A 288,358-nucleotide genomic window follows, 5' to 3' on the forward strand; every position below is an offset into this window, starting at 1 on the left:
TTTCCCAGATGTTTAGTTCATTTCATTCCGATCTCCTCTGCATTATTGTAGCCATCTGCTGCAGCCTGTCAACTATGCCTCTGCCTATCCCTGTTCTCTCCTCTCCGCACAGGCTACACAAACGCCTCACACCGCGTGGCTGCTGCCTCTCTAACCTGGTGGTCCCTGCACGCACCACACACCTGGAGTTCCAGGTCTCAGGCAGCCTCTGGAACTGCCGTTCTGCCGCCAACAAGGCTGACTTCATCCCAGCCTATGCTACCCTCCAGTCCCTCGACTTCCTGGCGCTGACGGAAACATGGATTACCACTGAAAACACTGCTACTCCTACTGCTCTCTCCTCGTCTGACCATGTATTCTCGCATACCCCGAGAGCATCTGGTCAGAGGGGTGGTGGCACAGGAATCCTTATCTCTCCCAAGTGGTCAGTCTCAATTTTTCCCCTAACCCATCTGTCTATCTCCTCATTTGAATTCCACGCTGTCACAGTCACTAGCCCATTTAAGCTTAATATCCTTGTCATCTATCGCCCTCCAGGTTCCCTTGGAGAGTTCATCAATGAGCTTGACGCCTTGATAAGTTCCTTTCCTGAGGATGGCTCACCCTTCACAGTTTTGGGGGATTTCAACCTCCCTACGTCTACACTTGACTCATTTCTCTCTGCCTCCTTCTTTCCACTCCTCTCCTCTTTTGACCTCACCCTCTCACCATCCCCCCCTACTCACAAGGCAGGCAATACGCTTGACTTCATCTTTACTAGATGTTGCTCTTCTACTAATCTCACTGCAACTCCCCTCCATGTCTCCGACCACTACTTTTGTATCCTTTTTCTCTCTCGCTCTCCTCCAACACTACTCACTCTGCCCCCTACACAGATGGTAACCGCGCCGCCGCAACCTTCGCTCTCTCTCTCCCACTACTCTCTCCTCTTCCATCCTATCATCTCTTCCCTCTGCTCAATCCTTCTCCCTCCAATCTCCTGATTCTGCCTCCTCAACCCTCCTCTCCTCCCTTTCTGCATCCTTTGACTCCCTGTGTCCCCTATCCTCCCGGCCGGCTCGGTCCTCCCCTCCAGCTCCGTGGCTTGATGACTCATTGCGAGCTCACAGAACAGAGCTCCGGGCAGCTGAGCGGAAATGGAAGAAAACTAAACTCCCCTGCCGACCTGGCATCTTTTCCTCCCTCCTCTCTACATTTTCTTCATCTGTTTCTGCTGCTAAGGCCACTTTCTACCACTCTAAATTCCAAGCATCTGCCTCTAACCCTAGGAAGCTCTTTGCCACATTCTCCTCACTGCTGAATCCCCCCCCCTCCTCCCTCTCTGTGGATGACTTCGACAACCACTTTGAAAAGAAGGTTGACGACATCCGATCCTCGTTTGTTAAGTCTAATGACACTGCTGGTCCTGCTCACACTGCCCTACCCTATGCTTTGACTTCTTTCTCCCCTCTCTCTCCAGATAAAATCTTGCGACTAGTGACTGCAGGCCACCCAACAACCTGCCCGCTTGACCCCATCCCCCTCCTCTCTTCTCCAGACCATCTCCGGTGACCTTCTCCCCTACCTCACCTCGCTGATCAACTCATCCTTGACCGCTGGCTATGTCCCTTCCGTCTTCAAGAGAGCGAGAGTTGCACCCCTTCTCAAAAAACCAACACTCGATCCCACTGATGTCAACAACTACAGACCAGTATCCCTTCTTTCTTTTCTTTCCAAAACTATTGAGCGTGCCGTCTTTAGCCAACTCTCTTGCTATCTCTCTCAGAATGACCTTCTTGATCCAAACCAGTCAGGTTTCAGGACTGGTCATTCAACTGAGACTGCTCTTCTCTGTGTCACGGAGGCTCTCCGCACTGCTAAAGCTAACTCTCTCTCCTCTGCTCTTGTCCTTCTAGACCTGTCTGCTGCCTTTGATACTGTGAACCATCAGATCCTCCTCTCCACCCTCTCCGAGCTGGGCATCTCCGGCGCGGCTCACTCCTGGATTGCGTCCTACCTGACCGGTCGCTCCTACCAAGTGGCGTGGCGAGAAGCTGTCTCCGCACCACGTGCTCTCACCACTGGTGTCCCCAGGGCTCAGTTCTAGGCCCTCTCCTTTTCTCCCTATACACCAAGTCACTTGGCTCTGTCATATCCTCACATGGCCTCTCCTATCATTGCTACGCTGACGATACACAACTAATCTTCTCCTTTCCCCCTTCTGATAACCAGGTGGCGAATCGCATCTCTGCATGTCTGGCCGACATATCAGTATGGATGACGGATCACCACCTCAAGCTGAACCCTGGCAAGACGGAGCTGCTCTTCCTCCCGGGGAAGGACTGCCCGTTCCATGATCTCGCCATCACGGTTGACAACTCCGTTGTGTCCTCCTCCCAGAGTGCGAAGAGCCTTGGCGTGACCCTGGACAACACCCTGTCGTTCTCCGCTAACATCAAGGCGGTGACCAGATCCTGCAGGTTCATGCTCTACAACATTCGGAGAGTACGACCCTGCCTTACACAGGAAGCGGCACAGGTCCTAATCCAGGCACTTGTCATCTCCCGTCTGGATTACTGCAACTCGCTGTTGGCTGGGCTCCCCTGCCTGTGCCATTAAACCCCTACAACTCATCCAGAATGCCGCAGCCCGTCTGGTGTTCAACCTTCCCAAGTTCTCTCATGTCACCCCCTCCTCCGCACACTCCACTGGCTTCCAGTTGAAGCTCGCATCCGTTACAAGACCATGGTGCTTGCCTATGGAGCAGTGAGGGGAACGGCACCTCCGTACCTTCAGGCTCTGATCAGTCCCTACACCCAAACGAGGGCATTGCGTTCATCCACCTCTGGCCTGCTGGCTCCCTTCCTCTGCGGAAGCATAGTTCCCGCTCAGCCCAGTCAAAACTGTTCGCTGCTCTGGCACCCCAATGGTGGAACAAGCTCCCTCACGACGCCAGGACAGCGGAGTCACTCACCACCTTCCGGAGACATTTGAAACCCCACCTCTTTAAGGAACACCTGGGATAGGATAAAGTAATCCTTCTACCCCCCCAAAAAATAAATAAATAATAATAATAAAAAATAAAAAAATAATTGTAAAGTGGTTATCCCACTGGCTATAGGGTGAATGCACCAATTTGTAAGTCGCTCTGGATAAGAGCGTCTGCTAAATGACGTAAATGTGCCCTTGAGCAAGGCACTTAACCCTAATTGCTCCTGTAAGTCGCTCTGGATAAGAGCGTCTGCTAAATGACTAAAATGTAATGTAAATGTTTGGACCATGATAGTTTGTTGGTGATGTGGACACCAATGAACTTGAAGCTCTCAACCTGTTCCACAACAGCCCCGTCGATGAAAATGGGGGCGTGCTCAGTCCTCTTTTTTTTCCCTGTAGTCCACAATCATCTCCTTTGTCTTGATTACGTTGAGGGAGAGGTTGTTATCCTGGCACCACACGGCCAGGTCTCTGACCTCCTCCCTATAGGCTGTCTCATCGTTGTCGGTGATCAGGCCTACCACTGTTGTGTCATTGACAAACGTAATGATGGTGTTGGAGTCGTGCCTGGCCATGCAGTCATGGGTGAACAGGGAGTACAGGAGGAGACTGAGCACGCACCCCTGAGAGGCCCCCGTGTTGAGGATCAGCGTGGCAGATGTGTTGTTACCTACCCTTACCACCTGGGGGCGGCCTGTCAGGAAGTCCAGGATCCAGTTGCAGAGGGAGGTGTTTAGTCCAAGGATCCTTAGCTTAGTGATGAGCTTTGAGGGCACTATGGTGTTGAATGCTGAGCTGTAGCCAATGAATAGCATTCTCACGTAGGTGTTCCTCTTGTCCAGGTGGGAAAGGGCAGTGTGGAGTGCAATAGAGATTGCATCATCTGTGGATCTGTTGGGGCGGTATGCAAATTGGAGTGGGTCTAGGGTTTCTGGGATAATGGTGTTGATGTGAGCCATGACCAGCCTTTCAAAGCACTTCATGGCTACAGACGTGAGTGCTACGGGTCGGTAGTCATTTAGGCAGGTTATCTTAGTGTCCTTGGGCACAGGGACTATGGTGGTCTGCTTGAAACATGTTGGTATTACAGACTCAGTCAGGGACATGTTGAAAATGTTAGTGTAGACATTTGGCAGTTGGTCAGCACATGCTCGGAGTACACGTCCTGGTAATCCGTCTGGCCCTGCGGCCTTGTGAATGTTGACCTGCTTAAAAGTCTTACTCACATCGGCTACGGAGAGCGTGATCACATAGTCATCTGGAACAGCTGGTGCTCTCATGCATGCTTGCAGTGTTGGTTGCCTCGAAGCAAGCATAGAAGTGATTTAGCTCATCTGGTAGGATTGTGTCACTGGGCAGCTCGTGGCTGTGCTTCCCTTTGTAGTCTGTAATAGTTTTCAAGCCCTGCCACATCCGACGAGCGTCAGAGCCGGTGTAGTACGATTCAATCTTAGTCCTGTATTGACTCTTTGCCTGTTTGATGGTTCGTCGGAGGGCATAGCGGGATTTCTTATAAGCGTCCAGGTTAGAGTCCCGCTCCTTGAAAGCGGCAGCTCTAGCCTTTATCTTATTGTGGATGTTGCCTGTAATCCATGGCTTCTGGTTGGGGTATGTACGTACAGTCACTGTGGGGACGACATCATCGATGCACTTATTGATGAAGCCAGTGACTGATGTGGCGTACTCCTCAATGCTATCGGAAGAATCCCGAAACATATTCCAGTCCTGTAGCTTAGCATCTGTGTCATCTGACCACTGTTTTATTAACCGAGTCACTAGTGCTTCCTGCTTTAGTTTTTGCTTATAAGCAGGAATCAGGAGGATAGAGTTATGGTCAGATTTGCCAAATGGAGGGCGAGGGAGAGCTTTGTATGCGTCTGTGTGTGGAGTAAAGGTGGTCTAGAGTATTTTTTTCCTCTGGTTGCACATTTAACATGCTGGTAGAAATGAGTTAGAATGGATTTAAGTTTTCCTGCATTAAAGTCCCCGGCCTCTAGGAGCGCTGCCTCTGGATGAGTGTTTTCCTGTTTACTTATGGCCTTATACAGCTCATTGAGTGCAGTCTTAGTGCCAGCATTGGTTTGTGGTGGTATATAGACAGCTACGAAAAATATAGAAGAAAACTCTCTTGGTAAATAGTGTGGTCTACAGCTTATCATGAGATAATCTACCTCAGGCGAGCAAAACCTTGAGACTTCCTTAGTATTAGATGTTTTGCACCAGCTGTTGTTTACAAATATACACAGACCGCCACCCCTTGTCTTACCGGAGTCAGCCGTTCTATCATGACGATGTAGCGTATATCCCGTCAGCTGTATGTTATCAATGTCGTCGTTCAGCCACGACTCAGTGAAACATACGATATTACAGTTTTTAATGTCCCGTTGGTAGGATAACCATAATCTTAGGTCGTCTACCTTATTTTCAAATGATTGAACATTGGCTAATAGGGTTGATGGAAGAGGCAGTTTACTCGCTCGCTGTCGGATCCTTACAAGGCACCCCGACCTACGTCCACGATATCTCCGTCTCTTTCTCATGCGAATTACAGGGATTTGGGCCTCGTCTGGTGTCTGTAGGAATCCTTCGCGTCCAACTCGTTGAAGAAAAAATCTTCGCCCAATACGAGGGGAGTAATCGCTGTCCTGATATACAGAAGCTCTTTTTGGTCATAACAGACGGTGGCAGAAACATTATGTACAGAATAAATTACAAATAACGCCAAAAAACACACATAATAGTAGAATTGGTTAGAGGGCTGTAAAACGGCATCCATCTTCTCCGGCGCCATTAGCTAGCTATCTTTTGATGTAATCATTGTAAATTAAAAACACAGTCTCCAAATGTGTAGATAATAGCCATGGAAGTGGGTGAAATCGCAGCTCCAGCTGTCAGTAAAGGGAGAATGTAGGCTACTGGATAGCCTAGGCAGCCAATAGTGCAGATATGGAAAGCTGTGAAAGCCTATAAACCTATTACAATTGGAGCAGGCCAACCCTGCTGGAGGTCTGCTGGATGTGCAGGGTTCTGTTTCAGCCCAGCAGTAACACACCTGATTCAATTGATCAAATCTAATGAGTTGATAATTAAGTGTGCTATTGTTGGATTGGAATAGAAGTCTGCTCACCCAGTAAATCAGGGATCAGTGAAGCAAGGTTGGCCACTGCTGGTATGGCGTTTTAATAGCTTACTTGTTACTACAAAATTATCTATTGTTGTTTAGACGAATATGTCTAATCTTTACAAACGAGTTAGCATATTTGTACATTTTGAAGTGATGAAGCGTTGATTCTTTGAAGTGTTTAAACTTGTTTTAATTGTTAAACTATTAATTGTTAAACTATTATTCAAAATAAACACGTGTCAATGTTGATTGATCACATATCAAAATCCTGCAATAAAGAGGGGAATGGATTCTGTCTCTGTTTATGTTTCTATGTTGTTTTCTCAAATGAACATTTCCTTTTGTCTAGTTGTAAGATCTCCAATCTGTTTTATTTAATTGTCACTCTCTCTCAGTATGTCAGCTATGTGAATCCGTTTTGCAGCTTATCATATGGCATACATCGCCAATGCAGCCATAGGCCTACAGTAAAATGGCATTACTGTCATCTAAAGCAGAGAATAGCTAAACCCACACATTGTTTACATGTTGAGGTATATGTTCTCAATTTAAAATGATACCAGTAGACAATGTATATGAGGCAAACTATATACCATATTTTGTACATGCCTTTTAATTGCTGACATATACAATTGTTTAGTGCAAATCCAACCCTTGTAATTTAGGTGCAGTATGAAAATAAGGAGACAACTAGGCTACAGGAGATGAGCATTACAGGTAACATTTTATGAGGTTCATTTTAGCAATGTTGCTTGAAAAATAATTGCAGTTGTTTCCACAGACAATACATGGTTGCTTTATGTATCACTGACCCTGGATAAGCTAGCAACTGGGCTAACACAGCTAACCTTTTAGGTCAATAATATGCTGTTTTTATAAAAATTGTATGACTTTATAATCGTGAGGGAAATTGAACTAGCTAGTAGCTAGCTAGTTATACCTAGGTAGCTTACAAGGTTAGCTGACTTCTTAAAACAAACCTCATTGTGGCTAGCTGCTTATTGTCCCTCATGCTAGCCTTTACAGCCAAATATCACCTCAGAAACATCTAAATTAAAAGTATTGTTGTCTAAAAGTTGGGGAACGATGTCAGCATAGCCACTTCCTTTTAAATATGTCACTCGTTGCTTCAAGCCACACCTCACCACACCCACCAAACATACCTCAAAGTATTTTTCAAGAATGTACAATAATGTTTTGGGGAAACGTGTCGTTCAGTACAAACCGTTCAAGTGACTGAACGTACCTCTGGTGAGCACCTTTGTAGCTCCGCCCAAGCAAGGCATTTGGTTTGACATGTTGCGAGGCGTAACTGATTTACACCGGGTTGCGACACCTCTTTAACTGATTTCTGCCATGGAACTTCTCCAGGCTTCTCATTTTACGGCACGTTTACATTAGTACACTGTAAATTGCCGTGGCTCGCTTGTGGATGTGCTGGCAGCATATAGCAGCAGTTCGATTGTGCGTCAAGAAATCGGCATAGCAAGTTTGTATGTAGGTCTGGTTATTAAATGGGTAAATAGTTTAATCCATTCTCTGTTTAATTAATTTATTCACAGGTAAATAGTAATACGCTCTAAACCGCTCTGGTGACAAACAAACTTTGTTGCCCTGTCTCCAATCATCCACATGCCTGGGAGAACCTATTCAAGTTAGTATATACATTTTGAAAATGTAAAAAAACCCGATGTATTTTTAGCTAGTGTTAGAAATTGCGTAATTCAAATCTGGTATTGGAATAAGAATCAAGAGATCTTCAATCCAAGCTAAATTTATTATATGCAAAATGTATGTATGATAAGTATGAAGGTTCGTATATACGGGTCCACTGAAATACCACACAGGGCACTCAGAGAACTAATCCATTGTTACAGGTTCTTCTTCAAATACTCTGACAGATATATTTCCCACTCCCTGCTGGCCAATCAGAGTAGAGACTGAGCGTGGTTTAGACTTACTCAGCCAATCCGTTGGCGCACCGGCTGGTCCCAGCCTCTTGGCGCTCCACCGTTGCACACTGTTGCCAGGCATAAGTTGTTATCATAACAACCTGTAGAGTCAGCACTTTTTTGCAGTACCCATGTCCTTGGACGGTTCACAGATCACAAAGAAGCAGTGTAGTCTAGTATTTTGAGACACAAGTTCTTATCTCATCCTACCCCCTAACGTTCCTCACATGAATCACAGCCTGTTATGTGAAACAATTTATATCAGTATAGTACAAACCTATGCTTATCATTAATGCATTCCTTCTAAGCTATTCATCACATACAGATCCAATTATGAGAAAATAGAACCCCACAATCCCCCTTTTCACACCCACTGGGTGTGAACCCAAAATAAGAAAACACAGGGTTTCACTCATTAAAATACAATACAAACAAAAAGAATCACACTTTTATTAATAGGCAATAATGATACTAAAAAATAAAAACCCTCAGTCCTTCCATCTACACCCAACTTACAAACGGTTGGCTACAAGTCACCCAGGAACTTCAAACCTTCACATAAGGAAAGACAAACATTCACAATGGTTAACTTGATTAATAAAGCATAAAACACAGGATTAATAGAACACAAAACATAAGATTATTAAAACATAAAACACAAACAGGGAAGTAAATTTTGGCCCCCTTTAGACACCCTCTAGAGTGTCACTCCACCAAGCCTAGTAGGTCATATCCTTCATTCCTTAGGTCGGAGTCCGGGATTGGGCCGTATCTCACCATCTGTTGGGAAACCACCTTTTCCATCTCCTTTCTCACCAACCCTCAGACACAGGGAATAAGACAACATCCACAAAGAACAAGTATACCCATAGAAGCTATAACTTCACCCAGAATAGTTACAACAATAGTTTTCCATTTACCAAATATGTTATCAAACCAACCGTTTATGGAGCTATCAATACCAGAGTTCTCAGCCAGTTCGTTCGTCAGCGTGGTGAGTCCCTGAAGCGCTTTGGTCACGGACCCATCCGGTGCTGTATTGTTTGAGGATGAAAGTACAGCACATAGATCCAAACAGAACACAAACTCCGTCCCGCTCAGCCAAAAGCATATCTAAAGCTATTCTATTCTGCCATGTCATTAAGCTAGTTGCCGCTGTCTGCTCAGCTAATCCCTTTATTGCATCACGAGTGTGGTTTATAAATCTTTGCTTGTTATAGTAAATATAATTTATCCAATCTATGTTTTTATTAATTGTTGACCAACAGAAAAGACTTGATTCAAACCCAGCTGCGATCTGATTCCTAGCTTTGAATTCTTCTGGAACCCCCCGAGGTACTGCTATCCCATCAATATATATCCTTTCATCAAAGGATCCCGGGAGGAGGTCCCACTTTCTACGTGACAACTCACCAGTCTCTGACACGTTTGATTGTTTGCGTATGTAGGTGAGTTCACAATCAGTTATCACCACACAACCATCAGATGTCAGCACGGGCCTAGTTTTGGTTCCTAAAATCCTCTGGCTGCAACAAAGAGGAGAGATTAGTCATGGTCTCTTTAGTTGTGACATTCTCTGTGTGGGAGCAGGAGCTAAGACCCTGTATCCTCTCTTACTAGTCCTAGAAAAACAATAATAAGAATCCCCTGAGACTTCAAACGGAGGCAACCTAGGTCGGGGTGACTTTGTTATCGGGGGATACAGATAGTGCAAGTTACTACAAGACTCTTTCACCACATTCCCAGGTGGCTTGCATGGAGGATAGACCTGACAGAGAGTCAAAGCCTGTCAAGGGGAACGGAGTAGTTGTTAACCTTGGTTTGGCTGTCCCACAGGCATAACAGTCCTCTTTAGACATAGTTCTTGCCGTATACTGAATCCATTCCAACCACAGGTCAAGATTTCTACACCCCGTCTCCACCTGTCCTACTTCCTTCAGGTCTATAGTTTGCACTATCTTCACCACAGCCCCGGTCTCACTACCTCCCTCAGAGAGGTTTACTCTATAGGGTGCCCCAGTTGAAGAGGATATCTCACTTGTTCAGGTCTGTAACCTGTTTTAGCGTAATCCAGACTTTCAGACAGTACCTACCCTTATATGGGTCGCACTGCCATTTCTGGTAATTCCCTACTTTCACAATACTACACCTGTCCCTAAACTGTGTATGGAGATTGACATTGTGGGTTCGTTTCCCATGGGGGGCCAGTATGAAAATGTATGCACTCACTAACTGTAAGTCGCTCTGGATAATGATGTAAATGTAAAATGTAAGGCTACCTGTATCCTGCATAACTTAATGAGGATGGACACGAGGACCAGGGTGTTGCATGGATGGGGGCCAACAACTCAGCACGGTAGGCAATCAGTGTGCAGGAGATCTTCACCTCCTACTTATTCGAAGAGGGTCCTGTTCCCTTGTACCATAGACTACACTATGCACAACCAAAGGCTCTTTTAAGTGCCACCCACATTGCAATATGAGTATTCTTCCATTTACTTAGCTATGTCAACTGCAGTTATTAAATTCCCAGTTTCTCTCCTTTTGATTAACAATTCTCAGGTGAGGATGCTGTTCAGGTAAGGGTGGTCAGCACATAAAAGAGCCTGTTTCATTTAAGAGTATAAAGTACTCTGCAGCCACACAGTGTGGACACTAGGTAAGGCCTCACACACACATAGATTCCTGTTGAACACTGTCTCCTTAACTACCATATTTTCTCAATAACAGTCTCCCTCCCTCACTTCATCCTTCTCCCTAAATCCTCTAGGTTATATCAGCTGTGTCGGTGAACCCCTCCCGCTTCTGAACTGCCTGAAACAGAGGGCACAGCATGATCAGAGGTGATAGGTCAATTGGTGGGGTCAACAGGAAGTATTATTAAAGAGATGCTTTACATTGAAATACAGATAGAGATGTAGTAGTCCCAGAGTTAATGATCCAAGGTCAGTTTTGTATTTAACCACCTGATGATTATGATGACTGACATAGTGTTAGAATTAAAAAGACTTGGCCTCCCGAGTGGCGCAGCGGTCTAAGGCACTGCATCGCTGTATTGCGGCATTACTACAGCCTGAGGTTTGATCCCAGGCTGTGTCATAACCGGCCATGACCGGGAGTCCCATAGGTCGGCGCACAATTGTCCGGGTTAGGGGAGGATTTGGCTGGTGGGGCTTTAATGAACTTTCAATAAAGCTTTTCACATTCTTTACTGGTTGAAATTAAGTATCTTATTTGATTAAATACTACACCTATCCTGTGTATTCAGATAAGTGCAGATAAAGGAAATGAGATTGTGAGATGAACCTGTTTTAGAGTATTTCCATGATGCAAAGGAAGTGTAGTGTACTGTTTTTTTAATTTCTGGTCCTGAATATATGAATTACAAATCAGCCTTTAACTAGTTAAATAATGTGTTATAGTCTACTGCAGAGTTACAATGTGTAACCATTGATGTCCCAGGACCAGGATTGTTAAAAACTGTTGAAGTGTATAATTGTAAAACATACATGCAGACACAGCATCATTCAAAGACTGGAGTTTGATACTGTCGCACAGACGTTCATACCTGAACCGTACATTTATTTGCAAGGTAGAGTACATGATCAGTGAATATATTCAATGTACAGGCTACAATGTGGGAAACTCATGCTTGGTAATAACTACATGTATATACGACTTGCATCCTTGCCACAAAGTTAAATTATATTCTACTCAATCCATAGGCTTAATTGATGCCATTCAGGGTGTCTTGAAGTCAATACAACCAGCTATGATAGCTGAGCTTCATAGCTAGCTAGCTAATATTGACATAATATTGACATATAACAGTTGAGTGTTACAGTCATTTTCTGCAATTTCTTGGAGATTAATGATTAACTGGTGGAAGCAATTCAAACCACTGTTCCGAACTAATAATTGTACAAAACATTTTAGGGTCCATACATAGATCGGCTACATATAGTGAGGGAAAAAATCATTTGATCCCCTGCTGATTTTGTACGTTTGCCCAAAGACATGATCAGTCTATAATTTTAATGGTAGGTTTATTTGAACAGTGAGAGACAGAATAACAACAACAAAATCCAGAAAAACGCATGTCAAAAATGTTATAAATTGATTTGCATTTTAATGAGGGAAATAAGTATTTGACCCCTCTGCAAAACATGACTTAGTACTTGGTGGCAAAACCCTTGTTGGCAATCACAGAGGTCAGACGTTTCTTGTAGTTGGCCACCAGGTTTGCACACATCTCAGAAGGGATTTTGTTCCACTCCTCTTTGCAGATCTTCTCCAAGTCATTAAGGTTTCGAGGCTGACGTTTGGCAACTTGAACCTTCAGCTCCCTCCACAGATTTTCTATGGGATTAAGGTCTGGAGACTGGCTAGGCCACTCCAGGACCTTAATGTGCTTCTTCTTGAGCCACTCCTTTGTTGCCTTGGCCGTGTGTTTTGGGTCATTGTCATGCTGGAATACCCATCCACGACCCATTTTCAATGCCCTGGCTGAGGGAAGGAGGTTCTCACCCAAGATTTGACGGTACATGGCCCCGTCCATCGTCCCTTTAATGCAGTGAAGTTGTCCTGTCCCCTTAGCAGAAAAACACCCCCAAAGCATAATGTTTCCACCTCCATGTTTGACGGTGGGGATGGTGTTCTTGGGGTCATAGGCAGCTTTCCTCCTCCTCCAAACACGGCGAGTTGAGTTGATGCCAAAGAGCTCGATTTTGGTCTCATCTGACCACAACACTTTCACCCAGTTCTCCTCTGAATCATTCAGATGTTCATTGGCAAACTTCAGACGGCCCTGTATATGTGCTTTATTGAGCAGGGGGACTTTGCGGGCGCTGCAGGATTTCAGTCCTTCACGGCGTAGTGTGTTACCAATTGTTTTCTTGGTGACTATGGTCCCAGCTGCCTTGAGATCATTGACAAGATACTCCTGTGTAGTTCTGGGCTGATTCCTCACCGTTCTCATGATCATTGCAACTCCACGAGGTGAGATCTTGGATGGAGCCCCAGGCCGAGGGAGATTAACAGTTATTTTGTGTTTCTTCCATTTGCGAATAATCGCACCAACTGTTGTCACCTTCTCACCAAGCTGCTTGGCGATGGTCTTGTAGCCCATTCCAGCCTTGTGTGGGTCAACAATCTTGTCCATGACATCCTTGGAGAGCTCTTTGGTCTTGGCCATGGTGGAGAGTTTGGAATCTGATTGATTGATTGCTTCTGTGGACAGGTGTCTTTTATACAGGTAACAAACTGAGATTAGGAGCACTCCCTTTAAGAGTGTGCTTCTAATCTCAGCTCGTTAGCTGTATAAAAGACACCTGGGAGCCAGAAATCTTTCTGATTGAGAGGGGGTCAAATACTTATTTCCCTCATTAAAATGCAAATCAATTTAGAACATTTTTGACATGCGTTTTTCTGGATTATTTTGGGGTTATTACATTTTGGCGAAGTTATTAAAAATAAAAAACAGGAATACCTTACTTACACAAGTATTCAGACCCTTTGCTATGAGACTCGAAATTGAGCTCAGGTGCATCCTGTTTCCATTGATCGTCCTTGAGATGTTTCTACAACTTGATTGGAGTCCACCTGTAGTAAATTCAATTGATTGGACATGATTTGGAAAGGCACACATCTGTCTATATAAGGTCCCACAGTTGACAGTGCATGTCAGAGCAAAAACCAAGCCATGAGGTCAAAGGTATTGTCCATAGAGCTCCGAGGATTGTGTCGAGGCACAGATCTGGGGAAGGGTACCAAAACGTTTCTGCAGTATTGAAGGTCCCCAAGAACACAGTGGCCTCCATCAAGACTCTTCATAGAGCTGGCCGCCCTGCCAAACTGAGCAATCGGAGGAGAAGGGCCTTGGTCAGGGAGGTGACCAAGAACTCAATGGTCACTCTGACATGGCTCCAGAGTTCCTCTGTGGAGATGGGAGAACAAGATTCTTTGGTCTGATGAAACCAAGATTGAACTATTTGGCCTGAATGCCAAGCCTCACGTCTGGAGGAAACCTGTCACCATCCCTACAGTGAAGCATGGTGGTGACAGCATCATGCTGTGGGGATGTATTTCAGCGGCAGGGACTGGGAGACTAGTCAGGATAGAGGGAAAGATGAATGGAGAAATGTACAGAGAGATCCTTGATGAAAACCTGCTCCAGAGCGCTCAGGACCTCAGACTGGGGTGAAGGTTCACCTTCCACCAGAACAACGACCCTAAGCACACAGCCAAGACAACGCAGGAGTGGCTTTGGGACAAGTCTCTGAATGTCCTTGAGTGGCCGAGCCAGAGCCCGGACTTGAACCCGATGGAACATCTCTGGAGAGACCTGAAAATAGCTGTGCAGCGACGCTCCCCATCCAACCTGACAGAGCTTGAGAGGATTTGCAGAGAAGAATGGGAGAAACTCCCCAAATACAGGTGTGCCAAGCTTGTAGCGTCATACCCAAGAAGACTTGAGGCTGTAATCGCTGCCAAAGGTGCTTCAACAAAGAACTGAGTAAAGGGTCTGATTCATTATGTAAATGTAATATATATATTTTTATATACATTTGCTAAAATTTATAAAAACCTGTTTTTGCTTTGTAGATTGATGAGGGGAAAAAATGATTTACTCCATTTTAGAATAAGGCTGTAACGTAACAAAATGTGTAAAAAGTCAAGGGGTCTGAATACTTTCCGAATGCGCTGTATATAGTAAAACCAGGGGAAAAACTAATTAATCTCCGCTATGTCCACTAAAAATACACACCCCCCCCCCAGTAAATTGCGATCTGTCTCTAAATGGAACAGCATGGTTCTTGGCCCAGCTATACATCAATTTCTTCAAAGAGACTCATGCTCTATTGTTTCCAACTACACAATCTCAGCTCAAATATGTATTTACTGAGGAAATTAAAAGCAGGAAAGCCAAGCTGGTGAATCATCAAAAGAAAAGCTTACCCATTGTCTGTATCAGAATCTGCAGACAAATTACCAAACCCTGGTACCAGCTTCTTATTGATTTCAGACTAGCTGGTACTGGATAATCACTGCTTTTCCATATCAGTGATTAGCATATAGGCCTACTTACTGTTACCAGATACTCACTGTTTCCAGATTTACATTTTAGTCATTTAGCAGACACTCTTATCCAGAGTAAGTGCAAACATTTTATTTTTTTATCTTTTTCATACTGGCCCCCCATGGGAATCGAACCCACAACCCTGGCGTTGCAAGCGCCATGCTCTACCAACTGAGCTACACGGGGCCCAGATAAACTGGTACCGGATTGGATAGTCATTGTTTCCAGATCAGCGGTTTGGAATGGATGTGGCTGGGCAGGACAAGAGCATCTGTTTAGGTAAACACAACCAGCAGGGGAAGGAAGCACATAATTAAGCTTTTTCACGAAGACCAGCATCATATTTTCACATCATCCTTTCAGTCTGTGTAGAGAAAGAAAGTTAAAAAAGGTTGTAGCCTACCATGTTGTGAGGTAGGCCATTGCGGTGGTTGTAACAACGGGAGGCAAGGAATATCAGCTTTTCTCCTCAATGTGAGGGCTTTTATTTGCAAGTGACGAATAAATAGGCGTCAAACGTCTTTACAACATTTACAAAATAACAAACAGGAGCAAATTAACAACTCTACAGCTGAAAACCCAGGCTCAATCATGCATGATGTGGGACAGCACCCTTATGCTGCATTTAAAATAAAATCAAATAAAATTTTATTTGCCACATGCGCCGAATACAACAGGTGTAGACATTACCGTGAAATGCTTACTTACAGCCCTTAACCAACAATGCATTTATTTCTTAATAAAAAAGTAAAATAAAACAACAACAACAAACAAGTGTTGAGAAAAAAAGAGCAGAAGTAAAATAAAATAACAGTAGGGAGGCTATATACAGGGGGGTACCGGTGCAGAGTCACCGGCTAGTTGAGGTAGTTGAGGTAATATGTACATGTGGGTAGAGTTAAAGTGACTATGCATAAATAATTAACAGAGTAGCAGCAGCGTAAAAAGATGGGGTGGGGGTGCAAATAGTCCGGGTAGCCATGATTAGCTGTTCAGGAGTCTACCCAGGCTTGGGGGTAGAAGCTATTGAGAAGCCTTTTGGACCTAGACTTGGCGCTCCGGTACCGCTTGCCGTGCGGTAGCAGAGAGAACAGTCTATGACTAGGGTGGCTGGAGTCTTTGACAATTTTGAGGGCCTTCCTCTGACACCGCCTGGTATAGAGGTCCTGGATGGCAGGAAGCTTGGCCCCAGTGATGTACTGGGCCGTACGCACTACCCTATGTTGTGCCTTGCAGTCGAAGGCCGAGCAGTTGCCATACCAGGCGGTGATGCAACCAGTCAGGATGGTGCAGCTGTAGAACTTTTTGAGGATCTGAGGACCCATGCCAAATGTTTTCAGTCTCCTGAGGGGGAATAGGCTTTGTCGTGCCCTCTTCACGACTGTCTTGGTGTGTTTGGACCATGATAGTTCGTTGGTGATGTGGACACCAAGGAACTTGAAGCTCTCAACCTGTTCCAGTACAGCCCCGTCGATGAGAATGGGGGCATGCTCAGTCCTCTTTTTTTTCCTGTAGTCCACAATCATCTCCTTTGTCTTGGTCACGTTGAGGGAGAGGTTGTTATCCTGGCACCACCAAACAACTGGGAACTCTGAAATCTCTGACTTCCGACTTCAGTGTATTATTATTCATGACATCTGGGAACTCAGACATTCCAACATGGAATTCCGAATTGGCTGACCATTCAAAACTATTTTTCCCAGTCTGAGCTAGTTTTTTCCCGAGTTCCCAGTTGTCTTTGAACGCACAGAATCCGGAAGTCAGAGATTTCAGAGTTCCAAGTTCCTAGTTGTTTTGAAAACGGCATCTTTCGTCTTTCTAGATCTCCAACCTGAAGATCACCAACGTCATGATTTGACCTCGTTTTTTTCATCTTCCAAGTTGTCTTGAAAGCACCATCTGCCTAGTGTGGAGACAGAAAAACAACATTTTTGGCCCACAAATTACTCACCATGGCAAACCACAAACTCTAACACGTTTCTGTTATTTTCACAGATTATTAACAATCATTATAAGGCGGAGAACCATTAGGCCTACTGCGGTTAATAAACATATTTTCAATCAAGACTTTTAATCAGTGGTTTGTTTTCTTTTGTTAGAATTAAGGCACGATCAGCTCCATGGTAAGTGTTGCTGTAGGCCTACCCAGTGAGCACCATCCGAAGGATGGATGTCTAAAATATGTAATTCTGCTCACTGTGTACGGTTGTTATAAGGTTGTTCAATCTGGATGTTATATGTACAATATGTGAGGTAAAGGATAGAGTAATAGGCAGCAAGATAAAAGCTTTGGTAATTGCTTCATTTATACAATCCATGCTAGCACCTGAACACCACATCAACACCATCACCTTGTGCCCCTCCTGAGACATAGGCCATATGCCCTGCATTGGGAGGGAGGAAGACTGCAAAGAGATTACAGTGCCTTAGAGAAACCTAATAGCTAATACTGGATGATTTCCAGTGTATGCGCTAATATGTGTAATGTTGCCAAATCATCATACAGAATCTACTATATTTGCTGCCTCCTACATCTTCAGAGGAATTTATGCAAGAGAGTAGCCAGGTAGACATGTCACATACACTATGTGTTGGTAGTATCCCACTGGAAAAAAACTGGTTGAATCAACATTGTTTCCACGTCATTTCAACCCAAAAATCGATGTAATCAAATCAAATCAAATGTTATTGGTCACATACACATTTCTTTAGCAGATGTTATTGTGGGTGTAGCGAAATGCTTGATGATGTTGAATCAACATGGAAAACTGATTGGATTTGCAAAATGTTATCAACGTATGGGCATTTCATACTTTTCTCACCCAACTTTAAACCTAAATCTGAAATCGTGATATTTGTTGTTGACTTTATGTTAGTTGACAACTCCACCAAATCTAAATCAAAACTAGACGTTGAACTGACATCTGTGCCCAGTGGGATGGTGTTCCACGTGTACTCTCCCATACATGTTGTAAAGAAGAGAGAGACATCTGGGTGCAGGGCTCCATAGCATGTTGACTGTGCCATACCCACGCATTCCCTTTCATACTGTTGTACACCCCCTCTTTCCCACCGCTCTCTTTTCCCATCCCTCCACTCTCTCTCTCTCTCTCTCTCTCTCTCCCTCTATTTCTTTCTCTCTCCCTCCCCATGTCTCTCTCTATTTCTCTCTCCTAGCCTTACCAGGTACTCAGAGCTGGAGGAAAGACTGGAGGGGTCACTGCATCGTTAGTCACCTGGACAGGTGGTATTTGGAGAGAGAGCTGCAGGCAGTGGTTTCAGGATCAAGATGGGGTGTGGGTGACGGTCTTCTCTTGAGGTCTTCCAGGAGAACTTTGCTTCTTCCCCTTCTACCTACTCCCATACTACCTCAGCAGAGAAGGCCAGTGACCAAGAATACAAGCCTTTAAAGAACATAATCCCTCCCAGTGTCAGAGCTTCCCTCAGGCAGACAGCCAAGATCCGGACTACACTGATTATGGGGATCAGGAAATATTTCTGAGCTTGGGAGCAATTCAAACACTGTGTCAGTAGGATTTGCTGCCTGTCACCAGTACATACATGTACAATTTGACACACAACACACATGATCGCTCACACAATGGTTTGTTTATAGAGAGGAAAGGGGAAATGGTCAGAGTAAAAAGGACTATCTGTTTTGTTAACCTTTCCTCACTCTCCCCCCATGCGTACTTTAACACCTTGATATCCACCTGAGACAGGTATGTAGCGTAACCTGTGAACGTAAAAGAAAAAGAGGGAGAAGAGCAACATCTGTCAATGAGAGGGAGGACAGGAAGAAGTGAAAATACAAAGAGATCACAAATGAAAGAGACCGCCCGTCAACGCTCTGTCGCACTGCATTCCTCCCTCCATCTGGAGGAGCACAGAGGGATCCGCCCGAATCTCATTGTTCTACTTGGTTGTGACAGAAAGAGAGAGTGAAGTGGCTCTTTTATTAACCAGTAGAATGTAACAATTTCACCTGTTTATGGTTTTTGTAGGTACCTAACACTGCCTCCACAGTATACAGAATGAACAGAATGAACTGCAGTTATGTAGACTACAGGTGACAAAACCACTAGAATAATTTTTCTGTGAACATCAAACTCTTCTTCAAACTCCACATCACATCCTTTCTTCCTTTCTCATGCCTTTGATCAAGGACTATAGGAGATTGATGACTGTTTTCCATCACTCTGTTCTGGACAGTGCTTCAGATCCTTATTACCGGAGAGTCGGCATCCTCCTCCCTGTGAATCCTTTTTTGTAAGGTCATGCCAAAGGAACTATTCCATCCTGGATGGACAATTAAGTTATATTCAATAAATTATATTCTCTCTAAGCACCCTCTTCCAGCCATACTCTCTCCCCTATGCCCTCGGATGGGGAACTGGTATTGGGCCCCTAAACCTCCTGGATCCATAAGGAATTACAGAGGAGGATGACATCATGCCTCCAGATTATGGCTTTGCAAGGGATGATTTACAACGTGACACACCTTGCTCAGAACATCTGCAATGTATCTGGGAGCACCGTACTCTATCTATTCCCCCTATCCACCATGGAGCAGTGACTCAGATGCATGGCGTAAAATTATTCAAAATGGCCACCCTTAGTCAAAGGTAACCAACCCTACTTTTCTGCCTGTTATTTGGTCAACAGCTGGCATGCAGTATCGAACACACACTATCACACACTGTCACGTCCACTCCCGCTCCCCCACTCCGGTGCTCGACATCACTGGTCTACTAACCACTGGTCCTGGTAACCCATCTTTACGCACACCTGGCAACCATCATTACGCACACCTGCGTCTCATCATCATCAGTCACACCTGGACTTCATTACTCCCTTGATTACCTACCCTTTATATAGCACTCTTTTGTTATCAGTCATCAGGTAGTATTGTTTGTGTTTCCATGTCAGAGGCGTCTCTTGTTTTGTATAGTTCCATGTTCGTTGTTATTAAACTCACTAACTGCACCTGCTTCCTGACTCCCTACGTTTACGTTACAGAATACTACCTCTACAAATGGAAGAAGCAGTTAATCAAGACATCTCCCAGATGGTCGGTGAACAGGGACACCTACTTCGTCAACACCACGACCAGCTGGCTCATTTGGGAACGGCTATGGATGAGGTCCTCCGCGTTCTTCAATGAGTTGACATTACTCAAGGGGCGTCATCTCCAAACAGCGGAGGATTCTCTACCACAAGTCGACCCAGCGAGCCAATACTCCAGCCCATCCAGCAGTCCATCCTGGTCAGCGATGCATGATTGTCCCTCCCGGACAAATATGACGGGATTCCATCGAAATGCAGTGGTTTCCTACTCCAGTGCTCCCTCTATTTCGCTCATCAGATGGGAGCCCCCACCACCGAGAGGTCCAAGGTTGCCACGGTTATTTCTCTACTGACGGGACGGGCGTTGGAGTGGGCCACGGCCGTCTGGGAGAGAGGAGCTGGCTTCCTATGAGGGGATCATGGCTCTGTTCAGGGGGGTCTTCGACCATCCACCGGAGGGTAGAGAGGGGGGTGAGCGCCTACTCCAACTACGGCAGGATGGCCAGACCGCGGCGGAGTACGCGCTCACCTTTCGGACAGTGGCAGCATCCAGCGGATGGAATGAGCCGGCGCTCCACACCCTATTCAGAAGAGGATTGCACGAGAGGTCCAGATGGAGTTGGTGTGCCGAAATGACAACCTATCCATGGAGGCCCTCATCGCGATGGCCATCTGTTTGGATAACCTGCTTCGGGAGCGTCGGTACCCCAATCGCTTCTCTCCCTCCTCTGTTGATCGTTCTTAGTCAGAGCCTGAACCCCTCTCCGCGGCTGAACGACGCCATCGAAGACAGCTGGGGCTCTGTCCTTATTGTGGACAGGAGGGGCAACAGCTTCAACGGTGTCCGGTACATTCTAACCGGCTTCAACGGTGTCCAGTACATTCTAACCGGGGGTCCACGAGAGCAGAGGGACAGCCACATGATCATCCATCTCCTGGGTTTGGCGGGAGTATTCCATCATTACTTTCTGCCAAACCTTTCCTAGTATCAATTTCACTGGCTGGCTGTCCTTCATGTTTTGTTTCTACAGCTCTAGTGGATTCTGGTGCCACAGGGAATTTTATTGACGAGGCCCTCGCCTCCTCCCTTAACATCACCTCATACCTGCTCTCCTCTCCTTGTCCGGTTCAAGTGATGGATAGTCAACCACTGGGATCCGGGACAATCACACATATCACAGCACCACTCATCCTCACCGTGGAATCCATTCATCATGAAAGCCTTCCCTTCCTCATCAGTGCACCTGTACACAAGATCTTCCTCTGCCTCTCATGGCTTCAACGTCATAACCCTACCATCTCATGGACGAGGATGAAAATCACCCACTTCGGTTGAGAGTCCTCTGGTTGCCCTTCAGCCCAACATCCCGGAGGTATACCAAGATCTTCGGGAGGTTTGTTCCAAGACACCTGCCACCTGTCTCCCTCCTCATCGCCCCTGGGACTGTGCCATCGACCTGATTGCAGGCTCTGCGCCTCCGCGTGGCTGCATCTACCCTCTGTCGGTGGCCAAAACCAAGGCTATGAAGGAGTACATCCAGGAGGCTCTCCAGCAGGGTTTCATTCGCACATCCACCTCCCCTGCATCGGCAGGCTTCTTCTTTGTAACCAAGAAGGTCGGAGGATTGCGCCTGTGCATCGATTACAGAAGTACTGCTACCCTCTCCCGTTGGTGCCAGCTGCGATTGAACAACTCCCAGTTTTGTATATCGACGACATCCTGGTCTACTTGGCTACCTTGGAGGAGCACATCGCTCATGTCCAAGTAGTCCTGGAATGCCTCCTGGCCAACCACCTGTACGTCAAGGCGGAGAAGTGCCAATTCCATCAGGAGGAGGGCTCCTTTTTGAGTTACCAGATCAATCAATCAATCAATCAAATTGTATTTATAAAGCCCTTTTTACATCAGCAGATGTCACAAAGTGCTATACAGAAACCCAGCCTAAAACCCCAAACAGCAAGCAATGCAGATGTAGAATCACGGTGGCTAGGAAAAACTCCCTAGAAAGGCAGAAAACTAGGAAGAAACTTAGAGAGGAACCAGGCTCTGAGGGGTGGCCAGTCCCCTTCTGGCTGAAAGTAAATAATTTGCCGCCATCCACTTCCTTATGTCTGAAACACATGCTTCCAGGGTAGGCAATTTTGGGGCTTCATCATGTTTCATCGAAATGTAGAGCTGTGTGTCGTCGTCATAGCAATGAAAGTTAACATTGGGTTTCCGAATGACATCACCAAGAGGTAAAATATAGTGAAAACAATAGTGGTCCTAAAACGGAACCTTGAGGAACACCGAAACTTACAATTGATTTGTCAGAGAACAAACCATCCACAGAGAAGAACTGATTATCTTTCCGACAGATCAGATCTAAACCAGGCAAGAACTTGTCCGTGTAGACCAATTAAGGTTTCCAATCTCTCCAAAATAATGTGGTGATCGATGGTGTCAAAAGCAGCACTAAGGTCTAGGAGCACGAGGACAGATGCAGAGCCTTGGTCTGACGCCATTAAAAGATCATTTACCACCTTCACGAGTGCGGCCTCAGTGCTATGATTGGGTCTAAAACCAGACTGAAGCGTTTTGTATACATTTTTTGTCTTCAGGAAGGCAGGGAGTTGCTGCACAACAGCTTTTTCTAACATTTTTGAGAGGAATGGGAGATTCGGTATAGGCCGATAGTTTTTTACATTTTCTGGGACAAGGTTTGCCTTTTTCAAGAGGCTTTATTACTGCCACTTTTAGTGAGTTTGGTACACATCCAGTGGATAGGGAGCAATTTATTATGTTCAACATAGGAGGGCCAAGCACAGGAAGTAGCTCTTTCAGTAGTTTAGTTGGAATATGGTCCAGTATGCAGCTTGAAAGTTTAGAGGCCATTACTATTTTCATGAATGTGTCAAGAGATAAAGGATTAAAAAACTTGAGTGTCTCCATTGATCCTAGGTCCTGGCAGTTTTGTGCAGACTCAGGACAGCTGAGCTTTGGAGAAATACGCAGATTCAAAGAGGAGTCCGTAATTTGCTTTCTAATGATCATGATCTTTTCGTCAAAGAAATTCATGAATTCATCACTGCTGAAGTGAAATGCATCCTCTCTTGGGGAATGTTGCTTTTTAATTAGCTTTGCGACAGCATCAAATATAAATTTTGGATTGTTCTTATTCTCCTCAATTAGGTTGGAAAAGTAGGATGATCGAGTAGCAGTGAGGGCTCTTCGATATTGCTCTGTACTTTCTTTCCAAGCTAGTAGGAAGACTTCCAGTTTGGTGGAACGCCATTTCCGTTCCAATTTTCTGGAGGCTTTCTTCTGGGCTCGGGGATTTTCTGTATACCAGGGAGCTAGCTTCTTGTGACAAATGTTTTTTGTTTTTAGGGGTGCGACTGCATCTAGGGTATTACGCAAGGTTAAATTTAGATCCTCAGTTAGGTCGTTAACTGATTTTTGTACTCCGACGTCCTTGAGTAAGTGGAGGGAGTCTGGAAGGGCCTCTAGGAATCTTTGGGTTGTCCAAGAATTTATAGCACGGCTTTTGATGGTCCTTGGTTGGGGTCTGAGCAGATTATTTGTTGCGATTGCAAACGTAATAAGATGGTGGTCCGATAGTCCAGGGTTATGAGGAAAAACATTTAGTTCCACAATATTTATTGCACGGGACAAAACTAGATCCAGGGTACGACTGTGGCAATGAGTAGGTCCGGAGACATGTTGGACAAAACCCACCGAGTTGATGATGGCTCCGAAAGCCTTTTGGAGTGGGTCTGTGGACTTTTCCATGTGAATATTAAAATCACCAAAAATTAGAATATTATCTGCCATGACTACAAGGTCCGATAGGAATTCAGGGAACTCAGTGAGGAACTCTGTATACGGCCCAGGAGGCCTGTAAACAGTAACTATAAAAAGTGATTGAGTAGGCTGCATAGATTTCATGACTAGACACAGTCATTTTTTGGGGGGTAAATTGACATTTGCTATCGTAAATGTTAGCAACACCTCCGCCTTTGCGGGATGCGCAGGGGATATGGTCACTAGTGTAACCAGGAGGAAAAGCCTCATTTAACACAGTAAATTCATCAGGCTTAAGCCGTGTTTCAGTCAGGCCAATCACATCAAGATTATGATCAGTTCATTGACCATAACTGCCTTGGAAGTGAGGGATCTAACATTAAGTAGCCCTATTTTGAGACGTGAGATATCACAATCTCTTTCAATAATGACAGGAATGGAGGAGATCTTTATTCCAATGAGATTGCTAAGGCAAACACCGCCATGTTTAGTTTTGCTCAACCTAGATCGAGGCACAGACACAGTCTCAATGGGGATAGCTGAGGTGACTACACTGACTGTGCTAGTGGCAGACTCCAGTAAGCTGACAGGCTGGCTAAAAGCCTGCAGCCTGGCCTGCACCCTGTCCCATTGTGGAGCTAGAGGAGTTAGAGCCCTGTCTATGTTGGTAGATAAGATGAGAGCACCCCTCCAGCTAGGATGAAGTCCGTCACTCCTCAGCAGGCCAGGCTTGGTCCTGTTTGGGGGCGAGTCCCAGAAAGAGGGCCAATTATCTACAAATTCTATATTTTGGGAGGGGCAGAAAACAGTTTTCAACCAGCGATTGAATTGTGAGACTACTGTAGAGCTCATCACTCGCCCTAACTGGGAGGGGGCCAGAGACAATTACTCGATGCCGACACATCTTTCTAGCTAATTTACATGCTGAAGCTATGTTGCTCTTGGTGACCTCCGACTGTTTCATCCTAACATCGTTGGTGCAGACGTGGATAACAATATCCCTATACTCTCTACACTCACCAGTTTTTGCCTTAGCCAGCACCATCTTCAGATTAGCCTTTACGTCGGTAGCCCTGCCCCCTGGTAAACAGTGTATGATCGCTGGATGATTCTTTTTAAGTCTAATATTGAGGGTAATGGAGTCGCCAATGACTAGGGTTTTCAATTTGTCAGAGCTAATGGTGGGAGGCTTCGGTAGCTCAGACCCCGTAACAGGTGGAGGAGAGACCTGAGAAGGCTCGGCCTCTGACTCCGACTCGTTGTTTAATGGGGAGAACCGGTTGAAAGTTTCTGTCGGCTGAATGAACGACACCGGTTGAGCATGCTGACAGCATTTCTTTCCAGAAGCCTTAAGAAAATGGTCCGGCTGCGGGGACTGTGCGAGAGGATTTATACTACTATCTTTACTTACTGGTGGCACAGACGCTGTTTAATCCTTTCACGGCTATCCTCACCATAAGGCAATAGTTCTCCTGTATATCATGAGTACAGCGACTGCAATTAGATGGCATAGTGTTAATGTTACTACTTAGCTTCGGCTGGTGGAGGTCCTGTAGAACCATGTCCAGATAAAGTGTCCGGGGTGCAAAAGTTGAATGAAAAAAGTAGAGCGAGTAAAAAATGTAAAAATAACAAAGACGTTGGTAAAATGTGTTACATGAAGATAGATTAAACGGTAAAAAAAAAAAAGTCAAGTTTGCCAGGTAGCCAAGCAGCAACAAACAGCGTAGCACGGAGACAAGTGATGCGCTCAAAACGAAAGTGACAAACCTCAAAGAAGTATCTGATACACTGTGACTGATCCACTGTGACTGGCCCGCAAGGAGTCAAGGTGGATGCTGTCAGGTCATGATCAGTCCCAACCACCATAAAGGGGTTACAACGGTTTTTGGGATTTGCCAACTTCTACCGCCGATTCATTACGAACTTTAGCTCGATTGCCTCGCCTCTCACTTTTCTCCTTAAGGGTGGTCCCCAGAAGTTGGGATGGAATTCTGCAGCTGACGAAGCCTTCCGCCTACTGAAGGGTTGTTTCACCTCCGCCCTTTGCTTAAATATACAGATCCTACGCTGCCCTTCGTGGTGGAGGTAGACTACTTCAGAATTAGGTGTGGGGGCTGTCCTGTCTCAACATCAAAGTAATCCACAGAAATTGTATCCATGTGCATATTACTCAAAAAAGCTGTCTCCTGCAGAGAGGAACTATGATGTTGGCGATCGGTAGCTCCTGGCGGTGAAGTTGGCATAAGAGGAGTGGAGACACTGGCTGGAGGGCGCCAAGACCCATTTCTCATCCTCACCGACCATTGGAACCTGGAGTACATACGGACAGCAAGTGACTGAACCTGCGTCAAGCCAGGTGGGCCCTTTTCTTCACCAGATTAAATTTGCACCATTCAATCCATCTCTGGAAAGTACTGGTAGCCTACCTTGGCGCAGGACGTCACTCGTTATGTCAACTCCTGTTCCGTATGTGCCCAATCAAAATTCCACCCCCGGAACGCTCCAGCAGGGAAACTCCTTCCCATGGCTGGTCGCATCTGTCCATTGACTTTGTCACTGATCTCCCCTCTTCTGATGGTTTTACCACCATTTTGGTGATGGTGGACAGATTCTCTATATCATGCCATTTCACACCTCTCTCTGGTCTCCCTACCACTCTCCAGGACGCTGAGGCACTGTTCCAGCGTGTCTTCCGGCACTATGGCCTTCCGGAGGATATCGTGGCCCCCAATTCACATCACGTGTATGGAAGGCTTTCATGGAGAAGCTGGGGGTCACGGTCAGCCTCACTTCCGGGTGCCGGCCTCAGTCTAGCGGGCAAGTGGAGAATATGAACCAGGAGCTGGGGAGGTTCCTGAGGAGGTACTGTCATTACTGGCAGGGGGAGTGGGCCCGATTCCTTCCTTGGGCTGAATATGCCCAGAATTCATTGCGACACTCCTCCACCAGGCTGACTCCCTCCAGTGTGTTCTGGGTTATCAGCCATACCAGACCGAAGAGGTATGGAATGCACAGAAGAGGTATGGAACGATACCCATGTGAGACTCCATCGCACCGTCCGCCATCAGAAAGAGCAGGCGGATCGCCACCACAGTGAGGCTCCCGTATTCCATCCTGGTGATTGCGTCTGGCTCTCCACCAGAAGCCTCCCGCTCCGCCTGCCCTGTAAGAAGCTGAGTCCCCGGTTTGTGGGGCTGTTCAAGGTCCTCCAGAGGGTCAACGAGGTAACTTACAGATTACAACTCCCCACTAACTACTGGATCTCACCATCTTTTCATGTTTCCCTCCTCAGGTCGGTGGTTCCTGGTCCCCTGGCTGATGCCGTCCTCCACCTCCCTTGGACATCGAGGGGAGCCCCGCCTATGCCGTCAGATCACTCCTGGACCCCCAACGTCGTGGGGATCGGCTCCAGTACTTATTATGGACACAGTATGCTTTACATTAGTTATCTTGTTGTCATTAGTTGTTATTAGTTGTTATTAGTCCCATCCTTCAACTCCATTCAACACCTCCCATCTATATTTTAACACCATCCATATTGGATTTCTATTTGCCATATATTTTTCAACTGTACTGTGATGTTTTACAAACGTTCTGAACCCTTCTATGCTCATTGTTTCTACAGATTGTAAATTGAAAATAAACATTTTTTCTAAAAGTATTATTATATTATTGATCGATTGACTATGACTTTTCAGATCACCCAGTAGTGCTATCTGCAGGGTTAGCTCCAGGTAAATATTGCAATCCTTTAGCCATTCCTGGACCTGTGTCCAAAAACAAGCTACAAATGGACAGTACCAAAACAAATGATCTAATGATTCTGTCTCTTTGCAGCAAAATCTGCAGAGCTGGGAAGATTGTATCCCCCATATAAATAGCATTCTATTGGTGGCAAGATTTTTGTATAATAATTTAAATTAAAAAAAAGTAAGTTTTGAATCCGGTGTCGTTTTGCGTATCAGTTCATAAACTCTATGTCATGGAATCGGTACGTAAAAAATCTCTTCCCAACTATTTTGCAATCTATATGGGACGGCTGTCAATCCTTTGGTCCTTAAATGAAACTGGTATACTTTTTTATTTATCACAAGTTTCTTTAACCAATTATGGTCTTTAATGCAGGGCCGACAGACAAGTTCCTTACTTTTTCCCCGTTCCACTTTCCTCTTCCATTTTTTGCGGTAATGCTGCAATTATTTGGTTGTAATTTTGGGTAGAGCAGACATTTCCATATATTTTTGTTAGCTGCATGTGCGACATAACTCCATCAGTCCTACCTTTGATATCATTTACGAAGATTATACCTTTTTTAAACATTGTTTCAATAAATAATGTTTTTTTATCAATTAGTATATTTGAGTTTAACCACAATATTTGTTGCATTATTTGTTCTGTCGTTTCTGGAGGATTAAATTGAAATTGCAACCAACTTTCTATGGCTTGTTTTAGAAATAGTGATATTTGGGAGATGATTTCCTTTTCAAATAACTGAAAGTGAGAGGTTGTAATCTGAAGAAAGGGAAAAATGCCATTCTTGAACATTGGGTGAGACAATCTTAATAATTTGCTAGAGAACCAGTTCGGATTTAAGTATAACTTTTGTATGACTGAAGCTTTTAGTGATAGGTCTAATGCTTTAATATTTAATAATTTCTGTCCTCCGAATTCATATTCATTATATACATTTTGTCTGGCTTGCCGTTCCAAATAAAATGGAACATTTTTTTCTCATATAATTTTAAAAAAACTGTTCACTAGGCAAAGGCAAGACCAGAAGCAAATAGATAAACTGGGATATTACTAAAGAGTTAATCAGGGTGATTTTTCCACAAATAGACAGGTATTTACACTTCCATGGTGGCAAGATCTTATCTATTTTTGCTAACTTTCTATTAAAATGTATTGGAGTGAGATCATTTCTTTCTTTCGGGATATGTATACCGAGTATATCCACATCATCATCAGACCATTTTATTGGTAAACTACATGGTAATGTAAAAGTTGTATTTTTTAATGATTCAATACTTGATATAGTACATTTATCATAATTTGGTTGTAATCCAGAGAGGTTAGAAAATGTATCTAGATCCTCTATGAGGCTGTGGAGGGATCCGAGTTGTGGATTTAAAAGAAAACATAAATCATCAGCGTACAATGACACCTTTGTTTTTAAGCCCTGGATTTCTAATCCCTTGATATTATTGTTGGATCTGATTTTAATAGCTAACATTTCGATGGCCATAATAAATAGACACAGTGGGGAGAACAAGTATTTGATACACTGCCGATTTTGCAGGTTTTCCTACTTACAAAGCATGTAGAGGTCTGTAATTTTGATCATAGGTACACTTCAACTGTGAGATACGGAATCTAAAACAAAAATCCAGAAAATCACATTGTATGATTTTTAAGTAATTAATTTGCATTTTATTGCATGACATAAGTATTTGATACATCAGAAAAGCAGAACTTAATATTTGGTGCAGAAACCTTTGTTTGCAATTACAGAGATTGTACGTTTCCTGTAGGTCTTGACCAGGTTTGCACACACTGCAGCAGGGCTTTTGGCCCACTCCTCCATACAGACCTTCTCCAGATCTGTCTGATTCGAATGAATAATGTCCGACAATACCTTTTTAATTCTATGCGCTATACATTTTGCTAGAATTTTTGCATCACAACACTGAAGTGTAAGGGGCCTCCAATTTTTTAAATGGACTGGATCTTTATATTTTCCACTTGTCTCCTGTTTCAGTAATAATGAAATCAGACCTTCTTCTTGAAAGTCTGATAATCTACCATTTACATAGGAGTGACGGTCCTCTGAGTATATCAAAAAAGGTTCGGTATACCTTGACTGGTATGCCATCCAACCCTGGAGTTTTCCCGGACTTAAAGTCTTTAATTGCATCCTATGTAATTTCACCTTCACATGAGTCTTTATGTATGGCTGTTAATTTTACATTATCAATAGACATTTTCTTTCTACAATTAGCTTCAGTTAGAGGAGATGGAGGCGACTGAAACGAAAACATATGCTTAAAGTACTTTGCTTCCACCTTCAAAATATCATTTGGTGAATCATGGGTGACTCCGTCATTTGAAACCAGTTTCAGTAAATAATTTTTGGTAGCATTTCTATGTTGAAGATTACAAAATAATTTGGTGCATTTTCCCCCATATTCCATCTAGTTTGCTTTATTTTTATAATATATTACATTACATTCTTTTAGTTTTCCTCTAATTTAGTCTGAGCCTCTATGTTACAGTTTTTATTGCTATCTATCTGTTCTGTTAGACCTTCTATTTCCTTTGTTAGTATGGACTCTTTTGACCTAAATTGCTTTGTTTTCGAGATGAGTAATGAATTGCATGGCCTCTAAAGGCACATTTAAAAGTGTCCCATACAATAAGGGGATTTGCTGTACCTATGTTATGTTGGGAAAGAATCAGTTATAAATTCCTCTGTCCTAGTTAAAAACAAGTTATCATCCAATAGGCTTTGATAAAATTTCCAATATCCTCGCCCACGTGGAAATTCAGTAAGAGTAATGTATATGCCAATTATATGATGGTCCGACCGCATTCTGTCCCCTATCAATACTTTTTAAACTTTTGGTGCCAACGAGAATGACATAAGAAAGAAGTCAAGACGACTAGCTTGATTGAGTCTCGCCATGTATATCTCACTAGATCAGGATATCATTATTTGGTCCGTAAAGGTTAATGAGCCATATCTGTTTATGGTCCAATAACATATTTAAAATAATCCATCTACCTTGCGGATCTGTTTGGACAATTTGCACATTCAGATCGAAATTACTGTTAATTAATATCATCACCCCTTTTGAGTTTCTTTGCCCATGGGAGAAGTATATTTCGCCCCCCCCCCCCAATTCCTTTTTCCACGCAACTTCATCTAGAATTGTTTCCTGTAAACAATAGATATTATATTCATTCTCTTTGAGCCATGTAAATATTGTTCTTCTTTTGTTATTATCAGCTAAGCCATTACAATTATAACTGGCTATAATTATTTCACCACATACCATAATGAGATACAAGTTTCAAATATATTTATCATTATATATGTTTGTACATTTACCAATAAAAAATACGATAGTGATTGAGTGTCCATATAGCTGTGCCATGATATTTGCATTGCTACTAAGTAACCCTCCAATTGTTCTCCACTATTCCCCCCACTAAAGCCCCTCCCCATCCCAAGTTGGGCCGTCATTCCAGTGATCGGCATAACACCCACGTCCCCCCGGATCCCTAGGCCCCCGAGAGGCCAGGACCCATCCATCGAAAACAGCACACAGTGCCACCCACAAAACAGAAGCAGGTCAACCGCCAAAAGCATTTCCAATGCTCTCACCTCAATATATATATATAGCTATTTAAAAATATATATCTATTCAAATATCTTGCCTATCTTAATTTCCATCATTATAAATTAATGTGCGTAATAATGTGGGCAATTCATGCGTAGGATTGTTACCTATAACCAGAATTGCCATTGTATTACATTACATTTTTGTCAAGCAATTATTATTTTAGCAAACAATTATTGTGGTTCATCCTATATTCTCCCTAATATCCTTACCCCCTTGCAACAGATGTGGGATAAACGCACACACACACGCACATACTCTAACACACTCAACCCCTTTCCTCCACAATCAACCATAAGATCAGATGCTCAACGGTTGTAACATCCCAGAGCCCAATTCAAGAAAGGACCTGATTTACGAATGCATATGCAGTTACAGCTGTTTGAGAAAACATGCAAGATTGAGCAAAAATTGACAACAATGTGAGATTTGATTAATCTATGTCAAGTCCTAGGTCATGGAGATCAGATCCAACCTCTTCCCCTGAGACACAAACACTCTGGTCCCCTGTTGTAACAATTTTTCCCAAGCATCTCTGTGCAGTCAGACCTTTCATTATTTTGTGCCACCAGGGCCACAATAATATGCCCCCTGTCTGATTGTCCGAGTGTGACCCCCTCCCCATGGGTTACTGCAGCCAGTGTTGCCAGCACTGCCACTACCTGGGTGGGGGTACCCCACCGGAATCCCCACCGGCTAGGTACAAGGTCGTCAAGGTTCACATTAGCAGCTTTGAGAATTTCCTTGTATATTATGCTCTCCCATCAGGGGGCTCTGGCTTTGTAGGACCAACCCTGCCAGGCAGGCTCAGAATCTTGAAGGGATGGTGCTGCTCAAGTAGGTCTCTGACCGCATTTATATATTTATATATAGCTGTATATAGGCAACTCACAGCGGGGCCATAAAACAGATGGGGACTTCTCTTTGGTGTATGGGTCGCTCAGGTGGGTGTCTAGGATATAGGGTTGGGGATCGTTTCATCATGATAGGACAATAAAAAAATTGATTAGATGTATACTTTATTTTAAAATGTATATCCCTCATCTGCACAAAATGTAAAGCTCTCTCTCACAACCCCTGCTCACAGACACACGTTGGTTCTGGGATATGCAACCATTTCCTTTCTCACTCACTTAACGCAACACTTTTCCAAACACAAAAACGCACACCACATCACAATATATCCACACATACCCACATACTGTGCCTTCTATGTCTTCTGTTTGCTATATTTTTATCTCCACTATGTTGATTGAGTACTTGTGTTCTGATTAGTTGTATTTGAAGATGTATTATTTTGCATGTTATCTTCTCTTCTAATACCGTCTTATCCCTTTATAAAATACTATAAATACTATAAATGTGCTTTATTATTACAATCCCTACCATGGCTAGTATTGGGTGTTCCATTATTCGACTCCTCTATTAGAACTTTCAGAATAGCCATGGAGTAGTCTTTGTGTCACCTAACATTTGGTTGTCAACATACAGTTTATCGACAACGAGAGCAACACGCTTCCCTTTTAATCAATTTTCCTTGAAGATTGGGTACAGAACTTTGCGCTGTTCTGCGATCTCCCTCGGGAACTGATCATTCATGCCTATTTTCGTGCCAGCAAGTCTTTTACCTAGGCTTTTAACCATTACTTTATCCTTAAAGAAAGCAAATTTGGCAACGATTGGACGCTCATATCTCTGTCCTCTTTGTCCGAAATGGTGTACACGTTCGAGTTGGATTTTATCGACAGCATCGAGTGGGATTTGAAGCGCTGTAAGAAAGAAGTCCTTCACAATTTTTTCGGTAACCACTCCTTCTTTTTCTTGGATACCCGTAAGTACTAGATTTTCTCTCATCGATCTAGTTTGTATGTCTAGTAAGGCTTCTCTCAGAAAGTTGTTCTCCTTTTTAAGTTCCTTAACGTTCGTTTCTATTTTAGTGACTGTCCCTTTTAGTTTTTTTTGTATCTTTCTCCATTATTGCTGCTTTTTCGTCACTCATTTCAAGACTCGCCTTCAACTCTTTTACATCATTACTGACCAACTCTAGTATGCCCAGTTTGTCATTTATCGACTTCAACAGATCGCTTTCCACACTTACCAGTCCCAGTGGGGGGATACTGTCACGTCCACTCCCGCTCCGGCGCTCAACGTCACCGGTCTACTAACCACCGGTCCTGGCAACCCATCTTTACGCACACCTGGCAACCATCATTACGCACACCTGCGTCTCATCAGTCACACCTGGACTTCATTACTCCCTTAATTACCTACCCTTTATATAGCACTCTTTTGTTATCAGTCATCAGGTAGTATTGTTTGTTTCCATTTCAGACGCGTCTCTTGTTTTGGCTCGTTCCATGTTCATTGTTATTAAACTCACTAACTGCACCTGACTCTGTGCGTCTACGTTACACACGCACTGGATTTTCTGTATTCTGTTGCATCTTTTTCATTCCTTCTAACATTCTCTATTTCATCAATCCTGCCTGACCTGTCTTCATACATCCTAGGTCAGAGGATGTTGGTAAATAGATGAAAAACCCTGACAATAAGCCCCTTTGTAATGCTTTATTATTGTCCTAGAAGTACACAATGTACTGACACATCAAGTTGCCTATCACACAAGAACAATGAATTGACTAAATGGTCAGGCATGCTAAACCACTAAGCCGGGCCATATATTGTACACAGGTTCTGTGACACATCTTCCTTACACTCTGTTCTCTCTTCAATACCCCTCAGTCTGGTCCTTTTCCTGTGGCATTTGAGAAGAAAGGAACACACAGACAACAACAACAGTTATGCCAACCAGGCAGGCAGTGGGACACAGTCTGGCTCTTGGGTAATTATGAAATAATATCAGGTCAAAGTAAAAGACAATATTTATGTATTCCATCTTATTCTGGTTGTGTAAATGCAGCATGGTTCAAATGGCTCTGGGCTCTTGGCTGTGTGTGTGTTGGTCATTCTTTGTAATCCTAGCTTTCTATTATGGATTCACAGGGATGTGTGAAACGTACTCCTACGCCTGAAATGTCGTCACTTGCACAGCCAAATTGTTAACTTTTCGGTGGCACCAACTGATAAGTCACTTCTGGAGGGCAGTCACGTGTGCTAGGAAGGCAGAGGTCCTGGGTTCGAGCCTCGGTGTAAGCCGATTCAGCAGGAAGTGGTACACGCTAAGCAAGCAGCGTACACGCTAAGCAAGCAGCGTGACGTTCTTTACTTAAGGGATAATGCCAGAGAAGCCGGTGTTTGGAGGATATATTGGCACGGGTGTTAGGCCAGAGAAGAAGTCGAGGGCCGGCAAACCGTGCCTATATATCCCCCAAACACCAGCTTCAAGATATAGTCCTGACACAAATCTAGGGCTGCTACCAAAGCCGGCTGGTCGTTAGTTCTATCAATTCGGTTGCCACAGACGTGACCCAGTCGTTCAGTCTTTTTGTTCTGTATCTATGGACGCGACCCAGTCGTTCATTCTAAATGTTTCATTGCCATACTGGCTGGCAACGTTCTTATCCCTTGCTTGCTAGCTAGCCAACTACGGCTAACTTACGTCACGTCAAACAATGCAGCCCGAAAAACAACAGTAGTAGCTGCATTTGCATTTCTTTAAGCTGTTTTCTAGTGACATTTATTTGGACACATCCATAACAAGCTAATGAGGCGCAATTTCGCCTGGCATAGAAAATCTGCTCTCTCGTCAGGACACTGCTGTTCAGAGGAGCTAGCCAACAACACAACTAACACAATCACTTCAAACTGAAGCTGGAAACACTGCAAACTAACTGCACTTCGTTTCATTTTACCTTTTTTCAATTTACATTTCTTTGTATATATCCGTAAAAATGATGCCAGCTGATTCATGATTTCGACTGGCTGAGAAACGCTGCCTGCCTGTCTGTCTTGTCCTGTTCATTACTATGGGACAGCTGGAGATCGAATTTGAATATTGAAACAATGTTGCAAATGTCGGAGAGACAGACAGCAAGGTTTATACAAATCTACGCTGTTGAAAACGAAATGTTAGTCTAAAAGAAATGTGAGAATGTCTAGATGCTTTTTATAGTGGAGATCAAGTTTATAAATTGCTTGGCTGGACTGATGAGACAGTGGATTGCGCAGTCAGATGGAACAGAGTAAATAGGCATTTTAACGTCATATATTTAGCCAGTGGTAACTTGTGGACTAGACATCGGCTAGAATGTGGTTTTAACTAATCAGCATTCAGGATTAGACCCACCTGTTGTATAAATATGCATAAAGAAGCATGACTTGGGTCAGTGACTGTATGACTGGTAGGGTTTAGGGAGGCAGAGGGCTAAACACAGTATACCCAGTCAGTCCCCTTGTTTCTGTCTCCTCTTCCAACCACAACTTAAAGCAGAAGCATCAGTAGAACATGCAGAGAGTCCTTGACTGGAATGTGTTTTGGTTCTGGTTTTAGTTTTGTTGACTGCTTCAAGAGAGTCAGAGCAGTACATCTGCCTAGCACAGTTTCCCCTTCTTTACTGACACGCTTACACACACACACACGCATATATATATACACACACATACACACCTACAGTATACCTTCTATAGATTTTAAACCAGGGTCAAAAATAGAATGCACCCTAATCTGTACAGCATGTCAAGACAGTAATTACATTTTTTACCCCCTGACTGATATGCTTAAACATGCACGTCTGTCAACTGAGAACTCACGCTACTTTGACCCATGTCAACCCCACCCCAAACATACTAAGCACTAGTAAGAGTACACCCACCAAGTCCTTACGGTCATGAAAACAAAACAGATAGACAGGCAATGATCTACTGTTTTATAATCTTCTTCCTCCTCCCATCCACCCACCTATGTTAACTTTTTTCTTCCCTTCCAAACAAGCTACGGTGGGCCGTTTTTTTGGCCTGCTTATACACTGCAAATTGACCTATGTTACCAAGTGTTGATTTTTCAGTGTAACATTTATAGTGATGATTCAGGTGTTAAATTAAAATAACCCAGTGTTGGTGTTAAAAACCAGTGTTAAACCAAAACCACACCCATCATTATCATATTTCCAAGCATGCTCTATTGCAGGTTTGAGTTGTTTGTTTCAATATCTATGTTTTTGCATCGATTAATTCATCTTATGCTACTGAAATATAAATAACATAAATTTTTCTAAACTAAACCAATCTGTTACTTTGACTTATTGCACCCGTTACTGAAATAGATGTTCCAGTATAGATGGTCTAGGTCAGGGCTGCCCAACCCTCTTCCTGGAGATTTACCGTCCTGTGGGTTTTCAGTCCTACCCTAATTTAACACACCTGATTCTACTTGTTAGCTGCTCAACAAGACCTTAACTAGCTGAATCAGATACGCTAAATTAGGGTAGGACTGAAAACCTACAGGACAGTAGATCTCCAGGAAGAGGGTTGGGCAGCCCTGGTCTAGGTAGTCTCATATCTCAGTCTTCCCAACCCGGCAATCATTCTGAATCCCTTTTTGACTCTGGTTTCTCGTCATTAAACACAACCCTGCGTGGTGGAGATTTTCTGGGGTTGTGTCCCTCTCTCTACCTTTTCTCTCAACAGATCAGACGGCAGCAACGGTAACAGTGGCTTGACCACGGCTGGTGCTGTCTCTCTTGTCCATCGGACAAGGCTGAAATCGTCGGAAGGACTGAGGAAGACGGAAGGGTAACAGTGGCTTGACCGCGGCCCAACCTGACTCCCAAGTCCACGGACCATCCAGAAGCAGAACCGGACCAGCTGCCTGAGGAAGAGACGACAGACTGCAGGCCTTGAGGTGAGTAAAGTGCTGCCGAGGCAAGCCTAACTCCCTCTACTCTTGGGCTGCAGCTCTCCTCTCCTCCCCTGCCTTTCTTTTTCTCCATCTGCCCTCCACAGGCCACCACTGACCAGACCAGGACCAGCTGACCACCAACCACCCGGCGCAGACCAACAGAAGTAGTGACCAGACCAGACACCATCGCCACCTGAACCAAAGGCGTGAAGGAAGGGCCAAAGACCATAACCAAAACCACCACCCCCCACCTGAACAAGATGACCGGGATAATAATAATAATATGCCATTTAGCAGACGCTTTTATCCAAAGCGACTTACAGTCATGGGATGAACCCAGGAGCGATGCACCGCTACAACGCTGTGAGGCTGACACTAATCCCCAAAGAGGAGGCTGCCAAGGATGGAGCCGCCAATCGCCGGGGAGCAGCAACAGCAGCAGCAGGAACAGCAGCAGGAGCAGGAGGAAGAGCAGGAGGAGCAACAGCAACAACCACCAGACCAGACACCATGACCCGCCTGGAATTCAGCAGGGCAGTTCGCCAGAGAGGTATGGGCTTTGTGCCATCTGACCTGAACTGAACTGCCTGGTGAAATCCCCAGGGCCACAGGAATCATTTGAAGGAAGTTTCAAGACCCACCCCCAGTTACTAGAACAATTTTGGTCAAAATTCTGAAATTGCAAAGATTCAGCCCCGTTTAACAGACTTGGAGCATACCCCCTTTCCGACACAGAATCCAAGGTAGTTGCAGTACAGCTTCACAATGAATGCATCCAGGATTATGACATTTTTACTTACTGAACATTTTACCTGTAAGAATAAATAAAATAAAAACGAATACAATTACCTTCCTTTTTCCCTTCCCTTTTTGTGTCACAAAGTGTAATGAATTCACACTTCAGAACAGTAGGCGGAAACACAAGGCTAGACAAGAGAAATAGATTAATAACGAGCCTCACTCTCCAGTACAGTAGGTGACAGTGTATGCACCTTTCAGTTGGTTGCGATCCGCCAATACAAATGTAAAGAATGCAGGTTGCAGGTGTATAAACATTTGAAATGTTGGATATCCCCACTCCGGCTGGAAATTCAATTACATATCACTTTGTAAACCAGCATGATGTGACTTGCAGATCTGATGCAGTCTGTAAACCATGAGTTTCAGGCCACTGTGATAGGATATAACTAGGCCATCAAAATAAGGCCTTAAAAAAAGATGTGTTGTGTTTAATAATACAAATGTAATGATAATAGCTACAATATATTTCCTTAAGACACAGTATTGAAAAAGAATGAATGCAAGAACCATGTCTCTGTCACTAACCCTAACCCCAGTCATGGGTGGTAACTCTACGATTCACTTTTAAAGGCACTCTGGGAAATATGCTTTACACTAAGCAGTGTGTTAATTTAACACTGAAAATTGTGGACCCATATAGACACTGGACCAGTGTTAAATGTAACACTCAGTGTTGATTTAACACTGGAGAATTTGCTGTGCACTTGCACAGGGCTGCAGCTTTAGAAGAAAAGCTGCGCATCATCTTGAAGTCTGAAAGATGCAGGCTCGCCATATAAATCTAGTGTGCATAAAGATGAATCAAAATATACAGTTGGGCCTAACTAACCACGTCATGTTTTAGGCAAAAATAAATGAAATTGTTTTGCTATTAGAAAAATGCCTAATTGGATGTACATTTTGTCAGCTTGATCATCTAAAAATGCGACATCTGAAGATGTCACAACTTTTATGAGTGAATGCATCCATAGTTTATGGGACAGGAAACAGACAATAGCCTTTCATGAAACCATTAGGTCAAGGCATATATGATACAGAACTAGGCTATTTCTGTAGCTTATTGTGTACAGGGGGTAGGGGACTACCATTGAACAACACCTCTGTTTTGTGGTATAGCTAATCAGTAGGAATGATGTGTTTTTCACCTGTCAAAAACGTATCTTCATTTCATTCACACAGCCTAATACCATATGCCAACTGGAAATCTCTGAGACAGAAATGACAATAGGAAAACAATCTCTTGAGTTTGGGTCAGCCTATAGGCTATATACCTCTTTCTTCAGCGTAAAGGGTCTAGCGGTATAGCGGCAAATATTTAATGAATGCATGAGGTCTTTCGCGCCATTGGCTGCTGCTGATGAGGGCGGGTAGAGCGTGCGAACCCCAGCTCGGGACTGGGAGGGAGCGAGCGAAAGTGTGACAACAAAAAAAAGAAGGAAAACGAGGGAATTGCACAGGACTCCACTTCAGGCATCCGAACAAGTCTGTACTTCCAGTACTGCAGTTTATGCCCAATTTGAGCCATCCAATCTGCCTGTGTCACAGCTAAATTAAACACAACACTGACTATCCTTTCGCGGGTCCTGGGATGCGCCACCGGACGCTTCGTAAACTTTATGCAGCATAGGAGGCTATCTGACAACGGACTGGAGTGCAGAGTGAATATACAGTTTGCCTATTAATTTACTAACTCGCAGTAGACGTGGAGGAAGAACAGGGAGACGGGTGGATTATTATGCTACAAGTGGAAAGGTGAGTGAGGACTTGGAAGGTTGTCAGGTGAGGTCGTTGCCGTCCGTTATGAGCTCGGATGCGGCGGCGGAGAGGCTGCAGGAAGGGGAGGAAAGGGTCCTCAAGTACCCATGCCACTGATAAAGGAAACGTGGATTTATTGGTCTAATTAATGAGAAATTTCCCTAATGGTGGTGCAGTTGTTAAAACGAAACGATGTGCCTCTCAGGCGCAAAGTTATGCAAAGGCTATCGCATCCTTTTGTAGTTAAAAGTTGCTTAAATAGATTTCATTAACCAATTGGATTAGCCTATAAAGTGTCATTACTGGCGATTTAATATAGAATCGTAACAGACCTAAATGTGTTAGCTGAAACGGTCGTGGCCGCGGGACATGCATTACGCACCGTTCTTACTCACAAAGTGCTACCGTTTCTATGGTGCATGCTTCTTTGGTTTATTCATGTCTGCTCTAGCCTAGTGGTGCTTACACACATAGAAATATATGCCTATGTCAATCAATCAACCACAAATCACCATTCTCCCTGAGGCAAAAGCACTTGAACAAGACCAGACAACTGATCAGCAGTTTACTTGTCAAATGATTTAAATTGTACATTTTAAATTTATAGTTCTGAAACCTTCACCAAGTGACTGCCTAAGTAATTGTGTTTCAATTAAAAGTAAACCCTTTATGACCACATAGTATACATTTCTCAAGGCCTTTATTTATGGCCTAGTTATCCTTGACATTATGGTCTGAAAATCCTGGCTTATGAGCCACTTCAGACCTGCAAGTCACAATAAGCTGGTTTGTGAAGTGATTAGTAATTCCTATTGGCATAAAGCCAGAGGGTGGATATCCAATAATTTGAATATTTTATCACTTGCGACCTGCACTCAAAATGACTGCTATATTGAAAAACTTAACAAACAAGACTACATAAACCATTTAAACTGGAGCGAGCATCTCGGTTATGGGTGCAATAAATCCAACCCCTTACAGATTGGATTAGTTTAGAAAAATGTGCATGAGGAAACAGATATTAAAACAAACTACTCTAAAAATCAACCTGCAATAAAGCATGCTGGGAAATATGATAATGTGGCCCCTCCCACGTCTTTTTCACTCTGAGAGAGTTAATGGAAATTAATTAAACACAGTCGAGTAACAACAACACCACGCGATTGAAAATATTTATTGAATCAAATGTTCTGTTCAGTTGTGCTGAAATGTGGGTAAGGTGACAGACATTCCTAACACTGATCTGAATAAAAGGCATGGAAAGTCACACATTTCTTTTCGTTTTAAACACTGAAGTTTAGGTTACAAACGTGTCAAATGTTTAATGGTAGGCTACTTCTATTTCTTCACAGTCTCAGACTAACTCAAATTGTAGCCTTCGGGGTAAGCATATCTCATTACCTCAGCAACCATCATCAGAATGCTGAAATCACCTGGTTCATTAGACTTGATAATCCAAAGAAGAAAAAAGCAGAGTTTGAAACACCGGGAGTAAGTGAATAGGTTGCATGCACCTGACCTGAACTCTTAGAGAAGAACCTTCTAAACAGGCATTAGTTCATGGGTCATTCCACAAAATGAGTCCCTTTGATATTTTCAAGGTAGACTCATCGAAATGATGTTGCCACGAGCAGCACTGTAGATATTGAGATGAGCACGATGCAAGACTTTGCTCTCACACAGTCACACACAGTATCTGCGCATGTGCACAGATTCGCTTCACACTGTTACAGTGTGGTAGCCAGGGAACCAAAACAGCTGAGAAGTTGAGCCTCGCGCTTTAACGCTATTAGTTTTTGCGGAAATTGACCCACTATGCTGTATTCTTTCCGCATCAATGTCATATTGCTGAGTCTACCTTTAAGTAGAAAATGTACACCAATATTGGATTTTAAAAGCCTGTTATATTAATCTGATTTTTTATAGGAATAAAGACTTGCTAATGTGCAAAATTCACAATTTAAAAAAGTATAATATATATATATATTTTTTTTGAAGAATGCCCCTCTGTGCACTCTCTGACTTCTCTGAAGATTTTAACCCACTTAACCCCAACATTTCTTCAAGTTTCATTCTAAACCCCAAGTTATTTTGTTGCTTTGACAAAGTCATTTCTGAAGATTATTATTTATTTCATGTGATTAAAAAAAGAACATTGAACATCTAATAGTCAAATCATCATAGTGTAAAAGCAGGTGAGCTGGTTCTACTATTTTTGGCAATTTTCTAGTGTTATGTGGAGGAAAACTAAATGGGTCGAGCATAACACGTGTTACCCATATATAGACAGGCTAGACATTTTTTAACAATGTCATATATTTTTTGGTGAAGTTGGCATTCAACTGCCCATACCTGTTGCACACAACCAGCTTTGATGTTAAAATTAGGTGAAATAAACATTTTTTCCCCCACCAAGTTATACTTCCCAAAAGGGACTCATTTCCTGGAACGACCCTCCTGTTAATTAAGAACAGGATGTTTTTGGTCAACTATCAGCCTATGTTGTTTCTACATTGATATGGTATTCTGTGACATGCAGTTACTGTATATAGTGTAGTTGCAGTGTTTGACTCAGGTGATGATGTAAGCATTGACTTTGTCTGCTTGGCGACATTAGATATTTCACACTTTGTGTAAAAGTCTTAAATATAAGATATTTCACACTCTGAACAGCTGGGCCCCTTATGTGTCTACCTATGTTGGGAACTGGTGTCACTGGCGTTTATTTCAAGAGGTTTATTTCCAAAGGTCCATCAAAATGTTTTATGATTTTGAAATATATTGTAGCCATTTTATATCAGGCTGGGGGCAATGGAGCTATAGGCAGTGGGCTCACCCCACCCTGTTAAAGTAATAGTAGGGAAAACTACAGCCAGGCCTATATGCTGGCAGAGAGTTGTTCTCAGGTGGTCTCATTTCCCCCATGCTAGTCTCTTTGATGTGCTGGAATGGAACAGTGCAGGAGTCTTAGTTGTTGGTGCTTATACTCTAAACTTTCTGCAATATCCATGTAGTGTATGTCTTGGCTGAAATTGTTGTCATCCATTCATCCATTCCTGCACATCTAAGTGACTAGTAGAATGACTATCATATGTATTCTGAATGAACTGCAACGCTAACTGGGGATCTACCTACACTCTTAGAAAAAAGGGTTCCAAAAGGGTTCTTCGGCTGTCCCCATAGGAGAACCTGGAATCAATAAGGGTTCTTCAAAGGGTTCTCCTATAGGGACAGACAAATAACCCTTTTAGGTAGCACCTTTGTAGATAGTACCTTTTTTTTCTAAGAGTGTAATAGCAATATTTCCACAACAATTTCAGCCATGACAGACATGGATTTTGCAGGAAGTTTGGAGTATAGCAAAAACAGCTAAGATTCCTACACTGTTCCATTCCACCACATCAAAGAGACTAGCATGGGGGAAATGGGATGAGTCAGAAAGCACCAGTTAGTTACCACCACCACCCTGCCCCTGGCAGCAGTTTAATAATGTCAGAGGAAGCCTTAGCATCAGCCACCACATCCCATCCCACACCTGCCTGCCCGGGCTGAGCCACACTGGCCAACCTGAGAACAACTCTCTGCCAACATCCTGTAGTTTCCCCTGCTATTATCTGTCACTGGCATGCTACCATGACAAATATGGCTACCAGATCCAATGAGACAACTTTAATTTGCAGTGCAAAGCCCCTCCTCTCCCTCTGTTTGTTCCCTCATCTCTCTCTTTCTTTCCCACTCCCTTTCTCCCTCCTACTTTCTCTATTTTCCTCTCTCCCATGGGCTTTCTTTCTCTCTCTTTCTCTGTCTCATTCCATCCCTTTCTGTGAGCTGTTGTGAATTAAGCGGTCCTCTGTGTCAATGGTTTCAATCGTGTGTTCCATTCCCTGGGAAAGTTCTGTCTTTGCTGTGGGTTGCTGCTTTTTCTACCTCTCAGTGCCACAGCGACTGACACTGCATAGTCCCCCCCTTCCATGAACTGTCTGGATTTCCTCCTCACCTTCTCTCAATAATCACTTTCCTCTCTCTCGCTTCCTCTCAGACTTCACTTTCACCCCTCTATCCTTCTTTTTCATCCATTCATTCTCCTACTCCTCATCCATGGTTTGTTTGCTGCTCATGGCGTGCTACTTTCCTGGGCTGTGTTGTGTAGAGACCTGGGCGGTTACCAAGTGTGTCATTTGTGGAAGGAAAGACTGCTGTTGGTTACTGTCTGTTTGATGTGTTAGTCCATCTTGGTGTTTTCAGGGAGCTGATTCTCTATTGTCTTCAGGGAGCTTCAGAATAGAAATGAAGTAAAGCTGAGTTAGTATAAGGTATTTATGGAGGTTAGGGAGGTCTAGACACACAGTAGTATGGAACTGATCTGACTCATGTTTTTATGTGGGTTTAGTGTTAGATAACAAAAAACTGACTCTTAAGTGGTCGTTAATGTCTCATGGAAAATGAACAAGACAAAGGCTTTAATCTAGACAGGAAAGATTCTCTTTGTATGTTTGTCTCGGCTTCTCTCTCCTTTCTCTGTGTCTATGTGGGGAAAGTGACTCATTCGTTTCTCACAATGTTCTCACAGCGAGCCAGGTAAAGATGCACCAGAGACAGGGAAACTTGTAGAGCTTAAAGAAACAAAGAAACTTAAACATTTCTTACAGTGAAAAGTCTTGATGTTTGGAGACAAGTTCATGAGGTCCCTGACACTTCATCCGCTACATCTTGTAATCCCCAGGGGCATGTTGGGAAACAGGGTTATGGACTTCTCAAAGACAATTGATCAAAATGGAGTGTCTTTGTTTGGTTTGGCTGATAAGAGAGTGTGGACATGACCGAGCTTGATGCTTTAGTGCGTTCCATGATAGTCGGAACTAGGAAACTCAGAAATGTTGGGCTTGGTAATTTGTTGAACGCGGCACGTGATTAACTACAACTAGTTAGCATGTCAGACATTTCAGAGTTCCGATTAGCATTTTAACGTGGCATTACCCTGGGGGTCACAGGTGGTTAGAGGTCACTGACTGGGTCATCTGTCCTGTTCTTGACTTCAGACATATACTGTAGGCCTATACAGTAGAGTTGCTCGTTCTTTAACGTGGCTGCCATTACAAAAAGGGACAAATGCTGTGTTACCCAATGTACAGTACACTGTACAGAACACTTACACAAAATCTCACCCATGAGTGAAATAGTAAGATAATTGACTATGACACTTCCCCCCATCCCCCTCCGCTCTGTCCCCGTGCTGATGTCACGCCAAGGGAACCTTGCTGTTACACAACAGTCCTCTCTGTCACTACGAGTTGGCCGGCTACCCCCCCAGGCGAATGGCATCTCTCACCAACTGTAACACTGCCATTTCTCAGCTGCTCTCTTGGGAGAAAGTACAGTGTGTGTTCACTGCCTCCTTACTTTCTCTCACTCTCTTCCTTTCTCCCTTTGCTACTCTTTCCCTTTCTTGTTCATTTCTTTCTATCTATCTCTCACTCAGACCCTCTCATTCTCTTCCCCCCCTGCCTCTGCCTCTCTCTCTCTCTCTCTCTCTCACACACACACACACACACACACACACACACACACACACACACACACACACACACACACACACACACACACACACACACCCTGCCTCTCCATCAATGACTATGTAAGGAACACAGTTCAATCAGTCAGTGGTCTATTAGGTCAGCCCAGGGCAGCAGTGTCATTGTTACCAAAGGGATGACCTTATGACCTCAGTGCTATGCTTCATACCCCAGGTGGGCTACAGTGGGTGTGGTCATACCCAGGTGTGAAAGCCGCTCCCGGAATGTGCTAATGCTGCGTTCATAACCAAGTGGGAAGGTGGTATTTACCAGTTGTGAAGTCATAAATACCAGTTGGATGCATTCACGTGCTTTGAACTCGTTTAGAAATGCAGATTGGCTAATGGTCAACAAGCTGTGTCAACCATAAACTAGATGTACAGCTATCGTGCTTGTAAACAAATTATAGTGTTCAAAAACCATATGTGATGCGGCCTACGAGAACCTGTTTGATGTCGCACCGACTTATTGCTGTGAAAAAGCCAAAATGCATTGCCATTTTGGTTGTTTTGGATAATTTAAATCCTTTACTTTATTGTAATATAACAATATTGTATGATTACTTAAGGAACATAGTTAATTTCCAAGGTTTTTTGACATTAGCTAGCATGCCCAATGTGAACACGCTATCTCAAACTTCCCTGAGAGTGTCGCAGCTAACTTGGCCCATTCAAGATAGCCTATCATGCTACAGATTAATGAAATCAGGCTGGTTTAGACACAGAATAATTAGCTAGCTAGTTAGTTAGTAATGTAGGAGTATAAAGTTGTAATTTACAATCAACAATGTTGTTATGAATACAAGTGGGTCGGATTTTCCCAAAAAAATTATTGGGGCTGCCTCTCGGGCTTCCTCCTCGGCCGGTGCCTTCCGTGTTGCCGTTGCTCCTCTCCTGCCTGGGCTTCCTTCTTCGCCCAGGGTCCTTTCCCCGCAAATATCTCCTCCCAAGACCAAATCTTCCCCACCTGTGTCCAGGGTGTTTGCTCCTGGGCACGCTGCTTGGTCCGTGTTTGGTGGGATCTTCTGTCACGCTCGTTGAAGGACGGGTCAGACCAAGGCGCAGCTTGAAATGCATACATGTTTATTTTATAAAATAAACACACGAACAAAAACAACAAAACAACGTAACATAAAGTCCTCAGGCTAAACACCATACAAGCCTATACACGGCACAAGATCCCACAACTAATGATGCAAACAGGCTACTAAAGTATGATCCCCAATCAGAGACAACGAGCGACAGCTGCCTCTGATTGGGAATCACACCCGGCCAAACATAGAAACACAATACCTACATTCTACACATAGAAAACATAACATAGAAACTAAACATGCACACCCTGACCAAACTAACAAGAGTTCTATAGGTCAGGGCGTGACAAACATGAAAAGTAAGAGGGTGGATTTGGTTTCTGTTATTGTGCAATTGTGAGTAATTACATTTTATAGGTGAGGAACCTATAAAGAGGAACTCGATTTGTCTAGGTTTTTAGAGGGGAAAGGGACACTACATTTGGAATGAATTATGTATGTTGGTTGCTGGTTGCTTAGGAGAAAAGTTCAGGAAATGGTGGTTATGTGGTTTTGAAATCATACAAGGGGAACAAACATTTCAGACTCATTATGAGTTTCTGCCCTCAGACAATTATCTAAAGTGGTTGTTTTTTCCCTGCTCCCCTATCCTATGAAAAATTAATATATTATGGACTTTTTAATGAACTGTGAAGTGACACATAGCAATTTGGGTGCAATAATAATAATAATAATAATATAATAATAATAATAATAATAATAATAATAATAATAATATATGCCATATAGCAGACGCTTTTATCCAAAGCGACTTACAGTCATCTAAAGGATGTAACATTGTGTATGTTTCTAAATTTGTCCTGCTGTCGATTGTTGAGATACAACAAGTTCAGCCCGAGTTCTGCATACCAGTACCAGGACAAACATTTACCCCTTCATAAACAGAGTGAGCTTTACGTTAGATACTCAAATCACAACTCTAAATAAATCCCACCCTTGCTGAAGGCAGGTGTGCTTGTCTGTTTTTAGTAACTGATAGCATGAGTAGGACATTGACTCATTCATCCCGACCACAAGGCGCAGGCTGTATATCTAAAATGTGTGCGTGTGTGTGTGTGTACACAATATGTATGTGTGCGTGCGTGCATGTGTGTATGTGTATTGTGTATGTGCATGCGTGTGTGTGTTTTTACAGACATTTTGTAGACTACACAAAGTAATGCAGTGTCAGCTTCTAAAGGTCTCCAGTCTAATGTATTTGTTAGTGAGTCTGTCAGTTTATTTGCCTGTTAATTGGTGAGTCCCATCGTGACTTCTTTCATGTGGAAGGCCTCTGTCAAAACAGCTTGACATTCAGTCTGCTTTATGGGCTAGGGTTAGTGCTATGCTAATGTAAATGCTTACAGATGCTGGATGTTGATTCACTATACAGACCAATACATACAGTGGCTTGCGAAAGTATTCACCCCCCTTGACATTTTTCCTATTTTGTTGCCTTACAACCTGGAATTTAAATGGATTTTTTGGGGGGTTTGTATCATTAGATTTACACAACATGCCTACCACTTTGAAGGTGCAAAATATTTTTTATTGTGAAACTAACAAGAAATAAGACAAAAAAACTGAAAACTTGAGCGTGCATAACTATTCACCCCCCCCAAAGTCAATACTTTGTAGAGACACCTTTTGCAGCAATTACAGCTGCAAGCCTCTTGGAGTATGTCTCTATAAGCTTGGCACATCTAGCTACTGGGATTTTTGCCCATTCTTCAAGGCAAAACTGCTCCAGCTCCTTCAATTTGGATGGGTTCCGCTGCTGTACAGCAATCTTTAAGATTCTCAATTGGATTGAGGTCTGGGCTTTGACTAGGCCATTCCAAGACGTTTCCCCTTAAACCACTCGAGTGTTGCTTTAGCAGTATGCTTAGGGTCATTGTCCTGCTGGAAGGTGAACCTCCGTCCCAGTCTGAAATCTCTGGAAGACTGAAACAGGTTTCCCTCAAGAATTTCCCTGTATTTAGCGCCATCCATCATTCCTTCAATTCTGACCAGTTTCCCAGTCCCTGCCAATGAAAAACATCCCCACAGCATGATGCTGCCACCACCATGCTTCACTGTGGGGTTTTTGTTCTCGGGGTGATGAGAGGTGTTTGGTTTGCACCAGACATAGCGTTTTCCTTGATGGCCAAAAAGCTAAATTTTAGTCTCATCTGACCAGTGTACCTTCTTCCATATGTTTGGGGAGTCTCCCACATGCCTTTTGGCAATGGCTTTTTTCTGGCCACTCTTCCGTAAAGCCCAGCTCTGTGGAGTGTATGGCTTAAAGTGGTCCTATGGACTTCAGGGTTATCTTTGGTCACTTTGTTGCCTTTCTGATTAATGCCCTCCTTGCCCGGTCTGTGAGTTTTGGTGGGCGGCCCTCTCTTGGCAGGTTTGTTGTGGTGCCATATTCTTTCCATTTTTTAATAATGGATTTAATGGTGCTCTGTGGGATTTTCAAAGTTTCAGATATTTCTTTATAACCCAACCCTGATCTGTACTTCTCCACAACTTTGTCCCTGACCTGTTTGGAACGCTCCTTGGTCTTCATGGTGCCGCTTGCTTGGTGGTGCCCCTTGCTTAGTGGTGTTGCAGACTCTGGGGCCTTTCAGAACAGGTGTATATATACTGAGATCATGTGACAGATCATGTGACACTTAGATTGCACACAGGTGGACTTTATTTAACTAATTATTTGACTTCTGAAGGTAATTGGTTGCACCAGATCTGATTTAGGGGCTTCAAAGCAAAGGGGGTGAATACATATGCACACACCACTTTTCCGTTATTTATTCTGTATACTTTTTTTCAAAAAGTTATTTTTTTCATTTCACTTGGACTATTTTGTGTATGTCCAAATTTGGATAGTAGGTCTGATTATGAATGTCTACATTTGTTAAGGTATCAGAACAGAACATGGCTTTTTCCCTCTCTTAACCCAAGGCAGGTTTGAAGTGGTCCCTGTTGGTACGACTAGTTCCAAAGTAGCATCCGGTTGTTATTTGCAGTAGCTCTTCTGTTTAGGGATTGCGAAGTGAGAGGTTTCACTCTCGCCAAAATCTGCACTGCAAATTGGCCAGTGTTGCCTAGTGTTGAGTTTTCAGTGTAACATTTCTAGTGTAGATTCAGGTGTTAAATTAACTCTGTAAGTGTTAAATTAACATTCATTGGTGTAAAATAACCCCCGTGTTGGTGTTAATAACCAGTGTTAAACCAAAACCACGGCCATCATTTTCATATTTCCCAGCCTAATCTATTGCAGGTTAATTTTTAGAATTGTTTGTTTCAATATACAGTACCAGTCAAAAGTTTTCTAAAAATAGTAAACTGGAAGGCAAAAAAAGGAAGAGTGATGTAAGCTGCAAACCTGGTATTCCAACTGATTATTGGCTACTAAAGCTAATGACACCGCTGCTCCACAGAGGTTTGATAAAAAAAGAAAAAAACGTCTATCTGATAATCACACGATGCTATTTATTGACCAGCAGATGTCACTATGGTAGATCTCTGGGGATGGTCATGGTTAATCAAATATCTGGATATCCGAACAGACTTTAGTGTTTAAACACTTATGAGAGTAGGCTATTCATTTTTTGATATATTTTTTTAGGCCTATTTTAATAACGAAAAAGCTTTGTTTAAATGAAATGAAACTGTCCATGTTATATTGTTACACACAAGGATATACCATGACATTGGAAATGCTTAATTTAATAAAACAGCAAACTTTAGAATGTAGTGTTTGTACGGCACATTGAGCTACTCTGCTTCAGATGTCATGAGGCTTTGACAGTCCATTGCACACTGTAAATGTAACCTACAGTTCTGAGGACGCGCTAAGTGATTGTTTCATTTCCAAGCTAATTTTCTCTCTCATGGGCTATGGGTTGGATTTTACATGAAAAGGCATTTTACTATCATAGAGCATTTAGCCCTCTGGTCAGCTCTAACAACGGTATGCTATTTTCTCAATTTCAAGTAGTGATTAGCCTACAGGCGCGCACCAACAGAGGGTCCACAAGACCTGACACAGATCAATGCAAAAACACTCACAGACAACTTTTTGGGAAACAGAATCAGAATGAGAAATAATAGATGGCTCTGAACAGTGATCACTAGCTAATAATCTGAGGCCTGTGCTTAATAGCTTGGTTAACGTGTCTCCTTTTCCCAAATAATTCAATAAAATATAAATTATAGCTTGTCTCCATTTCCTCCTGACTAAGGCAGTGTGTTTTTCAGTGATATTGGTGTTCAATGTGAGTAATCTTTCTTCCCTGAGAGTGTTAGTTAGTTAGTTCCATTGACCTGTGACATGGTGAGGTCCTTGTAGTGAAGTGAGGGGGATACAAGGCAGGCTGTAGAGTGATGTGTTCCTCCACACTCTGTGGAGGACACACTGTGGGCCAGCTGTGAGTCAGACCACACTCAGTCTGTGTCTATGTGTATATTTTGCAACTCAGTGTACGTGTGTCTACAGTGTATATGTGAATGTGTATAGTGTAACAGTTGTGTGTGTCTGTGTGCAGGTTGTGAAGATGTGGAGCTGGGTTTTCCCCCTGGCAGTCCTGCTGTCCTCAGGGCACCAGGCTGAAGCCCAAGGTAAATGGACCCCTCTGCCTACAGTAAAACAGCTATCTATTCAAAGCCATACTATGCCTCTGCACTAACTCTCTCTACTTGCATCATCATACTAGCCTACTGTAGCCCACAACTCCCAGAGCTAAGATACAGAGACTCACTAATGCACCTCTCTTCAGGCAGGTGTAATAATGTTGGAGCAGCAGACATAGTGTTCCTGATAGATGGCTCGTCCAGTATCGGCAGGGCCAACTTCCTGCAGGTCAAGGGCTTCATGGCCGGCATCGTCAAGCCCTTCACCAGCTCCGTGGGACAATCAGGGATTCGCTTCGGCGCTGTGCAGTACAGCGACACCTCAAGGTCAGACACTGAGAGTTTGGTCTGTAATGTTTGTTTCTAGTGACAATATATATCTATAACACTTGACTCTCCATTCTTGTCTCTTACTCTCTTTCTCTCTTACTGCCATAATAATAGTGTATGGTTTTTCCCAGGTAATGAAGTTGTTTATTGTTGTGTGTTTTGTCCCGTTCAGAGTGGAGTTCACCTTCACCACATACCTGAATGGCACAGAGCTGGTCAGCGCTGTAGAGAACCTTAACTATAAGGGGGGCAACACTCGCACCGGTGCTGGCCTCAAATTTGTGGCTGACAACTTCTTCAACCCCACTTCCATCCGGAACGTCTCAAAGGTCTGAGGGGGGATAGAGTGGACTGAAAGACAGACTATATTTTGTCCTGTGACAGACCATTACATATCTCTCTCTCTCTCTCTCTCTCTCTCTCTCTCTCTCTCTCTCTCTCTCTCTCTCTCTCTCTCTCTCTCTCTCTCTCTCTCTCTCCTTCTCTCTCTCTCTATCCTTCTCTCTCTCTATCCTTCTCTCTCTCTCTCTCTCTCTCTCTCTCTCTCTCTCTCTCTCTCTCTCTCTCTATCCTTCTCTCTCTCTCTCTCTCTCGCTCTCTCTCTCTCTCTCTCTCTCTCTCCTTCTCTCTCTCTCTATCCTTCTCTCTCTCTATCCTTCTCTCTCTCTCTCTCTCGCTCTATATATATATGCAGGTCTGTATATTGGTCACAGATGGGAAGTCTCAAGACAATGTGAATGACCCGGCTCAGAAGCTGCGGAGTCTGGGAGTGGAGATGTTTGCAGTGGGTAAGTTTGGGAGGACATTCAAATCAAAGTTTATTTGTCACATGCACAGGATACAGCAGGTGTAGACGGTACAGTGAAATGCTTACTTGCAAGCTCTCCTCAACAGTATAGTAAAATAATCAAAAGTCAGATGACAAAATCTAAATATTAACAAGAGGTATAGAATAGCACTAGAAGCAGGGGAATATCAGGTCTGGAGGTAGAACCTGTTGGTCCGAGACCTGATGTTCCGACACCGTCTGCCAAATGCCAAATTCACTCATTAAACCCGACCACAAGCCTCAGGCTGTATATCTTGATAGTGTGTGTGTGTGTACAGTATTTAACTGGTTGTTTTTGTCTCTCTCAGGTATAAAGAGTGCAGACCAGATTGAGTTGGCTCTGATAGCCACTCCTCCTCAGAGAGACTACACATTCTTTGTGGGGGACTTTAAGTTGCTTAACACATTGCTCTCCCTGGTGGGCCCGCGTGTGTGTTCCAGCACTGGTGGAGTCTACGCTAGCGATGGTAAACACACACAGCTCAGGACAATACATTACAGTCTATTACACTATAAACATCCCCTCTCTATATTTATCTCTCTTTCATTGTCTTACCTCTCCTCCACTCTACCTCTCTTTCTCACTCTCTTTCTCTTTCTCTCTTTTTCTTGCAGAGGCCTTCTCCGGTCCCTCTAACCTCCAGTTCTCAAGCCAGACCTCTGATTCGCTCAGGTTCCGGTGGACTCCCGCTGGAGGGCCTGTGACTGGCTATGTGGTGCAGTACACGCCACTCTCTGGCCTTGGCCAGCCAATCACAGCAGAGCTGCGTCAGGTGGGCACTGCTGGTTGGGTGGTGGGGGGTGTGGTGTTCATTCCTGACTCAGGGGATGGGCAGCAGGCAGCAGCTCATACTGTAGATGAGACCGAGATGCTAATGACTCATTGCAGTTTTGGGAGTGGGTGCAGCCAGGGAGCCTGTTTAATGGCAGACAGACAGAGAGAGAGGGATTGGGTTGAGTAGGAACATGTTTTAATGGGTGGATCTGGAGTTTAATTGAGTTTCTGTGTCTGTGCAGATTAAACGTTGGCAGGAAACTGAAATTCCCCCTCTGTGACTGTGTGTGTGTGTTGGCAATCATGACTCATGACTAGGGTTGCAAAGCTACTGGTAATTTACCAAAGTTACCAGAATCTTCTGTAATTTTGGTAATTAACAGGTAATCTATGGTAACGTTGGTAATTTATACATTAATTACCTTTTTTTAAATTCATATATAGTATTCATTTGTTATACTGTATCTGTGTCCATATTGTCCATGAGTTTCTAGTGGATAGACCATATGGTTCAAGAGAAAATAGCCTAATTAATAAAAAAAAGCATCTAATCAACAATGGCATTCTTTTCAATTAACTCTGCAACTCTTCCAACTATTGACTTTTTTCACAACTGCCACCAGTTTGGTGCCAAGACATTTACAACAAAGACATATTGACATACAGTAGTCAAATTAATAAAAGTGTGTGTAAAAAATTAATAAATAGATATTTCATGCTGAAACCCTCAGATTGAACACCAATGGTATTCACTAAGTTGATGGTTTATATTTAGTATAATGTTTTACAGCTTTGTCATTCTTAAAAAATTTTAATCATCTTATTTTATTATTTTATATATTTTATGTGATGAGGCCACACAGAGGGCCAGAGATAATTACACTGAAAATTTGAAGAACCCAAAAGGGCCACTAGATGTCTTGTGGAAATTACATAAAATCCTTTAAAGTTAACTGGTAAACGTAGAACGTTTCCAGTAATATACCCTCCCTTTGCAAACCTTCTCATGATCATAATGAGGAATGACATAGATTAGTCTGTGAACATTCACCCCAGTCAAAGGCTTTGACAAAACCTGTTGCTATGTTATTACATTGAAGACCCATTTACAGCAATAGTTTTGTATGTCAGTTTCCATATATATGTCAGGGGTGCACAAGTGCAATCCTCATGTCCACAATCCTGCTGCTTTTCTTTTCTTTGTGATACTGTTTGTCAAGAAAGTGCACACACACCTAGTTTCTCAGGTAGAAACCAGTCTCTTGTCAAAAATCAGATGATGCTGCTGCCCCCTCGGGGAGCAGATCTCTCATGTACTAACCCCTCCTTCTCCCCCCTGCAGGAGACGGTGTCTGCAAGTCAGAGGAGCTTCGTGGCCAGAGAGCTGAAGTCAGGGACAGACTACCTGGTGACGGTCATCGGCCAGTACCCCAACAGTGTGGGAGAGCCTGTGTCTGCCAAGGCAAGAACCAGTGAGTACACAGAGAGAGGGTGGGACAGAGGCAGCAGGGGAGAGAGGGAGGGAGGGAGGGGGTAGGGGAGAAGATGAGATCATTTGAAACCAAGGCACGAATCAGTGAGTACACACAGAAAGATGCAGGGAGGAAGAGGAGGGGGGATGAAAGCCTGGAGGAGAGAAGAAGAGAGTAAAATGTCAATACATTTCAATTAAATAAGGCAGACTGGTGTGGAAGGGGAGGATATGGGGATGACAGGAGGAAGCACGACCACTTTAACTAGGTGTGTGTGCACTTTCCCTACACTGGCTTCCTGTTAAGGCAAGGGCTGATTTCAAGGTTTTACTGTTAACCTATAAAGCGTTACATGGGCTTGCTCCTACCTATCTTTCCGAGTTGGTCCTGCCGTACATACCAATACGTACGCTACGGTCACAAGACGCAGGCCTCCTAATTGTCCCTAGAATTTCTAAGCAAACAGCGGGAGGCAGGGCTTTCTCCTATAGATCTCCATTTTTATGGAACAGTTTGCCTACCCATGTGAGAGACGCAGACTCGGTCTCAACCTTTAAGTCTTTACTGAAGACTTATCTCTTCAGTAGGTCATATGATTGAGTGTAGTCTGGCCCAGGAGTGTGAAGGTGAACGGAAAGGCTCTGGAGCAACGAACAGCCCTTGCTGTCTCTGCCAGGCCGGTTCCCCTCTCTCCACTGGGGTTCTCTGCCTCTAACCCTGTTACAGGGGCTGAGTCACTGGCTTGCTGGTGCTCTTTCATGCCGTCCCTAGGAGGGGTGCGTCACTTGAGTGGGTTGAGTTACTGACGTGATCTTCCTGTCTGGGTTGGCGCCCCCCTTGGTTTGTGCTGTGGTGGAGACCTCTGTGGGCTATACTCGGCCTTGTCTCAGGATTGTAAGTTGGTGGTTGAGGATATCCCTCTGGTGGTGCGGGGGGCTGTGCTTTGGCAGAGTGGGTGGGGTTATATCCTTCCTGTTTGGCCCTGTCCGGGGGTTTCTTCGGATGGGGCCACAGTGTCTCCGGACCGCTCCTGTCTCAGCCTCCAGTATTTATGCTGCAGTAGTTTATGTGTCGGGGGGCTGGGGTTAGTTGGTTATACCTGGAGTACTTCTCCTGTCTTATCCAGTGTCCTGTGTGAATTTAAGTATGCTCTCTCTAATTCTCTCGTTCTCTCTTTCTCTCTGAGAACCTGAGCCCTAGGACCATACGTCAGGACTACCGGGCATGCTGACACCTTGCTGTCCCCAGTCCGCCTGGCCTTGTTGCTATTCCAGTTTCAACTGTTCTGCCTGCGGTTACGAAACCCCTACCTGTCCCAGACCTGCTGTTTTCAACTCTTAATGATCGGCTATGAAAAGCCAACTGAGAGACCTGAGCCCTAGGACCATACGTCGGGACTACCGGCCGTGGTGACTCCTTGCTGTCCCCAGTCCGCCTGGCCTTGCTGCTATTCCAGTTTCAACTGTTCTGCCTGCGGTTATGGAACCCCTACCTGTCCCAGACCTGCTGTTTTCAACTCTTAATGATCGGCTATGAAAAGCCAACTGAGATTTATTCCTGATTATTATTTGACCATGCTTGTCACTTATGAACATTTTTGAACATCTTGGCATGGTTCTGTTATAATCTCCACCCGGCACAGCCAGAAGAGGACTGGCCACCCCTCATAGCCTGGTTCCTCTCTAGGTTTCTTCCTAGGTTTTGGCCTTTCTAGGGAGTTTTTCCTAGCCACCGTGCTTCTACACCTGCATTACTAGCTGTTTGGGGTTTTAGGCTGGGTTTCTGTAAAGCACTTCGAGATATTAGCTGATGTAAGAAGGGCTATATAAAATAAAATTGATTGATTGATTGATATAAATGGAGCTTTATCTTTACTTTCAATCTATGTATATTTTAGATTAGTTCTGGATACCATACCAACACAGTCTTTCTTTCCTCTCAATGACATGTCATATCATCCCCTCTCTCCACATCTGTCTTTCTTTAGTCACTAACAAGTTCTCCCCCGTTTCTCCTCAATGTGTCACTCTCCAATGTGAAGCCAAACCATCCTAGTAGACCACATGTACGTCTCATCTGCCTCTCATCCCTGTCTATCCTCCTCCATCATCCCTCTCTCCCTTCCTCCCTCTCCACCCCTCGTTTCTCAGAGTCGCTACCGGGGGTGTCCGGTCTTCGTCTGGTCCAGGCTGGTTTCTTCTCCCTCTCTCTGACCTGGGACGCTCCCACCTCACAGTTCCAAGGCTACCGACTCACCTACGGACCCAGAGGTCAGACACATGAGCATGCACGCTTGCACGTATGCACAAACACACACACGCACTCACGCACACATACACACATTCCTAAACACCTATACTCCGACTACTGCTCAGTCAAGCATACTCTCATTCTATGTGACAACTGCTGATGTAAACAGGACTTTATAAAATACATTTGATTGATTGTTCACAGATGAAGGAGAAATAAATGCCGTCATGTTAACTGTCATTATAAAACACTGAACTCTTTACATATTTTCTTGGCAGGTGAGAGTGTAACAGACACAGAAAGGGGGGAGAGAGGGAGGGATGGGGACAACAACCTACATATGGCAAGTTGAGAGATGTAAATATGTGTGTAGATTTATGGACATCAGGGTAGTATGCAGTACTATGATGGAGATACCATGTCTCACCTTATACCGCCCTCCGGCGCTCCCTGCCTGGCAGAGAAGAGTTTTATTACCCAATCATTACCACAAATATCACATACACTTTTACAGATAGTTTTACAGAGACGTTAAAAACGATGCAGGAGAGACATAGGGAAACTTCAGGTATGTAGTAGGGATTGAATGTGGCTGCAATTCTATACAATAACAGGAAAAGGGTGTGTTATGTCAGATCTATTTATGGGGTGTGTTGAGGTGTGTGGTGTGACGTGCCCCTGAGGAACTACCACCATACGCACACAACATAACTCAGCGTGGCAGCTCCATCCCTGAGTCAGGGTGTGGCAGGAGTACCAGTCTCACATGGAGAACCTTTAGGAAGACAGACTGCCACTCTTGTTTGTTTTCAATTAGGTCAGCGTTTATTCTTTAAAGGTGCTACACATAGAATGTTTGCATTGTAATTTCAGAAAATGTCCATAATATATCTGCAGTAATAGTGGAATGATAGTGTTTCAAAATATTTTGGGCACATGTAAAATCGCATTCTGAAATGCAGAATTTCTATTTGACAACAAAAGCCGGAGAGGCTTCTGTCATTTCCTGGTTGCTAAAATTCTACACTGTTCTCTCAATTTCAGAAAAAAAGCACTGAATAGGGTAGGAAATCATCAAACGTTTGGGGGTTTGTGAGCGGGAGAACCCTGCTAGCGGAGCACCAGAAAAAGTTGAGCTCTGCTCTATTTTATGCAAATTTCAAGCGAAGCATTGTCAAGAGGAGGCGGCGACTCTGGTTTCACAAGCATAAGGACCAGACATTGTATTTACTTGTCTGTTGCCGGCTCTAACCCTTGTGATTGGCTGGCTGTGATTGATTGATTGACAGGTCAGCCCAAGGCCCAGCTAGTGGAGCAGTCTCTGGCTGCAGACTCCACCTCTGTCACCCTGGAGAGGCTACTGCCCGACACAGAGTACGTCCTCACCCTCTACCCGCTGTTCCCCCGAAACTCTGCCTCCCCTGCCACCCTCACCTCACGGACATGTAAGTACACCACACCCCCTCTCTCCCATTACCCTCAGTCAGTACTGCATGATGCATCATTATATCATCTTCTGTTTTAAGTGCACTTCACATTATTGGTATGAGCCATTGTTTGTCAATGGAAGAGGAGCACATAAGTTCTACAGTTATCATGCTCCTGAGCCTGACCTCACAGCAACCACAGTGCCTTGTGGCAGTAGTGTGAAGGCTACATTAAGAGGAAATCATTTGGAACTGTTTTTGGATGGATGGATTTCATGCCATGTCAACCATACCAATTGGCCTCATGCATTTGTGACTTTATGTGAACCATAGGTGGAAAGGTAACAGTGATCAGAAAGGTTGTCATCGCCAGAGAGGGTGCTTTGCACGTGTTTCTCTGACACTATTTTACCTAGTTTACCACTAATCGTTAGAACATCATACTGCCATCTGGTGGTCACTATTTGTGCTGCAGTAATAATAAAAAGTCTGAAGCTCTCATATATTGTTAATCTGTGCCCTATTCTTTTATTTATTTTTATTTCACCTTTATTTAACCAGGTAAGCCAGTTGAGAACAAGTTCTCATGTGCCTATTTCAGTATGTACACTGTGTTTAGCACTGTGTGTATGTGTGTGTGCGTTTGCGTGTTGTGTGTGTCTTGCAGTGCGTCTGGAGGCGGCCCAGCAGCTGTCAGTGGAGACGGTGTCAGAGCGTAGCGTCCGGGTGTTGTGGAGAGGAGTGGGTGGAGCCAGGGCCTACAGACTGGTCTGGGGACCATTCACCGGTAAGGAGCAGAGAAACAGTGACCAATGACAGCAGATTCTGTGCCTGTGTACCCATGCATCCATCAATATAGACTTACCTTATTAACATGTATTTACGCAGGATGGTTGTTCTTCAGAAATCCATAGTGACACAGAATGGAATTTAGGAGAGAATCAGCAAGGCTGTTAATACTTTGTATAGTGAGCAGTCAGTGACACAATTTATGTGTGCACAACAACTGTCCTTGTCCTTTTCTTTCACCCTACCGCCCTCTATCTTCCCTCTGCTCTCCTCTCCCCCCACCCTCTCTCCTCTCCTCTCCTCTCCTCTCCCCCCACCCCCTCTCCTCTCCTCTCCTCCCACCCCCTCTCCTCTCCCCCACCCCTCTCTCCTCTCCTCTCCTCTCACCCCCCTCTCCTCTCCTCCCACCCCCTCTCCTCTCCCCCACCCTCTCTCCTCTCCTCTCCTCTCCTCCCACCCCCTCTCCTCTCCCCCCACCCCTCTCTCCTCTTCCCCCACCCCTCTCTCCTCTCCCCACAATCCTCTCTCCTCTCCTCTCCTCCCACCCCCTCTCCTCTCCCCCCACCCTCTCTCCTCTCCCCACAATCCTCTCTCCTCTCCTCTCCTCCCACCCCCTCTCCTCTCCCCCCCACCCCTCTCTCCTCTCCCCCACCCCCCTCTCCTCTCCCCCCACCCCTCTCTCCTCTCCCCCACCCCTCTCTCCTCTCCCCACAATCCTCTCTCCTCTCCTCTCCTCCCACCCCCTCTCCTCTCCCCCACCCCCCTCTCCTCTCCCCCCCACCCCTCTCTCCTCTCCCCCCACCCCCTCTCTCCTCTCCTCTCCCCCTGCCCCCCTCTCCTCTCCTCCCGCCCCTCTCTCCTCTCCCCCAATCCCCTCTCCTCTCCCCCCGCCCCGCCCCCCTCTCCTCTCCCCCGCCCCTCTCTTCTCTCCCCCCGCCCCCTCTCCTCTCCTCTCCCCTGCCTCTCTCTCCTCTCCCCCCGCCCCTCTCTCCTCTCCCCTCTCTTCCCCCGCCCCTCTCTCCTCTCCCCCGCCCCTCTCTCCTCTCCCCCGCCCCTCTCTCCTCTCCTCTCCCCCCACCCCCTCTCTCCCCCCGCCCCCCGCCCCTCTCTCCTCTACCCCCCCACCCCTCTCTCCTCTCCCCCCACCTCTGTGTCTCTCCCAGGTCGTGATGTGGAGTCTGTGGATTTGGCTGGTGACAGTGAGACTCACACCCTGTTGAACCTGCAGCCAGACACTGAGTACATTGTCACTGTCATCACCCTCTACGAAGGCAACACAGAGGGTCCTGGTGCTACCACCAGGTTCAAGATAGGTACAGAGCTACACACACACAATTTGGAGAGATCACTGAAACACAAATACATTTCCCTCTCCTCCTCTCTCGCTCTCAGTCTATTTTCCTCTCAGTCTTTGTCCCAGTAACTTCCACTTTGTCCCAGTAACTTCCACTGTGTCCCAGTAACTTCCACTGTGTCCAACAGGCCGTAGTGTAAAGGAGGATAGTAGAGGCAGTGGAAAATAGAGGAAGTAGAGGCAGAGAGAGAATTATATTATTCTGCTTACTAAATATTCACTGTTTATCCTTTTTTGGAAGTTAAATCTGTAGCACACATGCTTACTGTGCAGAAAACACACACACAAACACATACACATACTGCTTCCTGTGTATGACTAATTTTAGAGGGATGTCTTCACTTAACAAGGGATTTGGGTTGTTTGAGTTAAAGCTGAGTCATCATCATGTTTATTGGTCTGGATTGAAATCAGGGAGGGGGTGGCATACTGTAGCTATTTAAAACAGAATGCCTCCTAATGCTCCTCTCTGGGATATTTGATCTCAAATGGAAGAGAAAACACACAATGTTTGTGTAGCTAAGAGTTGTTCAAAATAAGTATACTGGCAGTCCAACTAAGATGCATTATGAATTGAAATCCCCTCTAATAGCTGATTATAAACTGGGTGGTTCGAGCCCTGAATGCTGATTGACTGAAAGCCGTGGTATATCAGACCGTATACCACTGGTATGACAAAACATATATTTTTACTGTTCTAAATACGTTGGTAACCAGTTTATAATAGCAATAAGGCACCTTGGGGGTTTGTGGTAAGAACAGCCCTTAGCCGTGGTATATTGGCCATATACCACACCCCCTTGTGCCTTATTGCTTAAATATCCCCTGAAGGGGTTTTTAAGAGGTTCTGGCATACCATGATGTATCAGTTGATCAGACCCATGGTTGTGTTGTATCTCTGTTCCCCCCATGCAGAGAGTCTGGAGCAGCAGGTGCTGAGGGCAGCCACCACCGGGCCCTCCTCCATCCGCCTCACCTGGAACCTTATCCAGTCTGCCAGGGGATACCGCCTGGAGTGGAGGCAGGGGGAAGGTCAGACACACACACGCTCATGCTCGCATACACATGTAAAGACACGTACGCCACATGAGTGTGCTCACACATACAAACTAAAGATTCCTGTACTTTCAAACCCCTCAACATTGAAGTACTTGGAGTACACCGATCCACTCACACAAACATAGATGTACCCTCACTGACTGTCAACATCAAACTGACTTACTGTAGTCTCTCTCTCCTCAGGTGGCAGAGTACAGAGTCAGTCGTTCTCCAGGAACACCACTATTTATGATCTGTCAGGGCTGCAACCCAGCACTGAATATGTCATCACCCTGTTCACCCTGTATGAGGGACGGGAAGAGGCCACTCCCGTCTCCACCTCTCCCACAGGTCAGGGATAGGGGCAAGCGCACCCCCTTTTTTTAGCCCCTTTATATTTAATATTTACTTTTGTATTTCACTGATTATTTGTATCTTATTTGTTTCACCATTTGACTGACCCCCCCCCATCATGTGTACAGTGGAACAGCTGGTGGGGAGGGTGTCCAACCTGCGAGTGGTAGAGTACCTGGGCAGCACTGTGCGACTGGGATGGACAGGGGTTGCCGGGGCAACGCAGTACCGTATCCTCATGGTCAACACTGAAGGTAAGGGCACATCTCAAATGACACCCTATTCCCTCCCTATATAGTGCACTACTTTAGATCAGAAGCCACATATGTTTTAACACTCTGTACTTACAGCGCAAACAGAGGAAACCCGCAGTATCCCTGGAAGCCAGACGACCCTTGACCTTAGGGGTCTGACGGAGGGCGTGTCTTATGGGGTCAGCGTGACAGCTGTGGTGGGAGACAGCGAGGGGGACCCAGTCACTGTCTACATCAAAGCAGGTGAGACACACACACACACACACACACACACACACACACTCATTGTATGCTAGTGCGTGCTCCAGCCTGTGAGAGAGAGGATGTAGACAGATTGAATGGGTGCAGATCTTGGCTCAGAGCTGCAGTGTGTTTGCCAGTTTGGTAAACAGTGCTGTGTTGTGGTTGTGGCTGAATGAATGGCTGCCAGCTGATTGTCAATGTGAATGGGTGTTGAATACTGATACTGAGGAGAGGTGAGCTGAGGCAAGAACAGACAGAGATGAAAGAAGAGGGCCGTGTTTAGTAGGCACGAAATGGGAAAATGTTTTGAAATGGGAAATATACGTTTGATATTGAACATGGGAAATGGTTTGGTTGTCCACTGATATTGAACATGGGAAATGGTTTGGTTGTCCACTAAACTGCAATGTTCTTATTGATTTGTGATTTTAGAACAAGCATTGGAGAAAGTGACCAACCTGCGTGTGACAAACACCAATGGTCGGCGACTCCGAATCGCCTGGACAGGGGTTTCCGGAGCGACAGGGTACAGGGTCACTTGGAGACAAGGCAACAGTAAGTGTCAGCTGAATTATGCTTGGAATGATTTTGTGATAAACTAGTCCTCAGAAATACAATGTTATGATAACATAATTATAGCAGCAGTCCCTATTTTTGTATGTATGTGTTACTGTCTCTCTCACCCTCTCCTTTAGATGCAGAGCAGTCCCAGTGTGTGTGTCTATAACAGTGTGTATGTCTCCTAGATGCGGAGCAGTCCCGTGTTCTGGGGCCAGGGGCCTCGCCCTACACGGTGGAGGGGCTGCAGCCAAATGAGGCTCTGGTCCTGGGCGTGGCGGCTGTGATTGGTCAACGTATTGGGGAGGTGGTCACCCTCTCGGCCAGGACCAATGGCAACAACGGCTCAAGCTCAAGCACGGTTAGCGGCCTGCGTATCATTGATGTCACCTCTCAGAGGATACGCATCACATGGTTACCGGTCTCCAGGGCATCTGGCTACAAGATTACCTGGCGCAGTGGAAATGGTAGGCGTGGTTACGATAAGTGAGATGGGTCTTATCTGACATATAAATTACATTCCTATGGATCCTTACCTTAGGTCTCAAAGCATATTAAGGCTCAAAGAACGCATTGTATTGGTTATTGTCTAGTAGTTGCTGTAGTCTAGTAATACAGTAATAGCAATCCCCAGTAGCGTTCACCTCTGCCTGACCCATAGAGAATGATAGAGGCCTCTAGTGGCCAAAAGGCTGTTTTAGCATGGGCAGAGCCATTGAGGGCTTACACCATTTTAATGTAGTCAACTGGGTGTGACTTCCAACTTTATTGACTGATCCCTCCTGATGACCCTGTTGGAGTCATGTCCAAGCAGGTCATCAGGAGGGATCAGCCAATCGTAAAGAAAAATATTTTCTATTGCCTCAATGGCGCTGCCTGTGCGCTCACAGACGCCATAATTGGAACTATATAGGGATGCTTTCTCTATCATTCTCTATGGCCTGACCCCATCTGTCTACAGGAGTGGAGTCATCCCGCACGGTGGCCGCTGATGTCACTTCCTTCACCATCGACAGCCTTCAGGAAGACTCCTCCTACCAGGTGTCAGTCTCCTCACTGATTGGGTCTCGGGAAGGATACCCCGCCTCCCTGAACACCAGAACAGGTATCGCTCCATCGCTCCATTAACAAATTGACCCCTAACCCCTTCTCTTCTTGATAGCCCCTAGTAGATTTGAATGAGTTGGTTAGCTGTCAACAATATGGTAACAGCTTCACTTAGTTAATTTAAAGATTGATTTAATTAATTAATGAAAGGAGTGCTGTCCTATAGACCAGTGCTTGTAAATTGGTGACTGATATCTTCCACTTCTCTGTCCTCAGAGTCAGACCAGGTGGTGGTGGGAACAGTGACCTCACTCACAGTCCAGGAGTCCCGCGGTGAGGTCGTCAGAGTAACATGGGTGGGCGTGCAGGGAGCAACAGCCTATCGTGTGGCTTGGAAGCGAATTGATGGTGAGAGATTTGATTAGTTTTACTGTTTTAATAATATAATAATATGCCATTTAGCAGACTCTTTTATCCAAAGTGACATACAGTCATGTGTGCATACATTTTTACGTATGGGTGGTCCCGGGGATCGAACCCACTACCCTGGCATTACAAGCGCCATGCTCTACCAATTGAGCTACAGAGGATGTGAATGTTTTGAAATGTGAATGATTTTCCATGATATTTCATGATTAAATAGCGCACTATCCATAGCTCATTTTCATATAGGAATTACCTCTATTCACACCAGCCACACTTAACATATATAAACTTAGCAAAAAAAGAAACCTCCCCTTTTCAGGACCCTGTCTTTCAAAGATAATTAGTGAAAATCCAAATAACTTCACAGATCTTCATTGTAAAGGGTTTAAACACTGTTTCCCATGCTTGTTCAATGAACCATAAACAATTAATGAACATGCACCTGTGGAACGGTCGTTAAGACACCAACAGCTTACAGACAGTAGGCAATTAAGGTCACAGTTATGAAAACTTAGGACACTAAAGAGGCCTTTCTACTGACTCTGAAAAACACCAAAAGAAAGATGCCCAGGGTCCCTGCTCATCTGCGTGAATGTGCCTTAGGCATGCTGCAAGGAGGCATGAGGACTGCAGATGTGACCAGGGCAATAAATTGCAATGTCCGTACTGTGAGACGCCTAAGACAGCGCTACAGGGAGACAGGACGGACAGCTGATCGTCCTCACAGTGGTAGACCACGTGTAACAATACCTGCACAGGATCAGTACATCCGAACATCACACCTGCGGGACAGGTACACGATGGCAACAACAACTGCCCGAGTTACACCAGGAACGCACAATCCCTCCATCAGTGCTCAGACTGTCCGCAATAGGCTGAGAGAGGCTGGACTGAGGGCTTGTAGGCCTGTTGTAGGGCAGGTCATCACCAGACATCACCGGCAACAACGTCGCCTATGGGCACAAACCCACCGTTGCTGGACCAGACAGGACTGGCAAAAAGTGCTCTTCACTGACGAGTCACGGTTTTGTCTCACCAGGGGTGATGGTCGGATTCGCGTTTATCGTCGAAGGCATGAGCGTTACACCGAGGCCTGTACTCTGGAGCAGGATCGATTTGGAGGTGGAGGGTCCATCATGGTCTGGGGCGGTGTGTCACAGCATCATCGGACTGAGCTTGTTGTCATTGCAGGCAATCTCAACGCTGTGGATTACAGGGAAGACATCCTCCTCCCTCATGTGGTACCCTTCCTGCAGGCTCATCCTGACATGACCCTCCAGCATGACAATGCCACCAGCCATACTGCTTGTTCTGTGCGTGATTTCCTGCAAGACAGGAATGTCAGTGTTCTGCCATGGCCAGCGAAGAGCCCGGATCTCAATCCCATTGAGCACGTCTGGGACCTGTTGGATCGGAGGGTGAGGGCTAGGGCCATTCCCCCCAGAAATGTCAGGGAACTTGTAGGTGCCTTGGTGGAAGAGTGGGGCTACATCTCACAGCAAGAACTGGCAAATCTGGTACAGTCCATGAGGAGGAGATGCACTGCAGTACTTAATGCAGCTGGTGGCCACACCAGATACTGACTGTTACTTTTAATTTTGACTCCCCCCTTTGTTCAGGGACACATTATTCCATTTCTGTTAGTCACATGTCTGTGGAACTTGTTCAGTTTATGTCTCAGTTGTTGAATCTTGTTATGTTCATACAAATATTTACACATGTTAAGTTTGCTGAAAATAAACGCAGTTGACAGTGAGAGGACGTTTCTTTTTTTGCTGAGTTTTATATACACAGCAAATTGGCCAGTGTTACTTAGTGTTGAGTTTTCAGTGTAACATTTCTAGTGTTGATTCAGGTATTAAATTAACTCTGTAAGTGTAAAATAACCCCAGTGTTGGTGTTAATAACCAGTGTTAAACCAAAACCACGCCCATCATTATCATATTTCCTAGCATCCTCTATTGCAGGTTGATTTTTAGAATTGTTTGTTTCATTATCTATGTTTTTGCATGTACAATGATTGATTAATTAACCTTGTGCTACTCAAATATAAATAACATACATTTTTCTAAACTAATCCAATCTGTTACTTTGCATCCATTACTGAAATGGTTGTTCCTGTTAACCCATAAGAGTCTAAGGCTTTATAAGATACACTTTGTATTGTGTTAAATAATTCTCACTTAGGATATCTGACACTAACAAAGACAGTCATTGGTGGTGATTTTACACTTCATTCAAAAGGCAAGGCACTCTGGGAAATATTTAAATAAGGCTTTACACTAAGCAGTGTGTTAATTTAACACTGAAAAGTGTGGACCCGTATAGACACTGGACCAGTGTTAAATGTAACGCTGTCAGTGTTGATTTAACGGTGGAGAATTTGCTGTGTGTTAATGAAACATGGCAGCCATTGTGTGCCAGACCACTCACCAGCACCCCTTCTGTCTTGGTATAGGTGGGGAGGAGAGGAGCCAGCTGGTGGGTGGTGACCTGACAGCGGTGGACCTGGAGCAGCTGGACCCGGGGGCTCAGTATGAGGTGCAGGTCATGGCCCTGGTTCAGAACAGAGAGGGATCCCCAGTCTCTGTCAGAATCACCACACGTGAGTTACACTACAGTCTTAAAGAAAAGAGACTGTGTGGTAACATTGTACCTCTGTTTGATTAGGATGGATATGAAAACATTGGAAGGTATAACTTTACTGAATTACTATGTAGCAGGGTTGGGGTCAATTCCATTTCAATTCCACTGCATCGCAGTGTTGCGGCGTCACTACAGCCTGGGGTCCCATAGGGTGGCGCACAATTGGCCCAGCATCGTCCGGGTTAGGGGAGGGTTTGGCCGGGGGGGCTTTACTTGGCTCATCGCACTCTAGCAACTCCTTGTGGCGGGCCGGGCGCCTGCAAGCTGACTTCGGTCGTCAGTTGAACAGTGTTTCCTCCGACACATTGGTGCGGCTGGCTTCCAGGTTAAGCGAGCGGGTGTTAAGAAGCGCGGTTTGGCGGGTCATGTTTCGGAGGACGCATGACTTGACCTTCGCCTCTCCCGAGCCCGTTGGGGAGTTGCAGCGATGAGACAAGATTGTAATCACACATTTTTTTTAAAATTAAATAAATAATAATCCAATTCCAAATTGTCCTCATTGAAAAGCACTGAAGATAATTGGAATTTCAGTGTACTTCCTGAATTGACTGTAACGTGGGGTTTTAATGCGTACTGCTATGTACTGTATTTCCTCTTTCAGTATTCTCAGTATTTCCTTGCTCATTGTGTAATTTCTGTGTGTGTGTGTGTAGCAGGGGAACCTGCTGCTGTGGACCGTATGGAGGGGGTCAGGGTGGTGGAGGCTACCCCAGGGGTACTGCGTCTGGTCTGGAGAGGGATGGCTGGGGTCACAGGGTACCGCATCTACTGGAGATCAGCCCTGGGTAAACACAAACACACAGACACAGATACATACATAAAATGCGCATCCAAACATATTTATTTGCCATTTTCTGGGGGCATCAATTTATTTATTTTACGTTTTCTAATATTCTCTACTGGTTCCATGCAGGTGAGGCTGAATCGAGCCGTCTGATAGGTCGAGATGCGACCTCGTTTGACCTGGATGGTCTGCGGCCTGGGGTGAGCTACACTGTGAGGCTGGCTGCCATCTTCAGGGACAGAGAGAGTCAAGCTGTCACTATCACTGCCTCCACAGGTACACCTCTCTGCCCACACCATCTCCTCTACTTTCATTCACTATAGTTAGGGACAGGAGTTTTCCTGACCATGTGACCTGACCAAGATCAAATCTTATCAAAAACCCAAGGTTTTTGTGGTTATGGCTATAGGTTATAACTGTATAGTCACAACCTCTCAATGTCCTCTATCACACGATTACTGAAGTCACTCACATACGGTTGGCTCTCTCTTAACTGATCACTCACTCCTCTTCTCCTCCCTTTAGCTCCCCTACAGCCTGTAACAGGTCTGCGTGTGGCAGAGGTTACCCAGAATTCTGTGTTGCTAGGCTGGGTTCCACTGACTGGTGCCACAGGATACATCCTGCGCTGGAAAGAGGAGAGAGGTGAGACAGCAACACTGCATAATGGGGTCAAATTTGGTAGTTTACTGACTATGTTCCACATTGAAAGGTTGATCACTAATCTTTGTGTGTGTGTGCATGCTTGTGTGTGCCTGTGTTTGTGTGTACTTGTACGTGCTTGTATATGTGGGTGCCCGTGTGTGTGTGTGTTTTCTCTAACCAGACACTGGTCCGGGTCAATCCATCCCACTGCCTGGGTCATCCAGCTCCTACAGGGTGACAGGGCTACGTCTGGGCCTGAAATACCGCTTCACCCTGCAGCCCAGCTTCCAGAGAGAGGTGGGCCCTGAGACCTCAGTGGACGAACGCACTGGTAAGACTGACATCACTCCTTTTTATCCCCTCTCCTCAGTCCTCATACCGGCCCTTGTACCACTTAACCAGTAGTTCCTAAACTATGGCCTTTAAACAAAACAATACTTGACATTATATAAGCCTTTACCCAAGAAAAACTAACCCAACACATTATTTTCCAACCCCTGCTCTCTCTCTATCGCTCTGTCCTCAGTGTGTGTGGGTGGTCGTCTCGACGTGGTATTCCTGGTTCCAGCTTCCAGGGATCGGGCCAGCCTGGCTGATTCTCTGCTCTCCCTCCTGACCAGCGCTGCCGGCTCCCTCACTACCATTGGAGAACGGGACTCACAGGTACTCTACAGGAACAGACATCTGTGATATGTGTGTGTTGGCTGCTAGTGTTCTTCTGTGTGATTCTATGGTGTGTTTTTCTGGTGTTCTTCCTGTATCCTCCAGCTGGGGATTGTAGTGTACAGCGCCCGACCCAAGGTCTGGTTCCTGCTCAATCGCCATAGCAGCAGTGAGACGCTGCTTCAGGAGATCCTGTCCACGCCTTTTGAGGACGGCCCAGGGAATGCTATAGGTGTGTGTGTTTTGTACGTACCTGTGTGAATGTGCATGCGTGCTTGAGTGTATGTGAGTGTGTGTGTGTGAGTGAGTGTGTTTGTGTGTGAGTGTGAGTGCATGTGCATGTGCATGTGTATGTGTGACATAGAGAGATATAGAGATTACTTTGAAATAACCAGTTTTTGCATTGCCATTGCCATTAAGGGCTTCCACCATTATATTGTTGTTAACTTGGTGGGGATTTTTGTGGGTTGGGAGCGATCAGCCAATGATCAGAGCATTGCCTTCTTCAAATTGGTTTGCCTAGTTTGTTAATGGCTTTAAGCTATATGACCGTCATCTAGTGGCCACAATAAATTATTGACACACAACATTTTGTTCAAGACTCCAGCACGGCAGGTGGCAGTAAATCACCAATATTAGCTTTACACTTTTTTCAAACATCAAAAGAAGAAGAAAATGTACTACTTTAAAATAGAGATAGCCTCAGTGGCGCTGCCAATGCTGTCACAGATACCATAATGGCACAGATACAAAGTTGAGATCTCTATACATCTCTATGGTGTGTGATGATATGTAAATGTGTATCTCCCCCTGCAGGCCAGGCGATGACGTTCACCAGACAGTTCCTTCTCAGCCCCACAGCTGGTCGTAGACCCAGAGTTCCTGGTGCGGTGGTGATCATTGCAGATGAAAAATCCTCTGACAACGTCACTGTCCCAGCCAGTGCTATCAAAGCCTCAGGTAGCCTCACACAGACTGTACAGCACCCGCACATCTCTACTAATGGAATATTCAACAGTAACTTTTAACCTACATTCCCTTGTCACTCAATGTTTTAAAACGAACATTTTGAACAATAAATAGAAAAATGCCCAATATTTAGATGGCCGTGTGTGTGTGTGTGTGTATCAGGTGTGACGGTGCTGGCGGTGGGTATAGGTCGGGCGGACTCTGAGGAGCTGCGCCAGGCGGTGACAGATGGCAGCACCCAGAACCTCCTATATGCCCGTGATGCCACCCAGCTCGGCAACCTGCATGCCGACCTGGCTGACCTGCTGTGTGGCGTCGCCAGGATACCAGAGGGAGGGGTGAGATAAGAGGGGAAAAGTTGGTGGGGAGGTGAGGTGAGAAAGAGAGATTAGAAGTCAGACCATGCTGTAGATCCCATGATTTTGCTGTCAATGTAAGCTCTCCCAGTCAGTAAGTCAGTTAATCATTTCCAGGGACTAAGTCGCAACAATATGGTGGAATGCTCTGGGTCTCAGTGTGTATGTTGTTGTTTTCTATATCAGGGCCCAGGGACAGAGCAGTGTACCATACAGTGTCCTCGGGTGAGTTACTGTACTTTACCTCATCCATCCACACACACGTAGCCATCATTGCACTATCACCATACCTTTCAACTTCTGTGTGCTCTCATTTTCATCCCTCTTTGCCCTGCTATCTCTCATATGTGTTCATTTCACTCTCTCTAGGGTGACCAGGGGGAGCGAGGAGAAAAGGTAGCAATTGAATGGTTTTGATACCATGTTCTGTTACTGTATGTTGTCTTGGAAGTTCTATGGTCAGTAGTTGTGTCAGTTGTCCTGATCAGTTACTGACCCTCTGTTACAGGGAGGGAGTGGAAGAGACGGTACTGACGGACGCAAAGGAGAGCCTGTGAGTCTTTCACCACTGATTACTGATCTAACACTGGCAGCTCAAACATTAGCATCCTCTTATCATCCACTGAGAGTGTGTGTGTGTGTGTGTGTGTGTGTGTGTGTGTGTGTGTGTGTGTGTGTGTGTGTGTGTGTGTGTGTGTGTGTGTGTGTGTGTGTGTGTGTGTGATTTCCAGGGTCGTGATGGTTTGCCTGGCAGGGATGGCCCCAGGGGGCCTGAGGGGCGACAGGGTCAGCCTGGCCAAAGTGAGGGGGTCAGAGGGGAGAAGGGGGAGAGGGTGAGTACACATTAACACTTATACTCAACACTTGTACTGTTGTAGTGATACAGATGTAGGATCTTAATTTAATCACTCTTTTGGTGCTGAGAATTTTCCTGCATATCAGGATATGCAAACTTGTAGTGTATCTGAGGTTTAAAAAGGCTTCTAAAGTTTTAATTTCCACTTTAAAATGACAGACTTGATTTACCCTAACTAAAAATGTATCAACCTCTACAAAAATGTCTGTTCATTATAATCCACATTTCCTGTAGGATTATTTTCCTGCTATAGCAAACTGGCTCAAATTAAGATCCTACATCTGTACTGCTGTATTTACTGTTGTTTATTCTCCAGGGTTTTCCTGGTCTGGATGGGGGTCCAGGGTTGCCAGGGCGAACAGGGACCCCAGGCCCTGGAGGTGTCCCGGTGAGTAGTCAGGGGCCACAATCACAGCCAGGGCCAATCACAATGTGTAAATCAACTTGCCAATAACACATGTTGTTATCCTGATGTTCTTATACTGTAAGTAGTAGATGGTCAACCTGCTGAAAGTAAGTAAGCCTTGTCTGAACAGCCCATAGGGGCAGGAGGCTATCTCCTGTTTCTGTAGCGTGAGGCAGCTTGATGTACAAGTTCATCACCTGGAGAGGACAGTAGGCTGTCGCAGAGCCTTAGCCCCAATCCATCTCCTTAATGCTGAGTGCCAAGCAGAGAGGCATCTGGTCCCATTTTTTTAGTTATTGGGGATCAAACCCCCGACCTTTCAATCTCAGGGTGGACACTCTAACCACATTGCCACTGAGTTTGTCTAACCTGCTGTAGACGTGGTTTAACGAAATATGTTTTGCTATTTTGTCTTTTTCAGGGTTCACAGGGGCTACCGGGTGTCAGAGGAGATCCTGTGAGTATCCCTCAGCAACGCCAATGGGATCTGTTTATACTGTATCTTGCCTTGATGTTTGTTTTATGTGTGTGTTGTTGTATTATGAAGTTTGATGTTTGATGTTTTCTCTGTGGCAGGGTGATCCTGGGCTTACAGGAGCACCAGGGACAAAGGGTGACAGGGGCGACAGGGTGAGTACAGTACACCTCTTTATCCTCAGTAAACTATACATTGTATGTCATCCCATCTGCTGTGTGTGTTGGATGTTCACTAAGCTGGTTCTCTGGTGGTGTTCCAGGGTGAGCCAGGGTTGGCTGTTTCAGGAGGAGGTCTGCCTGGGAGGAAAGGAGAACCAGGGATCCCAGGAATACCAGTGAGACACACACACACACACACACACACACAGTCAGACACGTGCGATGATAAGTCATATTCTTTTCAGTTGAATTAATTCTGAATGATGATGAATGATGTTCTCTCTGTTACCCAGGGTACCCTAGGGCGTCCAGGGAATGACGGGGCCAAGGGCTTTGTGGGACCTGCAGGGACCCCTGGACAGGACGGTCGCCCCGGGATACCAGGCACCCCCGGCCTCTCTATCAAGGTCAGTTACCCTGGTCAGGTCTGGCCCTTGACACAGTAACTAGTGAACAGAACAGAACAGACCACATGGGGGAGAAAGAGAGTAGTACCAGTAGCCTGTAACCTGTGTAACCTGTAAGGGCCTTTCGTGGACGACTGGAATTGGAGGAGCGAGCACTAAGGAATTAACATGGTCCACACACACCCACACAATTGTGAAGAGGGCACGACAGCGCCCCTTCCCGTTCAGGAGGCTGAAAAGATTTGGCATGGGCCCTCAGATACTCAAAAAGTTATACAGCTGCACCATTGAGAGCATCTTGACTGGCTGCATGATCACTTAGTTCGTCAACTGCAAGGCACCTGACTGCAATGCGCTACAGAGGGTGGTGAGTACGGACCAGTACATCACTGGGGCCGAGCTCCCTGCCATCCAGGACCTCTATACCAGGTGGTGGAAGGCCCCCCCAAAAATCTCTAGCCACCCAAGCCATAGACTGTTCTCTCTGCTACCGCACGGAACCCAGTTCCTGGAGTGCCTCAGGTACTGCAGGATTTTGTTCCAACTAGACACCTGACCAACTGAGCTAATTGATCAGTTCAGTGATTGCCTAAATTCAACACACCTGGTCTTCCAGGTTGGTTAAATGAAAAACATGAAGTGCCTGCAGCACTCCAGGACCAGGGTTGCCTACTCCTGGCTTAGATTGTTGACAACATGTAAACTATATTTAGTCTCCAATGTTTATTGAAAACAAATACATTTGCACAATGAGCACTTGTTGTCTCTCAAATACATCGTTACAGTTGTTGGTTAGCTAGCTAGTGAATTTTTGCCATATTAGCATTGACATGAAATCAGTCAAAACACCTCAAAACAGGACATGGTATCAAGAACAAAATGAAACTAGATGGAACGAGTCACTTACGATTCCCCACATGGCAGTTTCTTGTCATTGTTGCTAGCTATCTGGCCATCCAGAATCACAACAACACGCAGATGTCTGCCCCATTAAAGCGTGCGCATTGTTTTCGTGACGTTGTCAGCTAATCTATCTATTTATTCCTCATGTCATAATTTATATTTTTTATTTAATTTTTTATCTTTAACTCTGCTTTGTTGGAAAAGGACCCATAAGTAAGCATTTAACTGTTAGTGTACACCTGTTGTTTACAAAGCATGTGACAAATAACATTTGATTTGATTTGACCTGTATGTATACTGTCAGTATCAAGAATGGCCACATGGGGATGAAAGAGAATTGTTTAGTGATGCGCGGGTTGACTCATAACCCGTAGTGCCCGCAGTTATATCCGCATGGCAGATGGGTTTAGGGTCATTAAATATTGTGTTTTGGACTTGGGAACAGGAGTGGAGAAATATTATTTCTTTTTTTCTGCATCTTGAAAGAAAGTAATGCTCAGTTACATACCATCTGTAGAGGTGCTGTCTTCATCATAAAAGGATAATAAAAGCTGATAGTATTTCAACCACATAAAATATGCATCGAAGCCGAACTGAAATCTTATCAGAAACATGTTGGGTCGTTTTCACAGCTTTCTATTTTCTTACAACCGATCAAACTAATGTCATTTGGACATTTTGCACTGAAAATCTTTCCAGTTTTGTTTTTCTTTTCATTACTGTATTTTCTCCCTAGTCCCTAAACGTCTTTGCTCTGCAAAAGATGACAGAGAAAAAACTTGACCGATGTCAACTAGATTGAAGCATTCATTCTATCGATCTATGCCATTATTCTGTTGAGCAAGGGTTTACTTAGTCTTCTAGGGCAACATATAATGACAAAAGAGAAGCTACATGTATCGAATTATAGCCTACCAAAATGTTGGAAATTCTAAGCAGAAACAAAGAAAATCCTGCACCCCCTGTCAAAAAATCTTTCTGCCATCTTTGATTGTAGCCTATAGTGATTTTTCTATATTTGCGGGTTAGGGTTGGGTGCGGGCCTCAGATTTTCACTTCCACTTTATCACATATATTCTGGCGGTTGCGGATAGGTTATTAGCAATTGCGGGAAGGTGCGGGTGAACAAACAGCTGACCAGCACACCACTAACAGGCACCTCATCAGTTGAAGTTCAATTCATGTTGCTCCCAAAAACATGCATCCTTTTCAAAAGTTCTCAGATGGTTCTAACTTTGAATGATTGAAGTGCTGTGAGGGATGTTCATATACAGTGCCTTCAGAAAGTGTTCAGACCCCTTGACTTTTTCCACATTTTGTTACGTTACAGCCTTATTCTAAAATGGATTAAATAAAACATTTTCCTCAGCAATCTACACACAATACCCCATAATGACAAACCGAAAACAGGTTTTTAGAAATGTTTGCTAATTTATTTAAATAAAAAACAGAAATACCTTATTTGCATAAGTATTCAGACCCTTTGCTATGAGACTCGAAATTGAGCTCAGGTGCATCCTGTTTCCATTGATCATCCTTGAGATGTTTCTACAACTTGATTGGAGTCCACCTGTGGTAAATTCAATTGATTGGACATGATTTGGAAAGGCACACACCTGTGTATATAAGGTCCCACAGTTGTCAGAGCAAAAACCAGGCCATGAGTTTAAAGGAATTGTCCATAGAGCTCAGAGACAGGATTGTGTCGAGGCACAGATCTGGGGAAGGGTACCAAAAAATTTCTGCAGCATCGAAGGTCCCCAAGAACACAGTGGCCTCATCATTCATAAGTGGAAGAAGTTTGGAACCACCAAGCCTCTTCCTAGAGCTGGCCGCCCTGCCAAACTGAGCAATCGGGGGAGAAGGGCCTTGGTCAGGGAGGTGACCAAGAACCCGATGGTCACTCTGACAGAGCTCTAGAGTTCCTCTGTAGAGATGGGAGAACCTTCCAGAAGGACAACCATCTCTGCAGCACTACACCAATCAGGCCTTTATGGTAGAGTGGCCAGACGGAAGCCACTCCTCAGTAAAAGGCCACATGACAGCCCGCTTGGAGTTTGCCAAAAGGTACCTAAAGGACTCTCAGACCATGAGAAACATGGTCTCTGGTCTGATGAATCCAAGATTGAACTCTTTGGCCAGAATGCCAAGCGTCACGTCTGGAGGAAACCTGGCACCATCCCTACGGTAAAGCAAGGTGGTGGCAGCATCATGCTGTGGGGATGTTTTTCAGCGGCAGGGACTGGGAGACTAGTCAGGATCGAGGGAAAGATGAACGAAGCAAAGTACAGAGAGATCCTTGATGAAAACCTGCTCCAGAGTGCTCAGGACCTCTGACTGGGGCGAAGGTTCACCTTCCAACAGGACAGCGACCATAAGCACACAGCCAAGACAACGCAGGAGTGGCTTCTGGACAAGTCTCTGAATGTCCTTGGGTGGCCCAGCCAGAGCCTGGACTTGAAACTGATTGAACATCTCTGGAGAGACCTGAAAATAGCTGTGCAGCAACGCTCCCCATCCAACCTGACAGAGCTTGAGAGGATCTGCAGAGAAGAATGGGAGAAACTCCCCAAATACAGGTGTGCCAAGCTTGTAGCGACATACCCAAGAAGACTTGAGGTTGTAATCGCTGCCAAAGGTGCTTCAACAAAGTGTTGAGTAAAGGGTATGAATACTTATGTAAATGTGATATTTCAGTTTTTTATACACTACCGTTCAAAAGTTTGGGGTCACTTAGACATGTCCTTGTTTTCCATGAAAATATACATGAAATGAGTTTGAATAGGAAATATAGCAAAATGCATTGGAAATGTAGTCATTGACAAGGTTAGAAATAATGATTTTTTATATAAATAATTATTGTGTCCTTCAAACTTAGCTTTCGTCAAAGAATCCTCAATTTTCAGCAATTACAGCCTTACAGACCTTTGGCATTCTAGTTGTCAATTTGTTGAAGTAATCTGAAGAGATTTCACCCCATGCTTCCTGAAGCACTTCCCACAAGTTGGATTGGCTTGATGGGCACTTCTTACGTACCATACGGTCAAGCTGCTCCCACAACAGCTCAATAGGGTTGAGATCCGGTGACTGTGCTGGCCACTCCATTATAGACAGAATACCAGCTGACTGCTTCTTCCCATAATAGTTATTGCATAGTTTGGAGCTGTGCTTTGGGTCATTGTCCTGTTGTAGGAGGAAATTGGCTCCAATCAAGCGCCGTCCACAGGGTATGGCATGGCGTTGCAAAATGGAGTGATAGCCTTCCTTCTTCAGATCCCTTTTACCCTGTACAAATCTCCCACTTTACCACCACCCAAGCACCCCCAGACCATCACATTGCCTCCACCATGCTTGACAGATGGCATCAAGCACTCCTCCAGCATCTTTTCATTTGGTCTGTGTCTCACAAATGTTCTTCTTTGTGATCCGAACACCTCAAACTTCAAATCGTCTGTCCATAACACTTCTTTCCAATCTTCCTCTGTCCAGTGTCTGTGTTCTTTTGCCCATCTTAATCTTTTCTTTTTATTGGCCAGTCTGAGATAGGGCTTTTTCTTTGCAACTCTGCCCAGAAGGTCAGCATCCCGGAGTCGCCTCTTCACTGTTGACGTTGAGACTGGTGTTTTGCGGGTACTATTTAATTAAGCTGCCAGTTGAGGACCTGTGAGGCGTCTGTTTCTCAAACTAGACACTCTAATGTATTTGTCCTCTTGCTCAGTTGTGCACCGGGGCCTCCCACTCCTCTTTCTATTCTGGTTAGAGCCAGTTTGCGCTGTTCTGTGAAGGGAGTAGTACACAGCGTTGTACGAGATCTTCAGTTTCTTGGCAATTTCTCGCATGGAATAGCCTTCATTTCTCAGAACAAGAATAGACTGACGAGTTTCAGAAGAAAGTTATTTGTTTCTGGCCATGTGTGTAGATTGACGAGGAAAGAAAACAATTAAATAAATTTTACAATAAGGCTGTAATGTAACAAAATACACTATATTTTACTTCCTCATGTAAAGTATATCTTCACCTTAAGAATAACCCCCTAACGGTCTGGCTGTGATATGATAATGTGGGAAACGTAAACAAGATTACATTTTAGTTTTCTAGGTTATTTCCATTCTCTGCCTTTGAGTATATCTGTCATCGTCCTCTTTATGTTTTCATCTTCCACCCTTCATGCCCTTCCATCAGTTTCCTTGACAACCAGCATCTTCAGACTTGGAGAGGCCTTGATGTTTCGTCATAGTGAAGTAAATGGGCATTGTGTGTGTGTGTGGGTGTGGGTGGGTGTGTGTGTGCTCGCATGTGCATGTCTAGGAGTCAAATGTATTTCTATGCATTCCTATGGGATGTAGTGTCTGCGGAACTACAAAGCTCAATCACTAATCCTCTCTCTCTCTCTCTCTCTCTCTCTCTCTCTCTCTCTCTCTCTCTCTCTCTCTCTCTCTCTCTCTCTCTCTCTCTCTCTCTCTCTCTCTCTCTCTCTCTCTCTCTCTCTCTCTCTCTCTCTCTCTCTCTCTCTCTCTCTCTCTCCTTTCAGGGAGACAAGGGAAGCACCGGAGAGAGGGTGAGTCATACAGGGCTGTCCCCAGCTTTTCTTGCAGATTAATTGCATATATCGCTTTAGGAATGATGGAGCATAATGATTATCACCTCTCTGTTATCTCTCTCTCTCTGTCTGTCTGTCTCTCTGTCTGTGTGTCTGTTTGTCCTGCTGACAGGGACCTCCAGGAGTGGGCAGTGGCTTGGCTATGAAGGGGGAGAAGGGATCACCGGTAAACTCTGTCAATCACTGGACATGTGTCTTTGTGTATATGTGACTACATTTGTGTCCTGCAGATCTCTGGGGTGATAATTATACTGTACACGTCTATGGTTTGATGTGCTACCATAACTGAATTATTTACCATATATTATTGTATTTTGTTGTTTTTTAGGGTTCTGATGGAAACCCAGGAGCTCAGGGTCCCAGAGGACCTACAGGACAACAAGGAACCAAAGGAGAGAAGGTTGGTACTGTGTGTGTGCCTGTGTGTGTACAGTATATGCATGTGTGTTAGAGAGAGAGTGTGTACTGAGTGTTTTTTATGTTTCAGGGGGAGAGTGCAGAGGGGTTGCCAGGACTGGCTGGGAAGGCAGGAGAGCCTGGTGATCGGGTAGGACACACATTCACATACATCAGTGGAGGCTGCTGAGGGGAGGATGGCTCATAATAATGGCTGGAATGGAGTCAACGTAATGGTATCAACCACACGTGTTTGATGTGTTTGATACCATTCCATTGACTCCATTCCAGCCATTATTATGAGCTGTCCTCCCCTCAGCAGCCTCCACTGACATACATACACTAAGTATGTGGCCAAAAGTATGTGGACACGGGCTTATCAAACATCTCATTCATGGGCATTAATATGGAGTTGGTCCCTCCTTTGCTGCTATAACAGCCTCCACTCTTCTGGAAAGGCTTGATGTTGGAACATTGCTGGAGGGACTTGCTTCCATCCAGCCACAAGAGCATTAGTGAGGTGGGGCACTGATGTTGGGCGATTAGGCCTGGCTCGCAGTTGGTGTTCAAATTAATACCAAAGGTGTTCAATGAGGTTGAGGTCAGGGCTCTGTGCATGCCAGTGAAGTTCTTCCACACCGATCTCGACAAACCATTTCTGTATGGACCTCGCTTTGTGCACAGGGGCACTTTCCCGAACTGTTGCCACAATGTTGGAAGCACAGAATCGTCTAGAATGTAATTGTATGCTGTAGCGTTAAGATTTCAATTCACTGGAGCTAAGGGGCCTTGCCCAAACCATGAAAAACAGCCCCAGACCATTATTCCTCCTCCACCAAACTTTATAGTTGGCACTATGTATTTGGGCAGGTAGCGTTCTCCTGGCATCCGCCAAACCCAGATTCGTTCGTCGGACTGCCAGATGGTGAAGTGTGATTCCTCACTCCAGAGAACGTGTTTCCACTGCTCCAGAGTCCAATGGCGGCGAGCTTTACACCACTCCAGCCGACGCTTGGCATTGCGCATGGTGATCTTAGGCTTGTGTGCAGCTGCTCGGCCATGGAAACCCATTTCATGAAGCTCCCGCCAAACATTTCTTGTGCTGACGTTGCTTCCAGAGGCAGTTTGGAACTCGGTAGTGAGTGTTGCAACCGAGGACAGACGATTTTTACTTGCTACGCGCTTCAGCAATCGGCGGTCCCGTTCTTTGAGCTTGTGTGGCCTACCACTTAGCGGCTGAGCCGTTGTTGCTTCTAGATGTTTCCACTTCACAATAACAGCACTTACAGTTGACCGGGGCAGCTTTAGCAGGGCAGAAATTTGATGAACTGACTTGTTGGAAAGGTGGTATCCTATAACAGTGCCACATTGAAAGTCACTGAGCTCTTCAGTACGGGCCATTCTACTGTGAATGTCTGTCTATGGAGATTGCATGGCTGTGTGCTCGATTTTATACACCTGTCAGCAACGGGTGTGACTGAAATATCAGAATCCACTCATTTGAAGGGGTATCCACATACTTTTGTACAGTACATACATACATATCTGTTTACTGTAAAATGAAGGACATACTCAAGTCATGTACAACATATTCCAACAGTCCTGTATGTTTGTGTGTTTTAGGGTCCCCGTGGGCCTGCTGGAAGCCTTGGAGTCAAGGTAAGACGATGCAAAACATTAGATAAAATATCCATGTTTGGGACTATAATGAGTGATAAAATGTATATTTGTGTGGGTAGATGGGTGGGTGGGTTTGGGTGGATGGATGGATGGATGGATGAATGGATGAACGGATGGATGGATGACTCTGCTCTGTCTTCTCAGGGGGACCGGGGCCAGCCAGGTGAACCTGGATCACAAGGTGACAGGGTGAGTATGGATACAGCCCCTCTAACCCACTTAGACTGCTGCTGTTAAACTGGTGTGTCTGCTGTGGGTTGTAACTGACTGTGTTGTCTTTCCAGGGGGAGAGAGGACCTGCTGGCTTTGCAGGGGAGAAGGTGAGTACCATGAAGCTAGATATTATACAGCTACAGTGTATGAATATGACATTTGTTTTCCGTTTTCATGTGTTCACTAGTATTTATCCTCACCCACTTCTCCTACTCCTACACTGAACCGAATCCATTTTTAAGCATGAAGGTCACAGGTATCAGAAAAGCCTGCTGAGGGCTGTGTCATGCAGCATGTTGTTCTGACCACAGTGTGGCGCTGTGTGTTTCAGGGGGAGACAGGACAGTCAGGCTCTACAGGGGCTCTAGGCCTGAGGGTGAGTAACCATGTCTTACTGTACCTCTACAGGATTTGGTTCGTCTTCACATCGTGACCCACCACTATTGATTGATGTTGTTCTGTTATAGGATTTGATAATACATGCTGCGGCTTTAGAGATTTGTGATATTTTATTATGATGCGTGAGTGTGTGAGACATGTGTGTGTGTTGATTTGCTCACAGGGTTTGCCTGGCACCAATGGACTACCAGGGGAGAAGGTGAGGCTAATGCAGTCTGACTTATTCTCTGATCATTTAAAGTGACAAAAAATAAACATGACTGAACTATGTAATGTAATCAGAACAATGACATCAACTAAACATAGATGAACATCAGATTTTTTTTTTACGAACCTGTCTGTCTCCAGGGCAGCGAGGGCGCTAAGGGAGAACCTGGCCGGAGTGTGAGTCACCTCATACATGGTTTATTTTGATGCCTCATCGTTAGATGGACTGATATTAATTATTTTTATGGATTTTTATGGAAGTACTTCACTACAGTAATTGAAAAGTCAGAGATCAGTATTGGTCAATGTAATGATATCTCCTCTGTATAATTCTACACATCCAGGGGCCAGGCTTAGGTGGGAAGAAAGGTGAACAGGCAAGTTTCCCACTTTTACTTCCTCATACTGCCATCTCCATATTAATGGTTGATATGTTGATGTACTGTAGACAGTTACAACACTTTCTCCATAGACTCATTCTCTCTCCTCTCCTCTCCTCTCCTCTCCTCTCCTCTCCTCTCCTCTCCTCTCCTCTCCTCTCCCTCTCCTCTCCTCTCCTCTCCTCTCCTCTCCTCTCCTCTCCTCTCCTCTCCTCTCCTCTCCTCTCCTCTCCTCTCCTCTCCTCTCCTCTCCTCTCCTCTCCTCTCCTCTCCTCAGGGTGAACCGGGTCTGCCAGGTCCAGAGGGGCCCAGGGGCCAGAAAGGAGATCCAGCCCAGAAAGGTGAAAAAGTGAGTTGGTACCCACAGGTTACATGATGGTGCGCTGCATGAATCTGGCACTGCATGCCCTTCGTTGGTCTGTGTGTGCGCGGCGTGTGTGTGTGTGTGTACAGGTAATTTAATGATGTTCTCTATGCTAGCGGGTATAGATGTTTTTGCTGTTCATCTCTCTTTCTGCTCTTCACTGTCTCTCATACTCTAATTTCTCTCTCTCCTCTTTCATTCTTCCAGGGTTCCCCAGGTGCTGGCTCTCCTGGCCAGGCTGGATCTAAAGGAGAGCAGGGGGATCGGGTGAGTTCAGAGGAAGCTGTGATAATTTATCAGTCTTTATCTAAGCTACAAATCTCCTTGATATATGTGCAGAAAGCCTCAGAGGTATATTGTAAATCATATGTATCATTCATTGAGCTTCCCTGTGTAGCTGCTGAAAGATGCTCAGCACGTAGGTCATGTTCTACACACTCAGAATGACAGTCTATAAATACATAAACATGTTCTTGCGCCTCTAGGGACTCCCTGGTTTAGCTGGAAGACTGGGGACCAAGGTCAGAAACATGCCTTGACTGGCTTTTGTCCTTTTATTTGAACTTCTATTTAGTATTTCTGTTGCATCAGTGTTGCTTTCTCATAAAGTAACTTGTACTTTCTTGTAAGTAATTCAAATTTTTATTATAGTCGAACTACTGTGTCGCGTGAGTCCAGCTGATCTCAATGTGTTCCTATTGGTGTTGTAGGGAGACCCAGGTGAACCAGGAGAGAGAGGGGAGACAGGACGAGCCGGACCCGCAGGAAAGAATGGCATCCCAGGGAAAGAGGTCTGAGACACTACCCATTCGACCCTAGAGCTTTTCACCTCTGCCAAACTCCTGCATGTTATACTATCACTCACCCAATGCAAATAACCCCTGTTTCAATACTAGTCACTTACTGTGCTAACAACGTGTTATCACTCTATTACTACTACTCTGTAATAACTATACTACTATTATGTTATCGCTATTGTATTTTCTCAAACTCTGCTTCTTCACTACTGGGCCCATTACCTTGTTACGTCTACACTTTTATTTCTCCAGTTCAATCAACCTACAGCAGTGGTCACCAACCTTTTCTGAGTCAGGATCACTTTCTGAGACAAAATGCAAGCCGAGATCTACCGCTCAGATTCTTTTTTAAATATGACTTAAGAAATGTAAGCTTATGCAGCATTAACCAATGAAAAACAGTTCTGCAACAATGAGGTTTATGCAGTAGGCTACAGGCACAATACATTATCACTCCTTATTGGCTACGCTTGAATTGCCCTGCCAATGTTGTTCTACTCAGACCATTTAGAAATTATATTTCTATATTGTAGGTATATGATCACACTGGTAATAGATCATTTCTTGTATTACTTGTGAGGCACAGCTGAGTGAGCATAATAATTTGTTTTGTTACTGGACTGATGGCCTGCATCTGATGGTCAGTCTGAGGGGAGGGAGGGAGCAGCGATGAGGCTGCCTCTCACCAACTCACCGTCCATCCTCTCTCCCTCCCTCCATGAAAAAATGGAGGGAAGTCTTTCAGCTGATGCCGAAACTTAAGTCGCAGTGCATTATTTCTGTACCAATTCATGTTATTACTCCTATGACCAGAGAAAAAAGACACAAGCCGCAAATAATAACAACGCAAGCATAGCCACGGGAAGTAGGGGTGCTGAGGGTGCTCCAGCACCCCCTGAAAAATCCCAAAAAATAAAAATATATTCATACAAATATATATATATATATATATATATATATATATATACAGTACCAGTCCAAAGTTTGGACACACCTACAAATTCAAGGGTTTTTCTTTATTTTTACTATTTTTTACATTGTAGAATAATAGTGAAGACATCAAAACTATGAAAGAACACATATGGAATCATGTAGTAACCAAAAAAGTGTTAAACAAATCAAAATATATTTTATATTTGAGATTCTTCAAATAGCCACCCTTGAGTGTGCAAAACTGTCATCAAGGCAAAGTGTGGCTATTTGAAGAATTTCAAATATAAAATATATTTTGATTTGTTTAACACTTTTTTGGTTACTACATGATTCCATATGTGTTATTTCATAGTTTTGATATCTTCACTATTATTCTACAATGTAAGAAATTGTAAAAATAAAGAAAAACCCTTGAATGAGTAGGTGTGTCCAAACCTTTGACTGGTAGTGTATATATTTTAGAAAAATATTTTTTTCACAAATGTCATGCACTGGGCCTTTACTAGTCCTGTATTAGCAGACCGATATAGCCGACTGTAACGCAGGCAACAACAACAACAAATCAGCATCGAACAAAGTGTTGGCAGTGCTGAATAACAAGTTAAACATGAACTTACTCATAAAATCAGCAGCTCTTTGCTGTATTCGTTGAGTCTCTCTAGTCATGGTTTTAAAAGTTTAGAAATATGATATCAACTTTTCTGTTCGTTCGGGGCTTCTTTTTACAGTCTATGGTGTGAGGAAACTGTGCAGAGCGGTAGGCCTATAGGTGCACTTGATTTTCTCTCTGGGCCTGCCGGGTAGGCGAAGTTCTACCTTCAGACACATGAAATTGTTCAAATGGGAACACTTTGCCTTCCCGGCGCTAGGGCTGCTGAATCAAGTGCATCCACCGTCAACAGTGTGAAACTAATAAACAAATTAGGAACGCAAGGCTTTATCGTTGGGTTTTTTACAGAAATGTTTGGTGATTTACTAGGAATGGCTTGAACATCGCGATCGACCGGTTGGTGACCACTGACCTACAGTATGTTATTCAAGACTGTACCACAAAGGGAATGAATGTCATACTGCCATTCCAGTACTAATACAGTGTGTGTAACTCTGACCTCTTTGTTGTGTAAGTGTTGATATGATATAATGATGACCTAACCAGTCATATAAGGCTTTCTTTCTATCTCTCTCCCATCATACCCTGATGCCACTAGAGGTACATCACCACTAATGACTATTACTACAACTACTTTTTGGACTAATACTCAAACAATACTACTACTACTACTACTACTACTAAGTTTATTTCATGTCTACCACAATCATTTCCCTATGTGATGTTGTGGGGTTCTGGTTTAAAAGTTTGATGTGTTTTGACTGTGTCATTGTGGTCAGTGTGGTGTTCTCCCCCTGTGATGGGACTGAATTATGGATCACTGTGTTTTACAGGGAGCCAAAGGAGACAAGGGTGACGAAGGCACTCCCGTAAGAAAATCTCTCCATCCATCTCTCTATATATATTTTGTCCTGTGACAGACCATGATCTCGCTCGCTCTCTCGCTCTCGCTCTCTCTCGTTCTCTCTCTCTGTCTGTCTCTCTGTCTGTCTCTCTCTCTGTCTCTCTCTCGCTCTCTGTCTCTCTCTGTCGCTCCCTCACTACCTTATCTGATTCTATCAGTTCCATTCAAAGTTTTTCATGTTTGAATGCCACTTCTCTCTCTCTGGCACCCATTCTCTTTAATAGTATTGGTGAGTGAGAGATGAGTATTATTGTCACATGATTCAGACCCTCTGCTCATCTGACGGGATTGGTGAAGACTAGAGACAATAGCAGAGACAATAGCATAGCATTTATCTGTTTCTATGTCTTCTTCTCCTCCTCCTTCCCCCTCTTCCTCTCCTCTACCAGTCTCTCTAATTTTCTGTCTGTTCTCTCTCTCCACCAGGGGGAGTCTGGACTCCCAGGGAAGGCAGGGGAGAGAGGACTAAGGGTGAGTAGTCACATGTCTGTGTCACATACAGCCAATGAATGGTATATATGAATGGACAAAGCCATTGATCACATGACACCATTCATTCCTATGTTAAGACTCAATAGCACATTGAAGCCAAATGAAGTCGGTTAAGATGGCGTCTCATGGAGACATAATATGCACAGTTTGAACTACTCCAGGAATGGACGTTGCAGGTTAGCTCAGTGCTGCCCCCTCTCATTGAGTAACTGAAGTTGAAGGTCGACCAGGGTACTGCAGGCTTCCATTAGCAACTCAATTATCCTTATAACTTCTTCTGTGTGTGATTTCAAAATATTTGGTTCAAAGGACATACCATTTTTGGTACCATGCATGATTCCCCAAAAAATGATGATTCCCCCAAAAAATATATATATATTGAACAAAAATATAAATGCAACAATTTCAAAGATTTTACTGAGTTACAGTTCAGATAAGGAAATCAGTCAATTGAAATAAATTCATTAGGCCCTAATCTATGGATTTTACATGACTGGGAATGCAGATATTCATCTGTTGGTCACAGATATCTTTAAAAATAAAATCGGCCTCACAATGGGCCTCAGGATCTCGTCACGGTATCTCTATGCATTCAAATTGCAAATCGATAAAATGCAATTGTGTTAATTGTCCGTAGGTTATGCTTGCCCATACCATAGCCCCACCACCACCATGGGGCACTCTGTTCACAACGTTGACATTAGCAAACTGCTCACCCACACGACGCCAAACAAGTGGTCTGCGGTTGTGATTCAATTTGGACATACTGCTAAATTCTCTAAAACGTTGTTGGATGTGACTTATGGTAGATACATTAACATTAAATTCTCTGGCAACAGCTCTGGTGGACGCTCCCTCAAAACTTGAGACATCTGTGGCATTGTGTTGTGTGACTAAACTGCACATTTTAGAGTGGCCTTTTATTGTCCCCAGCACAAGGTGCACCTGTGTAATGATCATGCTGTTTAATCAGCTTGTGCCACACCTGTCAGGTGGATGGATTATCTTGGCAAAGAAGAAACGCTCACTAACAGGGATGTAAACAAATTTGTGCACAAAATTAGAGAGAAATATTATTTTTGTGCTTATGGAAAATTTCTGGGTTCTTTTATTTCAGCTCATGAAACATGGGACCAACACTTTACATGTTGCGTTTATATTTTTGTCCAGTGTATATTTACACGAAGATTGCCATTTTTTCATTCACTATTATGGGGAATCCTGTTTTCTGCTAACAATGCCTGCAGTACTGCGGTCGGCCTTGAACTTCTGTGCCTTCAATGAGAGGCGGCACTATAAAACATCAACTCCCTTTTATGCCCTCTTTTCAGAATGGTCTTGCTGTACTGTTTATGGTGATTGGTCACTAATGTAGGTCATGATTAACCATGACCTACATGATATGAAGTGAATGTTTTGAGAACAGATGAAACCCTGATGAAGACTGCTTAGCTGTCGAAACGTTGATTAAATGCAATTTTGCATCGGAGCCATCAGTGTGCAGCTTTTCCTTTTCTAAGATGTTTTTAGGACTGCCATGGTAACTAAGCACATAATCTGTGTGGTTTTATGCCCCGTCCTCAGGGCCTTGCGGGTCAGCCTGGACGAGCAGGGGAGAAGGGAGACCTGGGAGACCCTGGAGAGCACGGACGTAACGTGAGACACATGTTTATGTGACATTGTGACACTCCTCTGACAGATTGTTCTGAAATACTGTCTGTGTCTTCTGTGTAATAGTTATTGAGAGCATGGAAGACATGTGAGACGCATGTTTGTGACGTGACATTTCTGTACACCCATGAATCAGTCAATAATTTATGTGACACACATCTGACACTCTTTTGCCAGATTGATCTGATACTCTATATGTGTCAGTATTTGTGTTGGTTACTGTGAGTAATACAGTAGCAGTTGGTGTCTGTCTGTAGTGACAGTTGGTGTGTGTGTGTGTGTGTGTGTGTGTGTGTGTGTGTGTGTGTGTGTGTGTGTGTGTGTGTGTGTGTGTGTGTGTGTGTGTGTGTGTGTGTGTGTGTGTGTGTGTGTGTGTGTGTGTGTGTGGTGTATCATCCACAGGGCAGCCCAGGACCTATCGGACCAAGAGGAGAGAAAGGAGTTGAGGTCAGAGGTTAATCTGTTTGTTATCTAATCTGATATAATAGTTCCAATCTGCTCAAATTAACAAAACGGTATGTTGTTTATGACACAATAGGGAGCTCAAGGCCCCCCAGGACCTCCAGGGAACGTGGTGAGTCCTGATAAGATCTCTTTTTAAAATAACAATATGTTCATTTAACAGAGGCTAAATGTGACTTTCAGTCAACATATATGGCCCCTGTGAGAATCATACCAAACAAATGGTATTACAAGGACCATACTAACTGAACGAGCCATCAGAACCACATAGCTACCCACATCTCTCTCAATCTCTCTCTAACTTCTACAGGGTGATACAGAGCAAAAGCTTAAAGGAGAAAGAGGAGAAAAGGTATGTAGATGTCCCTTACTTTCTTCTAACATTGTACGAACACACCTTTGAATGTATACAGCACAGCTCTCTCTCTCGGTACACCTAACCTCCCAGTGTCTGACGTCACTTCCTGTGTCTAGGGAGATGCTGGTGACCCGGGAGAGCATGGGGGCAAAGGTCAGAAGGGCGAGGCAGGGTCCTCAGGGGCCGCGGGGCTCCGGGTGAGTAAGACTGCTGTCTCTGCCTCTCTGGCCCCCTGATGGGTCACTGCCTCTAAACTTTAAGCAGAGTCTTACGGGGCTATCCTTCAAAATCTAGTGTCTTGAGAAGCCTAAGCTTCGAAGGTTACTGAAATATACTGACCCGTAATGTCTGTCTGTCTATGTGCTGTTGTGTGTGCAATTCTTACCCTGTGTCTTCTCTCTGTCTCACCTGCTCTGTTGTTTGTCTGTGTAGGGTCTCGAGGGACAGCGTGGACCTCCAGGGGCGAGAGTAAGCCACTTTCTGTCTGTCATGTGTGTCTGTCTGTCTGTCTGTCTTTCTGTCAAGTGTGTCTGTCTGTCTGTCTGTCTGTCTGTCTGTCTAACCACTCTATCCCTCTCTCTATCTCACTCATTACTCTTTCTTTCTATTTCTCCAGGGTGACACAGGAGAGAGAGGAGGCCCAGGAGAGAAGGTCTGAATAACACATACTACAGTGACTTCTCACATTCTCACACAGGCTGATTTTCTAATTGACAAATCCTGATAGGATATGGTTCTCCAAACTGGCTGGTGATTGGCAGGTTGCGCTGTCCTTCATTCCACCGGATCCTGTTTCCCAGTCTGCAGATTCCCAGTGGGATGAAGATCAGTGGGGCCTGCTCACAACATCACCACAGCCTGAGACATGCAACTTAATGCTGTATACACACATGCTCTGCATCCTAAAAAATACCTCACCATAGTCATTTCCAAACATTGAACTAACTCTGAGTAACAACGCTGGAGCATTGAATTGCCTTTCCACTTGCTTTATTTGAAACAGTAGTAGTAGAGTTTTATCCTCTTGTGCTAAATGTATCCAGGTCCAATACAACCCTGTGCAGCCCTTATTCTGATCATACTGTATGCATCATGTGTGTTCCTCTCTGTAGGGAGAGAGAGGTGCGTCTGGACTGGATGGACGCAACGGTCTGGACGGCAAACCAGGGGCACCAGGAGCAGCCGGCCTGAGGGTCAGTACCTCTGTCTCTGTCATACAGACATTACAGCAGCTGTAGCTTCTCAGGGTACTGTGAACATGACATAAACATGACTGTCTTTAGTTATCTCTCAATCATTTTCCCTTGGTGTTACAGGGAGACCCAGGGAAACTAGGGGATCCAGGAAGAGATGTGAGTACCACTGTTCCCCAGGCCAAAATCAACCCTAGACTCGGGGTGCACAACCCCAGTCCCAGAGGGCTGCACTTCTGCTGGCTTGTGTGGCTCTCTGGTACAAGTCAGTGAGTGGAGCAAGGTGAAGCTGTAACCATTTGTTTTATCTGAACCTTTGAGAGGTCCCATTAAGAAGTGAGAAAGGACTTCAGGCAAAGATGATCTATTATATTGATGGTCCACTGGGCGCTTTAACTATGGAAATACATGTCTGCAAAGGCGAAAGACAGGCGGGAGGAGGCGAGATCAGGTGGGAACATTCTAGCCAGTGATCTTTTGTAGAAAACATATCAATACACTCGTAACAACCTAAGCATTATGAAACTTCATTTAGATCAAATAAGCCTCACCTATCAAAATAGCAATTTGCTTTCATCTTAAATAAATTAAACACTTTCACATTGCCCCCCAGACAAAAACACCTCACTTGCTTATAGCGTTAAGCAGACCAAATCTGCTTAATCTGCGCGGACAGATTTTGGGCTGAGTCGACACTCTCACTTTTCCTCTTGCTCTCTGCTTCAGGCTAGTGTGCGTCTGCTAAATGACTAAAATGTCAATGTACATGGAACAAAAATATAAACGCAACATGTAAAGCATTGGTCCCATGTTTCATGAGCTGAAATAAAAGATACCAGAAATGTTCCATACGCAAAAAAAGCGTATTTCTCTTCATTTTTGTGCACATATTTGTTTACATCCCTGTTGGTGAGCATTTCTTTTTTGCCAAGATAATCCATCCACCTGACAGGTGTGGCATATCAAGAAGCTGATTAAACAGCATGATCATTACACAGGTGCACCTTGTGCTGGGGACAATAAAAGGCCACCCTAAAATGTGCAGTTTTGTCACATAACACAATGCCACAGATTCATGTTTTGAAGAAGCGTGCAATTGGCATGCTGACTGCTGGAATGTCCACCAGAGCTGTTGCGAGAGAAGTTAATGTTAATTTCTGGCAGTACATCCAACCGGCCTCACAACCGCAGACTACGTGTAACCACGCCAGCCCAGGACCTCCACATCCGGCATCTTCATCTGTGGGATCGTCTGAGACCAGCCACCCGGACAGCTGATGAAACTGTGGATTTGCACAAACAAAGAATTTCTGCACAAACTGTCAGAAACTGTTTCAGGGAAACTCATCTGCGTGCTCGTCGTCTTCGCCGGAGTCTTGACCTGACTGCAGTTTGGCATTGTATCTGACTTCAGTGGGCAAATGCTCACCTTCGATGGCCACTGGCACCCTGGAGGAGTGTGCCCTTCATGGATGAATCCCGCTTTCAACTGTACCGAGCAGATGGCAGACGTGTGGGCGAGCGGTTTGCCGTTGTGAACAGAGTGCCCCGTGGTGGTGGGGTTATGGTATGGGCAGGCATAAGCTACAGACAACGAACACAATTGCATTTTATCGATGGCAATTTGAATGCACCGTGACGAGATCCTGAGGCCCATTGTCGTGCCATTCATCCACCGCCATCACCTCATGTTTCAGCATGATAATGCACGCTCCCATGTCGCAAGGCTCTGTACACAATTCCAGGAAGTTGAAAATAGCCCAGTTCTTCCATGGCCTGCATACTCACCAGACATGTCACCCATTGAGCATGTTTGGGATGCTCTGGATCGACTTGTACGACAGCATGTTCCAGTTCCCGCCAATAACCAGCAACTTCGCACAGCCATTGAAGAGGAGTGGGACAACATTCCACAGGCCACAATCAACAGCCTGATCAACTCTATGCGAAGGAGATGTGTCGTGCTGCATGAGGCAAATGGTGTTCACACCAGATACTGACTGGTTTTCTGATCCACGCCCCTACCTTTTTTTGAAAGGTATCTGTGACCAGTAAATGCATATATGTGTTCCCAGTCGTGTTAAATCCATAGATTAGGGCCTAATGAATTTATTTTAATTGACTTATTTCCTTATATGAACTGTAACTCAGTAAAAGCTTTGAAATTGTTGCATGTTGCGTTTATATTTTTGTTCAGTATAAATGTGGTGGAGGATGCTCTATCTCTGTGCACTTACTGTGTTTGAACACTAGAGGGCACTGTGGTGCTGTGTGGTTTCAGCCCTCACACTGCCACTCTGTCTGTCTGTCTGTCTCACCAGGGGCTGCCAGGTCTAAGAGGTGTACAGGGCCTCCCAGGCCCTATTGGGCCAGCAGGAAATCCAGGCACACCTGTGAGTTTGCCAACACTCTCAACCACACAAACAAAAACACATGCATGCACAACGCACCCACACACACACACAAAGCTCCACTTCCCAAAGCACATGTCTCATTGCTGTCTCATCACCCTAATTGTTGTGTTTCAGGGCAAAGCAGGAGAAGATGGAAAACCAGGGGCTGCTGGGAAAATGGTGAGGGATCAGTCAGACCTCTAACATAGCATCCTGCAGGGCATTACCACACTACACACACATTGCACACAATCATATCTCTGATTAATAACAAACTGAATGAAAACATTTTGAATGGGATGCGATTCAGTGCTATTCATTAAGAGCTTTATCGTCACCAGTTAGTCCTATGTGTCTCTGTCTGTCTCTGTGTAATTACCATTTAAACATGTTTGTCACATCCTCAGGTTAAAGTGTACTGATCAGATGTGACTCTGAGGCTTTTATTCCACCTGAGTGGCTGTGCTGGCTGTGGTTTCATTCCAAATGGCACCCTATTCTCTATATAGTGCACTATTTTTGACCACACCCCATGGGGCTCTGGTCAAAAGTAATGCATTATGTAGGGTTAGGGAGCCATTTAAGGGGAAGCCTGTCTGTTGTAATGTTAGGTGAGGAGGTAATGGGATGATCAACCAAAGCCTCTGCAAAACATTATCTATCTGACTGAGAGGCTCTGCTTGATACAACGGCACACTGAGCTTTGATAAATGCACATTTCAATGTTGTTAGTATGGTACATTTTTTATTGTGTTGTTGTTTTTCGCAGGGTGAGGATGGCGTACCAGGGGAAGATGGCAGAAAGGTCAGTGTTGGTCACTGCACTCAGGACTATTTAAATTCACATAACTTGGAACCTGGAATAGTATAACAGTAATCCTTCTACCTCACAGGGTGACAAAGGAGAGGCTGGGGCTTCTGGAAGAGACGTTAGTAACTTGTTACCCTGTATCTTTATCTCTCCACCCTCGTTCTTTCTATGTCTGTACAATGTCCTTTCTTTCCTCCCCTGCTGTCGCTCTCTTCCTCTCCGTCTTTCCCTCAGTCTTCATCGATCCTGTTCTCCTCGGCTCCTTAGCATCTCTCATTATCCCTGTTCCATTTCTTTCTCGCCATCAATTCCCCTCCTAGTGTGTGTTTATTAAGCGTAGTCTCCTGTGATATTGATATTTTCATCACACCCTGCCTTCACGGTGGAATCAATAGCGCTCTAAGCAGCAGCTGTATAAATGCAACGGTGGGTAATGATCAAGCTGTGCCTTTATGGGCCAGCCACTTCTGAGAGGCGATCCGCAGGGGCGCAGAATGTCAAGGCTGTGGTTTCATGTCCAAATTCATATAAATTATCTAGGACATCTGCCTCCTTTCTAGTTCAGGCCAGACCCCTTAGGAATGGAATAGAGTGTCCGTGCTGGTCTGAAATTGTCATGTTTGTGTGTGTGCGCGCGTTCCAGGGCCGTGACGGGCTGAAGGGGGACCGGGGCCTTGCTGGGCCTGCGGGGCCAAATGGTCTATCTGGGCCCCAAGGGGTCCCTGGCACCATCGGACCTCCAGGACAGGTACAGAACAGCCATATGGTTCTGCTTCCTAGAATGTGTGTGTGTGTGTGTGTGTGTCACTTGTCTATTGTGCTCTGATTATACAGTTAACTCTCTCTCCCCTCTCTTCTCTCTCTCAGGTGGTCTATGTGAAGGGAGCTCCAACACTGTCTATCCCTGGCCCTCAGGGGCCTCCAGGAACCCCAGTAAGTTACTATGTTGGATATGAGCCGTGCAGTATAGCATAGCCTGATGTAGCAGTACTGTGTACTAGTCTTCAGTACGTTTCTAATGCACTCTGTTTCTGATGCCCATCTCTCTGTGTCTCTCAGGGTGTGCCTGGAATCCCAGGGACCGTAGGAACTAGAGTAAGTCATTGTCATAGAGATCATTTACTATTATTTATTTCTGAGGTCAGTCAGTCTGCTCCAGCTCTGTCCATCCATCTGTCCTTTAGTTTGATCTCTGACCCATTCACTCTTGTATTTCAGGGGGAGAAAGGAGCAGTGGGCAGTAAAGGTGAAAGGGTAAGTGTGTGTGTCTTGCATATGAACGTGTACACATGCTGTTTCCTGAGTATGTGTATGGGTGTATGTGTTAGTGCATCTTTAGTATTACTGATGTGAGATGTTATTGACAGGGTGACCCAGGAGAGGACGGGCAACCGGGCAGGCCTGGAACAGCAGTGGTAAGAAAATAAGGAATCAAGAAAGGAGAATAACCCCAGCAAGGGACTGATAAAGGCATGACCATGTACTGTATTCACTCCTCCTTGACACTGTTTGTGCCTCTCCCCCGTCAGGATGTGCAGAAGGCCCTCTCTAACCTTGGCATTGAGGTAAGTGGATACTAAATGTCTGTAATGATGTGATGCGACATTAAGTCATAGCTGTGCTGTATATGAGTCTCCTTCCCCTTGACCAAGCCTGGGTCCTATTCATTAGGACACACCGTAGCAAAGCGTTGAAACATTTATTTCAACTGGAAACGACAAGAAGCTGTTGTCATTGGACAAGTTCAAGTAGGCCCCCCCCTGTTTCAGTTCGCTTCCTTTCGTTTGGTGCCTGATGAATACGACCTTCAATCAATCAAATGTATTTATAAAGCCCTTTTTACATCAGCAGATGTCACAAAGTGCTATACAGAAACCCAGCCTAAAACCCCAAACAGCAAGCAATGCAGATGTAGAAGCATTGCGGACCTTTCTGTACTGTCCTGTCTGTAGGTGCGGGACCTGAAGGTGGTTGTGGAGAGGAAGGATGTCACGCCTGTGGTGGAGAAGGCTGAGAAGGGCCAGAAAGGAGACAAGGGAGAGGCCGGACAGAGAGGACCAGCAGGGATAGACGTGAGTGAGCGGTCCCCGATTTGGGAGCAGTGTGGGGAGCAAAGAAATTATATCAAGACCCCCACGCAAATGGAGTAGTACAGTGAACTAAAACATGGTATTAGTGTGTTTATTTGACCCATGATGTAATGCATAACTCTCTGCTCACTCATAAAGTGATTCTCTGTATGACTGCATGGATTTTGAATACAATTGTAATTTCTAGGACAGTATGTGTAATTAATGTCTTTGCTCATTTCCATGTCAGGGTACCCGCGGGCTGTCTGGGGAGAGGGGTGTGAAGGGAGAGCAGGGGGAACGGGGGCCTTTAGGGGCCACAGGACCCATAGGGAGGGCCATTGGAGAGAAGGGCCCAGTGGGACCCCCGGGACAGGCTGGAGAGCCAGGAAAACCTGGAATACCTGGAGGACCAGGGAGAGCCGGAGAACTGGGAGAGGCTGGACGTCCTGGAGATAAGGTGAGGAGGAGGAAGGAGGGGTTTAAGGAGAGGAGAGGAGGAATATGAATGGAGCAAATAAAAAAAGAAAGAGGAGGAAGATCATGTGGATTAGAGATGTGTCATGTGATACCACTTTGACTTTCAGGGGGAGAGAGGAGAGAAGGGTGACAAAGGAGAGGCTGTGAGTATATTCATCACCACAATAATCATCATTTCATGTACTGTATATATTGTATGGATGTTGACCAGAGCATGACTGTTCTCATCTCCAGGGGAAAAACGGGCTAGCTGGATCAGTGGGCCCTCCTGGACCAAAGGTATGTCCCTGACCTGTACAGACTACTACTTTTCTAATAAGTCATCATTACAGTAAACATATCATAGTGTATGTAGAGGTTATTGTGTGCAGTGTGTTTAGTGGGGTGTGTGTGTGTGTGTGTGTGTGTGTGTGTGTGTGTGTGTGTGTGTGTGTGTGTTTAAGGGTGCTGCTGCAGAAGCGGGTGAAGCTGGACTCCCCGGAGCAAGGGGGTTCCCTGGGGTCGCAGGACCAAAGGGAGAGCCTGGCGCCTCAGGACCACAGGGATCCAAAGGCGACAGGGTCAGAACACCTCACTCAAAATATTACAGTACTTCATCAGGCAGCCTGATGTGTGGCCCTGTGTTTAACCAGCTGTGTGTGTGTTACAGGGTATTGCAGGGCCCCTTGGAGATAAAGGTGATCGGGGTCCATCTGGAGAACAGGGGCGCAATGGTTTTCAGGTGACTGTGTGCTTTACAAGAGGGAGCTATCCCTCATCTCATCTACAGCTGGGTTGTCAAACATGCAGTCCGGGGGCCATTTGTGGCCCGCCATCTGATTCAATGTGTACCCCTTGGGGAAAAGGATTTTGACACCTCTGTACTACGCTGTGAGATGAGATGTGACTGGCTCTAACCATATGGGTTAACTGTTGGCACTACCTGATACCAGGTTGTATTACCCTCATCATTGTATGATTATGGTGCTGAAGAGGTTGTAAAGACAGTGTTGTAGTGGTAGCTAGTAGTAACCAGGTTGTGTTTTAATCATTTCAGGGGACAACAGGAGAACCTGGCAAACCGGGACAGGATGGGAAGCCGGTGAGAGGAGGAGGGGTGGGGTTATACCATGGCACAACTTTGAAGGGAAGAGTAAAATGATGATAATATTGTAATCGTATAATAAGGTTACTGTAGCTAGCCTACTTAGGCCAACTTTTTCTGAATTGATTATCAGGCTTTTATTAATATTTTGATTTATATCAATAACCATACAATTATGGTGCTTCTTTGTTGATATATGATACCTTTTAGATATGACTTAATTGATGCATTATGCAGGTTTATACTGTACACTCATCTGACAGATCCCAGACATCACAGGACAAACTGGAGTTACACAGTTTTCAGTTCTTCAATAGATTGGCTGCACTACAGTATAGTTAAGCAGATAATGTTGTGTTCGAGTTACAAGTGATCATGACATGTCCAACCATACAGTACAGTACAGATGAGAAACTGAAACATTGATGTTGATGTTGTGTAATCAGCCATGACTAACTAGGGCCCAGAATTTCTCCTGGGCTGGAAGAACTCAGGGCCCTAGTAGTCATAACATGAGGAGGATATAGATGGATAGAAGGAGAAAGAGATGTGGAGGGGGAGAGATGAGGTGATAAGATAACTCAAGCTTCTTGTTTCATCCCACAATGTTTCGAAGCAGGGTCCACAAGGGCCAGCTGGTCCTCAAGGCCGCTCAGTGAGTAACAGTAACCCAGCCATGCAGCCTCCTTTTGGGCTGGCCCTGCGTAGGAAAGCCTGTGGATTGGCTGCGAGTGCTAGGCCGCCGATGGAGCTGATGAAGCTACTGTATCTGCTTCCGTTGGGCTGAGACTACATTGAACCTTTAGACAGTAACCTTTAGCAGCTCTGCTTCTAACAACACCTCCCTCTTTCTTCTTACCTCCCCCCTTCAATCTGTCACCTTTTCATCTATTTTATACCCTTTCTGTCCCTCCTTCTCTTTTCAACACTTCCAATTACCCTTGTGTCCTACTATCCTACTCTTTCCCTTCTTCCTCTCCTCCCTCTCTGACTCTAGGGCCTGCCTGGGTTCCCTGGAGTGCTGGGCAGACCGGTAGGTTTTCTGTGCTGATGGCTGGCATGCTTGTGAATGTTTCAGGAGGAGGGATACAAGCACGACCCAAGGATGCTATGACGGTACCAGTTACCAGTTACTAGTGTCATCAGCATCAACATGCACACATTGTCACACAGTCCTCCACCGCGCCATCCTCTGCATTCATGTCTCCACCTTAATTTTCTTTCATTTGTATTAGGACCCATCTCCCAGGGGTCTGAGACTAGAGTTGGGCCTTGATAGGAAACTCATGAAATATTAATCTGGACCACCTGTTCCCAGAGTACCAGTGTTATATCCAGATGGCTGGAATGTTTTATGTATTAAACACTACACGTTTGTACATATATGCCACATACACTAACCAAGATCAGTTGGACACAATAGGGTTGTGAATACTGAGATGGATTTAATGCCCCGTCAGAATTGTAACAGATGCATTTTGCATTGTGTCATAGCTCTCTGTGCGTTGTGTGCTAGCTTTCTGTGCGTTGTGTGCTAGCTTTCTGTGCATGTTTTTATTTATTTATTTTTTATTTCACCTTTATTTAACACCTGCTCTGTTGTCTGCTTCTCAGCCCTCCCAAAGCGCTGTTTGCACATTGTATACTGTGTGTGTCTTTGTGTATTGTGTGTGTTTGCAGTTGTGTGTGTATGCAGTTGTGTATTTGTTTGTGTGTGAACTCTTTGTACTGTATGTACATGTATGTACATGTTTGTGTGTACTGTATGTGTCTTTATCTCTGTACATAGCCTACATGTACGTAAGTATGTACAATATGCTGTGTGTATGCACAGCAAATTGGCCAGTGTTACCTAGTGTTGGTTTTCAGTGTAACATTTCTAGTGTTGATTCAAGTGTTAAATTAACACTCATTGGTGTAAAATAACCCCAGTGTTGGTGTTAATAACCAGTGTTAAAACAAAACCACGCCCGTCATTATCATATTTCCCAGCATGCTCTATTGCAGGTTGATTTTAGAATTGTTTGTTTCAATATCTATGTTTTTGCATCGATTAATTAATATTATGCTACTGAAATATAAAAAAATATATAAAGTAATCCAATCTGTTACTTGGACTTATTGCAACCGTTACTGAAATGGTTGTTCCAGTTTAGATGGTTTAGGTAGTCTAATATTTTAGAGTTCCCAACAGGCAGTCATTCTGAATGCAGGTTAGGGGTGAATAAAAATTCCAAATGTTGGATATCCCCGCTCTGGCTGGATTCCAATAGGAATTACACTTCGCAAGCCAGCATAATGTGATTTGCAGGCCTGAAAACCATGGGTTTCAGGCCACTATATTAGGGAAAACAAAGCCCTCAAAATAAGGCCTTATTAAACACTTGTATTGTGTTGAGTAATTTTAATGATGACATATTCGCTTAGGATCTCACTTGGTGAAGGCAAAAGGACAGAAAATAAGACTGCAACAACCATGTCTCTGTCACTAACAAATGCAGTTATGGGTGGTAACTCTACAATTCACCAGAAAGGCAAGGCACTCTGGGAAACATGAAAATAAGGCTTTACACTAAGCAGTGTGTTAATTTAACACTGAAAAGTGTGGACCCGTATAGACACTGGACCAGTGTTAAATGTAACACTCAGTGTTGATTTAACACTGGAGAATTTGCTGTGTGTTTGTGTGTCGTATCATGCATGTGTTCTGTGTGTGTGTGCTATTTCTTTGGCATGTGAATCCAGCATGCTCTTATCTCTTGTTTGCAGGGAAACCCTGGAGAACCTGGAATTAGAGGGCCAACTGTAAGTATGATACTCTAATATCCGACGCACGCGCGCACACACACACACACACACACACACACACACACACACACAGCGCTGTACTTATTCTGATGCTATCTCTTTGTAATTGTAGGGTCCGATCGGTACCAATGGACCTCCAGGTCCATCAGGGGTAAAGGTGAGAACTTATTCCGTCATAGACCTATAGTATCATTAATTCTTAGTTCCAGCTCTGTGGGGATATTGCTGATGCATTGAGTAGTGTTTATATTTTTTTGTCTACAGTAGCTTAGTATTACAGCACTGGAATAATCAATTTAAGTGTTGTCTTTGTTGTTCTGAGAATGTGTTTTGATCTCTGACAGGGTAATCAAGGAGTGCCTGGGGTTGGCGTTCAGGTGAGAACTTTATATGATCAATTTTGTGTTGTACATTATGGGCTAGTTTCCCAAACAGAGATTTAGCCTAGTCCAGGTCTAAAAAGTGAGATTCTCCATTGAGAGAGCTTTTTAGTCCAGGACTAGGCTTAATCTGTGTCTGGGAAACTGGCCTTATGTGTTTTATGTTACTACTGTATATTCCTATTTGATGTTTATTGCCTCAGTGTTTTTAGAACTACTCACCCACTATTCACAGTGAAAGTCACAGAGCTTCATAATAATCTATTTGAATTGACCCTCCTGTTCCACAGGGACTTCCTGGTCCCCAAGGCAGCATGGGAGTGACTGGACCTGCAGGGCCTCCTGGAGCTGTGGTAGGGCATAACATCAGTCATCTATAAACCAACTCTCATACTGTATAGTTGTACTGGCTGAACTGGTGTTGTATTACATTCCCATTGGACTGGGGATTCCTCGTATGCTCACACCTTTACCTTTAGGCTTACTGTAATTAAAAAAGCCATTGACACAATAATGTGTGTTTAATATTGTTGAATGTATTGTAATGATACCCTCTCTTCCCAGGGTCCATCAGGGCCTCCAGGTCTACCAGGGCAGACAGTGAGTACAGCAGCTATGTGGGGCTCACATTTCACATACTGTACTGCAGAGCCAACACACACACCTCCATCATCGCCATGGTTAACACACAGCAAGCCATTCACACACACATCAGTTCTTTTGGTGACATTCAGTGTGTCTCTCCACAGGGGGAGGGGGGCAAGCCAGGGGTCCCAGGAAGAGACGGGATACCTGGAAAAGAGGGAACACCGGGGTTGCCAGGGAAACAGGTGTGTACTGTTTATGGTATCTGACTCTCTACATTCTACTGTGTTTCTAGTATGTGTTAGGATGGCATCAGGTTCAGTGTGGATTTGTCTTTGATAATGATTTTCAGAGTGCTGTGTTTGATCTTTATAACAGGGTATCGCTGGACCAATGGGGTCTGCAGGGTTGAAGGGGGAGCAGGGGGACAGTGGCCCCCCAGGAAAGGTGAGTCAGAGGGGTGAGAGGGGATCAGGGAAGTGACGGGAGGTTGAATTGAGCTGTACTTAAAGATGCACAATGCAGAAATTGCTCCGCCATTTCCTGGTTGCTAAAATTTGCGTAATTTCAGTTTATGTGACAAAACAAGCAAGTATTGTGTAGAGAATCATTGTATCATCTAAACTGATGTGAAATATATTTTCCATAACCAAAAATATTATATTTTCAGCTGTTTGAAGCTGGTGTACAAAACCGAAAGTAAAAGACACAAAAACGAAAGTTAAGAAAGGGAAGAGTAGAATTTAGAGCACATAGAACAGATCTACCGCTTCTTAGACTTGCTTTCAATGAGAATGACAGATCTATAACACACCTTTCTATGTGAATTTGGTCAGGTCGCCCCAAAAGTTACATATTGCAGCTTTAAGGCTAATTCAGAGTCCACAGCCGCAGAGCCGTCCGGCGGCCCATTGTGTGACTACCGTCCGCGGGGGACGCACAGGCCGACCTCGCACCTCCCCAAACTTCCCAACCAACGCAGCTCAGCGTACTCCGCTCCTATTCATTTGATTGTGGTGACAGTTGGAGAAATTGCTTGAGCTGCTCTGAGAAATAGAAAAGTATGAAAGCCAACATATTCTAGAACACGTTTTGGACTCTGATAAGTGCTTTATTCAAAAGCTCTATCTGCACATGACTCCCTCTTCTATTTACTGTAAATGGCCATGACCCCCTCTTCTATTTACTGTAAATGGCCATGACCCCCTCTTCTATTTACTGTAAATGGCCATGACTCACATCCTCTTTATCCAACATCTCTCCATTTCAAAGACGAGGAAATCATTGTCATGAATAGGAGGACAGGGGCACATGTACAAATACGCAATGACACACCAATGCTCAAGCATATGTGCATGCACGCACACATATACAGTGAGGGAAAAAAGCATTTGATCCCCTGCTGATTTTGTACGTTTGCTCATTGACAAAGAAATGATCAGTCTATAATTGTAATGGTAGGTTTATTTGAACAGTGAGAGACAGAATAACAACAAAGAAATCCAGGAAAACGCATGTCAAAAATGTTATAAATTGATTTGCATTTTAATTAGGGAAATAAGTATTTGACCCCCTCTCAATCAGAAAGATTTCTGGCTCCCAGGTGTCTTTTATACAGGTAACGAGCTGAGATTAGGAGCACACTCTTAAGTGCTCCTAATCTCAGTTTGTTACCTGTATAAAAGACACCTGTCCACAGAAGCAATCAATCAATCAGATTCCAAACTCTCCACCATGGCCAAGACCAAAGAGCTCTCCAAGGATGTCAGGGACAAGATTGTAGACCTACACAAGGCTGGAATGGGCTACAAGACCATCGCCAAGCAGCTTGGTGAGAAGGTGACAACAGTTGGTGCGATTATTCGCAAATGGAAGAAACACAAAATAACTGTCAATCTCCCTCGGCCAGGGGCTCCATGCAAGATCTCACCTCGTGGATTTGCAATGATCATGAGAACGGTGAGGAATCAGCCCAGAACTACACGGGAGGATCTTGTCAATGATCTCAAGGCAGCTGGGACCATATTCACCAAGAAAACAATTGGTAACACACTACGCTGTGAAGGACTGAAATCCTGCAGCGCCCGCAAGGTCCCCCTGCTCAAGAAAGCACATATACAGGGATGTCTGAAGTTTGCCAATTAACATTTGAATGATTCAGAGGAGAACTGGGTGAAAGTGTTGTGGTCAGATGAGACCAAAATCGAGCTCTTTGGCATCAACTTAACTCGCCATGTTTGGAGGAGGAGGAATGATGCATATGACCCCAAGAACACCATCCCCACCGTCAAACATGGAGGTGGAAACATTATGCTTTGGGGGTGTTTTTCTGCTAAGGGGACAGGACAACTTCACCGCATCAAAGGGACGATGGACGGCGCCATGTACCGTCAAATCTTGGGTGAGAACCTCCTTCCCTCAGCCAGGGCATTGAAAATGGGTCGTGGATGGGTATTCCAGCATGAAAATGACCCAAAACACACGGCCAAGGCAACAAAGGAGTGGCTCAAGAAGAAGCACATTAAGGTCCTGGAGTGGCCTAGCCAGTCTCCAGACCTTAATCCCATAGAAAATCTGTGGAGGGAGCTGAAGGTTCGAGTTGCCAAATGTCAGCCTCGAAACCTTAATGACTTGGAGAAGATCTGCAAAGAGGAGTGGGACAAAATCCCTCCTGAGATGTGTGCAAACCTGGTGGCCAACTACAAGAAACATCTGACCTCTGTGATTGCCAACAAGGGTTTTGCCACCAAGTACTAAGTCATGTTTTGCAGAGGGGTCAAATACTTATTTCCCTCATTAAAATGCAAATCAATTTATAACATTTTTGACATGCGTTTTTCTGGATTCTTTTGTTGTTATTCTGTCTCTCACTGTTCAAGTAAACCTACCATTAAAATTATAGACTGATCATGTCTTTGTCAGTGGGCAAACGTACAAAATCAGCAGGGGATCAAATACTTTTTTCCCTCACTGTATATACATATATACGCACACACACACACACACACACACACACACACACATACATTCACATCATTCACCGGAAGCTTTAGCAGGATGTACTAAGGTTCTTGAGAAATTAGAGCTTTTGAAAGGATGAGATGTACTGTACCTATAGACTGCACATCTGTTAAACTCTTCCTCTAGTGTGAAAACCAAATTACACTCCTGTTCATGGTCTGATGCTCTAATGAAGGTCAAAAGGCCCAAACGGTAGCGCAATAAAAAAGTGATATTTTGCAGAACAAAGTGGGTGGGAGTTTGCTCAATCTTTTACTATTGCTGTCCATCTTCAGTGCATTTGCAAACAACCTAATCCAGATATGTGAGTTTCACATCATGTTCTCCCTATATATCCCCATCACAGGCTGTAGCAGGACCCCCTGGTGTGAAAGGAGCACAGGTGAGTGATTGTCATGGTTACTCTTCCAGTCGTGGTAACATCCAGTCATGGTGACTACAACCTCACCCTGTCTAACTGGTGTATGGAGACACAATAGATAAAACTCAGAATCAGTGAATCACCATACTGAATTATACTGAATCATAGGCCAATCATAGGCCAACAAACAGATTTATTGTAAATGGCTTTGAATGTTGCAGAATGACCCGGCACAGCCAGAAGAGGACTGGCCACCCCTCATAGCCTGGTTCCTCTCTAGGTTTCTTCCTAGGTTTTCGCCTTTCTAGGGAGTTTTTCCTAGCCACCGTGCTTCTACACCTGCATTACTAGCTGTTTGGGGTTTTAGGCTGGGTTTCTGTACAGCACTTCGAGATATTAGCTGATGTAAGAAGGGCTATATAAAATAAAATTGATTGATTGATTGGTGGTCTAGCGCTTAGAGCGTATACAGTGCATTCGGAATATATTCAGACCCCTTTACTTTTTCCACATTTTGTTACGTGACAGCCTTATTCTAAAATTGATTAAATTATTATTTTTTCTCATCAATCTACACACAATACCTCATAATGACAAAGTGAAAACAGGTTTTTAGAAATGTTTGCAAATTTATTTAAAAATAAAAACAGAAACACCTTATTTACATAAGGATTCAGACCCTTTGCTCTGGGACTCGAAATTGAGCTTAGGTGCATCCTGTTTCCATTGATCATCCTTGAGATGTTTATACAACTTGATTGGAGTCCACCTGTGGTAAATTCAATTGATTTAACATGATTTTGAAAGGCACACACCTGTCTATATAAGGTCCCACAGTTGACAGTGCATGTCAGAGCAAAAACCAAGCCATGAGGTCGAAGGAATTGTCCGTAGAGCTCCGAGACAGGATGTGTCGAGGCACAGATCTGGGGAAGGATACCAAAACAATTCTGCAGCATTGAAAGTCCACAAGAACACAGTGGGCTCTATCATTCTTAAATGGATGAAGTTTGGATCCACCAAGACTCTTCCTATAGCTGGCCGCCCGGCCAAACTGTTCAATCGGGGGTGAAGGGCCTTGGTCAGGGAGGTGACCAAGAACCTGATGGTCACTCTTACAGAGCTCCAGAGTTCCTCTGTGGGATGGGAGAACCTTCCAGAAGGACAACCATCTCTGCAGCACTCCACCAATCAGGCCGGACAGAAGCCACTCCTCAGTAAAAGGCACATGACAGCTCGCTTGGAGTTTGCCAAAAGGCACCTAAAGACTCTCAGACCATGAGAAACAAGATTCTCTGGTCTGATGAAACCAAGATTGAACTCTTTGGCCTGAATGCCAAGCATCACGTCTGGAGGAAACCTGGCACCATCCCTACGGTGAAGCTTGTTGGTGGCAGCATCATGCTGTGGGGATGTTTTTCTAGTCAGGATCGATGGAAAGATGAACGTAGCAAAGTACAGAGATCCTTGATGAAAACCTGCTCCAGAGCGCTCAGGACCTCAGACTGGAGCCAAGGTTCACCTTCCAACAGGACAACGACCCTAGGCACATAGCCAACACAATGCAGGAGTGACTTCGGGACAAGTCTCTGAATGTCCTTGAGTGGCCCAGCCAGAGCCTGGACTTGAACCCGATTGAACATCTCTGGAGAGACCTGAAAATAGCTGTGCAGCGATGCTCCCCATCCAACCTGACAGAGCTTGAGAGGATCTGCAGAGAAGAATGGGAGAAACTCCCCAAATACAGGTGTGCCAAGCTTGTAGCGTCATACCCAAGAAGACTTAAGGTTGTAATCGCTGCCAAAAGTGCTTCAACAAGGTACTGAGTAAAGGGTCTGAATACTTATGTAAATGTGATATTTCCGTTTTTAATAATTTTTCAAAAATATTATAAAAACCAGTTTTTACTTTGTCATTATGGCGCATTGTGTGTAGATTGATAAGGAAAATGTAATCCAATGTAATCCATTTTAGAATAAGGCTGTAACGTAACAAAATGTCGGAAAGGTCATGGGGTCTGAATACTTTCCGAATGCACTGTATATGCCGTGTTGGCGTGGGTTCGAATCCAACCAATGTCCTTATTACGCAATGCTTATCTGTCCTGTCTCTCTCTAACTGTTTCTATCCACTTGGACTTCCCCGCTCTTTAAAGCAGAGGTGGGCATACTACGGCCAGTGGGCCGGTCCGGATTCCATCCAGCCCTCGGGAGGTTTGAGTAAACACCACAATTATTATTTTGGATTAGAAAACACTCCAGGCCACTCTTGAACGCCTAAAACTAGATTGAAAGTATGTAGAAACTTTAATGGACCTATTTCTTTACAGTAACTACCAATTTTCTGGCCTGCAAATTCAGCGGCCCTCCGTTGAATTTCAAAATCCCGATGTGGCCCTCAAGCCAAAAAGTGTGCCCACTCCTGCGTTAAAGGAATAGTGCGATAATGCAAGAGTCAGATGAACTCATGGATACTATTTTTATGTCCCTGCATGCAGTTTGAAGGTAGTTTAGCAAGCCATTGCTAACTAGTGTTAGCGCAATGACTGGAAGTCTACTGGAACAGCTAGAATGGGGCTTAATTGCCAAAATCTCACGTTATCCCGTTAATAATAAGGAAGAGAGTAGAGCAGAATGGTAATACTAAGGTGAGGAACTAAGTGCAATAGAATAGGATGGAACAGAGCTTAATATAATTGAAGTGTATTGGTTATAATTGGTTCAGGGACCTCCTGGTGTGACCTTACCTGGGACAGTGGGAGAGAGAGGCCTGCCAGGGCTACGGGTGAGTCTCATTGGTTGAAACAATTATTGACATATTTCAGCTATTACTCAGGCATTTATTACACATATTATACTATACCGATTATTATAACAAGAACGTGTTTAGTGATTGCTAAATTACATATTTCTAAAATGCAATTTTTCTAAAATGGTTGTCCTTTAGGGTGAGAGGGGAGACAAGGGTCCTGCAGGCATCAAAGGGGACAGGGTGAGTAATGTCACTTAACACAGAACGTTACTCAACATTCACAGACACGGTGATCAGGGATGTTATTGTGTGTGTGTCTGTGTCTCGTTGAAATAGGGAGCTGCTGGTGAAAATGGGGAGCCTGGAGAAGATGTGAGTCACCCTTTGACATTTTGTAACATCAAATATTTAACATATCTAACAGATGTCACTGTTACTAACTTCTCCATCCACTTTCTCTCTCTCAGGGGGGCAGAGGACCAGCAGGGCCTAAAGGAGACAAGGTAATACACATCACCAGCTGATTCCCTGTGTCTGTCTTTCCCTGGCTGCTAACCATGTGACAGAACTGACAGGATATGTGTTGCAGGGAGAGAGAGGCATTGGACTGGCAGGGCCTCCTGGTCAGCTGGGACCTCAAGGGTTAAATGTTAGTATCATGGACTTGACAATACTTCTGAATGTTCTCATAAACACATAAATCACATAAAGTATGTTCATATTAACATATGCAGACTTCTCAGTCTCTCCTCTTGCCTCAGCTAAACATCTCCATAACTACACCATTGCCACAGTGAATGTGAACCCCTGTGTGTTTGTGTTTTAGGGGGACACAGGTCTCCCGGGCCCAGCAGGCCCTCCAGGAGCCCAGGGCGTAGCAGGGACCCCTGGTCTGGCCGGCCTGAGAGGAGAGAACGGAACTCCAGGGCCCCCAGGGCCTCTAGGACCCAGGGTGAGAGGGCCTAAATCGCCACTATACTGTAGTTATTACATGGGTGACTGGTGTGGTCTTGTCTTTTTAGCCCTGCTCTGTGTGGAATGTTTATGTTGTCTCATCTCCAGGGTATCCAAGGCTTTACTGGTCAGGCAGGGACCCCTGGAGCTCCTGGGCCCCCCGGACCCCCCGGCCTAGCTGTGAGTAGACTTTGCATTGCATCATGAGGACTTAATTGACTGTGTGTGTGAGAGAGAGAGAACCCACTAGGCAGAAACTGGTTAAATCAACGTTGTTTCCACGTCATTTCCACCTAAGAAATCAATGTGATGACATTGAATCAACATGGAAAACTAATTGGATTTGCAAAAAGTCATTAACGTAACGGCATTTCGTATTTTTCTCACCCAACTTTTAAACTAAATCCAATGACATGGTGAAAAGTTTTGTTGAATTCACGTTAGTTGACAACTCAACCAAATGTAAATCAAAGCTAGACATTGAACTGACGTCTGTGCCCAGTGGGAAAGACTTTGTGTATTTGCGTTTGTGTGATGTAAGTGTTCATGATCAGTATACCGTTTTTTCCTTACCAGGGTTCACCGGGCGCTGCTGGAGGCAAAGGGGACAAGGTGAGTTAACGATGAGATAAACTCGTCTTCCATACTGTATAATATCTTATCAAATAGGATGTTGATGCTCATAAATCCCCGTCTTTAGGGAGCGATTGGAGCGGGAGTACCTGGATTGAGAGGCGAGAGAGGAGACCCAGGACCGAGGGTAAAACCACATCACCATTTGAGATTGAATTTCAATTGTATCTAATTTTGACAGTTACGTGTTGTATTGAAGAGTTGTGTGTGTGTGTTGGGGGATTTACAGATTTATGTGTCTGATGTTTGCAGGGGGAGGAGGGTCGAGGTGGTCAGAACGGGGAGAGAGGACCAGCGGTAAATCGCATATTATTTATCTGTTCTCTACTCATTCATCACTGTCTGTCTTTTCTGTATCTCTACGTCTGTCTAGCTTACCTACTGTTAACATCACTATCTTTTTACTGCTCTTTTCACAAATGGCAATTTATCATGACCAATTCTGACTCTACCACCTATACAGTGAGGGGAAAAAAGTATTTGATCCCCTGCTGATTTTGTACGTTTGCCCACTGACAAAGAAATGATCAGTCTATAATGGTAGGTTTATTTGAACAGTGAGACACAGAATAACAACAAAAAAATCCAGAAAGACGCATGTCAAAAATGTTATAAATTGATTTGCATTTTAATGAGGGAAATAAGTATTTGACCCCCTCTCAATCAGAAAGATTTCTGGCTCCCAGGTGTCTTTTATACAGGTAACGAGCTGAGATTAGGACAACACACTTAAAGGGAGTGCTCCTAATCTCAGCTTGTTACCTGTATAAAAGACACCTGTCCACAGAAGCAATCAAACAATCAAATTCCAAACTCTCCACCATGGCCAAGACCAAAGAGCTCTCCAAGGATGTCAGGGACAAGATTGTAGACCTACACAAGGCTGGAATGGGCTACAAGACCATCGCCAAGCAGCTTGGTGAGAAGGTGACAACAGTTGGTGCAATTATTCGCAAATGGAAGAAACACAAAATAACTGTCAATCTCCCTCGGCCTGGGGCTCCAAGATCTCACCTCGTGGATTTGCAATGATCATGAGAACGGTGAGGAATCAGCCCAGAACTACACGGGAGGATCTTGTCAATGATCTCAAGGCAGCTGGGACCATAGTCACCAAGAAAACAATTGGTAACACACTACGCCATGAAGGACTGAAATCCTGCAGCGCCCGCAAGGTCCCCCTGTTCAAGAAAGCACATATACAGGGCCGTCTGAAGTTTGCCAATGAACATCTGAATGATTCAGAGGAGAACTGGGTGAAAGTGTTGTGGTCAGATGAGACCAAAATGGAGCTCTTTGGCATCAACTCAACTCGCCATGTTTGGAGGACGAGGAATACTGCCTATGACCCCAAGAACACCATCCCCACCGTCAAACATGGAGGTGGAAACATTATGCTTTGGGGGTGTTTTTCTGCTAAGGGGACAGGACAACTTCACCGCATCAAAGGGACGATGGACGGGGCCATGTACCGTCAAATCTTGGGTGAGAACCTCCTTCCCTCAGCCAGGGCATTGAAAATGCACACGGCCAAGGCAACAAAGGAGTGGCTCAAGAAGAAGCACATTAAGGTCCTGGAGTGGCCTAGCCAGTCTCCAGACCTTAATCCCATAGAAAATCTGTGGAGGGAGCTGAAGGTTCGAGTTGCCAAACGTCAACCTCGAAACCTTAATGACTTGGAGAAGATCTGCAAAGAGGAGTGGAACAAAATCCCTCCTGAGATGTGTGCAAACCTGGTGGCCAACTACAAGAAACATCTGACCTCTGTGATTGCCAACAAGGGTTTTGCCACCAAGTACTAAGTCATGTTTTGCAGAGGGGTCAAATACTTATTTCCCTCATTAAAATGTAAATCAATTTATAACATTTTTGACATGCGTTTTTCTGGATTTTTTTGTTGTTATTCTGTCTCTCACTGTTCAAATAAACCTACCATTAAAATTAGACTGATCATGTCTTTGTCAGTGGCAAACGTACAAAATCAGCAGGGGATAAAAATAAATCCCTCACTGAATGGTGTTTGTTTGTGTTTGTTTGTTAATTATTGGAGGTCATTGGCCCATTCCTCGATATTGACCCGACTTAATAGAGAGCGGGAAATTGAGAGAAAGAACGTGGGAAAGCTGAAGTGGATGTAGATAGAGTTCAAAAGAACAGTAAACAAAATAATGATATTACTTAAGCGGTGCACTTCAGAAAATAGAAATTACTCAAACGAAAGGAAAAGTAATGAAAGCAAAAGACGTCAGCATCATGCGTATTCCTTTAAATAGTTTCAATCTCCATCCCTACTACAGTATACCTTGATTGTAGGAATCAATGCAATCCATTATTGTCATGCCCATTACTGCTCCATACATAGAACATAGATATATCCTGTTTCTCTGAACATATCACTAGTAATGCAGTAGATCTGTCCTTACGATATGTTTTATCTCCACTTTAATCTAGTGATATAGACCTTGTTCTACATAGCTCCTTTAAAAGCTGCCAGCTAGGCTCTGGCTCTGACCCTCTTTCACTTCCTATACATTAGTCCTACTGAGAGTGAGGCTTTTCTCCTAGGCTGAGACCACTAAACCTGGTCCTCTGTAGCTCAGCTGGTAGAGCACAGCGCTTGTAACGCCAAGGTAGTGGGTTCGATCCCCGGGACCACCCATACACAAAACATTTATGCACGCATGACTGTAAGTCACTTTGGATAAAAGCGTCTGCTAAATGGCATATTATTATTATTATTATTAAGAACATACTCAGCCTCTCTCTCACATTAGTTGCCTGGTAACCTCTAGAAAGGGGGCTGGTTATTGTAGAGTGCCCATGGCATTCCATTTTAAACTCAGGTGAGACACAGACAGCAACTCTTCTATTATAGTACCTTCTTTACTCATACAGGAGAGTGCTAGTCAGTGTGGATATAGAGAGATATTTGTTGTAGTTTTGGATGATTAAGACCATAATGGTGATGATTGCTGGTGAGGATGTGCATGTGGGGGTACAAATGTTGGGATTTCTGTGTGTGTTCTGTACTTAATAAATGTATTCCTCTGTGTGTGTGTTGCGCTCGCATGCGTGCGTATGTGTTCACCAGGGCTCTCCAGGTGGCAAAGGAGGCACGGGAGAGAAGGTGAATATTGTGAATATTATTATATTATTGTATTTTGCATCATTGTCACTAGAACCGATGTGGATGTGGTGGAGGAGTCAGGCGCAGGACACAGAGGTGAAGTCCAACAGACTTTAATAGTCTAATGTTTACGAGGAAAAAACCCAGACCTCAAAATACACCAAGAGGCGAGGGAAAATTACGCACACGCGTAAACACTAAACACAAAACAAACAGGGTGCAAACACGTAGCTCCGACACAGTGGCAGTCATAACAACACACAATCATTCTAGTGCAAAACAAGGAACTTATAAGACACGTAATCAACACACAAATGGACACAGGTGTAACAGACAGACAAAAGCAATCAAATGACGAAACATAGAGCGGTGGCAGCTAGTACTCCGGGGACGGCGAACGCCGAAGCCTGCCCGAACCAGGAGGAGGAGCAGTCTCGGCCGAAACCGTGACAGTACCCCCCCCTTGACGCGCGGCTCCAGCCGTGCGCCGACCCCGGCCTCGGGGACGGCCAGGAGGATGCGGACCCGGGCGCGTGGGATGCCCACGGTGAAACTCAGTCAGGAGGGATGGATCGAGTATGTCCCTCCTGGGCACCCAGCACCGTTCCTCCGGACCGTACCCCTCCCACTCCACGAGATACTGGAGACCACTCATCCGGCGCCTCGAGTCCAAGATGGTCCGGACCCTGTACGCCGGGGCCCCCTCGATGTCCAAAGGGGGCGGAGGGGTCTCTCCTATCTCATCTTCTTGGAGTGGGCCAGCTACCACCGGCCTGAGAAGAGACACATGGAACGAGGGGTTAATATTTTTATACTCTATAGGCAGTTGTAACCTGTAACACACCTCGTTCAATCTTCTCAGGACTTTGAAGGGCCCCACAAACCGCCCGACCCAGCTTCCCGGCAGGGCAGGCGGAGGGGCAGGTTTCGAGTCGAGAGTCAGACTCGATCTCCCGGTGCGTACACCGGTTCCTCACTGCGGTGGCGATCGGGCGCTCGCCTTTTGTTGACGGATGGCACGCTGCAGATGGACATGGGCAGCGTCCCCACGTCTCCTCCGAGCGCCGAATCCACTCGTCCACCGCAGGGGCCTCGATCTGGCTCTCGTGCCATGGTGCCAGGACCGGCTGATAACCTAAAACACACTGGAAAGGTGTTAAATTGGTGGAGGAGTGGCGGAGAGAGTTCTGGGCCATCTCTGCCCAGGGGATGAACCTAGACCACTCCTCCGGCCGGTCCCGGCAATAGGACCTCAAAAACCTACCCACATCCTGGTTGACACGTTCCACCTGCCCATTGCTCTCTGGGTGATACCCCGAGGTAAGGCTTACCGAGACCCCCAACCGTTCCATGAACGCCCCCAAACTCTGGAGGTGAACTGGGGACCTCGGTCAGACACTATATCTCGGGGACCCCATAGTGCCGGAACACATGGGTAAATAGGGCCTCAGCGGTTTGTAGGGCAGTAGGGAGACCCGGCATGGGAAGGAGACGACAGGCCTTGGAAAACCGATCCACAACGACCAAAATGGTGGTATTCCCCTGGGAGGGGGGTAGGTCGTTTACGAAATCCACCGATAGGTGGGACCATGGTCGTTGTGGAACGGGCAGGGGATGTAGCTTACCCCTGGGCAAATGTCTAGGCGCCTTACACTGGGCACACACCGAGCAGGAGGAGACATAAACCCTCACATCCCTAGCTAACGTTGGCCACCAGTATTTCATGCTAAGACAGTGCACGGTCCGGCCAATACCTGGATGTCCAGAGGAGGGTGATGTATGAGCCCAATAAATAAGTCGATCACGAATCTCGAGCGGAACGTACGTCCGCCCCACAGGACACTCGGGGGAGTAGGGTCGGTACGCAGTGCCCGCTCGATTTCCGCATCGACCTCCCATACCACCGGAGCCACCAAACAAGACTCCGGCAATATGGAAGTAGGCTCGTTGGACCGCTCCTCTGTGTCATACCGCCGGGACAGGGCGTCTGCCTTACCATTCTGGGACCCAGGGATGTATGTGATCTTAAAAACAAACCGGGTTAGGAACATGTTCCACCTAGCCTGACGAGGGTTCAATCTCCTAGCTGCCCGGATGTACTCCCAGGTTACGGTGATCAGTCAGAATGAGGAAAGGGTGTTGAGCCCCCTCAAGCCAATGCCTCCACACCTTTAGGGCCTGGACTACGGCTAACAGCTCCCTGTCCCCAACATCATAGTTGCGCTCCGCCGAGCTGAGCTTCTTGGAGTAGAACGCACAGGGGCGGAGTTTAGGTGGCGTGCCGGACCGTTGTGACAGAACTGCCCCAATACCGGTCTCGGACGCGTCTACCTCTACTTGGAATGGTAAAGAGGGATCCGGATGCGCCAGCACAGGAGCCGAGGTGAACAGGTTCTTTAGTTTGACAAATGCCCTGTCCACCTCAGCCGACCACTGCAAACGAACCGGACCCCCCTTTAGCAGGGACGTAATGGGAGCTGCAACCTGTCCAAAACCCCGAATAAACCTCTGGTAGTAATTAGCAAAACCCAAGAACTGCTGCACCTCTTTTACAGTGGTTGGAGTTTGCCAATTACGCACGGCCGATACCCGGTCTACCTCTATCTCCACACCAGACGCGGACAACCGATAACCCAAAAAGGAGACGGACTCCTGGAAGAACAGGCATTTCTCTGCCTTGACATACAAGTCATGCTCCAACAGTCTTCTCAACACTCGGCGCACCTGGGCTACATGCTCGGCTCGTGTAGAAGAATACACTAGGATGTCGTCGATGTAAACTACTACACCCTGCCCATGCATGTCCCGGAAAATCTCGTCAACAAAGGATTGGAAGACTGAAGGAGCATTCATTAACCCGTATGGCATGACGAGATACTCGTAATGACCCGAGGTGGTGCTAAATGCTGTTTTCCATTCATCCCCCTCCCTAATGCGCACCAGATTGTACGCGCTCCTGAGATCCAACTTTGTGAAGAACCGCGCTCCGCGTAATGATTCCGTCATCGTCGCAATCAGTGGAAGTGGGTAACTGTATTTAACTGTGATCTGATTGAGACTACGGTAATCAATACACGGGCGCAATCCCCCGTCCTTCTTCTTCACAAAGAAGAAACTCGAGGAGACCGGGGAAGTGGAGGACCGTATGTATCCCTGTGCCAAGGACTCGGCTATGTAAGTCTCCATAGCCGCTGTTTCCTCTTGAGACAGGGGATACACACGACTCCGTGGAAGAGCCGCTCCTGTCTGGAGATTTATCGCACAGTCCCCTTGTCTATGAGGAGGTAGCCGTGTTGCCCTCGATTTGCTAAACACGAGTGCTAAATCCTCATACTCGGGGAATGCGCAGTGCGGGCACTTGGTTCGGACTCTCTACCGAGGTCGCCCCTACGGAAACACCTAGACATCTCTCTACACACTGGGCAGACCACTCCATAAGAGCCCTCTGTTGCCACGCTATGGTAGGATCATGGGTGCTTAACCAGGGAAGGCCCAACACCACGGGAGTACGCAGGAGAGTCAATCAGATAAAACTGAATGATCTCCTCATGACCCCCCTGCGTCGTCATCGTCAGTGGTGCTGTGACCTCCCTGATCAGGCCCGACCCCAACGGCCGGCTGTCTAATGCGTGGACAGGAAATGGAGCTTCTACCGGCCGAAGGGGGAATTCCTAACCTACAACAAAATGCCCGATCAATAAAGTTCCCAGCTGCGCCTGAATCTACTAGCGCCTTATGCTGGGAATGAGGTGCCACCTGTGGAAATCTCACAGGAATACTCATGTGACCAACAGAAAGCTCTGGGTAAGTGGGGCGCCTACTCACCTGAAATGACTCCCCAGTGCGTGGCCTGTTGTCACCTCTCCCAGGAGACCCTCCCCAGCACCTGGCCGCGGTGTGTCCTCCACGACCACAGGTGGTGCAGGGGATGGCCCCCCTCGGGTGTCCTCTCCTCCTCTCTCTAGCGCCAGCACCCCCGAGCTCCATGGGAATCGGCTCGGAGGTGCTGGAGGGTGGAATGGACGACCCCCACTCGGGACGTCCGCGGGTAGCCAGCAGGGTGTCTAGACGGATGGAAATGTCCACCAACTGGTCGAACGACAGGTTGGTGTCCCTGCAGGCCAGCTCACGACGAACGTCCTCTCGTAGGCTACACCGGTAGTGGTCGATGAGGGCCCTCTCATTCCACCCCGCATCCGCCGCTAGTGTCCGGAACTCCAGTGCGAACTCCTGTGCGCTCCTCTTCCCCTGTCGGAGGTGGAATAGACGCTCTCCCGCCGCTTTCCCCTCAGGTGGATGATCGAAGACAGCCCTGAAGCGGCGGGAGAACTCCGCGTAGGTGATGGTTGCGGCGTCTATTCCCCTCCATTCGGCGTTGGCCCACTCCAACGCCTTGCCGGATAGACAGGAGATGAGGGCGGAGACGCTCTCGTATCCCGAGGGCGCCGGGTGTATGGTGGCAAGGTAAAGTTCCACCTGCAGGAGGAATCCCTGACACCCGGCTGCAGAACTGTCATATGCCCTCGGGAGCGAGAGCCGAATGCCACTGGGTTCCGGTGCTGAGAGAGGAGGACTGGCCGTTGGTGATGGGATGTTGTAAGAGTGCGTGGGCACCTCTCGATTCACCAATCGGCGCAGAGTGTTGGACACCTCGTCCATGGCGGCCCCGAGTTGCCGGATCATGGTGTCCTGGTAGTTGATCCGGTCTTCCAGGGATTCGGGTGCCGCCGCTGTTCCTGCTGACTCCATGGTGGTGTGTTGTTCTGTCACTAGAACCGATGTGGATGTGGTGGAGGAGTCAGGCGCAGGACACAGAGGTGAAGTCCAACAGACTTTAATAGTCTAATGTTTACGAGGAAAAAACCCCGACCTCAAAATACACCAAGAGGCGAGGGAAAATTACGCACACGCGTAAACACTAAACACAAAACAAACAGGGTGCAAACACGTAACTCCGACACAGTGGCAGTCGTAACAACACACAATCATTCTAGTGCAAAACAAGGAACTTATAAGACACGTAATCAACACACAAATGGACACAGGTGTAACAGACAGACAAAAGCAATCAAATAACGAAACATAGAGCGGTGGCAGCTAGTACTCCGGGGACGGCGAACGCCGAAGCCTGCCCGAACCAGGAGGAGGAGCAGTCTCGGCCGAAACCGTGACAATCATGCTCTCTTGCTCTCTTTTTCTCTCTCTCTCTCTCGCTCTCTCTCTCTCTCGCTCGCTGTCCATTGAGCATTCTGCTCATGTAAAATAGTGAATCAAATTGACATGCCTGACTAGTGAGTCCTGCTCTCAATATATTTCAGGGTGAATTGGGACTGCAAGGTGACAAAGGAGAAAAGGTATGAATTTGAATGTATGATGAGTAATATTGTGTGTACGTGTGTGTGGTAGAATAATGTAGAGAAGCACAGAAAAAGAGCAAATGAGAGACAATGAGAATAAAACCGTTCAAAAGAAAGAAAATTGTGAAAATAATTTTAAACAAATACATATACTGCTCTGCCTAACAGTGATGTTGTCCCCTTGCAGGGCGATACTCTCCTGGTGGGAGGACCTACAGGAGAGAAGGGCAACAAAGGAGAGACGGTGAATGACCCCCTCTACCTTAAATACCCCACAACACTGACTATTGACTAATCTAATAAACAATTGATCACAAAAAAACCTCAGAGCACCAAGTATTGACTATGACACTGCTAATCTCTCTGTGCGTCTGTGTGTGTGCAGAGTGGTCATTTACAACTATTGTTCTCTTCTTTATCAGGGTGACCGAGGGCCCAAAGGGGTGCAGGGGGAGAAAGGCTTGAAAGGCAATGACGGCCCAGCTGGGGAGCAGGTGAGGTTGGCCTTGACAATGACAGCAATGGAGTTGGCAAGAGCACAAACAGATCTGGGAGCAGGCTTTTAATAACAGGTGTATAACTGTGTGTGTGCATGTGTGTGTCTCCACAGGGTCTGAGGGGTGAGCCAGGAGACAGGGGCTCTACAGGGTTCCAGGGGGCCAGAGGTCCAGGAGGACAAAAGGTGACTACATGACCTAATCTGTGTCAATGCTTTCATCAACACTGCTGTGTCATCTATGTTAGAACCAATAGCATCAATAGTCAATCAATATTCATCAATGTCAGTATCAATGTCATAATGTCCTCTGTGTATTATGGATGACATTGCACACAGTTTTCCCACCCATCGTATGAGAATGGATCATCACACAACAGTGTACGCTGTGAAAATGAACAACGTATTGCTCAGACTGGATGCTGTAGGTGACTGTTGTACAGATGCAGTGTTCTAATGGGTTTGTCTTTGTGTCTGAAGGGAGAGGCGGGACAGCCTGGTGTACCTGGAGAATCTGTGAGTCTCCCATTTCCCCCTCAGTTATGAAAACAATGTATACTTTTTCCTGACCACATGAATTGAAAAACTCTGGGCCCTAATTATAGCCTATAACTAGGATCCAAAGTTCTTTCTGGTCTGGTCACATGGTCAGCAAAAACTCCTGGCCCTATGACTAACTCCCCATTCACTCTCTTATTGGTCGATTGTGTGTGTTCTTCTCCTAGGGTACACCAGGAAAAGATGGAATGCCAGGCTTTAGAGGGGATAAGGGAGACGTGGGAATAACTGGAATGCGTGGAATTAAGGTTTGTACGCATGTGTGTTTGTGTGTGTGTGTATGCAGCGCAATGTGTCTGTGTCTGGTGCTTGTGTTGGTGCGTGTGTGCATGCATGTGTTTGTGTGTGTGTACAGTCTGTCATCATATTTGAACTGTCTTTGAGTTTATCCCCACTTGAAGAAGTTTAGTGCCAACCTTGAGACATCCTCTAAGCGACAGTGCCAGCCACCGGGTCATAACTCTTCAATGGTTCCAAACTGACGTCATGTTGTGGAGGATTAGTTGAAATTCAGATGGAAATTGCTTTCATTCTCATATTTTCTATAAATACCTTTAATGACGGTTGGAGATATAATTTGTGCGTTTATGTGGCATTCTGCCAGACTAATTGCAGAACCCTCTAACCTTCCTACTGTGTGAATCACTGTCCTCTTCTTAAGTAAAGACAAAGCGTGTCTGAGGAAAACTTTGCGATGTGTTCTGTGTTCTTCACATGACCTTGCCACACTAACGGCAGTATAATCACAGCATGATAATCTGGGTTTAGAAATGACTAATCCAGACGGCACAATATCTGCCAGCCCACTCAGTCTCACCATGCTGTCAAACCCCCTCAATTTCCTCTTATCTGTCACTTGCTATTATTCTCCACAAATCACCCAGTTACTCATCCTTTAATCCATCCAGGATTCAGCGACTGCAGTTTTATTTTGCTAAATCAACAATATCCTGCATATTATGCGAGGGCTTGCGAATTTGACCAATCACTGCAATATTTGTGCATAAAACAGTCAAATCATTACAATATTATTGGAAAAAAATGACCCATCACCGCAGTACAAAAAGAGGGCTCGCATTTTAAACCAATCAAACACATCTACCTCATGATATGGTTCAATCAAGTCACACGTCCTCAAACATTTTCCCTCGTCAGCTCAGTTTTGCGATAAATTTGACAAAATCATAACCTATTTTCATGCAAAATGCCCGAATTGCCGCAGTAAAATTACATTTATTTTCCTGCAAATATCACAAATAAATCCTGTGAAATCCTGGATGGACTGCTTTGTCTTTTAAGACTGAAACAGTGGTGTGTTCATGGTCAAACATGGTCCAACTCAGTTCTGCTGGTCACTGTGACTTCTTGGTCAAGCCCATGCTGACACCCACCAAAACAGACCGGTTCTGACCAGCTGGTTGTTATTGGCAACCATCTGATTGAAAGTTGTTGTTGATGAGTCACCTGGTGAATGAGGGGTTGTGTGCATTAGTCTGGGTTTGCTTGGCAGCTGAAAGGACTGTAAAGTCTATCTAAAGGCTTTCTTTCATGCTGAATTGGCAGTTTGGAGCAGTTTGTCCCACTGTGACTGACTAACTAACTAACTGATCATTTCCAGGGCGACCGAGGATCAAAGGGGGCGTGTGGATCAGACGGACCCAAAGGAGAAAAGGTACAGTGGGAGAGAAAGAGAAGGAGGGATGAGGAGGGGAGAGGGGAAGAAATGTGTGACAGGAAGTTACATTTAATCAACTTTATTTATGCAGAGGGGCCATTATAGTAGTTGCATGGTGAATTTTATGAGTCTTTCATAACCACAGGAACTATGACCTCTCTTGCTTGAGTTGTTAATAAGAACATTTTATAAGATTAAAAGTAGGGAATGCACCATGCTATGTCTTTCTAATGACCTGGCTCTGTGTGTGTTCAGGGAGATTCAGGGATCCATGGGCGGTCAGGGTTGCCTGGAAGGAAAGGTGAGCAGGTAAGAATTATCCCATGAAGTACACTATAACCTTATGTTTAGAGGGCTCTGAACAGTAAACCATTGAGTCTGATATCTGGAATTTAGTATTAAAACGGTATTTTCAGCCTTATCAGCAAAGGGTAGACATGTTACCAGGTATTGTTGTATCTGTGTGTTTCAGGGAGACTTGGGGCCTCCAGGGGCCACTGGAACCCCTGGCAAGGAGGGACTGATCGGCCCCAAGGTATTTGTCTATGTATGGTGTCTGTGTGTATGTGTGTGCGTGTGTACTTAATTGTGTGTATCAAGATAACTTTGTGTTAGTATGTTACTTAATCTCTGTGTGTTTGTAGGGTGACCGAGGTATTGATGGAGTACTAGGACCCAAAGGAACTCAGGGAGAGAAGGGCGAAAGGGTGAGTCTTTAACCACAAATGAATCCACTCATGAAGTGCAGATCGCCACAAATACTCTGAATATGACCACAGCCAAACCGCAAGCTGACCACTGACTGTAGCTGTAGGGGAGAGTGGGGTAGGTTGAGCCAGAGGGGTAAGTTGAAACACCCTTGTTTCTAGGAAACCATACACAAAATGATTCATTTGACCAAATATTTGGGAAGAAGTCATAATTTCATAGAGTCTGTGAAGGAAGAAACCACATGGAAAAAGTGGTAAGCAAGTTAGGTCCAACAAACTTAAAAAAGTCAAATGAATATATTGTGTTAGAGGTTTCATGATGCTTGTATCTAAAGTAAATACTTTTAAGATTGTTCAATACATCAGTTGGGGTCTCTATAAGCTTCCATATGAGGTTCTAAACCTAGCATGAAAGTGCATCTTTGTAGCTGTGTGGGCTAATATAGTAAAAATGTTTGCCTTGGGGTAAGTTGAGCCAATGGTTGAGCCAATGGCAAGTTGAGCAAACTTAAGTGTTTTCTTCACAGGTGTAATGCAAAGTATTATTGCTGGGATATGAGGTAACAACAGGGCCTGGCCTATGTTACAAGTGTTTAAAAAAGTACAAAGTGTTTGTTAGCTGTTAAGGCTGTGTTAAAAGATGCTTAAAATTATTAAAAGACAAAACAAAGCGATTGTGATTGTGTTGAATTGTGTTTGGGAAATAAAGACAGACATGGCTTTAAAAAGTTGGTGGTAATATTTAATTTAGTACAGAAATGTGTGGGCTGCTTAACTTACCCTGTCCTGCGGCTCAACTTAAACCATACCCGGGGTAAGTTGTGCCAAGATAACTTTTTTTGGGACAAGCTATGTTTTCAAAACTGTAATGTTTACATTAATTCTGATTATTTCCAGGGATACACAACATCTTGAAATATATGTAGATATATTTTTTAGAAAGAATACTATATTACCCTTGACGGAGTGATGCTGAATGTGAAAACTGGCTCAACTTACCCCACTCTCCCCTGCTGTATATAAAGTCTGATGAAAACAACTTGTTGTAAATGGTATCTGACTGTGGCTCCCTCCCTCTCCCTCTTCCTCTCTACAGGGCCCCTCAGGTATCCCTGGCCCTCCGGGCCCCACAGGAGTGGACGGGGCCTCTGGACTGACAGGGCCTCAGGGGCTCGCTGGAGCTAAGGGCCCGGAAGGGCTCCAAGGACAGAAGGTATTCACTTGCTTTGTTTGTTGATGCCACCTAGTTATGTTGTTGTAAATTAAACATGGTCAACATGATTGTTGTTGTTGTCAGGGGGAGAGGGGGCCTATTGGTCCTACCAAGATTGGTCCACGTGGTATCCCAGGTATACCAGGAGAAAGGGGCGGTCAGGTGAGTGTCACCACTCTACTGTGTGGTATGTCTGCTCATAGAGTATCTGACTGCAACTGTCCCCCAATAACTCCCTCAAACTGGCCACAGCTCCCGAGTGGCGCAGCGGTCTAAGGCACTGCATCTCAGTGCTAGAGGTGTCACTACAGACCCTGGTTCAATTCCAGGCTGTATCACAATCCGGCCGTGATTGGGAGTACCATAGGGCGGCGCACAATTGGCTTAGCATCGTCCGGGTTTGGCCGATGTAGGCCGTCATTGTAAATAAGAATTTGTTCTTAACTGACTTGCCTAGTTAAAAAAAAAAAATACTCTGACACTGGGGGCCTTTTACTAAACATTATGCACTATTTGGAACATTTGTGGACAAAAAATTTAGAAAATGGTCAAATAAAAGTTTTTGTGAAAGGTTTTGTAAAGAAATTATATATTTAACCCCTCAAAAAACAGCTGTTGTTCCTTTCCAGTGCTTATATCTGGTCCTTTGAGCCGGATAGGTACCCAGTGAGTAGTACATCTGACCTTGAGGTTGTAGAGATATTAGTTTGCCCAACTGCTCTGAGAACAGTGTCTTTATGTCAGTTGTGTGCTGTGTGTTCTAATACATGTCTCTGCTGCAGGGGGAGTTGGGTCTAGATGGAGCCAAGGGAGACAGAGGAGAGCCAGGCTTGACGGTCAGTGCTTCACCTTGGCCTCAGGGCCCAAATCTACAGATTCTACCACCAACCTGCACACACGCAGAACCACGCACGCACACACACACACATTATAATGCTGTCACGTCTCTCTGCCTGTCTCTTACTCTCCTCCTCTTCCCCTCTGGCTCTCTGTGGCAGGAGGATGAGATTCGTGCATACGTCCGCACAGAGATGAGCCAACACTGTGGTAAGTCTTAAAGTCACCTGCCAAAAACCCAATGTCCCAATCTAACATGCTGGTGTCCTCAGTTGAACTTCAGTTCATCATCATCAAGTGAAACAAGTAATGGTGCTAACACATTTCTATTAAACGTAATGCTCCACAGAGTGTGATTCAGATCCTCTGTCCATTTAGAACCTCTCAGTGCTATTGAATGAAAGAGAGAGTAACATTCTCCTCCCTTCTCTCTTTGTCTTTCAGCTTGTGGAGGTGAGTGGGGCTCAGTCTGACACATGGACCAGGTGGTATAAGGGCAGTAGCAATAGTTAGCTTTGACATTAACTATTCAATTAGATTAGCTTTATTATTAGTTTTATTTACTCAATGTGTTTTTGGTTCTGACATGTGTCCGTACTATATGTAGTCTTGGTTATGTTGTCATGTGGTGTGGTCCATGTAGGTGGTGTATCTGTTCTACTCAGTGCTTGAAGTGGGCTAGTACATAACTGACCTGTACAGAATATTGGCTCTAAAATATGATGAGTACCGGCAACTAAATATAAATAGTACTGGCACCCAAAATGAGAACCGGTACCTATTTCAGTCCACTTCAAGCACTGGCTCTAGTGTTCTCATGTGTGTATATGTTAGTGTGTGTGGCTGCTTGTGGGTTTCGGTGGTGTCTGGTGGTTATGTTTATGTGTTTTACTGACCAACCTGGATGTCCTGTTGTTGTTTTTATGTTCCTGGCCCCTCTTCCTTCCCCCCCTTTCCCCTGTTCCGGCTGGCTCTCAGGTATTGTTGTGACAGAAACCCTGCCCGGCTCCAGGGCACGTCCTGCTCCAGAGCAACAGCTGGCCCGGCAGGGCAAGCAGGGCAAGGACGGTGAGTGTGTCCATCCATCTGTCCAACTGTCCTTCTGTCCCTCATCACTCCTCATGTCTGTCTGCCTGTTTGTTTGTTTGTATGTATGTCTGTCTGTCTGTCTGTCTGTCTGTGTCCGTCGGTCTGTCCGTCTGTCCATCTGTCTGTCGCTGTCTGTGTCCGTCGGTCTGTCTTAACAAACAGCCGAGGGTGATGCTGTGTCTGGAGATCTCTGAACACTGGCCCCGTTTTATCATCAATAATCTCTGAACATTAATAATATCTCTGTCTGTCCATGACAGTTTTGCACACTTTTTAACTCTGCGTTTTGTCTGATTTATAAAGTTAGGGGGTTTGAAAGTGGGGTATTCCAGCTGAATAAAGGCCCTTGCCATTCATTGGTGGACTGAGCCCTTGGTGAAATTCCAGTGTTGTGCTGTAGGAGTTGGAGGGTGTTCCCCCTCTGGCCGTGGGGTGGTCAATGAGGGGTCGGGGGTTAGGTTTGTGACCGTTGTGGCGGCCCCTGCCCTGTGCTGTGTTGTAGGGCGTGAGCTGCGTGTGGTGGTGAACACCAACGACCCCGACTACGAACACTTCTACTCTATAGAGAGTTATGACGACCCCATGGCCATGGAGCAGAGCATCCACCTAACTCCCACTGCCAATCAGAGCAACGGTATGTCACACACACACACACACGCATACGCGCACCCTTAACCTTGGATCCAACCTCACACACTGAGGTCAGTCTAACACACATACTCAACCTTGTATCCCTCTCACATACCCAGCCTAACCATCCACTTAACTAACCTTCAAATACTGAACCCAGTCCCACACTCAGACCAACCCTGTATCCCCTTCACACTCTGCCGTCAACATGCAGCTTCCTGGGTGTCTCTGTTGTGTTGATAGTATGTTTGTATGTGTAGTGTACATTGGTCTGTTTCTAACCTGAGATACATGGGTATTTATAACAGCCTTGCAAATCTCTCATTTCCAACAATGGGGGATTTACATGAATTGTTAAATTATGTGCATGTTTCTCAAGTTAGGATTGTATTTGTTTGTGTTAATGTGTCTGAAGTGTTTCTGTTTTGTGTTGTTAGTGTGCTTATTACAGTGTGTCTGTTGATAGATGTTGATGTTTGTTGTATGATTGCGTGTCGGCAGGTGAGAGAGTCACTGTTGACCCTTTGAAAGCAAAGAGGCCCAGGAGAGAGGTCAAACGGGAAGGTAAACCCGCCCACTTCGTCCTCTCCACTACTGGGGTGTTTCCAGGGTTAACTCTGCCGCCCCATCTCTGCATGCCACGGGCCTCTCTAGCATGATGGCTATTGATGTTCATCTCTGAAGAACACACAAACACACTTGCAGAAACAATATCCCAAATAACCAGTTGAGAATGTATTTTTATTTTTATTTGATTGCTATCGATAACAAATCAAAACACCAAAGAGATAGCAGTTTATTTAGCATGGGCTGCGTCTCAATCCACCACATCCGCCAATGTCGGCCTTCTGCATCTGTTGTGGAAGGTGGCCGAGCTACAGCTGTGTTTGTCGGACCAGGAGACATCCCGAAAATCGGTCTTCTCACGAAAACATCTGTAGCATCCGAATGGTTTGGCATACAAACTAATATGACCATCCCATGGAAAGATGAGACTCTCACAAACACGTACATTGTTTTGCTCTAGGACGCCCACAAGACTCATCTGAAGGTAGCCTGGTACCAGTTTAAAAAAATTATGGAAGTACAGTATATATGGAAGTAGTTTAGTGCCAAAAAAAGGGGTTTAATATGGGTAAAAAATATATAATTTCTTGATCCTTCTTATATCTCTCAGATATAGGACAGACACTTTAAAACAAACTTCCTTTTGATTTATTGTTTTGCTATCTGTTTACCCTATTCATCTATTACAAAGATACATATATGTTTCCCCTTTTATCTGTGTCTGGTGTTAGCTAGATACTGGCTAGCTAGGTCTTCAGCCATTTGCTTGACATAAGCATTTTTTTTAAAACTGTCAGTCAAGGCGAGCTCATGAATCTAAGCTCCCCGCCCACTAACCTGTCTTTTCAAACTTCCAGGTAGTTAGCCATGAGCGAAAAAGTAATTTTCAGAATGACTGTTCAGGACCTTTAAACCTAGCCTAACCTATGACCTGACCCATCACCTGTGTACTACTGCCCCCCTAGCCTCCTACTCATGCTTTCGGTCCCTAAAACTAAATAATAGAAAAAGTAATAGAAATATACAACAAAAACTAAATAAAAACTAGCAAATCAGGTCCGAAAACGAACTGAAACTAAATTGAATTTTAAATAAAAATCTAAAAACGAATAGAAATAAAAACTATAATAACCTTGTTATGCAGGACACAAACATTCCATTCAAGCTAAACAATGGATATATAGTGTTTTGCAACGAAATCAAATGTAATACACATCTAAAATCTATTAATTCAAAATCTGAGGACACTAATATTGTACAAACACATAAAGGTACCCATAAGCATTACTTTCTGATGAAAAAACACAAATGTGAAACATTTGTGGATATAGCGTTTTGGAAAAAAACTCTTCAATTGTATGATCACTTATTTCATGATCATCACAGAATGTTAAGCTACTGTACAGTAACAGTAATACTAACATCACATTCAACTAACATTCACCTATAGCTTACTGTAGCTTTTGAAGCTTGAACCCCTCACTGTGACTTTGCCTCTGTTCTGATTCCAGATTCTCTCTCTCTCTCTCTCTCTCTCTCTCTCTCTCTCTCTCTCTCTCTCTCTCTCTCTCTCTCTCTCTCTCTCTCTCTCTCTCTCTCTCTCTCTCTCTCTCTCTCTCTCTCTCTCTCTCTCTCTCTCTCTCTCTCTCTCTCTCTCTCTCTCTCTCTCTCTCTCTCTCTCTCTCTCTCTCACTGTGTGTGTGATGTATTCCAGCTCCAGTGGACCCTTGTGTGTTGCCCCTGGAGGAGGGCAACTGTGGGAGGTTTACTCTGCGCTGGTACTTTAACAGCCAGGTCCAGGCCTGCCGACCCTTCATCTACAGCGGCTGTGAGGGCAACGCCAACCGCTTCCTCCACCAGGAGAGCTGTGAGGAGCGCTGCCTCGGGGAGGACACAGGTACACACAAGCAAGCACACATAGTAACCTACTGTGCACAGACACACATACACATACAGGTATCTGCCAAAATAAAGGAAACACCTACGTAGTATCTTAATAGGTCATTGGGCCACCACAAATCGCTCCAGAATCTCCCATAAGTGTTCAATTGGGTTGAGAGCTGGTAACTGACTGACTCACACAGACACACACACACAATCCCCTATGCTCCTTTGAGACCCCTCTTTCAAAGTCACTGAGATCCCTTCTTCTAGCCATGGTAGCCAAAATAATGGGCAACTGGGCATTTTTATACATGACCCTAAGCATTAACTCAGGGACCACACCTCTGTGGAAGCACCTGCTTTCAATATACTTTGTATTCGTCATTTACTCAAGTGTTTCCTTTATTTAGGCAGTTACCTGTACATCATGCTGAATACAGACACATTCATGCTGCACATACACACAAGCAAATATATCCCAAAAACGGCATATTGTCTTTTGTTGCAGGTGCTGTTCCTTTGAAGAAGGGGCGATGATGAACGGCATGTCATGACCACCTCTCCACCCTAAAGAATGTCAACAAATGGTTGTTTAATATTTAAAACTATAAACATTGGCAAAGTTTTGAATATACACTACCGTTCAAAAGTTTGGGTCCTTCTTTTATATATATATATATATATATATATATATATATATATATATATATATATATATATAGCATTGATGGATTTTGTCTCTTGGCCACAGGTCACGTTGTTGATTTGCTTATTTATTTCAAGTACATTTATATTACATTAACTCTGCAGCCGAACTTTTTAATCCCTCTCAGAATTACATCTAGCGATTACAGCAGTACCGTATTACTGGAAGACAATGTTGTCCAAACATTCACGCAACCTTACCACAGAAAGCAGGATTGGCCTTTGGTGGATGTACAGGTCATGAGTTCCAAATCTGTCCACTAAAGTACAGAGCTGTTCTGTATGTATGAAGAGGCACGCACAATACGTTATACAGTATGTTATAATATTTTGCCAATGTGATGTACATATAAATGTATATTTTTATTACCTGGGAAAAAGTGCTTTGTGTGTCCAAATGATTCATGTTAAACTCTGCATGTTTTTACCTGACAGAGAAAAGGTGCTATTTTAAAAGGTATTTTTGTATTGCACATTTCATTTGTTGTTTTCAAAGACAAAACTAAAGTTTGTATTTTCTTCAAGTTTAATGTTCAAATTGCAAAGGAACACACTCATGATGGCTGGAAAACATTAATCATTGTTTTATTAAATATATAAATAAACCAGAGAATTTGAACAAGATTATTTCTGCAAGGTTTTTTAATGAAAGAAAGACACTTTTCGAAGTGGTAGTTTGGATAGGGCTTGGGTCAGCACACTGGGATATATGATGATGTACGGATAGCTGAGAAGCACATATAGTAGGGCCAAGAGTTTTTCCTGGACATATCACATGGTCAGGAAAGATTCCTGGCCCTAGTTTTAGCCATGTCATGTGCTGTTCCTGTACCTGAGTAAGGATGAATTATTGATGGGGGGGGCTTAAGACCTGGATGTGTTTTAGCATTCATCACACTTCACTGCACCCAGCCTGGTCCTCAATCTGCTCAGTTCCTCTGTCTATTACTGTTAGTCAGGATGTGTGTGCGCGCGTCTAAGGGTACACAGCAAATTCACCAGTGTTGAATCAACACTGAGAGTGTTAAATGTAACACTATTCCAGTGTCTGTATGGGTCCACACTCTTCAGTGTACAGTTAACGCTTTGCTTAGTGCTGACGCTGTTCATCTTTCTCTGTGTAAGAAATTAACACCTGTAGTGTTACAGTAACTCATTTTTGGGTGTTGTTTTTACACTGTATGGTGTAAAGCCTAATTTGCATATTTCCCAGGGTGCCTTGCTTTTTCGAGTGAATTGTAGAGTTACCACACATTACTTTATTTGTTAGTGACAGTGACATGGTTGTTGAATTTGTTCCTTTTTAAGTCCTGTAGCCTTCACCAAGTGAGTTCCTTGGTTGACAATACATTACATACTGTATATCATAAGGCCTTACTTTGATGGACTAGTTTTACCCTAACACAGTGGTGTTAAGAAACTCCTGGTTTACAGGTCACTCACATCAGGCCCTGCAAGTCACATTATGCTGGCTTGCAAAGTGATGTGTAATTTTTATTGGAATCCAGCCAGAGTTAGGACTGATTGGATTAGTTTAGAAAAATTTATGTTATTTATCTTTGTGTAGCTCTCACCCTGCATGATCAAGGGAGGGTGGGGGGGGGGGTACCCTTCCCATGAGCCTCTGCCTGGGAGGCTTCTTTCCTGCATTCCTCTGTGGTACCAACTTAGAGAGGAGAGGGGGGCTGTGGTATCTCTGAGAGAGGAGAGGGTGGCTGGGGGCTGTGGTACCTTTGAGGAGAGTGGGGCTGGGGGGCTGTGGTACCTATGAGGAGAGGCGGGCTGGGAGGCTGTGGTACCTCTGAGGAGAGGGGGGCTGGGGTTCTGTGGTACCTCTGAGGAGAGGGGGCTGGGGGCTGTGGTAGCTTTGAGAAAGGTAGAGCAGAAGAGTGAGAAAGAGAGAGCAATGATGTGGTGCACATATGTGACTGACCTGCTCGATTCGGTCTTATGTAGCAACATTTGAAATAGTGTTTTTTTACATTGGATAAAAGTAGAGACTCAGAGCTAGAAAATGGTATATCATGCACTCTAAAGTTGAGGAACAATGGGAAAATAATTCTGCTTTGAAAGTTGATAAACCTGTAACCTCACTTTTGAGGAAATGGTCCTTGAATGTTTTGGTAAACCTACTGGAGAACTCTTCTTTGTCTACACCCATTCAGCATCGTTCACACCCTCTTAAGCCTTAGCCCCAACCAATCTCTTTAAGGATTCACATGTGAGGTTTTCAAGATTTCAAAACTAAAGGCTGGTTTATTGTCGCAGTGACTAGCTAGCTAAACAATGAACCATAATCCCAACTCATAACGTTACTACACTGCATGAATCTGCAGGTAGCTAACCAACCAGGTTCAATGTTAGCTAGCTAGCATTAGGCTATAACTAGAAATGCAAATGGATCTGAGATATGAATAATATTACTACAAAGATCATACACGTAACATTAGCTAGCGAGTCAGCCAGCTAACGTTAGCTAGATAGCTAACAGTACGCTTTAACTTGAAATAAAAACGACTTTCTGACAAAATTAGAAACGTGTAATATCTGAAAATGTAGCTAGCTAGACTATTTGTAAACATGGATGGACGCTTCTCCTTCTCTGTCACGGATGCCATGCTTGCCCTTAGTTTGAAGATGTAATCCGGAGACAGGTGTTTTATGCAATAGACTTCTGTGTGTTCTCTTTTTGACATCCTCTGCATATTTGCAATCAAATGCCTGAATTTTCTCCATCTCCTTAGCTATCATACTCTATTTCCACTGGGCATTCCATTAATTTCAAAACTCAGTCCTCCAGAAAGTGGCGAGCAACACTTTTGCAGTTCTACTACGTGATATATATATTTTTAAACTGCGTTAGAAAGGATTACGTACACATACTGACTGGCTCATGTTATAGACAGAAGCGTGCTACATGGCAGACCAATACGAACTCATCTCTCGGCATGTCCAGCCCACCCATTATCTCAGCCAATCATGGCTAGAGGGAAGGTTCCTGTCTTTTTCCGTGGCTAAACCAACTAGGCTCATAATTTAACAATTGTATTCGTATTTACAGATGGCATACAAGTTTGTTATTAAGGCACATGAAAGTTCACGTCCTAGAAGGCATTTCTGCCAAGAAAACGCATTTTGATTTAAAAAAAAAAAGTTTACCTTCAAATGCCTCTCCTGTGAAGTAGTGACGTGCGACATACACCTAGTTTCGTGAAACGAGTCACACATATGACCTAGTACGCAATTTTCGGGGACCACTTTTGGCTCGTGGGTACTACTTTCAGAACTACTGGCTAAAAAGTGCAATGGAGCACGTACACTACCAATCAACATTTTGCACACACCTACTCATTTAAGGGTTTTTCTTAATTTGTACTATTTTTTACATTGTAGAATAATAGTGAAGACATCAAAACTATGAAATAACACATATGGAATCATGTAGTAACCAAAAACGTGTTAAACAAATCAAAATGTATTTTATATTCCCAAATATTTCATTATTTAAATTGAGCGCCTTCCCAGCAAACCACAATTGGTCTGTGAACGTTCCTAGAACATTCGTTAGGTTGCGGCAAATGTTCTCACAACACAAAAACTGTCCAGTTGATGATGATTATACAATGTTCGTATAAAACATTCGCCTGACATTTCAAGAACGTTCCCAGAAAACATTTTGTCTGTTCTTTAAAGGCTCCTAGAATGTTTCATTCGTTTGTGGGAACAGTCGGGTGGGATCATTGTGGGGACATCACAAACTTAATTATTAGGTTGAAAAAGAATTTGCCTGATGTTTCAAGAACGTTCCCGGAACACATTTCTATGTTCTTTAAAAGTTCTTAAAACATTTATTTAAGTTTCGGGAACATTGTGGGGATATGACAAGAGATAGGTTTTCATAACCAGCCATAAAATAATGCAATATATGTCACAACAGGTCTAAATATATGTGTCATGACAGTGTTATGACCATATTATAACAGGTTATGACAAGTTATGTCAGCTGTTATGACATCTTATGACATGTTTATGACCATGTCATAATGTGTTATCACGCTGGGTGTCAAGTAAAGTGTTACCAAAAGGTGAATAGAGGGGGTTTTCCAGGCGGGGTTGTATCGCTCGCTCACGAGTGCACAAATATAATATGGCTCTGATTTATCAATGAAAACATGCATATACTGTGTGCACGCAAATCCTAGAATCTCCATGTACGCCAGAACTTTGTACAAAATGTATGCACAGTTGATAAATGAGGCCCCTAGATCATCATGTCATAACCTTATAGAATAACTTTATAAAAGTCTAGCACGAATGTTTCTTGTTTGTTGTTATAGATGTTAGTAGTAATATCTCCATCAACATTAACTGAATATTCCAGGAATGTTTTTTTAGAACAACTCCAACATTTTATTGCTGAAATGTGTTCAGTGAACTTTATTAGAACCATCACGTCATAATGTCACAGTATAACTTTATGAGACCATTGTAGGAATATTCCCTGCTTGTTGTTATGGGTGTTTTGAATAACACATCCAGAACGTTCCTGTAATGTTTCCTCAGAACCACTTCTATTGCTCCCACATTTTGTTGCCAGTATGTTCTAAGAACATTATCGGAGCACTGTTATTACATTCCCTTGCAACCTAATGATAACCTGGAATGTTCTGTGGTAGTTTTTACAGATGTTGTGAACATTTTAGTTAATGTTAGGAGAATGTTAAAAGGATATTTAATTTCTAACATTTTCTTATATTTGGTGATCAAAAACATTCTTTGAATGTTTGTGGGACGTTATCATCCTAATGTTAGCTCAAATCCTAACTTAATGGGAATGTTCTGGGAATATTCCCGGTTTGCTGGGCTGTTTGTTGTTGTCAATACACATAATTGGTTGTTAGGGAGATAAGACTGAGATTACTTAAGATACTAATTGAAGAGGTAGGGTTTCAGACGTTTTCAGAAGATGGGCAAGGACTCTGCTGTCCTAGCATCAGGGGGAAGCTGGTTCCACCATTGGGGTGCCAGGACAGAGAATAGCTTGGACTGGGCTGAGCTGGAAGTGACCTCCCGTAGGGCTGGGATGACCAAGAGATCAGAGGTGGCAGAACGGAGTGCTCAGGTTAGGATGTAGGGTTTCACACATACAGTGGGAAGAACAAGTATTTGATACACTGCCGATTTTGCAGGTTTTCCTACTTACAAAGCATGTAAAGGTCTGTAATTTTTATCATAGGTACACTTCAACTGTGAGAGACGGAATCTAAAACAAAAATCCAGAAAATCACATTGTATGATTTTTAAGTAATTAATTTGCATTTTATTGCATGACATAAATATTTGATACATCAGAAAAGCAGAACTTAATATTTGGTACAGAAACCTTTGTTTGCAATTACAGAGATCATGCGTTTCCTGTAGGTCTTGACCAGGTTTGCACACACTGCAGCAGGGATTTTGGCCCACTCCACCATACAGACCTTCTCCAGATCCTTCAGGTTTCGGGGATGTCGCTGGGCAATATGGACTTTCAGCTCCCTCCAAAGATTTTCTATTGGGTTCAGGTCTGGAGACTGGCTAGGCCACTCCAGGACCTTGAGATGCTTCTTACGGAGCCACTCCTTAGTTGCCCTGGCTGTGTGTTTCGGGTCATTGTCATGCTGGAAGACCCAGCCACGACCCATCTTCAATGCTCTTACTGAGGGAAGGAGGTTGTTGGCCAAGATCTCGCGATACATGGCCCCATCCATCCTCCCCTCAATACGGTGCAGTCGTCCTGTCCCCTTTGCAGAAAAGCATCCCCAAAGAATGATGTTTCCACCTCCATGCTTCACGGTTGGGATGGTGTTCTTGGGGTTGTACTCATCCTTCTTCTTCCTCCAAACACAGCGAGTGGAGTTTAGACCAAAAAGCTATATTTTTGTCTCATCAGACCACATGACCTTCTCCCATTCCTCCTCTGGATCATCCAGATGGTCATTGGCAAACTTCAGACGGGCCTGGACATGCGCTGGCTTGAGCAGGGGGACCTTGCGTGCGCTGCAAGATTTTAATCCATGACGGCGTAGTGTGTTACTAATGGTTTTCTTTGAGACTGTGGTCCCAGCTCTCTTCAGGTCATTGACCAGGTCCTGCCATGTAGTTCTGGGCTGATCCCTCACCTTCCTCATGATCATTGATGCCCCACGAGGTGAGATCTTGCATGGAGCCCCAGACCGAGGGTGATTGACCGTCATCTTGTACCATTTTCTAATAATTGCGCCAACAGTTGTTGCCTTCTCACCAAGCTGCTTGCCTATTGTCCTGTAGCCCATCCCAGCAGGTCTACAATTTTATCCCTGATGTCCTTACACAGCTCTCTGGTCTTGGCCATTGTGGAGAGGTTGGAGTCTGTTTGATTGAGTGTGTGGACAGGTGTCTTTTATACAGGTAACGAGTTCAAACAGGTGCAGTTAATACAGGTAATGAGTGGAGAACAGGAGGGCTTCTTAAAGAAAAACTAACAGGTCTGTGAGAGCCGGAATTCTTACTGGTTGGTAGGTGATCAAATACTTATGTCATGCAATAAAATGCAAATTAATTACTTAAAAATCATACAATGTGATTTTCTGGATTTTTGTTTTAGATTCCATCTCTCACAGTTGAAGTGTACCTATGATAAAAATTACAGACCTCTACATTTGTAAGTAGGAAAACCTGCAAAATCTGCAGTGTATCAAATACTTGTTCTCCCCACTGTAACAATTCACATTTATTTTCCTGCCGTGAGAAACTGGTCAAATGTAGATCCTGTACCTGGGTAGGTGTCTCGGATGACATCTCCATTAATTAGTTAGTGGAAGTAATCTTTCTCAGAACCAATTTAATTGAATCCAGACATGATTGCTGAAGAATGTTAAGGGAACATTATTGGAACAATCATGTCATACTGTAACAACACACTATAACTTCAGAGCATTGTAGGAATATTCCCTGCTTTTTGTTATGGGTGTTTTTGGATACAATCTGACACAATAGCAATGTGTCAGCTACAGGTAACTGCCAAAATAAAGGAAACACCAACAGAAAGTGTCTTAATAGGGTGTTGGGCCAACACACGCCACCAGAACAGCTCCAATGCACCTTGGCATAGATTCTAAAAGTGTCTGGAACTCTATTGGAGGGATGCGACATCATCCTTCCATGAGAAATTCCATAATTTGGTGTTTTGTTGATGGTGGTGGAAAACTCTGTCTCAGGTGCTGCTCCAGAATCTCCCATAAGTGTTCAATTGGGTTGAGATCTAATGAGACACACACACACACACACACACACACACACACATCCTTTAAACCCCCTATGCTCCTTTGTGATCCTCTTTCAAAGTCACTGAGATCTCTTCTTCATACCTTCAGGGAACAAGACAGGACATGTACATGGATATGTCTGCTGTTAGTCCAACTGTGCAACCAGGATATGATCCCTTCTTCTAGCCATGGTAGCCAAAATAATGGGCAACTGGGCATTTGTATACATGACCATAAGCATGATGGGATGTTTTAATTGTTTAATTAACTCAGGAACCATATCTGTGTGGAAGCACCTACTTTCAATATCTTTTGTATCTCTCATTTACACAAAGGTTTCCTTTATTCTGTTAGTTACCTGTATATGAGGGGATAGTAGGCCTAATTGGACAAGGCTATCTTAATGTGCACATGATCAAAGTTAAAGGTAATTATTAACTATTTAATGGAAAGAAATGCACTGACTTCATGTGACTAAATGACTGTGACTAAAACTAGACTAAAATTGTCCAGAGCTTTAGTCTACTGATGGTAACTAAAACTAAGAAGGATGAAATGACCAAAATGAGACTAAAACTAAAAGGTATTTTATTCATAAAGACTACATCTAAAATGGCTGCCAAAATTTACACAGTATTAGACACAGTCCTATGTATCAGTGCAGAGGTGGCTCCCCCTGTCGCCATGTGCCAGTATTGCACCCTAACATCTATCAGCATGAAGCAGATGCACATTCTGAAGTTGTTCATTTTCCCTCTTGAGCGACCTTGTCTGTTTAAAGCCGCAGGGTCTGTGGTTGGCAGAGCGCTAGAGTAGTAGGAACAAGCCAAGTGGAGGATGGCGCATGCCAAGAAGTCACTCTTTCTCCCTCCCTCCTTCTCTCCTCCCCTCACTCACTCCCTCTCTCCCTATCCCTCTGTCTCCTGCCAACTTTTCGTTGCCATGGCAACGAAAATTTACTGGCATGTATTTTTTGCTTCCATTGCTCTTTACCCTCCACAGTCAGTAACTTTGATACTTTTGTTCAATCCTCAGATAACCGTAGTATCTCTTATGTTAAGCACCATACATCTGTGTGGTGATGTCCAATAATGCTCTGTGTGTGTGTGTGTGTGTGTTTGGCGTGAATGAGTGTGCTCATGCCATGTGTGAGAGCACATGCGTGTGTCCTATTTTATCCGTCAGCTCCTTTCAGGCTTTGACCTCATATCTTATCTATCATCTGTGTGAGTGTGTGTGTGTGTGTGTGTGTGTGTGTGTGTGTGTGTGTGTGTGTGTGTGTGTGTGTGTGTGTGTGTGTGTGTGTGTGTGTGTGTGTGTGTGTGTGTGTGTGTGTGTGTGTGTGTGTGTGTGTGTGTGTGTGTGTGAGAGAGTGCGGGTGAGAGAGTGCGGCATTCAAAGTTTCCTCTGTCCTCTAAGAATTTAACTCAGAGTAGTGCCACTGTAAGCATTTATTTGGCCTATTGATCCGAACCTTGGTTGCGCCCTGCAGTGCTTTGGCTGCTCTCTCCGCTGCCAGTAAGCAGTTTCACTAGAAACGAATTAGAATTAGAAATGGATATTACACACCTTACTCTCTGCCTCTTTATACATACCCTATCTGCCTTTCTCAATTACTATTAGTAGCAATGCGTGTGCCCCACCTACCTGAGGATCTGTATTTTTCAGCCATCTATATTTCCTGTGTTTAAGGGGTGCAAAATTCACTTGTCACTTAAATCTCGCTGGATTGATTGCTTTCATTTCACTAATTTCACTCTTTCATACTCTTGCTTGTGCCTGTCGTTTTTTCCCGTTAACGTTATGACCGTGGAAATGTTTGTAATGACCTGTCTAACACTCTAAAATGAGTAGTTTTGTCACACTACACAATACCACAGATGTCTCAAGTTTTGAGGGAGCGTGTGGTTGGCATGCTGACTGCTGGAATGTCCACCAGAGGTGTTGCCAGAGAATTTTATGTTCATTTCTCTACCATAAGCTGCCTCCAACGTAGTTTTAGAGAATATGGCAGTACGTACAACCGGCCTCACAACCGCAGACATTTACATTTACGTCATTTAGCAGACGCTCTTATCCAGAGCGACTTACAAATTGGTGCATTCACCTTATAGCCAGTGGGATAACCACTTTACAATGTTTTTTTTGGGGGGGACTGTGCTTCCGCAGAGGTAGGGGAGCCAGCAGGCCAGAGGTGGATGAACGCAATGCCCTCGTTTGGGTGTAGGGACTGATCAGAGCCTGAAGGTACAGAGGTGCCATTCCCCTCACAGCTCCATAGGCAAGCACCATGGTCTTGTAGCAGATGCGAGCTTCAACTGGAAGCCAGTGGAGTGTGCGGAGGAGCGGGGTGACGTGAGAGAACTTGGGAAGGTTGAACACCAGACGGGCTGCGGCATTCTGGATGAGTTGTAGGGGTTTAATGGCACAGGCAGGGAGCCCAGCCAACAGCGAGTTGCAGTAATCCAGACGGGAGATGACAAGTGCCTAGATTAGGACCTGTGCCGCTTCCTGTGTAAGGCAGGGTCGTACTCTCCGAATGTTGTAGAGCATGAACCTACAGGATCGGGTCACTGCCTTGATGTTAGCGGAGAACGACAGGGTGTTGTCCAGGGTCACGCCAAGGCTCTTCGCACTCTGGGAGGAGGACACAACGGAGTTGTCAACCATGATGGCGAGATCATGGAACGGGCAGTCCTTCCCCGGGAGGACCACATGTAACCACGCCAGCCCAGGACCTCCACATCCGGCTTCTTCACCTGCGGGATCATCTGAGACCAGCCACCCGGACAGCTGATGAAACTGTGGGTTTGCGCAACCGAAGAATTTCTGCACAAACTGTCAGAAACCGTCTCAGGGAAGCTCATCTGTGTGCTCGTCGTCCTCACCAGGGTCTTGACCTGACTGCAGTTCGGGGCCGTAACCGACTTGAGTGGGCAAATGCTCACCTTTGATGGCCACTGGCATGTTGGAGAAGTGTGCTCATCACAGATGAATCCCGGTTTTAACTGTACTGGGCAGACGGCGTGTATGGCGTCGTGTGGGTTAGTGGTTTGCTGATGTCAACGTTGTGAACAGATTGCCCCATGGTGGCAGTGAGGTTATGGTATGGGCAGGCATAAGCTACAGACAACGAACACAATTGCATTTTATCAATGGCAATTTGAATGCACAGAGATACTGTGACGAGATCCTGAGGCCCATTGTCATGCCATTCATCCGCCGCCATCACCTCATGTTTCAGCATGATAATGCACAGCCCCATGTCGCAAGGATCTGTACACAATTCCTGGAAGTTGAAAATGTCCCAGTTCTTCCATGGCCTGCCTACTCACCAGACATGTCACCCATTGAGCATGTTTGGAAAGGTCTGGATCGACGTGTACAACAGGGTTTTCCAGTTTTCGCCAATCCAGCCATTGAAGAAGAGTGGGACAACATTCCACAGGCCACAATCAACAGCCTGATCAACTATATGCGAAGGAGATGTGTCGCGCTGCGTGAGGCAAATGGGGGTCACACCAGATACTGACTGACTGGTTTTCTGATCCACGCCAGTACCTTTTTTTATAAGGTACTGTATCTGTGATCAACGTGAGGGCCTAATTTTTTATTTCAATTGACTGATTTCCTTAAATTAACTGTAACTCAGTAAAATCTTTGAAATTGTTACATGTTGCGTTTATATTTTTGTTCAGTGTACATGGAAGTGTTACACTTTGTTTAGAATATCTACATAAGTTCAGCAATTGCTCTCTTCTTATATTACTCTGTAGGCTACCGAACGTTTCAAAGCTTCTTCCTGGAGGAAGCTTGGTCAGTAGCTACAGAGTGGTATGAGAAGAGTGCCATCTTCCTGCATCTCACAACTGCCTGTATTTATTGAACTCTGCCTGCTGGACCCATGGTTTGAGACAGATCCAGGATGGAGTGTCATGCACTCCACCCCTCCTGTCACCTGACTGCACCTGTCCATAACCTGTAATACATGACATTAATGGAAGGGACTTCACCACCCACTGGAGACTTGAAGACAGAACCTCACCCAGAGAGCTAGCATGTTAGTGTGTGGTTAGACAGCCAAATCCTTAGAATAGACCATAGAAATAGAATACAATGACATGTTAGTTCTGGGACAGCTGAAGTTGTACCAAATATCTTTATGCTCCTTGTTCTGTGGTTGTACTCTACACACAACTTATTTGCATTTGCTAGGTAAAGTGTAGGCTACTGTCTTTATAAGCAAATCAATATGATAGCCTATTTACAGCAGAAAATCGTTTGTCTTTGTAACACAAACATTCCCATTGATTTTTTGTTGATAAATGTATCTACACTCAAGCTGGCCATGTTTGTGCAATGTCCATCTGTAGCCTACACCTGTAAGGATATTAGTTCTGGGATTTGGGATCTAAAGATCTAACAGCAGACATAAGGAGAGACGAGACAAAACTAGCCAGTTATAGAATATTGTGTTGACAGCTGAGCTGACTGAAAAACGCAGTTGTTAATAGCGCTTTCACGGTAACATCTTTACATTACGTGATAAAACTTCAAGTTGCAAGCTACCTTCGTAGCAAGGTGTTGTAGAACAAGTGTCTCATGAAACACATTCCAGACACTGGTACTTCTTGAAATACAGTATCAGCTAGCTAGTTAGGCTAGCCAGCTGTAGCTATCCCCAAGCTATGCTAGCTAGCTGTTGTCAGGTTGGCTAAACACAAGGTCAGCACAGGCTTTAGCCTAAATATTGAACTGAGTCAGTCAGGAGGGGAGAAGTCCTCAACTTCAAAACTTCTCTCCATAGCAAAGCTAGCTTATCTTACCTCGCTGTCACTAAGTTACTCACTACTGCCCTTGTTTGTTTGTTTGTTGTGATTGAATGGCAAAGATACACCCAATAAACACCCACATTAAACCACACCCCAAATACAACTCTCGTTTGGGCTTCAGTAATGGCCACTGTATTTCTTAATGAGCACCGGAAGAAACACATGCGGAATCGGTGAGTGCAGTTCACATTTAATGAGGCAGTCTAGACAACGCAGGTGAGTGCAGGTAGGCCTAGACAGAGCAGGTTTTTGGTGGTTGGCGCCCTGCCCCACTATTTATGTTACTGTTTTCATAAATGCAAATACACCCAGTGTGTTTATGCAAATGAGGGATCTTATTATCATTTTTACACAAAATATAAAAAAATACCTGATACCATTACAAAATGTTTATATGACTGCATTCTATGGAAAACAAAGTGACATTTGAAAATAAATTGAATACCTGAATTCCCACCAAAATCTTTGAACTGAATTCATTGTTTGTCCGTGCGAGTAAAATGTTTTATGTGCTATAATTCAGTCAATATTTGATGGAATATCTTCATCTATTGTCCAACTGTTGCATGTATTAGAATTGGTTTTAAAACCTTTTAACAATTTTGATGACTGTTGCTACTATTAGCAACCGGCTGTTCCTTATCACTCTTAACAGCAGCTATAATGCATGGCAGATATTTATTCAGGGAGTGATTTAATGCTTATGAAAGCATTAAGAACCACTAATTGAAGCAAAAACTGCAAAATTGAGAGATTATCACGGTAGGAATACTCATGACACAGTTGAGAAGTTCTGGAGAGACAAAGTGTGTGCAGGGTCACAGTATGACAAGCAATAACCTTCCCCTTTAACCTCTCTCTCTCTCTTTCTCTCTCTCTCTCTCAATTTCAATTTCAATTTAAGGGGCTTTATTGGCATGGGAAACAAATAAACAGTAAACAATACACTCACAAAAGTTCCAAAGGAATAGAGACATTTCAAATGTCATATTATGTCTATATACAGTGTTGTAACGATGTGCAAATTGTTAAAGTACAAAAGGGAAAATAAATATGGGTTGTATTTACAATGGTGTTTTTTCTTCACTGGCTGCCCTTTTCTTGTGGCAACAGGTCACAAATCTTGCTGCTGTGATTGCACCCAATGGATATGGGAGATTATCAAAATTGGATTTGTTTTCAAATTCTTTGTGGGTCTGTGTAATCTGAGTGAAGTATGTATCTCTAATATGGTCATACATTTGGCAGGAGGTTAGGAAGAGCAGCTGAGTTTCCACCTCATTTTGTAGGCAGTGTGCACATAGCCTGTCTTCTCTTGAGAGCCAGGTCTGCCTACGGCGGCCTTTCTCAATAGCAAGGCTATGCTCACTGAGTCTGTACATAGTCAAAGCTTTCCTTAATTTAGGGTGAGTCCCAGTGTTCAGGTATTCTGCCACTGTGTACTCTCTGTTTAGGACCAAATAGCATTCTAGTTTGCGCAGTTTTTTTGTTAATTCTTTCCATATATTAACACACTTTCTCTCTACCGCACGTGCTGTCTCGGCCTCTGCTCTGCTATGCTATGAAAAGCCAACTGACATTTACTCCTGACGTGCTGACCTGTTGCACCTTCTACAACCACAGTGATTATTGAACGTTTGAACATCTTGAAGAACAATCTGGCCTTAATGGCCATGTACTCTTCAAATCTCCACCCGGCACAGCCAGAAGAGGACTGGCCACCCCTCAGAGCCAGGTTCCTCTCTAGGTTTCCTCCTAGGTTCCTGCCATTCTAGGGAGGTTTTCCTAGCCACTGTGCTTCTACATCTGCATCGCTTGCTGTTTGGGGTTTTAGGCTGGGTTTCTGTATAAGCACTTTGTGACATCTGCTGATGTAAAGTAAAGTGCTTTATAAATACATTTGATCGATTGACTCTCAAAAAATAATGGTACACTACAGTGTTGTTTCCTGGGGTACAAAAAGGTCAAAGGTACACTGCACAGGGACACATATGAATTCACATGGTACAGTTTGGTACCTTGTAGGTATAATGGGAAATTTTTCTACCCAATATTTTGAATATAACGTAAGATCATCACTGATGGGGACATTAGCATATTTGGCATGGTCAAATATCTGTGCATTTGTGCCAACCGTCAGTGAAAATGTTGTAGCAATTTAAGTGTTTGATGGTTATGCCGATGCAAATTAAGCACCTTGTAATGGGAAATTGTAATTGTATGTGTGCACATAATTGAGTATGTGACTAACCTTGTGAAACAGTCTCCTATTATCATCTCCTGTTCTTGGTAGTATAATCCTGTGTTGCAAACCAGATGCACCTGTGTCCTTGTATAGATCAAAATGGAATAGTTCTGCCCAAGAACAGAAACTATAAAGATATGTGCTTAACACCCAATGCTTTGGGTGTCAGCACTGCACTGTGTAACTCTGTTATTCTCCTGAGCTCAGAAAAATAAAGAGTCTTAGTTTGACTTGGAGTATAGACTTGGAGTAAAATAAAGAGTCTTAGTTTGACTTGGACTCCAGCAAATCCTTATTTTATAATATCCACCACAATTTGGCACCCCAGACGGGACTGGTGTATCGTTGACCTGCAGCTCCTGTGGCGCCGAGGGTAAACTGCCATCAGAGGCTCACTGCGCTGTGAGTCTAGGGTAAATTCCTCCTCGTCAAACGGGGGAACAGAGAGACCTGCCTGATGTCCACGGGAGTTGAGGGCCAGCGATCGCTCAGTCGATATTTTACTAAGCTGGTGAGTCATCATTAGAAGATTCTTTATGAATGTAATCACTTTGCGCTAAGTGATAGAGAAAAAGCTCATTGAATTAAGAGGAATTGTGCATTCCTAAATCACTTTGTGCTAAGTGATAGATCACTTTGCGCTAAGTGATCGAGAGCATGCTCTACCGCATAGTGCGATGCGGGTGGACCGGTTAGGACGTCATGTTAGACTAGAATATCAGGTTAGGGATAGACTTATTAACCAGTGGACAGGAATAACTGTTTCTCATACAGTTGAAACTAAGTATCATAGCAAAACTGTGTTTACTTTTTATGTAGGTAAGATACCAATTTGGATTAGTTCTCCAGTGGTTCTATTACAAATTAGGCAATATTTTAGCAGCCATGCAATTACATGGTTTAGGTTGTAGGAACTGATCACTCCTCTATTTTGTGTGTGTGAGTGTAAGTGAGATAGGAACTCAAGATGGGATTGGTGTCAGAAGTGTGACGCTCTACCACTACAAACTGAGTTTAATGGCGTCACGAAAAAGGATGTGTGATTCTGTCTGGGGAGAGCATCAGTGAAGGTCTGCGAAGGAGACACCGGTGGCACTCTCCATGGGAGAGTGAGGGAAATTCCTGTCCAACTAAAGACGAAGTGGACCCACCCTGACCTCCACTGATGACTGTCTGGGGGAACACACCAAATTCACGAATCTGAACAGGACAACCCACTGAATTTCAGTAAGTCAATTTACAACCCATTGCATTTCAGTAAGTCAATTTAAATGAATTTGTATTGAAAATAAAAGTAGTGACAAGGATTCTAAATCCCAGAGAGGGGATTTGGTGGGGCTAGTGAGAGCCCAGTTGGCACTACTGTTTGTAGGCATAGGATAAATGTCTATGTAGCCTGAGAGCTATGAGTAGTGAAAATAGAGAAGTGAGAGTTGAATACTGTACAGTGGTGTGTTGAACATGCATGTATGAGAGAATATTAAAATATTAAAACCTATCCTAACCAGAAACCGTGGATAGATGGCAGCATTTGCGCAAAACTGAAAGCGCGAACCACCGCATTTAACCATGGCAAGGTGACTGGGAATATGGCAGAATAGAAAATTGTAGCTAATCACTCCGCAAGGCAATTAAACTGGCAAAACATCAGTATAGAGACAAAGTGGAGTCGCAATTCAACTGCTCAGACATGAGACGTATGTGGCAGGGTCTACAGACAATCACGGACTACAAAAGGAAAACCAGCCACGTCGCCAACACCGACGTCTCACTTCCGGACAAGCTAAACACCTTCTTCGCCCGCTTTGAGGATAACACAGTGCCAACAACACGGCCCACTACCAAGGACTGTGGGCTCTCCTTCTCTGTGGCCGACATGAGTAAGACATTTAAGCATGTTAACCCCCGCAAGGCTGCCGGCCCAGACGGCATCCCTAGCTGCGTCCTCAGAGTAAAAAAAAAAATAAAAAAATAAAAAAATAAAAAAACATTTAAGGAGATATTCAATCTCTCCCTATCCCAGTCTGCTGTCCCCACATGCTTCAAGATGGCCACCATTGTTCCTGTACCCAAGAAAGCTAAAGGTAACTGAACTAAATGACTATCGCCCCATAGCACTCACCTCTGTCATCATGAAGTGCTTTGAGAGACTAGTCAAGGATCATATCACCTCTACCTTACCTGTCACCCTAGACCCACTTCAATTTGCTTACCGCCCCAATAGAGCCACAGACGATGCAATCGCCATCACACTGCCCTATCCCATCTGGACTAGAGGAATACCTACGTAAGAATGCTGTTCATTGAGTATAGCTCAGCATTCAACACCATAGTATCCTCCAAGCTCATCATTAAGCTTGAGGTCCTGGGTCTGAACCCCTCCCTATGCAAATGGGTCCTGGACTTCCTGACGGGCCGCCCCCAGGTGGTGAAGGTAGGAAACAACATATCCACTTCGCTGATCCTCAACACTGGGGCCCCACAAGGGTGCGTGGCCAAGCCTGTACTCCCTGTTCACCCATGACTGCGTGGCCAAGCAAGCCTCCAACTCAATCATCAAGTTTGCAGACGACACAACAGTAGTAGGCTTGATTACCAACAATGACGAGACAGCCTACAGGGAGGAGGTGAGGGCTCTGGGAGTGTGGTGCCAGGAAAATAACCTCTCACTCAACGTCAACAAAACAAAGGAGATGATTGTGGACTTCAGGAAACAGCAGAGGGTGCACCCCCCTATCCACATCGACGGGACCGCAGTGGAGAAGGTGGAAAGCTTCAAGTTCCTTGGCATACACATCATTGACAAACTGAAATGGTCCACCCACGCAGACAGTGTGGTGAAGAAGGCGCAACAGAGCCTCTTCAACCTCAGGAGGCTGAAGAAATCTGGCTTGGCACCTAAAACCCTCACAAACTTTTACAGATGCACAATTAAGAGCATCCTGTCGGGCTGTATCACCGCCTGGTACGGCAACTGCACCAGCCGCAACCGCAGGGCTCTCCAGAGGGTGGTGCGGTCTGCCGAACGCATTACCGGGGGCAAACTACCCACCCTCCAGGACACCTACAGCACCCGATGTCACAGGAAGGCCAAAAAATCGTCAAGGACATCAACCACCCGAGCCACTGCCTGTTCACCCCGCTATCATCCAGAAGGCGAGGTCAGTACAGGTGCATCAAAGCTGGGACCGAGAGAATGAAAAACAGCTTCTATCTCAAGGCCATCAGACTGTTAAATAGCCATCACTAGCACATTAGAGGCTGCTGCTGCCTATTGAAATCACTGGCCACTTTAAGAAATGGAACACTAGTCACTTTAATAATGTTTACATATCTTGCATTACTCATCTCATATGTATATACTGTATTCTATAATATTCTACATGCCGCTTTGTCATTGCTTGTCCATATATGTATATATTCTTAATTCCATTCCTTACTTAGATTTGTGTGTATTGGGTATATGTTGTGAAATTGTTAGATATTACTTGTTAAATATTACTGCACTGTCGGAGCTAGAAGCGCAAGCATTTCGCTACACCCGCAATAACTGCTAAACACGAGTATGTGACAAATAAAATCTGATTTGATTTGATTTGATTTGAATAAGTGTGAATGAGGAGAGCGTGGATTGTTAATTCTTGGACTGTAAAGGACAAGATTAATAACCAATAAAATGAGTGTGAAGCAAATAGTGAATATCTAACGGAGATTGGTTATAGTATAAACAGTAAATGTTTGAGTGGATTAAAACACAAATGATGAAAGAGTGGAGGGAGGACAGTGGCCTCCCTGTTAACAGAAGTTATCATGTTTTGTTTTGTCTGTAATTTAAAACTTTTTGTTCAACTGGTAAAGTAACGTTAGTCAATCTCCATTGAGGTTATAGTGCATTTTCCAGTAAGTGTTTGGCAATTTACCTGGAAACTACTAGTTAGTAAGTTATTATCAAATTCACAGTAATTTAATGGTAAAACATTGCAAGTAACCTACAGGACACTTGCTGCCCCTAGCAATCCTTGCCAGTAACCTACTGTGCCTTCGCTGACTCTTCTGTTGACAACATGCGCAACACTTGCTGATTGGCAGCATAATGTAGCAGTGGTAGCCTATGAAAAGATTGCGGGTGTATCTTGTTGGAGGCGTGGCTTTATACTAACTATTTTTGGTCTCCCATGAGAGAGAATGTCATCCCAGTTAATATGATCTGAGGTATTCTGTTCTCAATTTTGCAGCCTTGTTAAAGACTGCTGTAAGTGTATGAACCCAGAAATAGTGAAACAATGTTATTGTAATACTCACTTCCCTACCATATGATCAGGTCACTGAGTGTGATGGATTAGTACAGTAAATTATAGTGAACAGTAAGTTACAAACTTCCTTGGAAGCAGCTCTTACAAATGTTATAGAATTGACAACTTCAAAAGAGGTCCTCAAACTTGATCAAAACAACAATAAAACCACTTAAACTGGTAAAACATTCAGACTGATTGGTTGGCACAAATACAACATATTTTAGACCATGCCCCCAAATATGCTAATTGCCCCCACCAACATTTAAAAGTGCAGTACAGACTGGTGGAAATTTGTCCTTTGGTCTAGAGTCCAAATTTGAGATTTTTGGTTCCAACCGCGTGTCTTTGTGAGACGAGGTGTGGGTGAACAGATTATCTCTGCATGTTTATTTCCCACCACAAAGCATGGAGGAGGAGGTGTTATGGTGTGGGGGTGCTTTGCTGGTGACACTGCCTGTGATTTATTTAGAATTCAAGGCACACTTAACCAGCATGGCTACCACAGCATTCTGCAGCGATACGCCATCCCATCTGGTTTGGTTTTAGTGGGACTATCATTTGTTTTTCAACAGGACAATGACCCAACACACCTCCAGGCTGTGTAAGGGCTATTTTAACAAGAAGGAGAGTGGGATATTATTCCATCTACTGATGTCGGATTTAATTGATTTGAGTGTTCTGTTAAATTGCGTGAAGCAGCATGACAACGTGAACGCGATTGGTTGACAGTCTGCTGGGTGGGGCGTTATACATTCCTTAATTCATTGGATTCCTATCTCCTTTCTATAATATATCTGGCAACAACACCTTGCAATGCACCCTGGACTAAAGAGGCAGACAAATAGGAAAAAAAGTTGCTGGACCCTCCGTTAAATTACACATTTCTCGAGGTAGGAACATCGCAAAATTATGATCAATGGCTCATTCGAGAGAAGACATCCTCCCGAGTTATGACATCGGCCAGTATTGAAATCTGACATGTATGATAGACGTTTTCTCTATCTAAAAGTCGTATTCCTATTGACTTCCAGTGTAGTGAGAGCGACTTTATCACGGTGCTACGTCATACCAGCCAGATTTCTGCCTGCTTGAACGCCAATAACTCAGATACACATGAAAACATGAAATGACCCAGGGAATCGATAGAACATCACTCAGAGATGCACAAAAACAATATTACACTCAAAATGGGTGAAACTTTCCTTTAAGTTCAGTCTTGACTTTGGAAAGAGTAATAGCTACCTGGTCTGAAAAGAGTGTTTGTTGAGAAGGCTCTAACGCAGTTAACATTTCCAATTCTGATATCTTCTTTAATTGTGATTTATTCAACCCAAATGCAAATGAAGTTGCATTATTTTTTATAAAACCTTTGGTGGCATCCCATAGAATCTGAGCTGACAGATATAGGTACATGGGTCACTGGCATCCTGGGAGAACATACTGGGGAGGGTGGAGTAGGGAAAGTAGGGATTGCAGTGACAGTCAATGCGCTTCTCATCCTCTATCTGTCACTGGATGCCCTCTATGGTGCTGTGGAATGAAAGCTGTCTAGACTTCACACATAGCCTCCCTCACACAGGCATGTACACACACAGCCACATGTACCCAAGTGTACATTTAGGCACCATTGTATTGACCAGTGTTTCCCAACTCCCATCCTCCAGTACCTCCAAGAGCACACATTTTTGTTGTAGCCCCTCACCTGATTCAACTCATTGAGGGCTTGATAATTAGTTGACAAGTTGAATCAGGTTTGCTTGTCCGGGGCCACAACAAAAATGTATGCCGTTGGGAGTACTCGAGGACTTGAGTTGGGAAACACTGGTATAGACCATGCACACACACGCTTATATACACTGACACACACACATTTGAACTGATTACATAGTTAGGCCAACACTACAGGATGGACTATCGGCCCTCTGTGAAATGGCTTGGCCAGTGGTTATATCTTTCAGTTGATGCTTCCATCATTTGACATGATGCCCCTCCTAAATGTGATATTGAGGGCTGCCTTAGGGCCAGAGTTGGTCTCTAAGCATCATTGTATTCACAGAAGAAACTAATTTCACAGCCCATTAGACATGTGAAAACCACAATGGCAAGTAAACAAACAGTGCACACACACAGAGAGACAGAATAGCTGCCTGGTGCACGATAACCAACAAACACTGATTTATAAACCCATATGCTCAAACATTGTGAAATGGACCTTGTTTCCTTAAGTGTATAGGTTGAGATCTCGATTTGGGCAGTATTTGCTACACAGTAGCTCTTTTTCTTATCGTCAAATACAATTATAGAATGGTTTTTAGGTGTACTAAAAACCTACTACAGCCAGATAGACTCCCCTCACAGGTACCTGTAGATGCTTCCAGTTTTCAGAATAAGAACTTTGTGTGCATTGTCAGTAGTAAGGTCTCAAACAAAGACACTGTGTAAACATGCTATGGTATGTTTGATTAAATTCCAGCCTAAATCTTCATGAATTACTGATGTACAGTGGGGTAATGACATGATATGAAGCAGGCTGTCACTTCCCCCTGTGCCAGAGGCCCCATTAGCTTCTACAAACACACTTCAGGGGTGGCATTTAAAGAGCTTCCTCTCTTCCTCTCTATCCCTAATTTTCTCTCCTTTAAATGTACGGAAGGTAAATTTAGATCTCCTCATCAATGATTCTATGTCCTAATTGGCTCTAGCTCTGATCAAACCCTTCCCTTCCATCACTCACATCACTTATTTTCTCTCTCTTTCTCTCTCTCTTTTATTGTCCGTCTTATCCACTCCACCAATCCACTTGTCCCATAATCCTCTCCGTCTGTTGTGTCCCTCTCTTGACTAGCCCCAGACTGTAACTCAAGGCCCACAATGGCTCAAAAGGCTCACTGACATGCGTTTCATTCTCCTCTTCTGTTCTCTTTTCACCTTTCACACAAATGTCTGTCTTTTATCTTACTTTCTATCTCTCTTCAGGGTCACAACGTTTGATGGGGCGATTGATGTGCTTTTTCACTCAACCCCCTGTTGAATAAAAGGACAGTTTGAGGTCACTGCCTATCTCTGATGCCATGCAGCACTACGATCTCTGACACTGGCCCATGGAAAGATATCCCTCTCTTCTTCTCTGTTTCTTCTTACTCTCCATACTATCTCCCTCTCTGTAATTTTTCAATTTTTTCCCCACTCCGTCCGTGTCAATGCATTTTATTTAGGGAGTATGTATGTATGAGTCGCTGGGTGACGTGTAGCAGTGTTGTGGCATTTTAAATGGCAGAGTCTCAGTTTTGTTATCCACTCCAGCTGATCTCTCTGCGGCACTAATAAGGTCAGCCTCACGCTGCATTTCAGCCTTCAAGGGCGATGCAAACTGGGGCTGAATGTATGGTAAATCAGAGCTTAAGCACATCCTAATCTAATTCACAATGGCTTTATTGACTAGGTGCCTGGGACTAATATTTTAGTAGTTTGTGAAAAAGTAAATAAAGCCTCAGGGGGAAAGATCAGTCATCTTCAGAAAAACTCATCCACTCCTCCTGAATGCAATTTATTTGAGTAGATAGTTTTATTAGTATCAATTCAATAATTATTTTCTATTGTCTTTGTGGGATAACTCATCTAGCTCCTTTTATTTATTATACATTTTTATTGAATTTTAAAACATACAATCTACCTGCAGTGAAGCCGCTCAACATTTACATTACATTCAGTCATCTGGCAGACACTTCCATCCAGAGCGAGCTACAGGAGCAACCAGGGTCAAGCACCCCGCCCAAGGGCACAAGGACAGATTCCCCACCCAGTCAAATGGGGCCGAACCAGCGAGCTCTCGGCCACCGGCCCAAACTACCAATCGCCAGGCCACCAACCATCCAAGATCCCCCCCCACAATTCCCCTTGAGAGTTGCCCCTCAACCATCCAAGAACCCCCCCCCCATAAGCCCCCCCAAAAAAATAATAATATTTTTTTCAATTTTAGATTAATGTTATGCTTTTTCAGCCATTACTGAACCTGAGACCAGAAACAGACTACCTGAGGGCAATACCAGAACAAATGGTCTATTGATTTTGTACCCTCGCTACAAACTCTGCGGAGCTGCGATGGTTGTATGCCCCAAATATTCCACATTTTGTTGGTGGCAAGAAATCTGTACAATAATTTTAGTTGAATCTTGGGTTGTTTTATATACTGTATCAACTCATGGAATAGGTACATCAAAAATCTCTTCCCAGCTATTTTGCAATCTGAATGGCACAGCTGTCAACATCCTGGTCCTCAAATGTAACTGGTATATTTTCCTATTTATGCTATTATTGTTCCTCCGCCAGTTTGGAGCCTTTATATTGGACAGACAGACCAGTTCCCTACTTCCTGCCTCTGCCACCTGCCTCCTCCATTTTTGGGGTAGTGCTGTAATCAATTGGTTGTAATCTTGGATTGAGCAGACCTTCCCATACAACTGCTATAGCGCCATGAAATACATAATTCTACCATTCCAATTTACAATATAATTTAAAAACAGAATACCCTTCTCAAACATATTTTCCATAAATACAGGTATTTTATCAACAAGCACATTTGAGTTCAACCATAATATTTGTTGTAATATTTGTTCTATCTTTTCTGGTGGATGAAATTTTAATTGTAACCAGCTCTGCATTGCTTGTTTGAAAAAGAGATGTACTTTGAACAAGGTTTCATTTTCAATTAATCGAAATTGCAAAATTGCAATTTTTAAACAAAGGATGAGCTTTTCTTAGTAATCTACTTCAGAACCATTTTGGGTTGAAGTAAAACTTTTGTGTAGGTGAAGCTTTTAGAGAGAGGTTTAATGCTTTTATATTTAATAATCTCAGCCAACCCAGTGCATATTCATTATATAGACAGGCACGCTTTATCTTGTCTGGTTTAGCATCCCAGATAATGTAAAATATTTTTTTCTCATATTATTTGAAAAACAAATCATCAGGATTAGGCAACCCCATAAGTAAGTGAGTAAACTTAGATATGACTAAGGAGTTAATCAGTGTAATTTTTTTCGGTAAATAGACAGGTATTTACCTCTCCATGTTTGCAGGATCTTGTCTATTTTTACTAGTTTTCTATTGAAATTCATTGTGGAGAGCTCATTTATATCTTTTGTGATATGAATACCAAGTATGTCTACGTCACCGTCAGCCCATGTTATAGGTAAACTGCAGGGTAATGTAAAAGTTGTGTATTTTAAAGATCCAATACATAATATGGTACACTTATAATAATAATAATAATAATAATATGCCATTTAGCAGACGCTTTCATCCAAAGCGACTTACAGTCATGCGTGCATACATTTTTGTGTATGGGTGGTCCCGGGGATCGAACCCACTACCTTGGCGTTACAAGCGCCGTGCTCTACCAGTTGAGCTATCATAATTAGGTTTTAGTCCAGAGGCCAGAAAAGTTATATAGATCTTCAATGAGACATTGCAGGGATCTAGCTTGTGGACTTAACATAAAACTTGAGTCATTGGCATACATGGACATCTTGGATTTTAAGCCTTGGATTTCTAATCCTCTAATGTTGTTAATGATCTGATGTTAATAGCTAGCATTTCGATGGCCATAACAAATAAATATGGTGATAGCGGACACCGTCATTTAACTCCTCTTGACAGTTGAAAACTCGGAGAATTAGCTGCTATTTACTATTTTACACCTGGGGTTGCTATACATTACTTTTACCAATTGAATAAGAAACTCACTGAAATTGAAAAAATCCAGGCATTTATATATACAGTGCCTTGCAAAAGTATTCAGCCCCCTTGGCATTTTTCCTATTTTGTTGCATTACAACCTGTAATTTAAATTGATTTTTATTTGGATTTCATGTATTGGACATACACAAAATAGTCCAAATTGGTGAAGTGAAATGAAAAAAATTACTTGTTTCAATTTTTTTTTACTAATCAATAGCGGAAAAGTGCTGCGTGCATATGTATTCACCCCCCTTGCTATGAAGCCCCTAAATAAAATCTGGTGCAACCAATTACCTTCAGAAGTCACATAATTAGTTAAATAAAGTCCACCTGTGTGCAATCTGTGTCACATGATCTGTCACATGATCTCAGTATATATACACCTGTTCTGAAAGGCCCCAGAGTCTGCAACACCACTTAGCAAGCGCCACCATGAAGACCAAGGAGCTCTCCAAACAGGTCAGGGACAAAGTTGTGGAGAAGTACAGATCAGGGTTGGGTTATAAAAAAATATCAGAAACTTTGATCATCCCACGGAGCACCATTAAATGCATTATTAAAAAATGATAACAATATGGCACCACAACAAACCTGCCAAGAGAGGGCCGCCCACCAAATGTCACAGACCAGGCAAGGAGGGCATTAATCAGAGAGGCAACAAAGAGACCAAAGATAACCCTGAAGGAGCTGCAAAATTCCACAGTGGAGATTGGAGTATCTATCCATAGGACCACATTAAGCTGTGTACTCCACAGAGCTGGGCTTTATGGAGGAGTGGCCAGAAAAAAGCCATTGCTTAAAGAAAGAAATAAGCAAACACGTTTGGTGTTTGCCAAAAGGCATGTGGGAGACTCCCCAAGCATATGGAAGAAGGTACTCTCGTCAGATGAGACTAAATTGAGCTTTTTGGCCATCAAGGAAAACTCTATGTCTGGCGCAAACCCAACACCTCTCATCACCCGAGAACACCATCCCCACAGTGAAGCATGGTGGTGGCAGCATCATGCTGTGGGGATGTTTTTCATCGGCAGGGACTGGGAAACTGGTCAGAATTGAAGGAATGATGGATGGCGCTAAATATAGGGAATTTCTTGAGGGAAACCTGTTTCAGTCTTCCAGAGATTTGAGACTGGGATGGAGGTTCACCTTCCAGCAGGACAATGACCCTAAGCATACTGCTAAAGCAACACTCTAGTGGTTTAAGGGGAAACATTTAAATGTCTTGGAATGGCCTAGTCAAAGCCCAGACCTCAATCCAATTGAGAATCTGTGGTATGACTTAAAGATTGCTGTACACCAGCAGAACCCATCCAACTTGAAGGAGCTGGAGCAGTTTTGCCTTGAAAAACGGGCAAAAATCCCAGTGGCTAGATGTGCCAAGCTTATAGAGACATACCCCAAGAGACTTGCAGCTGTAATTGCTGCAAAAGGTGGCTCTACAAAGTATTGACTTTAATTTTTTATAGCGGTTCACAATTTTGTGGGCCCCTCTCATCCTGCAATGGTATCAGAAGTCTGATGGCACTATGGTGTGATAAGAGCATCTGCTAAATTAATTAAATATAATTGTATATATAAAAATGGACATTTGCAAAGCATGCTGAGTATTATTCTAATGAGCTCTGCCCAACACAAGGCCAATAACACCCAGTCTGCTTTGCAGTTCATTTTGGTATGTTCATTTTCATGTATACACTTACATTTAGGACATTTAGCACAGGGTTTCCCAAACTCGGTCCTGAGACTAGTCAGGGTCAAGGGAAAGATGAACGTAGCAAAGTACAGATAGATCCTTGATGAAAACCTGCTCCAGAGCACTCAGGACCTCAGACTGGGGTGAAGGTTCACCTTCCAACAGCACAACGACCCTAAGCACACAGCCAAAACAACGCAGGAGTGGCTTCGGGACAAGTCTCTGAATGTCCTTGAGTGGCCCAGCCAGAGCCCGGACTTGAACCCGATCTAACATCTCTAGAGAGACCTGAAAATAGCTGTGCAGCGACGCTCCCCATCCAACCTGACAGAGCTTGAGAGTCTCTGCAGAGAAGAATGGGAGAAACTCCCCAAATACAGACGTGCCAAGCTTGTAAAATCATACCAAAGAAGACTCAATGCTGTAATCGCTGCCAAAGGTGCTTCAACAAAGTAAAGGGTCTGAGTAAAAGGTCTGAATACTTATGTAAATGTAATATTTATGTAGTTTTTAAAATATATATATACACTACCGTTCAAAAGTTTGGGGTCACTTAGAAATGTCCTTGTTTTCCATGAAAACATACAGGAAATGAGTTTGAATAGGAAATATAGCAAAATGCGTAGGAAATGTAGTAATTGACAAGGTTAGAAATAATGATTTTTAATAGAAAATGAATTGGGTCCTTCAATCTTTGCTTTCGTCAAAGAATCCTCCATTTGCAGCAATTACAGCCTTGCAGACCTTTGGCATTCTAGTTGTCAATTTGTTGAGGTAATCTGAAGAGATTTCACCCCATGCTTCCTGAAGCACCTCCCACAAGTTGGATTGGCTTGATGGGCACTTCTTACGTACCATACGGTCAAGCTGCTCCCACAACAGCTCAATAGGGTTAAGATCCGGTGACTGTGCTGGCCACTCCATTATAGACAGAATACCAACTGACTGCTTCTTCCCTAAATAGTTATTGCATAGTTTGGTGCTGTGCTTTGGGTCATTGTCCTGTTGTAGGTGGAAATTGGCTCCAATCAAGCGCCGTCCACAGGGTATGGCATGGCGTTGCAAAATGGAGTGATAGCCTTCCTTCTTCAAGATCCCTTTTACCCTGTACCAATCTCCCACTTTACCACCACCAAAGCACCTCCAGACCATCACATTGCCTCCACCATGCTTAACAGATGTCATCAAGCACTCCTCCAGCATATTTTCATTTGGTCTGTGTCTCACAAATGTTCTTCTTTGTGATACGAACACCTCAAACTTCGATCCGTCTGTCCATAACACTTTTTTCCAATCTTCCTCTGTCCAGTGTCTGTTATCTTAATCTTTTCTTTTTATTGGCCAGTCTGAGATAGGGCTTTTTCTTTGCATCCCGGAGTCGCCTCTTCACTGTTGACGTTGAGACTGGTGTTTTGTTGGTACTATTTAATTAAGCTGCCAGTTGAGGACCTGTGAAGCGTCTGTTTCTCAAACTAGACACTCTAATGTATTTGTCCTCTTGCTCAGTTGTGCACCAGGACCTCCCACTCCCCTTTCTATTCTGGTTAGAGCCAGTTTGCGCTGTTCTGTGAAGGGAGTAGTACACAGCGTTGTATGAGATCTTCAGTTTCTTGGCAATTTCTCGCATGGAATAGCCTTCATTTCTCAGAACAAGAATAGACTGATGAAAAGTTATTTGCTTCTGGCCATTTTGATTCTGTAATCGAACCCACAATTGCTGATGCGCCAGATATTCAACTAGTCTCAAGAAGGCCAGTTTTATTGCTTCTTTAATCAGCACAACAGTTTTCAGCTGTGCTAACATAATTGCAAAATTAGCCTTTTAAAATTATAAACTTGGATTAGCAAACACAACGTGCCATTGGAACACAGGACTGATGTTGCAGATAATGGGCCTCTGTACGCCTGTATAGATATTCCATTAAAAATCAGCCATTTCCAGCTACAATAGCCATTTACAACATTAACAATGTCTACACTGTATTTTTGATCAATTTGATGTTATTTTAATGGACAAAAAATTGCTTTTCTTTCAAAAAACAAGGAAATGTCTAAGTGACCCCAAACTTTTGAATGGTAGTGTATATGTGCAAAAATGTCTACAAACCTGTTTTTGCTTTGTCATTTTGGGGTATTGTGTGTAGATTGATGAGGGGAAAAAACGATTTAATCCATTTTAGAATAAGGCTGTAATTTAACAAAATGTCGAAAAAGTCAAGGGGTCTGAATCCTTTCCGAATGCACAGTAAATTCATGTTTGTTCAAGGTCATCTTGACAGATTCACATACAAACCTAATCCCCATGCCTTCTCCCCTTTGTATGTCACCTATTTTACCTTTCACCTTATTCATCCCTCTGACACGTTGACACATCTCATAATTTATTTGGGTTAACGTCTCACCTGTTGAGATTGAAATAGTCGGATATGGACTGACAGTAGTTTTTCCATGCAATTGGCGACAGATATTCATGCGAATATTGTATAATCCACATAAAGAAAATATGTGAATTTTCCCGCCAGTGGTAGCCTATGTGTCACGACTTCCGCCGAGGCTGCCTCCCCTCCTTGTTCGGGCAGGTTTCGGCGTTCGTCGTCACCGGCTTACTAGCTTCTGCCAATCCCATTCTCATCACTCCACTTGTCATGTCTTGTCTTGTCAATCATACACACCTGGTGCTCATTCCCCTAATTAGTATGTGTATAAGTGTTCCCTCTGTTCTCCTTGTCTTTGTGAGTGATTGTGTCATTGTGAGAGCGGGTAGCTTGGTTGAGCTACTCTTCCATTTGTTTGCCAAGGTGGAATATTTCCTTTGTGATAGTTTCGTTTTGAGGCTGGGTGCGTTTTATTTATGTAAACGGAATAATCTCTGGACTTCAGTGTTTTACCTCCTGCGCCTGACTCCTTTATTCACACCTCGTCACACTATGTTTCCACCAAATGGCCTTGTTGCTGATAAAAATCAGTGCGTGATGAGGTAGTGCACACACAATGTACTTGTTGGCTTAGGGTTTCATGTACCGAATAAAAATCTCAAGTTGAATGTGTTTCCATCGCATTTTCAACTCTACCGATAGTTTTGTCACAAAAACGATTGAGTCAAATAGCAAATGTGCCTACTCTGGTCTTGGCACCTGCACTCTACATTTTAGTCATTTAGCAGACACTCTTATCCAGAGCGACCTACAGTTAGTGAGTGTATACATTTTTCATACTGGCCCCCCGTGGGTATCGAACCCATAACCCTGGCGTCGCAAACGCCATGCTCTACCAATTGAGCAACACGGGGCCACAGTGTGGGTAAACTGTGCGGGTTGCAGTGGCGGCTCCTGAAAAAATTCTCAGGGGGGGCAATTTTTCTGATGATTTAGGTGACCTACACACATTTAAAAAAAGATATGTCCAGCAACAACATGAAGACAGGGGCAGCATATAAGTCAATACCAGAAGCATTTATTGACTGATCTCAAAAGTGTTGGCTTACCAGGGTTGGTGGAGCCCTCAGTTTCATCTTTGCCTCGTAGCTAACTCAAACACTCCGTAAAACTTCACACACTGGATTAGCCGGCTGAGGATGTGGCGGTTCTTGCTAATGTCGTAGTAAATATATTTGTTATAGTGAATATGGAATATGATATGTTGAGTAAAATGTTGTGCTAAGATCTATTTAGGTCAGGAGCTGGTTATAAGTTCTGTTCTATCCAATAACAATGGACAAAAGGGTCCTATCTTGTCAGCCTTGTCAGCAGGTGGCCAAGGACAACACCCACGCCATAGGCCTCTCAGTTCTTCCAACTCACGAGTTCTTGCTCTGAGGACACACACACACACACACAAACACACACACACACACATCATCACTGTTAAACACACACACACACACACACACACACACACATCATCACTGTTAAACACACACACACACACACACAAAAAATCCCTCTCTTAGGCTGAACATTTGAAGACAGAGAACCCGACTCAGAGCCAATGCAACAGTGACAGTAGCCTGGAGGGGGACCTCGCCCAACTCATCAGGACCAATCAGAAGATCAGAACTACTAGATTCAACCTACTTCATTTATTGCATAAAATGTCTGCACAGTGCACACAATGTTTCGGGCTCTCTTCAGATAATAATAATAATAATAATAATATGCCATTTAGCAGAGCGCTTTTATCCAAAGCTACTTACAGTCATGCGTGCATACATTTTTGTGTATGGGTGGTCCCGGGATCGAACCCACTACCTTGGCGTTACAAAGCGCCATGCTCTACCAGCTGAGCTACAGAAAGTGGATACTCATGGATGCGCATCACAATTGTAAAATGTCAACACAATTGGAGACACCACGTCATTTTTGGAGACATGTTATTGACAGTAAACTATTGTAGATGCGACTGCTAACTAAATAAAACATTTTAGCTGGCTAGCTAATCATCTTAGCTAAATGTGGGGCAAACAATTCAGTTATTTACCGTTAATTTGAGGGATTGGGGTGAAAGAAATCGAGTTACATAGTGATACTTTACGATATACTGTATTGACAATATCGCAATATTTTAGCGCTAGTTGGCTGTACCTGCACCAAAACACCATTATTGTTCCTTCATAGCTTGTTCTCAATCTTTTCACATTGGGAGCCAATTTGTTTTCAGCACTTTTATTTCCATGACTGATCAAAACTCGTTCTCATGGCTTTCTGATCCCTCTGCAACAGACATATGGTGCGCAATAAAATCACAGTATCGAATCGTAATACGTATAGAATCGTGAGACTCGCAATGCATATATCTTATCGTGAGGTTTCTGGCAATTCCCAGCCCAAGTTCATTTGCCACAACAAATCTCTTCGCGTAGCAAACGCGATGTCTTCTCCAAAACGGCAATGTGTCTCCAGCAATGTTTACTTTTTTGACGTTCTATGGCATCTCCACTTTCCAAGCATATATGACCACATGTAATATTTTGGTAAGTGATGCAAATAGTGAACTATGAATAGGGCCAGGATGTAAAATATATGTAGCTGCAGCAATTTCTCTTATCTGATATGGTAAGTAATGGGGCTTAATGTATAGCTCCCTAAGAGTTTGACGAACGGGTCCGTGCACGCGATTCCAGATATCTTTACCTCTGAATAAACTGCCTTTATTATACCATATCCACCCTGTCCAAAGTCTCTACTTGGTCTCAGTTCTCCAGTAAACTTGTGATTATCAACACTAACCTCATCGTTGTGGCGGCGGACAGCTAGCCTGTATCCCTCATCCAGTTGAGTGGCAATGTTATTTTTTCGTTCGTACCAATTTTTTGGAAAATCCTCGGGTGTAGGACTTTCCGCCTTTAGTAGAAACCTGTTGAATTATTAAATTTGGTCTGGGAGGTCCTAATTGTTTCGTTGCCAATTTATCTTCATTTGTTCGCCGACAAAAAGGAACTTCTTTCAAAGACACAATCCGCTCTTTTCTTAGTTACGTTCATGGTTACGTTACGTATGACGAAAGCGCGTAAGTGCAAGCCCTCAGACACCCATAGAGATTGTATTGAAAGCTCTGAAATTTGAAAAAAAAATAGATTTTACATGGGAGTCTATGACAGACTTCTGGGCGATTTTCAACCTGACTGAAATCGCCTAAAGAGGAGTGGCCATTTGAAGCAATTGGACATTTAGTGGCAGTGTGGCACTGTGGCAGATCAGACGTCTAGATTACAACACTGATAACTACTGTTGCCGTGATATAATTGATTAGAAAAAAAATCCCTTCCTTTTCCCGTTTGGCAGTGCGTCGCCCATATCGCCCTATTGAACAGGCCGCCCCTGGCGGGTTGTCTAGGCTATATGATGAGATTATTATGGATAATTATCTGTCAGCATTTATAAAATTGTATGAAACTGGTGGAATCTTTTTTTGTCAGTAAAATTACTTATGGAAGAAATGGCGGTGGAAACGCCATTATGCAAAAATATTAATATAATAACCATCATATCAAAGTAAACTTGGAGTCACGCGATGATACCATGCAGTTTATTAGAATACATATTAAATAAATTATGATGAACTTCACAGGGTGGTGAAAGTGCACTATGATCTTGATGCTCCTTTCCAATAAATATCGAGGGTCTTATTCTGGTGACATGATGATCTATGCTTGACTCCCATTTGACAAATAAAAATATTACGGATTTTATCCAGAATAATCTCATCCAGTGGCGATTTTAGCATGTCAATCTTGGTGGGACAAACAAAACAAAAAAAAGGGGGATGCTTGCCAGCAAAGCCACTACACAACACAACACTAAACAATACATGAATTGCACTATAACGTGACAAACGGTGCCCAGAAACGGTTAGGGTCTACATAAAGCTGTCTCAACAGCAGAGTCCCAACAGCAGTCCCAACACCTTACAACTACTACACCTGGTTATCAGTGGAGCCTTGTCTGGCAGCGAAACAGTTCATTCAGACTCATTTACTGCCTTTAAAAAAACATCGCTGATATGGCTGACTTGCTTAAACAAATGTGGTTTCTATTGACAATTGATATGTACAAACTATGGCATAAGGGGACGACAAGCGGATAAGAGGCAATCCGTAATTTCGATTAAGACATTAATGAGCGAGCTAGGGTGGACGTAGTCAATATAACTATTTGTTCAGCACTTTTGAAATGTACAGCAACAGAATTCAGAACATGGGCTGTTCTTACAGTGTTCTCCCTGGCCTGCTGGCTCCCCTACCTCTGCGGAAGCATAGTTCCCGCTCAGCCCAGTCAAAACTGTTCGCTGCTCTGGCACCCCAATGGTGGAACAAGCTCCCTCACGACGCCAGGACAGCGGAGTCACTCACCACCTTCTGGAGACATTTGAAACCCCACCTCTTTAAGGAATACCTGGGATAGGATAAAGTAATCCTTCTACCCCCTCCTTACCCCAACCCAATCCCCAACCCCCCCAAAAAAATATATATAAAAAATAAATAAAAAATAATAATGAAATAAATAAAAAATGATAAAATAAAAAATAATATATAAATAAAAATTAAAAAATTAAAAAAATAACATTGTGAAGTGGTCATCCCACTGGCTATAAGGTGAATGCACCTATTTGTAAGTCGCTCTGGATAAGAACGTCTGCTAAATGACGTAAATGTAAATGTACACCAAGTCAGAACCGTAGGATAAATAAAGGGGGCATATAAGCAGACAATGAAAGCTCTTACAATATTCAATTATTACATTTCTCTAAAACAGGTTATAGGCTACATGTGCACCACCAAGTCACTATGCGAAATTAAGAGGGGAAAATAGACCAAATTATTAGGGTGAGGCACTTGGGCTACTAACAGCTTACTACACAACATACACTTAGTATTACTTTCTTAGCTACAGTATACATATCTCCCTGGCATATTACATCATTTATGCAGCAGCATACAATACATTCTTGGACTCACCTTGTTGTGCTGTGCTCACTTGAACAGGAAGGTGTCGCAGCAGTCCTTCGTTGGCAAATTATGTCATCAAACTTTTTCATAAAAGTCTGGCATTCTCTGGATTTATGGCGCTTTCAAGACAACTGGGAATTCTGAAAAAAAACAAGGTCAAATCATGATGATGTCAGTGATCTTTAGGTCAGTAGCTTTAGAAAGAGGCCCGAGTTCCCGACTTACAATTCCGAGTTGGATGACTGTTTAAAAACGTATTTTCCCAGTCTGAGCTTGTTTTTTCCAGAGTTCCCAGTTGTCTTGAACTCACTGAAGTCAGATTTCCCAGTTCGCAGTTAACAGTTGTTTTGAGTGTTGCAGAAATCATGTTGGATTGACAGCATGGCCAATGTTGAATATTTATCATTTTAACTTGGAAAAGAGACCCTTCATCCCAGACTTGGGACCAAACAGCCACACCACTGAATAGCAGGCTAGTGATTGCTTTGCAATGCTTGCAGTTAACCACTCATTGTTGAATTTGCGATTTCCAACTTGTTGTGTAATGTTTATGTCCAATGGCCAATGAGCACCAATACGTTTTATCTATAATTTCTCTTCATTATTTATCTTCATATGACAAGGTTTAAAAAGAATTTGCCAGTAGATTGTCGACTTGGTTCATGATGATGACTGCTAGCTAAGCTTTTGAAAGTATGATGATGACATGATCAGTCCAATCAAAGCTACTGTAGATATAACGTGATTTGAAGTCATTTTATCTGTGGCCAATGACCTTGAGCCTTCTTGGATGGGCACTTCTAATGTAACTCTATGGCAGCACCCAAGGGGCTTGAATTTTCGAGCTCTACCCTTAGATTCAGCGGTGAAGTAGTGTCCCCATGAGCCAATCACAGCGCAACTAGAGAACATTACCCAATCACGGCGCAACTAGAGAATTTTACCAACCCCTACCCTCCGTATTTTCTGCTGGGTGCCCCACCACCACAGAAAGCACTGAGCTAGGCTGAAACACCTGCATTTTCGAGCTGCCTTACTCAAGAAAGCAAAAAAAGAGAAGATGTTTGTATGCAGCTTTATTAACTCAATAACTCAATATTTTTTTGTATTTTACATTGTTTGCAAACTAATATGTGACAGGTATTAATGCCAAAATAACATGCACATTTATTTTTTTAGGTACAAATGTGGGGCTCAAAACATGTAAAATAAATGCCCTGAATGACGGGTGATCATGTAGACTTGCCTACCCGCCCAGCCTACCTGCACTGTAAGCTATCTGCAAGCTGTTGGTTATAGAGCACATGCCAAGACCAGAGTAGGCACATTTGCTGTTTTTGTGACAAAACTAAAGGTACAGTTGAAAATACGATGGAAACATATTGAACTTTAGGTTTTATTCTGTACATGAAAATGTAAGCGAAAATGTGTGAACTACTTCATCACGCACTGATTTTTATCCGCAAAAAGTAAATATGGTGGAAACACTGCTGGTGGGAAAATGCGCATATTTTCTTTATGCAGATTCTAGAGTATTTGCATGAACACCTGTAGCCAATTGGATGGAAACCTAGCTACTGACTGACATTTTTTTGTTCAAGTGTCTGACATATTCAGACAATGTACTGTATAAAGTAATTCCGTTTTTCTCTACCCTACTGATACCCGTTCATGTTCAAGTCAGTGTGATTGATTGACTGGAGCCCTTCCCTCTAGCAAATACAGGGGGAAATAGAGGAAAATAACCAAATGAAATGGAAACAGATCTTAATACAATGTGTTGAATAGAGATTAGGAAAAGGTCGACGGTTTAATGCTCGAGCGCACCTGTTATTCTTGCATCGTCTCCTCACAGTTAATCCCCGCTCTGAGAGCTAGGGTGGAGGTGGAGGGGGTGTAATAGAGTGTTGTACTGTACATGAGACGGTGCAGAAAATATTTCAGGATTTGGGGAACCACACGGAATTACTACAAGGGAGCGTTCGCCCGTGAGGAATCTCAGGTCCTCCTTGTAACGCTACCCATCACACCTTCCTCCCTCTCTTCTATTCCATTCCCTCTTCAACTACAACATTCAATTTCCCTCCTGCCTGCAGATAGTGACCGTATTGGATGAGGAATGTGCGGCTAAACTCCCAAAAGCTGCTCCCCGCTGCAGTGCATGTGTGAACGTTTGACTGATCCATGTATGGGATTCTTCACTCTCTGTGGAGAGACAAGGAGCTGATAGCGTACTGAGAGGGAAAACGTTAAAAGTTTGAGGAATTAACTGATTTATGGACATAAAAAGGTCACTAGTAACTACTCTTTCTTGACCCTTGGAGGATCTTTTTTCCAATCCCGCGCTGAAGGCTTGAAAGTGTTCCGGTCACATTGCGCACTGACAGCTGGCTGTCCTGGAGCCTGCTTGAGTGAATAGGTGCTCCGTGCACGCGAGAGATAGCGCAGCGCGGACACCTGCAGTAAAATGTAGCGGGAATTCCCCTCGTAAACCGTCTGGAGAAGGTAAGTTAAAAAAAACATTTGCATTACGTTTATGATTCTATATAGGTTATAGCCTACCATTAGCCCACCACCATTTCATCCACTACATTTTTATTTTGCATCTTGTGGGTTAATTTATCTCTTGAATGATAAATCGTTTGTTTTATACATTGATATATATATTAGAGAAGGTCGAAGAAATTGTTGAATTACATTTAAATTTTTAAATGTTTAGTCATTTAGCAGACCCTCTTATCCAGAGCGACTTACAGTTAGTGAGTGCATACATTTTCATATTTTGAATTATGCAACATTATCATACATTTTGCAGTAGAAGCCATAGGCCTATGCCACACATAGCCTCAGGAAGTATATTATATATTTTTAAATAATTAATGTTTCTCACAAAAGTAGTGCACTGGGCCTTTAATAGTGACGTATTAGCGGACCTATATAGCATCTGTAGCTGGGGCAAAAATATTTTTTCAGCACACCCCCTTTAAATTAAATAAAACATTTAAAAACACAGCACTGCCACCCCCCAAACTACTTCCTGCTGCTATCATACCACGGACCCAGCATGTTATCTGAGCCAGTAGAAGTGTGCGCTCGGCTTAGTGGGTCGGGAGGAGACGTCCATAGAGCGCCATTACTATCTCGATCGCAATGATGAGATGCTTGCCAAAGACTGTCCTGCTGAGAAGTCGGTCTGTCGAATGGTTGTTTTTCAGAATACTTTGGAATGACAACTAAACCAATGTATATTTAAAGTGGGCCAAGTGCATTGTTGTTACTGTATTAGTAGGCTACATGGTCTAGATGTTTATTGTATGCTACATTGTGGCAGGTAAATGTTATAGAGGCCTATTGTCATTGCAAACCCCACTGACTGTCATATAGCATGGCCACCTTTTGTTGATTTCAATTCATTCCATGAATGCATTTTGTTTATTTTAGTTTGTCCCATAGAGGCCAAATAAAGGTGAATGACAGAAGAGCCCTGGCTTGCTACAGCATAATAGACTAGATGGACTATTAGCACTCAGTCTTTAGAGCAGTCCTTTAGGTGGTCAGGGGCAACACTGTAATAAAACAGCTTTGTTTTCATGCAGCCATTTATCACCTAAATGTATAGAGTACTGTTAGACAATCACACTTCCATATTATAGCCCTGCCCTATAAGCTACTGTGTATTTGTTTACTATATGAATGTGAGCTTACACTGTAAACCTTATGGCATTTTTAACTAAAATACTTCTAGTATGTTGAACTAAAATCAATGAAAAGTAATTATTGCTTTAAATGTTTATGTGGTACTGACTCAAAACGAAATGAGAAGTCACAACAACTCTACACTGTTAGCCATTTTTGTAATTTTATCAGTAACTTAGTGTATAAATCAACAGTATGATACTGTATACACTGAATACAGTATATTACCGTAGAATGCACTGTAAAATACAGTACATTTGTTTTACAGCACACTGTAAGACCTTTCTGTAATTTCAGACCTTAAATGTCTTTTACAGTATTTACTATGGTGCATTGTGAGAAAATGTTATGGGCGGGGAAAGAGTCTCTGGCTAGTTAACATAAGGTGTGCCTTGTAAAAGGCTATATTTGTTTCATGTGTGAGTGAGCATGCTGTACCCCCACAGAATACAGTAATATACTGTATTTTAGGAATTCTACAAACCTTGTCCTGCTGCCAGTAATTTACTGTGATTCAGAATACAGGTCCATATCGCAATTTTGGAACATAAATCTTTTGAACATTAGTGGGTGCATGGCATTGTGCATTGTTTCTCACTCATTAACATATTTTGAGATGTGTCTTTAAGAGGCTATATTTGTTGCACCCGTTAGTGAGAGTGCTTGTACCAATTTAAGTGATATGTGGTAGTGGTTCCTTGACAATTAAATGTATATATGGAACAAATCAGAGTGGCAGCAAGACTCAAACCTGAAATGGTTGATTGTAGTGCTGTTACATTTGATACCGGAGCTCCGAGGCATGCTTGGTTTGGTAGAAGCGCGAAGGTTCCGCTGCGCATGCGCTACAGAGTGTGATATGCCATCTGTAATAATTTGGCTGCTCTAAATTATTTTGACCAGCAGGTGCCATTAGTGTACACTGTCATCAAAGCCTCGAGTAATGAACCCATTTTCGGCACAATTGGCTGAAAAACCTCAAAGCTTCAGCAAGCTTAATTTCCCCATAACTGGTTTAGAAGCCTTTGTTAAGGCCTAAAGTGCAAGTGATATAAAACACTAAATATTAGTTGGTATAGTGTAATATATAATTAAATATTCACTGTTAGCAATAGCTGATTTAACTGTCAATACAATTCAACAATAAAGTACTGTATTGCTGTTTTGTTATACATTTACTGCAGCATACTGTAAATGATGATGCATTGTGGAGAAATATTATGGAAGGAGGGGGAATCGCTGGCTCATTAACATATTTTAAGGTGTGCCTTGTAAATGGCTATATTTGTTGCACCAGTTAGTGAGAGTCCTGTACCAATTTAAGTGAGAATATGGTAGTAGTTCCCTAACAATTAAATATATATAGGGAACAGAGCAGAGTGTTGAAAGGTCTTAAATCTTTTAATGGTTGACTATTTACCCATGTCCATTTGATCTGTTTTGCCCATAGACATTAAAAGTGTGCCATATTGCTGAATGGGGCTGAATGGCACCCAAAAAAATCGCTACGGATCATGGTAAAAGTAGCCATAACTAGCAAAGGATCATGGTCGATGTAGTAGTTTTCATCCTGCCTGAGATTCAACCTGGTTTTAATGTCTATGAACCTGATGCTAGCCTTTGCAGCAGAATGTTAATTTGAAAGCTCAGCGTTACCTTGAACCTAGCCAGGTCAACATTGGAAAACAAAACGTACAGCAAATATTAACTATGGTAATCAGAATTCCGACTGACTTACCAAAATAAATTAAGAACATGCCGACATGGTGACTCTCTTTGTAAAATCGAACTCAAATTGGCGCAAAGTTAAGTGCACGTGAGTACCCTATCTAGTCTAGATATCGTATGACAATGATCCTTCCACCTGAAAATAAAAAGTTAATGGGCTATCATCACAACAACTGATCACAACTCAGCCAGGATTACTATATATATATATTATACAAATATTTTATCTCAATTCTGTATTTTTATATGATTGTAGACTATTTTTATCATTTGTGCAACTGCATCATTTTGTCATAATAAAAAATAACCTCAGACATACGATGTAGTTTGGAATTCAAAATGTATTCAATTATATTTGCATAAATGTCCATGTCCATCCCCATGTCCATCCTCTGTTCTCCGCTCTGTCATCCTCTGTCAGCCCCATAGACATTGGTCAGCCCCTCCAACTCCACTTGACAGGCTCGTTGACTACGCGCTCTCATATGGATAGCACACCAGCAGAGCTTGTGACTTCACGCTCCAGACCAGACACTGGGGACCTGGTTTTGCCCTGTAATCACAGCCAGTTTGGAAGCATTTGTTTAGGCTTTCTAGATGTGCAAGCAGGGGCGGTGTGTTCAATAGGGCGATATGGGCGACGCACTGCCAAACGGGAAAAGGAAGGGATTTTTTTTCTAATCAATTATATCACGGCAACAGTAGTTATCAGTGTTGTAATGTCCAATCAGGCTAAAGTCGTGCTTCAAATGCTCCCCCCTTTTGGGGCGATTTCAGTCAGGTTGAAAATCGCCCAGAAGTCTGTCATAGACTCCCATGTAAAATCTATTTTTTCAAATTTCAGAGCTTTCAATACAATCTCTATGGGTGTCTGAGGGCTTGCACTTACGGCGCTTTCGTCATACGTAACGTAACCATGAACGTAACTAAGAAAAAGAGCGGATTGTGTCTTTGAAAGAAGTTCCTTTTTGTCGGCGAACAAATGAAGATAAATTGGCAACGAAACAATTAGGACCTCCCAGACCAAATTTAATAATTCAACAGGTTTCTACTAAAGGCGAAAAGTCCTACACCCGAGGATTTTCCAAAAATTGGTACGAACGAAAAAATAACATTGCCACTCAACTGGATGAGGGATACAGGCTAGCTGTCCGCCGCCACAACGATGAGGGTTAGTGTTGATAATCACAAGTTTACTGGAGAACTGAGACCAAGTAGAGACTTTGGACAGGGTGGATATGGTATAATAAAGGCAGTTTATTCAGAGGTAAAGATATCTGGAATCGCGTGCACGGACCCGTTCGTCAAACTCTTAGGGAGCTATACATTAAGCCCCATTACTTACCATATCAGATAAGAGAAATTGCTGCAGCTACATATATTTTACATCCTGGCCCTACATAGTTCACTATTTGCATCACTTACCAAAATATTACATGTGGTCATATATGCTTGGAAAGTGGAGATGCCATAGAACGTCAAAAAAGTAAACATTGCTGGAGACACATTGCCGTTTTGGAGAAGACATCGCGTTTGCTAGCGAAGAGATTTGTTGTGGCAAATGAACTTGGGCTGGGAATTGCCAGGAACCTCACGATAAGATATATGCATTGCGAGTCTCATGATTCTATACGTATTGCGATTCGATACTGTGATTTTATTGCGCACCATATGTCTGTTGGCAGAGGGATCAGAAAGCCATGAGAACGAGTTTTGATCAGTCATGGAAATAAAAGTGCTGAAAACAAATTGGCTCCCAATGTGAAAAGATTGAGAACAAGCTATGAAGGAACAATAATGGTGTTTTGGTGCAGGTACAGCCAACTAGCGCTAAAATATTGCGATATTGTCAATACAGTATATCGTAAAGTATCACTATGTAACTCGATTTCTTTCACCCAAATCCCTCAAATTAACGGTAAATAACTGAATTGTTTGCCCCACATTTAGCTAAGATGATTAGCTAGCCAGCTAAAATGTTTTATTTAGTTAGCAGTCGCATCTACAATAGTTTACTGTCAATAACATGTCTCCAAAAATGACGTGGTGTCTCCAATTGTGTTGACATTTTACAATTGCGATGCGCATCCATGAGTATCCACTTTCTGTAGCTCAGCTGGTAGAGCACGGCGCTTGTAACGCCAAGGTAGTGGGTTCGATCCCCGGGACCACCCATACACAAAAATGTATGCACGCATGACTGTAAGTCGCTTTGGATAAAAGCGTCTGCTAAATGGCATTATTATTATTATTATTATTATTATTATCTGAAGAGAGCCCCGAAACATTGTGTGCAGACATTTTATGCAATAAATGAAGTAGGTTGAATCTAGTAGTTCTGATCTTCTGATTGGTCCTGATGAGTTGGGCGAGGTCCCCTCCAGGCTACTGTCACTGTTGCATTGGCTCTGAGTCGGGTTCTCTGTCTTCAAATGTTCAGCCTAAGAGAGGGATTTTTGTGTGTGTGTGTGTGTGTGTGTGTTTAACAGTGATGATGTGTGTGTGTGTGTGTGTGTGTGTGTGTGTGTGTGTGTGTGTGTGTTTAACAGTGATGATGTGTGTGTGTGTGTGTTTGTGTGTGTGTGTGTGTGTGTCCTCAGAGCAAGAACTCGTGAGTTGGAAGAACTGAGAGGCCTATGGCGTGGGTGTTGTCCTTGGCCACCTGCTGACAAGGCTGACAAGATAGGACCCTTTTGTCCATTGTTATTGGATAGGAACAGAACTTATAACCAGCTCCTGACCTAAATAGATCTTAGCACAACATTTTACTCAACATATCATATTCCATATTCACTATAACAAATATATTTACTACGACATTAGCAAGAACCGCCACATCCTCAGCCGGCTAATCCAGTGTGTGAAGTTTTGCGGCGTGTTTGAGTTAGCTTTGCGAGGCAAAGATGAAACTGAGGGCTCCACCAACCCTGGTAAGCCAACACTTTTGAGATCAGTCAATAAATGCTTCTGGTATTGACTTATATGCTGCCCCTGTCTTCATGTTGTTGCTGGACATATCTTTTTTTAAATGTGTGTAGGTCACCTAAATCATCAGAAAAATTGCCCCCCCTGAGAATTTTTTCAGGAGCCGCCACTGTGTGCAAGTGATATGAAACACCTAGTATTCATTAATATGCTTTATACCACAGCATCGTTTAATACTCGTTTCTGATTGGCTAGAAGGGCATTCTAGAATGGACATTAAAACCAGATAACTGGACAGTTGGAAAATATATTTGGACACCTTGCATTCATGACGCAATATGCGCCTGCCTACACATGCAGACATTTTTCATTTACGTCATTTAGCAGACGCTCTTATCCAGAGCGACTTACAGTTAGTGAATGCATACATGTTATTTATATTTTTTCATACTGGCCCCTGGTGGGAAACATCCCACATCCCTGCCGGCCAAACCCTTCCCTACCTTGGTCGACGCTGGACCAATTGTGCGCCGCCCATGGGTCTCCCGGTCGCGAACCAGGATCTCTAGTGGCACAGCTAGCACTGCGATGCAGTGCCTTAGACCACTGCGCCACTCGGGAGACCATACTTGCTCCAAAGTTGCAGAAAGCTAAACCAACAACTACACAAACTGAAATTGGATACATTGTAAACTCAGGTCGAGCGAGTAGCTAGCATTGATTTGTTTGTGCAGAGACATATTTTTTTTGAGAATCTGATGATGACCTAAGGTGGTGAGTGATTAAGATACATTTTTCTGATCCCAACTGATGCAGTCATGGTGCAAGTGGCGCTATGCAGTCAAATCCTCCCACGTTTCTAGTTTGTCCAGCTGTTTTCAGCAACAGTTTTTTTTGGGGTTGTCATATTGGCTGATTTGCTAGCAACAAACTATTTAGCTAGCTTCTAGCCTTTGATATGCAATGTGATCTCCTCATAATTAACAGTCAGTGTTGACGAGTGTCCTGACGAGAAGCAAACTTTTCTAGCTATGCCAGGCAAAATCGGGCATTATCAGCTCATTGTTATGGATGTATCCAAATGAATGTCAATAGAAAACAGCTACTTTGCTGTTATTCTGGCTGTAGAGGTTGTGACTGTGTTAGCCATAGCTAGCTGGCTAACGACTGGGTCGCCTCTCTAGCAACCAAAATATGAGAAAGTATGAATTTGAAAATATCAACGGAAATGTTTTCTAAGTATTGTTTTCTTTGGCAACTGTGGTTTTAGCGGGATAACAGCTCAAACAAATGCAACGGAATAAACTTTGCTGTTATTCTGTTTACAGAGGTAGTGACTGTCTAGCCAGAGCAAGTTGGCTAGCTAGCAGCAAGCAAGGGATAAGAATGTTGCTACTGAGCATGGCAACGGAACATAAAGAACGAACGACTGGGTCGCGTCTGTAAATGTTGAACTACTCAAACGAACGACTGGGTCGTGTCTCTACCATCCAAAAGATGAAAAAGGATGAATTTGCTTATAAAAATGGAAATATCAACGATAAATAAGTATTTCTACCGGTAAATGTGTGCTTTCATATTGTTTTCATTGGCAAATGTGGTAGAAGCGGGATGAACGCCTCTGTTCTGTACATTACCTTGGAAAAATGAGTTCAGCAACGGGACTCTGCTACGCCTCGTTCCGCTGTGTCGTCCATTATTTCCAAAGTACAGAACGTCGGCGTTTGTCCCTTACGTAATATGAAAATACCTACAGCCAACCTGCTTGCTCTAATCCCTTAAAATTACAATAAAATACTTTAGAAATAATATTATGACAGTTTAATAGTCACTTTTACTGTATTGTACTGTGTTTCATTGCTCTGGCATCAAGTTACTGTGAATATCTCAGTATTGTAGTGGCATTATCCAGATATAGTCAGAGATATTTCACAAAATATATTGTAATTACAATAATTTTGAAGACCAATGTATCCTGAACTACAACAACATTTTCAGTAATGGTTACAGAAACTACTTGCTATGACTGTTTTTTTTTTATCAACCTTGGTTGAATGCGCTGACTGTAATTGTCCAAGGACAAGAGTGCCTGCTAAATGACCAAAATGTAAATTTAAAAAATGTAACTTGCAAAGAACACTGGGTATTATGTCACTGCATGTGTAATTCCAGTAATATACTGAAAAATAAATTACAGTAACTTACTGGCCAATTGCTGCCAGTAAGTTATGGTACATGTTAGAGGAAATGTTTTACAGTGTATTTTTTGGAATTGTTTTTAATATCTTTGTTTTTGCATGTACATTGAGTGATTGATTGATTAATCTTATGCTGAACAAAGATAAATAACATACCTTTTTCTAAACTAATCCAATAATTTATACTGAACAAAAAAATAAACGCAACATGTAGGTTCGGTCCCATGTTCCCTGAAAAGTTCCATACGCACAAAAAGCTTATTTCTCTCAAATTTTGTGCACAAATGTCTTTACATCCCTGTTAGTCAGCATTTCTCCTTTGCCAAGATAATCCATCCACCGGACAAGTGTGGCATATCTAAAAGCTGATTAAACAGCATGATCATTACACAGATGCACCTTGTGCTTGGGACAATGAAAGGCCACTCTAAAATGTGCAGTTTTGTCACACAACACAATGCCACAGATGTCTCAAGTTTTGAGGGAGCGTGCAATTGGCATGCTGACTGCAGGATTGTCCACCAGATCTGTTGCCAGAGAATTTAATGTATATTTCTCCATCACAATCTGCCTTCAACAATGTTTTTGAGAATGTGTTAGTACGTCCAACTGGCCTCACAACCGCAGATCACGTGTAACTACACCAGCCCAGGACCTCCACATCCGGCTTCTTCACCTGCGGGATCGTCTGCGACCAGCCACCCGGACAGCTGATGAAACTGTGGGTTTGCACAACCAAAGAATTTCTGCACAAACTGTCAGAAACCGTCTCAGAGAAGCTCATCTGCGTGCTCATCGTCCTCACCAGGGTCTTGACCTGACTGCAGTTCAGCATTTTAACTGACTTCAGTTGGCAAATGCTCACCTTCGATGGCCACTGGCACGCTGGAGAAGTGTGCTCTTCACAGATGAATCCCGGTTTCAACTGTACCGGTCAGATGGCAGAGCGTGTGTGGGCGAGCGGTTTGCTGATGTCAACGTTGTGAACAGAGTGCCCCATGGTGGCCGTGGGGTTATGGTATGGGCAGGCATAAGCTACGAACAATGAACACTTTTTATCGATGGCAATTTGAATGCACAGATATGCCGTGACGAGATCCTGAGGCCCATTGTCGTGCCATTCATCCACTGCCATCACCTCATGTTTCAGCATGATAATGCATGGCCCTATGTCGCAAGGATCTCAACACAATTCCTGGAAGCTGAAAATGTCCCAGTTCTTCCATGGCCTGCCTACTCACCAGACGTCACCCATTGAGCATGTTTGGGATGCTCTGGATCAACACGTACAACAGCATGTTCCAGTTCCCTCCAATATCCAGCAACTTTGCACAGCCATTGAAGAGGAGTGGGAAAACATTCCACAGGCCACAATCAACAGCCTGATCAACTCTATGCGAAGGAGATGTGTTGTGCTGCATGAGGCAAATCATGGTCACACCAGATACTGACTGGTTTTCTTATCCACGCCCCTTTAAAAAAAGTTATCTGTGACCAACAGATGCATATCTGTATTCCCAGTCATGAGAAATCCATAGATTAGGGCCTAATGGATTTATTTAAATTGACTGATTTTCTTATATGAACTGTAACTCAGTAAAATCTTTGAAATTATTGCATGTTGCGTTTATATTGTATTTTTGTTCAGTGTAGTTAGATTTTTTGCACCCTTACTAAAATGGTTGTTCCATTTTAAATGGCTTAGGTAGTCTCCTCACATTGTTCTTAACCCTGGCAGTTATTATGAATGCAGGTGGTGGGTGAATACACATTTCAACTGTTGGATATCAAAGCTCTGTCTGGATTCCAATAGGAATTACACATCACTTTACAAGCCAGCATAATGTGACTTGCAGGTAGGGTTGCAAAAATCTGGTAAATTTTCCAGAAATCCCAGTTGGAAGATACCTGGAACTCCTTCAACCAGGATTTTTTCAAAATCTGGGAATTTTGGGGAAAGCTACTGGATATTTGCAACCCTACATGCAGGCCTGATGTGACCTGTAAACCTTGAATTTCAGGCCACTGTATTAGAGTAAAGATAGGCCTCAAAATAAAGCCTTATGGAATATGTATTGTCACTAAGAGCTTAATTATCATGATAACATTCACCTAGGAACTCACTTGGTGAAGGCCACAGATCAGAAAATGTACAAATTCAACAACCATGTCTCTGTCACTAACAAATACAGTCATGGGTGCTAACTCTACAATTCACTCGAAAAGGCAAGAAACACTGGGAAATTATATTGGAGGCGTGGCTTAATTGTGGTGTTACGATTTTTTTCTCAAGCTGATACAACTTAAATCTGGACCCCCTACAGCACGTGTCAAACTCATTCCAAGGAGGGCCGAGTGTCTGCGGGTTTTCGCTTCTCCCTTGTACTTGACTGATTAATTAAAGTCACTAATTAGTAAAGAACTCCCCTCACCTGGTTGTCTAGGCCTTAATTGAAAGAAAAACTAAAAACCCACAGACACTAGGCCCTCCATGGAATGAGTCTGACACACCTGGCCTACAGGCTCACAGTGACTATCGGTTTGAGTAATGACTACAAAATCAGTAACTGTACTCAAATATATTAAGTGCAACGGGTTTCCTCGAATGCTTTGAGTAATGACAGCACATTGGGGTTTACAGTGTATAGCATCTGAGTGTTTTATTACAGAACTAGCCTATGGATCACTAGATTAAAGTATGATATAGGCAGGGATGGGCAAAAATTACAAAATACAATTACAAAATATCATGAAGATCAATGTATCAAAATAAACTACAAAATACTTGTATTTTGAAATGTGTTTAATTAAAATACATGTATATTAAAATACAGAAATACATCTGCAAATAGCTGGCCCAAACAGTAACGATTACAAAAACACTTTACTTTCTATAACTGTGATATGTTGTTGTTTATCCATCTTAGTTGAATGCACTGACTGTAAGTCACTCTGGAAAAGAGTGTCTGCTAAATTACCAAAATGTATATGTATATACGAAAAATACCTAAATGAACTGCAAAGCACACTGATATTATTATTGGCCTTGTGTCGTGAAGAGCCCATTAGAATAATACTCAGAATGCTTTGCAATTGTCCATTTGTACATATACAATTACATTTAGTTAATTTAGCGGATGCTCTTATCACACCTTAGTGCCATCAGACTTCTGATACCAATGCAGGGTGAGAGGGGGCCACAAAATTGTGAACCACTATAAAAATTACAGCTCTTGAAAGTATCTTGTTACAAAATATATTGGAGTGTAGTTCCGCCCAGTGTAATACAAATTACTCAAAAGTAATTGAAATCCATATTTAAAATAGATGTAACAGAAATACTGCCCATCTCTGCCTATTCCTGGCTTGGGGAGTCCCTGCTGCGAAACCCAAAGGGATTGTCTCTGAAAACCTATTCCCATTCCACTCCCTCAGATACCATACCTCCCCTGTGTGTGTGTGTGTGTGAGTGTGTGTGTGTGAGTGTGTGTGAGTGTGTGTGTGTGTGTGTGTGTGTGTGTGTGTGTGTGTGTGTGTGTGTGTGTGTGTGTGTGTGTGTGTGTGTGTGTGTGTGTGTGTGTGTGTTTGCGTGCGGGAGGGAGGGAGGGAGAGAAAGTGTGTGTGCACAATTCTGCACACAAGTATGTGTTTGGTGTTTGTCTTTCTGTGCACGATGTGGTGTGTGTGTGTGTATTTATGGAGGCTGATGTAGGAGGTGGTGGGGGAATATATTTCTACAAAGTGTGTCACTACAGCTAGCTGCTGCTGCAGTAATCCAGGGAAGCTCTCATATTAGATTTTTGTACAATGAGTAGAGGATTGCTCCATCCTAGTTGTTCTGTAATGCACCGCATGTTCTGATGTAAAGCAGGGATTGGCAACTGGCTGCCTTTTATTTTAGGCCCGCTGATCAAAATTTCGCTTAGGGCCCCCAAAAGTCTATGGCTGGCTCTGACTGCATGTGTGGGTATGGATGTGGGTACGCAGACCCATGCGAGCCACTGCGGCCCCCAATGATGAGTTCAGATTTGTTGTGGCCCCCACCCCCATCAAAGTTGCCGATCCCTGATGTAGAAGCTTATGCACTCACTATCCTAATATTTTACTACATCGTGAGAGTCACAATTTGCCTGGAAGTCTAGAGGCATTAGAAATAAGAAAGGCTTATTTTGTTATGGCAGCAGTTGCAGGGGTGGAGGCAGCTTTTCCGAGTACTTGTACTTTTTGAGTATTTTTCTAAGTCAGTAATTGTCCACCACGATGAAATCGGGGAGGGGACAGTGGATCTCTCGCCATTCGTTCGTACATTAGTCACATGCGATATCTTAGAGAGCACTGGCCGATTTTGCCGAAACTTGGGTGAATGATTTGTCTTGCCATAGAGATCCGGCATTTACAAAATTACACTGATAGGCCCAAGGCAGGAGCTATAGTAATTAACTGAATTTTGTTAGTCACGCGTTATCTCAATTGGCCCAAGGGGGAGGGAGGGGGAGGGGAGGGGAGAGGGGGAGGGAGGGGAGGGGAGGGGAGGGGAGGAGGGGAGGGGAGGGGAGGGGTTCGAGACCTATCGTGAAAGAGAGGAAAGGTTTTTTGCGATGCAATGCAAGCTTTGCTTACCCAGGAGGTCAGAGGTGGCAGCCTACAAAAACTCTGCCTCGAACTTGAGGAAACATGGTAGAGGTAAGATAACTAGCTAGTTAGCTAGCTACGAATTATTTAAAAAGTACCTATCGATGACTTTAGCAGCTAGTATAGCTAGCTATCTAATAGTCTAACTTATGAACGTTAGCGTTAGCCTAGTTGTCTAGCATGCTAACTTTAGCAAGCTATCCTTGCAGCTAAGTTAGTTACATTGCTAACCACCACCAGATGGTGATAGCTGTTATGGCTAGCACGTCAATGTCACTGTGTGGTGGTGGCTATCTAGCTAGGTAGCCATTTCAGTTATCTGGGTAGCTAACAACATTAGGCTAATGTCAGCAAGTGTTTCGCTTTCTTGGTCATGACATACAGTATTTAGAGAGACCTAGGATTTTTTGCTATGTACTGTACTTTGTCTGTGTAAATTAGGATAACATTTATCTAAAAGCCAGAGACTCAGTAAGTCTAACTGTGTATATAACTGAATGAGTCTACACAATAGGTGCAGCTAGACATTAGACTATTTTTTTTAGGTCTGAAAACATCTGACAAACTCACTTTAGTCTCAGTATCTGAGTATAACAAGAATGGAAAGTCTGTGTTTGGGCTATTTTAATGTCAGTGGTATGATGAACTAAGTTGCCACATAAAGCAGAATTTGCTGAAATATTCAATATGTGTTCGTTGTGTATTTGCCACTATACAGGTTTGGTCTACCTGAAGCATCATCTTGACACAATGACAGAGGAGGAGACAGAGCAACAGAGGCAGCATTAATCTAATGAAGAGGATTTATTCTCATCACTGATGCCCAAAAGGTCACAAGGTACAGGGGAGCTGGATGGGAACCTTGCCTGTGTGTCAGACAAGATGGACTTGCTTCATTCCTTTTCATACATGCCTCTGCCTCTGCCACCTGTGAGAGTTTTTTTTTAGCTGTGTTGGACTGCTCTTCACTGCAAAGCAAGCCAGGATAGAGGGAGGGATAGAGGGAGTGAGTGAGGTAGTAAATGAGTGAGGAAATGGGGGATTTTTTGTTTATGTACTTTATTTTGTGGTCCTCTGTAGCTCAGCTGGTAGAGCACGGCGCTTGTAACGCCAAGGTAGTGGGTTCGATCCCCGGGACCACCCATACACAAAAATGTATGCACGCATGACTGTAAGTCGCTTTGGATAAAAGCGTCTGCTAAATGGCATATATTATTTATTATTATTATTTTGCATTGCTTATAATTCATCAATACATTTTAATTGCTTTGAATGTTTAATCTATTTTCAAATATTAATAGAATCAACAAATCCTTCGTTTTTTTTCGGTCCCGTATATCCTGCGCCAGTGCCACGTGCTGTAGCGCCAGTACGAGTGCACAGCCCTGTATGTCCTGTGCTGATGCCTCACACATATTGTGTCACGCCCTGGCTCTGGGGACTCTTAAATGTTGAGCCAGGGTGTGGATTTGCTATGTTTAGTTTTTCTATGTTTTTGTTCTAGATCGTTTGATCTATGTTGGCCAGGGTGGTTCCCAATCAGAGGCAGCTGTAGCTCGTTGTCTCTGATTGGGGACCATACTTAGGCAGCCTGTTTTGCACTAGTCTTTGTGGGATCTTGATCCGTAAAGGTTTGTTGTGTTATAACCTCAGGACTTCACGTATCGTTTGTTTGTTGTTTTGGTCGTTAAGTACGTTAAATAAAAGTATGTACGCTTATCACGCTGCACCTTGGTCCGTGTCTTCAGTCAACGATCGTGACACATACAGTATGTTTTCATCTGTGTTAGTATGTCTGATGGGCGTATGTGTGGTGAATCTGAGGGCCTATGCAGACAATGGCTCCAGGTATTCCTTCTGTCCTAAAACTGCTGGCAGACTATTATTCTTAATGGTTTGACATTTAAATTCATCCATGAACCACAGGGCCCCATGCACCTCCACAAGCACCTCTAATGTTCTCTAGCTCTCTGACTCAGAGGGTGTCAACAGGGTTGGATGAATATGAAGTGGGTTGAGTTTTACGTAGTTCCGCTGTGCAGACTTTTCCCCTGAGTTTAGCAGTGAGGTGGCTATGTGAAATTAAAAACACATTGCAATTAATTTACTGATTGACGAGGGGAGATTTCTCCTCCGCACAATAAGTAAATCAAGCTAGAAAGGATACAAGTAAGGAGATGGGGGTGGAATGGAGGGACACATGAAAAGCAGACAAAATAGAGAGATGGAAAGATAAATCACCAGTGAGGTGGAGGGAGACACTAGGGAGATATGCCATTAAGGAGGGGGAGAGCTGTGAGAGTGGGGAGATAAAACAGAAATGTGTGTGTGTTTTTGTATCGGTTCCTGTGTGAGTGGATAATGTGCGTGTGTGTGCGCGGCGCTGTGTGCACATGAGTGTGTGTCTGTGCATGCCATGCCACATGCAGAACGGCATGGTGCTGGTTTCCCTCTGCCTCTGATGTTGAGGTGTGTCACTGCAGTGTGATAGTCTAGCGGAGGGAGGTGATAGTGACCCCCTCCTGCCCAAATGACGCCCTGTCTGCAGGAGAAAGATAGTATTAATTGAGCTATTATTGCCTTCTGGAGAGACATACTGTACCTTCATTACTTTAACCCTGCTTAGGCCTCTCATCTCGCTGACTCTCTCTCTTTCTGCTGCTGTCTGTCCACTTTGGTCCTTTTCTCTTTCTCTCCCTTTGCTTTCAAATTCAAGTGTTTAACCTCTCATGATCTACCCATCTCTCTGTTCCTCTTTTTCTCTCCCTCTTCCTCTCCCTTGGCTTGGCTTGTTCACTGTAGTGTCAGACAGGTGTTAAACTGATGCTACAATGGGATTCTGGCGTCTGGTGACATTGATCCACTGATTGGATTAACGTTAGCTAGGGGGTGAGCAGTGAGATAAAACCAAATTGATGACGCAGGGCTGGAGGGGAGAATGAAAAAAATGACACCTCACATAGTGAATAAACACTCCCTGAAAGTGGCAAACTGCCTGCAAAAACTTTAGTTTTCATGTGGGAGGGGGGAACATGTAATCCCTGGGTTTCAAATACTTGAGAATTTGATTCAAATACTTTATATATGTCTGTTTCAGTTTGTCTGGCTTAATAAACTAATAGAAAAGTACCAAAACTGCAAACCTGCACACCTGGCACTCCAGACAGAGTCAAGCAAACACTCAAAGTATTTGAATTAATTGAGTAAGTATTTCAAACAGGTCTGAAAAATACACAGGATTTGAATACTCTTCTTGGAAAACAGTGACATTTCTGTGAATCTGGTTACACAATTTATGACATAGTCATGTTTTTTAAAGTAAAATGGCAATTTTTACCCCAGATGGCACTCAGGGAAACAATTAACTCCTGATGACAGAAAGGTTGCCACAGACTGACACCACCGTTGCTTAGCACCACTTAGCACTTAAAACCCCTTAAATAATGTGGGAGTAATTACTGAAATATTAGAATCTTAAGCATGTTATTATAATCCACTAAATTATTGTTCAACAGCACTACATGTCACATTATGTTAGAATACACAACCTACCAGCATCATCATCATTCCTCTCCACACAGCCTGCTAGGCTTAAACCCTCTCCATAATAGCTTAATTATACAGGGACTCAGTGGTGCTTGATTTGTATTAATTCTCTTCTTTAAACAGGCTTGATTGAGCTGCAGTCTTGATTGGCCTTATTGATGGGCTGGTACTTGTAATGGCTAAATGACAGGCTTGGGCTCTCAGGGCTGGGGATAGTTATGTGACGTGAGAAAGTCTTATAACGGATCGTAGAGCAACTTCTGCTGACAACAATCCGATAAACCGTCACTTGATAATGATGACACTGTCCCAGGACCCCAGGGTTGCTTGGAGATCAAGGTCCTCTTAATCTATAGCTATCCTCAGGGGTTCCTCTGTGGCCTCTATGCCTTACTGTACCAGGGCCATTTTGGACAGGATCTGGGTTCACCTCAGGCATGTGGATGTGTGGGTGGGTGGGTGTGTTGTGGGTTGTTTTTTGTAGGTGTTAGGCCATCTCTGTCCGATTGTGTTTGTGTGAGGGAACCAGAGAGAGAGAGGGAACCAAAGGCTCATTTTGAGAGCAAGTGTTGGTATTTATACGGAAATAAAATATGTTGGTGATAACAATTAGTCCAATGTAAAGATACACTACATGGCCAAAGGTATGTGGACACCCCTTCAAATTAGTGGATTTGGTTATTTCAGCCACACCTGTGTCACGCTCTGGTTCCGGGACTTGGTATTTTAGCCAGAGTGTGTTAAGTATTGTTGTGTTTGGGTTGGTTGGGTGGTTATTGGTTGTTTCTGTGTTTGGTTGAGTGACTCCCAATCAGTGGTAACGAGTGTCAGCTGTCGGCTCGTTATCTCTGATTGGGAGCCATATTTAAACTGTCATTGTTCACTTTGGGGTTGTGGGTTTTTGTTCTATGTTCAGTCGGTGTAACTAAGGACTTCACGGATCGTGTTTTGTTTTGTCGTGTTTCTACATTAAAGTCATCATGTTCACTCCCAACGCTGCGCTTTGGTCGTATTTCATAGGCGATCGTGACAGAAAAACCCACCACAACGAGACCAAGCAGCGTGTCCAGGAGCCAACGCCAGAAGCAACTCTAGCGGATATCCACTTCGACTGGGTCAAGCCGCGTGAGGAGGAGAGAGGTTGGACTTGGGAGCAGAGGATGGAGAGTCTGGAGAGTCTGGCGAGGAAGATAGATGCCTGGTCCACGGGGAGGAGAGACCCCCAGAAAAATTTTAGGGGGGGGCTCACGACGTCGGGGCAGAAGGTGTACGGCCCGGAGGAGTGCAAGAGGTTGGCAGATATGGCCGCCAGTTTAAGGGGGCCACTGGTTACGAAGGGGAAGGAAAGTGTGGAGGCACGGCGAGAGGTACTGGGGTGTGTTACCAGTCCGGTCCGGCCCGTTCCTGATCCCCGTGTAGGGCCAGGGGTGTGTGTCCCCAGTGCGGTTCTGTCTGTTCCTGTTCCTCGCATTGAACCTACAGTGCGCGTCGCCAGCCCGACTCGGCCTGTTCCTGCTCCCCGCACCAAGTCTGTGGTGCGTTTCGCCAGCCCAGCCCGGCCTGTCCCTGCTCTACGCACCAAGCCTACGGGTGCGTCGCCAGCCCAGCCCGGCCTGTTCCTGCGCCCCGCACCAAGTCTGTGGTGCGTTTCGTCAGCCCAGCCCGGCCTGTCCTGCTCTACGCACCAAGCCTACGGGGTGCGTCGCCAGCCCAGCCCGGCCTGTCTCTGCTCTACGCACCAAGACTACGGTGTGCGTCGCCGGCTCAACCCGGACTGTTCCTGCCACTCGCACCAGGCTAAGGGGGCGAGTCGTCAACCTGGTTCAGCCTATTCCTGCTACTCGCACCAAGCCAGGGAGGCGAGTCGTCAACCTGAGGAGGTCCGTTCCGGCCCACGCACCAAGCCGAGGGTGCGTATCGTCGGCCAGGTCCGGTCCGTTCCTGTCTCACGCGCCAAGCTAGGGAGTGCGCGTCATCAGTTTGGATCCAGCCAGCTGGGTTGGATTGGACCGGGGCCATTACGGGGGAGTTATGTAGGGTGGTGGTCAAGCCCGAGCCGGAGCCGCCTCCGAGGAGCAACACCCACCCAGCCCTCCCCCATTTGGGTTTTTGAGGCGGTCGCAGTCCGCGCCTTTAGGGGGGGGTACTGTCACGCTCTGGTTCCGGGACTTGGTATTTTAGCCAGAGTGTGTTAAGTATTGTTGTGTTTGGGTTGGTTGGGTGGTTATTGGTTGTTTCTGTGTTTGGTTGAGTGACTCCCAATCAGTGGTAACGAGTGTCAGCTGTCGGCTCGTTATCTCTGATTGGGAGCCATATTTAAACTGTCATTGTTCACTTTGGGGTTGTGGGTTTTTGTTCTATGTTCAGTCGGTGTAACTAAGGACTTCACGGATCGTGTTTTGTTTTGTCGTGTTTCTACATTAAAGTCATCATGTTCACTCCCAACGCTGCGCTTTGGTCGTATTTCATAGGCGATCGTGACAACCTGTTGCTGACAGGTGTATAGAATTGAGCACACAACCATGCAATCTCTGTAGACAAACATTTTCAGTAGAATGGTCTTACTGAAGAGCTTAGTGACTTTGAACGTGACACCGTCATAGGATGCCACCTTTCCAACAAGTCAGTTCATCAAATTTCAGCCCTGCTAGAGCTGCCCCGGTCAACTGTAAGTGCTGTTATTGTGAAGTGGAAACATCTAGGAGCAACAACGGCTCAGCCGCGAGGTGGTAGGCCACACAAGCTGACAGAACGGGACTCCGAGTGCTGAAGCGCATAGTGCGTAAAAATCGTCTGTCCTCGGTTGCAACACTCACTACCGAGTTCCAGACTGCATCTGGAAGCAACGTCAGCACAATAACTGTTCGTCAGCAGCTTCATGAAATGGGTTTCCATGGCCGAGCAGCCGCAAACAAGCCTAAGATCACCATGCGCAATGCCAAGCGTCGGCTGGAGTGGTGTAAAGCTCGCCTCCATTGGACTCTGGAGCAGTGGAAACGCGTTCTCTAGAGTGATTAATCATGCTTACCATCTGGCAGTCCAACGGATGAATCTGGGTTTGGCGGATTCCAGGAGAACGCTACCTGCCCGAATGCATAGCGCCAACTGTAAAGTTTGGTGGAGGAGGAATAATGGTCTAGGGCTGTTTTTCATGGTTCGGGCTAGGCCCCTTAGTTCCAGTGAAGGGAAATCTTAACGCTACAGGATACAATGACATTCTAGATGATTCTGTGCTTCCAACTTTGTGGCAACAGTTTGGGGAAGCCCTGTTCCTGGTTCAGCATGACAATGCCCCCGTGCACAAAGTGAGGTCCATACAGAAATGGTTTGTTGAGATCGGTGTGGAAGAACTTGACTGGCCTGCACAGAGCCCTGACCTCAAACCCATCGAACACCTTTGGGATGAATTGGAACGCAAACTGCGAGCCAGGCACCCCCTCTCACACACACACACAGACACACAGCAGTCTCTTCAGCATGCCTTATTTTTATTTGTAATCCTTATTTTACCAGGTAAATTGACTGAGAACATATTCTAATATACAGCAACAGCCTGGGGAATAGTTACAGGGGAGAGGAGGGGGGATGAATGAGCCACTTGGAAGCTGGTGATGATTGGGTACTGTAGCTATGACGATATGGGGGCCAGATTGGGAATTTAGCGACGACACCAGGGTTAACACCCATACTCTTACGATAAGTGCCATGGGATCTTTAGTGACCACAGAGAGTCAGGACACCCATTTAACGTCCCATCCGAAAGACGGCACCCTACACAGGGCAATGTCCCCTTCACTGCCCTGGGGGATTGGGATATATATATATATACACTACATGACCAAAAGTATGTGGACACAAGCTGGGAAGGCTTTCCACTAGATGTTGGAACATTGCTGCGGGACTTGCTTCCATTCAGCCTCAAGAGCCTTAGTGAGGTCTGGCACCGATGTTGGGCGATTAGGCCTGGCTCGCAGTCGGCGTTCCAATTCAACCCAAAGGTGTTAGATGGGGTTGAGGTCAGGGCTCTGTACAGGCCAGTCAAGTTCTTCCACCGATCTCGACAAACCATTTCTGTATGGAGCTTGCTTTGTGCATGGTGGCATTGTCATGCTGAAACAGGAAAGGGCCTTCTCCAAATTGTTGCCACAAAGTTGGAAGCACAGAATCATCTAGAATGTAATTGTATGCTGTAGCGTTAAGATTTCCCTTCACTGGAACTAAGGGGCCTAGCCCGAACCAGCCCCAGACCATTGTTCCTCCTCCACCAAACTTTACAGTTGGCACTATGCATTCGGGCAGGTAGCGGGGGTGGGGTGGGGGGTGGTGGTGCTGGTGGTAGTGGATAATACGTTCCTGTGTGGGGGTCTGAGGCAGTGCAGTGGTGGGATAGGATGTGTGTGGGTGGGTTGGTGGCACAATATGGCATATGATGTGTGTGTGTGCGTGTGACATTGCCATCCCTCAGGCGGTAGGCAGTGTGTGTGTGTGTACATGTGAGTGTGTTGTCAGTGTACGGGTTGGGCGGTGGGGGTTTGCATTGAACCAACTGGGCAGAAGTGAAAATGACAGGTGGAGCGTATTCTATTATTTTACTGTCACATTGTTAAATGGCATATCCCAGTAGCACTAATCAAAATAGCTGTAGTAAGATGTCTTTCTGTTTACTATTGATGACTGTTGATGAAAGTCGATTGAAACGGGCAGCTACATTTCTGTTCTCATTTTGCATTGAGCTGGCTGTAGCCATGTCATGCTCTGTTTGGGGTTTGGACAGGCTGGTTGTTCTGCTAGGCATTGGTTGGCTGCCAGGGAGGCTGCTGGCCCAGCTTGTGGCTGTTAGCGGTTAGCGCTGCGGGATGAATTGAGTGGGAAAATTAAGCCTTTGATCGATTGTCTCACAGCGGACATTAGAAACACCTAAGACAGCCATGAGTCAGCAGTCTTTCCACCCTCTTCCCATATTTCTCTCCCTCTTATTCTCTTTCTCGCTCTGCATCTTTCTTGCTCTCTCTTTCACTCTTAATCTCTCTCTTCTTCCACCCCCCTTCTTCCTCAATGTCTCTGTGATCTCGCTCTCTTTCGGTCTCTCCCCCCTCCTATTCCCACTCTCTGTCAGTACCACAGGAGGTTGGTGGCACCTTAATTGGGGAGAACGGGTTCGTGTTAACGGCTGGAGCGGAATTGGTGGAATGGTATCAAATACATCAAACACATGGTTTCCATGTGTTTGATGCCATTCCATTCGCTCTCTTCCAGCCATTATTATGAGCCGTCCTCCCCTCAGTAGCCTCCACTGGTCAGTACCCACCTTTATCAATAAACTTTCTCTCTATTTTCACTCTAAATTTAGTGGTGGTCTCTGTCCTTTTACAGATACCACACCATTACACCATTTTGTGGACTTGCTGGGGACTGTCTCCAAGGCCACTGCTGTGTGTGCGTGCGTGCGTGTGCTGATGAGAACCTGACAGCCGGATCTGTTTATAGATTTGCCTCCTGTCTCAGTGGAACTTGACTAGCTGTCAGTCAACTCTCACCTATGCCAGAGCCCGGTAACTGTAATAGATGGAGCCGAGTTCTCTCTCTGGTCAGAGTGACAAGCCTTTACTTGGGACTAAATAAATACTATTTATTTGTTAAATCTGTCAACAAGGCAGTGTGCACTTAATGAACATATTGTTATAAGTGCTAAAACAATGTTGCTATCTGCTGGTTTAGTCTACTGGTTTGATCAAATTGAACTCATGAACCATAGGTAAGGTCCATTGGTAGCCTGCTAGGTGAGGTGGTAGAACTTGCTGTCTTTCTGAGAACAATGACGACATTGAATACTTTGTACCCAAAACACATCGATCTGAACAGAGACAAACTAATGAAGAGGGCACAGAGGAACACACGAGGCACTGATGTCACCCCCTCCAAATGAAGCTTCTGATTGGTATTGAAGGGACTCTCGTAGGCAACTGAGATCTTATTGGTTCCTTTGACCTTGGCCAAACCAGTTGATTTGGTTGCATGTGTTTTGTTTCGAGTTTTTGCTCCTGCTTGGGGAGATGTGCTGGATCTGTCATGAAACTTTAATGACCTCGGGGTGTTTTCCCCTCTTTTCTCCTCTATTTGGGTTATTTTTAAATAGAACATGAGGCTGGTTGTGTCTTCATCTCTCTCCTGTCCCCTCCATCTCTGTCTGGCCTGTCAATCACACATCTGCTGGGCTTTGTCTCTGTGGAGTGTCACCTTGCTTCCAGCTATACTGTTCACAGTTAACCTCTTAAGGATCGGACCGTTGTTTTCAATTTCTGCCTAAAATGACATACCCAAATCTTACTGCCTGTATCTCAGGACCTGAAGCAAGGATATGCCTATTCTTGATACCATTTGATTGGAAACACTTTGAAGTTTGTGGAAATGTGAAATGAATGTAGGAGAATATAACACATTAGATCTGGTAAAAGATAATACAAACAAAAAAACATGCGTTTTCTATATTTATTTATTTTCATCATCTTTGCAATGCAAGAGAAAGGCCACAATATAATTTTGCAGTTTAGATTATGGCCACTAGATGGCAGCAGTGTGTGCAAAGTTTCAGATTGATCCAGTGAAGCGTTGCAATTTTTATTTAACTAGGCTAGTCAGTTAAGAACAAATTCTTATTTACAATGATGGCCTACACCGGCCAAATTGTGCGCCGCCCTATGGGACTCCCAATCACGGCCGGTTGTGATACAGCCTGGAATCGAACCAGGGGGTCTGTAGTGACACCTCAAGCACTGAGATGCAGTGCCTTAGACCGCCACTCGGGAGCCAATGCAATACTGGACTATTTTGTATCAAGTCCGCCCAAATGTGCTGAATTGGTCAACTGATACATTTTCAGGTACATAACTATAGAGAACATACAAAAATGATATGGTAATACAGAATGTAAGTTTACACACTCCCAGGAATGTCATACATGATGGATCATTAGCTTATACACTAACTTTCACACATCTAGATGGCCGGGCGGGGTGGGTGTGGCGCCAGAGACAGCAGGGGTTCAAACTGTAGAACCCAGTTCCTACATTTGAATATAAAAATTGATTTTATCAAACAAAACTATGCTACATTTTATCTCTGGGACCCTTAGGATGACAAATCAGAGCAAGATTACTGAATGTAAGTACGTTATTTACCTTCAGAGGTGAATGTATCAAACCAGTTGCCATGATATGTTTTTTGTTGTTGTGCATTCTCCTCAAACAATAGCATGGTATTTTGTCACTGTAATAGCTACTGTAAATTGGACAGTGCAGTTAGATTAACAAGAATTTAAGCTTTCTGCCCATTTAAGACATGTCTATGTCCTGGAAAGTTTGCTGTTACTTACAACAGTCATGCTAATCACATTAGCGCACGTTAGCTCAACCGTCCCGTATACGGGCACTAATCCCGTAGAGGTTAACTCTGTAAGGCCTGAGGGTTGGCCATGTCACACAGAGTGGCGTGTGTATGTACAGATCCACAGATGACACAATCTATTTTTTGCACTACACACTGCCCTTTCCTATCTGGACAAAAGGAAAACCTACGTGAGAATGCTGTTAATTGACTACAGCTCAGCGTTCAACACCATAGTGCCCTCCAAGCTCATCACTAAACTAAGAACCCTGGGATTAAACACCTCTGCAACTGGATTCGTTCCAGTCATTAGCAGCAGAGAACTGGAAGAAATGGCGGCCAAAGGAGGTGTTGGCTTTGGGGATGACCAGTGAGATGTACCTGCTGGAGCACATACTACGGGTGGGTGTTGCTATGGTGACCAATGAGCTAAGATAAGGCAGGGATTTGCCTAGCAGTGATTTATAGATGACCTGGAGCCAGTGGGTTTGGCGACGAATATGTGGCGAGGGCCAGCCAACGAGAGCGTACAGGTCACAATGGTGGGTAGTATATGGGGCTTTGGTGACAAAACGGATGGCACTGTGATAGACTACATCCAATTTACTGAGTAGAGTGTTGGAGCCTATTTTGTAAATGACATCGCCGAAGTCAAAGATCGGGAAGGATAGTCCGTTTTACGAGGGCATGTTTGGCAGCATGAGTGAAGGAGGCTTTGTTGCGAAATAGGAAGCCGATTCTAGATTTAACTTTGGATTGGAGATGCTTAATTTGAGTCTGGAAGGAGAGTTTACGGTCTAACCAGACACCTAGGTATTTGTAGTTGTCCACATATTCTAAGTCAGACCCGTCGAGAGTAGTGATTCTAGTCGGGCGGGCGGGTGCAAACAGCGTTCGATTGAAGAGCATGCATTTAGTTTTACTAGCGTTTAAGAGCAGTTGGAGGCTACTGAAGGAGTGTTTGTATGGCATTGAATCTCGTTTGGAGGTTTGTTAACACAGTGTCCAATGAAGGGCCAGATGTATACAAAATGGTGTCGTCTGCATAGAGGTGGATCTGAGTGTCACCAGCAGCAAGAGCGGCATCATTGATATACACAGAGAATAGAGTCGGCCCGAGAATTGAACCCTGTGGCACCCCCATAGAGATTGCCAGAAGTCCAGACAACAGGCCTTCCGATTTGACACATTGAACTCTATCTGAGAAGTAGTTGGTGAACCAGGCGAGGCAGTCATTTGAGAAACCAAGGCTATTTAGTCTGAAAATAAGAATGCAGTGATTGACAGAGTTGAAATCCTTGGCCAGGTCGATGAAGAGAGCTGCACAGTACTGTCTTTTATCGATCGCGGTTATAATATCATTTAGGACCTTTAGCGTGGCTGAGGTGCACCCATGACCAGCTCGGAAACCAGATTGCATAGCGGAGAAGGTACGGTGGGATTCGAAATGGACGGTGATCTGTTTGTTAACTTGGCTTTCAAATACTTTCGAAAGGCAGGGCAGGATGGATATAGGTCTGTAACAGTTTGGATCTAGAGTGTCACCCCCTTTGAAGAGGGGGATGACTGCGGCAGCTTTCCAATCTCTGGGGATCTCAGATGATACGAAAGAGAGGTTGAACAGGCTAGTAATAGGGGTTGCTACAATTTCGGCGGCTAATTTTAGAAAGAAAGGGTCCAGATTGTCTAGCCCAGCAGAGCTGGTGGCTGGGGTAGGGGTAGCCAGGTGGAAAGCATGGCCAGCCTTAGCAAAATTCTTATTGGAATTCTCGATTATCGTAGATTTATCAGTGGTGACAGTGTTTCCTAGCCTCAATGCAGTGGGCAGCTGGGAGGAGGTGCTCTTATTCTCCATGGACTTTACAGTGTCCCAAAACCTTTTGGAGTTAGTGCTACAGGATGCAAACTTCTGTTTGAAAAAGCTAGCCTTTGCTTTCCTAACTGATTGTGTATATTGGTTCCTGACTTCCCTGAAAAGTTGCATATCGCGGGGGCTGTTCGATGCTAATGCAGTACGCCACAGGATGTTTTTGTGCTGGTCAAGGGCAGTCAAGTCTGGGGTGAACCAGGGGCTATATCTGTTCTTAGTTTGGAATTTTTTGAATGGGGCATGCTTATTTAAGATAAGGAGGAAAGCACTTTTAAAGAACAACCAGGCATCCTCTACTGACGGAATGAGGTCAATATCCATCCAGGATACCCGGGCCAGGTCAATTAGAAAGGTCTGCTCGCTGAAGTGTTTTAGGGAACGTTTGACAGAGATTAGGGGTGGTCGTTTGACCGCGGACCCATTACGGATGCAGGCAATGAGGCAGTGATCGCTGAGATCCTGGTTGAAGACAGCGGAGGTGTATTTAGAGGATAAATTAGTCAGGATGATATCTATGAGGGTGCCCATGTTTACGGATTTAGGGTTGTACCTGGTAGGTTCCTTGATAATTTGTGTGAGATTGAGGGCATCTAGTTTAGATTGTAGGACGGCCGGTGTGTTAAGCATATCCCAGTTTAGGTCACCAAGCAGTATGAACGCTGAGGATAGATGGGGGGCAATCAATTCACATATGGTGTCCAGGGCACGGGTGGGGGCTGAGGGGGGTCTGTAGCAAGCGGCAACAGTGATAAGCTGTAGAAGCTCAAGCTGTTTGGGCACAGACCTGGATAGTATGATAGAGCTCTGCAGGCTATCTCTACAGTAGATTGCAAAGGGCCTGGGTTAACCTCTACATCACCAGAGGAACAGAGGAGGAGTAGAATAAGGATACGGCTAAAGGTTTGAAGAACTGATCTTCTAGTGCATTGGGTACAGAGAATAAAAGGGACAGATTTCCGGGCGTTGTAGAATAGATTCAGGGCATTATGTACAGACAAGGATATGGAAGGATATGAGTACAGTTGAGGTCAACCTAAGCGTTGGGTATCGATGAAAGAGATAACATAACTAGGAGGTCCCGTCCGGTTGACAGAGAGGTAGATAGCCGGGAGATGGGCCTGGCTCGAGGCTAGCTCAAGGCTAACTGGTGCTTGCTTCGGGGGCAGTGGTGATTAGCCAACAACATCCATTCGGTTGCAGCTAGCTAGTTGCGATGATCCGGTGTTAAGGTCCAGTGATTCAGTGATTCCGGCAGAACATCCGATATGTTCTTGGTCGATAGCGCGCTGTGCAGACAGTGCAGACTGGCCGATAATAGTCCAGGCTAGAGCTGACTGGTAGGTAGTGCAGGCCACGGACAATGGTTTCAACTGGAGGTTCTGGATAAAAAGGTAAAATAAATAATAGAATCTGTTCCACATTGGGTGAGGCGGGTTGCAGGAAAGTATATTTAGTTGAAGGATGAAAAGTGTGATTGAGAAATATATACGAAAGAGACAAAAATAACAGAAAAACTGGCTATTTACACGGACACACTACAGAGTACACGACCGCACTTCTACGCCATCTTGGAACATCCGCCGCGCTGATCCTCAACACGGGGGCCCCTCAGGGGTGCGTGCTTAGTACCCTCCTGTAAATAATGATCATTGTCCACACACACCAACACAGTCGTGAAGAGGGCACGACAGCGCCTCTTCCCCTCAGGAGCTGAAAAGACTTGGCATGGGCCCTCAGGTCCTCAAAAAGTTATACAGCTGCACCATTGAGAGCATCTTGACTGGCTGCATCACTGCTTGGTATGGCAACTGCTTGGCATCCGACCACAAGGCGCTACAGAGGGTAGTGTGTACGGCCCAGTACATCACTGAGGTCGAGCTCCCTGCTATCCAAGACCTCTTTACCAGGCGGTGTCAGAGGAAGACCCTAAAAATGGTCAAAGACTCCAGCCACCCTAGTCATAGACTGTTCTCTCTGCTACCGCATGGCAAGCAGTACCGAAGTCTAGAACCAACAGGTCCCTGAACAGCTTCTACCCCCAAGCCATAAGACTGCTAAATAGTTAGTCTGGGTAGCTATTGGTTAACTATTTAACTAAATGCATTGACCGTTTTTGCACTAACTCTTTTGACTCATCACATACGCTGCTGTTACTGTTTATTATCTATCCTGTTGCCTAGTCACTTTATTCCTACCTATATGTACAGTGGGGGGAAAAAGTATTTAGTCAGCCACCAATTGTGCAACTTCTCCCATTTAAAAAGATGAGAGAGGCCTGTAATTTTCATCATAGGTACACGTCAACTATGACAGACAAATTGAGGAAAAAAAATCCAGAAAATCACATTGTAGGATTTTTAATGAATTTATTTGCAAATTATGGTGGAAAATAAGTATTTGGTCACCTACAAACAAGCAAGATTTCTGGCTCTCACAGACCTGTAACTTCTTCTTTAAGAGGCTCCTCTGTCCTCCACTCGTTACCTGTATTAATGGCACCTGTTTGAACTTGTTATCAGTATAAAAGACACCTGTCCACAACCTCAAACAGTCACACTCCAAACTCCACTATGGCCAAGACCAAAGAGCTGTCAAAGGACACCAGAAACAAAATTGTAGACTTGCACCAGGCTGGGAAGACTGAATCTGCAATAGGTAAGCAGCTTGGTTTGAAGAAATCAACTGTGGGAGCAATTATTAGGAAATGGAAGACATACAAGACCACTGATAATCTCCCTCGATCTGGGGCTCCACGCAAGATCTCACCCCGTGGGGTCAAAATGATCACAAGAACGATGAGCAAAAATCCCAGAACCACACGGGGGGACCTAGTGAATGACCTGCAGAGAGCTGGGACCAAAGTAACAAAGCCTACCATCAGTAACACACTACGCCGCCAGGGACTCAAATCCTGCAGTGCAAAACGTGTCCCCCTGCTTAAGCCAGTACATGTCCAGGCCCGTCTGAAGTTTGCTAGAGTGCATTTGGATGATCCAGAAGAGGATTGGGAGAATGTCATATGGTCAGATGAAACCAAAATAGAACTCGACGTGTTTGGAGGACAAAGAATGCTGAGTTGCATCCAAAGAACACCATACCTACTGTGAAGCATGGGGGTGGAAACATCATGCTTTGGGGCTGTTTTTCTGCAAAGGGACCAGGACGACTGATCTGTGTAAAGGAAAGAATGAATGGGGCCATGTATCGTGAGATTTTGAGTGAAAACCTCCTTCCATCAGCAAGGGCATTGAAGATGAAACGTGGCTGGGTCTTTCAGCATGACAATGATCCCAAACACACCGCCCGGGCAACGAAGGAGTGGCTTCGTAAGAAGCATTTCAAGGTCCTGGAGTGGCCTAGCCAGTCTCCAGATCTCAACCCCATAGAAAATCTTTGGAGGGAGTTGAAAGTCCGTGTTGCCCAGCGACAGCCCCAAAACATCACTGCTCTAGAGGAGATCTGCATGGAGGAATGGGCCAAAATACCAACAACAGTGTGTGAAAACCTTGTGAAGACTTACAGAAAACGTTTGACCTGTGTCATTGCCAACAAAGGGTATATAACAAAGTATTGAGAAACTTTTGTTATTGACCAAATACTTATTTTCCACCATAATTTGCAAATAAATTCATTAAAAATCCTACAATGTGATTTTCTGGATTTTTTTTTCTCATTTTGTCTGTCATAGTTGACGTGTACCTATGATGAAAATTACAGGCCTCTCATCTTTTTAAGTGGGAGAACTTGCACAATTGGTGGCTGACTAAATACTTTTTTCCCCCACTGTACATGTCTTCCTTAATTATCTCGTACCCCTGCACATCAACTTGACACTGGTACCCCGTGTATACAGCCAAGCTGTCATTAATCATTGTGTATTTAATCCTCTTATTATTTTTCTATATATATTTTTTCTCTCTCTGCATTGTTGGGAAGGGCCTGTAATTACGTATTTCACTGTTAGTCTACACCTGTTGTTTTACAAAGCATGTGACAAATCAAATTTGCACAAACACAAACATAAACAAGGCACAGGCTGGCACTAGATCTTGCACTGTGCCTTTGTCAGAGGTAAGAGTCAGAACCGGTTGCACATCCATGCAAGACGGACTGAGTAGCACTGCAGCCTACAAGTGTTAGTGTAAACGCAGCCTCTTAAGAACAGGTGGACAGAGACAGATAGGCATTGTCTCACTTCAGGGTCCTCTTGAGGCAGCTTGTTTACCTGTCTGGAAAACAAGATCCCACTTACTCTGGCCCCTGGTCGGCTGGATAATTGATATTCCACATCAAATGAGCCAGATTGGCATGGTAACTACAGATGGTCACTACTAGAAGTAGTGATATGAAGTTGAACAGCTTGTCACTGCACGTACAGTTTTCTCCTCTTGCTTACTGCTCGTGTGTAGAGAACTTTCATTTTGTCAACCCCTTTTACTTGAATTTTCTCTCTTCCATGTCTCAACACTATTTATTCTCCTCTTGGTACTTTCTTCACCTTCTAATCACTTGTGAAAAGGAAACATTTTAGTTTTTAGGTCGTAGTCACAGCTGCTCATCTAAAAAGGGAAGGTTATCAGATTTTGGGCTCCCCAAACCACACATCTATTGCAGTTATTTTTAAAAATCTACAAAGAATCTATATATTTCTGTGTGTTGGCACGTAATTGTGTGCTCTTGCATGCATGCCTGTTTGTGCATGTAGTGCATTCTTGTATACGTAGATGTGTGTATGAGTATCATCAGATGACTCTGTAGTTCACTCACAGCGTCAGCATGCAATCATCCCCTACATTAATGGGGTGTCTTCGTTAAGAGAGGATAGAGGATGTCCATCATGTTGTCCATATCAACACATGGGACAACACCAATCTTCTCATCCACAATCAACAGTCATTGGCTCATCACTTTGTCGAGACGTTACCCTGTCCATGCACTCAATTGTTTCAATTAGTATTTTTTGACCTTGCTAGCAGTTCATTCACATATGCTCCCCTCATGCTATATCAGCTTTGTGGTAGTGCAGTAACTGCAGTTAATGAAGTGTTAGCATGACTCACTCATTATATTCCTAACCATTCAATGTCTTTCTACCTTCATTGTTTTCATTAAATAGTCCAAAACAGCATTGTCCATTCCTGGTCCTGGGGACCTTTAGTTCCAGCCCAGTACTACTACTACTACTACTACTACTACTACTACTACTACTCAAATCAAATGTTGTCACATGAGCCGAATACAACAGGTGTAGATTTTAGCGTGAAATGCTTACTACTACTACTACTGCTACTTCTAACCCATGATTCAACCAATTCACTAATAACCAATCCCTTAATTAGTTGAATCAGGTGTGTTAGTATTGGGACCAGGATGGAAGAACATTGGGAAAAACGTTGAAAATACATATTTTCCTGACGTTGAAGTTAGGTTAATTTTAGGTTATGACTGAAAGGTGAAAATACTTATTTTCCAGACGTTGAAAATACGTATTTTCTGGAGGTTGAAAGGTAATCTTTTCCAGACCTTGAAATCAGGTTCATTTTCGGTTCTGAATGAAAGTTGAAAAGACGTAATTTACAGACGTTGAAAGCATGTATTGTTTGGTCATTGATTCTATGGACAAATTTCAACTGCACATACATTCTCAATGAAGTAAGCATTATATCACTATTATTATTATTTAAATCCATTAAATATTGGAAACAGGAGCAAACTGAAAATTGCAACACAGAATATGTACAATTGCTACCATCAGTCAAAATCACTTATGTTAGCTTTTTCAAACATTTTAACTGGCAGTGATGATGTTCAAAGTAGTCCCGCCATCACACTACCACCACCATGCTTGACCGTTGGTATAAGGTTCTTACTTTGGAATGCAGCGTTTGGGTTTTTGCCAGACATAATGGGACCCATCTCATCCAAAAGGTTGACAAAAGTTTGCCAAAAAAGCACCTGGAAGCACCTGGATGATCACCAAGACTCTTGGAAGAATGTTCTATGGACAGATGAGTGAAAAGTATAACTTTTTAGACGACATGGGTCCCATTATGCCTGGCGAAAACCAAACATTGCATTCCATAGTAAGAACCTTATACCAACGGTAAAGCATGGTGGCAGTAGTGTGATGGTTTAGGGATGCTTTGCTGCGTCAGGATCTGGACATTTTACATTTACGTCATTTAGCAGGCGCTCTTATCCAGAGCGACTTACAGTTAATGAGTGCATACATTATTTTTTTTGGTATTTTTCATACTGGCCCCCCGTGGGAATCAAACCCACAACCCTGGCGTTGCAAACACCATGCTCTACCAACTGAGCTACATCCCTGCCGGCCATTCCCTCCCCTACCCTGGACGACGCTGAGCCAATTGTGCGCCGCCCCATGGGTCTCCCGGTCGCGGCCGGCTACGACAGAGCCTGGATTCGAACCAGGATCTCTAGAGGCACAGCTAGCACTTGCGATGCAGTGCCTTAGACCACTGCGCCACTCTGGACGACTTGCCTTAATAGAAGGAACCATGAATTCTGCTCTGTATCAGAGAATTCTACAGGAGAATGTCAGGCCATCCGTCTGTGAGCTGAAGCTGAAGCGCAGCTGGGTCATGCAGCTAGACAATGATCCAAAACACACAATCAAGTCTAGATGAAAATGGTTAAAAAGCAACAAAATTGAAGTTTTGGAATGGCCTAGTCAAAGTCCAGACCTAATCCCAATTGAGATGTTGTGGCAGGACTTGAAACGAGCAGTTCATGCTAAAACCCACAAATGTCGCTGAGTTAAAGCAGTTCCGCATGCAAGAGTGGGCCAAAATTCCTCCACAGCGATGTGAGAGACTGATCAACAACTACAGGAAGCATTTGATTGCAGTCATTGCAGCTAAAGATGGCACAACCAGTTATTGAGTGTAAGGGGGAAATAACTTTTTCCACACAGGAGAATTGGGTGTTGCATAACTTTGTTAATTAAATAACTAAAATAAGTATACTTTTTATTTTATTTATAAAATCAGGTTCCCTTTATCTAATATTAGGTTTTGGGATAAGATCTGATAACATTCAGTATAAAAAAAAAATGCAAAAATAGAGAAAATCAGAAAGGGGGCAAATACGTTTTCACGGCACTGTAATTCCCTAGTTTCATTCTGTGATGATCTTTTCCATTCGGGAATGAGGGATATACCTGAACCTACATAACTAATGGCATTGGACAGATCGATTTTAATGGAGGAATAAGGAAATTATGTTTGTTTCAGCATTGCTGGAAGAACGTTCAGGGTTGACCGTTGCTCAATGAGTGACAAAACGTCAAATGCAATCGACATCTTAAATGTTTAACAAAGATCTAAAATTACCGTTAAAGAAACATAGGCAATGACATTGATGTAAAGAGTAATGCAATGCATTACGTAAATAAATTCTGGAAAATAAATGTTAAACAATAAACAAAATCTGTTTGGTTTATATTTGTATTAAATTCCAAGCATCTGCCTCTAACCCTAGGAAGCTCTTTGCCACATTCTCCTCACTGCTGAATCCTCCCCCCCCCCTCCTCCCTCTCTGTGGATGACTTTGTCAACCACTTTGAAAAGAAGGTTGACGACATCCGATCCTCGTTTGTTAAGTCTAATGACACTGCTGGTCCTGCTCACACTGCCCTACCCTATGCTTTGACTTCTTTCTCCCCTCTCTCTCCAGATAAAATCTTGCGACTAGTGACTGCAGGCCGCCCAACAACCTGCCCGCTTGACCCCATCCCCTCCTCTCTTCTCCAGACCATCTCCGGTGACCTTCTCCCCTACCTCACCTCGCTGATCAACTCATCCTTGACCGCTGGCCATGTCCCTTCCGTCTTCAAGAGAGCGAGAGTTGCACCCCTTCTCAAAAAACCAACACTCGATCCCACTGATGTCAACAACTACAGACCAGTATCCCTTCTTTCTTTTCTTTCCAAAACTATTGAGCGTGCCGTCTTTAGCCAACTCTCTTGCTATCTCTCTCAGAATGACCTTCTTGATCCAAACCAGTCAGGTTTCAGGACTGGTCATTCAACTGAGACTGCTCTTCTCTGTGTCACGGAGGCTCTCCGCACTGCTAAAGCTAACTCTCTCTCCTCTGCTCTTGTCCTTCTAGACCTGTCTGCTGCCTTTGATACAGTGAACCATCAGATCCTCCTCTCCACCCTCTCCGAGCTGGGCATCTCTGGCGCGGCTCACTCCTGGATTGCGTCCTACCTGACCGGTCGCTCCTACCAAGTGGCGTGGCGAGAAGCTGTGTCCGCACCACGTGCTCTCACCACTGGTGTCCCCCAGGGCTCAGTTCTAGGCCCTCTCCTTTTCTCCCTATACACCAAGTCACTTGGCTCTGTCATATCCTCACATGGCCTCTCCTATCATTGCTACGCTGACGATACACAACTAATCTTCTCCTTTCCCCCCCTTCTGATAACCAGGTGGCGAATCGCATCTCTGCATGTCTGGCCGACATATCAGTATGGATGACGGATCACCACCTCAAGCTGAACCCTGGCAAGACGGAGCTGCTCTTCCTCCCGGGGAAGGACTGCCCGTTCCATGATCTCGCCATCACGGTTGACAACTCCGTTGTGTCCTCCTCCCAGAGTGCGAAGAGCCTTGGCGTGACCCTGGACAACACCCTGTCGTTCTCCGCCAACATCAAGGCGGTGACCCGATCCTGCAGGTTCATGCTCTACAACATTCGGAGAGTACGACCCTGCCTTACACAGGAAGCGGCACAGGTCCTAATCCAGGCACTTGTCATCTCCCCGTCTGGATTACTGCAACTCGCTGTTGGCTGGGCTCCCTGCCTGTGCCATTAAACCCCTACAACTCATCCAGAATGCCGCAGCCCGTCTGGTGTTCAACCTTCCCAAGTTCTCTCACGTCACCCCCTCCTCCGCACACTCCACTGGCTTCCAGTTGAAGCTCGCATCCGTTACAAGACCATGGTGCTTGCCTATGGAGCAGTGAGGGGAACGGCACCTCCGTACCTTCAGGCTCTGATCAGTCCCTACACCCAGGCGAGGGCATTGCGTTCATCCACCTCTGGCCTGCTGGCTCCCTTCCTCTGCGGAAGCATAGTTCCCGCTCAGCCCAGTCAAAGCTGTTCGCTGCTCTGGCACCCCAATGGTGGAACAAGCTCCCTCACGACGCCAGGACAGCGGAGTCACTCACCACCTTCCGGAGACATTTGAAACCCCACCTCTTTAAGGAACACCTGGGATAGGATAAAGTAATCCTTCTACCCCCAAAAAAAAAAAAAAAAGTATAATTGTAAAGTGGTTATCCCACTGGCTATAGGGGTGAATGCACCAATTTGTAGTCGCTCTGGATAAGAGCGTCTGCTAAATGACGTAAATGTGCCCTTGAGCAAGGCACTTAACCCTAATTGCTCCTGTAAGTCGCTCTGGATAAGAGCGTCTGCTAAATGACTAAAATGTAAATGTAAAATGTAAAATGTAAAATGTATTACTTGTTAATGTTTAGCATGTAAAAATACAAATCTTCAATCATTAAGTATTTCATTCTAGGCTATTAAGATGCATATCTGAAAGCCCACCAAGACCCAACAACTGAGCATGCGTAAAACCCTTAACTCGCTTGATATGGTTTTCCATAAGCAAAGTCAAAGTCGACATTAGAATGGAGCTAAAACCACCTCTTCCGAGCAAATGTATCGAATGCGCTGTAGTGCCTTTAAAGTAGTTTTAAACGGTTTTTGAGTGTGTTTGTCAGTGTTAAATCCGCTAGCTAGCTAACCAACAACTGTAGCAATGTATTTGAGAGACAACAAGTGCTCGTTGTATTTATGTTTTCAATAAACATTGGACATGAAATATAGCTTACATGTTGTCAACAATCTAAGCCAACCCCAGCTGTTTTGCCCCATAGTTGCACATGCCTCGGTTTTGTTGCTCAACAACCAACCCCCTTGACACCTTATCACTCACATTGGATCATGGAACATTCCATTCTTGGCCTTTGTCCGTGACATTCTGAGTCTGACAGATTTGTGTATTGATTTGCTTCATGTGAGGATTGCTCAAAGTCATTTCAAAGTCACTTGAAGGGATAAGGATTACAAAATTATACATTATATTTTTGTCCTTGAATGTCCATTTTCATCAACTTTCCATTCATACACAACTTATCATCTTTTACATCACATCTCCTTTCCCTTGTTCCATGGTCACAACCTTTCAAAGAAAATGTATCTACATGAATTCTAAGCAAAAGTTGCAGGCAACTTTTAAAGGTTGCAACTAATCACCTCCTAGACAATTTACACAGTGACAGGATGTATCACAACAGAGCAACTTCATTCCAGCTGTTCTGGGAAGTGTGTGTGTGAGTGAGTGAGAGAGAGTGTGTGTGTTTGGTTTTTACTGTCCTTGTGGGGACCAGAAGTACTCACAAGGATAGTAAAACAAGGAACAAGTGGGGACATTTTGCCAGTATTTTAGGCTTAGGGGTTAGATTTAGGGTTAGGGTTAACATTAGGGTTAGGGTTAGGGTTTAGAGAAGAGAATGGCGCTGGAATGTATAACAGCCATTTTACGGGCTCCTGACCATTTTGTAGTTTTTTGCACTGATCTTAACTTTTTTTGTAGATAATGTTTCCGCCATCGTTTCCTATGACCTAAAAGAGCTACTGGACATCATAACAGCGATCACTAACCTCGATTTGGATGAAGATTTCTACTTGAATGAGTCAGCGGCACATCCCCGACACTCAGAAGAGGAAGACACGGCAATATAGAGGCCGACATTGGGATAGTCTGATTTAATTTAATTTAATTACGGCGACAAGTAAATAATCCGCCTCTACCCTTTGTTCTATTGGCGAATGTACAATCACTAGAGATCAAACTGGACGAGCTTCGTTCGAGACTATCCTATCAACGGGACCTGAAGAACTGTAATATCCTATGTTTCTCTGAAACTTGGCTGAACAAGGACATGGATAATATTCTAGCTGGACAGAATGGCATTGTCAGGTAAGCTCAAGGGAGTTGGTGTGTGTCTCATTGTTAACAACAGCTGGTACGCGGTCTGGTAAGCTGATAAACTGTAGACCATACTATTTACGAAGAGAGTTTAATATTTTTCGTAGCTGTCTATTCACCACCACAAACCGTTGGTGGCACTAAGACCGCACTCAACAAGCTGTATAGGGCCATAAGCAAACAAGAAAATGCTCATCCAGAGGTGGCGCTCCTAGTGGTCGGTGATTTTAATGCAGAAACACTGAAATCCGTCTTACCTCATTTCTACCAGTATTTCACCTGTGCAATTAGAGGTGAAAACACTCTATATCACCTTTACTCCATACGCAGAGATGCAAACAAAGCTCTCCCTCGCCCTCCATTTGGTAAATCTGACCATAACTCCTCCGGATTCCTGCTTACAAGCAAAAACAGGAAGTATCAGCGACGCGCTCAATATGGAAACGGTCCGATGAAGCGGCTGCTAAACTACAGGACAGTTTTGCTAGCACAGACTGGATTATGTCCCGGGACTCATCCGATGGCATTGAGGAGTTTACCACATCAGTAACTCGCTTCATTAATAAGTGCATCGACGACATCGTCCCCAGTGACCGTACGTACATATCCCAACCAGAAGCCATGGATTACAGACAACATCCACACCGAGCTAAAGGCTAGAGCTGCCGCTTTCAAGGAGCGGGACACTAACCAAGACGCTTATACAGCGCCTTGCAAAAGTATTCATCCCCCTTGGCATTTTTCCTATTTTTTTGAATTACAACCTGTAATTTAAATGGATTTTTATTTGGATTTCATGTAATGGACATACACAAAATAGTCCAAATTAGTGAAGTGAAATGAACAAAATAACTTGTTTCAAACAATTATATAAAATAAATAACGGAAAAGTGGTGCGTGCATATGTATTCACCCCCTTTGCTTTAAAGCCCCTAAATCAGATCTGGTATAACCAATTACCTTCAGAAGTGACATAATTAGTTAAATAGATTGCACACAGGTGGACTTTAAGTGTCACATGATCTGTCACATGATCTCAGTATATATACACCTGTTCTGAAAGGCCCCAGACTCTGCAACACCACTAAGCAAGGGGCACCATGAAGACCAAGGAGCTCTCCAAACAGGTCAGGGACAAAGTTGTGGGAGAAGTACAGATCAGGGTTGGGTTATAAAAAAATATCAGAAACTTTGAACATCCCACGGAGCACCATTAAATCCATTATTTAAAAAATGGAAAGAATATGGCACCACAACAAACCTGCCAAGAGAGGGCATTAATCAGAGAGGCAACAAAGAGACCAAAGATAACCCTGAAGGAGCTGCAACGCTCCACAGCAGAGATTGGAGTATCTGTCCATAGGACCACTTTAAGCCAGACACTCCACAGAGCTGGGCTTACGTAAGAGTGGCCAGAAAAAATACATTGCTTACAGAAAAAAATGAGCAAGCACGTTTGGTGTTTGCCAAAAGGCATTTGGGAGACTCCCTAAACATATGGAAGAAGGTACTCTGGTCAGATGAGACTAAAATTGAACTTTCTGGCCATCAAGGAAAACGCTATGTCTGGTGCAAACCCAACACCTATCATCACCCCGAGAACACCATCCCCACAGTGAAGCGTGGTGGCAGCGGTGGGGATGTTTTTCATCGGCAGGGACTGGGAAACTGGTCAGAATTGAAGGAATGATGGCGCTAAATACAGGGAAATTCTTGAGGGAAACCTGTTTCAGTCTTCCAGAGATTTTAGACTGGGACGGAGGTTCACCTTCCAGCAGGACAATGACCCTAATGTGACGACCCTCCCACTCTGTCTGCCGTATTCTCTCTTTGCTCTTGTTTCTTTATTAGGATGCCGGTGGGCGGAGTTGGGAGGGTCGTCAGCTACATGGGAAACACCTGGGCCGGGTGTGTCCCAGCATAAATGGACCTCTTCCACATTCATGAAAGAGACTCTCTCCAGGCAGATACTTTGACTTTGGTTGTGGTATTTTTGTGGTCTTTTTGGTTGTTTGCTTTGGCACCTCTCAACACTTTTCCATATTACATTTATGCAAGCAAACACTCACTTACACTACTGATTACTGATTACACACCCCATTGTTATTTCAGTTAGTTTACTTTAGTTAATAAATATATACTTTAAGTATTCCTTGTCTCCACGTGTCTCCCTTTTGTTACGAACTTGAGCCGGTTCGTGACACTAACCATACTGCTAAAGCAACACTTGAGTGGTTTAAATGTCTTGGAATGGCCTAGTCAAAGCCCAGACCTCAATCCAATTGAGAATATGTGGTATGACTTCAAGATTGCTGTACACCAGCGGAACCAATCCAACTTGAAGGAGCTGGAGCAGTTTTGCCTTGAAGAATGGGCTAAAATCCCAGTGGCTAGATGTGCCAAGCTTATAGACATACCCCAAGAGGCTTGCAGCTGTAATTGCTGCAAAAGGTGGCTCTACAAAGTATTGACTAGTTATGCGTGCTCAAGTTCTGTTTTTTTGTCTTATTGTTTGTTTCACAAGAACAAATATTTTGGATCTTCAAAGTGGTAGGCATGTTGTGTAAATCAAATTATACAAACCCCCATTTTAATCCATGTTAATTCCAGGTTATAAGGCAACAAAATAGTAAAAATGCCAAGAGGGGTGAATACTTTCGCAAGCCACTGTAAGGAATCCCACTACACGTTCAGATGAACCATCAAACAGGCAAAGCGTCAATACAGGACTAAGATCGAATCCTACTACATCGGCTCTGATGCTTTTCGGATGAGGCAGGGCTAGCAAGCAAAAACAGATTACAAAGGGAAACCCAGCCGCTAGCTGCCCAGTGATGCGAGCCTACCAACAAAAACAGTCCATTCATCACTCAGATTTCTTCAAATTGCTGTGCAGGAATAGGATGTCATCCACTGATCCTGGTCAGCTGGCTTCTCCTCTCTGACACCACAAATCCAGCTGTAGGTGACGCTTTATCCTTTGGAACCACACAATTACCAGGTGAAGAGTAAGCTTATTGCTTACCTCTAAGGCGAGTGTGGCCTCTTTGAAGCAATAGATGAAATCAACAAGATCCACAAGTATTCTTTCACAATAGCTGGCTTTAGGTTATCTGCAGTTTTGAGCTGGGAACTGTCCCACTCCATGGTGGATAGCACCCTCCTTATTTGTGGTCTATTGCACAATCAGATGTTCTGGGTAGGGTTGGCCCTTCTTCTCCGGGTGCCAGGGTGGGGAGGTTATTAAAAATGCATCCGGGTCCTCTGGGTCTGTCTCCATATCAGACATCATGTCTTCAGTTGTCCCTGTAAATCGCTGCTTCACTTCAGCAGAGTTATTTTGACCGATTTGCCAGAGCCTTTCAAATTACAGGAGACAATAAATTATTCTGCCATATAAACAAACGGTCTTGAACACTGGAATATCTCAAATTAAAGAAGCACACACACTAAAAGCTGTGGAACAAGTCTCAACTTTTCCAAATTCAGTACTGCATTTAAAATATATGGATTGGTTAAGATTTATAAACTTACCCGTCTCTGGAGACGCTGCCTTCGCTTTTGATGTCCCGTTCCATTTGTTAACTAGCTAGCTAGTAATATTAGTTTTTTACTATATTGGCTGTAGTAATTTACCTTGGCTAACTAATGTTAGCTAGCTAACATTAGCTACCTCTAATAACATTACAGCTGCTACAGTGCTAGCTAGCAGAGCCACAGACTTTTGGGAAAGACAGCACACTATGAATACAAAGTTCTATGATAAATTCAGACACGGCAATATAGAGGCCGACATTGACAAGTAAATAATCTGCCTCTAGGGCGTAACTTTGGTTTTACAAGTGGGGGGATATATATTATTTTCCTATCCAGTTGGATAAACACTCCAAACAGCCTACCTGACCGCTCGGAGGCGTCCGCATGGTGCTAAAGCATTCCGTTGCCTCATTTTGTATCACATTCCAATGATAAAACTGGGGGGGACAAAAATGCAATTTCAGAATGTGGGAGGGACATGTCCCCCCCGTCCCCAGTGAAAGTTGCACCCCTGCACGATATCATCACGATACTCGATTCCAAAACGATACCACAACAACAAAAAAGAAGGCGTATTAGCCAAAGTCACAGAATGGCACTTGATCCAGACAGATAAACTCAGCTACTGCTTTGTTCAGACGTTGGGAATCTTTTGAGTTCATCAATATCATTACATTTGAAATACAGTGGGGGAAAAAAGTATTTAGTCAGCCACCAATTGTGCAAGTTCTCCCACTTAAAAAGATGAGAGAGGCCTGTAATTTTCATAATAGGTACACGTCAACTATGACAGACAAATTGAGGAAAAAAAATCCAGAAAATCACATTGTAGGATTTTTAATGAATTTATTTGCAAATTATGGTGGAAAATAAGTATTTGGTCACCTACAAACAAGCAAGATTTCTGGCTCTCACAGACCTGTAACTTTTTCTTTAAGAGGCTTCTCTGTCCTCCACTCGTTACCTGTATTAATGGCACCTGTTTGAACTTGTTATCAGTATAAAAGACACCTGTCCACAACCTCAAACAGTCACACTCCAAACTCCACTATGGCCAAGACCAAAGAGCTGTCAAAAGACACCAGAAACAAAATTGTAGACCTGCACCAGGCTGGGAAGACTGAATCTGCAATAGGTAAGCAGCTTGGTTTGAAGAAATCAACTGTGGGAGCAATTATTAGGAAATGGAAGACATACAAGACCACTGATAATCTCCCTCGATCTGGGGCTCCACGCAAGATCTCACCCTGTGGGGTCAAAATGATCACAAGAACGGTGAGCAAAAATCCCAGAACCACACAGGGGGACCTAGTGAATGACCTGCAGAGAGCTGGGACCAAAGTAACAAAGCCTACCATCAGTAACACACTACGCCGCCAGGGACTCAAATCCTGCAGTGCCAGACGTGTCCCCCTGCTTAAGCCAGTACATGTCCAGGCCCGTCTGAAGTTTGCTAGAGTGTATTTGGATGATCCAGAAGAGGATTGGGAGAATGTTAAATGGTCAGATGAAACCAAAATATAACTTTTTGGTAAAAACTCAACTCGTCGTGTTTGGAGGACATAGAATGCTGAGTTGCATCCAAAGAACACCATACCTACTGTGAAGCATGGGGGTGGAAACATCATGCTTTGTGGCTGTTTTTCTGCAAAGGGACCAGGACGACTGATCTGTGTAAAGGAAAGAATGAATGGGGCCATGTATCGTGAGATTTTGAGTGAAAACCTCCTTCCATCAGCAAGGGCATTGAAGATGAAACGTGGCTGGATCTTTCAGCATGACAATGATCCCAAACACACCGCCCGGGCAACGAAGGAGTGGCTTCGTAAGAAGCATTTCAAGGTCCTGGAGTGGCCTAGCCAGTCTCCAGATCTCAACCCCATAGAAAATCTTTGGAGGGGAGTTGAAAGTCTGTGTTGCCCAGCGACAGCCCCAAAACATCACTGCTCTAGAGGAGATCTGCATGGAGGAATGGGCCAAAATACCAGCAACAGTGTGTGAAAACCTTGTGAAGACTTACAGAAAACGTTTGACCTGTGTCATTGCCAACAAAGGGTATATAACAAAGTATTGAGAAACTTTTGTTATTGACCAAATACTTATTTTCCACCATAATTTGCAAATAAATTCATTAAAATCCCTACAATGTGATTTTCTGGATTTTTTTTCCTCATTTTGTCTGTCATAGTTGACGTGTACCTATGATGAAAATTACAGGCCTCTCTCATCTTTTTAAGTGGGAGAACTTGCACAATTGGTGGCTGACTAAATACTTTTTTTCCCCACTGTAAGTGTCTCCAGCTTCAGAGATTTTTGTAGTTCGTTCCAGTCATTTGCAGCAGAGAACTGGAAGAAATGGCAGCCAAAGGAGGTGTTGGCTTTGGGGATGACCAGTGAGATATACCTCCTGGAGCGCAGACTACGGGTGGGTGTTGCTATGGTGACCAGTGAGCTAAGATAATGTGGAGATTTGCCTAGAAGTGATTTATAGATTACCTGGAGCCAGTGGGTTTGGCGACGAATATGTAGTGAGGGCCAGCCAACGAGAGCGTACAGGTCACAATGGTGGGTAGTATATGGGGCTTTGGTGACAAAACGGATGGCACTGTGATAGACTACATCCAATTTGCTGAGTTGAGTGTTGGAAGCGATTTTGTAAATGACATCGCCGAAGTGAAGGATCGGTAGGATAGTCAGTTTTACGAGGGCATGTTTAGCAGCACGAGTGAAGGAGGCTTTGTTGCGAAACAGGAAGCCGATTCTAGATTTAACCTGGTTAAATAAAGGTTAAAAAAAAAAAGTAAAAAAAAAAAAGTGTTGAGAAAAAAAGAGCAGAAGTAAAATAAAATAACAGCAGGGAGGCTATATACAGGGGGGTACCGGTGCAGAGTCAATGTGCGGAGGCACCGGCTAGTTGAGGTAATATGTATATGTGGGTAGAGTTAGAGTATGCATAAATAGTTAACAGAGTAGCAGCAGCGTAAAAAGATGGGGTGGGGTGGGGTGGGGTGGGGTGGGGGGGCGCAGTGCAAATTGTCCGGGTAGCCATGATTAGCTGTTCAGGAGTCTTATGGCTTGGGGGTAGAAGCTGTTGAGAATCCTTTTGGACCTAGACTTGGCGCTCCGGTACCGCTTGCCGTGCGGTAGCAGAGAGAACAGTCTATGGCTAGGGTGGCTGGAGTCTTTGACAATTTTGAGGGCCTTCCTCTGACACCGCCCGGTATAGAGGTCCTGGATGGCAGGAAGCTTGGCCCCAGTGATGTACTGGGCCATACGCACTACCCTCTGTAGTGCCTTGCGGTCGGAGGCCGAGCAGTTGCCATACCAGGTGGTGATGCAACCAGAGTGTATGTAAACTTCTGACCCACTGGGAATGTGATGAAAGAAATAAAAGCTGAAATATATCATTCTCTCTACTATTATTCTGACATTTAATATTCTTAAAATAAAGTGGTGATCCTAACTGACCTAAGACAGGGAACTTTTACTAGGATTAAATGTCAGGAATTGTGAAAAACTGAGTTTAAATGTATTTGGCTAAGGTGTATGTAAACTTCCGACTTCAACTGTAGGTATTCCGTACAGCTCCAAAAAATAATAGATATTGAGAGAATTTGAAAAATGTCTCTTCCTCTCATTTGGGTTGCCAACCCCTGGTTTAGAAGATAATAATAATAATAATAACTTTATTTGTATAGTGCTTTTCAATACAGTAACCAGTGGTGTAAAAATACTTTAAAGTACTACTTAAGTCGTTTTTTGGGGTGTCTGTACTTTACTATTTTTGAAAACTTTTACATTTACATTTTAGTCATTTAGCAGACGCTCTTATCCAGAGCAATTAGGGTTAAGTGCCTTGCTCAAGGGCACATCGACAGATTTTTCACCTAGTCGGCTCAGGGATTAGAACCAGCGACCTTTCGATTACTGGCACAACGCTCTTACCCACTAAGCTACCTGCCGCCCCTTCACTACATTCCTAAAGAAAATAATGTACTTTTAACTCCCTGACACCCAAAAGTACTCGTTACATTTTTTATGCTTAGCAGGACAGGAAAGTGGTCCAATTCACACACTTATCAAGAGAACATCCCTGGACATCTCTACTGCCTCTGATCTGGCAGACTCACTAAACACAAATGCTTTGTTTGTAAATTATGCCTGTGTGTTGGAGTGTGTCCCTGTCTGTCCATAAATAATAAGAAACACATTGTGCCATCTGGTTTGCTTAATATAAGGAATTTGAAATTATTTATACTTTTACTTTTACTTTTGATACTTCAGTATATTTTAGCAATTACATTTACTTTTGATACTTAATTATATTTAAAACCAAATACTTAAAGACTTTTACTGAAGTAGTATGTTACTAGGTGACTTTCACTTTTACTTGAGTCATTTTATATAATGGTATCTTTACTTTTACTCAAGTATGATAATTGGGTACTTTTTCCACCACTGCAAGTAACAAGGTGCTTCACATTATAAAATAATAAACTAAAAGTACAAAAAATAAAGAGAGCTAATTAAAATCATATACACTCAACAAAAATATAAACGCAACATGTAAAGTGTTGGTCCCATGTTTAATAAGCTGGGAAAAAAAATCCCTGAAATGTTCCATACGCACAAATAGTTGATTTCTTTATATCCCTGTTAGTGAGCATTTCTCCTTTGCCAAGATAATCCATCCACCTGACAGGTGTGGTATATCAAGAAACTGATTAAACGGCACGATCATTACACAGGTGCACCTTGTGCCAGGGACAATAAAATACCACTTTTAAATGTGCCACAAATGTCAAAAGTTTTGAGGTAGTGCGCAATTGGCATGCTGATTGCAGAAATGTCCACCAGAGCTGTTGCCAGAGAATTGAATGTTCATTTCTCTACCATAAGCTACAGCCAACATCGTTTTAGAGAATTTGGCAGTACGTCCAACCGGCCTCACAACAGTAGACCATGTGCAACCACGCCAGCCCAGGACCTCCACATTTGGCTTCTTCATAGGTGGGTCCTGGGCGGGGTGCTGAGGAGTATATCTGTCTGTAATAAAGCCCTTTTGTGGGGAAAAACTCATTCTGATTGGCTGGGCCTGGCTGCCAAGTAGGTGGGCCTATGCCCTCCCTGGCCCACCTATGGCTGCACCCCTGCACAGTCATGTGAAATCCATAGATTAGGGCATAATTTATTTATTTTAATTGACAGATTTCCTTATATGAACTGTAACTCAGGCAAATCTATGAAATTGTTGCATGTTGCGTTTATATTTTTGTTCAGTATAGAAAGTCATACATTAAATGCAATTTTCTAAAAGTGTCTTCAGCAGGGATATAAAAAGAGGCACTGAATCTGCAAGCCTGATCTCCTCTAGGGACCCTAATGGCAAATGTCCGGTCTCCTTTCGTTTTCAACCTAGACATTGGCTGCGTCCTGGCTCATAGGGAGATAAAATATCTGAGATATAGGATGGGGCTAAACCAAGCATAGCTTTAAACGTGATTAATACAATTATTTTATGTGTTCTAAAAGTGACTGGTAGCCAAAATTGGTGTGATATTGTTACGTTTCCTGGTGCCTGTTAAAAGCCGAGCTGCAGCGTTTTGGACAAACTGTAGACAATGGAGTGATTCTAACTGAGACAGGTTTACAAAGAGTTACTGTAATCTAGGTGTGCGGAAATAGGTGCGGGCCCAATACAACAACCTCTGATTTCTTATCATTGAGCTGGAGAAAATTGTCAGACATCCAACATTTTATATCAGCAAGACACTTGTGAAGGGTAGCTAAGCTAGCTTGGTCACTTGGTCTGATTGGTAAAGAGCTGCGTGTCATCCGCATAGCAGTGAAACTGAATGTTATGATTGCAGATGATGTCACCAAGGTCAACAAGGATGTTACGATAAATAGTGTAAAATGTGTCACTGAGATCCAAAAGAACAAGAATAGAGCATTCACCATCATCCGCAGTCAACAGAAGGTCATTTCTGACTTTCAATAAAGCAGTTTCCGTGCTGTGAAGTGAGTGGAAGCCCGACTGGAATTTGTCAAATAAGCTGATTCATACTCAAATGAGCCACCAATTGCTTGAAAACAACTTATTTCTAAAATCTTGGATAAAAAAGGAAGCTTAGAAATGGGTCTATAATTATTCAGTGAGGAGGGGAATAGATTGGTATTTTTAAGGAGAGGTTGAACCAGAGCAGTTTTAAAGTAGACTGGAATGGAGCCAGAGGTCAGGGAACTAGGTGTTCATGTGAGCAACAGTATGCAGGTTTCTATTGACCCAAGTTTATTCAACAAAAGCAATGTCGCAAAAAAAAAGTGTGACGTGTAATGGAAACGGCAGATATGGGAGACATTTTCTAAAGATCGATAACATTTTTATCTGTCTGACAGGATTTTACTTTTCTCTAACTTTCTTTACTGCAACAAATGTTGATGGAAACTGTGTTTTTCAGATAAATGATGATTGCCGAATACTTTTGAAGGTACACGGAGCACGTGATGCCATCACGTAACTATAAGCTCCACTCCACATTTAATTCTAAATGCCTACTGCTTGCAAAATCAATTTTTCAACTATAAAAATAATGTTTCTTTGCAGGACATACGTTGGCAGATGAGAATTATTAGAATAAAATATGGTAAATATTAGTCAGTTATTGCATTCTATCCATGCTGGCTTTCACATGCTTCCTGAGACATGAAACAGATAGGTGAGAGGGCATACAGGCTGTTGCCTCTTTATTAATGCGCAATTAGCCTAAATGGGTATTGGAAACACTTCAACCACTACATTTTTATTCGACACTGTAGGTTTTAGAGATCATTTCTTTTTTTTGGGGTGTGACGTCATTACATCAAGCTGTTTTTATTGACACAAGATAGTTTAATGGAAACACACCCTAGCAGGCAATTGTCTCGTCTGTTGTCATGCAAACTTTCTAGAAGCAAAAGGAAGCAGACGGTCTCAGAGTAGTAGCCTCAAGTGCCTCCTGTCCAGAAATGCTGGTATGGGGCCTAATATTTTCTATATTTTCTGTAATGAATTGTACAACTGTTGACAGAGATCAGGGGATGCGAACATGTCACTGTTAAGGGGGGCAAAAACAACACGCTCAATTGTCAAACAGAATTTTCTAGTTAATAATTAGGTAATTTCTCATCAGATCCTTCATTTCTTATAGACTACTTCAAGTTTGCAGGCCTTCCATTTACATTCAGCTTTTCTAAGTTCAATTTTTAAAGCACGAGTGTGGTCATTGAGACACTGGCAGACAATTTATTATTGGTTTTAACTGGTGCCACTGAGTATGCAAAACGTATCATACTGTGACACTTTCTGTATTTTGATATGTCTATATCTTGAAAACTTGATTGCTGACATGCAAAACATTTTGGGACTGTATCCATAGTGAACTAATGAAACAAATACTAAAAGAAAAAAGTGTTTGGGTGGATTTTTCCTTTAATATAGAATTATGTAGTAAACTGTAGTATACTGTAGGATACTATACTACACACTGTAGTATCCCTCAATGATGTGTAGTACTTACTATATAATTGTTTAGTATACTGTAGAATACTACAGTATTATCCACACAAAAAAACACTGTAGTAAACACTACAGTCCTCAACAACACTACCATTTTTTAGCTATAGTAAATACTACAGTATTTATTAAGCATATACCTTGCCCATTCCCCTCCACCATATCCCAATTTGTGCCACCCATAAGTGAGAAACCTACAGTGGGGAGAACAAGTATTTGATACACTGCCGATTTTGCAGGTTTTCCTACTTACAAAGCATGTAGAGGTCTGTAATTTCTATCATAGGTACACTTCAACTGTGAGAGACGGAATCTAAAACAAAAATCCAGAAAATCACATTGTATGATTTTAAAGTAATTAATTTGCATTTTATTGCATGACATAAGTATTTGATACATCAGAAAAGCAGAACTTAATATTTGGTACAGAAACCATTGTTTGCAATTACAGAGATCATACATTTCCTGTAGGTCTTGACCAGGTTTGCACACACTGCAGCAGGGATTTTGGCCCACTCCTCCATACAGACCTTCTCCAGATCCTTCAGGTTTCGGGGCTGTCGCTGGGCAATACGGACTTTCAGCTCCCTCCAAAGATTTTCTATTGGGTTCAGGTCTGGAGACTGGCTAGGCCACTCCAGGACCTTGAGATGCTTCTTACGGAGCCACTCCTTAGTTGCCCTGGCTGTGTGTTTCGGGTCGTTGTCATGCTGGAAGACCCAGCCACGACACATCTTCAATGCTCTTACTGAGGGAAGGAGGTTGTTGGCCAAGATCTCGCGATACACGGCCCCATCCATCCTCCCCTCAATACGGTGCAGTCGTCCTGTCCCCTTTGCAGAAAAGCATCCCCAAAGAATGATGTTTCCACCTCCATGCTTCACGGTTGGGATGGTGTTCTTGGGGTTGTACTCATCCTTCTTCTTCCTCCAAACACAGCGAGTGGAGTTTAGACCAAAAAGCTCTATTTTTGTCTCATCAGACCACATGACCTTCTCCCATTCCTCCTCTGGATCATCCAGATGGTCATTGGCAAACTTCAGACGGGCCTGGACATGCGCTGGCTTGAGCAGGGGGACCTTGCGTGCGCTGCAGGATTTTAATCCATGACGGCGTAGTGTGTTACTAATGGTTTTCTTTGAGACTGTGGTCCCAGCTCTCTTCAGGTCATTGACCAGGTCCTGCCGTGTAGTTCTGGGCTGATCCCTCACCTTCCTCATGATCATTGATGCCCCACGAGGTGAGATCTTGCATGGAGCCCCAGACCGAGGTTGATTGACCGTCATCTTGAACTTCTTCCATTTTCTAATAATTGCGCCAACAGTTGTTGCCTTCTCACCAAGCTGCTTGCCTATTGTCCTGTAGCCCATCCCAGCCTTGTGCAGGTCTACAGTTTTATCCCTGATGTCCTTACACAGCTCTCTGGTCTTGGCCATTGTGGAGAGGTTGGAGTCTGTTTGATTGAGTGTGTGGACAGGTGTCTTTTATACAGGTAACGAGTTCAAACAGGTGCAGTTAATACAGGTAATGAGTGGAGAACAGGATGGCTTCTTAAAGAAAAACTAACAGGTCTGTGAGAGCCGGAATTCTTACTGGTTGGTAGGTGATCAAATACTTATGTCATGCAATAAAATGCAAATTAATTACTTAAAAATCATACAATGTGATTTTCTGGATCTTTGTTTTAGATTCCATCTCTCACAGTTGAAGTGTACCTATGATCAAAATTACAGACCTCTACATGCTTTGTAAGTAGGAAAACCTGCAAAATCGGCAGTGTATCAAATACTTGTTCTCCCCACTGTACATGCTAAATCTAGATCATATATTGTGTTCCCTACATATTCCAAAAATGGAGCAGAAGCACTGTACTATCCATTGAGACCTGAGTTCTTCCTACCTGCTTACAGGTTATGTAAAATGTGCTATTTAAAAATGATCCAGTAGGTTTCCTCACGGAGAAAGCTTCCACTTCTATGTCAAAGATAATAAAACAAAAACACTACAGTCTGCAAAAACTCTACAGTATACTACAATACGCAAAAACACTACAGTAATTACTATAGTATATACTACAGTTTTCTTTTACTATAATATTTATAATATATTTAACTGTAAATACTCAGTGTTAGAAAAAGTACCCAATTGTTATAATTGAGTACAAGTAAATATACCTTAATAGAAAATGACACAAGTATAGGTGAAAGTCACCCAGTAAAATTATTAGTAGTTGTTTTTTTGTTGTTGTAATTTTGTTGTAATTTTTGTTGTTGGATCGAACCCCAGGCTGTAGTGACGCCGCAACACTGTGATGCAGTGCCTTAGACCGCTGCACCACTCGGGCGGCCCACCCAGTAAAATTCTACTTGAGTAAAAGTTTAAAAGTATCTGGTTTTAAATATACAGTACTTAAGTATCAAAAGTAATAGTAAATGCTAAAATATACTTAAGTATCAAAAGTAAATGCTATAAATAATTTAAAATTCCTTATATTAAGCAAACCAGAAGGCACGATTTTCAAGTTTTTTTTATTTACGGATAGCCATTAGCACACACCAACACTCAGACATAATTTACAAACAAAGCATTAGTGTTTAGTGAGTCCTTCAGATCAGAGGCAGTAGAGATGAACACGTGTTCTCTTGATAAGTGTGTGAATTAGAGTACTTTTGGGTGTTAGGGAAAATTTATGGGAGTAAAAAGTTTACATTTTATTTAAGACTGTAGTGGAGTAAAAGTAAACTTTGTGAAAAAATAGTATACTATTTATACCATAGTATAGAAATAGAAGGTTCAGGAGACATTATCTATAGGAGGCATGCAGGAGAGAGGAAAAACAATACAACACTGAAGTGCCCTAAGTGAGTTCTGTATTGTCATTTTATCTGACCAGAATGAATTTAGCCCTCGATTAAGTGTGTGTTCTGATGCAGTTTGAACATGAAAAGGTCCACCCAGTCCACCAGAGAAGTGGTGCTATTTCAAGCTGAGCAGTTAGTTTAACCAATTCAACTTGGTTACATGAGGTTCTGAGCCACATCTGAGCAAACTGCAGGGCTTGTAAGTAAGCATTTCACAGTAAGTAACTGTTGTATTCGGTGCATGTGACAAATAACATTTGATTTGACCTTATGTCTGTGAGAGAATCAAACTTGAAAGGAGATATGTGCCACCAAGGGCAACATAAGCTGGAGGGAGGCGAGGCAGGGATCTAAAAAACAGACAGATGAGAGATGTAGGGAAGAGATGGAGGGGAGGGAGGGAGGGAGGGAGGGGGGAGGGGGGAGGGAGGGAGGGAGGGAGGAAAGAGATGGAGGGAGGTAGGGAAGAGATGGAGGGAGGGAGGGAGGGAGGGAAGAGATGGAGGGGAGGGAGGGAGGTAAGGAAGAGATGGAAGGGAGGGGGGAGGGGGGGGGAGGGAGGGATGCTGCTGGTTCTTGTTTATGTGCCACTGTCTGTGGCTCATTGACCCATTCGTCTTCATTACGACACGCCCCTCTGAAAACTATTAACTGTCGCCCTGTACACTCTCTAACGCACCCCAACAAGGAACGCTGAAACCTGCTCATCAACATGGCAAACCTCTCCTCTCGTTAGCTATCCACGGTTGATATTAAGCAATGAAAGCGTGGGATTTAACAGAGATTTGGAGGGTGTTTGTTTTGTAAAAAGGGTTAATTGTGTTTCACCTTCTCATCTGTGGGCAGAGAAAGACTGGCTGGACTCATATGTAGATTGATCATCACCGATATCATTGGAACAGTGCTTGAATGTGTCTCCTATCTGGAGATGTATTTATGAGATTTTTTTGGAGAAAATATGACTTTTCCATAACATACGCATGTTATCTGACCTAGTTAATGGAGGGTGTATGTTGTGTAAGGATGAACCACCCACCCACTCACTCAGAATGTGAGCAGTGAGAAATGCAGCTCCTCCTTACTGGTTCAGGGATACAGCCAGGCTGCAGAATACAGGAGGTAAGGAGTTCTGTAGGCCAATATCTCCCCATTGGCTTGTTAAAAAGCTGTGGGGGCTGTTTGTGGCACTTCCATCTGCTCACCTCTAACTGCACGGCACTCACTCACTCACACACACACACACACACACACCTACCACACTCCGTGCCATCCTCAGAGAGGGAAAAGTACTCCCACCACTCTCTACCCCCCAGAACTATTTCCACTGCCTCCATGACACATGTTGTTGTATCAGCTCTGATTATACATCATACCTCTAGTCTAGTCTATACAGTCAGTTATCTGCCAAGAAAACAGATCAAACTGATCACACTGTTTCTGTCGTCTCTCCTCATAGCTCCACCCTATTTCATGAAAAAAATGTCACATATTTGTTGTTAGAGGCTTCAGAGGAGCTCTAGGTCCTATAGCTATACGGTGATAGATACTAGCTGAGCTATTCACCCTCCTCTCCCTCTCTCTCCACAGAACTTCAGAGAGCTGCAGACCTGTCAATTACCCTCATCAGCGTCCAGTCAAAGCCAGGAGAAAAGGAGAGGGCGGGGCATGGACTGGCGTGGCCGTTGCTATGCATGAGCGAATGCCACGGTGTCCATGGAGACCAAGGGCTTTACTGACCTCCTGGAGACCAGCGATGGGCAGGGGTCGGGGCTTCTGGAGAAAGGGGACGTGCCGGGGACTGAGGAGGGCTGGAGCATCCCCTTACCCCTGGGCTTCCAGGTATCCCTCACCACCGTGCTGATGCTGGAGCTGGTGCTCGGCTTCAGCAGCAACCTGACCGTGCTGGTGCTCTACTGCGCCCAGTCCAACCTGGTCGACTCAGTCAGCAACATGGTCACGGTCAGCTTGCACGTGCTGGACATCATGGTGTGTGTGCTGTGTCTGCCGCTGACCGTGGCGATCATTCTGCTCCCAGTGGACGGTAGTGGCGGGGGCAGCCTGGCTACGTTGTGCTGCTTCCATGAGGCCTGCGTCACCTTCACCAGTGTGGCCACGGCCATCAATGTGCTGGTCATTAGTCTGGACCGCTACGACATCTCTGTCCGTCCGGCCACGCGGCTGCTGACCCCTCGACGTGCTGCGCTCCTCCTGGCTGCCGTCTGGGCCGTATCACTGGCTGTCTTCTTCCTGCCCTTCCTGGAGGGGGACTTCTTCTCAACGGGGTCCGACGTGGAGGACAGAGAGGTTGGAGGAGGGTGGGAGATGGACATGGGGGATCTGATCCCTGAGTCTGATTCTGAAGACCCTACTGGGCTGACCCCCACTGGGCAAAACCACACTGGGCTGACCCTCACCCCCTCCACCCCCTACTACTCCCACCCCCTGCCGCCATTGTGGCAGAACCGTACGCTGCTATGTGTGGGCGGGCAGGGCTACCACACGGGCCTGGCCATGAACTACCACCTCCTGCTGCAGGTGCCCTGCTTCTTCATCGCCGTGGTCGTCATGCTGTTCACATACTCCCGCATCCTACAGGCCCTCAACATCCGCATCGGCACCCACATCAAGAGGGGCCCACGGGCCTCCAATAAGGACTTAGGCTGCAGGATCCGCAGGCGGAGACGAAGGAGGAAGGGGCTGAGTCTGGCCACAGAGGGGGGAGGTTCCTCCAGCCAGAACCAGCACCTCACCCACCCGCCCCTCATCCCATCCCCCAGCTCCCTCCCGCCCCTCTCCTCCATGCCCCTGGTCACCTCTGACAGCGGGGCCACGGGGGTCACCAACACCGCCGCCACCACCCCCAGCGCCACCACTCCAGCAACTTGTGCCCCCCAGGCCCCAACCCCCACTGACATCATCTCCCCTCCGCCGGCGGCAGAGCGCCCAGGCGTCCAGGCTTCTGTGTCGGCTATCATCGCCCTGAGGAGGGCTGTGAGGCGCCATCGGGACCGGCGGGAGCGCCAGCGGAGAGTCTTCAAAATGTCCCTGATCATCATCTCCTCTTTCCTGGGCTGCTGGGCTCCTCTGTCCATGGTGAACGTGTTGATACTGTGTCTGGGCCCCAGTGATGGCCTGGTACGCGTGAGGCTCTGCTTCCTGGCCATGGCATACGGCACCACCATCTTCCACCCGCTGCTCTACGCCTTCACCAGGCAGAAGCTACGTAAAGCGCTGAAGACCCATGTCAAGAAGAGGGTGGTGTCCCTGCTGCAGGTGGACACGGCGCCCAACGGGGGAACTGTTATTCACAACTCCTGGGTGGAGGGGGGTGGACAGAGGAAGGGACGCAAGCCCCGACTGGAGGGCAGTGACGCCACCAGTAACTGTCTAACAGTGGCTGTGAGAGAATGAGAGGGCGTGTAGCTGTGTGTGTGCGTGCGTGCGTGCGTGAGTATGCATGTGTATGTGATAGTTGACAAAGGTCACAAGACATCATCAGCACCTCCCTCCATCCAGATGTGATGATGGCAGGTGGGCCCAGAGCTCTAATTAATATCAGACCTGCTCTGTGATCTATGTACACAGCTCATCATTAGTCCCCCAGGCAACCACAAGATGTCCTCTCCTTCTCCATGGCAATTCCAAGCTACAAAGCAATATGTGACATCACCTGCGTTGTCGCAACCTTAGTTACTGTATATATACATCCCTGTATAGGTACAGAGCAAAAATATCCACACACATTTATCAACCTGTTGTCATTCACGGAACAAGTAAGCACACAATATCTACCTGCACACATCTCAATGAGAGTCAATATCCAGTGACAGTTTATCATTTGATTAGTCATACATTAAAGGAGAACTTTTCTTTTTTACAACCTATTTTTGATGTACTGTAAATGGCATGTTATAGAAGGGTCCAGACACCTTTTTTGTGATTTAATTTTTTTTTTTACTTACCCCAAACAGCAAATCGCATCCTCATCCTCGTTGTGTAGTATGGGGGCCCCGAAAAACATGAACAAAGGCTCCAAAAACACCTAAATAAAATAAAATAAACATGTATTTGTCGCATACAGATATTTAGCAGATGTTATTGCGGGTGTAGCGAAATGCTTGTGTTCCTAGCTCCAACAGTGCAATAATACATAACAATACAAACAATTCTAAAAAGTAAAACTATGGAATTAAGAAATATATAAATATTATGATGAGGAGTATATATATATATATATATATATATATATATATATATATATATATATTATATAAGTGTGTGTGTGATGGGCTGTATAGACAATATGGATGGTATATGGATAGAATATGTAGTATATATGAAGAATAGTATATGTACAGCAATAGTTAAATAGGATAGGCCTTGACTAGAATACTGTATATACATATGAAGTGGGAAATCAGTATGTAAACATTATTAAAGTAACCAGTGTTCCATTATTAAAGTGACCAGTGTTATGTAAACTGCTAAAAAAAATAAAGGGAACACTTAAACAACACAATGTAACTCCAAGTCAATCACACTTCTGTGAAATCAAACTGTCCACTTAGGAAGCAACACTGATTGACAATACATTTCACATGCTGTTGTGCAAATGGAATAGACAACAGGTGGAACTTATAGGCTATTAGCAAGACACCCCCAATAAAGAAGTGGTTCTGCAGGTGGTGACCACAGACCACTTCTCAGTTCCTATGCTTCCTGGCTGATGTTTTGGTCACTTTTGAATGCTGGCGATACTTTCACTCTAGTGGTAGCATGAGACGGAGTCTACAATCCACACAAGTGGCTCAGGTAGTGCAGCTCATCCAGGATGGCACATCAATGCGAGCTGTGGCAAGAAGGTTTGCTGTGTCTGTCAGCGTAGTGTCCAGAGCATGGAGGCGCTACCAGGAGACAGGCCAATACATCAGGAGACGTGGAGGAGGCCGTAGGAGGGCAACAACCCAGCAGCAGGACCGCTACCTCCGCCTTTGTGCAAGGAGGAGCAGGAGGAGCACTGCCAGAGCCCTGCAAAATGACCTCCAGCAGGCCACAAATGTGCATGTGTCTGCTCAAACGGTCAGAAACAGACTCCATGAGGGTGGTATGAGGGCCCGACGTCCACAGGTGGGGGTTGTGCTTACAGCCCAACACCGTGCAGGACGTTTGGCATTTGCCAGAGAACACCAAGATTGGCAAATTCGCCACTGGCGCCCTGTGCTCTTCACAGATGAAAGCAGGTTCACACTGAGCACATGTGACAGACGTGACAGGGTCTGGAGACGCCGTGGAGAACGTTCTGCTGCCTGCAACATCCTCCAGCATGACCGGTTTGGCGGTGGGTCAGTCATGGTGTGGGGTGGCATTTCTTTGGGGGTCCGCACAGCCCTCCATGTGCTCGCCAGAGGTAGCCTGACTGCCATTAGGTACCGAGATGAGATCCTCAGACCCCTTGTGAGACCATATGCTGGTGCGGTTGGCCCTGGGTTCCTCCTAATGCAAGACAATGCTAGACCTCATGTGGCTGGAGTGTGTCAGCAGTTCCTGCAAGAGGAAGGCATTGATGCTATGGACTGGCCCGCCCGTTCCCCAGACCTGAATCCAATTGAGCACATCTGGGACATCATGTCTCGCTCCATCCACCAACGCCACGTTGCACCACAGACTGTCCAGGAGTTGGCGGATGCTTTAGTCCAGGTCTGGGAGGAGATCCCTCAGGAGACCATCCGCCACCTCATCAGGAGCATGGCCAGGCGTTGTAGGGAGGTTATACAGGCACGTGGAGGCCACACACACTACTGAGCCTCATTTTGACTTGTTTTAAGGACATTACATCAAAGTTGGATCAGCCTGTAGTGTGGTTTTCCACTTTAATTTTGAGGGTGACTCCAAATCCAGACCTCCATGGGTTGATACATTTGATTTCCATTGATCATTTTTGTGTGATTTTGTTGTCAGCACATTCAACTATGTAAAGAAAAAAGTATTTAATAAGATTATTTCATTCATTCAGATCTAGGATGTGTTGTTTAAGTGTTCCCTTTATTTTTTTTAGCAGTGTACATAGGGCAGCAGCCTCTAAGGTGCATGGTAGAGTAACCGGGTGGTAGCCGGCTAATGACAGTGACTAAAGTTCAGGGCAGGGTACTGGGTGGAGGCCGGCTAGTGGTTATTATTTAACAGTCTGATGGCCTTGCGATAGAAGCTGTTTTCCAGTCTCTCGGTCCCAGCTTTGATGAACCTGTACTGACCTCGCCTTCTGGATGGTGGCGGGGTGAACAGGCCGTGGCTCGGGTGGCTGAGGTCCTTGATGTTCTTCTTGGCCTTCCTGTGACACCGGGTGATGTAGATGTCCTGGAGGGCAGGCAGTGTGCCCCCAGTGATGCATTGGGCAGACTGCACAACCCTCTGGAGAGCCCTGCGGTTGCGGACGGTGCAGTTGCCGTACCAGGCGGTGATACAGCCCGACAGGATGCCCTCAATGGTGCATCTGTAAAAGTTTGTGAGGGTCTTAGGTGCTAAGCCACATTTCTTCAGACTCCTGAGGTTGAAGAGGTGCTGCTGCGTCTTCTTCACCACACTGTCTGCGTGGGTGGACCATTTCAGATTGTCAGTGATGTGTACATCCTTTAGAAACTGCAAAACTCTAAGGATAGTAATGCAGGTATTTATATGTTGTACACATGAAATTGTATAATTCCAAACTTTATCTGCAATGTTATATTCCCTTTTGCGCGACTCGATCTCTTTCCCCTATCCAGCTGTTCCATTCTCCTTGTAGCCTGCTGCTACAGGTAACTACCAAAATAAAGGAAAGACCAACATAAAGTGTCTTAATAGGGCATTGGGCCACCATGACCCGCCAGAACAGCTTCAATGTGCCTTGGCATAGATTCTACAAGTGTCTGGAAATTCCTGTGTGGTAGCACCCCATGCTTTCAATATGCTTTGTATCCCTCATTTACTCAAGTGTTTCCTTTATTTTGGCAGTTACCTGTATAATAGACCGAGTGGTATCGCTAGAGATGCAACAAAATTGAATATAACATTACGTAAATTCAGAATTACACAATTTCATGTTTATAACATCTAAAGACCTGCATCACTATACTGAGTGCTTTGCAGTTTCTAAAAGGACGCCTTTGTTCATGTTTTTTCGGGGCACCCATACTACACAAATAAGATGAGGAAGTGATTTGGTGTTTGTGGTAAGTTTCTCAAAAACATGTGAAATCACAAAAAAGGTGCCTTGACCCTTCTATGCCACTTACATCAAAAATAGAGATTTGGAAAATAAAACTAGTTTAGTTCAGTTCCCAATTGATTCTGAATGTTTTACTGTACAGTCATGGTCAAAAGTTTTGAGAATGACACAAATACTAATTTTCAGAAAGTTTGCTGCCTCAGTTTTGATTATGGCAATTTGCATATACTCCAGAATGTCATGAAGAGTGATCAGATGAATTGCAATGAATTGCAATGTCCCTCTTTGCCATGAAAATTAACTTAATCCCCCAAAAACATTTCCACTGCATTTCAGCCCTGCCACAAAAGGACCAACTGACATCATGTCAGTGATTCTCTCGTTAACACAGGTGAGAGTGTTGACGAGGACAAGGCTGGAGATCACTCTGTCATGCTGATTGAGTTAGAATAACAGACTGGAAGCTTTAAAAGGTGGGTAGTGCTTGAAATCATTGTTCTTCCTCTGTTAACCATGGTTACCTGCAAGGAAACAAGTGCTGTCATCATTGCTTTGCACAAAAATCGGGGCACCACTAGTGCAGAGCTTGCTCAGGAATGGCACCAGGCAGGTGTGAGTGCATCTGCACGCACAGTGAGGCGAATACTTTTGGAGGATGGCCTGGTGTCAAGAAGGGCAGCAAAGAAGCCACTTCTCTCCAGGAAGAATATCAGGGACAGACTGATATTCTGCAAAAGGTACAGGGATTGGACTGCTGAGGACTGGGGTAAAGTCATTTTCTCTGATGAATCCCCTTTCCGATTGTTTGGGGCACCCGGAAAAAAGCTTGTCCGGAGACAAGGTGAGCGCTACCATCAGTCCTGTGTCATGCCAACAGTAAAGCATCCTGAGACCATTCATGTGTGGGGTTGCTTCTCAGCCAAGGGAGTGGGCTCACTCACAATTTTGCCTAAGAACACAGCCATGAATAAAGAATGGTACCAACACATCCTCCGAGAGCAACTTCTCCCAACCATCCAAGAACAATTTGGTGATGACCAATGCCTTTTCCAGCATGATGGAGCACCTTGCCATAAGGCAAAAGTGATAACTAAGTGGCTCGGGGAACAAAACATCGAAATGTTGGGTCCATGGCCAGGAAACTCCCCAGACCTTAATCCCATTGAGAACTTGTGGTCGATCCTCAAGAGGCGGGTGGACAAACAAAAACCCACAAATTCTGACAAACTCCAAGCATTGATTATGCAAGAATGGGCTGCCATCAGTTAGGATGTGGCCCAGAAGTTAATTGACAGCATGCCAGGGCGGATTGCAGAGGTCTTGAAAAAGAAGGGTCAACACTGCAAATATTGACTCCTTGCATAAACTTAATGTAATTGTCAATAAAAGCCTTTGACACTTATGGAATGCTTGTAATTATACTTCAGTATACCATAGTAACATCTGACAAAAATATCTCATAACACTAAAGCAGTGAACTTTGTGAAGACCAATACTTGTGTCATTCTCAAAACTTTTGACCACGACTGTATGTCTTGTGTTTACAAGAATGTAGTGTGTGTCTGTCTGTGTGTGTGTGGTTCTATATAGTGCCAAATAAGGGTTATTTGGCTTGTAAATGTAGCGGATTCCTTTTTGGTGCTATATAGAATCCTTTTTTGAAGGTTCTGTAAAGAACCATGCTTATAGGGTTCTAAATGGAACCTTTATGGTGCTATAAAGAACCATTTCCTAAGGTTCTATATAGCACCAAAAAGGGTTCCGCTATGTTAACAACCTTTTTGGGGGCTATATAGAACCTGTTTTAAAGAACCTTTGTCAATCTCAAAGGTTCTACAGAGACCCTTTTGAAGAACAATACAGGGTTTTTCATTTTGGTTAGAAGCCATTTGATATTGTTACATTTCCAAAGGTGTTAATTCACAAGTTGAATCAGGTGTGCTAGCTCCAGAACAGCTCAGGGTCCTTGAGGAGAAAAATGAAAATCATTGATTTAGTCAACAGTTCATAGTTGAAACAAAACCTTATGTTAGTCTTTCAAAATACATCATTATTGGCCTGTTATTTTAAACATGCAATGACATAACACAACAGATTAGATAAACTGGAATGACACTCTCACTCATGGTTACACAAAAAGAGCTGTGAGCAAACCACACCCCAAATATATTCTAATGAGCCACTGCCACTACATTTTAATTATCACTAAAAGATGAACTGCAAAGAACCATTGAAGGGCTCAAAGGGTTCTTTGAGTCATTACGGTTCCACATAGAACCATCACCCTTACCAAAGAACCCTTGAGGAACCCTATTTTTCTTAGTGGGCAGATGGTTGCACCACTGTGAACCATCCCAAGCTTCAGAAGTAGACAGGTCTTGGAGCAGCTTTTAGAGGTTGTTTTCTATCTGTGTCTACCTCCTCTTCAGGGCTTTATATCTAAAATAGATGGCATTATATTGTTATGATTTGTTAGATGTTTAATGTGTTAGAATTGGTTTTGTTTATGTAACTTTTCTAAACTTAATATTTGAACTTGATTATTGAATGATTTCATTGAACAAACAAAAAAACACAAGAACAAAATAAACTGGTAATGACTTTTGGAAAAATAACAAATAGAATAACTTTTATATCTACAGTGCTTTTGTAAAGTACTCAGACCCCTTTACTTTTTCCACATTTTGTTACGTTACAGCCTTATTCTAAAATTGATTAAATAGTTTTTCCCCCTCATCAATCTACACACAATACCCCATAATGACAAAGCAAAAACAGGTTTGTAGAAATGTTAGCATATTTATAACACATACAAAAACTGAAATATCACATTTACATAAGTATTCAGACCCTTTACTCAGTACTTTGTTGAAGCACCTTTGGCAGCAATTACAGCCTCGAGTCTTCTTGGGTATGACGCTACAAGCTTGGCACACCTGTATTTGTGCAGTTTCCCATTCTTCTCTGAAGATCCTCTCAAGCTCTGTCAGGTTGAGTGGGGAGCATCGCTGCACAGCTATTTTCAGGTGTCTCCAGAAATGTTAGATCAGGTTCAAGTCCGGGCTCTGGCTGGGCCACTCAAGGACATTCAGAGACTTGTCCCGAAGCCACTCCTGCGTTGTCTTGGCTGTGTGCTTAGGGTCGTTGCCCTGTTGGAAGGTGAACCTTCGCCCCAGTCTGAGGTCCTGAGCGCTCTGGAGGTTTTCATCAAGGATCTCTCTATACTTTGCTCCGTTCATCTTTCCCTCGAGCCTGACTAGTCTCCCAGTCCTTGCCGCTGAAAAACATCCCCACAGCATGATGCTGCCACCACCATGCTTCAGCGTAGGGATCGTGCCAGGTTTCCTTCAGATGTGACACTTGGCATTCAGGCCAAAGAGTTCAATCTTGGTTTCATCAGACCAGAGAATCTTGTTTCTCATGGTCTGAGAGTTCTTTAGGTGCCTTTTGGCAAACTTCAAGCGGGCTGTCATGTGCCTTTTACTGAGGAGGGGCTTCCGTCTTGCCAGTCTACCATAAAGGCCTGATTGGTGGAGTGCTGCAGAGATGGTTGTCCTTCTGGAAGGTTCTCCCATCTCCACAGAGAAACTCTGGAGCTCTGTCAGAGTGACCATCGGACACTTGTAGGACCAAGGCCCTTCTCCCCCAATAGCTCAGTTTGGCCGGGAAGCCAGCTCTAGGAAGAGTCTTGGTAGTTCCAAACTTCTTCCATTTAAGAATGATGGAGGCCACTGTGGTCTTGGGGACCTTCAATGCTAAAGACATTTTTTGGTACCCTTCCACAGATTTGTGCCTCAACACAATCCTCTCTTGGCACTCTACGACCAATTCCTTTGACCTCATGGCTTGGTTTCTGCTCTGACATGCACTGTCAGCTGTGGTACCTTACATAGACAGGTGTGTGCCTTTCCAAATCATGTCCAATCAATTGAATTTACCACAGGTGGACTCCAATAAAGTTGTAAAAACAGCTCAAGGATGATCAATGGAAACAGGATGCACCTGAGCTCAATTTCGAGTCTCGTAGCAAAGGGTCTGAATACTTACGTAAATAAGGTATTTCTGTTTTTTTATTTTTTATACATTTGCAAACATTTGTAAAATCCTGTTTTCGCTTTGTCATTATGGGGTATTGTGTGTAGATTGATGCAGATTTTAATTTATTTAATCCATTTTAGAATAAGGCTGTAACATAACAAAATTTGGAAAAAGTCAAGGGGTCTGAGTACTTTCCGAATGCACTGTATCTCCCTCTGAAGCATGTTGAACATATACAGTTACACGACCGCACCAGTCCTCAGTTATTGTTATAGGTATTAGCCTAGTTATAGCCATGAAGTAGGTAGGCTACATGTGATCAACAGTTTGGGTAGACTATGTATGGCTCTCAAGTGTGAAGGAGCTTTTTTAGTCTCTTTTGTGGGGTACTATGATATACAGTTGAAGTCGGAAGTTTACATACACTTAGGTTGGAATCATTAAAACTTGTTTTTCAACCACTCCACAAATTTCTTGTTAACAAACTATAGTTTTGGCAAGTCGGTTAGGACATCTACTTTGTGCATGACACAAGTAATTTTTCCAACAATTGTTTACAGACAGATTATTTCACTTATAATTCACTGTATCACAATTCCAGTGGGTCAGAGGTTTACATACACTAATTTGACTGTGCCTTTAAACAGCTTGGAAAATTCCAGAAAATGATGTCATGGCTTTAGAAGCTTCTGATAGGCTAATTGACACCATTTGAGTCAATTGGAGGTGTACCTGTGGATGTATTTCAAGGCCTACCTTCAAACTCAGTGCCTCTTTGCTTGACATCATGGGAAAATCAAAAGAAATCAGCCAAGACCTCAGAAAATACAATTGTAGACTTCCACAAGTCTGGTTCATCCTTGTGAGCAATTTCCAAACGCCTGAAGGTACCACATTCATCTGTACAAACAATAGTATGCAAGTATAAACACCATGGGACCACGCAGCCGTCATACCTCTCAGGAAGGAGACGCGTTCTGTCTCCTAGAGATGAACGTACTTTGGTGCGAAAAGTGCAAATCAATCCCAGAACAACAGCAAAGGACATTGTGAAGATGCTGGAGGAAACAGGTACAAAAGTATCTATATCCACAGTAAAACGAGTCCTATATCGACATAACCTGAAAGGCCGCTCAGCAAGGAGAAGCCACTGCTCCAAAACCGCCATAAAAAAGCCAGACTACGGTTTGCAACTGCACATGGGGACAAAGATCGTACTTTTTGGAGAAATGTCCTCTGGTCTGATGAAACAAAAATAGAACTGTTTGGCCATAATGACCATCGTTATGTTTGGAGGAAAAAGGGGAAGGCTTGCAAGCCGAAGAACAAAATCCCAACCGTGAAGCATGGGGGTGGCAGCATCATGCTTTGGGGGTGCTTTGCTGCAGGAGGGACTTGTGCACTTTACAAAATAGATGGCATCATGAGGAAGGAAATGTATGTGGATATATTGAAGCAACATCTCAAGACATCAGTCAGGAAGTTAAAGCTTGGTCGCAAATGGGTCTTCCAAATGGACAATGACTCCAAGCATACTTCCAAAGTTGTGGCAAAATGGCTTAAGGACAACAAAGTCAAGGTATTGGAGTGGCCATCACAAGCCCTGACCTCAATCCTATAGAAAATGTGTGGCCAGAACTGAAAAAGCATGTGCGAGCAAGGAGGCCTACAAACCTGACTCAGTTACACCAGCTCTGTCAGGAGGAATGGGCCAAAATTCACCCAACTTATTGTGGGAAGCTTGTGGAAGGCTACCCAAAACTTTTGACCCAAGTTAAACAATTTAAAGGCAATGCTACCAAATACTAATTGAGTGTATGTAAACTTCTGACCCACTGGGAATGTGATGAAAGAAATAAAAGCTTAAATAAATCATTCTCTCTACTATTATTCGGACATTTCACATTCTTAAAATAAAGTGGTGATCCTAACTGAACTAAGACTGGGAATCTTTACTAGGATTAAATGTCAGGAATTGTGAAAAACTGAGTTTAAATGTATTTGCTTAAGGTGTATGTAAACTTCCGACTTCAACTGTAGGTCCTCCTTCTCTCCTCCTGTTCCCTCCTGCTTCACTTTGGAGCCAGATGGAGGGAATTAAGTCCTGTGTATTTATATATGTACATGTTCAGGGATGTAAATATTCTAATATCTAGCTCTTAGGGGTTTGAGTGGAAGGATTATTTTGGGTTGCAGCAGTCATCTGCTGGCCAGAATATCAGCCGTGCTGAGTGAGAGGGTAAGAAAACACACATGGAAGAGATCAAACATCTAAATGTATTTTGTTTCTGTATATGCGTACCGTACTGTACATTTATTGCCATGTATATAGAGATAGTATTGTACATGATTTATATTGTGTTGTTATATTGTATTTCTTATTAGAACAGAACAAAATCTGTATTAATAAAAAAAAAAGACTATTTATGCTTTTGTGCCTATCGTTTGTATGAAGGGCAAAGTTAGGTTTAGGTATCACTTAGCAACATACTGCTCCTGAGCTGCCATGTGCACATGCCTACGTGGACGCATTCCTTTTCATTTACATAGTGAGTTGTTTGCAGAGAGAGAGGAGCTTGAGCGTGTGTGTGGGAGAGAGAGCACTCCCAGTCCCATCATGCACCTGTCCTACTGTCAATAAACTGCACAGCACAAATTTCATTCCATTGGGATTGTGGTGAGACCTGATTCATTGTATTGTAGGCTACATGGTTTGCCATTTTCGATTAATGTTAGCTGCTCAGTTAGCCTTGACTGTGGCTCTGAGCATTCAGGAATTGGTGCTGTTCGATGTTTAGTGTGAATAGCTCTTATAGGACCTAAAGGCAGTCAGTATGATGCATGTGATGAAAGTTAAAATGTATCACATATCCTTTAAAACCAATCTCTGTTACAATTTCCATGTTGATTAAAATCTCTGACAGGACTCTCTGACACGTTCCTCGAATTAATCAGGTATTTAACCTTTTGACGACATGGGGCCTACAATATTAATCATTAACAACTATTGACTTGCAATTTCTATGAATATTGCAACGAGATTGACACAAAAAAACCTGTCATTGACAATCGATGTAACACCACTCTTTACATGCTGTAAAATAATAAATGTACCATTTGCTAGCTATGGAGTCAAGTTTTGCTAGGATTGTCACAAATTATGTTTTGTGCAGGCTAATGTAGCGGATGTTGGTTTCTCCCGTTGGAGACCTGGGTTCAGATCCCACCCATGACACAAACACTTGTGGAGAGATTGACCTTCCTTGCAGAGCTATAGCCATATAATATACAGAGCTTGGGTCTCAGCAGTCCAATCTAGCTTAGTCAATAGGAGGACCTGTCAGGTCTGCTTAGCCCTGGACTGACTTTATAATCATCCATTCCAACTGTCCAAATCTCTTTCTTTCTACCCCTGACTGTCCCTCCCCTTCTCCATTCTCCATCCCCTGCTACCATGCTCCCTCTTCTCTCTCTTGCTCTGATCCCTACATTTAGCAGCTCTGTCCCAGATTCTTACAGTATTTACTGCTGACTGCAGGCACTCTGCTTTTCTTGAATAATAATATATGCGTCATCCCTCCCTCATTCCCTCTCTCCAGTGCTGTGACAATAGGAAACTAATGAAGATTACTCCTGGTGTTCATGTAAACTTGTCCTCTACCAACATCTTTCCCCACTTTACCAGGCAATTCTTTGTTACTGGGCCAGGAATTGTATTGGGTCATTTAATTTCACTATGTGGGTGAGTAGAGAGGGAATCTGCCCTAGGGTCAGATTGCTTGCTCTTACTTAAATCCATGGCTGTCTTATCTGATGAGACACTGAAACTAGCTTGTGGCCTTTTGTCTCTCTCTTCAAACACAGTGAAGGGAGTGGCACCAGGGTTGAATAGAGTTTGGGCTAGACCTTTGTCTCCTTGGTATCTTCTTGATTAATTAAAGCATGAGGGGGTGAGGTTTGTGTATGATTCAAGAATGTAGGGCCTTGTCATGTTTAAACTAAACATGAGTGTGTGTGCAAGACAGGGGAGTGAGTGATTGGTTGGAGTAATAGTTCAGCCATCTTCAGGGACAAAGGAAGTGGGTGTGGAGTGATAAAGAGCGGGAAACTGAAGAGGGAGGGATTTAGAGCTAGAAGAGTTGGGGATGATGGTATATAATGTGATGTGAGGGAGGGAAAACGGGGTGCCACTCTGCAGACTGGTATCGGCTTTGTTGAAAACTTTAATAAAGTAATTTCTTGATGTAACAAAAACTCTGTAAGACCTTATTTGTAATAAAGTATAGTGGTTATTTTCCACAACAAGGTTCACCTTCCAGCAGGACAATGACCCTAAGCATACTGCTAAAGCAACACTCTAATAGTTATGCAGGCTCAAGGTTTCAGTTTTTATGTCTTATTTCTTGTTTGTTTCACAATAAAACATATTTTGTATTTTCAAAGTGGTAGGCATTTTGTGTAAATCAAATGATACAAACCCCCAAAAAATCATTTTAATTCCAGGTTGTAAGGCAACAAAATAGGAAAAATGGCAAGGGGGGTGAATACTTTCGCAAGCTACTGTAAGAATGATGGGGGCCACTGTGTTCTTGGCGACCTTCAATACTGCAGACATTTTTTGGTACCTTTCCCCATATCTGTGCCTCGACACAATCCTGTCTCGGAGCTCTACGGGCAATTCCTTTGACCTCATGGCTTGGTTTTTGCTCTGACAAGCATTGTCAACTGTGGACCTCATATGGACAGGTGTGTGCCTTTCCAAATCATGTCCAATCAATTGAATTTACCACAAGTGGACTCCAATCAAGTTGTAGAAACATCTCAAGGATGATAAATGGAAACAGGATGCACCTGAGCTCAATTTCGAGTGTCATAGCAAAGGGTCTGTATACTGATGTAAATAAGGTATTTTTTTGTTTTTATAAATGTGCAAACATTTATAAAAACCTGTTTTAGCTTTGTTATTATCGGGTATTGTGTGTAGATTGATGAGAAAAAAATATATTTTAATAAATTTTAGAATAAGGCTGTAACGTAACAACATTTGGAAAAAGTAAATGGGTCTGAATGCACTTTAGCCATGTTATTTTTAACGATATATTTATTGTACTGTCCTAACGAATAGAAATGTAACAATGACATTTGGCTAAGCAAAAATTCACTTGGTTAAGTCCACAAAACTGAAAATGAACAGATTCAACAACCATATCTCTGTCACTCACAAATACAGTCATTGGTGGTAATTCTACAATTAACTCAGAAAGGCAAGGCACACCGGGAAAGTATAATGGAGGCGTGGCTTAGTAGGGGCGTGGCTTTCAAATTGTTTTTGGCCACCCGTGAGTGGAAGTGTTGTACCAGTTTAAGTGTTGGTTATGGTTATGCTAATGAAATTAAAGTTTGAGCATGTTTACTGCAAGGTCTGAGGAATTCGTAAATGCTTATGTAAGCGCATGTGGCATTCTAAACTATTAAATAATATTGTGATGCCCTTTAATCCAACAAGAGTGACCTTGTCAAAAGATATGGTTCTCTTTATGTGATGGTTAAAAATACTGTATGTGCAAACTATATACCCTTCCTATTGTTAGAAATACTACGTGAGGTGTTATTGCGTGAGACTAAAAGAGTTAATGCTCTAACACTGACGAAGTGTAATAGCCTCAGCACTGAGCAAAATGTTAATTTAACCCGTATAAACACTGGCCCAGTGTTAAGTTCAAAAACTGTCAGTGTTGATTTAACACTGGAGAATTTGCTGTGGGTGTTTGAAGGATGTACATTTGTAAGTCCCATTGCATTGAGTGTAATTTCCATCCAGTTGAGGTCCAAGGATACTTTGTGAGGGGGTATTTTGGGGTGGTAAATCTTTTGATCTCTGAGATTTATGCCCTGCTAGAAAACGACGAAGGGAGGGTCCGAAAACACATTACTGATACTGTCATCGGATCTTAGAATGTGCCATTGTTTGTGAACGATTCCCTTAATTTGTTCAGAGCATTTTGAGTACCGTGTAGTGAGAATGCAATAATGATTATTTTAGCAAAACTGTGCATGTAAGACATCAGGTCTCGATTTGTTTAGGATTTTTTCAACTGCAGTATTGATCTGACAATCTTTGTACCCCTTTAATTTCATTTTCTTAGCATTTCAACCATGTTTCTGTCAGAGTCTGATTGTTTTTTTGCTAATTCTTTTGATTAGACAGAATTGGCTGTAGGGCAAACAGTTTTTCAAGGGAATACGGAAGTGGTCCAATGAAGCGGATGCTAAGCTACAGGACTGTTTTGCTAGCAGATCCTGGAAAATGTTCTGGGTTTAGTCCAATGGCATTGAGGAGTTTACCACATCAGTCACTGGCTTCATTAATAAGTGCATCGACGACGTTGTCCCCACAGTGACTATACATACTGTATCCCAACCAGAAGCCATGGATTACAGGCAACATCTACACTGAGCTAAAGGCTAGAACTGCCGCTTTCAAGGAGCAGGACACTAATCCGGACGCTTATAAGAAATCCCGCTACACCCTCCGACGAATCATCAAACAGGGAAATTGTCAATACAGGACTAAGATTGAATCCTACTACACCAGCTCTGGCTCTTGTCGGATGTGGCAGGGCTTGCAAACTATCACGGATTACAAAGGGAAAACCAGCCAAGAGCTGCCCATTGACGCAAGCCTACCAGATGAGCTAAATGCCTTCTATGCTCACTTTAAGGCAAGCAACACTAAACCATGCGTGAGAGCACCAGCTGTTCCGGGCGACTGTATGATCACGCTCTCCGTTGCCAATGTCAGTGAGAGGTTTAAACAATTTATCATTCACAGGGCCGCAAGGCCAGACGGATTACCAGGATGCGTATTCAGAGCATGCGCTGACCAGCTGGGGTCTTCACTGACATGTTCAACCTCTCTCTGACCCAGTCTGTAATACCTACATGTTTCAAGCAAGCCACCATAGTCCCTGTTCCTAAGAACGCCAAAGTAACCTGTCTAAATGACTACCGCCCTGTAGCACTCACATCTGTAGCCATGAAATGCTTTGAAAGGCTGGTCATGGCTCACATTCACACCATCATCCCAGAAACCCTGGACCCACTCCAATTCGCATACCGCCCCAACAGATCCACAGATGACGCAATTATATTGCACTCCACACTGCCTTTTCCCACCTGGACAAAAGGAACACCTACGTGAGAGTGCTGTTTATTGACTACTGTTCAGCGTTCAACACCCTAGCGCCCTCCAAGCTCATCACTAAGCTAAGAACCCGGGGACTGAACACCAGGTGGGGAGGGTAGGCAACAACACATCCACCACGCTGACCCTCAACACAGGGGCCCCTCAAGGCTGAATGCTTAATCCCCTCCTGTACTCCCTGTTCACCCATGACTGTATGGCCACGCATGACTCCAACACCATCCTTAAGTTTGCCAATGACACAACGGTGGTAGGCCTGATCACCGATGACGATGAGACAGCTTATAGGGAGGAGGTTAGAGACCTGGCAGTGTGGTGCCAGAACAACAACTGCTCCCTCAACGTGGGCAAGACAAAGGAGCTTATCGTGGACTACAGGAAACGGAGGGCCGAACACTCCCCCATTCACATCGACAGGGCTGTAGTAGAGCGGGTCGAGAGCTTCAAGTTCCTCGGTGTCCATATCACTAAGGACATATCATGGTTCAAACATACCAACATAGTCGTGAAGAGGGCACGACAACGCCTCTTCCCCCTCAGGAGGCTGAAAAGATTTGGCATGTGCCTTCAGATCCTCAAAAAGTTATACAACTGCACCATTGAGAGCATCTTGACTGGCTGCATCACCGCTTGGTATGGCAACTGCAGTACATCACTGGGGCCGAACTCCCTGCCATCCAGAACCTCTATACCAGGCGGTGTCAGAGGAAGGCCCTAGAAATGGTGAAAGTCTCCAGCCACCCAAGTGATATACTTTTCTCTCTGCTACTGCACAGCAAGCGGTACCGGAGCACCAAGTCTGTGACCAAAAGGCACCTGAACAGCTTCCACCCCCAAGCCATAAGATTGCTGAACAGTTAATCAAATGGCTACCTGGACCATTTACATTGACCCCCTTTATTATTTATTTATCTTAATTATTTTGCACTGACTACCTTGCACTGGCTCTATGCACACTCACTAGACTCTACCCACACACTCACACATTCTACACTGACACTGCAATACACACACACACACGCATATTGACGCCACACCCTCACACATAGACACACTTTACATACGCTGCTGCTACTCTGTTTATTATATATCCTGATTGCCTAGTTACTTTTACCCCTTCCCACATGTACAGTCGTGGTCAAAAGTTTTGAGAATGACACAAATATTAATTTTCACAAAGTCTGCTGCCTCAGTTTTTATGATGGCAATTTGCATATACTCCAGAATGTTATGAAGTGTCACGATCGTCGGAGGAAGTGGACCAATGCGCAGCGTGATAAGTGAACATCCTTTATTTTAGATTCACCACACGAAACAAAACAACAAACGATACGAAACGTGAAGTCCTTGGTTACAATACAAACCATACGGAACAAGATCCCACAACACACTGTGGAAAACAGGCTGCCTAAGTATGGTTCCCAATCAGAGACAACAAGCAACAGCTGATACACGTTGCCTCTGATTGAGAACCACACCGGCCAACATAGAAACAAATGAACTAGATAATAACCCTAGCACACAAAACACATAGAAACAACACACCCTGGCTCAACATAACAGAGTCCCAGAGCCAGGGCGTGACAGTACCCCCAAAGGCGCGGACTGCGACCGCGCCAAACATAAACCGAACAGGGGAGGGCCGGGTGGGCATTCCTCCTCGGAGGCGGTTCCGGCTCCGGGCTTGACCCCCACCCTCCAACAAACCCCCAAAGCGCCCCTGGTCCGGTCTGGCCCTGCTGGCCAGAGCTGGACTGAACACTGGTGGAGCGGATTGCTCTAGCTCCGGAGTGGAGCAGCTGACCGGTGCCGGACCAGGCACCGGTGGAACAGGCACGGGCTGTGCCGGACTGACGACGCGCATCACAGGCTTGGTGCGGGGAGCAGGGACGGGCCGGACCGGGCTGACGACGCGCACCATTGGCTTAGTGCGGGGAGCAGGGACGGGCCGAACCGGGCTGACGAAGTGCACCACTGGCTTGGTGCGGGGAGCAGGGACGGGCCGAACCGGGCTGACGAAGCGCACCACTGGCTTGGTGCGGGGAGCAGGAACAGGCCGGACCGGGCTAATGACGCGCACCACAGGCTTGGTGCGAGGGGCAGGAACATGCCGGACCGGGCTGGCGACGCGCACCACAGGCTCGGTGCGAGGGACAGGAACAAGCCGGACCGTACTGGGGACACACACCACTGGCCCTACGCGGGGATCAGGAACGGGCCGGACCGGACTGGCAACACACCCCAGTACCTCTCGCCGTGCCTCTACATTCACCTTCCCCCTGGTGACCAGTGACTCCCGTAACCTGGCGGCCTCCTTTGCCAACCCGCTGAACCACTCTATCCCGGCCTCCTGCTGCCCCGTCGTCCACGGCGTGAGCCCCCCCCTAAAAAATTTCTGGTCGTCTCTCCTCCCCGTGGGCCAGGCCTCCATGGCTCTCGCCAGACTCTCGCTCCTCTGCTCCCAAGTCCAGCCTCTCTCCTCCTCCCGCGGCTTGACCCAGTCGAGATTGATATCCTTTAGAGCCCTCTCTGGCGTTGGCTCATGGACACGCTGCTTGGTCCAGTTATGGTGGGATCTTCTGTCCCGTGTTTGGTTAGTGTCTATTGCCAAGGACTTCACGTTTCGTATCGTTTGTTGTTTTGTTCGTGTGGTGTTCTCTAAAAAATTAAGTATGCTTGCATTCCACGCTGCGCCTTGGTCCTCTGGGTTCGACGATCGTGACATGAAGAGTGACCAGATGAATTGCAATTAATTGCAAAGTCCCTCTTTGCCATGAAAATGAACTTAATCCCCCAAAAACATTTCCACTGAATTTCAGCCCTGCCACAAAAGGACCAGCTGATATCATGTCAGTGATTCTCTCGTTAACACGGGTGAGAGTGTTGACGAGGACAAGGCTGGAGATCACTCTGTCATGCTGATTGAGTTAGAATAACAGACTGGAAGCTTTAAAAGGAGGGTGGCGCTTGAAAACATTGTTCTTCCTCTGTTAACCATGGTTACCTGCAAGGAAACATGTGCCGTCATCATTGCTTTGCACAAAAAGGGCTTCACAGGCAAGGATATTGCTGCTAGTAAGATTGCACCTAAATCAACCATTTATCGGATCATCAAGAACTTCAAGGAGAGAGGTTCAATTGTTGTGAAGAAGGCTTCAGGGCGCCCAAGAAAGTCCAGCAAGCGACAGGACCGTCTCCTAAAGTTGATTCAGCAGCGGGATTGGGGCAACACCAGTGCAGAGCTTGCTCAGGAATGGCAGCAGGCAGGTGTGAGTGCATCTGCACGCACAATGAGGCGAAGACTTTTGGAGGATGGCCTGGTGTCAAGAAGGGCAGCGAGGAAGCCACTTCTCTCCAGGAAAAAACATCAGCGACAGACTGATATTCTGCAAAAGGTACAGGGATTGGACTGCTGAGGACTGGGGTAAAGTCATTTTCTCTGTTGAATCACCTTTCCGATTGTTTGGGGCATCCGGAAAAAAGCTTGTCCGGAGAAGACAAGGTGAGCGCTACCATCAGTCCTGTGTCATGCCAACAGTAAAGCATCCTGAGACCATTCATGTGTGGGGTTGCTTCTCAGCCAAGGGAGTGGGCTCACTCACAATGTTGCCTAAGAACACAGCCATGAATAAAGAATGGTACCAACACATCCTCCGAGAGCAACTTCTCCCAACCATCCAAGAACAGTTTGGTGACGAACAATACCTTTTCCAGCATGATGGAGCACCTTGCCATAAGGCAAAAGTGATAACTAAGTGGCTCGGGGAACAAAACATCGAAATTTTGGGTCCATGTCCAGGAAACTCCCCAGACCTTAATCCCATTGAGAACTTGTGGTCGATCCTCAAGAGGCGGGTAGACAAACAAAAACCCACAAATTCTGACAAACTCCAAGCATTGATTATGCAAGAATGGGCTGCTATCAGTCAGGATGTGGCCCAGAAGTTAATTGACAGCATGCCAGGGCGGATTGCAGAGGTCTTGAAAAAGAAGGGTCAACACTGCAAATATTAACTCTTTGCATAAACTTAATGTAATTGTCAATAAAAGCCTTTGACACTTATGGAATGCTTGTAATTATACTTCAGTATACCATAGTAACATCTGTCAATAATATCTATAAACACAGAAGCAGCAAACTTTGTGAAGACCAATCCTTGTATCATTCTCAAAACTTTTGACCACGACTGTACATACTGTATTACCTCAATTACTTCGCAACCCTGCACATTGACTCGGTGCTGGTACTCCTTGTACATAGCCTCGTTATTGTTTTTATTGTGTTACTATTTTCTGTGTTACTATTTCCTGATTGCCTAGTCACTTTTATCCCTACCCACATATACATACTGTATTACTTCAATTACCTGAACTACCCCGTATCCCTGCACATTGACTCAGCACTGATACTCCTTGTATATAGTCTTATTATTGTTTTTATTGTGTTACTATTTCCTTTTTTTAATTTAGCAAATATTTATCTTACTTTTTAACCCTGCACTGTTGGGAATTGGCTCGTAAGTAAGCATTTCACTGTAAAGTCTACACCTGTTGTTTTTGGCGCTTGTGACCAATCAAATTTCATTTGATTTGACAACTATCAGTCCACAACAAACTGTTACGATCAGTGGGTTTCATGTAAAGATCTGTGTATAGGACATTATCCAAACAAATAATCAAAAGATCAAGGAAACGGATTTGACTTTCAGCCAGGCCATTTTCATTTGAATTTGCATGTTGAGAGCTTGTAGACTAGAAAAGTAGATCAGACAGGCCAATTCCATCTTGGTTAGCTATGTAGGCCTAATGTTTTTCTTTTTACAGCCAACTTACACCAACAATCAAAGAACAGATTTACACAACAGTGTTCCACACAAGCCCATAGTGTTGAAACCACTTCTAGAGATCATTTACTGTATATTGCACTGCAGTAGCCTATAGTATAATTGTCCAGACTCTAAAAACAAGAGTAGGGCAGGCAACTATTAAGTTCAGATGCTGTTATGCTGAGGTGTGCCGCATGGCGCGACAGTGTGGCAGTTGTGTGACACAGCTAGCTGCCTGTCAGATAAGTGCTTGTCTTTGACCCAAGGAGGTTGTCAGAGGACAACGCTGAATTATTCATTAGGCTCCTCGTAGATCTGATTAAGTGCTGAATTAAATTGATTACAAGAAGTTATTAGCTGCCTGCAACATCAGAATAATTAGTCAGGCATTCTGGGGTGATTCAACATTGCAGGCAGCAGTAGTTGGCTTAGCCTTGGCCTAGATTTGTTACTATAGATTTTCCCAGTTTAATAAGATGAAGACATTTTAAAATATATATTATTTAGGGGTCAAATGTTTGTTTAAAAATGTGTTTAAAATAAATAAATGATACAGTGGGGCAAAAAAGTATTTAGTCAGCCACCAATTGTGCAAGTTCTCCCACTTAAAAAGATGAGAGAGGCCTGTAATTTTCATCATAGGTACACGTCAACTATGACAGACAAAATGAGAATATTTTTTTCAGAAAATCACATTGTAGGATTTTTAATGAATTTATTTGCAAATTATGGTGGAAAATAAGTATTTGGTCACCTACAAACAAGCAACATTTCTGGCTCTCACAGACCTGTAACTTCTTCTTTAAGAGGCTCCTCTGTCCTCCACTCGTTACCTGTATTAATGGCACCTGTTTGAACTTGTTATCAGTATAAAATACACCTGTCCACATCCTCAAACAGTCACACTCCAAACTCCACTATGGCCAAGACCAAAGAGCAGTCAAAGGACACCAGAAACAAAATTGTAGACCTGCACCAGGCTGGGAAGACTGAATATGCAATAGGTAAGCAGCTTGGTTTGAAGAAATCAACTGTGGGAGCAATTATTAGGAAATGGAAGACATACAAGACCACTGATAATCTCCCTCGATCTGGGGCTCCATGCAAGATCTCACCCTGTGGGGTCAAAATGATCACAAGAACGGTGAGCAAAAATCCCAGAACCACACAGGGGGACCTAGTGAATGACCTGTTGAGAGCTGGGACCAAAGTAACAAAGCCTACCATCAGTAACACACTACGCCACCAGGGACTCAAATCCTGCAGTGCCAGACGTGTCCCCCTGCTTAAGCCAGTACATGTCCATGCCCGTCTGAAGTTTGCTAGAGTGCATTTGGATGATCCAGAAGAGGATTGGGAGAATGTCATATGGTCAGATGAAACCAAAATATAACTTTTTGGTAAAAACTCAACTCGTCGTGTTTGGAGAACAAAGAATGCTGAGTTGCATCCAAAGAACACCATACCTACTGTGAAGCATGGGGGTGGAAACATCATGCTTTGGGGCTGTTTTTCTGCAAAGGGACCAGGACGACTGATCCGTGTAAAGGAAAGAATGAATGGGGCCATGTATCGTGAGATTTTGAGTGAAAACCTTCCATCAGCAAGGGCATTGAAGATGAAACGTGGCTGGGTCTTTCAGCATGACAATGATCCCAAACACACCGCCCGGGCAACGCAGGAGTGGCTTCGTAAGAAGCATTTCAAGGTCCTGGAGTGGCCTAGCCAGTCTCCAGATCTCAACCCCATAGAAAATCTTTGGAGGGAGTTGAAAGTCCGTGTTGCCCAGCGACAGCCCCAAAACATCACTGCTCTAGAGATCTGCATGGAGGAATGGGCCAAAATACCAGCAACAGTGTGTGAAAACCTTGTGAAGACTTACAGAAAACGTTTGACCTGTGTCATTGCCAACAAAGGGTATATAACAAAGTATTGAGAAACTTTTTTTTTTGACCAAATACTTATTTTCCACCATAATTTGCAAATAAATTCATTAAAATCCTACAATGTGATTTTCTGGATTTTTTTCTCATTTGTCTGTCATAGTTGACGTGTACCTATGATATAAATTACAGGCCTCTCTCATCTTTTTAAGTGGGAGAACTTGCACAATTGGTGGCTGACTAAATACTTTTTTGCCCCACTGTATCATTTATTGATGAGAGAGGCCTGTAATTTTCATCATAGGTACACGTCAACTATGACAGACATTGAGAATTTTTTTTCCAGAAAATCACATTGTAGGATTTTTAATGAATTTATTTGCAAATTATGGTGGACAATAAGTACCTACAAACAAGCAAGATTTCTGGCTCTCACAGACCTTTATCTTCTTCTTTAAGAGGCTCCTCTGTCCTCCACTCGTTACCTGTATTAATGGCACCTGTTTGAACTTGTTATCAGTATAAAAGACACCTGTCCACAACCTCAAACAGTCACACTCCAAACTCCACTATGGCCAAGACCAAAGAGCTGTCAAAGGACACCAGAAACAAAATTGTAGACCTGCACCAGGCTGGGAAGACTGAATCTGCAATAGGTAAGCAGCTTGGTTTGAAGAAATCAACTGTGGGAGCAATTATTAGGAAATGGAAGACATACAATTGTCACACCCTGGCTCTGGGGACTCTATATGTTGAGCCAGGGTGTGTAGATTCTATGTGTTTATGTTCTGTGTGGGAGTTCTAGTTGTTGATTTTCTATGTTGGCCAGAGTGGCTCCCAATCAGAGGCAACGAGTGTCAGCTGTTACTGGTTGTCTCTGATTGGGAACCATATTTAAACAGTCTGTTTCCCTTAGTGTTTGTGGGATCTTGTTTCCGTTTGGTTTGTTTCTTTGTTAACCGTAGGACTGCACGTTTGGTTTATTGTTTTGTTGTTATATTATCACTTAAGATAATAAAGTTCAGTATGTTCGCAACCAACGCTGCGCATTGGTCTACTCTCTACGACGATCGTGACAGAAGATCCCACCATACCAGGACCAAGCAGCGTGTCCAGGAGCAGGCAGCCTGGACGTGGGAGCAGATCTTGGACGGGCAGGGGTCCTGGACCTGGGAGGAAATCCAGGCCGGGATGGATCGCCGGCCATGGAAGGAGACGGTAGAGGCGCGACGGAGAGAGGAGCAACGGCGTAAACAGTGTCGTCGTCGGTCGGACGAGAGGCAACCCCAAAACATTTTTAGGGGGGGGCACACGGCATGGGCGACTGGGCAGCAGGAGGCTGCCACAGGGCGATTTGGGAGATTTGGAGAGGAGGCCACCGGGTTTGGGGGGCCAGAAGGCAGGTTGGTGGAGCCTGGATGGAGAGCGGAACCAACTTCCCGTACTCAGGCATGGCAGCATGGGACTGGGCAGGTTCCGCGGTATGCGGAGCGGCGTACTGTGCCACGAGTGGTCCGGCATAGTTCGGTATGTCCTGTGCGAGCACCCCGCACGTGTCGTGCGAAGGTGGGCATGCAGCCAGGACGGAGTGTGCCGGCTCAGCGCTCGTGGTCTCCAGTGCCTCTCCTCGGTCCCGGATATCCTGCGCCAGTGTCGCGTGCTGTTATGCCAGTACGGGTACACAGCCCTGTGCGTCCTGTGCGGTTGCCTCACACAGAGTGTGTGAAGGTAGGCATTCAGCCAGGACGGGTTGTGGCCGCTCTTCACTCCAGGTCTCCTATCCGTCTCCACAGCCCGGTCCGGCCTGTTCCTGCCCCTCGCACCAAGCCTACGGTGCGCGTCGCCAGCCCGGCCCGGCCTGTTCCTGCCACTCGCACCAAGCCTACGGTGTGCGTCGCCAGCCCGGCCCGGCCTGTTCCTGCCACTCGCACCAAGCCTACGGTGCGTGTCGCCAGCCCGGCCCGGCCTGTTCCTGCCACTCGCACCAAGCCTACGGTGCGCATCGCCAGCCCGCCCCGGCCTGTTCCTGCCACTCGCACCAAGCCTACGGTGTGCGTCGCCAGCCCGGCCCGGCCTGTTCCTGCCACTCGCACCAAGCCTACGGTGCGCGTCGCCAGCCCGGCCCGGCCTGTTCCTGCCACTCGCACCAAGCCTACGGTGCGCATCGCCAGCCCGCCCCGGCCTGTTCCTGCTCCTCGCACCAAGCCTACGGTGCGCGTCGCCAGCCCAGCCCGGCCTGTTCCTGCTCCTCGCACCAAGCCTACGGTGCGCGTCGCCAGCCCGGCCCGGCCTGTTCCTGCCACTCGCACCAAGCCAGGGGTGCGAGTCGTCAGCCCGATACGGTCCGTTCCTGCTCCACGCACCAAGCCAGGGGTGCGTATCGTCAGCCCGGTCCCGCCCGTTGCTGCTCCACGCATCAAACCAGGGGTGCGCATCGTCAGCCCGGTCCGGTTCGTTCCTGCTCCACGCACCAAGCCAGGGGTGCGTATCGTCAGCCCTGTCCGGCCCGTTGCTGCTCCACGCACCAAGCCAGGGGTGCGCATCGTCAGCCCGGTCCGGTCCGTTCCTGCTCCACGCACCAAGCCAGGGGTGCGCGTCGTCAGTCCTGCACAACCCGTGCCTGGGTCACCGGTGCCTGATCAGGTACCGGTCAGCTGCTCCACAACGGAGCTTAAGCAATCCGCTCCTTCGATGTCCAGTCCAGCTCCAGCCAGCGGGGCCAGACCGGACCAGGGGCGCTACGGGGGGATTATTGAAGGGTGGTGGTCTAGCCCGGAGCCGGAACCGCCTCCGAGGAGGAATGCCCACCCAGCCCTCCCCTGTTTGGGTTTTGTTGAGGCGCGGTCGCAGTCCGCGCCTTTGGGGGTACTGTCACACCCTGGCTCTGGGGACTCTATATGTTGAGCCAGGGTGTGTAGATTCTATGTGTTTATGTTCTGTGTGGGAGTTCTAGTTGTTGATTTTCTATGTTGGCCAGAGTGGCTCCCAATCAGAGGCAACGAGTGTCAGCTGTTGCTGGTTGTCTCTGATTGGGAGCCATATTTAAACAGTCTGTTTCCCTTAGTGTTTGTGGGATCTTGTTTCCGTTTGGTTTGTTTCTGTGTTAACCGTAGGACTGCACGTTTCGTTTATTGTTTTGTTGTTATATTATCACTTAAGATAATAAAGTTCAGTATGTTCGCAACCAACGCTGCGCATTGGTCTACTCTCTACGACGATCGTGACAACAAGACCACTGATAATCTCCCTCGATCTGGGGCTCCACGCAAGATCTCACCCCGTGGGGTCAAAATGATCACAAGAACGGTGAGCAAAAATCCCAGAACCACACGGGGGGACCTAGTGAATGACCTGCAGAGAGCTGGGACCAAAGTAACAAAGCCTACCATCAGTAACACACTACGCCGCCAGGGACTCAAATCCTGCAGTGCCAGACGTGTCCCCCTGCTTAAGCCAGTACATGTCCAGGCCCGTCTGAAGTTTGCTAGAGTGCATTTGGATGATCCAGAAGAGGATTGGGAGAATGTCATATGGTCAGATGAAACCAAAATAGAACTTTTTGGTAAAAACTCAACTGGTTGTGTTTGGAGGACAAAGAATGCTGAGTTGCATCCAAAGAACACCATACCTACTGTGAAGCATGGGGGTGGAAACATCATGCTTTGGGGCTCTTTTTCTGCAAAGGGACCAGGACGACTGATCCGTGTAAAGGAAAGAATGAATGGGGCCATGTATCGTGAGATTTTGAGTGAAAACGTGGCTGGGTCTTTCAGCATGACAATGATCCCAAACACACCGCCCGGGCAACGAAGGAGTGGCTTCGTAAGAAGCATTTCAAGGTCCTGGAGTGGCCTAGCCAGTCTCCAGATCTCAACCCCATAGAAAATCTTTGGAGGGAGTTGAAAGTCCGTGTTGCCCAGCGACAGCCCCAAAACATCACTGCTCTAGAGGAGATCTTCATGGAGGAATGGGCCAAAATACCAGCAACAGTGTGTGAAAACCTTGTGAAGACTTACAGAAAACATTTGACCTGTGTCATTGCCAACAAAGGGTATATAACAAAGTATTGAGAAACTTTTGTTATTGACCAAATACTTATTTTCCACCATAATTTGCAAATAAATTCATTAAAAATCCTACAATGTGATTTTCTGGAGAAAAAAAATCTATTTTTGTCTGTCATAGTTGACGTGTACCTATGATGAAAATTACAGGCCTCTCTCATCTTTTTGAGTGGGAGAACTTGCACAATTGGTGGCTGACTAAATACTTTTTTTCCCCACTGTATTTACAATATTTTATATATTTATCAAATAAATGTGTTGGATGAAACAAGTTTATCTTCTCAGCCACATCTATATCAAGATGTATTTATATCTCATACACTTTTAAAAATAAAGGTGCAAGTTTCAACTAAATAAGGTTCTTAAAAGTGATGCTATAGGGCAGGGTTGTCAAACTCATTCCATAGAGGGCCTAGTGTCGGCTGGTTTTTGGTTTTTCCTTTCAATTAAGATCTAAACAACCAGGTGAGGGGAGTTCCTTACTAATTAGTGACCTTAATTCATAAATCAAGTACAAGGGAGGAACGAAAAGCCGTAGACACTCGGCCCTCCGTGGAATGAGTTTGACACCTGTGGCATAGGGGAACCATTTTTCAGGGTCTCTGAAGAACAAGAAATGGAATGAAAAATGAAATGAAGAATTCCCCAAAAAAGAAATGTTTTGGCCCTCCCGGACCGGAATTGAATAGCCTTGATTTAGGGTTTTGAGCCTTATTTATACATTTCTCAGGGTTACTTTTCGAGTGACTTTTCGAGTTACCAGTATCACCCATGACTGTGCTTGCTAGTGACAGAGACATGGTTGTAGCATTCATAAATGTTTAGGCCTATAGCCTTCACCAAGTGAGATTCTAAGTGAATATGTTGTTGTGAAGCAGAAGCTGATGTGGTGGATCGGACAGTGAGGAGGCAGACAGGATGTTCTGTTGCTCACCTCTCTTAGATGCTTTTATTTACTATATTAATAGGTGCAGGATGAAAAGGCCAATAAACTTTGTACAGAAAATACTGTTCTCAGCATAAACTATTCTGGCAACAACTCCTTGCCTAAAACAAAACTCAGGTATGGCTCTACTCTAGCCAACCTGTTACCTGCCCAGCCTGCTTTCCTCCCAGGCAAAGGCCAACTGAGCACTTAAGTACTCTTTCCATGAACTCTCTTCCACTAGGAATGTTCCACCATGATAGCCTCAAAACACATTTCTACCATAAATGCATCATTTCCCATGGACGTATAACATCATAAACAATAGTTTTACATAAACCCACACTTCACTAACTTGTGCCATATCTTCTTCTTTAAGTCACACAATACACATTCATGAAGTAATTCACCCCCGGGATAATTCATCACTTTGGTTATTCCCATCAACCAATAAATGTTCCTCGATGACTCGCAGACTAATGTAGGTCTTGCGTAATGCAAACCTACATTTCAACAAGGGAACAGAGCGGAGCTTCAAACAAACACATCAGGTAGGTTAAGTTGTATGATTATTGTATACCAACACTTCGATCGTTATTCAAATAATATATTTCACATTGCTAGAGCATGTACGTTTAAAGGGGCATCTGTATACACGGTAGAAATATGGTTAACAAGTTACATTGTTTTAGTTACTGGCGTGCACAACAAACACTCGACTTCGGCGCCTTATGTCAAAGTATTGTTGGCAAACGGAATGTGCAACTCTAACCAACATATTCTCTTTTAGGATTCTTGGCTATACCTTGATGAGATACAACAGAGTCTTTCTCAAAGCAATAATTTGTTTGTGTCATTGTCTATAAGTGACGGACATGCGCTCCATGACAGTTGTCATTAAAAGTATTTGTTTCACTACAATACATATTTCATAAGGCCTTCTTTTGAGGGCCTAGTTATACCCTAATAGTGGCATCATAGTTTACAGGCCACATCAGGCAAGTGATATTATGCTGGCTTGCAAAGTGATGTGTAATTCCTATTGGAATCCAGCCAGTGGGGATATCCAACATTTGTACTTTTTATTCACAAGCAACCTGCATTCAGAATGACTGCTGGGGTTGGGAATACTAAAATATGAGACTACCTTAAACATCTAAACTGGAACAACCATTTCACTAACGGGTACAATAAATCCAAGTAACAGATTGGAATAGTTTAGAAAACTGTATGCTATTTATATTTGAGTAGCGTAAGATTAATTAATTAATGCAAAAACATAGATATTAAAACTGGGGTGTGGTTTTGGTTCAACTCTGGTTATTAACACCAACACTGGGGTTATTTTACACCACTGAGTGTTAATTGAACTCTTTACAGTGTTAATTTAACTCATGAATCAACACTATACATTTTACACTGAAAAACACTGGCCAATTTGCTGCGTGCTATGAAAGGGACATCTGCAGGCTTCCATACATTTCAATAACCTTTTAGAATTCTGAAGAACTGTAGATGCCACGTCAAGAATCCCACACTTAACTCAAAGGTAATTTAACGGACAAGAGTTCTCTAAGGAACCTTAAGAGCTGAGGAAGAACCATTTAAGAACCTTCATTTTTTTCAGGGTAGGTGGTAGGTCAAGTCAAAACAATGTCAGTCTGGCAGTAGCCAAAGTTCCAGGAAGTCTGAGTACTTCCAGAGGATGAAGAGAAAAAGGGCCAGCATGACAGTGGCGGCCACCCGTGCTCGGGTCTTTATGAGCGGGGTGATAAAGTTGGCGGGGGTGGAGACGAACACTAGCACTACAGCCATGACAGCCAGGATGATGTTGATGAGTTTTCCCAGCAGGGCGTGGGCGTTGGCGTTCTCCACACCCTCCAACTGCAGCATCTGCTGCTGCTGCTGTTGCATCTCTAACTTAGTGATGCGGTTCATGCATGACTCCACTGCCTCCTGTACAGACACACACATATAACATAATATGTATGTACAAATACAAAACACAGGCAAACATAAAGTTATAACAGCTTTAGGGGTACTATAGGCTCCTTTTTGCACTCATACTTGTGTTTCAATACATATTATACATCCAGGTTTTTGCCTCTTTACCTGAGAGTCTCTGGTTCTCTCATAGGACTGGTAGGTCACTTTCTCTTCCATGCTGGCCAGCTCCTGTATCAGGTTGGACATCTGGTTCTGGTGCAGCTCTGTTAGGTCATTCAGCTGCTCCTCCAGTAACTCATACCTGTATTTCTCTTCCTGTAGGCACTGGGTCATGTAGGAGTAGCTGCTCTGCAGCTGACTCTTCATGTCCTCGATGGCGTCCTCCATGTGGGCCTGGCTGGCTTTGATCTCCTGCAGGTCCACCAGCAGGGTGTCCCAGGAGCTGTGGTGGTGGTGGTGGTTCCAATCCAGCCTGGCCGGCCCGAGCCCCAACATCCCCCCTCCTCCCCCAGCCCCAAAATAATGACTGCCTGTCACAGAGTCACTGGAGCACTCGTCGTCACTGCTGTACTTTGAGCTGGAGGCCAAGGTGACACTGCTACTCAGGGGTGCATCATCTGAATGCCCCTCCACACCATCCTCCAGCGAGTGTGTGCTGCTGAATTTATTGCGGATCAAGCTGACAAACTCCAGGGGCTTAGACACCACAGCTGTATGGGTGAGTTCTGACACGCCTCCTTTGACACCCTCCACCACACCTCCACCAAAGCCACTGATCCCTGCTCGTACGTTGGCCCCTACATCCTTCAGCCCCTGTTGCATGTCCCCCAGCACATCCTTAGGCTGCCGGCCCAGACCATGCTATAAGGAGAGGGAGGTTATGTGGATGGGGAAAAGGTGTTAACGCAAAAGAAGACCAATGAGTTCTTGCTTCCCATACACACTCCCACTCTCTGCTCATGAGCTTAGCAAGCCAATTCATTTGTCAAATCAAAACAGTTTCTGATAGTCCAACAGATTTACACCTCCAGATGACAACTACACTCAACTTCCACCATAGTCCTTGGTTTGTACAATAGCGTTACCTTTGGTGGCCATTTTGTAAGATTGTTGCCAAAGCAACTGAAATTATTTCAGTGAACATTTTTCTACCTCAGTACCAAATTTGGTGCATTTATATCAAAACAGTCCTTCTGAATTGTACAATTATTTTACTTTCAAAGAAAAAAGAAAAAAAAAGAAGACCAATGAGACATGGAGGACAATATTTTGCTCTCGCTCTCTCCTCATACACACACACACACCTGCTGTATCTCCTTAACCTTCTTGTGGTAGTGATCTAGCTTCTTGTGCAGGTGGGCGATGGTATGTGCAGACTTCTGGTTCTTCTTCTCAAACACCTGTTTGATACGAAAAGCCTGATGCCTGTTGGCATTGTGGGCCAGCTTCAGGTACTCTGCCACGTTGTCGTTTCGTGCCTCCTGTTCTATCCGAATCTGCTCAATGCTCTTCAGGATCTTCTGCTGTAGCTGCTCCAGAGCAGCCCGTTTCCGCTGGGCCTCGGCTACCACTGACCCTTCAGCCCCCCCAGCCAGAGCTCCCACCCCGGCCATAGCCCCTACCCCATCCACGCTGATGTTAGAGGCAGAAGCATCAGATGCGCCGTGGATGGCTGAAGGGGGCAGGCCAAACGTTGTCACCTCGCTCTTATCTAGCTAAGGGGGGCGGGGGGACAGAGTACAGGCAAAGAGACAGAGTGGAGTGAGCATGATTGATTTGAGGGCAGCATTAGATGGTAAAATGTCCCTTTAAAGCAGAAAACCCATCCAGAAAACCCATCACAATGACAGATCTGGTGATTTTTTTATTTCTCCCCTTGCCCTACCCCCAACCTCATATATACAGTAAGTTCCTGACAGAGATGCCTTCAAACAGGACTAGGTGCTCAATAAATACCACTTTCACATAAATACCATTTTCACATATGCTGCTAAACTAGGAAATCAGATGTACAGTGCATTGATTCAAACTATAATTATGTTTTTCATTGTGAATAAACAATTGTTACTTTATATGGACAAACATCTGTATTATCAATTGATAATTGTATCTTCTTTGAAACCACAATCTAAGATTTCCAACAGCTCATTGGTAATTTCAACTAATGTAGCATCCTGTTGATTTTGGGAGATTTTTGTCTTACCTTTAAAAAGAGTAACTAAGGACCCATAACTGCATAGCTGAAATAGTTTTGTAGACCACTTATGACATCACCAGGTTACAGGCTGTTCCTTTTATGGAATAGGAATGAAATAGAATGTATCTCTATGGTAATTACATTGATTATGACACAGAACTGAACAACATTGTTTTTTTTGCAGGAAGATGAGATGGGCCTGCTCTTCAACTTGACTGATGTCACACTCAAACATGGATGTGCTGAGCATCTGCAGATGATTTATTCCATTTAACTATAGAAGAGGCACCACTATGTTGGCATGGCTGTGGGAAGTAGGGGAGCTGGAGGTGCTGCAACACCCTCTGATAAATTGAAATAATTTTGCAAAAATGATATAAGAAAAATGCCCAAAATGATATTACTCCTGTCTGAACAGACATGAATAAAAGCATTCTAAATACTACACCAGAAAACATAATTTAGCCACAGAGGATCAATAGCTGATAAAGAATTGCTGTGGATAAAGTTTTATCACAAGCAAACAGTCAGGAAAGCTACAATTCGTGCAGCATACGCCAAATATAGAACAGCTTGTTGCATTGTGACCATAGACATATAATCCATAGAAGGGTTTTGGAACCTCTAACCCTGGCAATTAAACTCATGGGCAATGGCTGCCAGTCCTGACTTGAATGGGAACTGCAATCTATGGATTATACACTGCTCAAAATAATAAAGGGAACACTAAAATAACACATCCTAGATCTGAATGAATGAAATAATCTTATTAAATACTTTTTTCTTTACATAGGTGAATGTGCTGACAACAAAATCACATAAAAATTATCAATGGAAATCAAATGTATCAACCCATGGAGGTCTGGATTTGGAGTCACCCTCAAAATTAAAGTGGGAAACCACACTACAGGCTGATCCAACTTTGATGTAATGTCCTTAAAACAAGTCAAAATGAGGCTCAGTAGTGTGTGTGGCCTCCACGTGCCTGTATGACCTCCCTACAACGCCTGGCCATGCTCCTGATGAGGTGGCGGATGGTCTCCTGAGGGATCTCCTCCCAGACCTGGACTAAAGCATCCGCCAACTCCTGGACAGTCTGTGGTGCAACGTGGCGTTGGTGGATGGAGCGAGACATGATGTCCCAGATGTGCTCAATTGGATTCAGGTATGGGGAACGGGCGGGCCAGTCCATAGCATCAATGCCTTCCTCTTGCAGGAACTGCTGACACACTCCAGCCACATGAGGTCTAGCATTGTCTTGCATTAGGAGGAACCCAGGGCCAACCGCACCAGCATATAGTCTCACAAGGGGTCTGAGGATCTCATCTCTGTACCTAATGGCAGTCAGGCTACCTCTGGCGAGCACATGGAGGGCTGTGCGGCCCCCCAAAGAAATGCCACCCCACACCATGACTGACCCACCGCCAAACCGGTCATGCTGGAGGATGTTGCAGGCAGCAGAACGTTCTCCACGGCGTCTCCAGACTCTGTCACGTCTGTCACGTGCTCAGTGTGAACCTGCTTTCATCTGTGAAGAGCACAGGGCGCCAATGGCGAATTTGCCAATCTTGGTGTTCTCTGGCAAATGCCAAAAGTCCTGCACGGTGTTGGGCTGTAAGCGCAACCCCCACCTGTGGACGTCGGGCCCTCATACCACCCTCATGGAGTCTGTTTCTGACCGTTTGAGCAGACACATGCACATTTGTGGCCTGCTGGAGGTCATTTTGCAGGGCTTTGGCAGTACTCCTCCTGCTCCTCCTTGCACAAAGGCGGAGGTAGCAGTCCTGCTGCTGGGTTGATGCCCTCCTCCACGTCTCCTGATGTACTGGCCTGTCTCCTGGTAGCGCCTCCATGCTCTGGACACTACGCTGACAGACACAGCAAACCTTCTTGCCACAGCTCGCATTGATGTGCCATCCTGGATGAGCTGCACTACCTGAGCCACTTGTGTGGGTTGTAGACTCCGTCTCATGCTACCACTAGAGTGAAAGCACCACCAGCATTCAAAACTGACCAAAACATCAGCCAGGAAGCATAGGAACTGAGAAGTGGTCTGTGGTCACCACCTGCAAAACCAGTCCTTTGTTGGGGGTGTCTTGCTAATTGCCTATAATTTCCACCTGTTGTCTATTCCATTTGCACAACAGCATGTGAAATGTATTGTCAATCAGTGTTGCTTCCTAAGTGGACAGTTTGATTTCACAGAAGTGTGATTGACTTGGAGTTACATTGTGTTGTTTAAGTGTTCCCTTTATTTTTTTTAGCAGTGTATTTATATGGTTTGTTGCGGCTGTCAGTTTGCACATTTCAAAATACAGTTCTGGGAAAAACATACAGTTTGAAAAGCAAATGCCTCCTGCTGAAAAGAGAAGACTAATCTGTCTGTAGTAGAAGCAAAGAAAATGTTTCTCAACAACATCAAAATTTGACCGAACAGCACTGTTTTTCAAAGTAGCTTATCTTGAGATAGGCTATTGGCACAAGCGCATTGGCCATCACCGGTGAGTAGCTTAGGCTTCATCTTCATCATTAGGTAAATCAGTGCCAAAGTATACAGTTGAAGTCGGAAGTTTACATACACTTAGGTTGGAGTCATTAAAACTCGTTTTTCAACCACTCCACACATTTCTTGTTAACAAACTATAGTTTTGGCAAGTCGGTTAGGACATCTACTTTGTGCATGACACAAGTAATTTTTCCAACAATTGTTTACAGACAGATTATTTCACTGATAATTCACTGTATCACAATCCCAGTGGGTCAGAAGTTTACATACACTAAGTTGACTGTGCCTTTAAACAGCTTGGAAAATTCCAGAAAATGATGTCATGGCTTTAGAAGCTTCTGATAGGCTAATTTACATCATTTGAGTCAATTGGAGGTGTACCTGTGGATGCATTTTAAGGCCTACCTTCAAACTCAGTGCCTCTTTGCTTGACATCATGGGAAAATCAAAAAAAATCAGCCAAGACCTCAGAATTTTTTTTGCAGACCTCCACAAGTCTGGTTCATCCTTGGGAGCAATTTCCAAACGCCTGAAGGTACCACGTTCATCTGTACAAACAATAGTACGCAAGTATAAACACCATGGGACCACGCAGCCGTCATACCGCTCACGAAGGAGACGCGTTCTGTCTCCTAGAGATGAACGTACTTTGGTGGGAAAAGTGCAAATCAATCCCAGAACAACAGCAAATGACCTTGTGAAGAAGCTGGAGGAAATAGGTACAAAAGTATCTATATCCACAGTAAAACGAGTCCAATATCGACATAACCTGAAAGGCCGCTCAGCAAGGAGAAGCCACTGCTCCAAAACCACCATTAAAAAGCCTGACTATGGTTTGCAACTGCACATGGGGACAAAGTTCGTACTTTTTGGAGAAATGTGCTCTGGTCTGATGAAACAAAAATAGAACTGTTTGGCCATAATGACCATCGTTATGTTTGGAGGAAAAAGGGGAAGGCTTGCAAGCCGAAGAACACCATCCCAACCGTGAAGCACAGGGGTGGCAGCATCATGCTGTGGGGGTGCTTTACTGCAGGAGGGACTGGTGCACTTCACAAAATAGATGGCATCATGAGGAAGGAAAATTATGTGGATATATTGAAGCAACATCTCAATACATCAGTGGTCCTCTGTAGCTCAATTGGTAGAGCATGGCGCTTGTAACGCCAGGGTAGTGGGTTCGATCCCCGGGACCACCCATACGTAAAAATGTATGCGCACATGACTTTAAGTCGCTTTGGATAAAAGAGTCTGCTAAATGGCATATATCAGTCAGGAAGTTAAAGCTTGGTCGCAAATGGGTCTTCCAAGTGGACAATGACCCCAAGCATACTTCCAAAGTTGTGGCAAAATGGCTTAAGGACAACAAAGTCAAGGTATTGGAGTGGCCATCACAAAGCCCTGACCTCAATCCTATAGAACATTTGTGGCCAGAACTGAAAAAGCATGTGCGAGCAAGGAGGCGTACAAACCTGACTCAGTTACACCAGCTCTTTCAGGAGGAATGGGCCAAAATTCACCCAACTTATTGTGGAAGGCTACCCAAAACTTTTGACCCAAGTTAAACAATTTAAAGGCAATGCTACCAAATACTAATTGAGTGTATGTAAACTTCTGACCCACTGGGAATGTGATGAACGAAATAAAAGCTGAAATAAATCATTCTCTCTACTATTATTCGGACATTTCACATTCTTAAAATAAAGTGATGATACTAACTGAACTAAGACTGGGATTTTTTACTAGGATTAAATGTCAGGAATTGTCGCTCTGGATAAGAGCGTCTGCTAAATGACGTAAATGTAAATGTGAAAAACTGAGTTTAAATGTAATTGCTTAAGATGTATGTAAACTTCCGACTTCAACTGTAGGTCCTCCTTCTTTCCTCCTGTTCCCTCCTACTTCACTTTGGAGCTAGATGGAAGGAATTAAGTCCTGTGTATTTATATATGTACATGTTCAGGGATGTAAATATTCTAATATCTAGCTCTTAGGGGTTTGAGTGGAAGGATTATTTTGGGTTGCAGCAGTGCTGAGTGAGAGGTTAAGAAAACACACATGGAAGAGATCAAACATCTAAATTTATTTTGTTTCTGTATGTGCGTACCATACTGTACATTGAGCAAAGAGTCAATACAGGACTAAGATTGAATCGTACTACACCGGCTCCTACGGTCGTCGGATGTGGCAGGACTTGAAAACTATTACAGACTACAAAGGGAAGCACAGCCGCGAGCTGCCCAGTGACACAAGCCTACCAGATTAGCTAAATCACTTCTATGCTCGCTTCGAGGCAAGCAACACTGAAGCATGCATGAGAGCACCAGCTGTTCCGGATGACTATGTGATCATGCTCTCCGTAGCCAATGTGAGTAAGACTTTTAAGCAGGGCCAACATTCACAAGGCCGCAGGGCCAGACGGATTACCAGGACGTGTACTCCAAGCATGCGCTGACAAACTGGCAAGTGTCTTCACTGACATTTTCGACATGTCCCTGACTGAGTCTGTAATACCAACATGTTTCAAGCAGACCACCATAGTCCCTGTGCCCGAGAACACTAAGATAACCTGCCTAAATGACTATTGACCCATAGCACACACGTCTGTAGCCATGAAGTGCTTTGAAAGGCTGGTCATGGCTCACATCAACACCATTATCCCAGAAACCCTAGACCCTCTCCAATTTGCTTACCGCCCCAACAGATCCACAGATGATGCCATCTCTATTGCACTCCACACTGCCCTTTCCCACCTGGACAAGAGGAACACCTACATGATAATGCTATTCATTAACTACAGCTCAGCGTTCAACACCATAGTGCCCTCAAAGCTCATCTCTAAGCTAAGGACCCTGGGACTAAACACCTCCATCTTCAACTGGATCCTGGACTTCATGGGTGCATGCTCAGTCCCCTCCTGTACTCCCTGTTCACCCATGACTGCATGGCCAGGCACGACTCCAACGCCATCATTAAGTTTGCCGACGACACAACAGTGATAGGCCTGATCACCGACAACGATGAGCCTATAGGGAGGAGGTCAGAGACCTGGCCGTGTGGTGCCATGATAACAACCTCTCCCTCAACGTGATCAAGACAAAGGAGATGATTTTGGACGACAGGAAAAAAAGAGGACTGAGCACGCCCACATTCTCATCGACGGGGCTGTAGTGGAACAGGTTGAGAGCTTCAAGTTCCTTGGTGTCCACATCACCAACAAACTATCATGGTCCAAACACACCAAGACAGTTGTGAAGAGGGCACGACAAAGCCTATTCCCCCTCAGGAGACTGAAAGGATTTGGCATGGGTCCTCAGATCCTCAAAGTTGTACAGCCGCACCACCGAGAGCATCCTGACTGGTGGCATCACCGCCTGGTATGGCAACTGCTCGGCCTCCGACCGCAAGGCACTACAGAGGGTAGTGCGTACGGCCCAGTACATCACTGGGGCCAAGCTTCCTGCCATCCAGGACCTCTATACCAGGCGGTGTCAGAGGAAGGCCCTAAAAATGGTCAAAGACTCCAGCCACCCTAGTCATAGACTGTTCTCTCTGCTACCGCACGGCAAGCGGTACCGGAGCGCCAAGTCTAGGTCCAAAAGGCTTCTTAACAGCTTCTACCCCCAAGCCATAAGACTCCTGAACAGCTAATCATGGCTACCTGGACTATTTGCATTAGTCTGGGTAGACCCACCCCCTCTTTTACGCTGCTGCTACTCTGTTTATTATCTATGCATAGTCACTTTAACTCGATCCACATGTACATATAACCTCAATTACCTTGACTAACCGGTGCCCCCGCACATTGACTCTGTACCGGTACCCCCTGTATATAGCCTCCCTACTGTTATTTTATTTTACTGCTGCTCTTTAATTATTTGCTATTTTTCTTTTTTACTTAACACTTTTTTTCTTTTTTCTTAAAACGTAATTGTTCGTTAAGGGCTTGTAAGTAAGCATTTCACTGTAAGGTCTACACCTGTTGTATTCGGTGCATGTGGCAAATACAATTTGATTTGATTTGATCATTCTGTTGGATTTACCCTGTTTATTTGTTTCTCTCTACTTTACACTACAAACATAACTGTAAACACCTGCAAGACACCTACAAAGATACATTTTACTGGTTGAAGTTGAAGTGTTTTTTAAGTATAATGTAGTTGATTTGCGATGATAACACAAACATTATATTAAGCAGGACATTCATACGAGCCTTAAAATCCAATTATAATCCAAAAGTAGTGCTTCTCTATCTGCATTGCTTGCTGTTTGGGCTTTTATGCTGGGTTTCTGTATAGCACTTTGTGACATCTGCTGATGTAAAAAGGGCTTTTTAAATAAATTTGATTGATTAATGTAAATAGAGGCTTATTTTTTTTGCTGGCGTTCTATAAGAGCTCCCCCATGTTCTGCCACCAATTTGCGCGCATCGCCCTCGTGCTGCAATGTTTTCAAACACAGAAAGGGGTCTCTGCTCAAGCCCATAGCAGGTCTATTATGCTAAACAAAAATATAAACGCAACATGCAACAATTTCAGAGATTTTACTGAGTTACAGTTCATATAAGGAAATCAGTCAATTTAAATTAATTAATTAGGCCCTAATCTGTGGATTTCACACGACTGGGCAGGGGGTGCAGCCATGGGTGGGCCTTGGAGGGCATAGGCCCACCCACTTGGCAGCCAGGCACACCCACTGGGGAGACAGGCTCAGCAAATCAGAATGAGTTATTCCCCACAAAAGGGCTTTATTACTGACAGAAATATGAATCAGCACTCCCCCTCAGAAGATCCAGCAGGTGAAGAAGCTGGATGTGTAGGTCCTGGGCTGGCGTGGTTGGAGGCAGTTTATGGTATAGATTTTAACATTCAATTCTCTGGCCTCAGCTCTGGTGGACATTCCTGCAGTCAGCATGCCAATTGCATGCTCCCTCAAAACTTGAGACTTCTGTGTCATTGTGTTGTGTGACAAAACTGCTCATTTTAGAGTGGCCTTTTATTGTCCCCAGCACAAAGTGCCCCTGTGTAATGCTCATGCTGTTTAATCAGTTTGTTGATATGCCACACCTGTCAGGTGGATGGATTATCTTGGCAAAATAGAAATGCTCACAAACAGGAATGTAAACAAATTTGTGCACAACATTTGAGAGAAATAAGCTTTTTGTGCGTATGGAAAAAATCTGGGATTTTTTCAATTTTACTTCGTGAAACATTGGACCAACACTTAACATGTTGCGTTCATATTTTTGTTCAGTTTATGTTACGAAGTGTCCTTCCTTGCCCTGACAAGCAGTTAATTGTTGTAGTTTGAGCATCACCATGTGGTCACACCCGGTATTATTAACCGTTTCATATACGTACAGATGGATCAGTATACCAGAGCGCCGAAATAGCTCAGTTGGGAGAGCGTTAGACTGAAGATCTAAAGGTCCCTGGTTCGATCCCGGGTTTCGGCAGCCGATGGGTGTTCACCCTTTTTTTTCTCTGAAACCTCGTGTGCTGTGTGCACCTCAGTAGGGTATAACCCCAGTAGTTCATATGTTTTTGAGCACAGGTTTTACTTCAACAATTTAACCTATTGTTAAGTAATGGTGCTAATGGTGGTAGGAATGTTGAATAATCCAAGTAAATGGTGTAATAACCATTCTATCATGTAATTCCTATTAAATGGTGTAATAACCATTATATCATGTAATTAATTAAGTTAATTAATTAAGTAATAAATCCCTTGTAAATTCTGTACTGTCAATAAAGCAGCCTCAAAATATGATGGTACACAATTTCACCAGGGGGCGATGTTGACCTATTAATTTACTGTTGCACATATTTATACTCTACAATGGAACATCATTTTATTAGGTAAACATCCGAGGAGGTTGGAGTTGAACCGATTACAACGAACAAACAGAACAAAGTAAACTAGCTTGACCTTTTCTTGGGTCCTTCTCAGGGATCGAATTTCCCGGCGGCAACGGCGGCCATGGCAGTCGATGCCCCCTTGCCATTGTGCCCTTGGGCTGAATATAATCACTATAATTCCCTTCTCCCGCCTGCCAATCGCCATAGCCTACTCCGAAGCACCTCTCACTCACATGGCTCTCTCAGATCTCTCAATTCTTTTTAGCCAATGTCCATCACGTGATCAGGTACTTCTCACAGGCATCACAGCGCTGAAGTAGGCTACAAGTGAAAACAGACACATCTGGGATGCAACAGCGCGTGTCCTTCTTATCGAATTCCGAGGTGCATATTGAAGAACTGTCCACATTTACTTTTCGTCAGCCAACAAGATGAGTAGGCCTAACGAACAGCAAAAGCACTAACCTATGTCAATCTATTATCCCCCATAGTACAAAAGTTGACCTATTCTATTGGTCAGCTTGTCCTTCTGTGCGAGAAATAAATTGTATTCCAAACATACTCTGGGACAGTTGTGGGACACGATAGATCCCAAATTAATATGCGGCTGATGCATCAAATCAGAACGTTTAGCATAAAAAGTTGATAAACTATTAGGCTATTTATTCACATTATAAACGTAGCAATGCGTACACCGCAGTAGGCTATAAATGTGAATATTAAAAAATGCAATTACTGGGAAAACACAATTCTCAAAAGTGCACAGCAAATGCTTAGCGGTTTTATATGACAGAGATGAAAATATCCTTCAGAAATATAGAAACAGTGAAGATCTAAAGATACAACAACTAGCATGGGTTGTTAATATGACTAGGATTGTGTCTTTGGCTGCTGGACAACGAAAGAAGGTTGATAACATGAGAGAAATACTGGTGTAACATGAGAGAAATACTGGTTTCAATGGCATACGAGGAAGTGTTTATAAAATAATCCCCTTAACATTCCTATGGTCGGAACATGGTAAGACATGCCTCATAAAATGGTTGGAACATGGTAAGACATGCCTCATAAAATGACAAAAAACATCCAGGTTTTAAGTCATTACATTTATTTTTAAATACTTTCAAAATGTTGACTGCATAGTTCCAAAATGTTGACTGCCTCCGCTCAGATTGCAAGGTGGGTGATGTTGCAGTGTGCAACAGGCACGGGCTTTTCTCTCCTATTGCAACAGGCAGTGGCCTTCCTGTCCTATCGGAATGAACAGTGCCTCAAGTATGTCACAGAATCAAGCCTATAGATATTAATAATTACCCTACATTATATTAGTAAAACATGACTGGTGTTTAGCCTATTTACTGTACATATATATATATATATGGTGTAACATGAGAGAAATACTGGTTTCAATGGCATATGAGGAAGTGTTTATAAAATAATCCCCTTAACATTCCTATATATATATATACAGTGGGGAGAACAAGTATTTGAGACACTGCCGATTTTGCAGGTTTTCCTACTTACAAAGCATGTAGAGATCTGTAATTGTTATCATAGGTACACTTCAACTGTGAGAGACGGAATCTACAACAAAAATCCAGAAAATCACATTGTATGATTTTTAAGTAATTAATTTGCATTTTATTGCATGACATAAGTATTTGATACATCAGAAAAGCAGAACTTAATATTTGGGACAGAAACCTTTGTTTGCAATTACAGAGATCATACGTTTCCTGTAGGTCTTGACCAGGTTTGCACACAATGCAGCAGAGATTGTGGCCCACTCCTCCATACAGACCTTCTCCAGATCCTTCAGGTTTCGGGGCTGTCGCTGGGCAATACAGACTTTCAGGTCCCTCCAAAGATTTTCTATTGGGTTCAGGTCTGGAGACTGGCTAGGCCACTCCAGGACCTTGAGATGTTTCTTACGGAGCCACTCCTTAGTTGCCCTGGCTGTGTGTTTCGGGTCGTTGTCATGCTGGAAGACCCAGCCACGACCCATCTTCAATGCTCTTACTGAGGGAAGGAGGTTGTTGGCCAAGATCTCGCGATACATGGCCCCATCCATCCTCCCCTCAATACAGTGCAGTCGTCCTGTCCCCTTTGCAGAAAAGCATCCCCAAAGAATGATGTTTCCACCTCCATGCTTCACGGTTGGGATGGTGTTCTTGGGGTTGTACTCATCCTTCTTCTTCCTCCAAACACGGCGAGTGGAGTTTAGACCAAAAAGCTAAATTTTTTGTCTCATCAGACCACATGACCTTCTCCCATTCCTCATCTGGATCATCCAGATGGTCATTGGCAAACTTCAGACGGGCCTGGACATGCGCTGGCTTGAGCAGGGGGACCTTGCGTGCGCTGCAGGATTTTAATCCATGACGGCGTAGTGTGTTACTAATGGTTTTCTTTGAGACTGTGGTCCCAGCTCTCTTCTGGTCATTGACCAGGTCCTGCCGTGTAGTTCTGGGCTGATTCCTCACCTTCCTTATGATCATTGATGCCCCACGAGGTGAGATCTTGCATGGAGCCCCAGACCGAGGGTGATTGACCGTCATCTTGAACTTCTCCCATTTTCTAATAATTGCGCCAACAGTTGTTGCCTTCTCACCAAGCTGCTTGCCTATTGTCCTGTAGTCCATCCCAGCCTTGTGCAGGTCTACAATTTTATCCCTGATGTCCTTACACAGCTCTCTGGTCTTGGCCATTGTGGAGAGGTTGGAGTCTGTTTGATTGAGTGTGTGGACAGGTGTCTTTTATACAGGTAACGAGTTCAAACAGGTGCAGTTAATACAGGTAATGAGTGGAGAACAGGAGGGCTTCTTAAAGAAAAACTAACAGGTCTGTGAGAGCCGGAATTCTTACTGGTTGGTAGGTGATCAAATACTTATGTCATGCAATAAAATGCAAATTAATTACTTAAACATCATACAATGTGATTTTCTGGATTTTTGTTTTAGATTCCATCTCTCACAGTTGAAGTGTACCTATGATAAAAATTACAGACCTCTACATGCTTTGTAAGTAGGAAAACCTGCAAAATCGGCAGTGTATCAAATACTTGTTCTCCCCACTGTGTATATATATATATATATATATATATATATATATATATATATATATATATATATATATATATATATATATATATATATATATATGTGTGTGTGTGTGTTATTAAAACTCTCATTAAAGTTTGGCTACATTTTCAGGTGCCTCCCTCATGTCAGCATAGGTCTGGACATCACAGGCTGTAACCAAAGGCTATCACCTACACTTTGACATGTAGGGTAATTATTTATGTACATTTACATACACTTATGTTTTTCTAAACAGAATAGCTACTGTTTTTCAGTTTTCAAATAAATGTAAATGATCTATTTTGGTTAATGGCCATGGTGCCCTAGCAGATGGCCTTGGTGCCCTGGCTGATTGGGCACCTCTTGAAGGCCAAATGGCCTTGCCCCTAAAATCACAAAATTCCAGGCCTGGTCCTTCTAGCTCAACCCAGTTGCTGACAGTTTAAATATGGGTTTTATTTACATTACTTTTATCAATATATTTGCCTGTATTTACCTCCCAAAAATGAAATGCTAATTAGGTGCTAATGTGGCTATCACAAAGAACTTCAAATGACATGATGTTCTGGATGAGACTTCCGAATCGAGGCAAAGGTAAGAATCTCAGGATTAACTAAATAATGTTAGTTAAATGTAGTAATGAATTTTTGGCAACATTTCTTTAAGTGGACAATTCTGTGAACTGTCTTGTGCAAGTTTAAAATTTACACAATACCTGTTAGCTAGAGATGACGTGCAGGAGATTGCAGGGATTTGTAGTTTTGCATGATGTCTACTTTGATACTAATTAGCAATTTCGAATCTGAGAGTAAATAGAGCTGAATATATTGATAAAAGTCACCTTGTTCGAGAGGGATTTACATGGTTATCAAAACATCACGCCAGGGTAAGCCTACACGAAACACCGCCCTTATTTGAAGTGTTTCTAAAATCCCCTATGGGGAAAATGAATGGTGGAAAAACGATTGGAACCATTTCCCTGTTTGACCTCTAGGTTTTATGGGTATTATGACACCTCCACTGTGGGGCTCTATTTGAAGCACCATTGTAACATGAGCAAGGAACATTCCAGTGGCAAAAAAAGTATTTATAATAGGAATGACTGGACAGGCCAACCCAGGTGCTATATCTTCCATAGACTCATCCTCTGTTTGAACTATGTGTGTACGATGGTGTACCCCATCAAATACAGCATACTGGCTTTATATTTATTTATAAAAACACTCGTATTACGCCTACTTAACCTGTTATGATACACTCGTTAACTCCTGAATAATTTACAATTGGAGGTTGGCGGTTAACCCATTGTACTTTTATACAACGGGTTACCAACATATTCAAATAATGATTGACATATTTTCATTAAAAACTTTATTTTGATGAATTTATTCATACTATTTCATCCTTCCACAAGATATAGTCCCGACACAAATCTAGGGTTGCTACAAGCCGGCTGGTCGTTCGTTCTATCGGTTCAGTTGCCTGAGATGAGACCCAGTCGTTCAGTCTTTTTGTTCTGTATCTACAGTGCATTCGGAAAGTATTAAGACCCCTTGACTTTTTCCACATTTTGTTATGTTACAGCATTATTCTAAAATGGATTACATTGTTTTTTCCCCTAACAGAATACCCCATAATGACAAAGCAAAAACAGGTTTTTAGAAATGTTTGCACATTTATTTAAAAAAATATTACATTTACATAAGTATTCAGACCCTTTACTCAGTACTTTGTTGAAGCACCTTTGGCAGCGATTACAGCCTCGAGTCTTCTTGGGTATGACGCTACAAGTTTGGCACACCTGTATTTGGGGAGTTTCTCCCATTCTTCTCTGCAGATCATCTCAAGCTCTGTCAGGTTGGATGGGGAGCATTGCTGCACAGCTATTTTCAGGTCACTCCAGAAATGTTCGATTGGGTTCAAGTTCGGGCTCTGGCTGGGCTACTCAAGGACATTCAGAGACTTGTCCCGAAGCCACTCATTGTCTTGGCTGTGTGCTTAGGGCCGTTGTCCTGTTGGACAACGTCCCAGTGTGATGCCCAGTGTGATGTCCTGAGCGCTCTGGAGCAGGTTTTCATCAAGGATCTCTTGGTACTTTGCTCCGTTCATCTTTCCCTCAATTTTTTTGTCCAGCTCTTGTGCCACATTTAGATGTAAGTAAATATTTGCCTTTCATGGTTTGATTGTACCCTCATTGAACCTGCTCATTGTGTTGGAGAGGGTTAATATGCTAGTGTCTATCAGTGTGTGAGTTTTGGTCATTCACTCAGTCTGGCTTAATGTGAGATTTAGCTGAATCACGTTGGATCATCACTCCATTGTGTCTGTGTCCACTCATCTAAATAAATCTCTCTCTCTCTCTGTCTCTGTCTCTCTCACACACACACTTGCTCACTCAGGGCTTGCAAACTGTCTTTCTGTGAATAAGTAAACCACTAAACAACACAAAGTGCCTTGGGCCTGTTATTTGTTTAACTTTGCTCAGTTTCGTTTTGTTCTCCCAACCTGAAAGCAGTCAGCCACATCTCTATACGTCTCTATACCGACGGAGATGGGAGACAGAGAGGGATATAACCCTATATATCAGACACACATAAAGAAAGATAGCTGTGTCTGTGCATGTCAGTGTGTCATCTACATGTGCTCCTCTTCCAGGAAAATACTGTAGCTTCATTAGTGAATGAAACTGTGTGCTGTTTTAACTCTTTATTTGTTGTTAATGAAATTCGCTGTGGTTTAGTGTGTGTCTCTTTTTTAACCCTGTGTAGGTTAATGTGTGGTGGTCTTTATGACTATATACTGTAATTGTATGAGGTGAAGTGTAGGTTTACCCTTTAGGTCATAGAGTCTGCACATGGCAGTACAAACACACTGACCAAACTCTGTTACATAACAGCAACTGCAGACGACCCCCTACTCTCTCCTATCCCCCAACCATACCATAGATCTCCAGACTACACCCCATCTCCTCCAGCAGCTATGCAACGTATCCAGAACTCTCCCCTTGTCACCACCTCTGTCCCTGGGCATTCCCTCTTCATTCCTCTCCTCACATTTCACATGCAGTTCTTTATCCCACACCCTCTTTTCTCTTTCTCACTTTCTTTTTCTCCCTTTGTCTGTCTCTTTCCCTGGCCTGTTTCTCTCCTTGTTGGTCTCTATCAGTGTTTGTTAGGGAGCCACTCCTTAGTTTATTAATACATACCTTTCCAGGAGGAGACTAAACCCAGTGCACCCTAGAATTGACACGTGAGACATGACTACTGTCTGTGTGCGTGTGTGTGAAAGAAAGAGATGTTTATCCATCTGTTTTATGTCTGAATGTGCTTGTGGGAATGGTTAGATGTAGGCTTAGAAAATGTGATGTGTGTGTGTTCTGTTAGTGTGGACTGTGAAGAGATGTTTGGTGGGTTGCTCTGCTTTAAAATCACACTGACTTGTGTAAAATTCCAATCTTGGTCATAATACAAGCAAAGCCTGACTCCATATCTGTGTCCTCTAATAACTGGGGTCTTATTGTGTAGCAGTCTAAACCCCTGTCCAAAGCCGCGGTTGCGAAAGTATTAAGTTGGCATCTTTCCCCAACCCATAACACACATTCTTTTTCATTGTCCAGACTTTTGCATTCTGAATGTCAAACCGCCTTCTGCTATTCCTCTCAGTATGTGTACAGTACATGTGGTTCTATGCAACTGGAATAACCATTTGTAACTAACTGATTGGATTTGTTTAGAAAAATGTGTTATTTATCTTTGTGTAGCATAATATTAACCAATCAATGTAAATGCAAAAACACAGATATTAAAAACAATCCTAAAAAATCTAGCTGCAGTAGAGCATGCTGGGAAATATGATAATGATGGGCAGAGTAAATCTGAAACCATCACACCCTGACATTCAACACTGGTTATTAACACCAACACTGGGGTTCTTGATTCAGAGGGGTTGGGTTAAATGCAGAAGACGCATTTCAGTTGAATGCATTCAGTTGTACAACTGACTAGGTATCCTCTTTCCCTTTCACACCACTGAGTGTTAATTTCACACAGAGAGTTAATTTAACTCCTGAATCAACACTAGAAATGTTACACTAAAATATCTAAACTACGTAACACTGGTCAATTTGCTGTGTGGACACCCTACTCCTTAACATCTTACTTTTGACCTCTGACCTGAGAGCACCTGCTGGCAGTAGCAGTGTTGATCTCCACGGTCATGGTCAGTGTGTGTTTAAACTGTCACTACTCTGTTAGCTGCCATTGTTCCTGTTTCTTAAGACCAGATACTGTATCACTCCTGGTTATTGAGTTAGTTCCCATCACAGAGTCAACCTCCCAGTTGGTGTAACACAAATATTGAAAAGTGCCATATCTGTTAGGGAATGAGGCAGTCTGTGGCAAGCAATGTCGGGAGAAGAGGAATATTGGGGCAGGGACACAGAAAGGTGGATTTCTGAGGAGGAATGGAAGGCAAAAATAGGAAGAAGAGGAAAGCAGAGGTTGGATTAGAATTTGAGGAAGATGACGATAAAAATGGAGACGGTGTGTCGAAGAAGATTGGTGTTAAGTGCAAACAGAGTGAGCCGTGCCCAGACCAAGTTCTGGAGTTCAAATGGAAGTGAATGAGGACGAGCTAAGTGAGGTGGAAGGTGTGGTGAAGAGCTCGGAGACTGGCATCGATGGACATGATTTTACTCATACTTGAGTAAAAGTAAAGATATCTTATGTGACGAGTACTGAGGATACGAAGAGGCAGGACGCAGACATTAACAAGGTAAAGGTTTACTTAACAATGAGAAAGAGAAATAACAAAGAGCGAGTAAATGACTCGACTCTAATAATTACACACAACAATGAACGAACAGTCCAGGGCTATATAGTGGTGGTGATGAGATGAGGTGCAGGTGCGCTGGAGGTGATTAGGGTGCGTTGGGTTTCCATTCCTGTGTTTGCCGAGGTGGTGCGCTCAGAGCGGTGGCTCAGTAGACCGGTGAATCAGAGCGCCGGAGGGGAGCAACGGGAGGAGACATGACAGTACCCCCCATCCCCACCCCGGATGCGCAGCTCCTGCCGCAGGACGTCACCTGCCTAGACGACGACCCCGAGGAGCGGGCCAGTCAGGGCGGCGAAAGTCCAGAATTAGGTTGGGGTCCAGAACATCCCCAGCCGGAACCCAGCTCCTCTACTCAGGGCCATACATCTCCCAGTCCACCAGGTAACGGAGCCGTTGCCCACGTAACCTGGACTCGAGCAGATCCCTCACACCGTCAATGTCCAGGGGCGGAGGGAGCTTACCCCGGGGGATGGCATCCGCCAGAGGACCAGGAACCACCGGCCTGAGGAGAGACACATAAAAAGTAGGTGAGACACGGTAGCGAGGGGGAAGGAGCAGCCGGTACGACACCTCATTAATCCGCCGGAGGACCTTAAACGGCCCAACAAACCGGGGGCTCAGTTTCTTGCAGGGCAGGTGGAGAGGGAGGTTGAGTGGACAGCCAGACACGATCACCAGGCTGGAATACGGGAGCCTCACTGCGGTGGCGGTCAGCTTGGTCCTTCTGCTGATGAATGACCCTCTGGAGACTGACATGGGTGGCGTCTCAGACCTGTCTGGCCCTGCGGAACCACTCGTCGACAGCGGGCACATCGGTCTGGCTGGGTGTCCAAGGGGCCAGGGCAGGCTGGTACCCCAGGACGCATTGGAAGGGAGTGAGCCCCATGGAGGAGTGAACGAGGGAGTTCTGGGCATATTCTGCCCAGGGAAGAAACCTCGCCCACTCACCCTGCCGGTCCTGACAGTGGCAACGAAGAAACCTCCCCAGCTCCTGGTTCATGCGCTCCACCTGCCAATTTGACTGAGGCCTATACCTGCAAGTGAGGCTGGCCATGGCCCCGATCTTCTCCAGGATAGACTTCCACACTCATGAAGTGAATTGGGGGCCACGGTCCGAGACGATGTCCTCCGGAAGTCCATAGTGCCGGAAGACCGGTTGGAACCTCAGCGACCTGGAGAGCAGAAGGAAGACCAGTTAGTGGCAAAAAACGGCATGATTTTGAGAACCGATCTACGACCACCATCACTGTGGTGAAGCCGTCAGAACGTGGGAGGTCGGTGACAAAGTCTATGGACAGGTGTGACCAAGGTCACTGAGGCACTGGTAGAGGAACTAGTTTGCCTGCCAGGGCGTTCTGAGGGGTCTTCGTTTGGGCACATACGGAACAGGAGTTGACATAGTGAGAGACATCAGTAGCCAAGGTGGGCCACAAGTATTTCTTTGATAGAGAATGCAGGGTGCGCGTAACAGTGGTGTGCGCCCAGATCAGCAGGCGGTCACGGACACTGGTGGGTACATACACGCGCCCCGGAGGAGCGTTGGTAGGCGCTGGGTCCTCCTGAGCCGCCAGGCGGATGTCTTCGTCCACATCCCAAACGACAGGTGCAACGATGAGAGACGCAGGCAGGATAGGACCCCCCAGATCCTTCCTCTCTCCAGTATGGTGCATCCTGGAGAGTGCGTCGGTTTCACATTCTGGGATCCTGGGCGGTAGGACAGAATGAATTGAAAGCAAGTAAGAAATTGGGCCCACCTGGCTTGATGAGAGTTCATCCGTTTCGCTGCCCGTATGTGCTCCAAATTCCGGTGGTCAGTAAGAATCCGGAATGGATGGACTGCGCCCTCCAGCCAGTGTCTCCATTCCTCCAGAGCGAGGACACCCGCCAACAGCTCCCTGTCTCCAACTCCATAGTTCCTCTCTGCGGGGGTAAGCTTTTTAGAGAAAAAGGCACAGGGATACATTTTCTTTGGCTTACCGTGCCACTGGGAGCAGATTGCACCCACGCCCTCCTCCGATGCATCCACCTCCAAGATGAAAGGACAAGATGTATCTGGGTGTTTTAGGATGGGCGCAGTGGTGAACCTCTCCTTTAGTTAGGGTTCCAGGCCAGCTTCTGAGGCCCACCCTTAAGGAGAGAGGTGAGCGGGGCGGCTATGAAGATGAAGGACCTGATGAAACGGCGGTAGAAATTTGCGAAGCCCAGGAAGCTCTGTAGGCCCTCGCAGCTGCTCGATGGCCAACGGAACCAGAGGAAGTACTTGGTGGTGACTGTGTTCAGCCCACGGTAGTCAATGCACGGTCTCAGTCCTCCGTCTTTTTTGGCCACGAAGAAGAAGCTAGCGGAGGCAGGAGAGGTAGAGCGTCTGATGAACCCCTGTTTCAGGGTCTCTGCCACATACTTCTCCATGGCCTCAGTCTCCGCCATGGAAAGGGGGTAAATGCGACTCGTCGGGGGGTGTTGTCCCTCCAGCAGGTCAATGGCGCAGTCCCAGGGCCTGTGAGCAGGGAGACACTTAGCCTTTGATGAAGAGAAGACATCGGAGAGATCTGCGTACTCATGTGGAATGTTGGGCTGGAGGGCGGACTCCGGACTCTCCACTGACGTGGAACAACAAACCACCGGTAGGCAGGTCTTCCAGCATGAGGTGGACCAGGCTGTGATCCTCTTGGTGATCCAATTGATGGTGGGGTTGTGTAGTCTGAGCCAAGGCAATCCCAAGACGAATCGGTGAAGGGGTGATGTGGCGATGTGGAATGACAGCTCCTCGTGGTGCTCCGGTAGTGTGGGAATGGTGATGGGGAGAGTGACGTGTGTAATGGTGCCTGATCCAAGTGGTTTATTGTCCAGCAAGGTGACGTGTAGCGGAGAAGGCAGTGGCACGGAGGGCAATCCCCATTCAGAGACCAGCTCCCTATCTAGAAGGTTCCCTGCTGATCCGGAATCTATCATTGCAGTGGAAGTGGAAGAGAAGGAATAACCAGTCACCGTTATGGGAACTAAAAACAATGGTTGTGATAGGAGATGATGTATCACTCACGGAGCGGCTACGGGAGTCATACCGCCTAGATTGGGAGCCGCCAGGAGATCTGTGGTCCGTGGTGGTGTAGGGGGTGCTGCCCACTTCTATGGGTGAGGACTCGGAGGCTGGGCGGCTTCCATAGCTCAGATGGGGTGAGCGTTGAGGCTCCGGGAGGTGTTGGGAACACCGTCTGTCTCTCAACATGTGGCGATGAGGGTATCAAGGTCCATCTCATCATCCCGACATGCGAGTTCCATCTTGATGTCGTCCCGTAAGCCTCTCCTGAAGGCCGTGCGCAGGGCACGCTCATTCCAGCCGGAAGACGCCGCCACCGTGCGAAAGCTCAGAGTGTACTCGGACGCGGGCCACTCTCCCTGTTGTAGCTGGAGGAGACGCTCACCCCCATCCTTTCCCTCCGTGGGATGATCAAACACCGCCCTGAACCGAGCGAGGAAGGCAGAGTAGGGAAGCGCCACGGCCTCACCTCCTTCCCAGACTGCCGTGGCCCAATCCAGCGCCTTTCCTTTAAGTAGCGAAATCACCAGCGCTATCCTGGCTTGGTCAGATGGATATGCCCCAGGCTGACGCGCCAGATAAAGGGAAACCTGTTGCAGGATGCCGCAACATTTAGTAGTTTTACCGTCATAGCGGTCCGGTAGGGCGAGGATCCCCTCAGAAGTGGGTGATAGCACGGGAACGGGTGGATTGGGTGCACACGCCGCTCCCTGAGGTGGAACCGGAGCGCTGGGCAGATTATGCAGAGTTTGGAGCACTTCCTGCATGGCGGTGTTCAACTGGGCTAGCTGCTGCTGGTGCTGGTCGAGGCACTGGGAAACTCCAGGAGTATTACCTGCTGCATCCATTTTCGTGAGTGGTGTGTAATTCTGTGACGAGTACTGAGGATACGAAGAGGCAGGACGCAGGAATTAACAAGCTAAAGGTTTACTTAACAATGAGAAAGATAAATAACAAAGAGCACGTAAACGACACGACTAACAATTACACACAACAATGAATGAACAGTCCAGGGCTATATAGTGGTGGTGATGAGATGATGAGGTGCAGGTGCGCTGGAGGTGATTAGGGTGCGTTGGGTTTGCCGAGGTGGTGCACTCAGACCGGTGGCTCAGTAGACCGGTGAATCAGAGCGCCGGAGGGGAGCAACGGGAGGAGACGTGACACCTTTGTAGAAAATGACTCAAGTAAAAGTGAAATTCACCCAGTAAAATCCTACTTGAGTAAAAGTCTAAAAGTATTTGGTTTTAAATATGCTTAAGTATCAAAAGTAAATGTAATTGCTAAAATATACATAAGTATCAAAAGTAAAGGTAAAAGTAGAAATATTTCCAAATTCCTTATATTGAGTATCAAATATTTTTACATTTGACATTTTAGTCATTTAGCAGACGCTCTTATCCAGAGCGACTTACAGTTAGTGAGTGCATACATTTTCATACTGACCCCCCGTGGGAAACGAACCCACAACCCTGGCGTTGCAAGCGCCATGCTCTACCAACTGAGCTACACAATTATATAAATTATTAATGTGAATGAATAAGGCTTTTCACCATTTGAATCCTTGTACAAATATAAATACCTCTCTGAGCCAATGAGCATTTTGCAGACACGCTTATGAAACTAGGTGGTCTAGTATAATACGCACCATTGGAAGGACATCAGCGAGCTGAATCCAGTCATATGTCACACTTATATGTCAGACTTATAGTTTTTGTTGTTGTTGATAAAAACAAAAACTGTTGTTTTTGTTTAAACAGCCTAGTGCACTTTATGTAACATCCATTAACACATCCTATTGAAGTGGCGTTTACAGTAGCTAGACTGTACTGTAAAATTCCAGTATTCAACTCCTACCACCATCATCAGAAACATTAGTAATGCCAGCAGCCTGCTGACTCAGTGCAGACTCAGCTCCTGACCCACAACTGTGGTGAAGCTACTGTACGCATCATGCTGTGGGCAGGGAGAGGGGCTTAGAGAGATCAGAGGGGATACACTAATGCTATGACAGTTTGAGTGTGAAAGCCCTGAGATAGAAGGGATTGATAAGGCCTTATCAGCACAGCTGTAAATTCACTGTCACTTGCCTAAGCTCTGAACCAGTGCTTACATTTACACTTCTCCACGGTCACTCAACACTAACAGTGGAAATGGCTGTCTAGTCTGTCCCATGTGTCTCATGGTAAACAAGGATAATAGCTCACACACAGCTAGCGTGACCAGCCCTTAGTGTATACCCATTGTATTGCTCTGTGGAGGATTGATCAGAGATACTGTATTCTGTTGAATTATGTAAGCACTCTCGGAATCTCCCTGTATTTGCATGCCTATAGAGCCATTTGTTAAATGCCAAGTAGTGTAGAGATGTTCAGAGATGTGTGGATTTAAATGTCACACAATGGTCTGAGTGGCTAAATCAGCGAAGCGGGTAGCGAGGACAGGGTGAACCATTAGTTTCCTTCAGCTGACGCCCTCAATAGGCCCACTTCCTCATAAACCCTATATCTGAATACACTACCTCTATCATGCATCTGGTAGAATGAACTTGTGTAGACCCTATTGTACTAACAAGGCTAAACAAATCATGTACTGTAAAGTCACCCTTGTACTTGAGCAGGAGAGGAAACAGGATGGCTGGCGCCTTATAGCTGAGCTGAGAGGCAACTTCTGGTTCGCTGTTGGAGAGGTTTCTGTAGGTCAAATGGTTTAAGCTGTATTAGCTAATCACGTTCCTAGACAGGAGAGAGAGGAAGAGACAGACAGACACACAGCCATGCACACATAACCTCTGTGATGTATCTCCTATTTCGTTCTCTAGACATTCCACATCTTTACTCGTAAACTAGAGCCTATACTCTCAGACAACAGCCCACACAAACACACACACACACACACACACACACACACACACACACACACATACACACACACACAAGGCCAGCACTAGCCTTTTAGGGGCCCCACACCTTGCGGCAAAAACATTTAAGTTTTCCCCCTCTTGACGGTAGAGAGAATGTTGCAGCTTTTAAGCAAGTCTACAGATTTTGCCATAGGGAAGAGAGCAGTTTTACAGCTAATTCCCAGCAATTCTACCTATTTTGCCAAGGGATGTGTAGTAGGGATTTTCAAGGTGAATAAAAGAGAAAAGCAGTCACAGATGAAGTCAATCAAAACCAATATGGTTTAATACAAGTAGCTACAGAGAGACAACGTCCAGTATTAGAGCACAGAAAATGTCTAACTCACCTAAGTAGGCGGTTATATTCGAATCTAACAGCACCAACCCACTGGAAAAAACTGGTGTGATGACGTTGAATCAAGGTGGAAAACTGATTGGATATGAAAAGAGTCATTAAGGTAAGGGAATTTTGTATTTTTTTTAAGCTAAATCCAATGACATGGTGAAATTTTTTGTTGATTTCATGTTGAATTCACATTAGTTGACAACTCAACCAAATGTAAATCAAAACTAAACGTTGAACTGACATCTGTGCCCAGTGGGAATGTTCTGTAAACACCTGCCAAGAGGCTTGTAGGAAGTCACAACATCAGTTGCTACAGAATCACAGTGTCATAGAAAACAATAACAACCAGTGTCCTTGGTCCTTGTACCTCCAGTCTGGCGTCAATCAACAGATATTATTCTTATTTTCCTTTTTGAAAATTTTATTTAACCAGGGAAAAACACATTGAGACCGAGGTGTGGGAACAATACAGAAAAGAAAATTATACACAATTTAAAACACAAAATTAAACATACACAATAAACAATCAAACAAAACAAACACATTTATCAATGTAAAAACCCCTTTCTCCTAAACTGACCCTGAGACAACACCACATCTAAATGAAATGTTACTTGGAGATTATTCCACATGATAGGGGCCTGGTAGGAAAAGGCAGATTTACCCAACCCTGTGATCTAGTGTTGTAATCCGAGTTTCTATATTTCAACAATGATGTTAAGTAAATTGGTAGTTTATTGAGTAAGGCTTTATAAACAAAAACAGAATAATGAAGTGACCTACGTGTTTTTAGCGAGGTCCAACCAACTTTATGATAAAGGATGCAGTGGTGAGTGTCAAAACTGTCAGATGTTATATGAGAACAATCCATAACATTCTCTATCAAGTCTAGTGATCATCAACACGTACACAAATGAGTGTCACAAATGGAACACTGGAAATCATGTGTATTACAGAAAATGAAAACATATAAACATGCCTAGCATTGTGTTAATTACTCTTAACTGGATATGAACTTTATTCATCTTACATTTCCCGATTAGAGGGTGGAGAGACATTTTTGCAGTTTTAAAGATTATTTTTCTGCAAATCTACACTTTTGCCATGAGTTATGCCACGGTAATATGATATCTGAGTGAGAGTGACTAACAAAATCAATGTGGGCCCCCTGGAGGTCAGGGCCCCTGGGCACATGCCCTGCATGCCCAGTCAGTATTCCACCATGATTACTACAAGTTTAGGTAGCTGGCTAGAATAATTTACCAATCTAATCATTTTTAGCTGACATACTGTAGTTATTTGAGTGACTGTCAGTGACTGACATAATAAGAGAAAAACTGCTGATGCACAACCAAATTTCGAAATTGCACTTACTGTATTTTATTATTCTAACTCTCAACAGTAAGTTCAGACCCGACTGAGTTTCTTAAAAAAAGTAATATTAACAGCGGCCCCTTATGTGGCTAGGGCCGGCCCTGCGCACACACACACTCGTGCAAAAACATGCACATTACGCGCACACACACCACAAACGTTTTTCCCTGAGCTGGCAGCAAGAGCACTCTGCAGCCTGTAAACAGATATTTCACCCACTCCCTGATGACAAACACACAAAAGCAAGTCTTGCTCCCTGGTGACACAAGGACTTCTGCACAAAACCAGGTCTAGACACCCACACCACGGCCGGCTGACTATGCTTCCAGGAACTATAAAGGGGACATTTTCTGGTGCCATGACTAAACACATAATACAAAAACATTAACAACAACAACAACATCTAAAGGAGGTCTATGTCAAGATGCTGCAGAGCTAGACAGTAAACAACTAACTTCACTAAATAATTGCTTGATGTAGGCTATGTTTTTTTTTGCCAAAACCGAAATCCCCCTCACCCAAACACAGGTACAGTGTATGTGCACTGCTTGTGAACTCTGCAGAGTTGAGCTGTCACTTTAGCCAATCACATGCCAGATGTACAACAAGTTATTTTACAGAGAGACAAAAAAACTGGATTCCTGAAAGTTCTCTCAGCATGCTGTTGTGGAAGGAGTGGGTTGAGGGAGAGAGAGAAAGAGAGGGGGGTTGGCACCAAGCCAAATTTTCCCACACTGACATCTTTGAGACTTCACGCTTTATGGACAGTGTGTGTGTGGGTGTGGGTGGGTGTGTGTTCAAAGGTCACAAATACGTATAGTGATGGCACATTTTGTTTTATTCTGTTTGTTGCGTATCAGTCAGTGCATTGCACTAGGCGCCAACCTTTCATATTCCTTTCAATTAAGGTAATCAGTGTGTGTTTATCTGTACCTTTAGACTTGGTGTGTCCTTGGGTCACTTTATGGCTATGTTTTGCTAACAGCTGTTCTCAGTAAACAATGCCGTGTATATCTGTGCGGCCTACGGGGCAAAATGAGTTTCACATTTGTAAATTTTTTAAATGTTTTGGTCATTTAGCAGACGCTCTTATCCAGAGCGACTTACAGTTAGTGAGTGCATACATTTTTCATACTTTCTGACGGGTGGAGAGAGTCAGAGGTAGTACGCAGATGTAAATAGTCCAGGTGGACATTTGATTAATTGTTCAGCAGTCTTATGGCTTGGGGGTAGAAGCTGTTAAGGAGCCTTTTGGACCTAGACTTGGCGCTCCGGTACCGCTTGCCGTACAGTAGCAGAGAGAACAGTCTGTGACTTGGGTGACTGGAGTCTTTAACAATTTTCTGGGCCTTCCTCTGACACCGCCTAGTATATAGGTCCTGGAAGGCAGGAAGCTTGGCCCCAGTGATTGTACTGGGCCGTACGCACTGCCCTCTGTAGAGCCTTACGGTCGGAGGCCGAGCAGTTGCCATAACAGGTGGTGATGCAACCGGTCAGGATGCTCTCGATGGTGCAGCTGTATAACTTTTTGAGGATCTGGGGACCCATGCCAAATCTTTTCAGTCTCCTGAGGGGGAAAAGGCGTTGTCGTGCCCTCTTCACGACTGTCTTGGTGTGTTTGGACCATGGTAGTTTATTGGTGATGTGGACACCAAGGAACTTGAAACTCTCGAATGTGGTATGGTGTCAGGGAGCATGAACAGCAGGGTGTCTGTCCATTGACCCTTGTGTTGGAAACTGCATGTATTTATAACATGAGAAAGGAACTTTAAGTGTGCACAGGCACTAGAGGCTGCTGTTGGAGATCGTAATGGGTTACTATTGCCGTGATCATATCATATCTCCTGCAGCTGTGTCCTGGTCTGCTGGGGAATGACAATGGCACAGAACAGGGCGTGGTCTGCTGGGGAATGAAGACGGCACAGAACAGGGCGTGGAGAGGGAGAAGTGTGTGAAGTATATGCATGTGTGTGTGTGTATGTGTATATGTGTGTGTGTGTGTACATGTATGTGTACATCAGCAGAATCTCTAACTGTTATAGCCCCCCTAAATCTCTGTGGGGAGGCCATATGACTATAGTGACCACTCCATAAGTCCTAGATGACAGATAATAACTGGTGTGCCAACACCAAACAGTAACAGTGACATAGAGTATATAGAGGCTATGGCAGCTAGACCATCTGAAACAGTTATCCCACCGTCAACCACACCACACCTCAGTAATACACTATGCTGATTCATGCATGGGTTTTCACTGACACAAGGATGAGGTGTCATTTCTGAGAAGGCCAGAAGAATTAGGGTGTGCGAACATGTCACAGTGGCTTTGTGAGGTGACATTTAGTGTGTGTGTGTGACTGTGCGTCTATAGACTACAGATAAGAGGTTTGGTAAATAGCAAGTGAGGTGAGCTAGGCAACCGAGTCTGGTGAGACCTGCTCAACCTCTTGGTCCCACGGGGTGTTTATGTAGGCCTAATTATATGTACTCAGTGGTTCTGGGCTGTGTTTACACAGAGACATCAGCTCCTTCAGCCAGGATCAGCTCCTTCAACCAGGGACACACAGGAGACAGTGAAGGAGAAACACACAGAAAGATAAACGGGGTACAGAAAGTCAGAAAGAGAGAGAGTGTGAGTGAGTGAGTGAGTGAGTGAGTGAGAGAGAGAGGTTGACATTGGACAATGTTAGCCCTCTGACAGCCATGTCCTCTGCTTAAGGCACGAATTACCAGTAGTGCTGCTGTCCTAATTATCAGGATCCATTGTCAAATTCTCTCTAGAGGTCCAGTAGCTGTGCGTTGGTCAAATCACTGAGGAAGCCAAGCCAGGGAAAAAAAGCCATATTACAACCTATATGTGTGATAATTGCGTTGTTTGCTCTATAACCTGTTAGTTCATATCCCTTGCCACCGTGATATATAGGCCTAAGGCTGAGACAATAAGAAGACACAGTGGCAGAATCAATTCAACCACACCTTTGTTTCATCACAAAACAAACAGTTGCATGACCTACTACATCATGTAAATTAATGTTTCTGATATTTTTTGACTACTAAACAACAATTGATTTAGAACCACGGAGAGTTATCGCAAGTCACAAAGAAAACAGGAGCTGCTTCCACTATTCCAGCACCATTTCAACTTCAATATTTCAACATCATCAAATCACCTATGCCTAGTCTAATACAGTGACAACTAAGCATCCAACAAGTGCTCAGCATATTTGGGAACTCCTTCAAGACTGTTGGAAAAGCATTCCAGGTGATGCTGGTTGAGAGAATGCCAAGAGTGTGCAAAGCTGTCATCAAGGCAAAGGGAGGCTATTTGAAGAATCTCAAATATAAAATATATATTGATTTGTTTAACACTTTTTTGTTTACTACATGATTCCATATGTGTTTTTCATAGTTTTGATGTCTTCACTATTGTTCTACAATGTAGAAAATAGTAAAAATAAAGAAAAACCTTGAATGAGTAGGTGTTCTAAAACTTTGGACCGGTAGTGTACTTAGACAGAGGCGCGCTATTTCGCTTGCTCGGATGCTTTCTCCAGTGAGATACATTCAGCCTCTTGCGAGTTGAATGAAAATTATGAAACACAGAAAGCCTGGCTTCCCTTGGCATCCATGAATACACGTCATTGTAGAGGTCCACTCTGCACGTGTCGGAAAATAGCTGAAAACAGATCCACTTCCCCTGTTCTCTTTCTGTTCTCTCTCTCTTTCTATCTCTTCTGTTCCTCCCTTTCCCCTTCTCTGCTCTCACTCACTCTTTGCAGTTTCAGCATCTGGAGCATTTCCTCTCTCAAATCTCCCTCAACACACACACACACACACACACACACACACACACACACACACACACACACACACACACACACACACACACACAACATGCACACGCTTATACACACTAATGATACACATAGACACATACAGTGCACACATATGGATACAGTACACACATGCAGTCACGTGTCTAGTTTAGGCTCCTCGCTATTGTACAATATCAGTATGTATAATTTTACAGAGTCCCTATATACTGCAATCTGCAAAACAACCCACATATATAGACACACATACTGTAGGCTATACCATTTCTATATCTTGTCTTAATGGTCTAGTGTGGCTCTCGCTGAGTTTAGTCAGTGTGCAGTCTGCCTGCCTGCCTGTCTGTCTGTGCAGACATAACTCAGGCCTTTGCCAAACAAATGGGCGGAGAGGGAGTGATACAGATATATGTGCATAATCATTCTAGTTTTATGATTCTCTCCTCATTTGCTCTGGAGCAATTCCCCAGTCCCAAGCTCACTCACGTGTTTGGCTCCATATTTTCCAAATGTGATCTGATATGGCTCTCAGAATCAGATTGTGTCAAGTTGGCTGAATGTCCTTTGGGTGGTGGACCATTCTTGATACACACGGAAAACTGTTGAGCATGAAAAACCCAGCAGCGTTGGCACCTACTACCATACCCCGTTCAAAGGCACTTAAAGCTTTTGTCTTGCCTATTCACCCTCTGAAAGGCACACATACACAATCCATGTCTCAGTTGTCTCAAAGCTTTAAAATCATTCTTTAACCTGTCTCCTCCCCTTCATCTACACTGATTGAAGTAGATTTAACAGGTGACATCAATAAGGGATCCTAGATTCACCTGATCAGTCTATGTCATGGAAAGAGCAGGTGTTCCTAATGTTTTGTACACTCAGTGTTTATCGTGTTTTTACAAGAACACACTTTAAAAGAAATATATTGAAAATAAAATGTGGAAAAGGTTAGGGTAGCCTACAGTTTATAAGCTACAATGTTGTATCTTGTTAGAAGTATATTTGCTTCTGCAAGTTTTACTTGAATGTATTGATAGTGTGTGAGAACTAAGTTCTGCATGAACGGATATTTGCATGATATGTGCAAATGATGTTCATATTCCTGTCTTCTCTTGGTGTGGCTGAGCCGACTGCTATCAACAAAGACCACTCCACTTTGTCCAATCGGAGGGTGACTCTCACGGTAATGTTGACCAAAAAAATTGTCAAAATCTTTATACCCGCCAACGTCTCGTTTCTCCACAAGTGACGACACACGTGGGAGACGGCATGAAAAATGTTGGTATTGATCAACGGTATGTGAACCTGAACAGTATCTGTAACAACTGTATCAAGCTGTCTTATGTGTATAATTTGTAAACCAATTATTGTTACAATTTATCCACCGCATTTCCCATACAAAGGCCAAAGCTCGTGCTGCTGTCTTGCTCTAGTTAGCCAACTCAACTCGCTAGATAGTTTTGGATTTAAAACTCTCTACTTTTCTTGCTTTTCTCGCTAGTCCAAATTTGCTATTTGAAGTTCAACTGTAACTAATAATAAGGGGCTAGGGTTAGAGGTTAGGGTTAAGGTTAAGGTTATGAGTTAGGTTAAAGGGTTAAGCTTAGGGTGAGGGTTAGCTAACATGCTAAGTACTTTCAAAGTAGCTAAAAAGTAAAAGATTAGCTAAAATGCTAAGTTGCTAATTAGCTAAAATGCTAAAGTTGTCTGTGATGAGATTCGAACATGCATGCTAGACGTTCGCGTTATACAACTACCCATCCACCCTGACCAACCACCATAATTTTTGCCTTAGGTACCCTTCTGTCTTATATAACCATACAAAATGTATAATGGCGCTAGAGGGAATAGCAGCTGTTTTACAGGCTCCTGACCAATTGTGCTATTTTGTGTATTGTTTTGCGCTGCCCTTACTTATTTTGTACATAATGTTTCCTCCATCGTTTCCTATGATCAAAAAGAGCTTCTGGACATCAGAACAGCTATCACTAACCTCAATTTGGACGATAACTTTTACTTCAATGAGTCGGAGGCGAAAGACATACTGATTATCCCAGACCAGCTCCAAATCCTCGACAATCGAAGGAGGAGATGGCAATATAGAGGCTGGCTTGCGGGATACCCGACGAGACTACGTCGGAGAGTGGATAAATCGCCTCTACCCTCCGTTCTATTGGCAAATGTGCAATCACTGGAGATTAAACTGGATGAGCTCCGTTCGAGACTATCCTACCAACGTGATCTGAAGAACTGTAATATGTTTCTCAGAGTCGCTGAACAAGGATATGGTAACTATAAATCTAATAGTTTTTTTCTATACATCGGCAGGACAGAACGGTGGCATCGGGGAAGCTCAAGGGGAGGTGGTGTGTGTCTCTTTGTTAACAACAACTGGTGAGCGATCTCTAATATTAAGGAAGTCACGAGGTTCTGCTCGCCTGAGTTAGAATACCTCATGATAAGCTGTAGACCAGGGCTCTCCAACCCTGTTCCTGGAGAGCTATCCTCCTGTAGGTTTTCATTTCAACCCCAGTTTTAACTAACCTGATTCAGCTTATCAACCAGCTAATTATTAGAATCAGGTGCGCTAGATTAGGGTTGAAGCAAAAACCTACAGGACAGTAGCTCTCCATGAATAGGGTTGGAGAGCCCTGCTGTACACCATACTATTTACCAATAGTATTTTTCGTAGCTGTTTATTTACCACCACAAACCGATGCTGGCACTAAGACCACACTCAACGAGCTGTATAGGGCAATAAGCAAATAAGAAAATGCTCACCCAGAGGCAGTGCTGCGATTGGCCAGTGACTTTAATGCAGGAAAACTGAAATCTGTTTGACGTTATTTCTACTAGCATGTCACCTGTGCAACTAGAGGTCACCTTTATTCAAAACATAGACGCATACAAAGCTCTCCCTCGCCCTCCATTTGGCAAATCTGACCACAACTCTATCCTCCTGATTCCTGCTTGCAAGCAAAATCTCAAACAGGAAGTACCAGTGACACGCTCAATAAGGAAGTGGTCCGATGAAGCGGATGCTGAGCTACAGGACTGTTTCGCTAGCACAGATTGGAATATGTTCCTGGGATTCATCTGATGGCATTGAGGAGTTTACCACATCAGTCACCGGCTTCATTAATAAGTGCATCGACGACGACGTCCCCACAGTGACCGTACGTACAGTGGGGAAAAAAAGTATTTAGTCAGCCACCAATTGTGCAAGTTCTCCCACTTAAAAAGATGAGAGAGGCCTGTAATTTTCATCATAGGTACACGTCAACTATGACAGACAAAATGAGAAAGAAAAATCCAGAAAATCACATTGTAGGATTTTTAATGAATTTATTTGCAAATCATGGTGGAAAATAAGTATTTGGTCGATAACAAAAGTTTCTCAATACTTTGTTATATACCCTTTGTTGGCAATGACACAGGTCAAACGTTTTCTGTAAGTCTTCACAAGGTTTTCACACACTGTTGCTGGTATTTTGACCCATTCCTCCATGCAGATCTCCTCTAGAGCAGTGATGTTTTGGGGCTGTCGCTGGGCAACACGGACTTTCAACTCCCTCCAAAGATTTTCTATGGGGTTGAGATCTGGAGACTGGCTAGGCCACTCCAGGACCTTGAAATGCTTCTTACGAAGCCACTCCTTCGTTGCCCGGGGCGGTGTGTTTGGGATCATTGTCATGCTGAAAGACCCAGCCACGTTTCATCTTCAATGCCCTTGCTGATGGAAGGAGGTTTTCACTCAAAATCTCACGATACATGGCCCCATTCATTCTTTCCTTTACACGGATCAGTCGTCCTGGTCCCTTTGCAGAAAAACAGCCCCAAAGCATGATGTTTCCACCCCCATGCTTCACAGTAGGTATGGTGTTCTTTGGATGCAACTCAGCATTCTTTGTCCTCCAAACACGACGAGTTGAGTTTTTACCAAAAAGTTCTATTTTGGTTTCATCTGACCATATGACATTCTCCCAATCCTCTTCTGGATCATCCAAATGCACTCTAGCAAACTTCAGATGGGCCTGGACATGTACTGGCTTAAGGAGGGGGACACGTCTAGCACTGCAGGATTTGAGTCCCTGGCGGCGTAGTGTGTTACTGATGGTAGGCTTTGTTACTTTGGTCCCAGCTCTCTGCAGGTCATTCACTAGGTCCTCCCGTGTGGTTCTGGGATTTTTGCTCACCGTTCTTGTGATCATTTTGACCCCACAGGGTGAGATCTTGCATGGAGCCCCAGATCGAGGGAGATTATCAGTGGTCTTGTATGTCTTCCATTTCCTAATAATTGCTCCCACAGTTGATTTCTTCAAACCAAGCTGCTTACCTATTGCAGATTCAGTCTTCCCAGCCTGGTGCAGGTCTACAATTTTGTTTCTGGTGTCCTTTGACAGCTCTTTGGTCTTGGCCATAGTGGAGTTTGGAGTGTGACTGTTTGAGGTTGTGGACAGGTGTATTTTATACTGATAACAAGTTCAAACAGGTGCCATTAATACAGGTAACGAGTGGAGGACCGAGGAGCCTCTTAAAGAAGAAGTTACAGGTCTGTGAGAGCCAGAAATCTTGCTTGTTTGTAGGTGACCAAATACTTATTTTCCCACCATAATTTGCAAATAAATTCATAAAAAATCCTACAATGTGATTTTCTGGAAAATTTCTCAATTTGTCTGTCATAGTTGACGTGTACCTATGATGAAAATTACAGGCCTCTCTCATCTTTTTAAGTGGGAGAACTTGCACAATTGGTGGCTGACTAAATACTTTTTTTCCCCACTGTACATATTACATTTTACATTTTACATTTTAGTCATTTAGCAGACGCTCTTATCCAGAGCGACTTACAGGAGCAATTAGGGTTAAGTGCCTTGCTCAAGGGCACATTTACGTCATTTAGCAGACGCTCTTATCCAGAGCGACTCACCAATTGGTGCGTTCACCCTATAGCCAGTGGGATAACCACTTTACAATTTTTTTGGGGGGTAGAAGGATTACTTTATCCTATCCCAGGTATTCCTTAAAGAGGTGGGGTTTCAAATGTCTCCGGAAGGTGGTGAGTGACTCCGCTGTCCTGGCGTCGTGAGGGAGCTTGTTCCACCATTGGGGTGCCAGAGCAGCGAACAGTTTTGACTGGGCTGAGCGGGAACTATGCTTCCGCAGAGGAAGGGGAGCCAGCAGGCCAGAGGTGGATGAACGCAATGCCCTCGTTTGGGTGTAGGGACTGATCAGAGCCCGAAGGTACAGAGGTGCCGTTCCCCCTCACTGCTCCATAGGCAAGCACCATGGTCTTGTAGCGGATGCGAGCTTCAACTGGAAGCCAGTGGAGTGTGCGGAGGAGGGGGGTGACGTGAGAGAACTTGGGAAGGTTGAACACCAGACGGGCTGCGGCATTCTGGATGAGTTGTAGGGGTTTAATGGCACAGGCAGGGAGGCCAGCCAACAGCGAGTTGCAGTAGTCCAGACGGGGAGATGACAAGTGCCTGGATTAGGACCTGTGCCGCTTCCTGTGTAAGGCAGGGTCATACTCTCCGAATGTTGTAGAGCATGAACCTGCAGGAGCGGGTCACCGCCTTGATGTTGGCGGAGAACGACAGGGTGTTGTCCAGGGTCACGCCTAGGCTCTTCGCACTCTGGGAGGAGGACACAGCGGAGTTGTCAACTGTGATGGCGAGATCATGGAACGGGCAGTCCTTCCCCGGGAGGAAGAGCAGCTCCGTCTTGCCAGGGTTCAGCTTGAGGTGGTGATCCGTCATCCACACTGATATGTCTGCCAGACATGCAGAGATGCGATTCGCCACCTGGTTATCAGAAGGGGGAAAGGAGAAGATTAGTTGTGTATCGTCAGCGTAGCAATGATAGGAGAGGCCATGTGAGGATATGACAGAGCCAAGTGACTTGGTGTATAGGGAGAAAAGGAGAGGGCCTAGAACTGAGCCCTGGGGACACCAGTGGTGAGAGCACGTGGTGCGGAGACAGCTTCTCGCCACGCCACTTGGTAGGAGCGACCGGTCAGGTAGGACGCAATCCAGGAGTGAGCCGCGCCGGAGATGCCCAGCTCGGAGAGGGGTGGAGAGGAGGATCTGATGGTTCACAGTATCAAAGGCAGCAGACAGGTCTAGAAGGACAAGAGCAGAGGAGAGAGAGTTAGCTTTAGCAGTGCGGAGAGCCTCCGTGACACAGAGAAGAGCAGTCTCAGTTGAATGACCAGTCCTGAAACCTGACTGGTTTGGATCAAGAAGGTCATTCTGAGAGAGATAGCAAGAGAGTTGGCTAAAGACGGCACGCTCAATAGTTTTGGAAAGAAAAGAAAGAAGGGATACTGGTCTGTAGTTGTTGACATCAGTGGGATCGAGTGTTGGTTTCTTGAGAAGGGGAGCAACTCTCGCTCTCTTGAAGACGGAAGGGACATGGCCAGCGGTCAAGGATGAGTTGATCAGCGAGGTGAGGTAGGGGAGAAGGTCACCGGAGATGGTCTGGAGAAGAGAGGAGGGGATGGGGTCAAGCGGGCAGGTTGTTGCGCGGCCTGCAGTCACAAGTCGCAGGATTTTATCTGGAGCGAGAGGGGAGAAAGAAGTCAAAGCATAGGGTAGGGCAGTGTGAGTAGGACCAGCAGTGTCATTAGACTTAACAAACGAGGATCGAATGTCGTCAACCTTCTTTTCAAAGTGGTTGACGAAGTCATCCACAGAGAGAGAGGAGGGGGCGGGGGGAGGATTCAGGAGGGAGGAAAATGTGGCAAAGAGCTTCCTAGGGTTAGAGGCAGATGCTTGGAATTTAGAGTGGTAGAAAGTGGCCTTAGCAGCAGAAACAGATGAAGAAAATGTAGAGAGGAGGGAGTGAAAAGATGCCAGGTCGGCAGGGAGTTTAGTTTTCTTCCATTTCCGCTCCGCTGCCCGGAGCTCTGTTCTGTGAGCTCGCAATGAGTCATCAAGCCACGGAGCTGGAGGGGAGGACCGAGCCGGCCGGGAGGATAGGGGACACAGAGAGTCAAAGGATGCAGAAAGGGAGGAGAGGAGGGTTGAGGAGGCAGAATCAGGAGATTGGAGGAGAAGGATTGAGCAGAGGGAAGAGATGATAGGATGGAAGAGGAGAGAGTAGTGGGAGAGAGAGAGCGAAGGTTGCGGCGGCGCATTACCATCTGTGTAGGGGCAGAGTGAGTAGTGTGGGAGGAGAGCGAGAGAAAAGGAAACAAAGTAGTGGTCGGAGACATGGAGGGGAGTTGCACTGAGATTAGTAGAAGAGCAGCATCTAGTAAAGATGAGGTCAAGCGTATTGCCTGCCTTGTGAGTAGGGGGGGACGGTGAGAGGGTGAGGTCAAAAGAGGAGAGAAGTGGAAAGAAGGAGGCAGAGAGAAATGAGTCAAATGTGGACATAGGGAGGTTGAAATCCCCAAAACTGTGAGGGGTGAGCCATCCTCAGGAAAGGAACTTATCAAGGCGTCAAGCTCATTGATGAACTCTCCAAGGGAACCTGGAGGGCGATAGATGACAAGGATATTAAGCTTAAATGGGCTAGTGACTGTGACAGCATGGAATTCAAATGAGGAGATAGACAGATGGGTTAGGGGAAAAATTGAGAATGTCCACTTGGGAGAGATGAGGATTCCTGTGCCACCACCCCTCTGACCAGATGCTCTCGGGGTATGCGAGAACACATGGTCAGACGAGGAGAGAGCAGTAGGAGTAGCAGTGTTTTCAGTGGTAATCCATGTTTCCGTCAGCGCCAGGAAGTCGAGGGACTGGAGATTAGCATAGGCTGGGATGAAGTCAGCTTTGTTGGCAGCAGAACGGCAGTTCCAGAGGCTGCCTGAGACCTGGAACTCCAGGTGTGGGGTGCGTGCAGGGACCACCAGGTTAGAGAGGCAGCAGCCACGCGGTGTGGGGGCGTTTGTGTAGCCTGTGCAGAAAGGAGAGAACAGGGATAGGCAGAGGCATAGTTGACAGGCTGTAGCAAATGGCTACAATAATGCAGAGGAGATCGGAATGAAATGAACTAAACATCTGGGACAGTAGAGAGCAGGGCCTCCCTCACCAAAAACTTCTACTTCTAACAACTATAATTGTTTCACTGAACCACCGAACAAAAACTCTACCAACTTCCACCTTTAGAAATCAGAATTGTTGTGAACCACAGCGGTTCAATGTTTAAAGGAATAGACTCAACCCACTTTATTCAGCTAGCTAACTATGACACCATAGCTAACTAGCATGCTAGCATCCAAAAACACACAGTTTAGCACCAACACTTGCATCCAAAAAACACACAGTTTAGCGCCAACACTTGGTCACAACAAACCACCAATAGTGTGTTAACACACTAAGCAGATAATTCGTGTCCGTGTCTGTTGGCTAGCTAGCAATGGCCACTGTTTTGACCTTGTTTGAAGAACGGCTAGCTAGCTAGCTTCGTGCTACCCCCGGCACCGCCGAACAACAATGCCAACCCACAGTAACTAACCACAACAGCCCACGATGCCTAGCTATGACGCCATAGCTAACTAGCATGCTAGCATCCAATAACACACAGTTTAGCACCAATACTTGGTTACAACAAACCCCCAAGAGTGTGTTAACACACTAAACAGATCATTCATGTCCGTGTCTAGTTTCTTTCATAACGCAGCAAAAAATTAAGCGTTGGTTAGCTAGCACATTAACATTGGAAACAACTCTCCACCGTTGCACTAAACAGATAATTACCAATAAACGTTACCAGTAGCTACCCGCTAGCTAGCTAGCATACCAAGAGCGTGTTAACACACAAAACAGATCATTCATGTCCGTGTCAAGTTCCTTTCATAACGCAGCAAAAAAAAAAAATTAAACGTTGGCTAGCTAGCTAGCACATTAGCTAGCACATTAACATTGGAAACCACTCTCACCATTGCACTAAACAGATAATAACCAATAAACGTTACCAGTAGCTACCCGCTAGCTAGCTAGCCTCGTGCTACCCGGGCTCCGCCGTAACAATACTTAAACAATACGTAAACAATACTTACCTACAATAATTGCCTACGGAAACCTACAATAACTACCTAAATAAACTACCTACCTACGATCTAAATACATGGTTTAAGCTTTACTCAACACCATATGAGAAGCCAAGCTTACCTCCTGCTAGAGAAAAACACAACCTCTCCCGACGAAGTCAGCACCGCCACTTCGTAGAGAGGCGGTTTGCTACATATCCCAACCAGAAGCCATTGATTACAGGCAACATCCGCACTGAGCTAAAGGCTAGAGCTGCCGCTTTCAAGGAGCGGGACACTAATCCAGACGCTTATAAGAAATCCCACTACACCCTCCAACGAAACATTTTGAACCCCCTCGGGCTTGTGCGGTGGAGGAGATCTTTGTGGGCTATACTCAGCCTTGTCTCAGGGTAGTAAGTTGGTGGTCAATAAGGATGTTAGGGAAAATATAGGATGAACCACAATAATTGTTTGCTAAAATAATAATTGCTTGTCAAAAATGGAATGTAATACAATGGCAATCCGGGTTATAGGTAAAAATCCTACGCAAAAACTGTTAACATTATTATGCATATTAATTGATAATGAAGAAAATAAGATGTGCACGATATTTGAATAGATATATATTTTTAAATAGCTATATATATATTGAGATGAGAGCATTGGAAATGGTTTTGGCGGTTGACCTGCTTCTGTGTGCTGTTTTCGATGGATGGGTCCTGGCCCCTCGGGGGCCTAGGGATCCGGGGGTACGGGGGTGGAATGCCGATCACTGGGATGACGGCCCAACTTGGGATGGGGCGGGGCTTTAGCAGGGGAAGTAGTGGAGAACAATTGGAGGGTTACTTAGTAGCAATGCAAATATCATGGTACAGCTATATGGACACAATCACTATGGTATTTTTTTTTGGTAAATTTACAAACATATATATATTGATAAATAGATTAGAAATGTGTATCTCATTATGGAATGTGGTGAAATAAGTATAGCCAGTTATAATTGTAATGGCTTAGCAGATAATAACAAAAGAAGAACAATATTTACATGGCTCAAAGAGAAGGAATATCTATTGTTTACAGGAAACTCATTCAACAATTCTAGATGAAGTTACGTGGAAAAAGGAATGGGGGGCGAAATATACTTCTCCCATGGGCAAAGAACAGACCACCAACTTACTTTTATTTTTATTTTATTTTAGGGGGTAGATCAGCTTTAATATTGCAGATAGTTTGTAACATCCATCAATGTAATTGTCTGCATCACTTCCAATCCCCCATATGTTTTTTCTCTCGCAAATATATATATATATATATATATATAAATATATATATATATACACATACATATATATACATACATACATACATACATACATACATACATACATACACACACACACACACACATACATATACAGTGGGGAAAAAAAGTATTTAGTCAGCCACCAATTGTGCAAGTTCTCCCACTTAAAAAGATGAGAGAGGCCTGTAATTTTCATCATAGGTACACGTCAACTATGACAGACAAATTGAGAAAGAAAAATCCAGAAAATCACATTGTAGGATTTTTAATGAATTTATTTGCAAATTATGGTGGAAAATAAGTATTTGGTCACCTACAAACAAGTAAGATTTCTGGCTCTCACAGACCTGTAACTTCTTCTTTAAGAGGCTCCTCTGTCCTCCACTCGTTACCTGTATTAATGGCACCTGTTTGAACTTGTTATCAGTATAAAGACACCTGTCCACAACCTCAAACAGTCACATTCCAAACTCCACTATGGCCAAGACCAAAGAGCTGTCAAAGGACACCAGAAACAAAATTGTAGACCTGCACCAGGCTGGGAAGACTGAATCTGCAATAGGTAAGCAGCTTGGTTTGAAGAAATCAACTGTGGGAGCAATTATTAGGAAATGGAAGACATACAAGACCACTGATAATCTCCCTCGATCTGGGGCTCCACGCAAGATCTTACCCCGTGGGGTCAAAATGATCACAAGAACGGTGAGCAAAAATCCCAGAACCACGGGGGGACCTAGTGAATGACCTGCAGAGAGCTGGGACCAAAGTAACAAAGCCTACCATCAGTAACACACTACGCCGCCAGGGACTCAAATCCTGCAGTGCAAGACGTGTCCCCCTGCTTAAGCCAGTACATGTCCAGGCCCGTCTGAAGTTTGCTAGAGTGCATTTGGATGATCCAGAAGAGGATTGGGAGAATGTCATATGGTCAGATGAAACCAAAATATAACTTTTTGGTAAAAACTCAACTCGTCGTGTTTGGAGGACAAAGAATGCTGAGTTGCATCCAAAGAACACCATACCTACTGTGAAGCATGGGGGTGGAAACATCATGCTTTGGGGCTGTTTTTCTGCAAAGGGACCAGGACGACTGATCCATGTAAAGGAAAGAATGAATGGGGCCATGTATCGTGAGATTTTGAGTGAAAACCTCCTTCCATCAGCAAGGGCATTGAAGATGAAACGTGGCTGGGTCTTTCAGCATGACAATGATCCCAAACACACCGCCCGGGCAACGAAGGAGTGGCTTCGTAAGAAGCATTTCAAGGTCCTGGAGTGGCCTAGCCAGTCTCCAGATCTCAACCCCATAGAACATCTTTGGAGGGAGTTGAAAGTCCGTGTTGCCCAGCGACAGCCCCAAAATATCACTGCTCTAGAGGAGATCTGCATGGAGGAATGGGCCAAAATACCAGCAACAGTGTGTGAAAACCTTGTGAAGACTTACAGAAAACGTTTGACCTGTGTCATTGCCAACAAAGGGTATATAACAAAGTATTCAGAAACTTTTGTTATTGACCAAATACTTATTTTCCACCATAATTTGCAAATAAATTCATTAAAAATCCTACAATGTGATTTTCAGGATTTTTTTTTCTCATTTTGTCTGTCATAGTTGATGTGTACTTATGATGAAAATTACAGGCCTCTCTCATCTTTTTAAGTGGGAGAACTTGCACAATTGGTGGCTGACTAAATACTTTTTTTCCCCACTGTACATATACATACAGTTGAAGTCGGAAGTTTACATACACTTAGGTTGGAGTCATTAAAACTCATTTTTCAACCAATCCACACATTTCTTGTTAACAAACTATAGTTTTGGCAAGTCGGTTAGGACATCTACTTTGTGCATGACACAAGTAATTTTTCCAACAATTGTTTACAGACAGATTATTTCACTTATAATTCACTGTATCACAATTCCAGAGGGTCAGAAGTTTAAATACAATAAGTTGACTGTGCCTTTAAACAGCTTGGAAAATTCAGGAAAATGATTTCATGGCTTTGGAAGCTTCTGATAGGCTAACTGACATCGTTTGAGTCAATTGGAGGTGTACCTGTGGATGTATTTCAAGGCCTACCTTCAAACTCAGTGCCTCTTTGCTTGACATCATGGGAAAATCAAAAGAAATCAGCCAAGACCTAAGAAAAAAATGTGTAGACCTCCACAAGTCTGGTTCATCCTTGGGAGCAATTTCCAAACACCTGAAGGTACCACGTTCATCTGTACAAACAATAGTACGCAAGTATAAACACCATGGGACCACGCAGCCGTCATATCGCTCAGGAAGGACACGCGTTCTGTCTCCTAGAGATGAACGTACTTTGGTGCAAAAAGTGCAAATCAATCCCAGAACAACAGCAAAGGACCTTGTGAAGATGCAGGAGGAAACAGGTACAAAAGTATCTATATCCACAGTAAAACGAGTCCTATATCTACATAACCTGAAAGGCCGCTCAGCAAGGAAGAAGCCACTGCTCCAAAACCGCCATAAAAAAGCGAGACTACGGTTTGTGTCATGCCCTGGCTCTGGGGACTCTTACAGTGGGGAAAAAAAGTATTTAGTCAGCCACCAATTGTGCAGGTTCTCCCACTTAAAAAGATGAGAGAGGCCTGTAATTTTAATCATAGGTACACGTCAACTATGACAGACAAAATGAGAAAAAATAATCCAGAAAATCACATTGTAGGATTTTTAATGAATTTATTTGCAAATTATGGTGGAAAATAAGTATTTGGTCAATAACAAAAGTTTCTCAATACTTTGTTATATACCCTTTGTTGGCAATGACACAGGTCAAACGTTTTCTGTAAGTCTTCATAAGGTTTTCACACACTGTTGCTGGTATTTTGGCCCATTCCTCCATGCAGATCTCCTCTATAGCAGTAATGTTTTGGGGCTGTCGCTGGGCAACACAGACTTTCAACTCCCTCCAAAGAGGTTCTATGGGGTTGAGATCTGGAGACTGGTTAGGCCACTCCAGGACCTTGAAATGCTTCTTACGAAGAAACTCCTTCATTGCCCGAGCGGTGTGTTTGGGATCATTGTCATGCTGAAAGACCCAGCCACGTTTCATCTTCAATGCCCTTGCTGATGGAAGGAGGTTTTCACTCAAAATCTCACGATACATGGCCCCATTCATTCTTTCCTTTACACGGATCAGTCGTCCTGGTCCCTTTGCAGAAAAACAGCCCCAAAGCATGATGTTTCCACCCCTATGCTTCACAGTAGGTATGGTGTTCTTTGGATGCAACTCAGCATTCTTTGTCCTCCAAACACG

The 288,358-nt window shown here is 44.2% G+C and overlaps 3 protein-coding genes and 1 non-coding gene across 4 annotated transcripts; 3 read left to right on the forward strand and 1 right to left on the reverse strand.

Moving 5' to 3' along the window:
• Positions 1–39,461: 39,461 nt before the first annotated feature.
• Positions 39,462–126,871, forward strand: LOC121574610 (collagen alpha-1(VII) chain-like). The gene is made up of 121 exons (XM_045223219.1): positions 39,462–39,731; positions 50,909–50,981; positions 51,140–51,320; positions 51,496–51,652; positions 52,018–52,111; positions 52,461–52,619; positions 52,768–52,925; positions 54,270–54,399; positions 56,550–56,669; positions 57,939–58,094; positions 58,744–58,863; positions 60,029–60,178; positions 61,135–61,251; positions 61,462–61,608; positions 61,740–61,865; positions 61,962–62,108; positions 62,541–62,663; positions 62,855–63,133; positions 63,628–63,771; positions 63,990–64,121; positions 66,598–66,744; positions 67,439–67,570; positions 67,699–67,845; positions 68,095–68,214; positions 68,396–68,545; positions 68,741–68,877; positions 68,983–69,109; positions 69,694–69,837; positions 70,009–70,184; positions 70,389–70,427; positions 70,572–70,598; positions 70,711–70,755; positions 70,934–71,035; positions 71,375–71,446; positions 71,886–71,921; positions 72,041–72,094; positions 72,202–72,276; positions 72,394–72,507; positions 77,942–77,968; positions 78,123–78,176; positions 78,339–78,410; positions 78,498–78,557; positions 80,030–80,065; positions 80,231–80,275; positions 80,371–80,406; positions 80,631–80,675; positions 80,862–80,897; positions 81,047–81,082; positions 81,250–81,282; positions 81,563–81,634; positions 81,857–81,916; positions 82,135–82,170; positions 82,360–82,440; positions 84,823–84,858; positions 85,320–85,364; positions 86,970–87,041; positions 87,459–87,503; positions 87,595–87,630; positions 87,829–87,870; positions 87,993–88,073; positions 88,309–88,344; positions 88,493–88,528; positions 88,989–89,069; positions 89,193–89,228; positions 91,391–91,462; positions 91,598–91,642; positions 92,232–92,267; positions 92,356–92,391; positions 92,917–93,021; positions 93,141–93,206; positions 93,333–93,368; positions 93,492–93,527; positions 93,641–93,688; positions 93,803–93,838; positions 94,226–94,345; positions 94,593–94,802; positions 94,930–94,965; positions 95,057–95,101; positions 95,266–95,382; positions 95,472–95,543; positions 95,859–95,903; positions 96,526–96,561; positions 96,904–96,939; positions 98,676–98,711; positions 98,827–98,871; positions 99,059–99,091; positions 99,385–99,447; positions 99,659–99,694; positions 99,844–99,924; positions 100,058–100,126; positions 103,047–103,082; positions 105,786–105,845; positions 106,008–106,052; positions 106,149–106,184; positions 106,280–106,315; positions 106,402–106,461; positions 106,639–106,764; positions 106,875–106,946; positions 107,343–107,378; positions 107,467–107,526; positions 107,652–107,696; positions 110,491–110,526; positions 115,845–115,880; positions 116,071–116,127; positions 116,306–116,377; positions 116,494–116,565; positions 116,860–116,895; positions 117,105–117,185; positions 118,556–118,609; positions 118,868–118,921; positions 119,085–119,147; positions 119,257–119,319; positions 120,419–120,535; positions 120,620–120,697; positions 121,318–121,371; positions 121,534–121,582; positions 121,817–121,825; positions 122,964–123,095; positions 123,593–123,655; positions 125,373–125,555; positions 126,051–126,871. Exons 2-121 carry the CDS (start codon positions 50,918–50,920, stop codon positions 126,077–126,079), a joined length of 9,369 nt encoding a protein of 3,122 aa, XP_045079154.1. The 5' UTR covers positions 39,462–39,731; positions 50,909–50,917; the 3' UTR covers positions 126,080–126,871.
• Positions 126,872–161,678: 34,807 nt separating this feature from the next.
• On the forward strand, positions 161,679–216,760 carry LOC121575921 (G-protein coupled receptor 22-like). The gene is made up of 3 exons (XM_045223251.1): positions 161,679–162,286; positions 214,326–215,460; positions 215,617–216,760. The coding sequence occupies exons 2-3, from the start codon at positions 214,452–214,454 to the stop codon at positions 216,147–216,149; spliced, it is 1,542 nt and encodes a 513-aa protein (XP_045079186.1). The 5' UTR covers positions 161,679–162,286; positions 214,326–214,451; the 3' UTR covers positions 216,150–216,760.
• A 27,660-nt stretch (positions 216,761–244,420) lies between these two features.
• On the reverse strand, positions 244,421–246,523 carry LOC121575922 (transmembrane and coiled-coil domains protein 2-like). Its single transcript, XM_041889214.2, has 3 exons — positions 246,134–246,523; positions 244,995–245,690; positions 244,421–244,838 (listed from the first exon to the last, which is right to left on the reverse strand). The coding sequence occupies exons 1-3, from the start codon at positions 246,440–246,442 to the stop codon at positions 244,539–244,541; spliced, it is 1,305 nt and encodes a 434-aa protein (XP_041745148.1). The 5' UTR covers positions 246,443–246,523; the 3' UTR covers positions 244,421–244,538.
• Positions 246,524–254,914: 8,391 nt separating this feature from the next.
• On the forward strand, positions 254,915–254,987 carry trnaf-gaa. The gene has a single exon. It is a non-coding gene; the product is annotated as a tRNA-Phe (tRNA).
• The last annotated feature ends 33,371 nt before the right edge of the window (positions 254,988–288,358 follow it).

The sequence above is a fragment of the Coregonus clupeaformis genome, chromosome 10, assembly GCF_020615455.1.
Source record: "Coregonus clupeaformis isolate EN_2021a chromosome 10, ASM2061545v1, whole genome shotgun sequence".
NCBI classification, from domain to species: Eukaryota; Metazoa; Chordata; class Actinopteri; order Salmoniformes; family Salmonidae; genus Coregonus; species Coregonus clupeaformis.

Excerpts from the sequence above, each read along its gene's own strand:
- LOC121574610 (XM_045223219.1), top strand. The coding sequence starts at position 50,918 with ATGTGGAGCTGGGTTTTCCCCCTGGCAGTCCTGCTGTCCTCAGGGCAC. Across the intron at positions 92,268-92,355 it reads CAGGGGAAGATGGCAGAAAG|GGTGACAAAGGAGAGGCTGG; the intron begins GTCAGTGTTGGT and ends TCTACCTCACAG. Across the intron at positions 94,966-95,056 it reads AGGGTGACAAAGGAGAGGCT|GGGAAAAACGGGCTAGCTGG; the intron begins GTGAGTATATTC and ends TCTCATCTCCAG.
- LOC121575921 (XM_045223251.1), top strand. The coding sequence starts at position 214,452 with ATGGAGACCAAGGGCTTTACTGACCTCCTGGAGACCAGCGATGGGCAG. Across the intron at positions 215,461-215,616 it reads TCTGGCCACAGAGGGGGGAG|CAACTTGTGCCCCCCAGGCC; the intron begins GTTCCTCCAGCC and ends CCACCACTCCAG.
- LOC121575922 (XM_041889214.2), bottom strand. The coding sequence starts at position 246,442 with ATGGCCGGGGTGGGAGCTCTGGCTGGGGGGGCTGAAGGGTCAGTGGTA. Across the intron at positions 245,691-246,133 it reads AGGTTAAGGAGATACAGCAG|CATGGTCTGGGCCGGCAGCC; the intron begins GTGTGTGTGTGT and ends CTCTCCTTATAG. Across the intron at positions 244,839-244,994 it reads AGAGAACCAGAGACTCTCAG|GAGGCAGTGGAGTCATGCAT; the intron begins GTAAAGAGGCAA and ends GTGTCTGTACAG.